This window comes from Takifugu flavidus, chromosome 2, assembly GCF_003711565.1.
Source record: "Takifugu flavidus isolate HTHZ2018 chromosome 2, ASM371156v2, whole genome shotgun sequence".
Taxonomy (NCBI): domain Eukaryota; kingdom Metazoa; phylum Chordata; class Actinopteri; order Tetraodontiformes; family Tetraodontidae; genus Takifugu; species Takifugu flavidus.
Window position 1 is genome coordinate 17,057,768 of NC_079521.1, and position 221,767 is coordinate 17,279,534.

Genomic DNA, 221,767 nt, shown 5'->3' on the forward strand with positions numbered 1-221,767 from the left:
ATTTGATTTTCATTACACAAGAGGACATAAAAGTGAAATAAATTATAATGTGAATCTTTGTTCCCTGGGGTCGCAGCAGGTTAGTGTGCCGCCCGTCGCCGGGATGAGCCGGGAGAGAGCTCACCGTGCTCGGCTGGTGAGACTTACAGCTTTGATTAGAGACCAGACCTCCTGCTTCCCATCACACCACTCTCTCTGTCTCCATCCCGCCTGTCCTGCAGGAGGGATGGGGGGGAGCCGCTCACCTTTGCCTCTGCGGGATCTGTAACCTGAGATCTCGCTGGCTCCTGTTATTAGGCTTCACTGTAAAACACCCCCCCAGACTGAGCTCAGACATGATGAAGTGCTGCCCGGTAACATTTAAAACAGGGCTGAGTTCACCCTGTGCGCTGAAAATAGCAGGAATAATTTAATTTGAATTAAACTGCATCCGCTCACACGCACTCACTCACCACGCGCCACCATCTCTGGAGGTACTGATGCTGCGCACTGCGGGGTAATATCAACATGAATAATTTAATTAGGCATTGTTTATTGTGCTTTTTTAACTATTCCCCGATGATCACACTGATGAAAATCATTTCTCATTACAATATAAGGCATCCAGACTGGGTTTCGGTATTTTGTAGGTTGTTGACCTGAACATTTTCTAAACATTAGAGGCTACAGAAAGTGGTGCTACACCATAAATCACAGACCCTTCGAAATTCAGAAAAAAGGAGCGCTATAGTCAGCCGTTAATTCACAAAGGTGGCCTGTGATGTACGGTCAACCGTTCATCCAGAGAGGAACAATATGGAGCCCCCAAGCTGGATGACTGGTTTTCTGTCAGCCAGGCTCAAAAGCTTCTTCTATAGAAACACAATGGATCATAAAAGGTGAGCGTTTATAGAAAAACTTAATTGATTAAAGCTCGGTGGATGACAGGAAACGGGGCAGCAAACCATTTATAGCTGCAGTGTTTATGGGGGAAGAAATGGGTTATCTCCATTCATCACAATTACTGTTCCCTTTTGAATTTATGATTACCAAGGTTGGAACACAAAGTCAACAGCAGCTTTTAATAACAAGCCCTGCTCTTCATTTGTCTCAATTAACAGATTTAATAAGAGAGAGAAAAAAAATCTTAAAGTCTTGCTGTCTGTGCATGCATTAGTTTGATTCATAGGGTTATACTCTCATGTCCTATTTCATATGCACACAAGTTCGCCGTTTTACTGAAAACACTATAATTCAGTCATCTAAATGAGCTGTTAGAGCTTAAATGTAACATTAAAATGTTTGATGGTGCTGTAGCTGAACTGCTGGCTACCCCACTTACCAGCTACTAAAAGCAGCAGCATTTTTTCTTGCTATTAATAATGTCATCTGCGGTGCATAATGGTCTTTTTCTTGCCATCGTTGGGTTAGAGGCAGGAAGTCACACTGGCCAGGACACACACACACACACACACACACACACACACACCACCACCATAGAATAATGCATTCCCCAGCTCCCCTTAGAATCCCAACCCTAACCCTAACGCTTACCCAACGTAAACCCAAATCTAAACTCAACCTTAAAACCACACCTTAACCTTCAAACAGTCCTTTGAAGTGGTGGGGACGAGTCACATGGTCCCACTTTATAATTCTGTCCGCATTCTGCTTGTAAAATGAGTATTTTAGTACTCCATAAATACACCAACACACACACACTTAAGTGGAATTTGGAGTCTCCAATTAACCTGCAGTGGGAGGTAGCAGAAGCACATACAAACCGTGAGACGCTACCGCTTTAACCATGAAATCTGTTGTCAGTGAAACCTTTGAAAGGTTCAGAAAGGAGATGCTGCAACTGTGATGAGATGCTCATTAAAATCTCTCCTCAGAATTCTTGAGGTCCATAAATGGAACAGTGTCACTGGAGCTGTTTTAAATAGGCCATCAGATAAAAATGACAGAAAAAGCAGCGTCTCCAAAGCCTCTGTTATGACGTCATGCTCAGCTATTTTCCAAAATTTCGAACTCTTGCAATCCGACGTAAACCTGACTGCTGCCTGAGTGTCTCATTAGTCGTGATGTAAAAGTTTTAAAACACTTAAAACGCCGTAATCACTCCCTCCTGTTTGAACTGCAAGCAACAAAATTACCTTTTACATTATCAGATAGATATCAACTTCCCTTTAGACAAAATCGCAGAACCTTTGCTTCAAGAACCATCTAGAGATGCTAGTTCCTTGTTAATGGATGGAAAATCAAATCAAGCAAAAGCATTACAGAAACGGCAGTTTAGAGGCACCACATGCAGTTAATGTCTCCCAACAAAGTAATTGGCATTGTCCTTGGGGCGTATGGGCCAATAAAATCAAATTGACTCCCTCAAACAACAACATGGAGTGGAAATGCTTGTTTACAAATGGGATGTAAGGGGGCCTCCTGTTATATGTGCTGAAATAGCTACACGGGTGCTTCCTCTGCGCTCCCCCTTGTGTGAGTATGGGGGTTTTGCACATCTTGAGCACGTTCACTAGCATCATCAGTGAAACACGATACCCAGGGAATTACTCTGTTTACCAGCTTCAACCTTGATAAAAGCCGTCTGCCTTTACTCCCTCCGATCAGTGAGCTAATGGCCCCTGCAGGAAGGAGTCTGGGACACTGTGCTTCGGAGCAAAGTGAAGGTTCTTATTTTCCTGGAGCGAATCAATGAAATCCTTACAGTTCCTGGTGCTGTCTTTCATTGGAGGAAAGTGGTAGAGACTACAGGTGAACATTTCATTTGAGGACTCAATTAAATCTGAGTTCCCTGTGCAGTACCTGCTAATGGGATTTTAAAGATGAAGCTCTGGAACCAAAATGGGCTCTGTAAAGGCACTGTGTGAGGTTAAAGGCTCTGATGTGCAACACAATGCCTCTGAAGATTAAGAACATGCTGCATGCACTGCGAAAATGTCTCTCAACCTGTCCGGTAATTCCCTACTAAAGTTAAAAAAGAGCCAATTCCACCTTTAAATCTTTTTTGCCGCCGACCAGTTCTGATCGGGCTTCCTAACCGTGCTGTGACCTTTTAAACCTTGCACAGAGGGTTTGTGTGGTTGTTCTCGAATCCTTGGCACTGGGATTGGCAGTGAATCCTCAGGGTCCTGCAGGGGCTGTATTCTTTTAATTGTTCCATTGCATTGCGCTCAATTAGATTTGGTATCTAGGGCATTTGGAGACCAGGTAAGCCTTGGGCTCTAAGCGAGGTTTCTGAAGAGCTAAATGTTATTTGTGGTTTGCTGGGATGCACAATCTGCTGTAATTAGCAACAACTCAACAGGTTGCGTTATTTTTTACCTGCATGGACAGATTAAAGGACACACTGAAACCTTTAAAAAGCATGAGATGACCAAAAAAATGGAAAATATGGAAACATTTGCATTGCACGAGACCAAATACGGGCTCAAATGACCAGGTTTGACATCGATACAGAGCTCAGTCACCAAAACAAGCACCACACGAACATTTCTTCATGTCCTTCTGCAGATGGTTGACGCTGATGCTGAAAACATTCATCAGATTTATAGTCTCCCAGCACATGTATGGAAATCACTGGAGGATGACCTTCACGTGTGCTCCTTATCAAAACTAATTAATCCATCCCTGCCCATAAATCTGCTCGTCCCTCTCCCGGTGTGGAGACAGATGTGCAGGACAGAGAGCGATCTGTTATGTTCTCGGCCTGATGTTGAGCGGATACAGAATGACTCTCAGCATCAACCTTTAACGTACACTGGGAGGTGATTGCATATTGATTTTCACGGTGGCGTACACTATAAAACAGATGGAGTGATTTTTTTAACTAAATTATGCTACGCATCACACAAATATATCAATATGTTTCTGCACAGTTACAGGCAGCAAGGAGCTTCTGCCCGCATGCATCAAAGTGTCCTTGGTTACCATTGTGAGCCCAGATGAAGTGAACAGCATCGATCGTCTCGTTAAAAAAGCAGCGTTACAGGGCCTGACGTCCCGTGACCACAGCAGAAATCAAACGCGTTCAATCCTTCTCGTTCCTCATAACGGAGCAGCGCCCTGTGCTTGACCGGCCGGGGTTCTGCTCAGAAGTGGACCTCTCTCAACTCTGCAGCCTCTCTCACCTGGCTGCCCCTGCCCCCGGTGTCTTTAATCCCCTAAGTGTGGAGCATTAAAGCTCAGCTCCTCAACAAAAGACGTCCTTTCAGCTTTGTGCTGGATGGCGGCGCTCAGGATGGGATTTTCAAAGTGAGAATGTTTTTGACCAAAGTCAAACACTGTTATCACCTCGCACACTACTTAAAAGGACACCTACTGCATGTCTGTCCACTTATTTTTTGGCGGGTGTTGGGGCAGTGACTCTAAGATGGGTTAGGCTTTGAGTTTTTATCACATTTTTTAATATGAGAATCTGATCCTGAGTTACCGCCTGTCTATTATCCAACAGTCGGTTTGTGCGTGGATAATCTGTCTTATTATTATCTGCAGTGTTGACTGGCTCTCTAACGATTATGAATATAAAACACAGTTTCCCTGCAAGAGCAGGGGTCTGCTCAAGGTTTACTCCAGTTAAAAGAGATTTTCCCCTCGCCATTATTGATACTTTAGAAATAAAGTTGAATGGCAACTTGAACGGAAACTGTCCAAATTAAAGAAACAACATGTTAAAAGTGCTATCTGCTCGATAAATGGTCGAGATTCCCGCCAAGGGGACCATTTTGGAGAAATAATAACATAAATATAACTATAATTTCCAATTGACTAATTATCACAGCCTGTCGCCAGTTTATCTCAGGTCCCTATATGAGCATTTTTGAGTTTGGTACCTTGCTCAAGGGTACCTGGGCAATACTCTGAAGGTGTTCTGGCACCTTCCCCTACTACCAGAATGGCTTCCATGTTTTGTCTGCCCTGGGGCTCGAACCAAGAACCCTCTGTTTCCCAGCCTAGTCCCCAGCGGAGTTTCAGGGTTGAAATGGTGAAAAGGTGGACCAGGAGCAAAGGATGATAAATGAAATGTTTTATGACTCCACTTCTTCTTCCTGCAAGGATGCAAACATATAAGAAGAAGATATAAAATTCTGGAGTTTCTGTGTAATTAAGAAGTTCATTATGTTCATATGTTCATATTCATAAAGTGTTTGGATTGCATGATCTCCTTGGAAAAGGAGTAGCAGCAGTAGTAGTAGCAACAGTAGTAGTAGTAGCAGTAGTAGCAACAGTAGTAGTAGTAGCAGTCGTAGTAGTACTATTAGTATTAACACTAGTAGCAGTAGTTCTTGTGTGGTCTTGTGATCCAGCTCCACAGTGCAGCTCTCCACAAACACATCTTGGGGGTGTGTGGGTTGGGTGGCCCCAGCTCAGAGGCGCTGCACGGTGCAAAGGCTTTCAGTGAGAACAACAGGAAGAGTACTCATTTTTCTTACAGGAGATTCTCTCCAGGCACACACACACACACACACACACACACACACACACACACACACACACACACAGTCCTCCGCCTTCACTGAAATTCAATCTTAATCAAAATATTTGCATTTTTATCCATTAGATCCATTAGAAAGAGACACATGAAAATATTTCTAAAAAGCATTTATTTATTTATTTTAAAGCCGATTGTCTACATCTGGGCATCAACCCAGAACCCTTTGTCCCAAGACTAGATAAAGCGAATGTCGGAGACTGCAGAGTCTGGGCTGCTTATCATTTATTTTGCACTTTGACTCTGGCAAATAAACGAAAAACAGAAAGTTTTCACGCCTGACTCAAGAGCAGCGATCGGAAGATGTGGGGTGGTAATTAAAGATAATATGAGACTGATGTTTGGTGATTTTCTCTCTCTTTAGAGCCCAGGTTCATTAAAGGTGATCTGTCTGCAGAATATAAATGACATTTGCAGCTTGGGGGCTAATTAAAAGTGTTGCACTGGCTCATAAAAGCATTTTCTCTGAAACATAAGAGGTTAGCCAGACTGGATTTTGAATTTCCTGACAGCATCTGGTTAACGGTGCAAAGCTATAGTGTGTAAACACTCACGTCTGACACGTTTCTACAAAGCCAATCACCTTAGCCAGCTCGGGCATCTCCTACTCTGCTAAAATGTCTCATTGAGATGAATTAAATCGGAATATTTCTGTTCTGCACTTATTTTCCCTGAAACACAATGAGCCAAAGGTCCAAACTTTATAAACCCCACACGTTGCAAAGGTCCTTAACGCAGCCTTTCGATGATTAATATCTTTTTCATCCAATCAGCAGTGTCAGCACGCCCGTTCTGTAGCTTCAGCAGGAGCGTTTGATTGCGCTGTGCTTTCTACATATTTACAATCCCTTTTATTCCCCTGAGGAATGAAGCGTTTGTTTGTTTTTTTCAGCAAAATACTGAATGCAAAAAGAATCCCCAGCTGTTTCTTCTCTATTGTATCCTCCAGTGATCCAAAAGAATATAGTCACAGTGTTGTTTACATGTTAGTGTTTACATTAGCTTAATCAGTGATAAATCTCAAGCATGGATGCACATACCCTCTGTGTATTTTCCACAATCACTCTACAATCAGTATACTGCCTATGTGGTAGTATAGGACAATATATTAATGTCTGTTATATTTACTATTAGGTTTACTACATCATACTATACATATAGATATATACTATTGTATTGACCTTGACCATACACCATTAAAAGGTTGTATTCTTATTTAACACCATGTTTATTTCAGCTGGAATTCATTCACAGTTTGTGATCTCGGTGTTTAGCATGCTGCAGGGGGGTATAGCCGTTTAACAGGATAACATGGGATTTAACACCAACTCTTGCTCCTGCTACATTAAGCGAACAATACAGTATGTAGGTGAGTTGATCGTGTTGCCAGATTCTTCTAAAAAATATTGCCATAATCCCATTTGGCCTGTCACCACATTGGGTATTTTAGTTTCTGTGATGTAGGAATAAAAATTCAGTTAATCTAACACATACTGTTAGCAAGCTGTTAAAAATGACAGGGTGATATTGAAGAAAACACCTGTACTCTTGCCTCCGTCTGCTTTACCTGTGTACCTTTCTGCATGTATTACTGGCTGTAGGGGTAGACTTAAATACAGGCAATAGTCTGGGACCCTGAAATGTCCCTCATAAGACTGATTAATCATTTTTCTTCAATTTAATGCAGTTGGTTTAGTGTTTGATTTGCACGTTTTAAAACACACCAAAATGCTCAGTCATTTCAACTGCCCCTGAGGACGAGGAAAAAACAAATCTTTAGTTGCCACAATGAGAAGATATCTCACCCACTCTGTCTTACCATCATCTACTGCACACATGCACATGCATGGCCCACCACAGGAGAGCCGAGTAAGGAACCACTCATGGGAAGACAGCAATGTTCATGTTTTGGCCAAAGAAGAAAGAGGGTTTGCAAGATGATTAAAAAGAGCCATCTTTGTTCATCTAGTGAACCCATCACTGGACAGAGGAGCAGGCTGAAGACACCAGTTAAAGCTGTGCTGGGATCCCTCCCCAGAAGTTTTACGATCCTTCACACCCAGCAGCACAGGATGACCTCCGACAACCGCAAGCTTAACGCGTAACAAGCTTATGTGTTGCTTTTCGCAATGAAGCAGCGATGGACCCAAGGGAAAGCCAGGTCAGCTCTGGGGATAAGGTAGAATTGAATTGTGAGACTCCATCATTCACTCAGCACTTTAACAGGCACCTTAATCAGCGTTCCCTGCTTGATCTAAAGGGACAAGAAGAGAAAATGGAGATGGAAAGAAGGCAAAATGTACAATTGATAAAATTTCTCTTAAAATGGCTGTTCTCATTATTTGACTTTTTATCTTTTGATTCTTTTTCTTCTGAAACACAACGATCTCCCTGCTGAACCTGCTCACTGCTGCCCACGTTCTACATCTTGGGGTGAAAATGAGTTTTGTCAGTTCGGTACACAGACGTGATCGGGTTTGCTTTTGGCCTCTGTCACACCTCTGCCTAAGGTATGGGTGGCTGACCTTTTGACCCAGGCTGAAATGCAATAGACGGCAAGACATGCTGAAACTGGACACTTTATTCACCCAAGTGATTTAAAATGGACAATGTGGACTTACTAAACGAGCTGTGCTTCTTTGAAGATAGTAGCGTTACTGCACGTCAACGGACAGGGAGCATAGAGAGGCCTCAGCTCACTGCCTTTCATACACCCGCCCTCCCACTAAATGGGCCCATTGAGAGACAATTGCAAGCAATCTGTCTTGATACTCCATCAGGGAAAAAGCCTCAGGGAACCTGATTGCATAATCAAAGAGAACAGGGATGTATTCATGACCTGCACTGCTCTTTTCAAGTGGCCCGACTTCCTACAACTGGGGCATTAATGTGGTGTCGGTGGGGTCTTCAGGCACTGTGGACGGGTTTGAGGCTACTGATGGCATCTTTGACCATTAGCGACCAACATTATGTCTTGCATAAGTTGACCAGCCCAGGGGATGGAATGAGCAAATTGTAGGACCAAAGACCTCCGACTAGAAAGAACAACCAACCAGTTATTTATGTGGCCTGTCACAAACAAGTCTCCATCTTCAGACACATATTTTCCACCTTGGTCTGGTTGCACAGTGTAGCAACAAAATTGAGGTATAGGCCTTGAGAGCTTCCCCAGTAAAAAGGGAACCAGTTGGGAACCAGACGCCATGTGCAAAACACACTCAAAGCGTAGCAGGAAGTTCTCAGTTTCCTCTCCCTGTGGAAAAGAGGGCATCTTTGGGCCTCATTGCAGTTGCATGTCAGTATGTACCACAGCAGGCATGGACTCACTTGACTGGTTAGTAGAACTGGGGTTCAGCAGCTGGGTGGCTGAGGCATAGAGGTGTAAATCCATGGTGGTGCTTGTGTGGGAAGACGGGGCTTTCCCCAGAACAGAGGTTGATGGAAATGTTGGCTGGTTGGGTTTTGAGGGGGGGTTGCATCATCATGTTAATTCTTCGCCCTCTCCCACCACCTCCTCCTGCACATCAACCTGATCCCGTTCAAGGTTTCCACCTGTTAAAAGGAAGATTCCTCTACAATGGAATGGTTCCGTTTAATTTAAAGTTGCTTTTTAAGCTTTACTGACGGTAAAACTGGTTTCATGTATCAGTGCACACTGGCCATAAATGGATTTCTCAGGACGCTCGCAGATTGAGGATGGAAAATAAAGCAAAAAAGCTGTTTCACACATCACAGGGAGCTGGCGGCTTTCAGCATGAAAATGAAGTCTGAAAGTCTCCTCAGTGTTTGGACACCAGGAAGTCCCCACACAGAGGAATGAAAGGATTTACTTTATCAATAAAGATACTCTCCCCTGCATTACCAAGTGGGCCTACTGAGGCAGGACATTACTCCTTCAATGCAGAGACATTTAATTCTTTTGCTTAATTGCATTCACGCATTCTATTGTTCACATCTTAACTGGCAGCTTTCCCTTTCAAAAAGGACAGACATTTTTCTTCACCCTTTGCTCCCGAACAGTCACCACAAAAAGGCTTTTTGTTGTCCTTAATAAAGTTAATTAATTGAAGACACTGGGTGGGAATGGTGTGTACTTGTATTTGTCTGAAGAACTGACTCCTCTGTGAAGGTTTAATGAGGCAGAAACGTACGTTAATGAGGCAGAAACGTACGTTAATGACAATTTTTAACTTTAGGTCTGTATTTTCCTACGGTGTTGTTGCAATATTGTTAAAAATTCAAAACCTGCAGCTGAAGATGCTCACAAATGACTACAGAGTCACGTTAAAAAGCTCATCTAAATTCAAGTCCCTGGGTGAAACAGGATATTCGTTAAAGTGTTTCTAAAGGTTTGTTGCAGCTGAAATTATTCCGGGGAGCAGAAAAACCACCAAACTGGCTTCAGTTAACGGTGACTACAGATGTTTCCAGGCGTTACTCACCAACATGAGAACAATAGTCACCGGTTCCATGTTTGCTCTGTTTTGTACAGGCAAGTTTTGAAAACGTACCGGGACAAAATCCTCCTCGCCACAGTTTTGTTTTTTTGCGTAGTTCTCTCATCACCGTTGCTGGAGAGGAAAGATCTAAAAGTAGGGATTTCTGTACCCTCTTTAGTGCACTCAGGCATCCCATCATGCACTGTGAGAAGCGTCTGAAATCACACGCTGGTTCTCTATTGCTCACTCACTATAGAATATTAACTTAATTAATAATTAACATTGCGCTCCCTTGTTGCGCGTGACCACAAAGGATGATGGGATGTATTGTTTGGCGATAAGGAGCATTCGTTATACGGTGCTGTTCACAGTGCATTATTTATGGGATGTATTGAGTGCACTAAATAGGTTACAGTGAAAATGGCGTGCATTAACACTATATGGGGCACGAGGTGATTTCAGGAACAGCTTCAGTGACACTCCAAGTCATACATCCCATAATACTGACAGCAATTATTAATTCACTTAATTCTTAGTAACTTTCTGTGGTTTCTTTGTCGTTGACAATCTTCAAAGACATCTCAGGCCAACAAAAAGACTTGGCCAAGCAGCTGTCGAGCTTCTGAGAACGCGCGTGCACGTACGCAGCACCAGCTCTGATCTGGACGAAACTGTGAAAGAATCATGGATTTTCTCAGGTTTTCACAGTTTGGCTTTTTCAGCCAGCAGCACAATCAAAGGAATCTGACCATCTCTAATCTGGCCTGTTGAACATCAAGGCTGAGGCGCTGACGTTTTCGCTTCCAGCAGCTCGTCGCCAGAGGAGATATTCGGATGGATGTTCGATAAAAACTCTTGGACCAGCCTTCGTTGTTTTTACTCAGAAGCTGTAACTGGATCACAGTGAGTCTGAGCTGTGCTGACCAGGACTCCTGAACACCTGATCCGCACCTCTCTCCGCGCTGTGTTAGTGCAGCGCTATCGTCGAGGGTGCAGGTCTGATTCGGAAAATGGTTCGAGCGTGAATTTGAGCAAGTAGGTCAAACTGCAGGCGCACAGCTCCACGGTACACAATACACAGAGGAAAATACCTCTTTTTGAACCAGCACCTGGAGGCTGAGGCAGGAACCCTGAGGTAGAGCAAGGTGAAAGCCTCACTGCAAATATAGCAAATCTAAAATCTAAATTGAAATCGTCCCTCATTTAAACTATCATAAAGCTGAAGATAAAGAGTTTCAAAGTAATTAGATTAGTGAGCGGTGACGGTTGAAAGCACGGCAGCATCCTCTGACAATGAAATCAGATCACGTCGAGGGTGAAATCGACTCGGTGGGACATGAGTTAATAATCCAACCTCTGAAATAAGATCCTGAGGAAGCAGCAATCCTGTCTGGTGTGTGTGTGTCTTTGGAAGCAGGAACAAACCTGTTCACACAGCAAGTGCAACGCAAATATCAGCATAGCTACATAGAACAATGAGCACAATAGCGAATACCCCAGAAAGCTCACTAGGGCTCTGCAGTGAGCTGGCAACTTACCCAGGGCAGTACGCTGCCTTCACCCATATACAGCTGGGATAGGCTCCAGCCCCCTCGCCATGGGGGAAGGGAGGGGGGGAGAATTTAGTCGTGTCAGAGTGTTCAGGGATGAAAACGACACATCTCTATTTAGCTTGACACATTTCAATTGGTTGTGTTGTCAAAGAGAATGATAGAGCGTGATTGTGACGTCATATTATAAATAATAGTTGTTTTAAATGAGTAAAATAAAACGTGGAGGACTGAAACATAGGACTTTCCCTAAGAATTGTGTTCTTGTTTGTTTGTTTGCGACTCCTCGGCTTTTATTCGCACTCCGCCTGTTTTCACTCCGCTGGTTAAAGTAAAAGCTCGTTAAACCAAACAGAAGCGACAGAGAATGTCTTCTTTGCAAGTCGCCTCCGTGCCATCGGAATTTTACAACTTGGATCTTTTCTTTCATGTGTTCTACCACTGGAAGATAATACATCAGGCATTCTGTGTGTTTCTCCCAGCGTCCTCTGATATTCCAACGTGATGCGATGTAATCTTCATGCAATCTGGTCGCTGTAACAGAGGACGGATTCTGTCTCCCCTCATTAATTAGTTTACTTTGAGTTCGTAACTCTGGCAGCTCATGAAACGCGGGGTCCGTATTAACATATTTTCACAGTAATTAGAGGCTGCTAAGCAGGGCGAATCTGTTACACAGTATTAACGTAGCCACTCTTGTCCTCAAATAATCTACAGGTCCATCTGCTTCGAAGGTAAATCTATTGATATGAATCTGAGCAGGTTTGGGCTCTGATAGGAGCGTGTTTGTGTCGCAGTGGTTGGAATAGAAATTCCATTTCTGGATGGCAGACGGTGAAGGTGATCTTCGTCCTTCTGCACCCGCAATATGGCTGGACAAGGACCAAGAAAACAAATGCAATTTGGCCTGTACCTGAGGAGCAGGCCTGGAACGCACCAAGCTGTCACGGCCGTCAGAGGCTGTCCGTGGGGCCCCCAGATGCCACCAGCGTGTTATGACAAAGTTAAGCTGTGGAGACACAATGAGAAGAAGGAGATAGCGGCCGAGGGGGGAGGTAAGGGGGGGACCAACATCTAAAGACAGGCAGAGCAGCAGGAGGGAGAGCGACACGGCTCCGTCAGGTCTCCCGAAGACTTAATGCGGGCGAGGAGCCAAGCTGCCAAACCAGGCCAGGCTTAACGCGACAGGTCCTGTCCTGGTGATCCTGGGCTCAGGATGGAGCTGGGAGGAGAAGGGTTTACAGCCCAAGCCTGTTCAGGGATGAAAACGACACATCTCTATTTAGCTTGACACATTTCAATTGGTTGTGTTGTCAAAGAGAATGATAGAGCGCGATTGTGACGTCATATTATAAATAATAGTTGTTTTAAATGAGTAAAATAAAACGTGGAGGACTGAAACATACGACTTTCCCTAAGAATTGTGTTCTTGTTTGTTTGTTTGCGACTCCTCGGCTTTTATTCGCACTCCGCCTCGAAGCCCTCGAAGTTAAACCACCCGCATAGAAAAATCCACCGCTTGAAGAAAAACAACCCTCACCTGGATTAAACCATCAACATCTGTGTTTTTCCACTCCCTCCACACGTTACTGGAATTCCTCTCTCCACTGTTTATCTTCATGTTCCTGCGGTGGTTTATTTGATTTTATCTTGATTTCACCTTTTTATCTGTTTCTCTACAACCTGGCATGTTCTGAAAGGAGTTCCTCACATGGCCGGGACTGCCGGAATGTTCGCTGCAGAGCTTCTTCTTCTGCCTGTTGTATGATCACGAGATGATTTTTGAATTTAAAGGTTTGGTGAAAAATGTGTGATCAATATTCCAATAAAATGGCACCTTAAGAGATAAGCTGCCATCAATAGAAGACAGAGCGAAGTCAGGTGAAATCAGTGAAGTATTTAGATGGAGAATAGTTGTTATTTAAGAGGTCATTTGCAGTGGGCTGGTGTTCTACATGGCTACATTAAGGCTCTCGTTCCAGTTCCAGCTCTTCCCTTTTTCCTCTGTCTAAGGTTTGCAGGTTCTGCCCCAGGATGTGGGTTTATTCCAGCTTCTCCGGCTCCCTCCCACAGGACAAAATCATCTGAATTCCAACTTTTCTACTTCTTCTCTCTCCTTCTGCATACAAGAACGTCATTACGAGCTCCGACTGTTGTTACCTATGCAACCAGCAGACGCTGCTTGGTTTTAAAACAAATGTACAGCGTTCATAAAGCACCCGTGAGGCTGCTGCAGGCCTAATTTGATCTAAATGGTGTTACTGCACCAGCCTGAGCGAGCGCTGATAACAGGTGTGCCTGTCACTGGCTTTTTAACATGTTAATGAAGACAGAACATGAGTCTGTGTGAACGGCTGAGGACACAGACGCAGCTTTGTGTGGAAAACAGGTCAAGGTCATCTGGGAGTTTCCACCTGGAATTCCTCCGACGCCGCACTTTCTCCTCCGCTGCAGGAGCTCCTGATTGAGCCTGACCCAAAAGTATTTGTTTCAGGCCTCTTTGTTCCCTTTGGAGCATCCAGGTGACTAACAGCAGTTACTGTTTATTTCTGTTGTTACTGTGCTTAATTTATGCTGTTTATATTTATATTTTTTAAATTGTTAAAAACTAAAAGGGTTTACTTTAGCAAAGTAGCATCATAGAAACTAGAAAAGAGTTTATTATTCATAGTCCACAGTATTAGAAAAAGAGCATAATTGAAAAGAAGCCTCAGAATGGTGTTTTAAGACTCTTTCCCCTGGGGAAGGATTTTCGCCTGAGCTCGCCCCCCCACTGACAATGACACATGTGACATTAAACTAACCGGCTGAAAATCTTAAGCCTGTACCAGCATGGGCCCTGCAGATAAAGGGAATATGATGGCAAATGTTTGTTGTTTGTTTATTTCCCAGGATGCAGCAGTATTATAGATGAGCACCCTTAATAAATGAGGGTTTTACTAAGTGCGATGAAGTTCTTTCATCGCAATCTTGAGAGTCTTGATGTTCCGTGCGGTGCACACACAAGCGCACACTCACACATCAGGCAGAGAGCAAAGCTGTCATGAATTTTAAAAAATCACTCCTCAGCCTCAACGTGGAGATGTTCCAGTGTCGAATTAAAAAAAAAAAATCCTCACAGTCTTTAATGACCTGGCAGTCAAGATTATTTACTTACACGTGCACCCATGCGCAGTTTCTGCAGCTTGGCAGCAACCACCACTCCCCTCCTGCTTAAAGTTTACGCATCATCATAACGATGATCGTTATTATTGATGATGATTATTATTACAGTAGATACAGATTGGTGACGTCTGCCCTGCTGTAGTAGCGCCAATGGTGCCACTAGGGGTCACTGTTACTGCTGAGAACGACGCCTCAGAGCTGTAAATTGATTAATTTGTTATGAGTTTAACAGGGACGTTTCCTCTCTGCTGGACCTTGAAAGAACTGCTTTGACCTGGACTAATAAGAACCTTCGTGGACAAATCAATGCACAGTTTTACTGAGATAATAGTGACTTTCCGTTCTGTAAGTGTCAGCACGGTCAACTGCGCTCACATTTCATCTGAATGCTATTTAAATCTCCAGAGTGCTTTAAAGCATCAACTCTCCTGGTTAAGAGCTGACACTGCGGAATGGATTGGTTCGAAACCTTAAGCTGATTAAATCATTTCTCTGTTCATCAGTGGGACAAGAACATCTGCTTAACTGGTCTTTGCTGTCGCAGCACCGCCGCAGAAAATCTTCGGGAGCTGCAGTGTGGTCGTCGTTTTGGGAAATGCAAGCGTGCGCTTTCTGCAGCTGCTGCAAAAAGGCATCATGTGAAAGGAAAGATCACAGACATACCAGAACAATGAGGCTGCCAGGCCCAGCATGACCCGTGGCCTAATACGAGACCTTGTATTAGGCCATCTGTGGCAGAAACAAATGAAAAAGAAGAGCAGTGAATCATGACAGTCCTGCAAGGATCATCTGGGATGGAGAAAGAGGAAGATAAGGAAGGGAGAGGAGAGGAGAGGAGAGGAGAGGAGAGGAGAGGAGAGGAGAGGAGAGGAGAGGAGAGGAGAGGAGAGGAGGGGAGGGGAGGGGAGGGGAGAGAGGAGAGGAGAGGAGAGGAGAGGAGAGGAGAGGGGGGAGAGGAGAGGAGGGGAGGGTGGAGGGGAGAGAGGAGAGGAGGGTGGAGGGGAGGAGAGGAGGGGAGGGGAGGGGGGAGGGGAGAGGAGAGGAGAGGAGAGCGAGAGGAGAGGAGAGGAGAGGAGGAGGGGAGGGGAGGGTGGAGGGGAGAGGAGAGGAGAGGAGGGTGGAGGGGAGAGGAGAGGAGGGGAGGGGAGGGTGGAGGGGAGGAGAGGAGAGGAGGGAGGAGAGGAGAGGAGGAGGAGAGGAGAGGAGAGGAGAGGAGGGGAGGGGAGAGGAGAGGAGGGGAGGGGAGAGGAGGAGAGGAGAGGCGAGGAGAGGAGAGGAGGGGAGGGGAGGGGAGAGGAGAGGAGAGGAGGGGAGGGGAGAGGAGAGGAGGAGAGGAGAGGAGAGGAGAGGAGAGGAGAGGAGAGGAGAGGAGAGGAGAGGAGGGTGGAGGGGAGAGGAGGAGAGGAGAGGAGAGGAGAGGAGAGGAGGAGAGGAGAGGAGAGGAGAGGAGAGGAGAGGAGACTTCTTTGGTGTTGCTGTCTGACCTGGTGTCTCAGGTCCTGGTTGAACCAGACGACTACGCTTCGAAATGTAACTGGTTAAAACCCTCAGGACACATTTGTGAACGTGTCAGTCTGTCCATGAATAATGTGGCTTTTCCTTTTGTTGATTGAGTGGAAATAATATAAATCTCCATTTAAGCGCTTGGGTCCAACGAAGGTGTGCAGAACCTGCTGGGCCCTACCTGCAGAACCTGCTGGGCCCTACCTGCAGAACCTGCTGGGCCCTGCCTGCAGAACCTGCTGGGCCCTGCCTGCAGAACCTGCTGGGCCCTTCATGGACGCCCCAGGACACCGGGACGGAAACTGGAAAGAGCTTCACAGTATTAATGAACTTTTTGACAGACGTTATTTATGGAAGCCAGGTTCCTTCAGCCAGATAAACGACCGTCCCTGATGAGATTTTATGCTGTTAAAGCAAGGTAAGAGAGGATATTCTGGGATGGCACTCCAGGTGAATGATGAGACCGTTTAAACCTGCGTAGGACACTCAAGGGTTGTCTGAAATTATTGGTTTTTGAACCAGTGGCATTTACAGGAGCCTGGGCGTGACTCAGCAGCTCAAGTGCCGGATTCACGTTGTCGTGACCGCGTCTGACGCACTTTGGTGAAACCCAATGAGGCAAATGCGGAACTATTTGGCATAAAACAAGAGATTTGAACCATTATAGTTGGTGAATACAGGTTGCCTCCTGTAGTTTGAGTTCAGCACCACACAATTCAACTGGTCATTCATCCCAACTGCCGTCAGATTGTTCAACATGCACAGCACTTAACTGTAGCACCAATAACCCAGGGTTGGCATATTTGCACGAACTAATCATCCTACCTCTGGAATGTCTTATTTGCACCTTCATTTTTCTTCACACTGTCCAACACTGCTTCTGTACATAATTTTGAATTCCTGTATATACTGTATAATGTGCATAGCAATGTACATAATATAAGAGTCTTTTTATTATATATTTTTTCTTTTAGTACTTTTCTGTATTGTACACCGCGGGCTACCACTGTAATGTGTAATTTCCCCGATGTGGGATCAATAAAGTTTTTTATCCTTATCTTTACGATTTGTTTTGGTCGATTGAATTAACCGCCCCAGCCCAGTTTTAAGCTACAAAGCGGTTTGTTATTTTCTTTGCCCGTTAAAGAGCCGCCACATTTTTCCGATAATATCGCCCTCCCTCCCGATGACCTCTGACTATAATGATGCCCTTGAATAATTATAATTAATGGTAATATTGTCAGTAGGAAGTCTAATTGAATCTCTGCTTTTAATGTGCTGGGTGATGGTTCCCTGGAGTTCTCCTACTGTAAATAAGAGCCCCGACCCCCTCAAATCCCTCTCCCATCGCAGGTCCCCTCCCTCTGCTCTGGTCATACGGCGCCATATTAGTTCTGCCGCCCCCCCACCAGCAGTAAATGACACTGCTCATCCATCTTATTATCTGTTTTCTGTGTTCACCCGTGAGTATCGGGACGATCGCTGCTGCAGCTTCATTGCATTATTCATGCTGAATCACAGTCTCCCACGAGCCCCTCGCCGTTTCCAGGGTTTCATTATTGCTTTAAAGTCATGTCGAGTAAACGTGCTTGAAAAATGATTGCTTAGCATCGGAGATGAGGAGGGGGTGATCAGGCTAGTTTGGGCCACGTGTAATAGGATAGCTTTGAAATTTGAGATCTGCACACAAACCTTGTTAGAAATCCCACTTTAACACACAGAGCAGGTTGGAAAACTCACATAATTCTTTTATGTTTCGTCGGTTAATGTGTCCGTAAGATGCTCGGACTGGCAGGAGCAGGGAAAATGATTTTTTTTATTTATTTTGCACGTCTCAGTGTCTCTGAAGGTCTCCCATCAAACTGTTATCAACAAGGTATCCTGACGGCATCAACGTGAATCGTTCGTGTCTAAACTAAATACTTGCTGAATTTTCCCCTAAAGAGCTTTTGGTAAATCAGAACTATTGTAGACTTCACACAAGCTCCAAATGAACAAGCTAAAGCCTGAACATAATTAGCATAACCGCTGTGGCGGAGGCTGCTCTGAAATGCTCTGCAGGTGACAGTCATGTCTGTTCTTTCACTTTTGGGGAGAAAATAGAGCCTTTGCTGCTTCTTTTCTTGGTAATTGCAGCCATCATCATCCATCCCTATAGGCAACTCTAGGCTACTCCTTCCCCACCTCACCATTCATGTCAGCAGTCTCTCCTTCATCCCATTTAACAGCCTACCTGCTGTGAACACGCAGGATCGTGTTCTGTCCTTATAGAACCCGAATGTGCATTTCAGGGATGTGGTTTGTTCACGGAAAGGCTGCAAGCTGCAATTATAAAGATTCCCAGGAAAAGGGAAAATAAAGGAAATTAGCAGGAGTGAACAGGAAAGAGACTCTGGGGCCATATTGGTCGCTTCAGGTAGCTTATACTTTGTTCTTACACTGGCTTTATTACAAAGAGTAATGGAACGGAACAGAGTGGGTTATAAAATCGGAACACCTGTTCTAGTGCATGAGCAGTGAGAAGTGGGATTGAATACCAGTTGGAGATGCTTTATAAACGGACATTCCTGCATCTCAGGGCCATTCTGTGTTTCTGTAGACAACGTCTGCATTCTGATCCCTTTGTCTTTTCCCATTCCCTTTCAGGTTTCCTCACATAGGTGTTAAATCTCTCTGCTCCAGGCTGGTGAAGTGTGCTGGAATCGAGAAAGCGCGAGCGGGAGTTGATTACCGCTGGATTATTTTGACGTTGAAAGTGTTCACGTCGATGTTTCCAGAGATGCAGGAACACCAGCGACGCTTTGCCTCCCGATAAGTCATTAAGTTACCCCACACGACGACTTCTGCAGCGGGCCATTAATGATTAATTTTATACCCTAAGGTGGAAATAATGATTTTCCAAAGGTGAGACTGAGCACTGGTGGACGGCCTTCTACAATTTTATATACACTGCACACTCCATCATTCGTTTGTTAATTTATCTGTTTTTATTTCCTTCCAGAAACAGCCGAGATTGGTGGGGGAGTGTTATTAAATCCTGCCTTTGCTGCCTTCAGGCCTGGAAGCACGGAAGCATCAGCTTAGGCACCTTGTGGGGAAAAGTTCTTTCCTGATAGTGAAAAAAAAAAGAGTCAAGTTTCATGAATTACATTTTTCTCTGCAGCTGTGGGGAGCTTAATCTCAGAAACCAGGATTGCCTCCAAATACTAATTTTAACATTAGAATCGCAAATAAAGACGCAGTTATTTTTGACTCGGTTATGAACCCAATAATCAGCGGTTCATAACGAGCGCCGATTGGTTATGAACCCAATAATCAGCGGTTCATAACGAGCGGCGATTGGTTATAAACCCAATAACCAGCGGTTCATACCCAGCGACGACTGGTTATGAACCCAATAACCAGCGGTTCATACCCAGCGACGACTGGTTATAAACCAATAACCAGCGGTTCATATCCAGCGGCGATTGGTTATGAACCCAATAACCAGCGGTTCATAACCAGTGACGACTGGTTATGAACCCAATAACCAGCCGTTCATACCCAGTGACGACTGGTTATGAACCCAATAACCAGCGGTTCATACCCAGCGGTGACTGGTTATGAACCCAATAACCAGCGGTTCATAACCAGCGGCGATTGGTTATGAACCCAATAACCAGCGGCGATTGGTTATGAACCCAATAACCAGCGGTTCATACCCAGCGGCGATTGGTTATGAACCCAATAACCAGCGGCGATGGTTATGAACCCAATAACCAGCGGCGATTGGTTATGAACCCAATAACCAGCGGTTCATACCCAACGGCGACTGGTTATGAACCCAATAACCAGCGGTTCATACCCAGCGGTGACTGGTTATGAACCCAATAACCAGCGGTTCATACCAGCGGTGACTGGTTATGAACCCAATAACCAGCGACGACTGGTTATGAACCCAATAACCAGCAGTGACTGGTTATGAACATGAACACCAGCCCTGCTGGTGTTACGGATGTGGAAGCCCAGTAGAGTTTTCTGCTAATCGGTAGCTGGAAGCTAACTGATCAAATATGCTGTGGGTTTGCCCCTCAGAACCGGGTCAGTTGTCAGCTCTGCCCTCTGCGAATCCCTTAAAAATAATCCAGGTGCAAGTCAATGTCACCTTTTATGGATTGTTTTCGGTTGGAAGAAAATAATGCGAGGACGCATAAATCTGCTGTTGTAGCCCTTTAAAGAACAAGCTGCTAACTGCAGAACGTGGACTCACAAATGTTTCTTTTCCTTTAGGCTCTCAGACAAAGTGCAGCTGATGCCTTGTCATTTATTAATTCAGATCTCACATAGACCCCCTGGGGACCGGCTGGGAAACTGACCTGCAGAGCGGGAGCCAGTTTCCATCTGCTGCACAAAAACAACTTTTGTTTTCCATCTCACTGTGCAAAACTTCTCCCAAAATCTGCTGATGAACATCAGAATTCACAGCAGCGACAAGACGATTGCGCGTCCGAGGATTCTTGGGCTTCTAAGTGGATTTAATTTGATTTTGAAATGCAGTATTTGTTCCTGGCAAAAGTGCATTATTCCATTCCATTTCCGCCACATTTTGATTTTGATCGTTAAAAAAATGAGCAGCTAATTTAAAAATTTTGTCTATTACTGTGCAGCACTGCTGTTCAATTTACTTTTACTTTTTGTCTCAGTTTAAAGATCAGGAGTCATTTGGAGAAGACCTGCAGGGGTTCTCAGTGAGAAATGGAGCTTGGAACCATAATGAGACAATAATTGACTGGCTGCATATATTAGGGGGATTTGTTATTTTTAAAAAGCTTTTTGCATTTGGCCCATTTTTGGTCATTAGCAGAGTTTTTCGCAGCTCTAGTCTTAATCCAAACCAACCCTAACTTTAGTATTTAATTGCTGTATTTTTGCTTTAATTGCATGTTTGTTATTCCATGAAATGCTGCAAATTTTCATGCAATTTGCTAGAAAACAAAAACACTGTGTGCTATTTGATGGACATTCAGATCGCAGCACGTCTGTGAATCGCTGCAAAAAGAAAGAAAGAGAGAAAAATGCAACGATACCTGATATATCTGACAGCAGGCAGCACACACAAACCTTCAGAACCAACAAAACGTTAGAAAACCGCCTCATTCTGGGACACGTCCTGAAAAAAACGGGCCGAGAGAGACCGAACGAGTGTAGAGGCACATGAATATGGAATTACTGTCACTGAGCACGGCTGCATGCGTGACGCAACGATTCCCAGGATCCTCACAACACATGAAGCAAACGGGAAAAGATGGAAACACAAATAAACTCACAAACCATAAAAAAAGAGGCCAGTAAGATTAAAAAAACGGGGGAAAAAACAGCCGACGAGCAAATAAGACCATTAAAAGCAATAAAGTCTACGTGTACAGGTGTCAAACACCAAGGAGAAGGGCTTTTAAGACAGGATTCCCAAACAAACGGGTTATTGGGCATTTATTATTATTATTCCATTACTCAGCGGCTGCAGACGAAGAGCACGTTTCCCTCCGAGCGCGAGCTTGGTTTAAGGTGTTGATGAGCTGACCTGAGACAGCGTGTGGGCGTGTAGGGTTACAGCAGCTCAGAGGGGTCGGGCAGGGCGAGGCCCCCAAGGGCCCTCGACGTGAAGGAAGAATGTTACAGTGAGTCTTAAAATGTATATGGGCAGCCAGTGGAGTCGAGCTCAAAGGTGGAAAACTTGTGTCTTCTAGAAGAGGTGGCAAATCGGCAGAACTTTATTTCTTCGATGTGCTTCCTAAGTACGGAATCAAGAGGAAAATATGCTGTAAAGAGATGGTAAAGGGGCAGAAACTAGGCCATGTGAGAGAGGACAGGGGCAGGGGCAGTTAAACGGAGATCTAAAACAACGTCACTGGAGATAAAAAATGATTTTAATTTAAGAACAAACATTTTAAAGCAGCTGTTTGTTGTGCTGCTCGAGGTTTTAGGAGATTGTAAAGCAATTTTATTGGGATAATTATTAGGATTTTCATTGTGAAAGAAAAAACTATTTGAGTGTGGAATGTCAAGGATTTTTAAAATAAAATGGGCATTTTATTACAGTAAAAATGATTATTTAAATTTCTATTAGTATCCACATTTGGTAAAGTTCCTTCCAGATCTGTTGCCCATTCATGTTGTTTATCATAATTACACCAACAATAGAAAAAAAGGGGGCAAAGCTGCATTTTTAGGTCTTAAATAAATTAAATATCAGCTAAAATATGAAATTGTTTTCTTTTCTGCACTTGGCGTGTTGAATATACCCCTGTCATAATTATTAGGGCCACAAGAGGGCACCGATTAAATAACCATGTATTATGAGAATATGAATCTAATTTATAGGACGTGTTGAAATGATGAAGCTTCTTGAAGCTGTTTGTCTTCTTTCATTTTAGGGACGAGCAGCCAGTTATTTGGTCTTAACATAATAAACATAATAGGACAAAGAGGGGAAAGGAAAAAATACTTCACATTTTATTCCAGCTGAACACATCAGTGCTCACAGCTAGTTGATGTTCAGTTGAACTCCCAAACAATCAGCCAGTTGATATTCACTTAAAGTGCCAATGTTCTGTCAGCCTGGTCGCCATAGCGATGACTGCATATTACTGTCAGAATTTCAAAAATTCTCTTTTTTTTAAAATAAAATAAAAAATCTGAAGCATATGCATAATATATAGGCAGAATAGGACTCGATATGCATGGCAAACCTGAAACTGAATTGATATGACCTTTAAATCTGCATACACCAGAGTGTCTGGAATGATGAGCGACTGTTTCTTGGCTTATTACACCGACACACCTTTGGGCTTTAACTGGTGTGGCTGTACCGGCCCACAATAAACCAGTTTATTTTCCAGGGTGTTTGTTCCCTCCTAAAGACTGCAGCTCAAAGAACAGTCAGTGCCCTCAGAATCAGAAGGAAAATAATTGGTTTCCACACTGATGCTCCCAGAAGGCGTCTGCATGAGTGAGGAAGGCATCTGAACCTACAGTCAGAACGCCACCTAACTTCACCTTAATGCTGCTCTTTCCTCTGTGATTGATTTATTGTCTTTCCGTTCCAATGATGGCACACTTGCACCACTTCACTGTCTCCTTGTTCCTGGCATGGAAAAGCTGCTGTCACTCACCTCGACTCACCTCCAGCCTAGAACGGTCCACTTCAATCCCTAATATCTGATTTCAAACCCGTTGCGATGATGTCAGAGCCTTAAAACCAGCATTGAAACATTGAGACTTCAGATCTGATGTGACGTCAAACCTTGTGTGCATGTAGATGAGTCTCTATATCCCAGTTTCTCCTCACCCTTTTCCCCACTTTGTCCTTTTTAGTATTCACCGGCTCATATTCTGCCTTTCACACAAGCAACAGAAGGTTCCCAGAGACGATATTGGTCAAACGTGTCTTTGGCTGTCCTGAAAACTCTTTTACTGAAGCAGCCTTCCTCATTCTCCCCTTTAAATATTAATCAGAGAGAAAGCAGAAACCTCTGTTTCTTTTTGAAAACTGTGTCAAGAAGTTGAGGAAGCCCACAGAGATCATCAGCTGTAGGCGCTTCATACGTTTCTAGACGTTCCAAATGATCCTCAGATGATTTATGAATGGCAAAAATTGCTGCTTCCTGTCCGTGTTGTCAACAGAACACTGTTACACAACTGAATCTGAGTACAAATCTAACATTTTACAGTCTTTGTCAGAACTGGGATGTCTGGTCCTGTGGGTCAGCTTTGTGTTCGCTGCTCATCGATTCAGGTTGTAATGTTGCTGGAAAAACTCCGGGCACGAGAGGCAAGAAAATCAATTGCATTGTTTTCCAGCACTAAAAACCCTGTTTACAGCTAATTATTGTCAAGAAATGTGCTGTTTCTATTTGTGCTCCTATGGATTTTGCTCTGGGCTCTGCTAAATGATAGAAAACGCCAGTGTGAGCTTGTATTTTGGTCAGCATTTTGGAACCAGGCAGTATTATTGTTATCGTGGGGTTACAGCAGGGAGATTCGTCTTAATGGTGGCAGTTTGTTGATCTTGAGGAGGAGCCAAACATCATGTCCGCCGATGTCTGTCTGTTCTGTCTGTGACACTGACCAAACGGTCGTTATTTCCCCCAACATTCAAGCTCTTTTTTCCACCACCCTTTCCAGGATTTTTATTCCCAGGAATTGAATGAATGAATGAATTGGGACTGATGAAGCATAGGGGAAGGGGGGGTCGTGATCCTCTGTGACTGCTGCAGCCCTTCTAATCATTGTTGAGGCGCTTGTCCTTGATCCTCAGCACTCGACGAGTCAAGTCCTTCTGAAATCACTGGACCTCCTCATTTCTTGTACCTCAAAACACAAATAAAGGGAATTCTGGGGATGGACTAAAGGCTGCAAGTGAACGGCACCACTCAGTAGTCTCCAGCACACCCCAGGATTTAGAGGAACCTGGAAAGTCATACCACCTGGCTATGTAATTTTGGATTATGGAAAAACAGGGTAAAGGGAATTTTTTTCCCCTCCTGTTTGATGTCCTTGGAAGGTTTTCCGGAATCTTCGGTAGCTGATGAGCCGAAACAAAAACAATCATCCGGCCAAACAAGTTGGATGACCAGAAGAGAGCTGTACACAAGTCCCGTGTCCTGGTACATACAAAATACTCTGTTTGAGTGTAAGGATCACAAAACTGGGTCAAGATCTAGTGCATTGGACTGTCTACAGTTGCATCATAGCTATGGGATTTAGTGGTGGATCAGATTAATTCCAGGATAATCTGCAGGTTTCTGTTGAGGTGAAATGAAATCAATAAATATCTCATGCCATTATTAAGCATATTTAAATTGCAGGTATGATTGCAAAGGGTTTATTCTGTCATTCTGTGTTATGGCTGAAGAGTCTGTGAGTAATTGTGATTCAACTCAGAGGACGTTTCTCCTGCTGGCTTCAGATGTTGGACCACAGTGACCCCGTGTGGAGAAAAGCGGAACTTTTTATTTACCTCCCCCCAAAACTGGTAAAACAAAGAACAAATCGTGCACGACAGGTTTTGATCATCACTTAACATTGATGTTACCTGTCATTGATTAGCACTGGAGGGTTTATGTTGTTTGCGTGTCTGACTTGATCCTGTAAGAAGAAGTAAAGACAAAACAAGTCACTAATGGGCTTCGTAGCGTATGGTTGTGTGACCGGTGATGGACCCGTGACCTGCATTCCTGCCTCTCACCTGGTCACTGTCTGCTGGGATAGACTCCGCCCCCTCCCACTATGATCGTTTAGAAGACTGGGTTGGCACCATTGAAGTCACATGAGACCATTTTAGATTGAAGAGAGAAGAAATGGAGTAGTTCGGAGACAATTATGCTGAGCACGTGACAATGATGATGATGGTGATGGTGATGAAGATGATGATGATGATGGTGATGAAGATGACATTGAACTCCCTGCTGGCCACCCAGACTCAAAACTCGTGCGTTTGCTTTCTACTAACTTGACACCGCGGCCACCTGTGCTGGGTAGTCAGATGGACATTACAAAAGCATGTGATAGATTGATGTGCGTGCACATAAAACGAGACTGACAGGACTGACATGGGCGTCCACGCACATCTGTTTTTATAGCGGAATTAAAAAACCAACCAATTCGGGCTGGCAGCGAGCAGGCCGAGCAGGTCCAAGAGGACTCAGATGGCCGGAGCACAAACGGGAGAGATTTACTGCCTTGCTCGTAACAACCAAATTGTTATCCCCACGTTATGATTTAGATATGCCTTCTATGTGTTGGTGCAGCTTCACAGGCGAAGGTGGGATGATGTCAAATCTAAGTTTACCCGTTTTGTTACATGAGATCTTGGAGCGAGGTGACATTATTTCACCAGAAAAAGAGGCCCAGTTTTTAGATTTTGAGAACGTGCCGCTGGGTGCCCGTTGGTCCTCCAGATTTATAAACATGTAACAGGGTGAAATGAGTCAGGGTGGATGTAAGAACACGGCACATGAGGCCGAATGAGGTGGCGGATTTAATCCCTTTGAAAAATCAGTGAAAGCTCTTGGAAATCCTCCTTGTGTTTGGAGGCTCCCTATTTACAGCCCGCACACTTATATATAGTTCAAAGAAGTGAGTAATTTTTATGTGCATTACTTTCTTTGTGACGTGAGGGTGACCCGCTTAATGATTTGTGTGCCGTTCTTCCCATCAATCCATGTCAGGCCCTCCTGCACACTGGCTGCATTCCATGACTGAGATGGTTCACATTGTGACCACATGAGGTAACGGGAGCAACTTCTACACATGCACATAAAATCTAGCCCAGTTGAAGCCAAATGTTTCGCCAAGTGCTGTTTGTGACCATGAAGCAGTGTTGATAAAGACGCTGCTTGTATCAATGGTGCCTTTATGGCCCTATTTAGAGAACCGGTGTATCGGCCTATTTAAACATTAAACCCATATATGGATTCCTGCACTTTAATGCTGCCATCAACATTCAAAACACAAATATTTGTATCATTACATTATTGTTGGGGGGAAATGTCCTGACGGCTGACTGTTGCTGTTGTAGGAGCCACCATGACCAGCGTGTGGGTGTTTTACCATTGTTGAGGGTACATTTAAGCTCAGAAGCAGCGTCTCTTGGGCACATTTGGAAACGCTAGAAAGTGAATTCAAAGTCTTTGTGCTGTCTTTTGTGCCGGGAAGCATAATGACAGAAAGATGTAGATCATCCTCTAGCGCCTATTCCCTCAGTCATGGCAAGGCCATTCCTTTGCCGCATTTAGAAAATGTCTTTCGTGGTTACCTAATGCACCGTGTGACACTGAGACAAGGTGATCGACGACCCGCACATCATAAAACTGCAGCGTTCCGCATAAAAAAAGTCGACTGCATGTTGTAAAAGGCAAATGAAGTTTTTACTAATGGCGCCTACGGGTTTTTGGATGCGTGCAAGTTAGAGTGGACAGAGGCCAATCCGCACGTAGAGAAAACACACACACACTCACTCCCTAACAAGCCATAAACACCAAAGCTTTTCAAATAGACACACCTTCCATAAATACTTCTCGCACTTAATAAAGACATAAATATCAATATGATTACATTTCCCACCCTCAGATAATCCAGAGGGGGTGTGTGCGGTGCAGTGTGTGCTATTTCCGCCACAGATATCTCCTCTTTTCTCTGTTGGGCCACCCGGTGGGTGCATCTCATTGTGACCTTTAGCTCCTTGCATGAGGTCAACTATAAAAGAAATCACTCTGCCATCAAATTAAGCTTGACAGTCACACTAATTCTAAAGAATTTAAGTTTTCCCTTTTGTTCCGCTACATGACATACACACATTCTGACTGTGCATTAATTAGCCTTATTAGGCACGAAGACAAAAAATGTAAGAGGTTTAAAACCGGTGAGACAGACGGGGCCACTCCGCAGAGGCGTTGAAAGATGAGTTAGTAGCGAGCGCTGGTGTCCGCAGATGCCCATCCCCATCAATGCATTGGAAAAGTGACATCAACATCAACACTGAAGATGGCTCATTGATGAGCGGGGGGGGCAGGGTGGGGTCGGGTGAGGGGGTTAGAGGGGGCTATCCTGTATATAAAGAAGAGGACCTTCCTCACACGAAAGACTGACCAACGACTTTGACTTCTTTGTCGCGCCGGCACTTTTTCAACAAAATCCTCGACGGTTTGTCTTCATTTCCCTGCAGATACAGAAGGAAAACAAGGTAAGGACGGGGTAGCAGGCCAGCCTCAGCGTTTCAGCTGGAGACAACGGCATTTTCTAACCAACCTGGTTTCATTTCAGTGAAGATGTTTTCCTTGAGTCCCTTTGAGACTTTGACCCTGATACTCTTCCTCAGCAGTTTACACATCGAGGCTAAACCACTGAGGTAAACGCTGCTCTCGAGCGCCGCTGAACTCACTGATGATTGTCTCAGTCCTCCAGTTCACCGTGGTAGTTGTTGTCTCTGCAGGAAAAGAACCATCAGTGAGGTTCAGCTCATGCATAACGTCCGGGAACACAAACAAGTTGGAGAACGACAGGACTGGCTTCAGGAGAAGCTGAAGGACGTTGTTGTCGTCAGCGCCAAACCTCAGCACGCGCACACGGGAAATATCAAAAGTCTTTTCTCCAATGATGTCCTGAGGTCAAACATGTGGAAAACCTGAATGCAAGTAAATAATGTTGCCGTGTCAACGGGGAGAAGCCAAAAATCTGTTATCCGATTGTACGTCTGCTGCCTTCTATTTAAGTTTTAATTTAATTTAATTTATTATCCACTTTGATTTTTGTTTACTTATTTCTTTTAAATTATTTAAATATTTTTTTATATTTTTATTGCCACATGTAACCAAAGAATTATATCTAATAAAAACCACCTTCAACGTATAGAAGACAAATTAGGATATGCACAGACATGCATTTTAAAACTTTTTTTTTTTTTTTTACTAAATATACGTGTAGAAACATACTATCAATATATTGTAAATTTAAAATGAGGACCAACTGAACAGCATAACTTGCATGCATAGGTGCACAGTGGCGTTATTTAAAGTGACAGTTATAAGAATGTATAGTTTCAGGATAACTTTGCATTTTTTGAGCTAAAGTCACGTTCAAAAACTGCCAATGCAGTCAAAAGTAAAGGAAAAAAAAAACACTGTGTAGTTTTTACCAGATTCGCATTCATAAATACAATATATAAAATTAGGGTTTTTTTAATCGTTAGGATGAAAACAACATACATCTTCCCGCTGAACCTGTCTAATAAATGTATGACTGAGTGACTAAAAGTCGATTTTGAGCATAACAGAAATAAAAATTATGGTTTGAAAGAGTTTGTTGTCTTCTACCTTGGATTTGCAAAAACATTCACATAATTGTCACTATAACGTTGAATGTGTATTACGTGTAGTTTGCAAGAAATAAAATAGAAAATGTATTTTTAAAGAAATATTTAAAATCACGCTATTCACGTCTCGTATCGCGAGACTTCACGCGTGGCTAAAGTTTTTCCCATTTTTGGTATGAAATTCTAAAACAAATCTTTCTTTTTAGGTAGCTTTTCAAAAAAATCCATTAAGCGCAGAATATTCGAATCCTGAATTTGAGTTGAGTATTTAGAGAAAGAATTTATAACGATCGCTATTTTTTTTCTTTTGTCTGCGTCAACTCGTCGACGTCTGACGTCAGTGTTTTGAGCGAGACGACATGGTTGGATTGCTGGATAGCGACTGGGATTGCATTACATCGGTTGCCATTGTCAATTAGGTAACTTTTCATACTTTTACTACAATGAGACCGTATATAGGCGAGTTCCGTTACAAACCGTAGCCTGTTTATGTCAATGTCGAAGAGATATCAACGCTGGCTGGCGTTAGCTTCGCCAGGTATGCTAACATAGCAGGCTAGCTAACCTAATCTGAGTCAGTTTAACAGCACTGTCAAACAATTTATTCGGGTGTGTACTCGACTAGCAGTCAGCGAGAAGGAGAGCTATAAATTAGTTCAGCAGACAGCGTTTAGCGTCATGACAAAACAGTTTTTCTTAGCCGACAACTGCAGCTGGCCCCGTGTTTTGGGGGTGCTAGTTGGAAGTGACTTATTGATGTCGTCATTTGGCAGATTATGAACAGTGAAAGATCCAGACCGGACTCCCCTCTGTATGGGTGATGGCTGCACGTCTGCAGGTCTATGACAGCAACTCCAGCGACACCGAAAACTGGGATCGAAAAGCAATCAGCCGACCTCGGAAGTTCTGCAAGCACTCGGGGTGAGCCAGAATCCGCGTCCTCCTCATCACCGGCGGGGCAGCAGTCCGAGCCCGCTCGGTTCCGCCTGGTTTTGTGCTTTTACCATCGTTTCTACTGCAAATGAACCCGTAACTTTGTCTATAACACCTTGCGCAATTTAAGTGAATCAGCATTCCCTCGGTCAGAAACATGTAGTATTTACACATAAACGTGTACCTTGGATCGCGTTTGCAGTATTTACCTCCCTCTTATGATGTCTAGTGATCTAAATTGCCTTTTCTATCAGATTAGCAAAGTAAAACCTGATGTTATAACCCTTGTGTGCATTCTGTGTAGTTTTGTCATACTCTGCTTGTTTGTTAGGTTTCACAATGTGGTAGGACTGGTTGTGTCTCCTCAAGCATGTAAGTTTGGGCTTTAAAGGCGTATTTGTGACTTGACGTGTTTCCAATATAATATAAAGCACTGATGTGATATGAAATACCAAATCATATGAATACCAAATCACAGACTGCAGAAGGAAGCTTTTGTGGTCTCCACTTTGACATTTTCAGCTAATAGTAGACAGTAAATGGTGCATTTCTGAAGAAGCTCAGCATTTATTAACTTTAAACCAGATCCACAGGCTTTTTTTTTGGCTTGTCTGGTTGTTTATTATCAAGAGTCCAGACTTGAGGGGGGGCTGGAAATCCCAGCAAATGATCTGCTTTGTTCCTGTAGCATCAGCATTAACACATTGCAATTTCTGGCAGTGGAAATGGAAAAATAACCATCATAATGTTGTAACTATTTGAATGAACTCGATCTATATTGGAAAAAAAAATCCCTCAATCCAACAAAAGCAAGAGACTAATGTGCCAACATCTGTAAATTCCCAGCAGAAATGTGTGTGTCTGTGTCAAAGCTGTAAAGTAAAACTGTCCAGTGGCCCAGAGGAACAGAGAGGAACGCTCACTCTTCTGTTTTGAAAAGCAGCAGCCAGGCCCGAGCATCTCGAGTGGAGGTCGAACAGAGGAAGATGAGCCTGCATGGTGCCAGCGGAGGCTGTGAGCACTCGCGCGACCGCCGCCGTTCCAGCGATCGTTCCAGAGACTCCTCGCATGAGAGGGAAGGCCAGCTCACCCCCTGTATTCGGAATGTCACCTCGCCCACCCGCCAGCACAACAGCGGTAAGTGTGGGGAGAATATTTGGGGATTATAGGTGTCAGTTTAGCAGGTTTTTGTGTTGCTTCTCCCATATCCAGATGTTTGAGGGCCAGAACAGGTGTAAATCCTGATTATGATGTTTCTCTGCCTGTCTCCAGACCGGGAGAGAGATGGCGGCCCATCGTCCAGGCCCAGCAGCCCCCGGCCACAGAGAGTTTCACCCAGCGGCTCGAGCAGCAGCGGGGTGGTGAGCAGTCGCAACAGCAGCCTGTCCAGCACCGAAGGCACCTTCAAAAGCTTGGAAGTCGGGGAAATGGTCTTTGTCTACGAGAACCCAAAGGAGCCCGGAGCAAGCGCAGCTGTCGGGAACCGAAACCTTCGGACCTCAGAAAGAGTCACCCTGATAGTGGACAACACGCGCTTCGTGGTGGATCCCTCCATCTTCATCGCACAACCCAACACCATGCTGGGCAGGTACGCCACATTCTGTCCTCCCTCATTACGTTTAATATATTTAAAAAAAAACACGTTTCGTTCAGCAAATCCTTCAAAATGTCTCTATTTCAGGATGTTTGGCTCCGGGAGAGAACACAATTTCACCCGTCCCAATGAGAAGGGGGAGTTCGAAGTGGCCGAGGGCATCAGCTCCACTGTGTTCCGAGCGATTCTGGTCAGTGTTGGTGGATGCAAAGTGAGATCAGTGATGTGTTCAGACAGTCCTGCTGCAACCTGGACTGTGTGGAAGATCACACACACTGCTGTGCGCACGTCGTGGTGTGTGTGTGAAATGGCAGCCTTCTATATGAATTCTGTCTAATTGACAGGATTACTACAAATCTGGGATTATCCGCTGCCCTGATGGAATCTCCATCCCGGAGTTGCGGGAAGCCTGCGACTATCTATGCATCTCGTTCGACTACAGCACCATCAAATGCAGAGACCTCAGTGAGCGTTTGCTCCTTTCCCCAGAGAACCGCCAGCTCCAAATGGCCTTTAATGTCGCTGTTAACTGTTCCAAACACATGACGTTCGTCTTTCCTTTCCTCCAGGCGCCCTGATGCACGAGCTGTCCAATGACGGCGCTCGGAGACAGTTTGAGTTTTACTTGGAGGAGATGGTCCTGCCTCTGATGGTGGCCAGCGCCCAGAGCGGAGAGCGGGAGTGTCACATAGTCGTGCTCACGGACGATGATGTCGTGGACTGGGATGAAGAGTATCCACCACAGATGGGAGAAGAGTATTCCCAGAGTGCGTCACACACAGGCCAGTGCACGTACACACACGGACGGACAGTCCAGCTCAAGCGGCTTCCATGTTTCTGTCTGCAGTCATCTACAGCACGAAGCTCTACAGGTTTTTCAAGTATATCGAGAACCGAGACGTGGCCAAATCCGTCTTAAAGGAGAGAGGACTGAAGAAAATAAGACTGGGCATTGAAGGTTAGTGGGCTTCACACTTCTGATACCTGCAGCACGGTTTGAGCCGAGGACCCGGAGTCACCGTGTTATTGGGCGACTGCTGAGGGTCCACGGCTGCAACCCTCCCTCCGCCAGTGTTGTTAGTTCCAGTTGGTCTCCTTTGTGGCCACGCTACGTGTCAGAAACACAGTTGTCGCTCTATTTCCCATTATTGGAGCACAGCTGTTTTCCCACTGTGTTGCTATAGCAACCGGTCACAATGAATGGGCACTTTCACAATTGAAAAGCATCCCCAACACCAAAGGCAGATCAGGTCAGCGCCTGACAGCTGACGTGAGGACAGGAAGTGCTCTTGTTTAGCGACAGCGGCGCCCCCCTGGGGGGCGTGCTGCCTGTTTGCTGCCTGTTTGCTGCCTGTTTGCTGCCGGCTGACCCGCAACTAACAGGCAGAGCTGAACCCTAAATGGGTGCGAGACCGAGCTGAAGATGTCACCATAGCATTGTTTTTGTGGTTGTGGTGTGTGTGGACACGGTCTGAGCTGAGGGTATGTTGGCAGGTTATCCCACTTATAAAGAAAAGGTCAAAAAACGCCCCGGAGGTCGTCCAGAGGTCATCTACAACTACGTCCAGAGGCCCTTCATCCGCATGTCCTGGGAAAAGGAGGAGGGCAAAAGCCGCCACGTGGACTTCCAGTGCGTCAAGTCCAAGTCCATCACCAACCTGGCGGCAGCGGCGGCCGACATTCCCCAGGACCAGCTGGTGGTGATGCACCCGGGCCCCCAGGTGGACGAACTGGACATCCTGCCCAACCACCCCCCCAGCGGGAATCACTACAGCAACAACTACAGCAACGAGCCCGACCCCGATGCACCTTCGCCTGCTGTGTGAGGACGCAGCGGCCCTCTCTCGATGCCTCCGCCTCTCTCCGACTCCCCCAGTCCTTCTCCCAGCATGCTGCAGCATGGAGCACCAGGGGCACCATTACCATATTGCCTTGACACCTCCTTTGCAGCCTTAGAGCCTCAAGCATCTGGTTGACTGTAGAACATGAGGGACGTGAGACTGGGAAATCTTAAGTGTTGGCTTTTGTTTCATTTTTTTACTCAACCAAAGGAATTTATTTTTCTGTTTTGGGGAAAGGATCTGTAAACGCAGGCGATAATTACTATTGTTTACCGTGTCGTACTTTCATTTGACGGGTTTGGCTGAGCCCTCTCGTGGCGCCACTTGTTTCCTCACCTGTTTTATTTCACTGATGAGTTTGATTAGTTTGGAATTTTCCCTTTTTGAGGTTGCTTTTTAGTGGGGGGGGGGACGAGCGACTTACTGTGGAGAGAATGGGTCATCGCCGCGTATCGTCATGATCTCCAGTTCGGCTTCTCTCAGATGTCTCTGAATCGTTTAATCGGGCCTGTAGTCGTCAGCTGAACCTGGTGCGTGACGTTGTTAAGCTCCTCCCACAGCCGCAAAGCACAGGGTGGCGTCGTCCGAATCTTTTTGTGCAAAGCTTGAAATTGTTGTTTCAAAATAAATGAGTAAAACATCAGTGTGTGCATATATTTAGAGATGTGCTTTATTATTTACTGTCTGGCACCGGTTCTGTCTCGTGCACGATAGACATAGAACATAGGTTAAAAAACTACAAATATTGACTAGAAATGGTCAAAAGTGGCACTAATGGGGCGTGAACCGCTCTGGGTTTAACACGATGAGTTTTCCATACGTGTTGACATGCGTTTAGTCTTCTCGGGCGATATATTCCAGGCCTCTGCGTCAGGGGAGCCATCTTTGCTTTAAACTTGCAGCAGGTGCGTATCGATCTGCTGTCCTCGCTGCAGCACTTATAGCAGGACGCGCATGGACAGAGACGGGGACTAATGGAAGGGCTGGCCCCCGAGAAGATCAATTACGCCACCGTTTTCGCCCATTCATCAGCCCTCCTACAGAAATTACATCAAAGCCTGACCGGGCCATACGCACAGTTGCCATAGCAACCTGCGCACTAACTGAACATGAGCTGTCTGTAACATTGTGATTATCAAATTCTTTCATTTTTTTTAAGAAAACCAGTACAGTGGGATGTAATTTGTGCTTTAAAATTCTTTACATAGTTTTGCAACATGGGAACCACATGGATCTTATTCTCATGGAGATTGTGCAGACGTGAGGGGAATAAATCTCAGTTAAACCAAGATGACATATTATCAATAATAAAAATTCAGTTGTACATCAACAGAGGTATGAAGTTTCCAGGGAAATTGTTAAAACGCCTTTAGTTGGAACTATTTTTTGAGTTTCACACCTAAGTTTTAAAAGGGGCTTAAATCAACTTTTGCTGTACTACAGATGGCCACGCGGTGGCAGCAGAGAGCTAAACCACGCTAAATTAAGTTAATGTTGCTGGCCAACAATTAAACCTTTTTAATATGGCTGAAAAACATCTAGAATATTAGTGTTGTTGGTTGTTTTTAAAAGTAAATGTTTTAAATGTTATGTTGGAAGGGAAACGTCAGAACTCTGCCAGCTGTCAGGATGGGCTCTGGTGTCCTCTAATTTAATAACGTTCAGGCACCAAAACGTGGCCAGGAAACACGATATGTTTAATCAACTTGGACCCATTTCAGCCATCTGCTCATTTCTGTGTGAAACGGGACGAAACGGCCACACTTTTGCTTCACTTCTCCTATATTTCAGGAATCACTCATAACTTATTAAAGCTCGTGATGAAAACCGTGAGCTTCATGAAGTGAATAACATTCTTGTTTTGTGTGATCTAGAAACGTTGGATTGTTGCCACAGCAACAACCAGTCTGTCAGGACTGACGCGTGAAGGATCGGAGTTGTTTCCATACCTTATTTTATGGTAGAACCAGCCATCAGGCCGCCTTCCTGAGGTCACGCTGGCGAACAGAGTGAATCACAGAGTTTATCTGATCAGAAACCAGCCAAAACACCCTCTTTCCACTGCGTCCTCCACTTTTATACTCACATACGTGTCATTCTTCTCCTCTGTCCTTCATTTCCCAGAAGCTAGAAGCACATTTTTCTTTAACCTGAATCCAAACGTATTGTTGTGACTTTTAAAAGCCTCAATAAAAATTCAGCCAAAAACAGAAAAACACCTTCAATAAAACTCTTAAATGAAGTCACAACTTCCGGTTTAAATAGTTTTGAAGTGTGTTGGTGAGTTTAGAGGCAGCTCTTAGGTGAGCTGAGCTTTCCCAGTAGTTCCAGCTGCTCTTCAGGCACCGTTTCAGGAACCACCAGAACGTTTCTGTGGGAGCTGCTTGAACCTTAAGCCACAATAAATCTCAGTTTTCCACTTTGAAGAAGCATCTGCGCATGGTTTAGGGTTCAGCCTTGAGACAGAAGCTCCTGAGTTCATGGACCTGAACAGCAGATTACGTTACTGCGATATGACAGGTAAACAAGCAGCTCCGACACCTCGTTACACTAGTTCACTGTTAATTCACTGTTTTTCTATTAAAGGTCACATGAAGCTGCAGGAGTGATGCCTTCACGTTTCTCCTCCTCCATGTTTCTCCTCTTTCATGTTTTTCCTCCTTCATATTTCTCCTCCTTCATATTTCTCCTCCTTCATATTCTCCTCCTTCATGTTTCTCCTCCTTCACGTTTCTCCTCCTTCATATTTCTCCTCCTTCATATTTCTCCTCCTTCATATTTCTCCTCCTTCATGTTTCTCCTCCTCCATGTTTCTCCTTCATGTTTCTCCTCCATGTTTCTCCTCCTCCATATTTCTCCTCCTTCATGTTTCTCCTCCATATTTCTCCTCCTCCATGTTTCTCCTCATGTTTCTCCTCCATGTTCCTCCTCCATGTTTCTCCTCCTCCATGTTTCTTCTCCTTCACGTCTTGCAGGAGGAGAAACGTGTGACCCACAAAGTCGGTGAAAATGGATCCTCTCCCATTGTAACGGAGACCGACCTCGGCTGTCAGAGGATCAGACGGCTGAGTTATGGAGTTATTGTTGTGGAGAAAAGAAGAATCCTTTCCCTTTTATAAAGAGACGCCAATTTAGGGAATTTCAGGAACGCCCAGACGGTCTTCGTGTTATTTTCTGTAACTGATACGGCAAACACACCCAATATAATCAGTTCCTTATGATGAACAGGACGTGTGTGTGTGTGTGTGTGTGTGTGTGTGTGTGTGTGTGTGTGTGTGTGTGCGCGCGTTAAAGCTGCGTTATATCAGCTGCTTGTCTTTCCAATGGTAACTAACAATTTTGTTTGATATTTTAAAGGAAAATCGAATTTATTGCTGTAACATGTATTTTTGAACTGTAACACATGGATAGTGTTTATATTAGTTCAATACTTATATAAAAGAGTGCCATGGGCCCCCTCCATGGAGGCTAGCTCATTGCTATATTCTCTGTGGTAGCCAAGAAGAGAGAAATGGACAAGTCCTGTATTTGGAGGATATTTGGGTGAATGAGCTGTCGACTTGTCCTGAGGTCTGGATCAAACGCCTTTACTGTGCTGAGGAGGAGCTAATATCAGGCTAATCATTAGCATGTCGGCGCTGTGATTTCGAATGGGTTTTTTTTTTTTTTGGCTCACAAAGATTCAAAATGGTGACATAATCTTGCGTCCAGGTGGTTTGGAAACACAAAGATGACAAAGGCAGCGGCGCGATCACCCAAACCAGAGCAGCGATCGAACCGTTTAGTTCTAAACACACACGAGGCGAGGAGCCTCTCGTCTCAGAGGTGAAGCTGTTCCAGGCAGACTCATTCCGACCATTCCCATCTATATTTCAGTCTCTCGGGTCTCGGTCTGTCGTCGGCGTGGCTGTAACGGCCCTGCAGGGCGGCTTTAGGTTACAGACCAGGTGTCACGTGTCAGACGACACGTCTGACAGTAACTCAGTAACTGGAAGATCGTCTCAGGTGAATCTGCTGAAAGGGTCCAGCAAATTTGTTTGTTCCAGCTGGAGAGGAAGGAGAAAAGACGAAGGCAGATATGTACATTCAGCTCAGGACGTCTGACTTAACGACGCTTGTTGTTCGCAGCTTCCTGCTGTGCGTGCAAGTCGCTACATGCTAATTAGCGCCTCACGCTGAGGAGGCCAGCAGGTTCTTCTTGTTTTGTTTGTGTCCCTCGGCTCGGCTGTTGAGCAAGTGTTATCAAAATCAGAAATCCTAGGTATGAAGATGTTTACATTTCTGACTTTTTACAAGCGTGACAGAACAAGTTAAACAGACGTTTCAGTGAATCCCCCACAGAAACGGCCCCGTTAGGGTCAGAGCTGAGATCCTCCTCCATCCTCCTGCAGCGTGCGACGGGCCGAGAGACCTTTAGATAGAGGCTGTCCGGTATCCCGGCGGCCGGGTCGCGGGGGTCAGCGCCCGGCCTCCCAGGATTAACACACCTGCCACCGGCACCACCGGCTCTAATGAGCTCACACCAGCAGTTAGCAGCAGGCCTCTCCAGTCAGCGCCTTCATTAACGACTTCACAGCAGATCCAACAATGAACTCGGAGCGACACATTCCAGGGATTAGGCAGGTTGTTCCATTAAAAGAAGTTAATTTATTCTCCTGACATGTGAAGAATTCGCCCGGACAGGCGGAAAACCCCTCGTTTCCAGTGTGGTAACGAGAGGACGTCCTCCCCGTGTTTGAAGTGCGGACGGACAGAGAGATGGTCAGAAATCATTTTAATTCAGCTCCTTTTCGCTCTCTCAGGGGCTTCGTGCGCATGATATTTATGTGCACGTCGTTCTCGACCTCTGTTTAGGCTGCCTGTGGCAGATCTGCTCCGCTGACGGTGACCTCGGTGACCTCGGTGACCTGAATGACCCCAAAGAGTAGCAGAGCAGTAAACTGACCCTTGAGAGGCTTCCTCTCCTCAAGGTGACCTTCAGGTTTTCCCGCACTCGACCTCTGGAGAACATCTGTAGGTCTGGACCATCTGCACTGAGTCAGGAGACACACACACACACACGTCGATTGTTCACTTTCTCGAGACTCAACTTTGACCTCGGATCACCTGCGAGCTCTGATCCCAGAACAAACACTGTCACCGCTCGAGGGCCTGGAAAGTTTTTGATGACCAAGGATCAATAATCAGACCAAGTGGATCCAAAAACTGTGGATCCCACCAGCATTTCTGAAGCGGTCCATCACTTTTAGTCAGTCCCGCTGGGTGAACCCACCTTCAAGGACACTTCACATTCCTGGATTTCCTCTTAAGTGGCTCCAGAAGTTTGGAGGAACTCCGCTCAATTGAACCTTCCCCTTCAACTATTCAGCGCCGTGGGAAAGGCGCCGCAGACGACTGCCCCCCCCCCCCCCCTCGAAACAAAGAGGAGGAATCTGATCACACGCTCCCCTGAGAAGTTGGGAGATGAAGTGATGAGGAGAATTTGGGCTCTTCTGCGTGACAAAGTGGAGAAATCAGATCCACATGAGAGCGGGAAGGAGAGCGAGGGCTGGAATTCCGTCTCCTCCTGTCTGACACGGATGGCGACCTCAATTCCACAAACAAAACAGAGGTGTGAGTGTGTGTGTGTGTGTGTGGGGGGGGGGGGGGGGCTCTCTGACATATCATCATGTCACTCATCTCAGTATCAGCACTCAGGCTAGTTTCACTCTCCTTTTCATGCGTCTTTATCCATAAATATTCCGCATTTCTCCGAGTGTTCGACAAAACTGTGAAGAAACCTTCCGGAGACGTCAGGAAGACACAGGACAGCCCACAAGTTCAGATTCACACACATAAAGAAGGAACTAAAGCAGGCTTTTGAAAAAGGTTTAATGGAAGAAGAAAAAGAAGAGAGCAGCACAAGAACTCCAGTCTGAGTTAATTACGGATCAGCTTCTGATCCCGGAGATGAGAAGGTTGTTTTTCTGTGTTAAACTGGTGACTCCCACACTGGGAGGCTGTCTGAGTCCTGACTGTGGAGGGAACTTAGGCCAGTGTCTGAGTCGTCGTCGTTAATGGTGTCTGGACTTTTGGCCAGAGCTCCGGCCTCCTCCCACCCCCCTTTCCTCTCCACGGCGCCCCTCAGGTCCTCCCCCTCCAGGCTGCATCCCTCCTCACCGCCGGTCGTAGCGTCCGCCTCCAGAACCTCCACCCTCTCCAGTAAATCCCTCACTTCCTCCTCCATGGCGGCGCAGATCTCCTCAGCCAGCTCCAGGTTGGCCCGGACGGCTTCTAGATCCGAGCAGAGGCGGAGGCCGATGTAGGAGCTGGCGTCCAGCTCCGTCCGGATCCTGTCTGCTTCCAAGAGCAGCTGGTTTCCTCCTGCTGCGTCCTCCACGGTGCTGCTGGGGGCCGACGCGTCCTGGGATTCTCTCCTCCGCCGCATCCAGCTGTGGTCCAGTTCCTCCCGCAGCTGCAGCGAGATGATTTCCACCAGGGCTTCCTTCTCGCTCAGCTCCTCTTGCAGTCGAACCACCTTCTCCATCAGACAGGCGTACTCCTCCATCGAGGTCAGGAGGTCGGCGGAGCGCCCGTCGCCCCCCGCTGGGATGGAGGCGGCCTCCACTAAATACGTGTCCTGGACGTAATTGATCCCGTGTCTCTTAATTCTGTCGAGATGCACTCTGGCCTCGCAGCTTTCGATCTCTGTGTCCAGCTCCGCGATCCTCTGGATCTGCTGGCGAACCGTGAGGTCCTGGGAAATGACGAGATGGGCCAAAGTTTCCATCCTCTCCGCGGATGACGCGTCATTCTGCGCCCTCTTCTTCTCCTTCCTGTTGATCTTCTCCAGCTTCCTGAAGGCTTTTCTCACCACCCGTCGCTGTTTCTCGGGGGAGATGCCCCTCGCGGGGGCCTGCGCCGCCCCTCCGCTCACCGACGGGCTCTGTTTGCTGAGGACCACACGCGCCTCGGCGCTCCGGGCTCTGCGGTCGGCCCACGACGCTTCTCCGCGCACCAACATAAACTTCACGTTCCTCTGCTCGTCCCCCCACGCGTCCCAAAGCCGTAATATTTTCGTCCTGTCGGGTAAAACTCTCTGGAATCCTCGCCATTTCTCCACGATGCGGTGAGATTGTGCGCACCCGGAGAGCGCCCCGGTGCCTCGCTGCAAGTTCTGGTCCTCCAGCAGAACTTTGACGACATCGGCGCATGTTGTGCGCTTGGACACGCCGAACACGAGCTTCTCCTCTCGGCAGACGAACACTGAAATCCTTCTTTCCTTTGACTCCATCGTCAGTGTCTGGGAAACTGGGAAGAGGTGGTTTTCACATCAGCACATCACGACAAGTGCAGCCTCCCAGCTGTGCGTGCGCGCCGCGCTCCAAACTTCGAGCAGGTCTGGAAGTCCATGAGTCCCTCTGGGCACTTTTACTGGGAGGGCGAGTCCAGAAAACGCTTGACTGCGCCCCCACGAGGCCGCTACCGGGATTACACCACCACGAGGAATTATCGGAATACAGAAACATAAATAAATAACATTTATAGCAATAAAATTAATAATAGAATTAACAATAATAATAATACCACCGCCACCACTGCAATAACTACTACTATAACTAGATTCAGATTCAGATTCAGATCCTTTATTGTCCCACACGGGGAAATTTACAGCAAGAGCACGCAGAGAAAAATAAGATAAAATCAAATAGAACAGGATTTGGAATATACAAAGAGGATGTATATTTACATATTTACATTACATTTATATATTTACATTATATTTACACAGTACTACTACTATTAATAAAAATAATCACCACCACCACTATTATTATTATTATTATTAGTAGTAGTAGTAGTAGTAGTAGTAGTAGTAGTAGTAGTAGTAGTATTAATAATAATAATAATAATAATAATAATACCACCATCACTACGACTACTACTACTACTACTACTACTATTTGGTGGAATAGAAATATATGTAATGTTAGAAAAACAAATTAAAAAAACAAACAACTATTCACTGGAGAAGGTACGGCTCCAAACTCGTTTTAGATTCATACATTATAGTGACCACTCATGTCTGAATTACGGAATAAGTAATTCTCTCACTCTGTTGGTGAATTTTGATTGTTCTAACAATCAGGAGCCAACCGACCATCCAATTATAAACTTGTTCGTTTAAATTCGTTTTATTGTAGAGTTCATTGCGTTCCTCTCCACCATGAGAGGTCATTGCATTTATAATGTCTCCACCTGGTGGTGGTTTATTGTAACTACATCCGTGTGTTAAAACAGGGCTCGCAGGTTTCTCCTACTGTTGTTCAGAAGTTACTGCACGAAAACGCGTCTAGAGAGGGGCGTGTCCGTTCGGGTGGAAGGCCCGCGAAGGGGGCGTGGTGTATAGCTGCGTATTTCACGTTGAACCACGCGAGATGTCAAACGAGACCCGCCAAAAGCAAAAACAAAACAGGAAATAAGCAGGAAATCTCAAAAACCCAAACAATGGTGGATCGGATCCAGAATATAAGTGCCAGCATATTTTATTGCGTCTGCCAAGGTGGCTACGTGACAGCAGGCGCTTGTTTATAAACCGCTTTGATTTAAATTTTCAGAAAATGTTGATAATCCCAAGATCCCGTTACATTTTGATGACGTTCCAGATTCCATAGGAATAGGATTTTCCAAAGATCATAGCTGACGACCGAAGCCAAGGGGCTTTGATTAGAAAGCGACATACTATGGGATGTAACCTTGTATTACCTCGCAATTTGCGGAGGAACGTCCCGTTTGTTCAGCAATAAAACAAGTCCTCGGATGTCTCTCCAAGTGATATTTTTATTCAGCAACAGTCTTTAATCTGTCGCCCCAATCAGCGACCCATTAACTGAGGCTCACCCTTTAATAATGATGAGCGATATATGTTAAGGATGGTTTTCCTGTTGAGATGAATAGGTTAACGGACAATAAAGTTTTCCAATTCCGGTTTATGACTTTGCTCTTTTCATATTCATAACATCCTGCTGGGTTTTTTAACCTAATAAAAACAGTAATAAAAATATTTGTATGCCTTTCAATAAATTCATTAAAAGAACGCGTAGAAACATTGACGTTTGTGCAGCTCCCTATTTGTGATCATATCCCTTTAAGAAGAGTGTATAGTGGGTGTAACTTGTAGCAGCAAAGCCCCGCCCCCGCGACAGGTTACCCCCCTCTTGCAGACCAGACGGACACAGTTGGGAGCTCACAAGACACTTAGATGTAAACAACAGAATATCAATACCTTTTTGGACACAGATTTTGATTTCTCAGATTTATTTGAGTTCAATATTGCGTACATACAAAGTATCTAGAAAGCTACAAAATATCTACTATTATCAAGAAGGCATCATAATGTCATGGAGCAAAGACAAACAAGACTATATGCAGAACACAGAAACACCGCAGAGCTGCTTTACTTCTCCTGTGCTCCAACAATTTTTAACCGTCATGAATACGAAAACATATCACACATCTGTACCAAGAAGAGCAAAGATACAGTTTTGTACAAAGCACCTTTTTGTCTTTTTTCCCCCTCTTTCTTTACAAAAACAATTCTAGACATGTAACTCAAATGTGTGTTTGATATTGATGTGTGAACTTGGGGGGGGGGGGGGGGGGGGGGGGGGGAGGCAGAAATCACTTTAAAGCCACAGAGTGGTGAAAATGGCCAACAAAGAAAAGTCCCAGGACCGACTCCGGAGCGAAACCTCTCACGTTTGTAGCACGATTCCTCTTTTCGCGCGTCCGTTCTGGGTCCAGCGCGTTAAAGACGTCAGTCCTGCAGTTGTAGCGTCGAATCGTGTCACAATGTACCAGCAGCGCAGCAGCAACAGTATTATCATCTTATCAGGCTTGCAATATACAAACAGTGTTGTCACAAAACCAATACAACTGTATACAAGAACAACAGGTAAACAGGAACATCTGGATCAATACATTTGAACAGATATAAAGTTACAAAAAAAGATTAAAGCCCCGCAGCTCCCCGGAACTGTGAGAAAATACTGAATGATTGAATTCATGTGCATTCACCACATATTGTCTGTAGTTAGTTTCATTTTTTATAACCGAGTGTGAAAGTAGCTGCCACCCCAACAGTGAAAACATTAACCACGGCGGCCTCGTCAACGTTCCTATTTTTCAGATTCAATCGCACTTTTGCTGAAGTTTGTACTGTTGAAACTAACGCTTGTTTTTGGTCTCTGTTCAATTGACATCACAGCTCTTTCAAAATCTGTTTTTTTTCTTATTTCACAAGATTGAAGACGGGCTAAAAAAAAAAAAAGAAAAAAAAAAAGAAGTGTTTTCCCCAAACACTTGAACCTGCAAGTGTGCGAGCAGCAGCCGGCTGCATGGTCTCTGTGCGCTGACGCCCTGCATGCAGTCAGTGGCTGTAGGTGATCAGCAGGTCTGTCAGGTGCTGATCTGGAACACAGTCAACAGGTTGTCACCTCATACAGGCTTTGAAAGAAAATATAACACATCGTTCGTTCACGCCACCAGATTTTCCCTGCTGTCGATAAAATCCTCTGAAAATAAGAAAAGAAAAAGGCAATGCGGTGATTGGTTTCACTTGCGCTTAATTTTTGGTCTTGTGGGATTAATTTTTAATTTCCGTTTGTTTGCTTTGATGCTGGACACTTTGAAGCAAAGGCACTTCCTCTCTGGCACGCAGGACGATCCAAAGTTCCACTGCGTCTTTGTGTGGGTTTTTTTTGGTCTTCCTCAACAGCAAAGGCAGTTTTTGTTTGTGTTTTGTTAGAAAGGCTGATTTCAGAACCACCAGAAACAGGCCTCGACCCGCGACCCTTCTGCTAACTCGCCCAGTGTGAACAGCAACGACGCCATCGTTCTGAGAGCGTACCGAAGAAGAGCGGTGAACACGTGCCACATAAACGCCAGTCGTCCATTTCCGCCCGCTCCATCCACAAACCTCCGATGGAACGCGGCGGCAGGTAACGTCAGAGCGTCTTCTAAGGCACTGGACGCCTACGCTTCGGTAGACTTTGTGAACTTCTTGAATCCATCGTTCCTGGCGGTGGTCACAGTGTGAGTGGCGTCTTTTGGCGCTCACGCCAGCTGTGACATGTTTAAGGCGGGGACTGGTGCAGGCCACAGAAATACACGTGAAGGCAGTTTGGACCCGGACAGGGATGGAATTCTGACTCGGAGGGGCAGAGACCTCCTGGTACTCAACAGTGGGGGGGAGGTTGTATTGTTAGCTTACTGGAAATAAAAGCACTGCAAAGGCAGGTCAGAGAATTTCCTCTTATAGATCAAAGCATTCTATCAACACTGAAAGTCTTCATCCACCAAAATGTGGTTGAGACGTCAACAGTAATGGGGGGGGTCAAGGGGTCTGTTCACAGTGCATCATTCTCTTACTGTTGTAGGACCTGGAGTGCATCAAACAAAATAAAAGACACCATTTAGAGCCAAATTTGTAGTATAATCGTGTCCAAGCATCGTTTTTGTAAAATTGTGTTGTTAGTTCGCATCTTTGGAAATTCTATTGTCTGTATATTGTCGGCACGTTTGCTCACAAAATAATTACTACAGACGTACAGAACACGCTCAAACATTTTACACAGACCACAGAAGGATATTGATAGCCAAGGTCAGACTCCATTTTTTTTCTCTACAGAACAAAGCAGTATGACACACAGTTCCATTTACCAAATCAAGCTAGTAAATCCTCTAAAAACAGCCACATTTTATACCCAAAGAGACCAACTCAACATACTTTAAACAAGAATTCCCATATTTAAACATAAAACAACTGTACCGCAAATCACAGCTGCAGTTGAATAACAAACACATATCAAAAGTCCTTTATAAGATCTGACTTTACCCGATACCGTGAGCAAAAAGCATCGGGGGGGGGGACATTCAGCATTCAGGTAGAGGCACTGCCACTTGTGTTGAGGTTGGTAGTTCTATGAAAAGAGGCCAATGGTGGGGGTAGGGGGAGTGTGTGTGTGTGTGTGTGTACGTGGGGAGCCTCTCATTCTTTTACCAGTCTGTAGATGTGATGCTGGGCGCCGTGCTCGCTGTTTGAAACTTCAAAAACACAGGCCATGCACAGCAGCGTCTCCTGGGTGTCTCTGTTCGTCACCACCTGGAAGAGAGCAGCAGTTTTGAGCATCGCTGAGGAGTTCTTTAATTGTAATTACAAAATAATCATCTGCATATTTTCCATCTTCTATCAGCAAATGACCCTTAAAGACCTTTTTCTTCCCCTGCAGATAATGAGGCTCCTCACACCAGGTCTCATCCGCTGTGGAATGAAAGCAATGCAGCACCAGCACGAAGAACCCCCCCCCACACACACACACACATTCAGTTAACCGGAGCCACCCATGCATCCTGACAGCCACAAGTAGAGTAATCCCAGTGAGGGATCCGCTCAGTGATCTGATTACCAATAAGATTGTGAAGTTCTCCAGCACGCTGTTCATCATGTATTTCTCAGGCAGGTGCTTCAGCTTATGGATGAAGTTGATCATGTATTCACACATGGGAGATCGGCTGATCCTGTAGACGAACCGGCCGTTCTCGAACCGAGCGTATTCGGTCTGGGGAAGGGGGGGGGGACAGCGCAGAGTGAGTGAAATGCAACACACAGACAACCTGCTCTGACCGGCGGGACTTGAGCTCGTACCTCCACTTTCTCCACCACCTGCTTGCCGAAGGAGCAGACCTTCGTCGAGCACGTGATGGTCATGTTTTCCGAGCTCTCGTACTGGCTGGTGACCCCATAAAAAGACCCGGTATCGTCCTGGATGTTGCAGTTTAAATCAGCCTGGGAGACAGTTGAGAGGATGTTATTTGCATTCAGGAGGTAAACTCCTACTATGCCGATGACACTTTCCTCCGTCTGCCGTTTACAGCCCCCAGTTAAGACGCCAAGTCTGCGTCCAAGATAACATTAAATGGTTACGTACTCCGCTGAGGAGCCCGAGATGAGAGCAGCGGAGCAGAACTGACTGCAGCCCATGACAGTGTGGGATCAGCGCAGTTCCTGCTTACAGCTGCCTGTTTTAAGGTCAGTTCACATAAGCCCAAAAACAGGAGCACGCCGACAGTATGTGATGCTGCCAGGTGCTTGGGATACTGATGGAGCGATTCTTTTTCTAGCTGTGCTCTTCTGACAAATACGAATGCAGCTTTTATTGGCTCTTGACCAGTGATTGATGCTTTCATTTCACTGTACATCACAAATGTGTTTGGAGCTCTGCACCCTCCTCCCCTCCTCTTTACTCCAACGCGTCACATGGATAGAAGCCACTTGACCCGAGCTTATTAGCATCTACTGATGTATGTTTTATACTTCCACAATCACTGAGCCTTGTTTTAAGCTTTATTTATATGTTAAAGAGCCATTATAGCTGTTCCATAAACCTAATCTGCACATATTAGAGGTCAAATAATACGCAGTGATATGTGAATTAATATGCACAAAAACAAAGTGTTTGACCTTAAAATGAAAGACTTGTAGATTTTATTTTGATAAATAGTAAATATAAACCCTAAAGTACATGGTAAAGATTAGCTTTGTTGACAACATAAATGAACAGGGCTGTACCGATAATGTGGAACTCTCATCAGATTAACATCTGTGCTTTGATAAAGCTAAAGATAATCCCTAAACTTTATACATCTTCTGTGCCGCTGAGATGAAACATTTGCGGCTGGTATCAAATTAAAAGATCACGGCAGAGCAGATATGCATGTCAATGTGTCCAGACTGGAGACGAAGACTGTAAAGAGGATTAAATGAAGTTACATTAAAAGACTGATTTACAAGGTTGAGCGGGTCCGCTCACGGAGGGCAGCCTTTCTATGCCCTCAACATCCTGTTCATTATGGATACAAAAGAGGAGACATCCTCCTACAACATTCTCCTCCTTCATTAAGCAAAGCAGTTATATGTTCATTATTGTGCAGATTCTGTCTTTCATTTGAAATTTAGATTGGACGGTCACTTCAAAAGGAATTCGAGGGGACTTGGTCCAAGTACATAAGGTCCTACTTTGTTGGCTGCCGCTAGTTAGCATTTTGCATCGGCGAGGAAATACATGCAATGTTTAAACAGCCATTAGGAGTGCAACCAGGTCACTCCATTGTTTGGAGACATTACATTGAATTAGTGAGCGCTTTGATCAAAAGCTCTCCTGCTATGCAAGTCCAAATACAGCCGAGTGCATTCTGCCAACATTAAGAGAGCAATCTTCTCTGGGTAGCCTGATTACACCTAATCACTAAAGATAAACCTGAACCGGCTGTTGGTGCCGAGCGTCCGCCGTGTCTACCGGACCACAGCGATATTGAAGCTGATAAGTTTACGCCGCGCTCGACCGGCAAAAATCTGGCAAAACTCACCCAGAACTTTATGAGGAAGAAAGAATTCTGGGGGCCTTTCCCATACAGCTCCTTCAGCCCTCCTTTCTTCTCTGGGAATTTGTCATAAATCTGACGAATGTCCACCGACTCCAACAGGGCGTCGCTGTAGGAGTGGTTGGTCTGTCCGATGTGCACAAACAGGTGTTTGTTGTACTGTGGAGGAAATGAGACAAACACGAGGTGAGACCACACGAGAAAAAGCACCTTCTGCAGCACCTCTACGGTCATCCACATTCAGCAAAATACAGATTATGATGCATGAAAACGCGTGTCTGAACCCCGGTTTGGAAGCTTTCAGCCTGCAGGGCAAAGACAAAAACTGCAGATGTAAGCTAACAGTAGGATTGATGTCCGGTGTGGTTCTGTGCAGTACCGAAAATAAAAAAAAAGAAAGAAAAACTCACAGAGTCGGGATCTCTCTGTTGTTCTAAGAAGGCAGAGAACTCCACCAGTCTGAGCTTGGAAGTGCCAATGGAGCGGCCCTGCCACGCTGGTGCCGTGGGAGTGGGGGCTGTGGTGGGCTCGTAGCCTGCAGCAACAGCAGAACACACAATCAAAGCCGTGTGTACCCAAGAGATGCATAAACGACCCGATGGATCGTAATTTAATACATAATTGACCCAAGATTTACCATTAACTAGCACTCAAATATCTGGTAAACCTTGTGAAGTCGGTAGTTTTCTTTTTCCTCGTGACATTTTATCAATTGAGCTCATAAGTGTTTGAAAACCTAAACTGAAGCAGGTTCACAGACATTTTCACTTCTCCATCAATCTGCCAATTCCAATATTCCCAGATTTGGAGTAAGATGCATGCAGAGGTGGAGGTTCTGGAGTTCACTTCAGTCCAACGTTAGCAAACCTCAGACTTACATCAAATTTCAGTGAAACGGTTTTAGCTGAAACAGAATGAGCCTCACTTGAGAGAGCTGTTGTAACCGCTGGCTGGATGGGGTAGGCTTGCTGGGTGAAAGGCTTGATACTGGGGGGGAGAGAGACTCTGAAGAAGGTTCCACAGCAGTGTTTTCTGAATCCTCAGCGTAGAGAAGGTGTAATACTCACTCTTGTGAGGAGCCAGGCTGACCGGTAGATATCATACCCTGCCATAACTACACACAGACAGAGAGAATAAAGGCCAAAGGTCATCCACGTGAGCAGCTGTTCACACGACAACCAAATCAAATGTTCCACGTTCGGGAGAGCTTTTTTTTTTTTTATTGAGTGTGCAGTGCAATCTGTCCGGAGTGCTTTTGTGGCTGGCTGCCATGTGTGAGGGGGTTTACCTCTGGTCTGGGGAAGGCCGGGCGCGGGATGCCTGGCAGGCCCAGCTTGTTGTGGATGGCTGTGGCAGAGACGATCTGAGCTGAGGACATGGAGGCCATGCTCTGCAGGGCTTTGTCTTTCACTGCTTGGTCCTTTAACAGCAGTCACAAAAGGCTTAGCACTCACACACAAAGGGGGGGGGGGCATGAACACGAGTGGCAACAACCAGACTCACAACAACACAGTGAAAGCACCACTGACAACAACAGACAAGCCAGCAGGTTAAAAGGGGATGAATCTATGCGGCTCTTTAATGTTAACATTTTTAAAGGAATGTATCCATGGATTCCAGTGTACAATAACTGGCCCAGGAATGCCCTTAATGGAAGTCTGTTTGTGGTCGAAAGCTACTGGTGAAGCTGTCGGAAACAAAGCACTTCCATTAAGGCTGATTTCGCCGACATGTCAACAAGCAGCTAAACACTGAAGTATTTCCCAAGTGGACTTGAGACATTGCTGAAAAAGATTTTTATGTGTGTGGTTGTACAAGGAAGCACAATGAATTATTGACACAAACAACGGTGACAAAAGCAGGTGGGGAAGTCTGAATTTCTTAAGATAGATCTCAGCTATCGCTGACATTAACGGCAGTGGAAGGTGTCCGTGCAGTTAAGAGCCACGTGAGGAGTAAAGCCAAGCTTCGGAATGATGGCGGAGAGGGAACAGAGTGGACAGCAGCCATTGATTCACCACAAACAAACAACACAAATGCATTAACTAGTAGCTGAGGAAGGAGGCAGCCACCAGTAGAAGCAGGAATGATGTCTGAAATGTACTTACCATACTGGTGACCTGAATGCAAACAAACAGGAATTCACTTTCAACATCTGCTTCTACTCAACATCAAAGTTTGAAGAAGTTTACTTTCATTTGGACGATCGGCCATCGCCACGTGTGTACTGAACATCGGGGACATGTGGATTACTACCATCCCATCAGATCAAAGCTAGGCAGCAGTAACCAAATGAGTGTTATTCCACCACAATGACAGCAGGTTTTCAATCATGTCCCTCATATGAAGGGCACACTTGTGCTTCTCTTTGCCCCTGAACCATAATTTGCTTTAAAATGAGAAAAGGCAGGGACTCGTACCGACGCTGCTGCTTTTTTTTCTGCCCTTGAAAGGTGCGCCTTTCATGTGGCGAGCTATTTGAGTCTGTTTCCTAACACAGACTCTCGTGTACATTCACACAGGTTAATTAAGGATTATCAATCTGTTTTTCACTTGACATCCCGGAAAACACACATGTGGCTCCCAGAATAGTTTCAAAATTACAGAACAGAATTAGTAACACAGAAAATAATAACTGGTTGTACTTGAGGGGGGAAAAAACACAATTTACACCCAACCGTTAATTAAAATATGGGCAAGTTTTAAAGAACAACAACCCTTCTTTAGTTTTTAATGGATAAAAACACAGAGAAAAAAACTACAAACTGATGACGTCTAAGAGGGAGGAAGGAAAGGGGACGGCAGCCGCGGCATTGTGAGAGGCCTGAGTTAGTGACAGATTTATAAGAGAGCAATGAGTCCTTTAGAAAACAGCCAGCCGCTACTGAACCCATTTTACCGTACTTTCAGCTCTCAGCCGCTCACGAACAGCCAGCGCCAGCATGCCTCTGAACATCCACGTTAGTCTGGAGTTGGCCATTTTATTGGCCAGTTGGACCTCTGGACATGTGGTCTAATGTGACCCTGCAGGTCATCCTTGACTTTACATTCAGGAAAGTTGCCTTCTGTTATTCTCTCCCAATATTTTGCATATAATAACAGTGATTCTAATGGAACCAGTGACCAGTTGGTCAAAGACTTAATGTTTTCCTGTGGCTAAATGTCACTGGATGCACTGGGAATCATCAGCATATAGTAGCATAGACACTGGCAATGAAACGTGGATTTAGCAGTAATATTTTGAGCTGTTAGCGTTGGTTTTAGCCATAATCTTTTTAAGCTTGCTGATTGGTAAAGAAACTTAGTAGGAGAACTTTGTTTCTCATAAAGGAACTTTATTAATTTAATTAATGGATGTATTTGAATTGTTCTAAAAGCAGGTGACAGAAATCAGAAAGAGACAGCATATGGTTGTAGGTGAGGGAAGGATTAAGGAGGTGGTTTTTGTGTGGGAGAAATATGGAAACACGAACAGACTGTTGTTAGTAGCGGATTTGTGTTGGGGGGGGGGGGTTCAGGGGCACCAGGCATTCACTCTCACCACGGGAAACAGGAAGTTAAGACGCACAGCAACCAACAAGCCCAAAAGCAGAAAAGCGCATACCTTTAGCTTGGAATGAAACTCACGAGATTTCCTTCTGGCAAGAACCTGAATGTGACTAGACACCTGCAGGGTAGGGGAGGGGAGGAAAACAAAGGAAGAGCCTGTAACCATGGCAATGAAAAGCCCCCTGCAACTGGGCAAAGCCAGACGTACCTTAATGGCAGCTTGGATTTCTCGAACTTTCTTTCTTGCTAAGACCTGTATGTGACTAGACACCTCCATTCAAAACAGAGAAAATGAAAATAAACAAGAAAAACCAAAAAGAAGTAAATTTTTGCTTTCAGAAGAATTAAAGGAGGTCATGTGCATAACAGGAGCATCTCCCACCAATAGAGCGTCACGCTGCGTGTCGTCGCCACTTAAGTGAACTGATTAAGGAGGATGCAGGCCTTTAGCGCAAATTAAAAGCACCCAGATGTGTTCTGCTGTGTGCTGAATGAGAATCGGCCATTCTAGTATTATAATGGGAGCCCGGCGGGGCATTTCGTCAGCCAAGCAAGTCTCCGACTTTTACAGAGATCCAGATTAATATTCTCACATGAAACGTTCAGCAGGGCAGCAGTAACTGGTGAGTATTGTGTTGGTGACGGGCCAGAGACAGACCTGTCATCTCATTTCAACCAAATCTAACCAGAAGCCAGTTTTCCGGGAATAAAACTGCTTCTTGTTCGGTTTCAGCAGCCATACGTTGTTCAACATATTCAACTTTTTACACTGTTCAGATAAAGCTTTGAGTTTAGGTGAAAAGAAGAACATCTCGACATTTAGGCAGACAAATCAAAACAGCTTCATACGTTAAAATTAAAACGATGAAATAGTTCCACGCCTTTCCAAGAGTTGCCAACAGTAATGTATTAACGTTTTCATCAATTTAAACAGAACCGGCTTGTGCATTTCACAGGAAAAAGACATTCTTTAGACAGTCTTCTACCTTCACTACCAGCAGGCAGTACTAAATTGTAGTTTGTGGCACAATTAAGCTTCTATTGAACTCTGGTGATGCAGAGTTATGGAGGGGCAATTTCTGATAGTGCTCATGGAAAAAGGTACCAAAAAATTCAAGAAAAAAGGTTGCAGGAAACACTTAAAACTCTGTGTGTATGTGTGTGTGTGTGTGTGTGTGTGAGAGAGAGAGAGAGAGAGAGAGAGAGAGAGAGAGAGAGAGAGAGAGAGAGAGAGAGAGAGAGAGAGAGAGAGAGAGAGACTCCTACTTTCTGTTGTGCGTACATCTACAGGAACAAAGGTCTATAGACCCTGGTTTGTTGGTCACTGATCATACGGAGAATTTCCTGTTACAGGATCACCATCAAAGCTGCTCGTTGTCAGGCCACCTGACTACAAGAATCAGCCATTTTATTTATCAGGAATTAGAAGTCCTGATTGCGAGAAGCGGACGGTGTAATTCAGGGGTGTTTGGACTGAGTCAGTGTTTGATGGATGAAGGAAGAGCTCGTCACACACCCTGCGAGGAATAATCTTTCTGATCGTAAACATGTTTACTGGCCATGTTTATTTTTGCTGTGGCAACTGTGGAAATTTAAACACTACTGTACTTCTGTGAGAGGTTGACACCTCTGGCGCCCCATTCGGCGCCCCACCCCCACCCCTGGCAGCACACCGTTCTGGTCTTACCTGTTTCCGAGTTCTCGTCTTCCCGGTCCGTAGTTTGATGTACCTGGCTATGAGCTCATTCCGACCTGCATTATTAGAAAATGAGGGAGAGAAGAAATTCACTATAGTGACGCCCTTTCAGATGTTTTGGATCACTCACAATATAAATGTCTTGGTTATAAATGACCACCAGACTGGTTGTCCACCCATGAATGGGTTGATTTACATGTTAATCATGTTTTACTATGATGTAAATTCAATATATCTGTCTGTATTGTAGCCATGTGTAGGTTTAGACATTCTGGAACTATATGAAATGCCTATATTTAACTCTTTTAAACCAGTATGTTAAAAAAAATCAATTTATAAATTACTTTTTTGGTGCTGCTCAGCTCCAAAAAGGTGAAATTCAGAAAAAGTTTTACAGTAATTATAAGGTTAAGCACAATAATTACACCTTATGCATATAAAAGGAAACTACCGGCACCTAAAATGTATTATAAATATTCCGAACTGAAAAACTTTTAGTTTTAAAAAAAGGGGTTTTAAAAGTCTGTATAATTTTTTTCCCATTCAGTTATAAACTCGATGCATATTTTGACAGCATGCAAATCCGACTTGATGTGCTTCCCATTACCAGAGCAGACAGATCTGGTCTGTGTGGAAAAATACTGCCTGGCATTAGCATAAAGGCAAGCACGGCGTTTCAAATGAATCTAATTCCATCTTGATCCGTTCAAAGCGGCACACTCTGAAAGGAAACAGACCTAGTTGCTGCAACTATTACAGAAACTAATGGCAACGGACTATACCGAGCTTAAAACAGCGCGGTTCCAACTAAATTATAATTAATGCACATCTTTGTAGAGGTTTCCAATTAACAACGGCTCCAAACATTCTTGTGCCCTCAGTGCTGCACTAATTGCTGGAGTAATGCACATGACCCCTGCGTAGCCCTTTCATATGGTAATAACAAGCCCCGAACCAAAACTATTACACAAATTATAGGTAAGGAGGCACTCTAATTATGTGTCCAGCTGTAGCCAACCAATGCCACCGTTCTGTACGACTCCTGTACGAAATACATTCTCAAAATGGTGGAAATGTTTCTACATTCACCTTATTATCAATTAAAGGTCTGGCCTTTAATGGGGCATAATGGCGCCGCAATGTAAAGCACGTGCTAATGAGCTGCATCTTAAGGCGTCAGCTGTTGGCGTGAATGACCGAGTGCAAGCAAACCGTCTCAAAGACAGAGAGGAGCGGATGCGCGGTAGAGATCAGAAAACACCGATGGATGTGTTTTTGCCTGCTTGATGCTTTTATGGTGGAAACAACGTAGCGGGTGTGAAGCCTCTCCTCTGACCTGATCTCCGGCTTAAGTGTGCTAAAAGTGGTTTAGTTGTGTTACAGCTGTGCAGCCCTACAGAGAAATATAGGAACCAAGCTGCTGAACACGGGATGATTTATGTATTTGTGAGTATTTTGACCATTATTAGAGTAATAGGCCAACCAAGAACTCGTGCAGCTCTTTTCTTGGCATATTTCAGTCCTTTAAGGTAAAAGCTGACTTTCTGCATTTGATTCTTGAGTTTGGCTGGTTGTCGGTGTGCATTCTACTTTAAATGCAAAATATCTTGTGATTGTTACACTTAGAAAAGAAAAGGCCAACAAATTAGAAATATTCATAAACCTCAACATTGCGATTATAGAATTGTCTGAACTGGCCAATTTTGTGTTGCTGAAAAACCCAAAAGGGGCAAACTAGTCTAACCAAAATCATGGAGCACCTGCCTGCGCGTCCCCGGGAGGTGGACTTTCAAACCAGGCTGGAACACGTTCGCCCTCCACGCCCCCTCCCCCCTTAGAATGCACCCCGATCACGTGACCACGCAGTAAAAAAAACAAAAAACATTGGGGGAGTCCAACATCAGCCGGTCCAGCTTCAAACCTAACGTGATGAAGCAGAGGCCGGCGCTATGTTCGATTATCAGCACTCGCGAGGAGCAACATGACAATACAGGCATTCATGCAAACCCCTGATTCCCAGATCAAAGCACACAAATGGCCAGCTGACAGCTTGCTTACTGTTGAATAATTCATTCTTTACACCAGGCAGGGAAGAAAAGCTCAATGGGTCCTGGCGACTCGGCATTTCCCCCCCTTTGCCCGTGTTGGTGCTGCCAAACAACTGCCGACAAAAATGTGACTTCAGTGAAGTTTCCTCATTTCCTGATTTTTTTTCCACAAATTGGGTTGCAGTTTTAATTTGGCGGTTTTTTTTTTCCAACATCTGACAGCAAATTTTAAGCTTTTTACAACTGCTGTTTTAACCAATATTTATGGGACATTTAGTAGAGAAGAACTGCCACTTTTATTAGTTTCAACTGTCTATTTTAGACTGGATTGTTACCCATAAAGATGGAAAACCGGCCAAACCAATGAAGCCCTGATTTAAAGAGTCCCCATTTAACCAGGGCCTGTTTTGGGAGTTTTAGTTGATCATCATCTGATCTCGCAAAAGTCCTTAACTTAAATCTGGAACACTGGCTTTATTAAAACTTCATGATTCAGAGGATAAATACTGATAACCATACAATTAGGGGTTTAACTACAAAAAAAGCTGAATTTACCAAAGCAAAATAGGGTCAATACATCCATAACACCAAGAGCTCATCATAAAACAAGCACTTGAGTATCATAATCATGTATTTTTTTAAAAATTTTACTGCTTTGGTTGCTTCCTTTGAGCTTAGTTCTTTCCTGCTCTGCTCCAATTTTTCTCCCCCTTTTCCTCTTTTCAAAGCATCCATTTCCTGTAACAGCACTTTTTCTAATGCAGGCCCAACCACAGTCACATCTGGTCCAGTGCTCTGCCATGAGACGCTCTGGGCCTGGCCAACAATCAGTCGGCACACTGCCTACATGTGTGTGGCTTCTCCACTCGGCTCCATTTCTCTCTCTCTGGGGCCTGAGAGGGTACAACACAAGCTTCCCACATCATGAGGACAGATCCATCATTGATTCATTACTTGTTTTTTTGTTTTTTAAATAAAGCTTTGATGTCGTATGAAACGACCTAATCCCAGAATAAAAATGACCACAAAATGCTGATATACTTTGCTGGTACCTTTTCTTGCACGTGTTGCACATTGCTCCTTGCTTTCCTGTCATCAGTGATAGATGATTCAGGAGTCCCAGGCAAATATTAGCATCACAAAACATGATTCCAATGAAACGATGTATTTCATTCCAGGTCTAGGAGGGTAAAACATTCACTGAGGAAGCTTTTTACATTCATCAAAAGGAAACCACTGCTGGTCTGAACTGATCCTGAAAGAAAAGTGTAGCTAAATGGAGCTGTCATCTGACGCTGCAGACATTAGATTAACATTAAAAGAATTACAGGAATAAGCCACACATGCTTAACAGTGTCGAGAAAATGTAACTTAATATAAACAGTGTTTGTGAACAGAATGTTTACACTGATAAGTCTTTCCACTCTTTATTTTTATAAGCAGACCTGCCAGCACCACCAGAGGATGAATGTCTGCTGGAGTTTAATCCATTATTGCCTCCTTAAAATGCCTTTAATTTCCTGTAATTTTTGGGCCGTTTGACTGGAAGTGTGGGTGTATAAGAAAGACGTCTAAATGACAAGGTGCAGTAATCACGCTCTAAAGCTAATCCCTCATGCACACTCTTTGCCTGTGGCTCCTAGTTAAAAGGTACTGGGGGAACTTTTCATTGGTTTACATCTTCTAATTAGCTTTTAATTGTTTTAAATGTAAGATTATTGTGAGTCAGTGAAGGTGCTTATGTTAATCTTTTTTATTACGACACACTGATTTATACACACTCTTGATCTGGCCTAATGTGTACGAGTGTTGCTTTATTAATCACGGGAAAGGTTTGAATCCAGTCTTCATTTAGAGGAACAAAAGCACAAATTCAAAAACAACAAAAGTCTATAAATGAGAGGTGCTTATTTGTTTGAGTGCTTAAAACTTAATAAACTGGTGGCAAACAACTGAAACTTTTATATTGTGTCAGTCACAGAAAGCTGAGGTTACAAATGTCGCCTTTATTGTAGTGAATGTTTCCATGAACATTAAATTCCTGTAAAATTAAAGCCGCGGTGATCTTATGAGCTTATACGGTACATTTCTTTTAATTGCACAACTTGAACATGTGCATAAAAACAGCTGCAAATGACATTTTCTCCACACTGAATGACAGTGTAAGTGTAATTAACAGCTCTTTAAAATCCATTTTTCTCTAGACACCAAAAGAAATCAATATTTAACTTGGAAAGACCTTATTGAGCTGGATAAAAGGCTTTATTGCAGGGGCTGGGTCAGGAGCAGTTGAGATAATGTGTTAGTTGAACAGTGGGGGATTAAAGGTGAGGTGTTCTCTCAAAATCTTACAAGACATCACAAAGCAGCAGGTCACTAACCTGAGCCTTCCTGGAGACACTGAGAGGATTACAGCAGCCAACCTCTGCTGAACTGTGCCTGAATTCAGAAGGGGCTGAGGAAGGAAAAACAGCCCCTTTATCACTCAGCAGGCCCAGCCCATTCTATTTCCTCTCTCTGCTACACAGAGAGCTGAAAACCTGCAAGTCCCAACTCCAAGCAATATACTCACAGGGGACCAATTTGCACAGGCAGCTCTTGTCTGAATCACTCTATCAATTAGGAGCCACCGTGTTTATCATCACATGCATTATTGTAGAGGCTGGTCAGACCATTGTGATGAGGTGTGCCTCTCAGGAGGGAGAAGGGGATGAAATAAATGCCCCGGGAGTGAAGCCACAGTTGGACAGTCTGCTGGACTAATCTGAAAGGACAGTTGTAATTATGAGTCTCTTGAGGAAGCGCCGGTGTAGCAGGTCCAATGTGCAAACACAAGGCTATCAGTCAGGAACGGTGCACTACACCCCCCCTCAAAAAAGAAAACCAAAAAATATATATATATATCACACGCACACACATACACACTCAAAACAAAGTAAGATGCTCGGTCAATATTTTCAATCTGTCAGGATCAATTCAGCATCTGAGGACAAAGGAAGCGATGTTAGCCAAGACCGATCTGGAAAAATGAAAACTGTTGTCACGATGGACCCGACATCATGAGCACAAGCTGGAGGACTAAAAGCTGCAAAAGACGCAAATGATTAATTGAAGCGCTCCTGTGCAAGTTCATTATATTGTGACAATTAAATTAGGATGAGAATAGGTTTCATCATTCAGGATGTCGGTATCAAACCGTAGCAAATCACTGCGTAGGATAATTGTATGTGTGTGTGGTTCTAGTCTTCCTTCCTCCAGTGTCGACCTTTTTGCCTGAACTGTGGCGAGTGAGCGAGACAGAGATCTGCTCTTCAGATAACACCGCCATTCAAATTCCATTCATATTTTGATCACACAAAATGATCCGCCATCAGCGTGAGATGAGCTCATCAGTGTTTCATCAATGAAATGTGATGTAATCAGCATCAAACAGACAAAAAAAAAAAAACAACAACACACACTCGCGCACAGACACACACAAAAAGTGACACTGCTGCTTTAAAAAGCCCAGAGCCTCACTGTGTTTTAGCCCAACAAAAGCAGCCAATTGGGAACATGCAACCTGAAACCAGACGCCTGCCTCAAAGGGCCTCACACAGACCTCAGAGCAGGGACACACCCCGTGTTCTCCTGATTCAGGCAGGCACAGAGCCGCAGCCTGTTATCCAACCATTCAGCGCAAACACGCACACAACAACAGAAAACGACAAACGCGGGCACCCTCGTTGTTTTGTCCAGTTGATATCCAGGGCACCTCTGAAAATGGGTGTTGTAAACCAGGTCTGCCTGGGATTATATAACAGATTAATCGCCTGATATATATTCTCAAAGCTTTGAGAATTTTCCCCACAGTCTTGCCAACCTCCACCCAGTTCGGTCACCGTCGGCACTGCGTAACCAGAATCTCCGTGACCTCTGTTCAGAGAACGCACAGCTGAGAGGTGTGAACCCATGACAACCTGAGGCAGGAGGATAGAACCTCACACACCAGCAACAACAGGTTATGCTTGGTCAACGCAATATGGCCACAAATTAGATCTGAAATCTAACCGCATGGGCAGACTGTAGTGGAATAGCATGAACTAATACTGCTGCACAGCAACAGGGCAGCTCTAATGGTAGGTGCCCTTTGGGGAAGAGTTTCAGGAAGCGTATATTCCCCCGAGATATAAAAAGAAGTGTAAATAAAAGATACAATGTATGTTGGTTCTTGTGTACTCAATTGTCTGTCGTCCTTTATCTCTATAGCATTCTACAGGTTGCTGTAGCTCCTCTGAAGGTGTGAATATGATGAAATCCATAGATGCTCCTTTGTACAGAGCATATAAATACAGACAGTGTGTGTGATATTTTTTTCAAGAGTGTTAATTGAAATCCCTGTTATGTCACGGCTGAGTTAATAGGCTGAGCAATAACGTTGTGAGTGATAGATTCCACCTTATTTACACATCTTTAAAAGAAGCAGGTAACGCCACTACCTTGGTTATGAGGTTACTGTCACACCTACGCTGAGCTCTAACTCGTCATGTTGATTTTTCCATGTCTGATGAATCAATAGTTAAAAATTAGACTCAATTCCTTTTGAGGCTGACTCCAGGAGAGAAGTCCAGAGGCAACTCACCTTAAACCCATTAAATTCTTGTTAAAATATATTATGTCCAAAGTAGAGCTTTGAGAAATAACCAGTTTCTCTGTATCATAAAAACTCAAATCCCATTTCATGAAACCTGCACAAATACTATTAACACTTTTAACATGTACTATTTTTTAACAAGATAATAATTGGACTTTTACCTCTACGGTGTGTGAAAACACAGTAGTCTTGCTCTGACAATGGCTGGGGAACAAATGATGGATTATTCTGAAGGTGTGTGATGTCTCTCCTGCAATGAAGTTCCTCACACTCCATTCTGAGTGAATGTAGGTGAGTCGGGGAGCCTGAGCTGATCCCAAAATTCCTCATTATGCGCACAGTGGGGAGGATCAGGTCTGTTCGCTCTGTAGCGGAGCACTGTGCGGCCCAATGAGACGAGCCCCAGAGGAGCACTGTGCTAGGCCATGGGGGCAAGCCAGGCCTGCTCATTATATCTAACTCATCCTTGGCATCTCTGCAAACCAAGTGCCACTTAGTTCCCACAGGAGGGGTCTTGGCTGGATCACTGACGAGATGATGGAGCAAACAATGGAGCATACATGGAAAAGCTTTATATTCAAACCGTAAGTGCCAACAAACACACTGCATCCTGCATCCATATACAAGGGTCATCCAGGCTCCGCAGTTGGATGACATTTGTACTTGTTCTGTTGGTGAATTATTTATGTACTGTAATTAGAAATACCAACTTAAACCTGTGTCGAGCCTCGCAATTTCCACAAAATGTTACTGGTTGCACATTCGAGAAGGCTTGTGGTCGCTTTATGTGTAAGAAACAGAAGGAAAAACACAACACACACACACACACTCTCGGTATATCCTGCAAAAAAGTACATATTTACATATTTCCTGGCAAATAGATGAAATAAAAGCAGCTGCAAAAAAAAAAGAAAAAAAAAAAGAAATCATTTAACTTGCAGGGCAAGCGCAAATACAAGCCAATGAATAAACATATGGTGTGGCTGAAAGCGTGTTGTTTCATTTATCAACTCTATTTCTCAAATAAACGAATGCAGCCTTGCGCAGCAGGTGATTTATGCAAGTACAGAGTCGCTGGCCTTTGGTGGGGACTTGTGCTTTCTGTTTACTTGTACTTTTTTTTTAACATTCTTCAAGGTAAACTAAAACATGTCGGCAAGTGTTGACTAATACGGTCTATACAAATGTGGTGGTTCTGCTGCCTTGGAGGACGGCCGCAGTGTCAGCCGCTGCCGCTCTGTACACATCTGAATCACTTCAGGTAAACACCACAATAAGCCAAGAAGCAGAAATTAGAAATTGTTTGGTACAGCAACACAGTTGCTATAGAGACTGTTGCTAATTAACTGCACTCTACCCCGGGATAACAAAGGACTTAAGGGCACTCAGGGCAGCTCCTTCTGTGATGAGCTCTGTGTATGGAACACTATGCCATCCCCAGGGTCTCTCAAGTACAAAATACCTGTCTCCTTGTAGCCATCTCAGATGCCATAAGAGGTGTTGTGTGGTCTTTGGCTGTGACAATTATAAACCCTATAGACCAGATTTACGCTCCCAGATCAGCCTCAGCGCGCACGGTGAGCTGAACCCTATGCTTGAAAGACTACACCGCAGAATGTTTTCGACAAACTCAGTCCTCAAAGGTTACTCGCGGTTTCTGATGACACTCCAATGTGTTAATAAGAAGCACTGCGAGAGAATTCCAACTACATTCCACCAAGAATAGAGTTGTATTTCAAGTTGAGCGCACTTGTTTGCATAGCCAGGGTTTGGATTTCATTCATTCTCTCTCGCGCGGCTCTTTATGGCTTACTTTTACACCCCTGACAACTTGTCAGACATTTTCCCGCATCGCTCACACATCTTAAGGAAATGAGGGCTGTGAGATTTGTATGGGTTCGTCTCCCGGATAAAACAAGGCTGTTCTTTTCCATTCAACAGATCGTAGCACCTGTTGCCGCCTGGTACTCCGGGATCGTGAAAGATTATTGCCTGGAGGGATTGGCACATCCGTAGGGCTGAAAAACATACCCTTTGACCATACTGATAGCCGCCACTGTTATGAGAGGACCTTTAATCATAAAAGATCAAAACGTGCACCGTACGTTCACGTTTCTGCCGCTGCAGAAGCAGCAGCTAAGCACAGGCAGCCTCATTTCGCTACATAAAATCATGTTGAAATTCATTTTAGAGTTGAGACAAATCATCCCGACTGGGTGAAGCGCCGATGATGAGGCAATGAGAAACCACACGCAGAGCACATCTGGCAGGATGAAACTCAATATGAGAGTTGTCTCTTCAGCAGATTTCAAGGAACATTCAAGACCACAAAAACCAAACTTTGATTCGAGTTTGTTATTGGAATGTCCAATATCCCTCGGCGACCGTATTTCAAAGTCTAGAAAAAAACATCCCTTTGAAGTGCTCCTTTATAATTTCTACCAAATATAAAATGTAATTTTTTGATATTTTTTTCTGGCCAACTCTCGGTATGCAGACAAAGGAACAGGACAAAGACAATTTGATGTTGATGGAGCCCACATCCTCACCATGGCCTAAAACTACCGAGAGAAAATATTCCATGACATCACCCAACCAGGAATGGATGGAAATGGAAGGGAAGGAGGGGGCACAGCTGGTGGCAGCTGCAGTACCATCTGCTACTGACTAATAGTTTGCACTGCTTTACTTATAATCTTGCACTTGTGCGAACCAGAGGAGTGTGCGAGGCGTTTAATGTTGCACAGCCTTGAGAGCAGCAGTGTGACATTTTGAAGATTGATTTTTATTGGTGTTTTTCCTCAAATGAGGGTATTTAAAATGTTAAATGCTACACTTTGCTACGGTTTCAACACACAGTGCACAGCGTAGCATTTTAACACAACTGTCGAGTTGAGGACGGACTGTTGCCTTTTTGGCAAACTGAAGCTAGGCCCATTTAACTGTTAGCAGCAGGGCATGAAGTTCCAACTATAACTCTGTACTCACCATACATCTTTCCCTCATCAGACAAGATAATCTTCCGCCTTCCGCACGGAGGATAGATGGCCAGGGCCTCTTGGAAGCTCTGCTCAATCTCAGGGCTCCACACTCCCTCAGCATCATTGTCTGTAGACTTTTCTGCCGAGTCGCTCATCCTCTCCATGTCCTCGGCAGGGCTTTCGCTGCCGCTCCAGCTGCTGGGATCAATCGTGGCGGTTGGGCCCTCCAAGCTGGAGCCTGGAGCCGACTAGGGAGAAACCTGGAATTCCCAAATACACAACGCACCAAATTGTTACTTTCCACAACAGAATTGGGTACAGTTGGTTCCAAAACACAACACAATGCACAGTGGTAGCACAGAAGTGGCCAAACAAGCTTGGCCTTTGCCAAGAATATTGTGGATTTAGAAGAGATGGATAGAGTTAAAACACTTGATACTGGACACAACTTCAAACTGTCCAATCAGAGCGGTGCAGTGGAGAGCCTAAGGGAATTATCCAGAGCACAATACTTTTACAGGAAACTTCATGAAAAAATAAATCATGGTATTGGATGGGGTAGCAAATATGCACGTTATGAAGACTCACATTGAACTCTAATCACCATTTTCATAGGCAGAATGCTATCTGCACACGTGCGCTGGCATCCACGGCCTTCACCCCAGGAATTCAAGGCACTTTGAATGATATTTTGTTTTTTTGTGTTTAAATGTGCAGCGAAAAATGCTTCTTTATTATGCAGCGGTGTTACTCTTGATTTTGGCAGAGGTGCAATGCTGTTTAAAGACAAAAACTGAGCTACTGTTTTCCGTTTTCTACCATTTTATTCAGATCCGATGTGCAAAACTGTTGTTCCAAGCAACATCGGGGCATGACTGTTGTGCTTGTTTCACCGAGGGCTGTGGAACATTTCAGTTCAACCGTTACACACCATCTGTCAGGTAAACTGACCAAACAATTCATAGTAAAAAAAATGATCTTCACAGTTGATTTCATTCACTTAAAATTCACTGAGCTTTCCTTAATCACTCCTCTCTTTCCATGGAACTGCTCCCCCCCCATGAGCAAGATTCTATTCCAGCAGCACAATCTGTCAGGAAGTAGGAAGAGTAGCATATGTTTCTTCCAGCATGTCAGTTCATGGAGGGGAAAAGGGGGGATGGGAGCAAGCTGTTTAAAAAAAAAAAAGGCTTCCAGAGAGCAGAGCTTTTACTGAATTCCGTTTTTGTGTGCCGACTGCTGACACAGCAGAACAAACTCACAAACTGATGAGGGAGGGGGAAAAAAAAACACATTTCAACCACTAAGAGGCAGGGCCTCTCGTAGATGTGGTCTCCTCGTCCCAACCGAATGATAAAATGTACTTGCAATCAGTTCTTACATTTCCATTAGGCAGCAGGAAAAGAATGCTATTTTATTACAAATACAGCGTGATTTCGGTGATAACACATTTGCAAAAGACTACAAATAACAGCATCCATTTCGATCCCAATAATTGGTGGGCTAACGTGCAAATTAATTATTAAAATGCAAAATCAAATCTCATTAACCATCTGTCCATCATTGATAATGATAACAATATTAAATGGAAAAATATACACTGCTCAGGCAACAATAACACAGCTCACTTAGCCGTCTTGAAGCTACTCAGGCCGACTTTTTCCCGATACTATCAAAAACAATGCTCTCCCATTTCTCTGAAATGAGATAAAGGGACATTATCTGAAACAAAACAAAACGCTGCAACCAAAGCAGACAAGCAACACAACAAATCTGTCATCTCAGCCTCAAACCACCTTCCACAGTCAATATATATTTTTTCTGGGATTTTTGCGTCACAGAATTTCAGAATACAAAATACCCTCCCGCCTGAGAGCAGCAGTGTTTGAAGTGCTCGTGATTCAGTGTCAGCACGTGGCAACACAAAATGCTGCTTTTCCCAGCCTCCTTTCATTGATTGTTCCTCTTTAAATTGATCGACTTCATAAACTATTTAAAATGAAATATCGAAAAATGAAATAGTGGCTGCATATAAGCTACAACGGAGGAAATGAGCCTTTTTCTCTGCCCTCCACACGAAACTAAAAACATATAAGTGTGATCCACTTTGTTTATTGGTGTTTAATGCATGGGGGATTACTTGATTTGTTCAGTCAACCACAGAAGCAGAAACACGGGATTAAAGACATCCCCATCCTTTGTTTGCATCCGGTGACATCAGCTGGATGCTTGTGCAACCGGCAGCGTGTGAATAACCTGTCGGTGTTGTCAACCCAGCGTGTCTCTTAGTGCCGCAGTATCTGTGGACTAATTATTTCTGTCAAAGGAAGGCATGAATGTCACCCTCCCCAGAAATACTTCTGGCTCATGGATAATTGCATTCTTCTGTCTTTATGGGCTGTACACCATAGAAATGGTCTTATTTGGGAAATGTATGGTGGAGCCAGCCCACCACGCAATAGCTGAATGCGGTAGCTAAGCAGAGGGGTAGCTGTGACATGGCATTATGGGACATTACACTTACTGGGAGATTACATAAACCACTCACCAAGCTGGAATTCAGCTCCTTAAATTAAGAGAACCCATTTCACCCATCAGACAGAGCAAGGTAATGAAATAGCAGATGAGAGGTCTCAAATGTAATTTTCCATGTGGAGTTCTTTTGTGCTGTTATCTCAGAGGGTGCAATAATGATTTTGTGAATGACTTTTGTGCACTCCATAATGGCCCACGGTGGTTAAGGCCACAGTGTGTAAAACTATAATTACTGTGTGATTTCAAAACTCAAAGACATATCCTGGCCTTTGCATAATTATAACAGCAGCGTGAATAGTATTCCATCCTCAGCAGCATGTACGAACATTTCAGAGTAAGAAATGAATAAAATTCCATTTGGTTTAAAAAATACAAATTAATTAACTTGTGAAAAGCTTGTTTACAGGAGGAGGCATTTGATAGCAGCTTTTTAGGAACCTTGACAGTCAGGTACCGGGGATGCATCCAACGTGAATATACTTTGAAATCACCTTAGTTAAAGAGTGCAAACGCTCTGCTGAGGTCACACGTTTGAGGGAAAATTTAAATAAGCAACAACCTTCTACATTTCTTTTTTTTAAAATTCCTATTTTGAAAAATTAATTACACTACAAACAGAACCACGAACCGTCACAAAACCACAGCGGAAAGTCTCAACATGAATGATTTCAGTATTGAATTTGGGGTTTTAGAAACAAATGGAAAAATGTATGTTTAATAAAAACACACACACACACACACACCCGTGTGTTTACAGATGAAAAGAGATGAGAGACTAAATAAGGTTTTCAGCTGCTCTTTCATAAGGACAGATGGAAAAGCTATTCTACTTACTGCCGACGATATTGTGCCTATTTCATGCCTCTTTGAACCAGGTCCTAGGTGCCATGAATCTGTCTAATATCATCCCAGTCAAATCCGAGGCCTGGATCCCACCACCACCCCGCAACTATCAGGCCACCGCGGGATCAATCTGTGTTTGCCAGAGAATGGGATTGATTTACAGGTTCTGTCAAAGCAGCCCTCACTACCTGCCTCGGACGGAGAAACAGGCAACAACCAAATGATCTGGACAATGTCAGACGCGCTGGCAGCCTGGAAAAACAGGCAGAGCTCGCCGTTTACCGACTGCTGAGGGGGAAAGAGAAAATCGACAGAATCTCAGGCAAAAATCTCTGAGGATGCCGGTTGGGCTGCCAGTGATGCCGCGTTATAAGAAGCACAATTTCCCATTCGATCCTAATATGTAATGAAAGCCCCGCAGACATTTGCCTATCAAAAATTTGCGGCGCATTCCAGACGGCACACGCCCTCGTCACGGTGGAGTGTGAGCGGAACACATAAAGCTCAGGAAATTAAAGCTGTAAATAAAGGTCCGTCAGATAAAGGATCTCCTGACAGTTATGAGAGCCCGGGAAGCCGAACGCTGGCCGCCGGCTCATTCAGGACGCGTGCGGACGGGCGCGAAAAAAACAAATCACAGTGATGAGCACGAAGGCCGAGGTTTGCATTTGGCCCTGCCAGTCCCCAGCCGTCTTCGTCCATCACTTACGCCTCGTTTTACTGCCTCGCGTGCTTTCCCCTCTTACCTTTTGACAACTGCGGAGAAGCCCGGCTGCCAGAATCTAGGTAGGTTAAGCAGCTTTGCGACATGTAATTGTGTGGCACCGCTTTGCCAGCTGGAATTGGAGTTTTACAGGTATTCAGACTGCAATGACAAAACTACTAGGCTGCTATTTTCTTTGATTTAGCTGTGCTGTTGTCAGAGGTTTGAACTCTGAAGATGAATAGGCATCCGTGTTCTTGAATATGTGCTTAGCAGCTAAAAGCTAAAACGGCTAAAAAAAATAGAAAAAAGCCCAGCATTTGATTTAGCATCACTCTGATTTGGATGTTTACGTAAGAGATAAATTAATCTGTGTCCATATTAGATGAAGAATACCCAGATTAACAGTAAAGATGTTATAAATAATAATAAAAAATATATATATTACATGTTGAAACCAGAGCTGAATGGCAAGCCAACAATCAGCTCTCTGTTTATAATATTTTGGGCCTTAACGGCAGAGAAAAAGATCCGATTCCAGTAACGGCCTGCATATTAATGTTGGGAGGTTACCCTCCGTGACTCCAGGCCACCTTAAGGGCAGTCAGAGGCTGCCCGATCTGTGCCGACCCTTACGACAATACAGCAATCACCGATGAAAGGTCTTGTGGGAAATTTACTGCGAGCAATGACTGGAGCGTACAGCGCCAGAGTCTGAATAAACCACATTTGAATACAGGCCACAAATTATACACTGTTTCAGTAAATGAAGTGACTGTGACTGTGCCTTTGTTCCACGGCTTTGCTTTCACTAGCGAGGAGCCGAGCGCCACCCCTGCCTGAGCACAGAGAAGGGAAGTTGTTGAAGCTGAGATTTCCTGCTTTCATTGTGGTTAAGAACTCAAAGCGTTTATAGTGGTTTCAGAAAACTGACTCATCCAGCGATTACTGGAGTCCATATTGCTTTTCATCTCCGTGTCATCGTGAAGAAGTTTTTTGGGTTGCTTTTTTTTGTCTTTTTCTGCTGGGAGGATCAGGGAGACAAACTGCAGGTTTGTTCCAGGCCCCAAAATAACTTCTGACAAGTCTTACGAGCATTACGCTGTTCTACACGGGCCTTGAGCTGCCACCCATATGGCAGACATTATGGCAGGAATATTACCTTGGACGGCCTAACGGGAAGCTCAATCACTTGAGGCTTTGCGCAATATTGAAAAATAAAAGTGCCTTTTCCTCTTAACAATCTGGGACCACTTCAGGAAAACAGCGGTGGATTTGTCCATAGTTTCACAAGGAGGCAAACAGAAACCGGCGCGCTCGCAAAGGTGGCCGACGGGGGCAAAGTGCATTCGGTAGCTGGCAGTCGTTTTACAGTCGCAGTACTCAGAGCAGATTACCAGGTGACGTCAGTCAGCTCCGGAGCAGCTTTTCGGCGTTGGTGGCACTTGACACCGGCCCTCTGCGGGCGCCGCTCGAACTGCAGAGCGGCAGCGTGCGTTCGAAAACGTTCCTTTCTAGATCGGGGGTTTACCCCGGTCCACACGCCGCCTGAAAGCCAGCGAGGCTGTCCTCCTTTCACAGGCGCTTCCAGTGCACAATACACAGGCGGCGCATTCGACCAAAGACCCGAATTTCCATCGCCAAACACGTAATATCATTTGGATTCGAACTATATAACTGTCAGACATTTATTTTTGTCCAAAATAAAGGGTCAGTGAAGCCCAATCAAAGAAGCATCGCATTTATCGACAGCTACCACTGGAGTTAGAGCGCTCCCTCGTTGCCTCAAGATCTCCTCCTCGGGAAAAACAAAACCTTTCCTCCTCCAAAACACCTGTTGCATTGAAATTACAGGTGCCGCTTCCTAACAACCAGCCTTCACTTCTGCACACACTCAAACACTCGAGACAAATCGCGCCGTCTAGAACGCTTGAAAGTTTAAAAATGTCAAATTCTGATTAAGCCACATTCAAACACTGAAAATCTGAATAAACCTGTATGTGTGTGTGTGTGTGTGTGTGTGTGTGTGTGTGTGTATCAGCACATCCTTGTTGTCTGCAGCTCTTCATGGAATTTATAAATATCATGCTAATTTGAAACAGGCTAACGGACGTTTGTCATCATTACAATAACAGCATGGAGAGAATAATCTCAAACCGTAACAGGAAATGTGGGAAAGGCACTTTTGTGGGTTCCGAACAGGATCTTTCTCTGTGTGACAGCATTGCGACGGAGCCGGAACAAAAGCCCCAGCATGAGATTTTCAACCAGCCGGTAATTAACGAGTAAAACAGGCACGCTGAGGATCACGACGACGTCAGTTTAACGTCGGCGCTTCGTAGATGTTGGATTAGCTTGGAAGAAGAACCGCTCAGCACGTATGGTCTTTCCGAGTTTGTTTTTAGGTTTTCCAGGTTGCTGTCACAGACCTGCTCATTATTCCTTTGCAGCTCACCGTTAATTATAAGTAATAAAGCTGATTGAACCATTTTTAGCCTTCCCAGTAGGTTTCCATTAGCACCATTTAACGTGCATTAAAAGAAAGATATGTTAAGAGACGCACACGGTTCTGTTTAGTTTTGGGTTGTTTTTATTAATGCTGGAGGAATGTGGAAAAGTTGGCGAGTTGGAATTTGAATTGTGAACAGAAGATGACATCTAGAAATCAGGACTCACGCGTGTGTGTGTGTGTGTGTGTGTGTGTGTGTGTGTGTGTGTGTGTGTGTGTGCTGGTAAAATGCCCAGGGATGTTGCACAGATCCCAATCTTCCCGTGACAGCGGGGGACCAACTTTTACTACATTTTAATCAAATTTGCTGAACATTTAGTGGGCAACAAGCCTCAAGAGGTGGAGCAAATGTGCCTCCGGCCATCCAACAGGTCTGCCTGTTGCACAGGCTGAAAACGAAGCCTCCGTCTTCACCACGACCTTCTTACACATAAGGAAATGTTACAATCTGCCCCTTCTGGAAGTGCGCTCCACCTTTTCCACAAAATCCTCCCTTTACTTGAACCTCTATCACCAGAGACATGGATTCTAGTTACCTGTACTGAGTTTTATTTGCTGATCATATTTGGGGGGGAGGATGAATTTTTGCTTGTTGCGTGTCTAAATCATCGTTCTTCCATACAAAGTCTGCAGAAATCGAAATCATCTTGAGACTTAAGAGGTGTGACTGAAATAGACCAGCAGCCAGGAGAATGGATCAGAAAGAGTCTTCGGTAACTCTGTGTGTGTGTGTGTGTGTGTGTGTGTGTGTGTGTGTGTTTCTGCTCCTAGATTGAATATCTGAGCTGTGTAAACTGTGGGCCGATGACTGGACAGGGCTGTTTGTTCAAACTGAACCAAAACCAACAATTTAAGGCAGCAGACGTTCACTAAAGTGACCCAGAGACTAAGCAAAGTGTCGCCCAGACCTGCAGCAACACCGAACCGGTACCAGAGAGGGCTCCATCTCTCTACGTTTCCCCCCCAGGTTTACACAACAGCCCCTGTGTTATGAGGGTGAAATTACTTAGTGCCACAGCTGGGACACAGCTGGAACACAGTTGAGAGGAGAATTTAGCTGAGGAGGCAATTCCCAAAGTCTGGAGGGGGGGGGGGGCAAAACAGTGAGGAGCCCCAGTCAGAAGCACGTCCATGCTAACTTTCCTCTCGCTACTTTCAGCCGATGTAAAAGCTTAAAGTGTTACTAAAGGCAGACTAGAACATTCTGGGTCTGATCGGTAGTTTGCAGACGCGGTCCATGTGAAAGGAAGGGGCAGAAAACGGGGGTTTAACCCGCCTAGCAACCTGAAATAACTGCCCCCCCCCTTGTTTTTGGCTAACATGTCCCTCCGAGCGCACCAACATGGAGAGCAGCACACATCGGAGGGAGTACCGACAAACATGCACACAAAAGCGTTTACTTACACAAAGCTTTGCCGGCGATTAAAGGAGGGGGGGGATTGGGGAACCGTCAAGCGTGTTGAAGCAACAAGTCTCCCGAGAGTGGGCTTTTTTTTCTTCGAGGTGGTCCGAAAAGGCTCCGTCGAGACCTCCGGCAACTCACAGCGGTGCCAACTACGGAGAAGAAAACAGCAACGTTTTCAGTCGTCATGTTGTCCAAAAAAAAATAAAATTAAATGTAAATCTTCCAGCGTGCGTAAAATGTTGATTTCGTCTATCCCCCGATCCCGCTGGGAGTTTCCGACCAGCTAACACGGGAGGAACCGGCACCCGATGCGCTCGCAGGGGCGTAGGATCGGGCTTCTTGGCGGGGGGGAAAAATGTGAAAAATGTCAAGAGATTCTCGCTGCCATGTCAAAGCTACAAGCTACAACAGAGAGTGCTCGAAGTGGAGCACCCTGTTGCAGCGGCGACCAGGATCGACCATCTACCACAGCGATGGAAACACACGATCTAACGCCACTTCCCGCCGTGGGATAACTAGTTAACACCCAAAATAAGCCGGTAGTATTCCATCAATTGATCACTAGGTTCGAATACGTCAGCCCCGCACGAAGAGAAGTCTACGAGCAGTTTGGATACCTGTAACTCCCATTGAAACTTACCTCGTTATTGATACCTCATATAAAAAATGCCCCTTTCTTTAGATAATGGGGGTGTCAGGTATTTTTAACACTATGTCAAGTTATTCTGCTGTTTCTGGGCCAGCCAGGAAGGTGTAGGTGAATCGCTTCGCGCACTGACAGAGATTCGAAGAATGCTCGGAATGAGACCAGGAATGAAATGAACGCGAAGAGCGAGTTTGCGTTCGGGGCGGAGCGAGAGGTGGCGTCATCCCGGAGCCCGGCAGTCAGCCTGGGCAGCAGGCGGGCGGCAGCAGGCGCGGGGAGAGCCACGAAACATCCCGGGGAATGACGCCTTCAGGGACACCGCGAAACTCTGATTTTACAGCTCCGCCGCCCCAGAAGTGCCCCCCCCCCCGCATCCCCCTGCCTCCCGAATGACCTCAAGCGGAGTTCAGTATTTCATAGTTCCATAAGTATTTCTTTAATATTCTGCAAGCGCAGCTAACAGTGTTTAGAGTTTTTTTGGATTAAATCGTTGTGTTGTCCTATTGACAAATTGGCCGAGCTAAATGAAGGTAGCATCAGGTTACGATTCACTCAGGTACCAAATGAAATGCTTAGACTTTAAAAATATTCTGAATTGCTTTTGGATTTGGACGATGGTGTGAAAAGCAATAAAATCACCCCGTGCCTCCTGCAGAAACCAACTGTTGCGTAACATGCACCCCCCCAGACATAGTGTATGGCTACAGCAGCTGAGGTCGACCTGTTTGTTACCCATAAATTTGCTTATCTTTTTCATTTTCAGACATGGACTGTAAACAAACATGGACCAATTTGCCAACTAACATCAGCCAAGTTCCATTTTTTTCCTTCCTCAATTCATTTACAAACCTGGGGCCCCCCCACTGTTGTTAAATGCATTTTGCACAATGAAGAGTGAACAGGCCTATGTTATGTTCAGAGGCTCGGCTTCAGGCTTCAGCGTAGAGTTTACGTGCTCCCATAAATTTATCTACACATAGAGCCTATGTACATCCATAAATTCCCCCATAAATGCTGGTATTTCATCAGTGTCTACTTGTTCAACTGTTTCTGATATATGTTTCATCACCAGTGGTTGGACAAAGGGCTATAATGAATATCTTATCTGGAGCAGATAAGATATTCATTTTATTATGAATGTGGAGCCCAAATTTGTTGCCTTTCATATTTACCGCTGCTTACTTTCATCCAGTATTTGTTCAGTATTTTTTACCCAATATGATTAGGGTTGCATCAATGTTAATGAGTAATTGCTGCTTATGAAACAAATAAAATCTAACTGATAGATTGACTGATAGACTGAAAGTGCTATATTCTTTACCCAAAAGCTGGTAAATGTAGTAATCCCCACAGCTGCCATTTAAACAAAAGAAAAAGAAAAACCCCAAATGACTACTGTCACAATACAGATGTGTTTTTCACAATCCATCGGTTCAGAAGAAACGCAGCCATTTCTCTCATCTCTATCATGCTTTCTGGTTCGATTTGCGTTAAGGCCGACTTTGTGCAAGCTCCCAGCATCATAAAGACAAAGTCGCGTCAAAGACGCGGCCGCAGTCCTGCCTGAACGAGTCATCCATTAGAAGCCTGTGTTTTGACACCGATCCTTCATAACAGAGGCATCTATAAAGATGAACGACTGCTCCTCAAAAGACATCCATCAGCTCCTTTTTAAACCTGTCTGTGCACGCTTGGCCAGGAGTATAACAGAGGGAGGTGTACCCTTTATATTCTTCATAGAAGGTTGCCATTCCAGACATTTTTATTGCCTTTATGTTTATTAAACTTCCCCGCAGAAGCAACCACTCAATACTCATCTGTGAGGTTTTGCTTTTGATAACAAATTGTCAGCCATGCAAGGCACCTGAAACCCTCCTCTGCTCCTGTCTTTCTGTCTTTCTGTCTTCTAAAGATAATTGCAGAAATATCTAAGTGCCTGGAGCTTCACAGCAATAATTCATCTGCTGAAATGTTGAAGACGCTCTGCAACAGCCACGCGGCTTCGCTGGTGTGCGGCAGAGTCAAACAAAGCCTCCTGCGACGGCGCCTCGGTGCACTCAGCGGAGAGCCGCGTTTTGTAAGTTACTGAGCCAAATGATTAGACTTTCAGAGATATTTGAATTCCTTGTTTTCATTTCTCTGCTCACCAAGAAGTTATTTATTTATTTATTTTGATTTGGGGGGGGGTGGAGGGTGGTGGGTGGGGGTTGTTCTTGTTACACTGACATGAACTCCGTGCAGGAAAACACCAAACCAGACATGTTGGAACATCTCACCCTCCCTGCAGCGCAACCACCACTGCTGATGAGGACACTCAACAGACGGAAGGACGGACGGAGGTCTCAGTACGTCAAAGTCAACACAACCAATCAGCACTTAATTGTGTATTTATGTGGTTTTTTTTATTGTGCTCCTCTGCTTTGCTGCAGCCTTTAAGAGCTGAACTTTGAGAAAATGAATGAACTGGATTCTACTTTGTTTTCTCTACTAATGTATGGTATGTTGACTTCATATTTCCATGCCCCATGCTGTGCTCTACTATACAATGCAACGGAAAATGAATGGTATTCTCCACTATACAGTATTTCACACAGCAATATACTGTTTTACACCATTTTGTACTTTGTTGTGCCGTATTGTACTGCATCATATGAATTTATGCTAATGTCCATAGCTAAAACTTGTCCCTCATCACAATGTACTGCTAGTTACATTATTTCAGTATACACACTATAAATACTTCACTATACTACTCTGTGCTATGCTGTATGATCTGCTCCCCTGCATTATAGTACACAAGATGATGATATCGCATAAATATTTCATACTATAACCCAACTTACTGTGCTGTCCTGCATTGTGCTGCACTGCATCGTAGTGCACTGTACCACACTGTACTGTATTGTACTGTGCTAGTCTGTTTATTACACTACTGTATTATATTGTAATGTTTTATACTGTACTGTATCATACTGTACTGCATCGTTTTGTTTTATGCTGTACTGCACTGTATGTATTATACTCTACTGTACTATACTGTATAATACTGTACTGGTCTGTATTCTACTGTTTTATACTGTATGTATAATAATGAACTGCATCACACTATACTGTATTACTGTGTTTTTACTGCATGTTATCATTGCTGCATTCATCCATTCAGAGTTGCACCACCAGCATTACTGAAGGAAAAGTAGGTCCATCATGATGGGATCAGCTCTCTGCTGCTCTGACCTGCCCTCACCCTGACAGCTACACTCCTGTATTTACACACTTTTTGCTCATCCACCCCCCCCCCCATTGAACAACACGTGACTAATGGAACCAATCCAGAAAGAAGGAGGACTGGAATAAGGAACAACACCGTTCTAATGTCCACTGACAGCTGTCTTCAGGTCTAGACGTCATTATTATCATCATCTGTAAGTTGCTATAAGTGATAAGACTAAGTCTGCCACAATTTTAATCTTTGTTTGCTTATAATTCCCATTCAAACTGCTGCGGGAAAGAACATTTCTGCATTCTCTTCACTGATTAAACGTGTATTTTAGAGAACACCAGCCCGCCCTCCTGAATGAGTGAGCTGAAGTCCTCAGAGCTCTTCTTTCCTGACCTCACGGTCGACCGCGACATGCTTTGATTTGAACTCCCTCCTTCAGGCTGCGGAGAGGGAGGCCCAATAGAATTAACCTGGCCGAGTCCATTTAGCTCCAGAGCTGCTCTGCCGCTGCCGCTGCTCGGCCTGGTCTGGCTCAGCCTGCTCTGCGTCCTCCTGTAATCAGATAGCCGTGGAAGGCCAGGTGGTTGTCTGGCTCTCTGCTTTGACTGCTCAGACAGCATCTCTGATTCACTTTGTTGGGAGATTAGAGGAGAACCAGTTACCGGTTAAATGAAATGGGAGGGCACAAAGGTAGAATTTCTGATTATGTCACTTGTTTGATTTGCTTTTAAGTGTGACGCTTTGCTGCTTTCCTCCATTCACAGCCACTGTGGCCCAGTTTGATGAACTAATTTCATGTACTGAATCAACAGATTGATGGAACATTGTAAAAAAAATAATATTAATTTTTTTAAAAAGACTGTTTAATCTGGTTTCCAAAGATACAAATCCAGCAGGAAGTGAGTGATTTGGCTTCCTAGGCTGTCCGAGGGTGATGCCCCCATGCAGCAGCATATAGTAACATTCTATAGGGTTTTATTTCCTAAGTGCAGTGGCTGCAACATATTTGATAAGACATGTAAATTAAATGCAGAAATGACCTCTTTAGCCTCAAATTGAACAATTGCCCTTTGAAGATTTGCTATTTTACAATAGTGTATCTATCTTTGTGGCGACATTCAGTCATATCTGTCAGGGACGGTTCTGAGATATCATCACAACCCAACTCCTTCACATTGTTCTCTTTTAAAGAGATTCACTTTTTGACACTATCGCAGAGGTCCTTCAGACCATTGAGGCCTGAGCTGTGTCACAATCTGGTCCAACTCTGCTTTTGACATCCGCGGTCGACCTCAGATGTTACACTGGTGTACCGCAGGGATGTGTATTCTCTCCACTACTTCAGTCATTCAGACAAATGAATGCATGTATCAGTCAGTAGATTTAGAAAACACAGAAATCCGATTCCATCTCTGTCTAGCAACAACTCAAGCAATGTTGTTTAACAAGAAGCAGAACTGTGGAATGCAACTTTCTTTGTGGCAACAACTCTATTTTATAGGATTCCATCTCTGTAAAAGTGAAGAGACTTTGGAGAGATTATTTAGAGGATGTGGTCGCCCTTGAAGTGCAGGAAAAAACATCAGAGCAAGAAATCTCAACAAACCCCATCAAGCAGAAGCTTCTATCTCCTGCTGATTATAAAACAATTTGCACCAGTCTGACAACATACACGTCCTCATCATTTAGCTCAGGAAATGACCATTATTCTGCAAGTCAAATATGAATAAAATGAATGTAGTGGAGCAGGGACCAGGAGTTTACAGGTAGAAATTACTGTGTGCAGCTATTAGCCGGAGCACCACTTTTCTGCCTGTCACAGGGTGTTTTATGAGACAAATCTGTGCAGCCAAATCCACGCTCCGCTCCTTAATAGAAGCTCCATTAGAGAGCAGGGATGGTGCGGCCGCTCATTGGTTGTCCTAATGACTGTGAAATTGTAAAGAAATGTACATCAGCAAATGGGTCATTGTTGTCTATCACAACCAGTATTTATTTGTTGGGTTCACTTTGGTACAAAGTCGTACCTTAACTTGAGGGGGGTCCTTTGCTCAAGGGCACCTCTCCTGCCAGCCGCCGCCTGTTCACATGGTCTCCAACGGGGACTTGAACCAGAAACCCTCTGAATCCCAGCCCAGACTGATGAAGTTAGGTTCTAAGGACGGAACTCAACGCAAATGCAAATGATCTGAGGCCTCAAATGCTCCCAAATGTTGTTTTAGATGCTTGCGTGCGCTGCGGCGGCGGTTTGCTGGTGTTTATTGTGGCTTTAAACAGTCGACATACCTGCTACTCCGCCACAAATCTCTTTATCTCCCCTGCAGCTCACTTGTCTGTTGGTGGGTGTCTCTGCCAGCAGGACACAGACGTTAAAGACAGATTATTGCGTAAGCGATGTTTAAAATGTGATTATAACCAGATGTGCATGCAGATTATAACCGAGGCCGCGGATTTTGCGATATCGCACAGATGCATGCTTTCAGAAACGCTCTTTACGTGCAGCTGTCAGGAAACAATAATAAGCCATATTTTTTATTTTTTCTTCTGCCAGTTGGCCAAATAAAACCTTCCGTGGCGTGATGAAAAGTGTTAGATGGAATGATTGCTGCAGAAAGAGAAGCATAAAAATATATGGCCTTCATGGCTGTACAGTAAAATCCTTTTTTCAGCACCAAGTCTCAGGAAAGAAATGTAAAAAAAAAAAAAAAAGCTTGAGAAAAGAAAAGGAGAAGAAAATTGTGCGGCTGGTATAAAAAGAAGTGGAGAGCATACATTTGACAGAATCTGAAGCATGAGCACAATTCAACAGCCATCACAAATGAGTTCCTGGACCACTAATACCTCCAGCAGCCTCCACCTTCTCACAGGTGTTTTTGTTAAACGCCGCTGTCCTATATAAAAGACAGATGAGGGAATGGTCTTAGCATGTGCAGAGAGGCTTGTTTGATATTAATAGTGGTATATAAAGGCAGAAACAGGCCTGTAATTACCCTTAATGGCTGGAAATGCTCCTGTTTAAGACATCTTGGTGTGTGATGTCTGATTATGGGTGATCATTTTCTGCTTTTTGGTTGAAAAAGCACAGCTTAGAGGTCCGGGGCTTTGCCGATGATAGCGGCTCAGACAATGGGCTATTGAAATGCATTCTCACTGTCCCATCTTAAATGTCAGCGGACTCGGCCGACAAGAAATCCAGGGGCCTCATTTCTTAGTCAGCCCGCATCCTTGGCCAAGACTAAGCACAGCTGGAATTACGCTGCGACCTGAAATGGCCACTCAGCAGCTTTTTGCCTGGAACTGGATTACATATGTGATAATAAAATATCATGGATATGCAGAGAGTGTGTGAAGACCTTTTCTTCAACATAACCAGGTGATCCATTTTCATTTTCACACAGAGCTTTCTCACATTTTAGCACAAGAGCCCAACGAATACGATATGTATTTTTAAAAAAAGATATATATTTGCTCTGTGTGTACTGTACAGAGTTTAACTATTACATCACCAGTTCTAAACTCAACCAAGAACCTTCTGTGTTTGTGGGGGGGGCAATAGTGTCGAGGCACTAGTGGCGGCACTTGTTAGACTGCAGTCGAAGGGAGCCACACCATCGGCCCCCATTAGCTCCAGAAAGACAACGTCGGCACCTTTCCAGTGCTGTCGCCTCTCTCTCCGTGCTGAAATGCACCAGTGCTGCTGCTGAGGTCTGTCTCCCTGTTATTGAATGTCGAGAGTGAAAGTTTAGCAGGCAATTAACCAAACTGCACTCCTGCTATTATCAGCACTTTGGGAGGGTGAAAAAATAGCCGGCCGTATAAGATGTGGCTAACTAATGGATAGCAATCTTCTCAGAGATATAGATTATTACATGTCAAGGCAGAAAAGAGAAACTTATAGCACGAGTCATTCCCACAGTCCCAGCTTCCACAAATATGACAGTTTTCAGGGTTTCTGCGTCACTGAGGTGTCCTTAAAGGCGTCCTCATTTCAGATGGTGATGACTCTGGTGAGTTTTATTCAGAGCCTAAAAGATTAAAACGATCTGATCTTGGTGCTGACTCGAAAGAACATTGTGTTTCTTCATGTGCCGTGGATTTGGACGACCTAAAATGGACGGAGAAACTTCTGGGGAGAGGCTTGTAGGTCCAACAAGGTTCACAACAAATGTCATGCATTGATGGAGAGGTGGGGAAGGCTTCTGAGGGGCCGCTAGTGGACTGCTGGATTTATGTCCCTTCCTCAGCCTGAGCCCAAAGGCCCGGAGAGCAGGGGCTGACCAGACCGATTCCTGCACCAATTCTGTTCAACTGTCTCCAACTGTTTTCCCAGAACCTCAAATCCAGCTTGTTTCTGATGAGAAATCAGGAAATAGGACAGCAAATATACACACACGCCAGTTTATCTGGACAAAAAAAGAGGAAAGTCTCTCATTTAAAGATTCAACTGTGCCTCTGAATGATAAATTAAACCCGAATTGAAGAAAGTATGAAAGAAAAAGTCAATGTTGATGTTCCTGAAATGAATTCTGAGGCATAAAAGCAAACGTCACTTCATGCGTGTTGGGGTGGAGGGTGAATCAGCCACGCTGCTCAAGGACCTGTGACATTCTTCCAGTTTATAAGATGTAATTGGCAAAATTACTAATAAATACATTTTGCATAACCAAGAATTTGAACTATGGAAGTGACAAAAGTCTGGAAAATATTAACAGTTAATAAAACCAAAAGATGTTCCTGGAAGCTCTGCAGTTATTAAAAAGAGAAGGTTACCAGGAACACGTAAAGGTTTTTAATTTAAACTCCGAGCGACTATTAAAAAACAAGAATATTTGATGATGTGTTCAAATAAACTGGTGTTTTTATGCTGTAATGGTGTTTTTTTCTTCATCCTAACTGTGGAGTCAGATTACAGCCACCAGAAACATTTGTTTCTCTTCCATCTTCACTCTCCAACAGCCTCCTGAGCGACTGCTGCTTGTTTTCCCTTCTGTTGCAAAGAGGATAATTTTCTCCTCAGAGGTTACGTAAGAAAAGTAAGGTTTAAATTAACAGCCCCCCCTCCGACTTTAAGAAATTTTGCATTTAAGAGGATGATTTGCGCCAAAGTGCTGAAATAATGACATTATGTTTGTCGTCTCTTCTCGTCGCTTTCCTGTATTTTTCATCAACTTGCACAGCAACTGTCATTTCATTTCAATTTTAGGCTCTGATTGCTTCTTTTTTTTGCCTGAATACTCACCTCTTCCCCCGTCTTTTCTGTTCTCCTTCGCTTCCTGGAAAGATAATTTCAGCATAAATAAATAGGGGGAAAATGGGGGACAGATTACAAAAGTAAAAATAATGGTGGATGAAAAAGGGGCAGGAAAAGGTAAAAGAAAAGTGGTACGAAACACACCAATTCTTGCAGAATGGTTTGATTTATTGTAGACAAATACAAACATATCAGAACAATTAAAATTGCTACCATTCATTATAAAGTCATCAAGTATTAGATAAAAGGGTTCATTCTAGGTGGGTGAGCTCTGTACTACTGAAAAAAATAGATTCACTTTCAGTTTGATGGAGTTTTATGATCCCTTATGGTGTCAGATAGAGAAGAGAGAACAGCCTTTTGTTAATTTAAGGTCATTTTATACTCACATTTTAAAAGGATTTTTCTTTTACTGCTATTGGCCAAACTTCTGCAATTGGAACACTTACTAATGTCAGCTAAAATGCAACTATATTTCTATATTTTTCCTAAACAATCCCATCAAAAACCTTGTCTACTAATCTGCAACTTTAGGCCATGTCAATATTAACATTTAAACATTCATGTCAGTGGCCAAAAGTCTCCCATCTTAAGCACAACAGATAAAACATAAAGATGTACGTCACATTTTATTAAAATCAGCAACAATTATAAAACGAGCGCACACGGTGACGTGAAGTGTCGGTCACGACTATGGACAAAGCGGTGAAACAGCGCCCCCGCGTGGCCGCATCCTGACTGGGAAAAACAAGAGCAAACATGACGTCACAAGACTCGTCATTTGTTGACAAGGTTGTGAAATTACAGAATAAACTGTGCACTAAAGATTTGAAACTTTTTATTCGTTTCTGTCTTACAAGCACACTCAGCAGCTAAAGTCCAACTAGTTAATGTTGATATAGATTTAACGTTTAGGCTGAATTTATTGAAAGTGATACCAAACACCCAGTTATGCGAATGGACCCTCGTCTGAGTGGCTCTGGTGCAGTCTCTGCAGGTAATGTTGGTGAAACACCGACCAGACCCTGTAACCACCAGCCTGCAACATCAGATCTTTCCACTTGCCCTCATTATCTGTATTTATTTATTCTGTTTCTATACTTTGTATAGGTTGCTACTACAATTCAATTTCCCCACGGGGATGAATAAAGTACATCTTAATCTTAATTTCCTGCTTCTACCACATCAACTCGGAGGCCCGCTGTATCCCAGGGGCCACGCCGACGACAGCACCAGTGTGTTACCCTTCACCCGTCTGGGCTCATGCTGCTGTGCCTGGTCAGTACATGTGTTGTATATAAATGCTTTCTGAGCTCTGAGAGCGTTCCTGAGCAGTTTGTAAGGCAGCAGCAACGTTCTTGGTTATCTTAATTCCTCAGCGAGGAGGGACGGGGATGCCGGTAATGTGTCAGACTGTATTAGCAGGTGTGAGTGTTGATGTGCAGCTTCAGACGCCAGAAACGGCTCCAGCAGGTCAATACAGAAACGTGTTTAAAAGCAGGTCGGGCTGTTTTTACAGTGCACGAGGTCGCCATTCACACGAAGCAAGACGACTGTTTTGATTTTTCTTTGTTGGATTTTTAAAAAAGAATTGAACACATATGTTGAATCTGAGAAAATCACCTTCCAGGACAAATGATCTTTGTTTGATGTCGTTAACGCTGTCATATTTTATTGAATTATTCATCGTGCTTCAGTTTGGAGCTTACGCTCATCACTCAAACCCCCCCAAACACTTTACTAAACTCTAGATTTTAATTACATTTTCAACGACTGGCTTTTTCTTTTGGGTTCCTTCTGCTCTTTAGGTCGACAAACTGTCATTTTATTCGGCCTTGTACTTGTTAGAAACCAGGCGACGCCAGGAGAAATCCACACTTTAGTTAGTTAATTTCCAAACTGAGCTTAAAGTTGGACGACGGCACCGAGGCCGACCGTTAGTTACAAGTCTTGTCATTTCGATTAGTCCAGCTGGGTGAAAATGCCGTTAGAAATTCACTCAGACACATGATGCTGTGACCATGCAAGTCGTCACCTTCAAAATGTCATTTCTCCTAAAGAACCAGCTGGATGTGACTCTTCATAAAAGTCGTCGTCTGAATGCAAAGAAGAAAAGAAAGGAGAAAAAAAGCCACAAAGAATAATCAGCTGAAAAGTAGAAAAGGTTTATGGAAAATACTGACATTCATAAGTTACCAACTGTATGATTCTTGTTATACAGATGTGAAACAAAAAAAAGGGTCAGTGTATCTAGAAACCAGTTTTCCACCTTTTCTCTGCACAATATAAAGAATTTGTTATATATTCCATTAAATAAGAAAACACCGCCTTTAGCATCTTATAATGAGGAAAAACAAAATGCTCTGACAGTCCACAGTGCTTCTACAGCAACATTAGACGCCGTTTTAGAATAAAAAGCCACAGTGCGGCTTCCCGTCGATGAGGTTTTCAGAAGCTCTTCAAAACTTAAAATCAAAATCGCAGCGAGAGCGGCAAAATTTGCAACGTGATCAGCGGCTCCTACTGTCTGTTAACGTTGCACTGAATCTCAAAAAAAAATGCTCAGGTTTAATATAAAGTGTTTCAAGTTACAGAGAGGTGTAAAAAAGTGATTCAGGGATTTTAATCTGCCCTTTCGTAGTTCTCTCAGTCCAACAGCAGGTGGCAGCAAAGTAGAGCGAGACCACAGCGTCCTTTGGTTTTATCAAATATGGGGAAAAAAAGCAAAAAACCTGAATGTTTGGAGTAAATAAAGCTTCCAAACCAAATCCTCGACATGTTTAAAGCATGTAAACATGTCTGGTTAAAACATACAGTCAAAAAAAAACCCAAAACAAAAACAAACCCCAATCATCAGCATTAACATGAGGACGGGCTTTCGTCCAACACCACGTCCACAGGGTGGATCTCACACTTAAAGTGCATCAAGTCAGTCAGTCTCAATCTATTAAAGCTCTTACAAATCAAACCCTTCCAACTTTTTTTGGTACAGCATTAGTGATGAGGCACCTTAGCAGTCTTCAATAAGGCCTGATGGACTCCAAACTTTACAGTTTATAGATTAAAGGCAAAAAAAAGAGTGATATACTTTAATTATGATGCATTTCCCAGATTCTCTGGTAATGACTTCACCTTTTAAAACTGTCTCTGGCCGATGCTAACGTGCGTCACAGACGTAAACAAGCCCACAGCATCGCCACAAACGGCAGGTAAACAAAAAAGGTGCTTGTGCGCAGCTACAAGTAAGAAGAGGTGCGTGGCGGCTGAGCCGAGAGGCTAAACGAGGCCGACGTTCTCCTGCAGCCACAGCAGCAGAGGCTGCAGAGAGGCGGCTCCTTCCTGCCGAGGCTCCGCGTGCATCTGCAGCAGCACCTCCTGCAGGACCAGCAGCAGCGGCAAACCCATGCTCAGCAGCTCAAACACGGACGCGTAGTCCTGGTCGTTGTTCCTCAGGTGGTCGGCGAGAGTCTGCGCTGCGCCGCGCATGCTGCGGCACAGACGCCGGGGGGCGCCACACACGGCGCCAATCACATTCAGGGGCCAGCTCAGGCGGGTCTTTATGAACCTGCTGAAGGTACCTGCTGAGGACTGGCTCTGCCGCTCATCCGAGCTGCTGCCCCCTGAACTCTGACCCTCGCCGGCTATTGGCTCCTGGGTTGCGGGTCCGCGGCGACTCTGAGGAGAACGGAGCATTCAGCAACAAGAAGAGCTGCTTCACTGAAGTGGGTGTGTTTGAAAGGAGGACTCACAGAACGAAGGGAAAGGTTCCTGTGCAGGTTTGGGCCGTTCCTCAGCCGGTCAAAGTGAAGTTGACAGTACAATTGACCTGTGAGGTTAAAGCAGAGTTAATGTTGGACGCCAGTCACACGTGGATCCAGCGCTAAGGTCTCACAGCACCGACCGTGCTCGGAGTCGAAGGTGTGAGCTCCCTGCCGCAGGGTGCAGCCGCAGGTGGAACACCGGAAACACTCCCTGTGGAAGTAGAGCCCCTCTGCACGAAGCCTTTCCACCATGTAAACTCGCCTGCCGCACGAGTGACACTTGTCGCCCGACGGGGGGAACGCCCTTCGAACGGAGTCGCCCTGAAACGGCACGGCCGAGGTGGCGGGTGTTGAGACAGTTAATATTCAGTTAACCCCAGAACATCTCTGACACAGCCAAGAACACACAAACACACTTCAAACTGTGAGGAAACCAAAGGGAACGGCCACGCGGAGGCCACGAGACTGTTAAAATAAGACAGCAATGTCTTTATATTTCTGTAAGGACTTTGTAAGCCTAACTTTTATCATAACCTAAAACAGATTCTAACCTTAAACCAGGTTTAATCCCTCATACAGCCCTTCGAAAATGTCCTTCGTTAGAAGGAAACGTCCAGCTCGTCATTAAAATGTGGACTGTTTATGTGGATTAATGAAGACAACGAGCAATGCTCAGCACTATACTATGACTTCATCACAGGCCGACAGAATGGAACACACACACACACACACACACACACACACACACACACACACACACACACACACACACACACACACACCACACACACACACACACACACACACACACACACACACACACACACACACACACTGGTTCTTTCACTGAAATCAAAGCCTTGCTGTCACTTCCTGACACTCTTATTGTGTAATTTTAATTTTGGCGTGCGATTAAAGGACCAGAAAGATATAACTACAGGCTTGGGTTAAAAATGTTTAAAAATGTTTAGCAGTTTAAATGCTGTCATAAAAACCCCCATAAAGTTGTTCTGACAGTTCTCCGTGCAGCTTCAGCAGCTGACTGGAGCTGTGGACGCGTTTGGGGTGGGTGGAGCAGGAAACGCCGCCAAGTACCACCACAGAAATAATGTTTTCTTCCCTGAGTGTTGCTGGTAATTAAAAGCACCAGGGGCAGAAAGGGCTTTTAAAAAGCTCTTGAAGCAGCAGTCGGTCTCCTGATGTAAAAGACATTAAAATGAACACTATGTTCTGTCATTCAAGGGCATTAATGTCCATATTTGCACATAAAGTTTTTATTTGTGCTCCGTTTCAAAAGGCATGAAGAGTGAGGAGCTGGACGTCCTCATCAACACATCATTAAAATGCCAGTGAGTAAGATTATATAAAAATATAGTGTGAGAATGACACAAGTGGTAAAAATGGCCTGAAACGTGCGAAAGCGTCAGCAGAGGAAATAAATGGGGGATGCTAGTTATTAACACCGGCTCATTCGGTCATTCAGAAGGCCTTTTGTGACGAGGCGTGTCAAAAAGCAAACGTTGGTTAGCTTGTGGGCCGATCCAAGGAATGTTGGCTGTGCTACACACCCATCAACCGCTGCCACCCGTGGCGAGCTCAGCGTGTCTAAAGGTGTTGGTGGAAAAAAGGAAAAGCTGTAGGTGGGACGGCAGGAAACACTGAACACGAAAGAAAGGCGAGCTGCGTGCAACATGACGCCTTTCAACATGCAGATGAGCTGGGGAGAGGAGGCAGGTGGCGCCGAGGCCGGGATGGGGGGGGGGGTCAGACATCCAGTCACCTTGGGTTGAGCAGAGCCGCCTCCTGTGAATAACCCGCTAAGGTGAACGGCTTTTTCTTTGATACTCTTTTTGTGAAACTCTCTGGCCTGCTGAGCCTGCGCTTTTTTCTGCAGGACAGGACAGGACAGGACAGAGGACAAAGGCAAAAGACAAGACAAGTCAGTCCCGTCTGGTCGCGGCGAGGCACGCCCTCAGTAACACACACAAGCCCTTACATCACACTTATTTGACTTAAACCTGGTGGCGTGCGTCCTCAGACGTCCCACGCTGACACCTCTGCTCCTGTTATCTAACACAGGCGCAGCCCCTCACCTCAGAAAAGCTGGGTGTCTTTTACAAACGTGGCTGAATTATCACCTAGCTTCCGTGCTACCTACTGACCCGCGTCCGTGTTTAGCCCCACGCTCCAGATAAATAGAAAAACAAGGATGTTTTCTTGGATTTCCATCACAGTTGAGCAAGAACCAAATCAGGATGTTACAGTGAATGCAGCCATTTTTAAGGATTCATCACTAAAGTCTCTTTCCTTTGACTTTCCCAGTTAAAGGCAGGTTCTGGCGGCTAAATGGGACCGTCTTCCTACATATTAGAGTGGTGGCGAATGATCAGCCTTCATATATAATCAGCGTTTGCTCTGGAGCTTGTTTTGGGATCAGAACATGCAGCAGAGAGCAGAAACACAGAGAGGAGAAGAAGAAGCAGGAGAAGGTGATCACCTCAGAGACGTGTTCGTCCACCTCCCTGAGGCGCTGCAGAACTCTTGACATGAACTCAACAGCTGAGCGGCGGGACGGAGCAGCAGCCGAGGCCCCATCGCTCTCAGGTGGAGGGTCGGGAGCCGCCTGGCGGCGCGCTCCCTCAACGTGTCTCAGCCTCACTACGGGAAACTGGGGCTGAGGCTGGCTTTTGGGTTTGCGCAGACATTGTGGAGGCAGGTGGACTAAGTTTCCTGCTGCTTCGCTGAGGCTCATTTTAAACTGGAGGCAATAAGATAGAGCGACGCTTTTATTTGATTAGCGCTCGCTCAAAGCCACAGGTGATAACACGGCCTGCTCCTAACAAGCAGCAGATGCCATTCACATGCTGTCGTCTGTCTGTTCATCACTTTAAATGAACTTACAAATTGTAGCTAAAACCAGGAATGTGTCCAAACCAATGCCAGATGTCTTTCCGACAGCTTTTCTCCTTTCGCTTTCCGTCTGAATCTAAACGCCATCTAGGCAAATCCTAAATCTTCGTATCGGTGGGATTTGTGGGACAGCATCGGTTGAATGGTTTCCATGACTAAATCCACATGTATCCAAGTGTCCCTATTTAAGCCTCAGCTGCGAACAGGATGTACGTTTAATTATAACACATGCAATTATGGTATTGGGTGCCTGGATCATATTTAGGTTTGTGATGTGAAATTAAGTCAGCAGCACCAAAATGGGTGTAAAAAGATAATAAGAACTTTTCTTACAGCTGCTCTGGTCTATCGCATGTGCGTGAAATGGCTGTGTGCACGTGAAAGGAGAGACTAATTTAACATTTCCTGCTATTTTAGAGGAGGTATTAGAGACAAGCTCATTACTTGGACTGTTGTGGACTACCTGTATCTCAGGAGGAGGTTTAGGTTGGACCAGAGGCCTGACTTTAGCGTGCACGTTCTCAGTCGCGTCTAGAGTCGGTGAGGAGGACCTCTTAGCAGAAAGTTTAGGAAGACGGTTAATAAGAAAGGAAGGAGACAGAAAAGGCTGAAAAACCAAATGCTGGAAATAACAGACAAGAGGAGACTTGCGGCGTTAGCACAGAAGGACAACCAGATAAACAACAGCCACCGTACAAAGTTTGAAATTTGAGGTTTATTATTTACCTGTGAATTCCGGACCGTGTACCTGGGCGTGCTTTCAAACTTGGCCAGCAGCTGAGTGGCCATCGAACGCACTTTGTTCTCTCTGGGTTCTCGTGTCAATGAGCCGTTACTGGACAGGTTGGTGGCCTGATGAGAGGCAAAAAACATACACAATAACGCTTTATAACATTAGTTTAGAGTTAATTAAAGGCATTATTCTAATATAATATCAGGACAAACCTCCTCCAGGTAAAATTTCCGCTTTCTCTTATAAAGAGGGTCCAGGCCTTCGGATTTCTTTTCATCCTGTTAGTGTAAGCACAGTGATTTCAACGTCTCTATGGTAACCACGTAAGACCTGTGGTGACCATAAATCCTGCAGGTGTCACCTTTGGTACCCTTTTCCTCGTCGAAGCCAGATTGAGGAAATTATTACTTCTGACTTGTTTTGAGGGATAATCTTCGTTGTTCTCATCTGCTCCTCTGGATCCTGCTGAACAGACAAACACACGCACGTTTTCATCCTCGCCAAATAAAAACCAACCCCTTTGTAACATCGAGTGTTTAAAATAGACAAACGCGTCGAAAGCTGAATAACTTGGATCCGTGAGGTGCCTTTCTTTTGATTCCTTTATTGAGTTATTGGAAATGATGATTCTCAGTGATGGACGCAGCAAAGTGCGACAGTAGAAAGGGAACTACCTGAGGCGGGTAGAGGCGTCCCCCGGAACAGCTCGTAGAACTTGGACAGGTAGGTGATCATCTTGGTCTTGTCCAGCTCCTGGCCGCCGTGCAGCTCCTCCACCGAGGTGAACGGGCGGAACCCGAACTCACGCTCGCTAACGTCAAAAGCCAGCTGCAAGTTTGCGGCGTGGTCTTCTCCATGTAGGGAGTCGAAATCTCTGAAGGAAAGAAAAAAGTTACACCGTCAGATCACAGACTTGCTAGATTCTTCCCGATCACCCTGCTCAGAGCATTTATCTTCCTGTCTTATTGTTCCTTAAGTGCAGGTTTTGGACCTCCTGAACACTGAGACAGGAATGTTAACAGTAAGCTTTGCTACACAGATTCCTTAAAGGATTATTTCTTGACAGTCTTTCATGCCTACATGTACGTATCAGGTGACTGACAGGGAGCAGAGAGTAAAATAACGTCGGCTCCAATGCCGGGACAGTGAGCGTGTAGCGGAATGTTACACAGAAACCCAGTTATCGGTGCAGGACCTTCGTTCTCAAACTGCGGGAGAAGAAATAAGAGAATAGCCCCGACGTCTCGGCCGGCGCTGACGATGTGCAGACGCCATCAGAAATAATTTCAAGAAGACAGCGGTAACCTAGCAGCAGCACACACAAACGTTGGTGTTGTTCTGTAAGTACAGAGGCCCGCTCTCTCCTCACTTGTCTTTTCTTTGCTAGACCTGCTCCGCTCTGCACAGTCTGTTTGGAGGCTGCTGTGCACGTGGGGGGGGGGGGTGCTTGTGAGACCACATGAAATGATAGTGGCATGTGGCGGGGAATGACTGCAGCTATTACCCACGCGAGGGGATGTAATTAGGTGCTGCTGTAGTCCTTCGCTGTGGAAGAAAGTCAAACCAGAAAAGATGCAGATTTTTACAAAAGTTCAGTTCGGGATGACGACCTGCAAAATGAGGCGGAATTTCAGGCGCTGGTTATATAGCGTTCTGCAGCCGACTCCGAAATACGTTCATAGCTAGCAGCATTCCACGAGGAGGAAGTGTTTCACAGGTTGTGAGGAGGAGGCGGCAAAAATGCAAAGGCTGCCATTCCAGGAATATTTAACACACCCACCAGAGACAGGTTTCTCTACAACTAGTCATTGCAGATAAGGTGCAGTCCTTGGGAGAACAAAATACTTTGTGAATACAGAGATAAGAAGCAGCTCCGCAGCTTGATGTTACGTACATCAGCTGTGGCTTGAATCTGTGGATGAGGGCGCAGAGGGCCAGGCCACTTATCCAGGAGGACGTCAGGTCCGTGATCGACACGTTCCTGTAGCCCTCCGTCTGTTTCTGGCACCAGGTGAGAAGCCTGGAAGGTCTGATATCTGACTCTGGAAGAAAAAAGCAACACGAGGCGCCTCGTAACCGCCCTGTTCTTGTGTTTTATTAGGATCATCACCCGTCAGAAGATTAGCGGCCCTTTAGGGCCTCGCCTCCTCATCTACAGAGATAAATCTGCTCACACAAACAAGACGTCAGTTCCAGACGCCGAGTTAAAACATAGAAACGATTGAAGACACGAATTTTGAAGTTTAAGAGACAATTTCAAAGATTCTGACCAAGATCCACCAATGTTTTCAAATCAATAAAGCGGTTCTTCAGAGCTCCTTGGACTTTTCTATTGTTGTGTTTGTGAATATGAGCGTAACAGATGTACAAAAGGGACCCTGACCTAGAAAAGGGAGCAGCTGTGATGAGACAGGAGCCTCCAGCAGTTACAGTAGGAGTTGTGACAGTTGTCACAGATCACAGCTGTGGGAAGTGTTGGAACTCTGAACTCCATTATTATTATTATTATTATTATTATTATTATTATTACTACACAGAAGAATGTTTGAATTTTGTGTTCTATATTTGGTCAGCAAAAACTCGGTTTGACTCGGTTTTTTAGAGGGAGAAACTGAAAACAAAGGAGGGCAGAGGGCAAAGAAACTACCAGACAGGAAACTCTTATCAGTCACATAAGTGGCATAAATAAACTAAGGCTCCTCTGCAATACTTTCAAGTCTTCATTCATAAACACGAGAAAACAGCCAATAACGGTCCGCTCAACTGACCTCGTCGGCTCAGATTGACCGGCCGGCGAATGGTAGCAGCACGCTCCAGAGAGCAGGCGCTCAGCTCTCCTCTGATGTACAAGTGACGCACCTGGGACAGTGAATGAAGGGGAAAAAGATTAACTATCCGCTTCAAATAGAATGGAGTAAAACTGGCCCAGCGCCCTCCCTCTCACCTGGTGTGGCCGAACGTTGCAGCAGTTGAGGTTGGGGTATCGAGTCCCGGGGTCGATGGTGTACTGTTCAAAGTTTTTGGCAATATTTTCGGCTGTTGTCTGCGGAAGCAGCCTGTAAATACTCTCCCTGTAAGAACCCCAGGCAGTGTCAAACGCTATATCATGTTACACCGCTTGTGTTCCACACTGGCAGAATACTGAAAGTTGGCTGTACAAATTGTAATAAAAACTGTAGCTTAAAAAGTACGTAAACACACAATTCTCCATTGTAGTACCTTTCTGCCAGCACATCCAGAACCGTATGACCCTGAGCCCAGCTGTTTACCATCCATGCTGTGTCAAAGGCAGCCAAAAAACCACGGGCACAGCCTGTTCCCATAGGCCAGAAAGGCTGCGGGAGGGGTGGGGGGGACAATGTCAATAATACAGGATGAATTAAACATACAGCAAATATTAAAGCTGGAGCACAAAAGCTCACAACACTGTGAGACCAAAAGGAGATGATAGAAACGCAGCATTGCTAAGCACTCTGGTTGTCAGGGTGTATCCAGGTCAGCGTGAGCAGGTCACTCACACCTACAGGGCAATTTTCAGTCTCAATCATCCATTTGTGTGGGAGGGAAGAGGGAAAGCTAGAGAAAACCAACACTGGCACATGGAGAACATGCAAAGAGCACGCTGTGCACTTTCCTTACCTCTAATAAACTGTCACCAACCAGTGCTACCAGCAGCTGGTGTCCGAATCTCTCCCTGACCAGTGCGGCGTTCTCTGAGGCGTGCATGCTCGTGAAGTCGAACATGGCTACATCCGGCTGCCCGCAGTGGTTCATGGCATAATCCAGCGTGGGGAGCTGGTAGTTGGTGCCAAAGTCGGCAGCCTCACGGGCGTAGCACTGGAGAGCCTCCTGGTCCACGTTTTCATTGCTCAGCAGCATTTGGGTTTCTGTGTAATCCTGTAGAACACAAACACGACATTTTTAAACATACGACGGCCATTTTATGTTAACGTAAGTGAAACTAAAATCTCTCCTGCTTACATTAATGATGACGCCTTTATCCAGCAGGCTCTGTTTCTTGGCAGTCATGACAAAGTAATGAGTGTTGTCCCTGTAGTACACAATGTTCTCCAGATCAATACCTGCGCAGAGCGTGCAAGAAACGCGGTAAAATACATCTGCAGCGGCTGCGTCCAGACATCAGCGATGAATTTATTGTTAAATCGCCATTATTATTAAAATCTGTTCATCGGTGGTACATGATTGCAAACACAGCGAGGAAAATGGAAACCATTCCTGCTGGGAAGCTCCAGCGTTCGTGCGGTGCTGCTCTCCCACCTGTTTCCTCTTTAAGATCCAGGAAGAATTTCTGGTTGAAGATGAACGCCACGCCGCTGATCTCCTCCACTTTGGCTTCCGCTGTGGTGTTCCTGTTGATGAAGTTGGCTGTGATGGCGATCGCCAGCTTCCCCCTGAACTCCTTCCTTTTGAAACCTGGGCGAGGAAAAAAAAAAAAAAAAGCATTAATGTAAGGAAGGAAACAGTGAATCAGTGGGAATTCAGACTCGACATCGAGGGTGGGATGATGTTAAGGTGAGAGCAGAATCTTGTGAGGAGATAACAAAAGGAAAGTTGGCTTTTAATGTTTGTTTTCGTGTGCTAGTATGAAACAGCGTGTAGGTAGAAAAGAATTGTGTCACCACATCAGCTCTGACTGTATTTGACTCGCTGTTACCATAGATAGCTCTGAAATGTAGTTCTAAAACGGGCTGAGCATGTAGGAAAATTGTTTCCCCAGCATCATCACTGAGGAATGAGCTAAACATGTTCTTTTCTGCCCACTGGGGCCTAATTTAGGAATAAAACTCTTGAGTATTTGTATATCATAGTTGATGGGATTTCCTAAATAAGAGACTGAAACAACGACCTGGTTTAGACAGAGGACGTTAAGCAGAAACGCATCTGCTCTCTTCACGTTGCCTGTTTAAGTATTTGATACTAATAACTGCCCCGGGGGAGAGATCAGATTTACAAAAACACTCTCTGGTCCCAATGATGCAGAATCATGAAAAAAATGCTGCTCCGTGACAAAACACTATTGCCACACTAAGTCTTGAGGCTTCTAAATACTCCCCTAAACTTTCCAGCTTTCTCACCTTCCAGAGTGTTCCTGCGCCCGTCGGCCCCCACCACCACGTCAAACTCAAAGTTGGCCACGGGGTGATCTGCAGGCTGGACTGCAGCCCTCCACCCAATCCCTGAAAAGTCAAGAAACAACGAACAAAATCGCAGGAATGAGTTGTTTTGAGAGTATTTGGAATATGTTCCGGGGTTATTTTTAGCCCTCAGAGGAAGAGTGCGGTGGGATCGTGGGCCTATCGCTGGGACGGTTTGTTTTGTAACAACGCCATGTGAAAAATGCATTCCGTGATGTCAAGGGCACAGCTGAGTCCATCGCGGCAGAGCAGGACGTGCCTAAATTTAGGAGCGGTTATCACTGTATAGATATTAGAGCTGAAGAGATAACGCCTGACAGCAGAGAAGTCGTTTTCCTCCTTTAACACTTGGGGGTCAGATGCTGGTTATTCAGCAGCAGCCAGGCCAAGATTCAAATGTTATACAATATATGTATATGTTTTATATGTTGTAATATATGTTTTACACTGCTGTATCTACAAAAACATTAAATAGTAATGCAGGCAGTTTAATGATACACTCGTGCATAGCTGTCACCAGTAAGAGGGAGTCAGGTAGCATCATGAATACCCTCAACCCTCTTGAGCTCAGCTCATTATATTGAAGGCTCCAGTTTATGTGTGAGGAAACTGAATCTTGTTGGATGGGAAGCAACTTTCTTTCTTGAAGAAGAGCACCAAACTGCACAGTGACAGGCTAAATACAGACTGTGGATGCAGCTACACGCTATCCATCTTACAAACTGGCAGCTAGAGGTCTGACGTCACCCTATTAATCTTCTCAGCCTCGTCCTACTTCTAGGCCCAGATGCGCTCCTGCGGACCGACCGCCTTCCCAAAACCTTGCTGGGGTCATCTGCAGGTTAATTGGACTGGGACGTGAGGGGGGACGATACCTTCGTTGTCCTGATCTTCGGGAGGTTCCAGCAGCTTGACGAATTCAACACTGATGTGAAACTCCACGGCAACGATCAAGGCGACCTTCAGCAGGATCAGCTGCAGCTGCTGAATACCTGTGAAACAACGGAGCTCTCGTGGTAGATTCTGCAGAGCACTGCGAACACGCTCAGAACATTTTGAGACTTCGCTTTTCCCTGTTATGTCAGGGAGGAACGTCATTAAATCCTATTGGTGATCGTCAGAAGTCAGGGGCTTACTGATGTGGTCGATAGCACCGGCGCAGAATTTGCCATAAAACTTCTTGGCTCCGAGTCCCCGTAGGTCGTGAATAGTGAAGGGCCAAAGGTGCAGGACGTTATTCCTGGAGAAGGAGTCTCTCTTCTCAATAACCACCACTTTGGCTCCCATGAGAGCCATCTCGATGGCTGTCCGCAGGCCGCAGGGGCCTCCCCCGATGATCAGGCACTAAATCAGAGAAGGACAGATGAGACCTGCATACTTTGGTATGAGGATATAATCAGCGTGTGCACGTACCTACACATAACGCGAGTGAACCATCTGAACCATTATTACAACCTACATACTTGTGTGTGCATCAACCATACCCAAAAATGCATGAAGTCAGTTAAACTATCTTACAGTCCGTCTGAGAATGTGCGGTTTAAACATGACATCATCTTCAACGATGAAAAGAACTTGCGAGCGTGTGCCGTTTCCTTCATTCCTGGTTAACTCCGAGTGTTAACGTTGACCCCGGGACCAAACCACTCCTGACGGCCACCCCTGCTGTGCTCAACAAAGTGGACGGACTCCCGTCTCGATAGTTTCACCAGATTAGAGCTGAAAACATCCTTCGCTTCAACCGTCTCACACAGAACGCGAGGGAACGTCGGGAATTTGAACAGGAAGACTTGAACAGGGTCAAACACATAGGAACTAATTTAATACTGTTAGCAGAGTCACAGACAGACAGGCAGAAATCCTGCTGATAAAGTGTAAAGGGGGGGTCACGGGGGGTGTGTCATCATTGTGTGCTGCCTGGACAAGGCTGCCTACAGTGTGTATGTTTATTGGCTTCAGATAACAAGTTTCTATCTAATCTCGTGGAACCGCATCCCTCAGCCATTATAGTTCCAGCCCTGTTCCATTCGCTTCCAAATAGGAGCCATTTCCCGACAGCTTGTTCCACATCTGTCGAATCAGGACGCACACGTTTCCTTTCTGCCTCCCACCTGCGACCTCGCTGCCTCAGCCGTATTTCTGGTGATGTTTGTCTGGTCCATTATGGAAGGAACTACTTTTAAATGGAAAAACTCACTCCAACAGATGGGTCCTGAACTCACCGCGGAGGATTTCACCTTTCGCCACGTGCACTTCTGCGTCCTCTTAAGGCGAAGTCGTTGCTGAGTCACTGCACGGTTTAAGATTACAGAATTGACAAATCAAAGCATTTTTTCCACGTGCAGTAAAACTTTACGGGGCACGTCGCGCTGCGGTTAAGCGTCATGGCAGACACATGTGTCGGACCGTAAAACAGGGATGACGTCACGCCCTGTAGCGATCGCTCCCACAGTGGGAATACGAATACGAGGTGCTGAGTGATTTCACATGTGTCAGGTTCAAGGGGCTGATTTAACCATGATGTTCTCCCCAGAGAGAGAAAATAACCAAAATCTGATCGGTCTCCACGACTACCGAAGCAACGCGGCGAATAACGTCTCAAAATCTCAAACACTAGATTGTCTAAACGCTGAAGCCCAATCATTTGGCTCTGAACTTAAACCCGTGAAACCGATTCCAGCCACATCTTAATAAGCAGCTCAGCTCCAACCTTTCAGGAAGAGCCTACGAGAGGCCGAGCAGACCCCTCGTATATTCCTGGCTGGTGAGTGATGCTGTCTGTTTCTCTCCACAATAAAAACGCTCCTTCAAGCTGGTGACAGCTGATTCCTGAAAGGTCACCACTCGGGGTTTCTCCACTTTCCCCTCATCCCTTTAAGAGGAAAACGCACACAATTTCTTTGTTCCACCGCAACCATCTTTTTATATTGTAATTCCAGAACGGCTTCCGACCGCCCTCACTGATTCTGATTGATTCTTTGTGCTGCAGAATCAGATAAAGCAGCCTTCTGACTGACTTTTCTTTATTAAACATGATTTTTCACGTGCTCGTGCCCTCGCCAGCACTCTCGTGTGACTTGAGCTGCCGGATTTACTAATATTTTCACTGTTTCTATGGCTAAATACACCAACAGTCAGCAGAGTGATCATTCAGCCGCACATTTGCCCGTTGATTTAAAGTTGTTATTATATCTCAGGCATAAGTGCAAAGCAACGCACGTCCCTTCGCTTTCCCGTCAACGTGTGTTAAGCTGCCGGAGTGACAAAGTATGTGTTTATGGGGTATACGCGTTCTGACTTGGCAGGATGGATGTCGTAGTGAGAACCGGGACGTACGGCTGAGCTACGGTTCTTATTGTGTTCATTTACAGACCTGAAGACAAAGTTCAGATGGATAAAAGAAAAAAGGAAACAATGGGCTAACGGAATATCTGAGAGGTGAAATCATGAGACGTCATCTGTGATTAAGTATGAACAACATCCCCCCCATCACCATAACGTCTAAATGTGATCCTCAAAGACTCTCACAAGTTCTGCTCAGCAGTAACAAGAGTTATTTGGTATTTTCTGAGGTGCGTGGTTGTTTTTCTTTTACAGTTCGGCCTACACTTTACAGGTCAACGCAAACAGATGTTTTGCCAGCTGGCGGCAGTTGTAGTCGGTGCTGGGATCAAAGAGTGTTTCTGGCTATAAAACAAAGGGAATTTTAAGACTCTGCACAAAAGAACCAATAAAGCCAATAGGTAACTGTGAAAAGATGACCTCAGAAATCGCTCTGGTCTCCACACTCGGTTTTTATATCCAGTTACCTTGGTGCCCACACAGGCCTGGCCTTTCTTGTACTCTTTATGGGACATCCTCTTATCCAGCTTGCTCCACAGCGCTTTGGCTTTCCAGGTGGTGACTTTGGCCTTCAGACTGCTGTAGAAGGTGCTGCTGTCGGCAGGGTCCAGGTCCAGCTGCCCGCAGAGGAGGCTGAAGGCCTGGAGGGTGCCCTTACATGTGGAGGCCTGGAAGAAGTTCTCGAACAGCTTCCCCACATTGTCCCTCTCCTCCTCCATCTCGCCCATCTTCTCCTGGGGCAGCAGATGCTCTGGGTCCGCCGAGGCTCACTGTCTGCCAGATGTGGCTAAACCCTCAGCTTGGCCTGCGCAGTCATGCCCGACCTGAGGAGGACACGCACAGAATTCTGACGTCGTCTCCAGGTTTACATCATTGCCTGTCTCACAGTACAGGTGCAATTACTGTAAATCACATCGTTCCCAGACAACCCAACCTGCTATCTTTAGTACCCAAGTGTTCATTACTGACTCACCCAAAGATATCAATACTGGTCTGAAATATATGAAGTCATTTCACAGGCAAGACTGAGATAAGGTTTTTATATTATCCTGGAGGATTAGAAGATAAAACAGCTACAACACATATTAACTGACGGCAGTTTATAGGCAGTGCACTTTTTTCTTGTATGAACTCCCGCATTTATGTTATTGAAGCATATAATTAGAACAAAAAAAAACAACACATGTATAAAGACACAAAGCACTAAACAAATGTAAAGTTCTTGCCGTGGTGTGGCAAAATTTGGTTTGGGGCTTCCATTCCTAGAGAAATAAAATCATTGTTTGGCTGAGTTAAGCGCCTCCATTCACTCCTGTAGAGCGGCTCTGGCTGCGAGCGAGTAGACTGGAAAGGCATTTGTCTAAAAAAAGCAATGTTTTCAGGCTTTTCAGACCAACCGTAATCCAAACCAACAATTACACAGGTTGATTAACTTGGACTGGGCATACTTAAGAGTCCTCCCTCCACACAAGTATGTGCATGCAGCATGTGCGCGTGCGCGTGCGTGTCAAGGACATTTTTACTGCAACACACACTAAACCAGCGGCAGTGCAGTTCTCCTCTCTTCTGCTGCCATCTAACCCCGACCGCCAGGCATTCTGAAAAGTCCTGCCACACAGCCTGTGTCCGAAGTCAGCATCAAAGCAAAAATGTGGAAGTTTTTTTCTCTCCTCCCTGACATGGAGCATGTGTGTGTGCTCATTTGGGTGGGGAGAGTAGCTTCGTGGAGCGCTGGGAGACGGCAGCCATTGATGTTTTAATGTTCCATGAAGGAGGACGGTCAGGAGTGTGAGGCTAGGATTGCTCCAACAGACCCCAATAGGAATCTGCTCACTGTCGTTTTACTTAACTGACATTCTCAAAGATCAGATATTAAATTAGCTTTCATCTGAAATGTAGACTAAACCAGTTTTAATGTTAGACCTATTAATAGCTGGGATTCCATTTAATCTTAGCAACTGTGTCCCGGAGAGACGTGGCTGAACTGATGCTATCGTTTGGGAGTTACAATGAAATTGCTCCCCGCCCTGGAAGAGCGATCCAGATAGGGGCTGGTATCAAGCTGCAGTGCCTGGACACTTATAAAGATATTTGCTCTACACACTGGCGACTGAGATTTCACTGTGGTGACAATTTGAATCTCATTTCCAAAGCGGCGCCATTTCTCCCTGTGCTAAAATCAGCATAGTAATTTGCAGAAGTTCCTGTTCAGCTGCGAGGTTGCTTCCTGTTTTGCTGCCGCTGCCGTTTCATTTACAGAAAAGGTTTAAACTGATAGAAGAATCCAGGCTTAGCTGAAACTGCAGCACATTCATCCTCTTTCATGCACCTTTGTGGCTTCAAACGGCTCAGTCCCTGGATCCCAGAGGCCTTTCACAGCAAACAGCCTGCTGCCGCCTCAGAGAGCCGACATTCCTTTGCAACGTAGCCAGAAATGCTTCATCAGCACGAGCCCGAGACCCAGCTAGCCCTGTAACTGGCCCCGCAGTACCAGGACCAGGACCAGCTTAATTCTGGGGACCCGTTAAAACCAGCCTAGTGATGAGTGACCCAAGCCTGATATGAAGGCGATTTAATCTTTCATGCACGGGGCAGGAATAAGCTGTGGAGCCCGTGTCCCACCATAGTTTAGGTGTGTAGCCTTCTGCACCGAGCATCACTGAGGGAGGATCCATGGGATTGTTTCCCCTGACAGCTAAAAAATCAGGTCCAAAAATGATGCAGCAACTTGGGGAAAGTTTAAATAGGAGCACAATTACTGTATTTTAGCTTTGATTCCTCAGTCCATGTAAAGCTGATGCGCACACACACACACACACACACACACAGTACACACACAGTTATTGGAACCATCTGTTGTACAAGTCTGTGAGCATTAAAGAAAATGCACAGCAACTATATCTTCAGTTAAAAGCAATTCCAGAACACTCAAACGACAGTCGCATGACTTCACCATCGCAGGCTGACAGAATGGAAAGTCACTTGTGGGCAGACAGAACAAACCCACAGGATGGCTATAAAAATACAAGTAATGACAGACGAAGCAGAAGGAATACACACACACACACACACACAAACACACACAGTCTGCATCTGCATTAGCCTCAAGCTCCACATTACCTAAGAAGATCAGAGGTGAAGATCTTCACTCTTCTGTCTATGAAAACTGAACGCAGCTAAAATAGAGGGCGGCTATTTATTTGTGCAGTGAAGAATTTCAACTGCATGATCTGTGGTTTTGGGTTTCTTCTTCAGGCACTTCGGTCTTATGATGCTTCAACTCGACCGTTCGTTCGTGCCGTTGTTGCAGAGCGATGTGGGAAAAGCGCGCATCAGGGACGGAGCGAGCCTCGGACTCCAATAAGATAGAGAGGGAATGTCAGGAATGTGGAAAACACACCTGTCAGATAGAGAGATTCAACAGCACACTTCTGAATACACACACACACTCCTGCACTGTACTGGTTTACAGTATGGACTGAACTGGAACCTGAACAATGGAAGTTCTGGATTTGAGTGGAGTCACCAATGTTGTGACCCACCCGTCAGGCCGATAGACCGATTAGTTTTAGATCTATTTCTTTTTAAAAGAACACCTTAATGCCACCGAGCACCACTGATGTGAGCAAAGCATATCTTTAAAAGGTCCATTATTTTCATAGCAAGTTAAATATTTGGGTTTGGTGCAGTTCATACCGTGCAGAGAATCACTCCGACCACAGCATAACAAAGTGTAACTCTGACTAAAGCCAAATCCCGATGAGGCAGATCCCAGGTCAGAACACAGTCTGAGCTCATTAATCTCATCAGTCTGTTTGTTGATTCACACTTGTTTAAATAGAGCGCTTGACTTTTCTGCTAAACCTTTTCCTCTCCCCTTTGCAACATCAACATGTGCGAGCTCCTCGTACCTCCCGGCCCCTTTTGAAACACACAGGACAGCGAAATCCGTGACGTGTCTCCGTGTCTCGCTGCTGAGAACAAGGACTGCGGGCTGTCTAGGAACAATGGGAAAGTGACGACACCGGAAATGTGCGTGCCGCGGTGGCGTGAGCCAGCACCAGTAATTACAGGCCGCTCTGAAGAAAACCAGGAAGGAACCCTCTGTGGGTTTGATAAGCAGGCGCGGGGCCTCAGCAAACATGGCAGTGGTGGACTTCGGCCCCGCTGGCTCTGCCCTCCGACAGGCCCCAGAGCCGCCCCGTATTATCTCAGCTCTGACATCAGACTACATGTCCGGGCAGCTTTGCCAAAACAAAAGAAGAGCTGGCGGGAATGTGGCGGGGATACTGACAGATTGCCGTAAACGTCAGCCGCCTCTGGGGGAGAAACCTGCAACTTTCCACAAACAGGTGCCGACTTGTGGACCTCCGGGAGCAGGTTGCTCTGCAGCGAGGAGCCTCCGGAGAGGGATCTATCCAGGCGGCGTGCCTGGAGCGCTCTCCGGCCAGGTGAAGATGATTTACTCAAACAATCATTCTGACTTAAACCGCACATCAGCGTTATTTATTCAGTGCTTTGTGCTTCCTGCAGACGCGTTCGTCTCCTTCCGAGAGCAGAGATAACCTCGTCCATGCCGATAAGGTCCTTCAGGACAGAACGTTAATCAGTAAACTGGGAATAACGCTCAATCTATCTAATCTATTTTATTCCCTAATCAATCCCTCAGATTAGGAGACGCTCAACACAGGTTATCCACTGAGAAAAGTTCAACCTCTCACGTCCCAATAAGGGACGAACGGAAAGTTTGAGGACGTGCAGCGGGACCATTCGCTCTCTTATCTGCCTGTTGTTGTAGGCCGAAAGTCACCGCAGTACCGTTACCACAGCAACGGATGTAGACAGATGAACAATGTCTTGGATTGGCCCCCAGGTCTGAGCAGAATCCAAACTGATAATAATGTGGGACGTCAATGTGAAACATGTGATTCTTTTTTAAAAAAACAAAAAGAAAAACAGACAGAAGTGAAAAATAATGTCAGCGGGCTCGTTTTGTTCCGCCGACGCGCAGGGGAGCCCAAAAGTGTAGCTTTAGATTACTGCCTGGCAGGGATAATAAATTCAGCAGTACAGCCAAGCTCAGAATAGACAAGGGTCACGTTACCGAGGAAAGAAATCCAGAAGTTGAAAACACACAGAGTGAGCAGGAACCTGTAAACAAAACCGTCTCCGACGGGCGCGACACCAGACAAAGGTCACCTCGACGACCCACGCAGGTTCTGGTTCGGGAGAAAATCCCGGCGCGCAGCCTGAGCGGACGCGCCGGGATTTTCTCCCGTATATTCGGAACCACCCAAAATCCCCGCAGACCCTTCAGACCCTTTCTGTCCGATCTGCCCCTGCAGAGCGTCTGGTTTCCTGTTCTGCTGTAAACTGTGACGGTAAAACACGGATCCGTTTAAGCCCCTTTTCCCAACGCGCTCCTGCTGCCAACTGTGTCCCTCCGCAGGGAATTCTCATCCGACAGGCAAACATGAGATATGTTACCAGTGCAGCTGATACTGGTATTTTCTGGATTGTGGACAGGACAGTAAATGTTACTGGGTACAGAGCCGCAGGCCACAGGGAACAACTGAGCTGGCCCCACCCATCTCTCAAAGTTCCCTTCTTTTGTGCAGCTCATGCCTGGTTACACGTGTTCATTCCTACGCTGTGGAACTCGGAAGGAAGCGTATTGCAGCGAGGAAGGAGGGCGTTTAGAAAACACCTCTGTCTCCACTCAGGGAGATGATGGAGCAGTGAAAGGAATCAGCGGGAATCGGAGTTATTCATCCACCGGGGAATTCACCTTCTTATCGTTTCAGTAGATTTGGCCATAAAAAAGCAACATCCACTCATTAGCTCCTCGCCAGTGTGATGAAGGAGAGGTCGTTTTTGAGTCCGGGGGTAAACCGGGGTGAAGTAAAGGATAACCGATGCTCTTAAATGGGCTCCCTAAACGCTGCGCTGTCACGCTGTCATTTACGTTTCTGCTTTTCAACATCCTGATTTGCCAGACAATGGCAGAAAAACATCACGCTTCTTCACAGCAAACCAAAGTACGCTTTATATTTATCAAAGCTCACCCAAAAAGTGGTGATTAGGTAAATCACAGTACGTTTTTATTTTGAGGGGAACTTCTATTTAATACCTACTCTTTGGCCATATCAAAGTCTAATAATGCCACAGTAGTTTAAAGTTGGACCTCAGTGAACCCTGGTAACCACATCAGCAGGTTATAGCATCACTACCTATGTATTCAAGACATTATAAGGGCCCACTGCTTTTGTTTTTTAGGAATTTAATGTAAGAATTGCTCTCACAGCCCTGACCAGCTCCTGCGATGCCGACATGCTGTAAGGAAGTGCAGAAGTTTACTTTGCTTTTCACATATATTACAGCAATGCTGATGACAGATAAAAATAAATACGTCTAAAATAACTACTGAGAGGGACGAGCTATCAGCAGCTGTCAGTATCCACAAACATAAATCACAGAAAACCCCTCAACATCTGGGCAGAGGAGCAAACGGCGTGGATAAACTCAGTTCAGACGTTAGATCTTTTGCTGGGAAAATCCAGGTTTGGATTTTACAATTTAAACACAGACAGGAAATGATTGCTCATACGACAGGAAGAAGACATGCCGAGTGTTTGACTGCATAATCGCCTCAGAATGTTGCACAAGTGATGCTTCATCCCTCAAGACGGATGAGTCAACCCTGACAAAGTCCACCAGACATGTTGGAAGAACCCTAAAAAGTCTCTGAAAAGGATCCAAGTCTTATGTTTTCTTATCTGTAAACATGTGGTCACATTCCATATGTTGAACGCAGAGGCTACAGCCTGTGAAAATAACCTTGGGAATGTTTTCCAGGATGAAAAACGGGGGAATTTATTCATTTTTTTATTGGTAATGTGACTATCAAAGGTAGTCCACGGTGAAAACAGCATCACAACAAACAAGCCGCTCCAAAATTAAAGATTTATGTCATGAGAGGAAAAACTGACACTGCAAAGTTCAATCAGCCACATAACAAGATGCCCTTTTAGCCCCGGGCTCATCACACCTTGGTTACGCGCTACCGTGGTTAAAAACAGTCGCGGCGGGTCTTAATTGGCTGATTTGTTGTGTTTCGGAAATCGCGGCTGCCGACAGGTGTGAAACTCTTTAAACAAGGTGTGAGACTCACCTCATGTCTCGGGCAGAACGGTTCTTCCTCTCCGGGGGTGAAACGGTGTGTCGGACCGTGAGCTGGTCTGCAGTCAGTGTGACAGGCTGCACTTCAGCGCGCAGCTGGGTCCAGTTCGGAGGGCGGTGCTCCGACACATCAGCCGGCTCGGCTGCTACCGTGGCCGCTGCTCAGACCAGAAACGGGCCAAATGCACACACCACCACCCTAACTGGCTGCTGTCCGCCCTCTGCTGACCTGCGAGGCTTGCCCCGCCACAATTTCCGGACTTCGGTTTCCAAAGTATTCTGAAAGTCAACAATAGAGAGGCTCCTCAGGTGTATTTATTTCCTCCATTTTTCAGGCCGCGAGCCTCACTTGGTCAACGCAGTGTACGTTTCAGGTGTATTCTGACTAGACTGGACAAAGGAATTGAAAGGAATTGAGGAAATTGTGACTAGACTCACAAAGGAATAATTGCTCGCCGCTGGAGCGTCTGTGGGAAAAAACAAAGCTTTTCCGATAGGGCAAATGTCGCCACCTTGTGGCGAGACTGTGGAACTGCCAGAGAAAGTTCGCTCCTTTGGTTAAAAACCCTGAAGAAAGCAAAGTTACAAGCAGCTTCTCCATAATTGCACCAATGTTCGGAACACCATACTTTGATATTTGATCAATTTTTGGGCGGTGGTGTCATTTCTTTTTCGACAATAGGTTCTATAACTAGCTACTATAGAATTTGATTTATTTGAAACTAGATTAATTAATTGCCCCTTCTTTCTAAATTGTGAGAAACCCCAAAAGTGCCATTAATTACTACAGATAGCTCAATTAGCACGAAACTAATAAAATTGCCATTAGCGCAGTCATTTTGAATGGTGATCATACTTGACCGGAACTATGTTTGAGGTGGACTCATCACACCTCTGGTCATTACCAAGCACTAGTTTACATAGAGGCTGCTCCGGAGTTCTGCGTCATCGACACACCCCCTCCGCTGGGTGTGTGCAGCCGCAGGACCAACAGCTGCGGCATCATGCGGGTCGCTCTGCTCGTTCTGGCTCTGACGGCTGTCTGCAATGGCATCCTACCCGAGATAGTGCACCCTGGCGTCACTCACATCCTGGGGGATTATTACGGTCAGACGGAACAACCCGAGCCCGATGACGAGTCTGTAGAAGTGGAGCAGCGGTCAGAGGATCTGCAGCCAGCGCCCGAGGATGCGGTTCACCCCGTAGGCATCTTGCGTTCTGTACTAAGTCATTTAACAACTGAACACTGTATTTAGCTACAGCACAGGCTACCGGTTTGTATTATGATAACCTTTAAGTGTTGGATCCATAGATCATCGCAGTCAGAGGCAGAAAGAGCTAGAATGCATGAGCGCGGTGTTTGACTAAAATCTGTCCTCAATCATTTCCCCAAACGTAGAACAACAACCTGGGTCCTCCACCCTCAGGTCTTCAAAATGAAACTGACCAAGAACCCGTTTCAGTAGAACAGGTGTGTGTCTGTGTGTGTGTGTGTGTGTGTGTGTGTAGCCACAGAAATCAGTGATATTTTCTGACTGACCGATGTCCCACCTTTGCACAGGAGAAAGGCAGCATTAGCACAGACGACCCGTCCAGCGACCTGGAGAACAGTATTGAACAAGTAGGTTCATGTTGTTGTTGGTCATCGCAGGATTAAGGAAGTGACACCCTTATCCCACCTGTCCTGTGCTTTTAGGGATGTGTGAGTGCGGAGGACTGTGGACGGGGAAAGTACTGCCTTCAGAACACGCAGCGCTCCAGGTGCCGGCCCTGCAAACCCGTAGATGTGGTAAGTGAAGCCTCTTGATCCGATCCTCCGTGAGGGTGCGTCCTTCATCTGCAGCATCACTTCCGGGCAGCAGCTCCGCTCCGACTGCATTGCAGTGCGTCTACAAGTGCGTGTTGTTTGTGGACGAGGTTCACCTAAGAGGAGAGCGCGTCCCAAAGTCACCCGACAGCTGACTCTTTAGAAAATCCCCTAAACTATTGTCTTTCCTCCCGCAGCCTTGTACGCTGGATGAGGAGTGCTGCGACGGACAGCTGTGTGTGTGGGGTCAGTGCAGTCACAATGCAACCAGAGGAGAGGCCGGGAGCACCTGCCAGCGCCAGAGCGACTGCGGCCCCGACCTCTGCTGCGCCATCCACGCAGGTACGGTCCGGCGCGCGGCGCCGCCATCTCCGTTCAGCCGGATCGATGCGTTCCTCTGGATGACGGTCCCGTGTTTGTTTTCAGTCCTGCTCTTCCCCGTCTGCTCGGCCAAGCCTATCGAGCGGGAGCGCTGCTTCGGGGCCCCCAACCACGTGATGGAGCTTCTGTCCTGGGACGCCGGAGACGAGGGGCCCAGGAAACACTGTCCGTGTGTGGGGGATCTGCAGTGCCAGCACCTGGGGTGAGTCTTCATCAGAAGTCCGCTGGATAAATCTGGTGACGGTGTCTGAAATACACCTTTCTCCTGACAGGCGGGGGTCCATGTGCCTTAAAGAAGAGGATTCCAGTGAAGAAGATCTGGCGGACTCCCTATACTCAGACATAGACTATATCATCTAGAAACTGGATAGATTTGACTTTGCAGGACCAGGATCCTGGTCATAGACGATTACCGTTACTGATTCACTTCACATGCGATGCCCCTTTTGCACCATTTTTCATGCCGGGTTAAAGAAAAACCCTGAAGTTAATGTGTCCACAGCAAACTCTTACACCGTAACAGAATCTAAAGGTAATATCTGACTTCTATCTGCACATTAGGTGGATGTGTTGACCTGACCGTGGCTCCATCTTGTGGCGTTTAAGTTCTGTAGGAGAGTCAAATGATTGTCTGTACGTTGGCAAAATGGATTCCTGCACATCTTTGCTTCAGAAATCACTGTCAAAACGCTGTTTGTTTTGTTTTTTTAACTGACATCAGTTAACACACGATGATCGGATGATGCAGTATCGTGGCTGCTGTGGAAAATGTCTATTAAAAAGGTGCACGCGTGGCTTTATTATTCCTTCCTAGTTTCTGACTAAAAATCTCACATTTGGCCCCAGAATATAACCAGCATGCTGATTCAAGTCCAATCAAACTGTTCTGTGCTGACTTCCTAACACTCAATAGAGCCGCTCAAAAACCATGAAGAGTTCAATTAAAGCAGCAAATCTTTGATTTGAACAACCAACTTTGATATACAACCATAAAAACTAGCGTTTGAGGGGGGACTGAACCGTCTGCCAGGCTTTTATACTCTGGCATCAGGCAGAAGCTCCCAGACGAACCTGTCACACAACCATACACACACACACACACACACACTGGAGATGTGCACCAGTTAATATGGTGGGGAGGTGGAATAACACACTGTCAAATGAAGGATCATCGTCACATCTGGTGGCTCACAAGACCTAATTTATTAAGTCTGGAGCAAAATAATTTACAATAAACAAAGATTCATGACGTATTCTACTTTTTGTCTCATTGTAGGTTGTACAAAGTCTCAGTCTATGTAGGGCTACTGGAAGTGTCTCAGCAGAGGTAAAAGCTCCTATAAAGCTTAAGGAGCAGCAGTACAGGTAACCTATAACAAACCACTGTTACAGGAGCGCTCCACCAGCAGAATGATTCACAAATTCTCCGATTGTACGTGTTGATGAAAGATTTGTGGACATCGGGGTGAGGTGTGGCTCCCTTTGAGAGGACCGTCTGAGTAAGTCACTGCTGTGCTGTGGAAGGAGAGTGGCGTCAAATACATGGAGCTCGCCATGTGAGCGCCTCAACTAGCAAGATGGTCACAGCCGACTCGTAAATCAATACTATTGCTGAAAGAAGAGGAGAAACAGTGAGAGGCTGAATAGACAAAGACAGAATAGACAAAGTGGATGACCTCCTGCGGGAATTCTTTCCCAACACTCCTTTATCGTCCGCGGAGCTTTCACACTCGATCCATTTGTCCTAAAGTGATGATTCTGTTATCTGCATTGAAAAGCTTTCACACTTCCCTTTAAACTTTACAGTACAATACACTATAGTGCACAACAGAGTTTCTGAGCTGGTCCTGGGGCTCAGACTGGAGAGTGAGAGCGCACCAGCCTCACAGCGCTGCTTGGTATTCAAGTAACCGCCAGGCCTGACAGGCAGAGTTACCGCCGCTCTTCTGCAACAGCGACATGACAGAATAAACCACAGGTGCTACTCTCTGCCTCAGTCCTGTCCCGGGTCCTTGGCCGGGCCTCCGTCCAGGTAGATCTTGAGGGCCTTCTCTTTGCGCGGTGAATAACTGACACGGTGGCCAGTCTTCAGTAGCCGGCTGCTCTCCCTCTTCATTAGCTCGCTGCGCTCATCCTCCGACAGCTCCATGGGCTCCTCTGTGCTGTTCCTACGTGCACAAAAGAACCAAATTACACAATCGCTTTATCACTTCAGGGATGAGGGGAATAAGCCTGAAAATCAGCCAACAGAGAAACAGCTTGCGCATCATCCAGAGGTTTGATTCTAACCTGTAGAAGACCACAGCGCCGTCATCACAGATGTACAGAGGCCACACGTTCAGAGTAGAGACCTTTGGGTTCCAGTCCAAATCCTGCTGGATCTCCAGCACAGAGATGTCACAAGGAAAAGTTCCTCTGCCCTGCAAAGAGAAGACAGAGCTTTGAGGCATAGAAATGAAGACAATGACCAAGTAAAGCAGCCGTGCGTCTCACAAACCTTTGCAAAGTCCAGGTTTTCAAGAGTGATGTCACTCATTTCACTGAGCTAAAAACAGAAAGGAAGATCTTTCACATCTATCATCAAAGGAGTTTTAACCAGCGTGTAATTAATAAATCCACCCCAACACGGACCTTTTCCTTCAGTTCGTCTACGCTGCTGTTCTCCAATATCACCTCCTGAAAAGGCCCCAGCTTCATCGTAGAAGGGCTCCATCTCCGGGTCAGAACAGCGAGTTGTGACATAGACTTCATCTTCTCTGATTCTAAAGAATCAGAGGACAAAAAGCATCATTTTGGAGCCCGATGTGATGTGTCCATGCCATGTTTTCTTGCTACGAGTCCATAAATACGGAATAAATGATGCAATGATGCTATTCACATTAATATTTTGGGTTGAACTGATTTCATCAATAAAATCACATTAAACTGGGAGATCTAAATGTACGTTATAACTAATTACCATTGAGAACTTCCAAGAAAACCTCCCAGTTGGAGGAGATGCTGATGTCTTCTTCATAAACGTGATAGTCCAGAAACACCGTGCCTGGGTTTTTCCACGTCTTCTTTCTGAGACGGACCCTAAAACAAAGAAAGCTCGTAATTATCTAATAACACCGACTCTACATCGTAACCATCACACATGATCCTCAACATGTGGGAACGCCTCCACCTGCCTGTCAATGTTGAGGTCCAGTTTGCACTGTTCTTTCAGCAGCGGGAGCAGCTCCTCCTTGGACTGCCTGACAGTCATGCCTTTGGCAAACACCGTATCCACGAGGAACTTGCAGGGCTGCAGAACACGCGTGTTAAAATCATCGCCAGTATTAGATGACAATGTTAAGCCGTTACCTCTGCTTCGTTCACGAGTAGCTGGTACACCTTCACTCTGTATTCACCCTTTTTCAGAGCTCTTCCGAGGCGGATCGTTATCTACGGAAAATGGTGACAAGCCCACGTCATGGTCACCTTTGAAACTGCCGTCACAAAGAAAAGCTAGCGCGGAGGCAGACCTTGTTGTCGTCAGAGAACGATGAGAGTGTTTCATTGAGTCGGATGCTCTCGAACTCCTGGTTGTTGGCGTAAACCCGAAACACTTTGAACTGAGCGGAGGGGACCCCCACGTAAGGCTCCAGGTTCTGTTTAAATGCTGCTAATGTGATCCTTTTGTCCACATAAACCACTAAACCTGGAGAAGATCAAAAGAAACAGAAATTTAACATTCATGTACTCTGATCCAAACCTAAGTGAGGAATATGAAGTACACAATGGCATCAATGTCACAGAAAGGTCACATAACAGTTTCATACATTTTTGTGCGTCGCACGTGGAGTCACTCTGTGAACAAGGCTCAGTTCTAAAATACAGGTACTGAGCCTCTCCTTTGCTCTTCCCATTGTCATCGTATTCACTGTCTGTCCCAGAGTCCTCTTCAGCAGTGTCCCATGTCTCCTTTTTGCCCTCGTGGGCTTTGGAGCGACGGCTACTTGTGATGCTGTGCGAGTCCAGGCCATTGGCCAATGCCAAGGGCCCGCTGTCGGCGTTACACAGTGTGTCGCTGCTGTGACTGGAGCTCAAGATGTCGCTGTCCACCGAGCTCGTGCTGCGGTCATTGTTGACCTCAGAGTCCGACCGCTCTTCACAGGCAAAGTGGTTCTCAGGGTCGGAGGAGGCGCCGCTGCTGCCGGCCATCCTGATCCGATTCTCCAGCTCTCTGTTGTCTGCAGCCTCGCCGAGTAAAGAGTTGGAATCTGCGTCTTGGGTGGGAGATTCAATGTGTTCAAAGTCACTGGCATCTGAGCTTTTCTGGCTGTCGCTGGTGCTGGTGCTGGAGCCCTGCTGCTGCTGCTGCTGCTGCTGCTGCTGGAGAGACAGGTTCTTCAGTTTTTCTGTACTCTCTTCCAGGATAGCCTCTACTGATTTCCTGTTTCCCTTTGACCCGTCCAAGGATGGATCAGAATCAACACCTACTTTTTGGCAAACAGTTCTGTTGGTCGATGTGCCTGGAGACTGTTCAGGCAGCAAGACCAAAAGCCGGATTGTATTTCCATGACGATCCAACAGCTTCCACAATAAAGAGTCAGAGAAAGTGACCTGATGATCCGATGAGATTGAGCTCTCTACAAAAACCTGAGAGATTAGAGAAAAAAAACAAGACAGGAAATGAAAATTTTGATTCTAAATAAACATCTCATTCAGCTTTGTATATAGGAAGAAAATAAAGGGACCTTGTTGCTTCTGAAGAAGCCCTCAGCTTTCAGAGTCTTATTTGGAACATACAAAAGGCGAAGGTCATTATAACAGCGCTCCAGGACCACACGCATGGTTTCTGCAGATAAACCTGTAGCCTGTGGAGAAACACACGCAGGAGACGTGTCATCGCTGCCGTTACGAACCGGTCAAGACGAGAAAAGGACTCCAGAAGAGCAGCAAACCTGTGCAATAAGCTGCTTGAATTCTGTGACGGTCTGGTTCAGATAAGCTCTGACGCTGACTGAAGCGGCGATGGTCTCGCTCTCCAAGTCCACAACGTGAACCTTCACCATCACTTCTGAGGAGAACCGGAAACACATTAAATATCTATGAATCAGCTCTGAAGATGGACCCCACAGAGAAGTGCGTTCATCAGTATTCTAGTTTTCATCAGTCGTAAGCGCAAATAATTCCTTGTGTTGGAGAAACGAGCAATTACTTTGTCTCAGTTTGTGTCTCAACAGCAGCAGCGGGCTACTAACCTCCAGGTTTGTAAGGTTGAAACACCTGGTCAGGCCTGCGGGTCTCAAGAAGCAAATCGAACATGTACGAAGACTTGACTCCTCCCAGGAGAAGACCCATTGGTGTGTCCTCCTCGCCTTCATATGAGCGCTCCAGATACTCGTGGAACTCATCATACTTCACCAAACGACAACAGTCCAGCGTGACCAACCCCTCTAGTTCCATCAGCTGTAGCAGGAAACACAAAAAGGTAAATAAAACCCCTCATTGCAACATCCCTCAAGTTTAATGGACGAAGTTTTCCAGTGATTTCAAGCCTGTCTGGTGCATTCAAAGATAGTCAATGATTGAAGAGTGAAGAATGCAGCAGCTGGATCTTAAACACACACCTTGTAGGCCATCTCTGTTGCTTCTCTGAGGGTTTTGTCCTTATGCACTTCCAGCTTACTCTCCATCATCATCTTTACAGGGTGCATGCAGAACAGCTTTATCTGAAAGTGGACAAAGACAGAAGACCTGAAGCTGGTTTAAGGATCAGAAGGGCAGTAGAAATAGACCTAAGCCAGAACGACTGTGTACTTTGCAAGTGTTTCTTTCGATCTCTCTCTGTCGCTTCTCCTGCTCCTCCGACTCCTTCTCCTTTTGAACCAAACTCTTTATGTGCTCTGGGAAGTCTTCCACAGATAAATACTCTGGAGAAGGACACATACACATTCACAATCAAAGCACACACACCTACTCCACGACAAGAATACAACAAAGAATCTAGTTGCAATAAAAAATAGTGATTGTTTTACATTTGATTCAAATTTTCCATGATTGTCTTACTTGCGTTCCTTGAGGGGTCTTTCAATCTATAAATCAGCATATATGCATTTGTAGAGCTGCATAGAAGGAAGATAATGACCCGTTAGCAGGTGTACTGCAAAATTCAAGAGATGGAGAAGGCGAATTTGTCTACCGGCAACAAAAATATATGTATAAACACATCAACTTTTTTACTTGTTTATTTGCTGCATGTGGTCTCGCGTCAATGTGTCCAGAGAATAAAGAAAATCTGGAGACTTTCCCAAAATAGGCCAACGAGACAGCACAAAGGCTTCACCCATATTTATAAAAGGTGTAGAGGCAAAAAAAAGGACCAAAAAGAGAAAACCATTGTTCTTATAGATCATAAGCCAAATCTATCAGCCAGAACCAACCTTGCAAAGGCACTAGAGTAATAACCTCTGCTCCCTGAGGACCCCCCATATGTCTTCCTGATATCGTCTTGAGTGATCTGTTCAATAAAAATGCACAAAACAGGTTTAAAACAAACCAAAAAAGATCGAGGTTTTGAGTAATCAAGTGCAACATAATTAAGGTACTCGGGCTGCGCAGGGCTAAAGGCTGACCTTGCTAACGTGTTGATCGTTGAAACTGTACCACTGGCCATCACTGAAGGATTTGATGTGGGCATAGTAATGTCCACCAGCAGCGCTCCCAGAATGGACCATAACAGAGAACAGCTCAAATGTCGGCAAACTCTGCGGATTCAGAAAGGCAGAAGGTAAAAAGTGGCTAATGACTGGAATAATCATAAGAGTTGAGTTTCTTAGAAGATGCTGAATGATGATCATATGGTGAATCCCCACAAATATACGATAGTTTGTAACCTGGACGTTCAGCGTTTGTTCTTCTGACACTTTAGTGAAAATAGAGGAAATTCCATCCAAAGAAGGGGGAATAATCAATTTGGGGATAATCGGAATAGTGGGCAGGGAAGAAATGTACCTTTGGCTTCAGCATTCTGTCTGCATTGTTGGTGCTGTCCAAACAGATGCCTTCATCCACACAATCATCCGTAGAAAAATCGTTGCTCATCTGGTCACTGTGGCAACTGCCTTCGTTCTCGGCCCCACTATCAGTGCAGCTCTCCGTCTGAGGCGACTTCTAAATCAAAGAGAAGTCAATAAATAGCAAAAACAGCTCTACATCCTAAAAACATGCCCATAATCACGAGCAATCAATAATAATTATGGCTTATGATGAGATAGTGGTGGCTTAAAGACACAACCCAAAATATTCACTAGGTTATGACTAGTAGCACAACAAGCCCATACGAGCAACGAGATGATTCCTGTATGAAGTCAACAGACGCCATCGCAGCTTCCGTTACCTCATCTTCCACATCGATGAAGGGGCTCATGTCGAGCTCCTCGGGGAAGGTCATGCGGTCGTTGAGCTTGATGCGATGCATAGTGTTGTAGTCGAAATCAAAGCGCTTCAGCTGGAGCGTCAGCAGGTAGGGAAAGTGCAGGAATCTCAGCCCCTGTGTGGAGACGCAGGTACCCAACAGTCAGACAGGAAAGGCAGGCAGGTGGCAGCGTCTCCAGGTGTCACCACCCCCACGGAACATTTGAGATCCGCTTACTTTTCGAGCATCGCATTTCTTTTGGCAACGCTCGCAGAAGTACTGGTTGGGTCCATCCAGAGTTTCTGGTTGGATAAATGCCTGCAAAGCCTCTTCCTGTGACGGGAAAAAAAGAGTTTCAGGCCCAACTGTGTTTACACTAAACATAAATGCTCAAAGCTGAGAGAAAAAAAACAGAGTACAACAATTTAAAGGACGACAGCTGGTGAAAAAACATGGCAGCACAACATGTGAAGAGACACACACCACACTGCCGTAAGCCTGGCTGGCTCCGAAGGGTCTGATAACCAGAGGGATGTCCAGGTAAGTATCGATCCTCCAGCTCTCGTAGCCACACTCCAGACAGCGCACGTAATCTTTTAACTTCCCCTGGTACAGCTGGTTGATCAGGTCAGCCTGAGGACGCCAAAGCACGACAGTCAAGCTTGTAGAGTTGTGAAGCATCACCGGACACCAATACTGCAGTCATTCCCTTTATAAGCAATTATACTGTGCATGAAACAAGAATGGTTGCATCACAAGCACTCAAAATGTCCGCTCCTGTGCCACGGTTACATGTCTGAGAGCTCTGTGCTTTTCCTGCAGTCACACCGAATCAAGTGTGCAAAGTTGGGATGTGATTTTAGTCATGAATGCTGCGTAAGAAGCTTTGTTGAATTAATCCAAGAGATTCATGAATGGTGACATGTTTTCACTCCTTTAAGGAAGATTTAAGCTTCTACTTCTAAACTGCAGGAGTAAAAAATAGCAGTAATTAGTGTGTGAGTATGGAGAAGGCAGAGGCAGAACTCCTGAGGATGCTGCAGATAGCACTGTTAGCATCGTACATGGTGCTTGAAGCCATCAGAGAGGCATGTTGGATCAGCTAACTTCACAGAGTTGCTACCGAAGAAGAACCCTTGGAGAAAACAGTCCAAATATTAAGTGTTTGCATTTTAAAGCCCTCGCCTTAACGGACCCATGGCCCGGGGTTCCTGATCCATTTCACTTTTCCTGCACTAGATCTCTTGTACGTATGTAGCATTGCAGAGCAGCCTGACTACTGCACTCCCTTACCTGCACTGTCTGCTTCCACTTTTGCTCCAGGGCATCAAACATGACCCTACACAGCTCCTGGACATCGTGCTGCTGCCAAGCTAAAGCAGACAAACCCACATAAAGCCGGTCATTAAATGTGCAGACGCAAAGGCATAGTCAGAGAGGTGTGTCAGCCCTCACCCTCACTACTGTCCCAGCCAAAACTCCGCGTTACGTCGGTGGTCTCGATTGCCCGTTTCTTACTGGTCTGCAGGAGAACAAACAACCTTTGCAGCTGGTAAGGGATGCTGGTGACTGGATCCTCCTCAGACTCTTCAAACTCCCAGCTGAAATGTGCCAAAAAGATTAAAATAAACACGTCATTTCTGGGGGTCACCGCGCATGATTTAACCACAACCCCACATTCTTACTTGTAGAGTGCGTTTCTGAATTCTGGAGTCATGAACAGAGTCTGCAGAAGGCTGTTGAGATAACAGGTCATAGCCTGGTTGACCAGACCGACGTAACCTGGAGAGGAGCAAAAGAGAGGAAGTGGATGCAAGTGCATGAAAAAGGCAACGTTCAGGCCGGTTCAGGCCGGTTCAGGCTCACCTGTATCAGATTTGGTGAGAATAGACGAGTAAGAGTAGGATGGACTGCTGTAATCACCACTGCAGCCTACGGAGCCTTCTCGGGGGAGGGGCCCGATGAAGCGCTCCTGGGAGCTGTCATCCAGCCCGCTGCTATCAGCAGCTCCCGATTCATCCTAAACGCAGAAACGGGATTAATGGGAATTTTCTGTTGTCTGGGAAACCAAAGTGGGGCCCTCGCAAAACTCACAGATGCAAGCTGGGGCTGTTCTCCATCTTTGTCAGTAATGTGGAGAAAGTTTCTTTTGCCACCGGGCTCGAACCCAGAATCGGAGAGGGACATCTCACTCCGGTGGTCCAGCGGCGCCTGGAGGGAGACGCGTTGCAAAAAAAAAGAGCAAACGTTTTGAGCAACGGCTGCTGGAAAGGACAAAGAAACCACAGTCACGTTCTCCCGACGGCACGCCAAACTCCCAGGAATAAAATTCCCGCTGGAGCCGAGTGGAAGCGAGCAAAGTCTCGCTGCCTGTCCGCACAGCGAGCTGAGGCCGAGCGCTGCGCTGGAAACACACAGCGGCTTAATCCACTGACCTACTCAGCGAGATAACAACAGAGACAGCACCTGGGCTTTGGCCCGGGTCGCAGCAGGATTAGGCCGTGCGCATTTAAGAAAAGGGAGCATTACGTGCACGTCCAAGTGCACGCTGAATCAACCCTGACACACTGCAAAGATGCAGACTCAAACTAAAAGGAACGATCTCTCTGACCCCCCCCGACATTCCTTCTCCTCTATAGCTGAGAACAACGCTGATAAAATGATTTGTTCAAACTCCGATAACAAATAAAAGAGTCACCACGTGGGCGCCAGATGTTCGGGCTTATCTCAGCTCCGGTGGCTTTCTCCCGGGTCACCGACAGGTGACCGCCTCCTTTCCCTGCTCAACTACTGCCGAAACATTCAGCGCTCAAACTCTGAGCGTTCAGCCGCGCTCGTCTCCACCAGCGTTGGCTGGTGCCACCCAAACGGGGCGGGAGGCGACGCTGAACCAGAGCGGCGAGTTCGGTCGGACTCTGAGAGCTGGTTGACAAAGAGAAAGAGAAGCGGCTTCAATCTCCCCACCGTGTTAGGTGCGTTTCCCCAGGTCAGCTCAAAGGTGCCCGTGACGTATCCGGCTTTGTGGGCCACATCTTCGTGGAGCTTGGACAGGGGGGTGGAGGCGGGCAGGTTCAGGGTGAGCCGCTCGGTGACCGTCCTCGCGTTGGTGGTGTCCTGAATTATGCACAGCGCACGAGGCTCCTCGGCAGCGTTGTGGATCTGGACGGTCATTGAAAAAAATAAATGACAGCGTGCTTCTTAACGCCACATCAACACGACCGAGGGTCACGAGCCGCCGCGTTGCACGAAATCTGCTGCTAGACGAAGAGGAAAAATACCGATTTAACAATTCCGAATCATTTCCTGGACATAAGACTTAAGCAAAAGTGCGGATGCGATTTAAAACGCACACAGAATTTTGCATTCAGTTATGTTAGGCAATGCATCCGACACAACCGACTGGAAATAAACGCAACACGCGTGAACCCGAACGCCGCGCTTTGGAACACAAACAGTAATTTTCCCTGAGTCATCGGGTCTGTGGGCTCAAGGCCGGGCTGAACATTAACAGGTCAGACATGCAAGCTGCTCCCTAAATGACAGCACATCCCGGTTGCACACGAACGCTGACATTATTCCGCTGCGCCTCTCCCGGCTGCTGAAGAACACTCACAATGCTGTTTCATGCATTCAGGCCCATGCTTTAGCACGCTCCCCAAACAAGAGGCAGCTACCTGAGATCTCCTCTTCATCTCATCAAAAACACTCTTCCTGCAACTCCAAAACATCGCCTGATATCGTGCGGACAGAACAAAAACAAGAATGTGTCAACACGTTTCGATCTGGGGGGGTTCTGCAGTCATAAATATTTCTATTTAGCCACATTTCAACTATTTCCTGCCGCCATTTGCCTGGTAAATTAGCGCCTTTGCTGGGAAATAATGAAAGGGTAATTACAGGGATACGCTGTATTTCTGCCGTTCCCATGTTGCAGCCTCGCTGGGAGGTCTGTGATCGCAACAAAATGTGACTGGGGCACAAAAAAGAAGCTGCCACTAAAAACACACAAGTGTATTAAGAGATTAAAGGTTATTTTTACTGTGCATATAATTACAAGGTGGTGACACACAATGACGGGTGCGGTGGGGCACTTTACAGCTGTAACTCATCATAAATGCCACACAAACATGGACTGGCTGCGATGCTGTGCAATATTCACCGAAATCTGGCCATTTAAAGGGGGTCTGTCTCCAGTTGGTGGGGAATTCATTTGGGGGCCACTATTAATGGTCCCAGTAAGGGTTTTTTTGTGGGTGTCAGCGAGTTCATAAAACAAGGGACATAATTTGTGGAGGAGCTTAATGCATAACATATCAACCCAATTTAGACAGTTTAAATGATCATTTTGCTACCTGGAGTTTCCACGGCTAAATTCATGGAACAAACAACCAAAGCAAAGTGAAAGTGAAAGTGCTTTCGGTGTGTCTGGACTCAAACTGAACTGGACCGTTTACACATTGGCCACAGCGAAGACATCGTCCCCGTCTGGTGACCAAGTCCAGCAGACGTGAAAACAAGGACAAACTGTACGACAACAAGCCCGAATAGATGTTTTAAATCCCGATTTCAGCACCAAACCCAGAGATTCTACCTTCTGGTCCTTTACTTCCTAAATATATCTTGTAATTAATATTAATGCTTCATTAAAGGGGACTAATTAGCTCTGGGAATAACTTTGAAGATGTAAATAACCGTATTTACACATTCATAAATCGTCAAAAGATGTTTAATCTCGCCTAATTTCCCCCTCGGGCCTGAGGTGTGTTGATGACGTCCTCCGCCGGGTGAAATAGTCCCGCTGACGTAAATCCGGCCGGGGCAGCTTGTAGTAACCTTCCAGAAATACTCGCGTAAAATATTTAATAAGAAATCCAATGCCGTGCCAATAATAGTCACGGTGACGTCAAATGTTTTAAGGAAAGAAATGTTCTCCTCATCCCCTCAAAAATGCTAACCTTCCAGGGTGCAGAGGAGAGCAGGTTTAAGGTCAGAAAACCACCCGAACGTCTGCCGTGTTCTATCCAACACAGCCTGGAACCACCAGGAATAAACGCTGGAGGAATCCTCGACGTGAATCCGTCGATCCCATTTGAAGAAAGGGCGATCGCTTTCGCTTTAATCGCAGAGTTAAACCTGCTAGCATTAGCCTTGGACCATGTTTACGCCGAAGCTACAAGTCCGATTCAAAACATGGTGCGATCGGGTCGAAAGAATCGAAGTAACCGTAAACGAAAACAACATTTAGAAGTAGGATCAACTTCTACTCAACGTCGCCGTTAACCCCGCCGCATACATGGAGCTGCGGGGTTCCGCTTGACTAAATAGTGTAAATATTTCTAGAAATGTCAATAGTTGTCACTGACAAGACTTAAAAGTGCTAACGCCACAGCTAGCTAAATTCTACGAGCTACTATTACTTGCAAATTAGCACCGGGGGAAACTAATGTTGACAAGCAACGTTTTCGTTTGGAAAAAAAAAAACCGGAAACAATTCGGGTTGAAAAGTTTAGATAACTCAATGATTTGCGTGGTGAAGGTTGAGTTGGCACCGTCTCCATAAACTCACTTCAGAAAAGACGGAGCGAAACTAGCCGATACAAGTCGTGTAGCCGCAGCTAGGCTAGGCCGTCCAAGTAACTGTTAGCGTTACGGAGTTAGCCTGGAAATAACAAGTCCAGACCACAAAGCCCTTAAGCTGCCCGGAGAAGTGTTGGGGACATTAACGAGCACGGTGCGCGAAGGTGACAACTCGACAAAGCAGCAAAAGGGTGGAATTGATGTCCCCCCCTCCCGACTTACGAAAGCGACAACCTCACCTCTTTAGGTACGAACTGGGTCTCCTCGCTAGGCACCATCTCCATTTGCGCGACAGTACGAGCATCTATCCGAACGCGGATGTCAGCGGCAAAACTCTGCGGCCACCGACACGAACATCGTTTGCGCGTCGTTTGTCTTCGACTGGGAACCTCCGGGCGGCCGCGTTCAACTTGGCCCAAACTTGCGGGGCTTATCGGGGGGGATCGAGCGCGCTGCGTCCTGCTCCGAACCGAGAAAGATGGCCGATGTTCCGCTGCGCGAGACTTCGCATCACATTCCAGGCGGACGAGCGTGCGTGACGTGTGTGCGGGGCTCGCCGTGACGTCGGCCGCCGCCTCCCTGCGTGGCTTTAAAAGGCCAGCGGTGACAGGAAGGCAGCGAAACACACAGGTTCGTTTCAGTTGCGCGTTGAAGCCGATTTTTGAATGAATTATACCCGGATTGTCTTGTTTTACGTCCCATTTATTTTGCTTAAACGCTGAATGTAGAGCTCCTGTTTGCTAAGGCAGGCCATCAGCATCAATAATATGATTAGATTAGAAATAATAATAACAGCTGGCCACATCAGCCAGTCGTCCACGGTGAAATAAGACACAGGTTGACTTTTCTTTCATTTTAATGGCGGGTTCGCGGAGGTGGGCCTGCCGGGCCTCCTCAGGGGATGATGTACTCGCAGATGTACGTTTTGAGATGGCGGCACACCTCGTCGTGCCACTTCCCCTGCGCCGCCACCGACAGAGCCACGCAGCTCTCCCTCTTGGTGCCCGTGGGCTGCTTCTTGGAGCGGTCCCAGTTGAAGAAGGTCACCGGCAGGCTGTTGACGTCCACGTACTGGCCCTCCTTCACGATGTCCGCCACCCCGATCCAAAAGTCCCTGGATCCCGGAGCGCTCCTCTTTGCGTAGTCCCTCAGTTCATTGTTTTCCAGCAGGTCCCGTGGCGTGGCCAGGGTCCCCCCCTGTGCTATGCAGTCCTCGTTCGCCTCGTGGTAGTGTTTGGCCTCCTCACTGGTCAGGTAACATTTTCTGTTCGCTTTGATGCCCCGAAGACAGACTGAAACCAAAGAAATCGTCAATATTGACCCACCATGGAGGTTTGGGGGCACTGAAATGTGGGGAACGGCACAAGAAAGAGTCCAATAATTGAAGATAGGTGGCGGGGGGGGTCTGAAAGTCTGAAAGTTCCTTTAATCCCTTATTTTATTTGAATTAATTCCATCTAGATGTTATAAAATATACCTGTCTGCAGCGCCTGCATCTCCTTCAGGGAGTTGACCTCCTGCCACAGCCTCTCGATCTGGGACCTGACGTCGTCTCCCTCTGCAGCCCCACACAGAAGCATCCACACACACACACACACACACACACGTCTGGTGACCTGAGGGGCAACGACAGGTTGGCAGGACCTACATTTGTGGCTCTCGCCGGGGTTACTGACGCGGTGAAAGTGCCTTCCTGGTGCGGGGCGGACGCCCGGAGCCGAGGCGAAGCAAAGAGAAGCAGAGGAGGAGGAAGACGGGGAGGCCCAGGCGCGCCATGGCTGCGGATCCTCCAGGACGGGACTCAGGGGTGCTGCTGTGGAAGGAACCAAGCACGCATGAGGCGGGTGAATATATAGTGGTCCCCTGTGTGCCTGTCTGGTTACCCAGCATGCACTGGGTTAGGGAGAGCTGTTATTGCCCGAACGTCAGGGAGAGGTGAGAGGGGTGAAAGGGCGGAGCGGTCGATAATGAACCCCCTGTGTCCGGCTTTTGAAAAATATTTACTCGGAACAAGTCGCGCTGAGAAGCGTTCCCATTTAATTCCGCAAACTGGAAAACCATTGAATGTTTTTCTCTCTCGGGGCTTTTACAGCAAACAGCTGGAAGCCCGCCGCGGCTGTTTCTGCGCTTATCTCTCCGGGTTGTGTAACATTTAAAAAGCTCGTGACGGGCCTGATGGAGCGCCGCTCCGCTTATTTTTAGCCTCCCTGGTTGTGTAAAGATGAGACTGGAAAGTTTGGGAAAGGGCAACACACCCCAGTAAATGTATGTTTTCCTATTTCAGAAGCTTCAATATTTACATACCTTAAAATTGTGCTTTCATATCCGTGCTAAAACTGGTGTTTTTGATATAACAGGAAGTGAAAATCAACATTTAAGGAAATTTAAACCTGGTTGAGGGTTAAATAGATGAGAGGTTGAATTTTGGTGGGATCAGTTCAGACTAATTTAGATCATCTTGTATTTTGCTGCTTTGTGCTAATAATTCTGCGTCGTAATGGAAACTCTTGACTTGTGAGTTTGGAGATTTGAATTCTGCTCGTTTGTTGCCATCTGGTGACAAACGAAGGAATCCTGCAGGACAGAAGAAACGTGAACACACGCTACAGAAAATAAGCGCACATTAGTGAGCAAAAGCAAGTTCAGAGGAATTAAATGTAAAAGCGATACACAAGTTCTTCGGCGGCCAGATTAAAGGCACGGTTGAATTGGAAAAAGTGAAATTGGGCGGAAAACAAAACGACTGAAGACTTTGCGGATACATTTATTTGAGTAAATAGATGAAAGAAAGTGACAAAAATATATAATTACATGTAAACCACCAAATATGTGCAAACACTACAACACTAAAGCGTCTGCTAAACACTTTTATTTTAATTAACTGACCTCTCGCTCTCTTACAAACACACACACACACACACACACACACACACACACACACACACACACACACTGCTAACAAAAAAGGCCTCAGTGAGTTCTTAAAAAAATCTACACGTCTTTTTGTCAATTTTAATCTAAGGAAACTCGTTTTGTCCCCCAACAGTTTATATTCCAGGTCCGAGCAACTGTTGCTCAGGTGACACGTTTAGTTTCACCTGTATGATGCCGATTTTAAAAACAACCCCCCCAAAAACACCCGATCTGGATTACTTCTGTAAACAAAAACCTCCTACTTCAGAACTGGTAAATAATGAATAATGCTTCATTTAGCAAAATCCACGTTTTTTACTTTTATGGAGTCTATTTTATCCTATTAAATGCGAACATTTAAAGCCACCTGTGCGCTAATACATGGTTGCTAACAGGCTCAGGTGATCCATTAATGTTACAACTGGCAACAACAACAAAGGTTGGGGGGGGGGGGGGCAACTGAGGACGTGATTCATTCCCTTCACGGGCGAGTTTCTCAAACATAATTATCAGCTTCTGTTTCAGGTCTGAGGATCATACAGGTCTTGCATCATACAGTGAAGCAATAATACCGTTCCAGTGTGACGGAGGGCCCTCGCACTCGTCGTCTAGGCAACAAACGCCGTTCGTCTTCATCAATGCCGACTGTTGCTAATCAATAGGTGACATCTGCACCAGACAGGAGGCACAGTCATGCATACACGCATACGGCACATGCATATTCACACACACACACGCACACACACACACACACACACACACACACACACACACACACACACACACACATCATGCACAACACCGCATGCTCCCCGGCGTTTAGTGGATGAAGGGGATTCGCTCCTTGCTTTCGTTGTCTCCCTCAGGCTCCTCCTCTTCCTCCCCTGCCTCGCTGGTCTCGGTGCTGTCGCTGGCCATCTACGGATCAATGTGTGATGCAGATATTATTATTATCATTACTGCTCCTCCACAGGAGGGGAAGCGGAAACACCAGCAGCGACGAGGCGAAACACACGCTTTATTTTAAATGTATTCATTTTAAACCTGTGGAAGGTGGTTTAAGCAGTCTGGAACCATTTACCAGAGGGGTGGGGGCCTTCTCAACGTCCAGAATCAGCTTTCCTATGTTGCCCCTGTCGTGAATTCTCTGCATGGCCTCTTTCACCTGAGAACAAAACGCAGAAATTAACTTAATGCTGCCCAATTAAACAGTCTGTTTAATTGGGCAGCATTCTCCAATTAAAAGTGCTCTTCTTTGATCTCTGGAAAACGGTTTGATGCATTTTAAAACGGTTTCGGTGCTCATTTAGGCCGCAGCCGTAGCGATATCAATATCTGGAGGACCTAACGCAACAGATTTAATCACAATTGAACAGATTACTGCACGATTCGTCCCCGGAAAACAAGATACAACTGAATGCGCCGCTTTGTCTGGACGCCATTGTGTCACAAGAAGCCCTTTGTTAAAAGTACAGGAAATTCAGCCAAGACCAAAAATAGGTCAGAACCCTTTCCAACGGGGTAACAACAGGGGCAATAACCTGCATCTGATGACAGTTTTACCTCTGAAACTATTCAGCTTTGCTACAAACCCAAACTGCAAGCTGTCAGAGATAAGAGCACATCCATTCTGGCCTTAATCACTGCTCACACTCTCAATTCTCCTTCTGGGCATCCTAACAGATGAGGTAGGCTGTGTAGCGCTGACGCTACGGCCTACACCATCCTCCCCTCTCATTAGATTCCTCATGGGAAACAGTTACACTGAATGAATGGACAGTCTGCCAGGAAACTGGGAGGTCTTCATGAGAAACTGAACTCCAAAGATATATTGTACACTTCCTCTAATCTCTGGTTCCTTCTGACTTGTTGGAGTTTAAATGTGGGACCATTTTGACTAATTTTACTATGACAAAGACAGAATATGCATCCGTATAGGTGATGGGGGTATTTACATCGAAACACTTTATTGTATAGGCTCATACTTCCCACACGTTCCCAAAAGTCAAACGTTTGCCCATGCTTCCTCTCCAGGAAGCTTCCACGAGCCGGAACATCTTCTCTCTGTGTCTGATCTCCCTGCCTCCGTGCAGGAGCATGGCAGTAAAATCATGGCAACCACAAAACATCTGCATTCTGTTTGATTAACTGTCCATTTAGATGCTGAAGTAGACGCACGCCAACGTGGTTTACGGCTATTCTTACCCATAAGATGCAAATTTAAACTGAAACTACTAATGAGTGATTGTCTGTGTGGGTCCATTTACGTAACTCAGCAGACCAGAGCACGTTCACTCTGGACACCATGAGAGGGATCACAGACGGGCGCTGATCTAGTTTTCTTACTTCCATCAAAGCCTGTCAGGAAGACCGTCGTCATCATTTCTATTTATTATTCGTATCGTGAAGTGTAACTTATAATTTTAATAAAATCTTTTTGTCACTTATTGGTCTTTTTCTTATAATTATTAATTAATAGAGGCTATGTCTCTGTGTGGGGTTTAAAAAAACTACTGTACCAGTCAGTATACTGCTAACAATGTTAATGAAATCATCCATTTTTGCACAGAAGATGGAATAAAACTGTTTTCTGGGAACTGAAGAATGATGCGACTGACGTGGTTTTGATGTAGGTGTTATTATAAGTGCTCTGACAATGATGTACCTACCCACCATCTGTAGAAGACTGTCCAAAAAGATGCTACACTTTAAAAAAAAAAAAAAGCTTCTTCTCTTTGCAAATCACATTGCAGATAATTGGTTCTCTCTGTCCAGCTCAGTGGGCTCTTACCTCCTCCAGGGCCCAGAGGGAGTCCACCACTGGCCTGATTTTCTTTTGTCCATAGAGACACAAGAGTTTGTCCATCACAGATCTCACCAGGCTACATTTCCTGTGCCTGAAAAGGAGGTTGAGGAGCGAGAACCCTGCTATGACTTTGTTCTCTTCATAGAGTTTAATGGGGTTCACCTTCTCCACCTGCCACCACTAGAGAGGAGGGGGGGGGGGAAGAAACATCATCCAAAGTTACAAACACGGGCACCTTTCATTTGCAACGAAATGTTCATATTTGTCACATGTTCACGACAGACTGCATCTCTGACTCACAGATTTTGCAAAGCTGAAGAAACTCTTTGTTTCCCCAGTGACCATGTTTGACGCGCCTGAAAAAACAGAAATAAAGGGATGGTTGGGCGCTGTGGGTTGAGAGGAAGGCGTGATTGGACAGTAATAAGCAGCCACGAAGTGCGAAAGCTGGGGAGAAACTCTCTAAACCTGATTAAGACTGGGCAGGAAATAACCCCATTAACAACGGAGATGAAATCTTTAAGCCAACATTTCTCTTCCAATTCTGACGTCACACCAGCGTTTGTTACAGCCAAGTGTGAGATAAGTCCAGATTTGTGAGTTTTGACTGCAAATTTACTCATTTAAATCACAATAATAATAATAATATAATAATAATAATAATAATAATACAAAAAGCGGTTGCTACCATAGAGGATGTAAGTTCCTAAAGGTTTGAGCAGGTTCAGGCCCTTCCCTGTGTTTTCTCCACACAGACAGTCCAACACTACGTCCACCCCCTCCGGAGAGATCCTAACACATCGAGAGCAAAGTAAAAGTCAAATCTAGAGAAAGGAATCATAGACACAATCAGGAGAATGACATAAAGAGCTACATGATTAACAAGTACTAATCACAGCTTAGCACCGTGGAGCAAACCAGAGGTTAGTACTGTTCTGAGGATGAATTCCTAACAAAGCAGGTCTGAATATCTGTTGTTGGCCACTGTAGAAACAGAGATGGCACCAAAATAAATTCCTAATCAGTAAATAATTAAACAACGGTAAGTCAAGTGTTTGATCCTGGCTTAGGTTACACTCGTTTCTTTATTGGCAGCATGTTGACTGTTCTAACCAAGAGAATTGGACAAAAACAGAGCCGGGAGAGGCACCGATGAGAAAGAAAGAGAGGCATGTTATCCCTGATTCATGACTTTCTGCCTGCTGGCCACGGACACCTGCTTGGCTAAACTGCTTGGTGGTCTTGTGATTCCCATGGCTTTTTTTTTTGTGCCTTTTGTAACGAGACTAATTTAGTTGCACTTTGCTCTTTATCCTAGGAAGAATGTGTGAGCCCAGGAGATGAAAGGCAACGGCTGCTGATACGCAGGCAAAAAGCCTGAAACATTCGGTCGTCCCGAGGAATTATTCCGGCCCTTTGGAACGATAGAGAGCAGAACACGCAGACGCGGAGCATGTTCCAGATATGACTCAACAATATACTGCTTGTATATCACAGGACAAACAGTGATGGGCAAATGTGTCAGGGCCCGTTGGCGGGTCTGCCGCGACATCTGAGTAACAGCACGCTGCGCCTGAATGGAATGTACATGCTTATAATGCTCTGCCCTAATTGGTTCAGTTGTTCCACGCAGCCAGAGCCGACTACCACCCCACAATATGCTGCTGCTCTCCGAGACGAGCCGTGTGTTGCCATGGGGACCGTGAACACGCAAGGACCAAATAAGGCAACAGGTAACATCTGCATCCGTGCGCAGTCGGTGTTATCAAACATATAATTCAGCGCTGCGCAAAGGCACCGGCCGGACTGCAAAAAGATCCCCAGAGAATCCGCTCTTACTTTTTGACTTCTTGCATGTAATCAACATTTCTGTCGAAGAGGTGAGTCACAGAGCCCCTGATGGCGGTGTGTTTGAAACACGAGGCGATCCCAAACACTGCGACGTTAGGCACCGTGGAGCATAGCTGAGCCACCGCCTGACCCTGAAACAGCCAACAGAGTGCAACAATTTGCCAATGAATGAGAACACAATCATGGAAACAGGGCGACGATAGAATCTATCTCTAGAGGCAGCACTTTCCTTCCAGTCAATATCCTTAAACGGCTTTATTTTGCTAAATCTATGGATTAACTACGCGGACAGAGATGTACTCACAACACCACCTCCGGCCGAGTGCACCAACACTGACATCCCCTCTCTCAGGTTGGCTACCTCAAAGAGCATCATATAGGCAGCCACAAAGTTCATGCTGAACGCGGCGGCCTCGGCAAACGTCATTTCATCCGGCATTTTGTAGACAAACTCCGCCGGTGTGCACACAACTTCTGCCCAGGCGTTGCAGTTCACAAAGGCCATGACTCTGTCCCCTATCTGGGAAAAGAAGGTCGGGATGACCCAATGTTATGACAAGGATCATGGTGGATTACTCGTATGTCTGATGCCATCTACCTCAAATCCTTCAGCGTTTTCACCCACTGCCTCCACGATTCCCGAGCATTCAAAGCCAGGAACCACCGGGGGCTTTGGGGGATTATCAATAGTCCCCTGACGCACCATCAGATCCAGGAAATTCAGCCCACTGCAAAGAAGCAATTTAATGGAGAATAAAATGTTGATTGCACGTTTGAAACGAGATCAACAATAATATAGCCCATAATATATCGTTTCAGATGCTAACAGAATCCGAGGGATTACCCTGTGCTATTTATACATCACATGCATCACCGGTGAGTCACGGGGCCAGTTTCCACAGGTTTGTCTTCTTATATGTAAGTTTGCAACACAAGTTTGTACTATTCTTATACAAATATTGGTCTTAAATAAAGATATTGCGATTGAACTGGATTAGAAATGCATGTTCCAAACAAGCTTCATCCAACCACCTGCGTAAAAAGGGGAAACCTGTGGCTTCATGACTACGCAATTTTCTGTGAAGGATGTTGTTGGTCCATTGTTGTTGTTTTTTGTTTTGGTTTTCTTTACATTTATCGCTCAACATTGGGTAAACAAGCGGTGGCAGATGCATATTTACCATGCTTTGACGCGAATCTTCACTTCTCCATCCTGGAGCTCGGGCATGGCTTTCCTGGTCATCCTGAGTTTGTTCAGCCCCCCGAAAGCCGTCAGCAGCACCGCTCGCATTTCTTTGGCATCCCGGGGCGAATCCAGGTTTTCGGCTTCTTTTCCAGCGTTTCTGTCGATCATGCACTCGGTTTCCTCCGTCATATCTGCTCCTTCTTTAGCCATGTCAGAGACCTGCTGCTTCGCCTCTCCTCCTCCTCTTCCTCGGGGTTCTGACTGATGTGCAGCCTGCGCACCGACGGCCGGTCTGCGGGAGCTCCGCGACGCACCTCCGGCGCCTGCACTTTTATTCAGTTTTGCTGCCGAGACGATCAAAATCTGGAGTCTTTTCTCATTCAACTCAAGGAGACGTGGGTCAGTTTAAGTGGTGTTTTTCCACAGCAGGAGTGACTTTAACGCAACCTGGAGCTGCTGTCTTGAGCATGACGAGCACCATCTTCCGGTGCAGAGTGCACATTTCAACTCCCCAACAGCGAGATCATTTGAATTTCTAACGCAAGTTTATTCAGCTCATCACCAAAAGTCAAAAGTACTATCAGAAGTATTCATGCTATTTAATAATGATTGTAGCTGGAAATCTGGACATTTTTGCAAAGAGGAAAAAGCTCAGATCTGCCTAAAAGTGCACTGACTGGTCTAACAGTGTAGTAGAAATGTTCCTGGCACTTTGGCTCCCTTCAGTATCATTTAAACGTGGCCAATCTGAGACTTGTTGCTTCCTATCCGTATTTAGTGTATCTATCTGCTTACTGCTACTCCCTAGAGATTATTGAAAAAGACACAATCTGAGGAAGAAATGTGTTTATAAGGAATGCATTATTTTGCATTAGTGCATGGACCATCCATGTCTAATTTCGATGCTTTAATAGAACAGCGAAATGACATGGACATCGGAAAACAGTTCTCTAAAAACCAATAAAGTCCTGTCTGAACGCTCCCCTACTCAGATAAGCTGTATCCAACACATCTTTATTATCTACCTTTAGATGAACCAAACAATGAGACAGAAACCACAACGTGATATTTAAATAGCATTTTCATCAAGTCATTTTTGTGCGTATTCCAGCCTTCCATATTTCACCAGCATATTTACAACTTTGGAGCACATTTTTCACACTGCAATTATAGTAGATGATGCCAACAATGGAAAAATGATGAAGGTCAACTTCGGAAGAGCTTCCACTATTTTTCTGGAATGTTTGTGAATATTCGCAGTCCATGCATCCCTTGAATCTCTTCTTTAAGTGCCTGTAAAGGACAAAACACAATAATCTATTGATTGGGGGAAAAATTGCACTTTTATATAGTTGACAGATAACATTAACAAAAAAGAAACAACGTTTCAGCACAACAGATGTACAATATAACAGGAAGATATTGTTCTCGTCCATAGTTTATCCAGTAATTTACCTGATTGACTAACTGGTGTTGCTGAATAGTCCGTTTCCCCTTGAACTCCATGGACTCTATGTGGACCTCATACATGGCTCCACAACCACCTGAACAACAGCCTCACATAAATACTACTGTAACTTCCACATTTTATGATTTAATGTTCGCCTTTTAAGACAGTTGTTTATGCTAATTACTGTATGTTTTTATATATTGCGACCATTCTTGGAGAGTTACACATACATTCATCAGTAGTCGTTTGTCGAGCCCAAATATCGCGATAATCTCCGTTACTTAACGTATTCTGAAGTAGACATTTTTACCTGATATATCTACAACTTTAAGGGACGCGGCTAATGGAAACTTCTCTTTCAGTATCTTTGTGATACGGACTTCTCCGTCCGTCTGTGTGGACATACATTTTTGCGTGTGGGCAGAAACAGTAACCTGGGGAGGCAGAAATTAGCAACACGTTTAGCAAACAGGTTTTAGCATCTCAAGCTGACCCTTCGAACCGCAATTTAGAAGGTGTATTTACTTGATTACTGCGAAGGGCCCGCAGAGCAGTGACGGCAGTGCTGGTTGCACACCTCCTAAAAGCAAACATTGTGCGAATATGGCGACTGTTTATTGTCAGAATCCGCATTAAATGCGCGTCTGTTCTGGAAAAGTCATGTCCTCCGATTGTTGCGTCTCATAGTTATGACGTCAAATCCGGCCTTTTTAGGGGGGCTTATAATCAGGCTGTTTTTTGCTTTGTCATGATTGCGATTACACAATAACAATGTAGCCAAAACTAAACTACAACTAAAATATTACCTTACATTTAATTCAATTTAAAGGTTAATCAAGCCAAAAATTGAGCAAAATAATCCATAATAATTTTAGAAAACACGATGATTGAGTATTTCCGTAGGCATCTTTTCCTATATGGTGACACTAATTCTAACGATACAAAAAGTGAAATTCATTCTGCTTTTTGTTGTAGGATTCATTCTCACATATTTAAATACTTATTTAGGTAGCTTCTGCAAATGGAAAAAGGTTCACATTTTAAATTAATATTATAATTAATAAGCCTGAAAACAACGGGTCCATGACCAATTAAAGCTTCAGGCTCCAGTTTGACATGGTATAGTAGATATATGAGAAGCTTATCTCTCTCTGCAGCTTGCAGACCCCAACATTATTGGAAACAATACATCAATTAGCCATTGTTGACAGTAAGCCCTCCTGCCTTTTTACTACAGGTGGAGCTTTGTGTCTGCAAAGAATTATGGCTGTCCTCATAGTGGAAGCAATCCTAAAGAGAAGACCAGTGTCAGGGCTACTGACGTCAAGGCCCTTTAAAGACACCAAGCTCCCAGCAAGGCTGACCAGTCTAGAGGAGCAGAGATGGAAAGCTTTACTCTCTCCATACTGACATGTTTGATGATTTGCTTCCTCACTGGCGCCTGTCATGCTGACGATGATGCACATGCCTTCTCGTGTCCAGAGCACCAGGAGGGTTTTGATGCTTCTTGCTATGAGTTTGTGTCCAAACAGCAATCCTTCCTCAATGCCCAGGGATGGTGTGAGCAAGGAGGAGGACACCTTGCTTTCATTCTCAACGATGAAATACAACAATTCCTTCTAAAACACCTGGAGCCGGGTCTGGACTGGTGGCTCGGACTGGCACCGGCAGCTCCAAACCTCACGCTTGACACCACTGCCACTGACGGTAAGATTAATCTTAAATTAATTAGAAATAAGGACGATCTCCTCAAATGCTATCTCAGACAATGTGCATGCCCACTGTGTACAACTGCCATGTGTTTGTTTACTGAGCAGCACCTTTACTGTAGATAAGTCCCCCAAACAACGGGTGTCAGGAAAGCCATTTCTCAGTCCTTTCAGAGACCTTTTTCATGGGTTTGTCGTCAAGTCATCAGATTTACAAGCGTCTTTCTTTCCCTTTCACAAAGAATGGGGATTTGTCAATCACCATGCACTCAGTTTGTTGTTGTATTACATCTGAATGACATCTTAACCCTCATTGAAGATGAGCATATGCCTGTATTATCATCGATGATATTGTCACAACAGTCCTCTTTCAATGATCGAACTGAAGATCCCATTTATTTTTTGTTTTCCCCGCAGGTTCCCTTGCTTGGCTGGATGGCTCAGATATCAGTTACAGCAACTGGGTGAACCCTCCAGACACAGAAGCAGCCTGTGGACATATATTAAAACATTCAGGTTTTCAGTGGGAAGCCACAGCGAACTGCAGCCAGGAACTCAACTTCATCTGCCAGTTTGGTATAAATGTCTCAATTATATTGTTAAACATGTAATATGTTGCTTCCTGTAAGTGATTGTGGATTTTTCCACTTAGAATCGGAGCGATCCTTGGCGTGTAACGACCACAACGCAACACTGCAGTGTGGTTCTGGCCAAGTCATCGAGATAGATGACAGCTTCTATGGTCGAAAGACAATTCACTACTGTCGCTCTGAACTCACAACCTCACCTGCATCCTCCCAGGAGGAGTGCAGCTGGATAGATGTGACGGAGTCCATTACGGGTAACATTAGTCATTTTTGTTTTGTTTTTAATTACTGTTGGATTTATAAACCGTCTAAAGTAACAAAGAATAATCACACTAATGCAAGGTTTGGATCAGCTGTACATTACTACAGGAAAATTAAAAAGAAGAAATCCTCTTTAATGGTTTACATGTAAGGAAAATAATGAAATCTAATATGAGGAAAACTGAACAGTTTGAATTATTTTATAATTCCAGCCCGTTGCCATGGACAACAGTCTTGCCAGGCTTCAGTCAACTTGAGCTCTCTTGGTCAGCCCTGTCCTATGTTGGGAAGCTATCTGTCAATAGAATACCACTGCAAAAATGGTCAGTTTCTGAAAAATTACTTTTCATTTGGTATTTTATGCATTAAATTACATTAAATAAAAACATATATACAGTATATATATATAATCTGACATAATATTACTGTATATATGGATGATGTGAATATATGTTTGTGTGTTTGATTGATTGATTCAACTGTCTGTCAATAAGGTGTTTTTTTTTTAATCAGGCCTCCAACTTTTATTGACAAAGTTGGCAGCCGTCTTTGACAATGTCACCATCACGGTCAGGTGGCTTCTTCAGCCTTTTGAGGGAAACCTTACGTGCACACTGAATGCTGGGGACGGCCATACCATCGATCCATACAGTCCAGTAAAGTGAGGAGGACTCAGTCTCCAACGAGAACATTCGCACTGATGCATGGGTTCACGCTCACTGACTGCATATATTGATGCATTCTGTCCGTAGGATGGAGAGCACTATGATGCACAAATTCAGTCATCCCGGTGTTTTTACAGTCAGTGTGGAGTGCACCACAAGTGACTGGCGTGTAACAGCAGAGAAAACTATAACCGTCCAGGAACCTGTCAGACAGTTCGGTGTCATTAGGTGCTATAGCAGAAACATGTCAACAGATGGCAATAAATGCAACGTGTTCCATGACGGACCTGTGCACGTCCAGGTTCAGGTTGAACAAGGTGAGTCTGTCAAATATCGGGGATAAACCTTCCAGCAAAAGCGACTGAAAAACTGCTTAATGATGTCATTCTTCCCCTCCTAATCAAACAGGAACAAATATTTCTTATGGAATTCTCCTTGATGACCAGTTGCTTGCAAACTCATCTGTGGACAGAGGGACCACACCCTACAACATCACGCTGAGCGTAAATGTGATGGAGAAGCTTGGACTCGGCTGCCACAATCTAACCTTAACTGCCTCTAATAAGATCACAGGTCAACCGGTGTCCTCAGGTCTGGAGCTGTGTGTGCAGGAGCCGGTCAAAGGCCTGCAAGCCTCCATCGTAACAGATGGAGATGATTGTCCGGATTCGACGGATCTCGTTATTAGTGTTTCACTGGAGAAAGGAGCCCCCGTGGAGCTGCTGTTCAGTTTGACAGGAGCCACGGACGCTTTGTCTGAACCCAGGGACATGTTTAACAGCAGCTCAAAAATATATACATTCTCCAGTCCGCTTGAAGGTAAGCCAGTCACTAAAGGTCTAGGGTGGAAGATGTGGCAGCTTCTATAGGTGACATAATAGACTGACGTAGTAAATGCCTGTTCTACAACCTCTCACTTGTCAAAACAACCAGATAATCCACATTTGCTGCCAGGGAATAAGATGGGTTTTTCCATGGGGTCGCCACACACCAGGTTTTTAAAGTACTACATCTATCAGCAAATTAGTACTGGCAATGGAAATTTTGTTTGACACTGTAAAAAGTGACAGATCGCAAGTTTGTCATTCAAGTCATAGCGGAACAATCATGGAGGGGGGCCCTGTTAGTGTTTACTTTATATGAATATCTAGAACTAGCTTCCATATGCATTATAATGTTTTCAAAACATTGATTATAAAAGGTGACAGTCATTAATAGGTCTGATTACTTGTGCTTAAATTCAAATCTATTTTTTGATAAAGGGTTGTCGAAGGTGAATGTACGAGCCATGAATGCCTTGTCTGCCTTTGACGTGGACGTGGACTTGAGCAAGATACTGCACGCTTGCCAGAATTATTCAGACCATTCACTTGATGAATCTGGAAACAGTACAGTATGCAAAAGTAGAAGTATTTCACCCAATTAGGAACAGGTACCGGTGTTTGAGTGTTTGTAGCATGGTTTTCTGTAAATGTACAGATCGGAAATATGAGCATCAACAACGTGAAAATCATCGCTGCTCCAGATACTTTGATGGACAACAGTCAAAGTGTGAGTCTAAATGTAACTGGACCTGACTTATCACCTGAAAACGGACTCACTTTTGAGTGGAAATGTCGTAAGTACAGCAATTCAAATTTCAAATATGACTATTAACAGCAACTAAAACTGGTGTTTTTAAGCAACCACTGTAAACGGTGTATTAAAATCTGAGTTCTTCATGGACAGGAGGAAACTGCAAATGCGGACACAAAACGAAGGGTGACACTCACACTATTGAGAAAGACTGTCTCCCAGATCCCTTTGATATGATCAAGTACGTTGTGGCTGTTAGGAGAGCAACCTGGTTTAGAAAGCCGCTTAAACTTGGCTCGGCTTCAAAGTGCATCAGTGTGGTTCCAAAAAAATTTACAGACGTCACCATCAGGTATGAAGCAGGCTTTTCTGAAATAACTGTCCTCTGCTGGCGCTGACAGATTTATTCTTTTGCCATGCAGTTGTGAGGACTGTGCTTCGATCAGCGTGAACGACCATGTGAAGCTAAGGCTGAACTGTGTTTCAACGTGTCCAGATGTAGTTTGGTCTATTGAAGATCTCAAACCGGTAATTATGCATTTGAAAGAACCGGGGGTTGTTGCGCAACACCCCAAAGGACTGATAAAAATCATCTGCCCCTAGGATGGATTACAAAAATGCCACTTAAAAGCAGGAAGAAAGCCACTTGTTGACAAGCAGGAAGGCAACACTGAATATGTCGTCCGCAGTCAACAGCTGAAACTTTCAAAAGAGACGTTCCGCAACATCTCTGTGGTTGTTTATGGTCTGTTTTCATTTCACAATCAATGTTTTAAATTGTCTTTTTCTTTTAAAGCTGATCAAAACAGTATTTCATGAACGTTTCTGTATGTTTTTCACTTTCAACAGGAAAAACAGAGCCAGGTTTTGCCAACTACACTTTACCGATACCTGATGCCGAGCCAACAAAACCATCTGCAACCGGCGCGCCAGCAGATCCCAGCCCGCCGTCATGTAGCATCTCTCCATCCTCAGGAACAGTCCTCGACGCGTTCGACATCACCTGCAGCGTGAGCGCTTTCTGCTCCACTGGCTGCTCGTACTGTTTCAAAACAGACACAGGTGAGAACTCTTTTTTTTTTATTATCACTGAAAAATAGAGAGGATTTAAAAAAGAAGTCACAGTTATTTAAGGAGATGCCAGTCAGAGAGATTGATATTGCTTTTTTTTAAAAAGGAAACATAGATGTTGGAGATTTTATACAGTCACTATTATCAATGATGTGAGACAGTAGTATTGAAGCTCCTGGTCCCGGGTGAGGAGTTCACTGACGTTAATGTGTGTATGTGTAAGTGCTCGGTGTACGGTCAGCATTACAGAAGAATTCAACATATATTCCATTTCATATCTGTTTTCTTCTTTCAGGTAATCATCTGCGCTGCAGTAGTGCAGCTGAGGTGAGATCTGTGTACCTGCCTCTCGGAGATATGAACAACAACTACAGTCTGACTGTCGTGGTGACTGTGAAAAATGAACGCGGGACAACCACCTCAACTGTCCCCACTCAGGTCCGTCATCTCCTTTATCCCACCTGAACTAACAAATATGAAACCTACATGAACGGTTGTATCTGTTGGTGCTGATGAAGGTGTGGAAAAGCAGCAGCTCGGTGGAGGCTCTCCAGACTACACTGGAAGACACAGTGAGTCAGTTAGAGCAGCAGGGTCTGCTCACCGGTGAGGCTCTCGGACAGATCTTCACCTCGGTTTCTGATATGCTAAACACTGAGGCGAACCAGGATCAGCTGGACGCAAGGATGGAGGTAACGCAGTGATGTTTGTGAGACCTCCTCGTGGCTCAGGTGCCTTGAAATGACGACGGCCCCTTACCTTTCAGCTCAGAGAACAAATGCTGACCAAAATTAGCACAGTTCTGCTGGACTCACCCAGCAACACAACCAACCAAGTGGAAGTAACAGCCAGAGCTGTTGCAGGACTCACTCAGCGCCCGGATGAGCTCAGTCTAGCTGCACAGGTACTGCAGAAAGAGAACGTTCCTGTGACAGGAGCCACGGTCATTCTGTCTGAACCCAGGAGACATTTTTATCAGTAGTAGCTCAAAAATGTATATATTCTCCAGTCCGCTTGTAGGTATGAGCCAGTGTGTGTGTAAGATTTGGCAGCTTCTACAAGTGAGATAAAAGACTGATGCAAAAAATACCTGTTCTACAACCTCTCCTGCAGCTGTTGCCAGGGAATAAAGTGGGATTTTCCCATCATGGCTTACTCCCACGCTAATGTTTTTTTAACATAATAGGTCAATCAGTAAATGAGCACTGAAATGGAAAATTCAACAAATTACAGATGGTAGTTGATGAGAATTACACATTACTTCCTGTGAGGACTGTAACAGCAGCTTTGACGTGTGGGTTTACTTACAGGAGGAAGCTGGTTCCCTGTTGGTAGACCTCAGCTCTGCTCTCAACACTCTCACCATTAATCAGGATGATGGTGGAGAAGTTGTCCATGCAGCTACACCGATAGTCGAGGCAGCCAGTAATATTTTGAATGTCTCCTCAAGCGTAAGTTCCAGTGGTAAATCCCGTCGATGCAATATCCTCCCTCAAGTGTGTAACAATATCTAATGCTTCTTATCAGAAAAAAGTCTCTGATTTTCTCCTCACCGGGATAGACAATGTCCAAAGTGCCCTGTTGATTAATAAGGAATTGAACGGAGAACCGGCCATCATTGATTCTGGTCAGATCAGTGTTTACGTAAACAGGTGTGTATCGCTGACGCTGAAGCAACCGCTTCACTCGGCGTGCTGATAAAATATGATTGATCGTTGCTCTTGCAGGCTATCACCTGAAAACATGCAGATGCAGACTATAAATGTCCAGAAAAACACCTCCTCAAAGTTCTCTTTCCCTCCACTGCCGACTCATATTGTCTCTCCAGAAGAGCCAGTGGATGTCAGAGTAAGTGTGTGTGTGTCCGAACAATACAGTCGGTTCCACAATTTAGTTGTGGTTTTAATTAAAGTTTGTTTTATTGAGTTATTCAGCTAAATTAATTATTTTGCATTTGAAATGATCACATATACTGTGTGCAACAGAATATTAACTTTGTTGCTCTTCCTTTGAGATGATGAGTTTTGAGACAAATCCTTATTCTTGGAAAGAGGGAAACATCACAGGGACTGTCGGATCCGTCTCTCTCACCCGAATGAATGGCACAACCATCCCAGTCCGCAACTTACCCGAGGAGATTGAGGTCGGATTTACTTTTAGAGAGGTTCAAGACTACATTTGGCACTCGCATACCAAACCATGTGATTACTCATGTGTTAGATTCTGCTGCCAAGGCTCGATATTGGGAGGGAGAACAATACTGTCCTGGACCTTGCCAATTTCAGCACAGTAATAATTGAGGTTCCCTCACCGGATGTAACACTGGTGCTGAAATTGGAGCCATCTGATGAAATTTCCTTTATGCTGTTCCTGGGATATAAAGATTATCCATCTGATGAGAATTATGTGGCAAAGACCCGTATTCCTCTCAAGAATTCCACTGCAGGTAAGAGTGAATCTATAAACCGGAGTGTCATTGAAGCCAACATGTGTCATAAATCTACTGTGTAATTACTGAGCACTACAAATGGAACTCTATAACCTCTTCCTCTTTAACAAAGAGGAAAAGTACACTTGGGTCCTGAGTCCCAATGACAGAACAGAGGATGTCGGACTGCACTACCTTGTTGTGAAGCCCATTGTGGAGCCAGGCACCAAATCCGTCAATGCCACCGTCACCGTCATTTCCATCGCGGCGCAGTGTAAATACTGGAACGAAACCCAGTCTTCGTGGAGTGAAGATGGCTGCAGGGTGGGTTGCAAAATCCAAACTCCTTAGTGGAGTCCATGCAAATTAGATGTGAAATTTCATTGAATGTGTGTATTTTTTTTAACAGGTTGGACCTCTTACCACACCTTTAGTCACCCAGTGCCTCTGTAACCACCTAACTGTCTTTGGCAGCTCTTTCTTTGTCATGCCTAACTTAGTAGATGTTTCACGCACAGCAGAACTTTTTGCCACGTTCACCAACAATCCAGTTGTGGTGTGTTTTGTGGGGGCCATCTTTGCCATTTACCTCCTCGTGGTTGTGTGGGCACGAAGGAAAGACATCCAGGATTCAGCTAAGGTAAATGACACTGAAGACTTTAGTGAAGCCAGTACAGGTTACAAACTCTTTAAACGGGAAATGTAAACAACAACGTATACTTTTTATTCTTCAAACTAGTCAGAGCTATTAAATACTATCAGCAAATGGTATGTTTTAATCACAAAATAGTCCCCTGATGCAACTCGATGAAATATAAAAAACAGTAGATACCAGTAGCATACCAGATTTTCAAGTAATTACCCTCTTCTTTGACTGATGTCCTGCCTGGTTTTCACATTTATCTCAATTATTATTAATTCTGTTTTTGTATTTATGGATCAGAAAGTGATTAATTAAATGACATGCACCTCTAGGTGAAGATAACACTTCTGGAGGATAACGACCCTTTGGCTGAGTATCGTTATTTGCTGGTTTTTAACACAGGCCATCGACGTGGTGCAGCCACTTCCTCTCAGGTCACTAACACCCTTTAAACCTTATATTGTCTTGGCATTGTGCACTGATTCATGCTATTTATATTTGTGTTTGTCTGGACATATATATAATTGCACTAGGTCACAATAACTCTTCTGGGCTCAGAAGGAGAAAGTGAGCCGCACCACCTCACAGACCCTGAAAAGCCAGTGTTTGAGAGAGGTGGGGTGGACATGTTTGTGTTGACCACACACTTTTCCCTCGGAGAGCTGCAGAGCATCAGGCTATGGCATGACAACTCTGGAGAACACCCTGCATGGTAGCAGGAGCACGATTTACTGACTTGTGTCACATGCTGTGAGCACAGTATTAACATAATAATGCTAAACGCAGGTATGTCAACAAAGTAATAGTGCAGGATCTGGAAAGTGATCGGAAATGGCACTTCCTCTGCAACTCCTGGCTGGCTGTAGATGTTGGAGAGTGCAGTCTTGACAAAGTCTTCCCTGTTGCCACAGAGACAGATTTGAAAAGGTTCAGGTAATACAAACACTCAAAGCAAACCACCTCAGGGAGGGGGGCACTTTCCCCTCTTCTTTTAACTGCTTGAAATGTTTTCTCATGTTATTTTGCTTGTTTCATCTCTGTCGAGCTTTTGCTGCTTGTTGTATGAAAAGCGCTATGCAAGAAAATGTTGATGGATCGATTGGTTGATATTTAATATATTGAATATCTTTTAGTAACTTATTCTTCATGAAGACAGCCAAGGATTTCCAAGATGGCCACATATGGTTTTCAGTCATCAACCGCCCTCCTTGCAGCACCTTTACTCGGGTGCAGCGCGTGTCTTGCTGTTTTTCCCTGCTGCTCTGCACCATGTTGACCAGCATCATGTTCTGGGGCATCCCCACTGACCCCTCTGAGCAAACCATGGACCTTGGTAGGAAACCAAAGCGGGAAAATAAATGGAGAAAACAGTCTAGCGGAAACTACTGTAGCACTTTGTGTATTCAATCAGTACCGGTACTTGCCTTTTGAAAGAGGTCAAAAAGACCGAGGCATTGTCCGTCTCTTGTAAAGCCCAACCACTGTACCATTGATTCAGTTGATGTTTGAAGGACGCACACTTTCCTGAATTCTGCCAACCCTCAATTCTCCTTGCAGGTCATATTGAGTTCACCTGGCAGCAGGTCATGATCGGAGTTCAAAGCTCCATCATCATGTTCCCCATCAATCTGCTCATTGTGAGTATCTTCAGAAACACTCGTCCCCGGGAAAAGGCTACCAAAGCAGACGCATCCAATCAGGGAAAGAAAGGTCGAGTTTCCCCGTCAAAGCCCTCCTCCCCAAAGAAAGAGTCAAAAGACATCACACCGGACACCGTGATGAAAGTTAGTGTTTAAAATCAGTGATTTAGAGGTTATCATTCACTCATTTTCTTTAGTGAGTGTGGTGTTTCTTTACCAGGACATTAAGAGAATTGCACAGTCACTGTTAAAGGCAATGAAGAGCCCAGTGCCTGACATGGAGCTCCGACCTGGTCAGCAGGTGGACATCAACACTCTGCTGTCTCTGCTGGAGGACATTATCAGACTGCAAAACTGGGCAGCTGGAGATTTCTACACAGATGAGATCAAGAAGGATCACTCCAAGACCCTCAGTTTGCACTCAGTCAATCTACAAGGTAGTCAGGATGAAGTTTTAGATATTTGATTGTCTGGTTTCTTACAAGCTCCACAGCAGTTTGACTGACCGGATCATCTCATTGTATTAACTGCTTTTGATAAATTAGGCGTTATTAATAGCCTGATGTTGATTTAACTATTCCTGCATTTCCTTTGGCCAGATAATAGCCTCTATGGTAGTCCCGAGAAGACCTCGGAAGAAAATCCAAAGAGGAGCGGCAACAGTCGATACCTTTACAGGCAGCTACATCGTGTCGAGAAGGAACTGGGTTTGCTGGGGCCTTCTGGTTTTCCATACCCGGACAGGTACAACAGAGCCGTGCAGCAAGTCCAGGGAATTAAAGGTCTGTTGGAATATGATCTGCCCTCATCCAGCCTGGAAACAGCAAAGCTCAACGGCAGTGTCAGTCTAGAAGAGAGCGGAGACTCATCCAAGAAATGCTGTCAAAGAGGGCTGCCCTGGTGGTTTGTGTTTGTTGGCTGGACATTGGTCATCGCGACCAGCGGCGTGTCCGGGTATTTCACCATGATGTACGGACTGACCTACGGAAAAGACCGTTCTATCAGCTGGCTCATCTCCATGCTGGTTTCCTTCTTTGAGAGTCTGTTTATAACTCAACCTCTGAAGGTGAATTATCTTACAGTTCACGGTTACCACAGAAATAGACTTATTTAGTCCTAATTAAACTGTACATGTATGCAGAGAGGAAAGATTCAGACAAAAATCTAGACTTTTTTTATACATATATTTCAAGAGCTTTTATCACAATCTTAATTGTATCTGTTTGCTATTACATGACTTTTATGCCTTTACTTCAAAATAACAGGATGCATCATGACAATTCAAAAATTCACGACAAAATTTGTTTTAAAACTATGCGATTATAGCTTTACAATATTTTTAAAGGATATACAGTATATTTAAAATTGTAAACATGATATAAAGAAAATTAATCAGATGATTTATCTATTCCATACAAAGAATTTAATACAATTCTGGTTGAATTGGAATCTTTATTCCAAAAATAGATGGAAGTCTACTATTCAATATCGAAGCCTCACTGAGCAGAACAAATTTGTGTTCAGACAACGAAGCAAACAGGTGTATATCATCAAAACTGTTACTCTCCAGTAACCAGAACTATTATTCCTCAGGTTCTTGGTTTTGCTGCATTCTTTGCACTCGTTCTGAAGAAAGTTGACCAGGAGGAATTTGGAGAACCACAGATAAATGAGAGCCTGCGATACGCAGGTACATTAATATCAAGATTTCTTTTCTGCTCAATACACAGAAACCAACAAAAACGATCTAATTTTCTCTCTCAGATCCTGACATGATGTGCGCAGTGAGAAGAGACAGCACGTGCAGCTTTTATCAGCCGCCGCCCCCCACTGACATCGAGAGGATGAGAAACAACATGATTAAAGAGCAGAAAGTGTTTGCTCTCATACGGGAAATCCTCGGTAAGGAAACCACTTTGCTATTTGACAACAAAGTATACAGCACTCATGGCGTGTGCCTCTAATAATCTGCCTGTGGTTCAGCATACGCAGGCTTTATGTGGATGTTGCTTCTGGTGGCATATGGTCAGAGGGACCCCAACGCTTTCTTTTTGACCCAGCACATCGACAGAGCTTCAGCAAAGACATCTCGGACAGCATGAGCATTCAGGATGTGTTCAACTGGGCCAACGCAACCCTGCTGAGCAACCTGTTTGGGGAATACCATGGTCAGATTGTTGCAAAGTTCCAAAAAACATCCCCTCAAAAATCATACAGTTCACTTTGGCTTTAGAAAACTGATGAGATATTTCAAAACCCATTCTGTTGATAGTTGCCTATAAAATATGCTTTAAAACTGCATTTCAGGATTCATCACGGATGGAAATTCAAAGTTGGTGGGTAACGCGCGCCTTCGACAGGTGAGGGTGAACAAAGACTCCTGTCACACGGCTTCTTCAATGCAGCAGCCTGGGAGGGACTGTCATGCTCAGTACTCCTGGGATCTGGAGAACATGGGCTCTTACGGCCCGGGCTGGAGCTCAGTTGTGGTTGACAACACCTCTCAGAACCTTGACAGCCCATGGGTGTACCAGTCTCAGGGTAGACTGAGGGCCTACCCAATCTGGGGCAACATGATGCTCTACAGAGGAGGGGGGTTTGTGGTGGATCTGGGGCCAGATTCACAAAACTCCAGCAGGTAGGTGTTTTAATACATCAACATAAAAGTAAGGGCGTGATGTAGGAAAGATAATGACTACAATGATTTGATTAATTAGATCAGTTATCCCCCCCAGTAGCCCACTATGTAGTTTTAAGCTTTTACTTTAATCAGGATATGAAGATCAGGCATCAGAAGAGTATATTTCTGCTCATATCCCCATTAGGAGACCACTAGATACTCTACCATGTTATTTCCAAATGAGTGGGTTGATCATATTCTATGGCCACGCCCTGAATGATCTGCAGTGATGCAGGATTATGCACCCATCCCCCCCAAAACAAAATCACTCGTGAAATATGTGACTACAAAGCAGTTTCTAAATACAGACAGGGATATTTACAATTTTCCCACGCCGCTAACGATATTCCTCGGCAGAGTTCTTCGGTACCTCTATGACAACACGTGGATGGATGTGTACACCCAAGCCGTCTTTGTGGAATTCACTGTGTACAATGCCAACGTCAACCTTTTCTGCATTGTGACACTCATGTTTGAGACCACAGCCACCGGTACGTAGCCCTTGTTCAACTGCTAAGAAGAAGCTTTCACATTGTTAAAACTCCCATTGTGACTCTGACCACCAGGAGCTTTCCAGTTCCGCACTGAGCTGCAGAATGTGCGTCTGTACCAGTCGACCGGTGGCCTTCACATCTTTGTCATGGCCTCTGAAGCCATCTACTTCCTCTTCATCTTCTATTACATGGTGGTCCAGGTATAAAGTTAGAAGATCCTAGTTAAGTCATAATAATCACAGGTAAAAATGAATGACACTGGCCACTCCTGCCAGGGGAAGCTGATGAGGCAGCAAAGATGGGCTTATTTCAGAAGTAAGTGGAACCTGCTAGAGCTGGCCATCATCATTCTCAGCTGGAGTGCACTTTCTGTCTTCATCAAGAGAACTTTACTGGGAAAGCGGGACATTGAATACTACCAGAGCAACAAAGATCAGTAAGGGAAACACTAAATTTGTTTTTTTTTTCTTTGTTTTTTATTCATATACTAATATGAGTAGCATTCAGAATTAGCATACTGATAAGAAAAGTGCAGTGGTGACACTCGTGGGTAGCATGGATATTGTATTATAATAGCAAAACCTTTATATGCAATGTTTTTAAAAAAAAAAAAAAAACAACAAAAAAAAACCTACTGCACTGCCCAGTTTCCAGTATTAAAACAAGTCAGTGTTCTCTCATGCAATCTTTAGATATGCCAGTTTCCATGAGACAGCCAAGGCAGATGCAGTGCTGGGGTATCTGATAGCCTTCCTGGTGTTGTTGGCTACAATCAAGTTTTGGCACCTGCTGAGACTGAATCCAAAGCTGCACATGATCACAGCCACACTGCAGCGAGCCTGGGCTGACATTTCAGGCTTCCTAGTGGTCATGGCCATCATGTTTCTGGCCTACTCCATAGCTGTGAGCAGTTTCCCACAACTAACACCCACAGGTTGCAGTATATGTCCTTCTGGGGTGCCTGCTAACAAAGGGATCATCTGTATGCTTTTCAGTCTAATCTGATGTATGGCTGGAAGCTGTACTCCTATCGGACTCTGTTGGACTCCGCACAGACCATGATCAGCCTGCAGCTTGGCATTTTCAACTACGAAGAGGTCAGTTTTCAGATTATTATGATTGTACCAGAAACAAGAATAACAGTTGTTGCCTGTTTTGCCCATTTTTTCTTTGTTATCTGTCAGGTTCTTGACTACAATCCGGTACTTGGTGCATTCCTCATTGGCTCCTGCATCGTGTTTATGACCTTTGTGGTGCTCAACCTCTTCATCTCTGTTGTGCTAGTGGCATTCAGTCAAGAGCAAATATATCACAAGGTAACTCACCCATGGCGACACTTTATATATAAAAACATACTCTTGAGTCTTTGTCCTCTTTCTAATTCTCCTTTTTCTGTACAGCCGTCAGAGGATGAGGAAATTGTGGACCTGATGCTGATGAAACTTGGCAGTCTGTTTGGTCTCAAATGTAAGAAACAAGGTGAAGAAGACCAAACAAGGAATGCCACCTCTTCTAATAATGAGCCTTCAACTATTTCTCCTGGAAACAGTTTTTCTCCCTGAATACTTTGATGCAGTTAGTTTGCTATTAGTCAGTGATGTTAACCAACCTGAAGCTTCGTGACTAAATACTGAATCATCAGAGTTTTTCTTCTACATTTTTACTGAATAGAAAATAAGATCTTGAAACTGTCTTTAGCTTTAAAACACACATATTTATTCACTTATGGTCTCTTTTGCTAAGGTTAAATCCGAGCGTGTGTTGCTGTTGTACTTAGTAATATATTGTTCGCAACATTTTCTTCCATGTATGTATAATACACTGTGGCAAAGTTAGTCATAAAGGCATCTTGGCTACTTTCTAACTTAACTCGTCTAGATGTTGAAAGGTTTCTGTGATCATCTATTTCACTCCCCCTAACGCTCTACACCTCAACAGCGAATTTTCGCACACAAGAATGTGCCCTACGGATGGACTACATTCGGTTTCAAAGATAAAAACGCTAAAAACGAAAGGAGAATTTAAAGCGCAACCGAGACGCGAGCAGTCGTGTTGCGTCATCGGCGTGGGCGTGGCCGCTCCGCGGCTCGAGCCGTCTGCCGACAACAAACACGCGCCGTGGGCGGGTAGAGGGGGGAGTAGCAGCCAGCCGAGGGAGCGTGGACACGGTGACCCAGCGGGAGAAGCAGGCTCGCCACTCCAACTGCTGCTCTTCTACCACAAAGAACGCAACAACTTCCAAAAAGTCACGTTGAGCGTGAAAGAAGGCGTCCGGTTTCTCAGATAGAGGGACTGCGATGCCCTCTGACTTTATATCCTTTCCCGGCGTGGACCACGACCTGAATTTCCCCACATCTCTGTACTCCGAAGGTGAGCTTTCTACTGTCTCTCGTTCGTGTTTGCGTTGCTGTTGCGGCGAGTGCGTTCACTTTGCGGGGCTCTTCCCTGTCACTTCTCCAGCTCAGCCCCTGTCACGTGTCTGAGCCGAAGAGGCGTTCATGACCGACGAGGCTGCTCCAAACGTCACCACTTTGTTTCCCGGATCAGCTCCAACCTGGTTAAACATTTTTTGGGGCTTTTAAAGCCGTAAAGCTGAACCCAGCAGCAGCTGCACTCGCACCGGTCAGACCAGTTCCTTTCTCTCGGGCAGTGTGGTCCGTTGCATGCGGGTTTATTTATATATACACCCCCTCATAAAGAAGCCATCGTATATACACCACTGACCCTGAGAGGGGATCCTGAATACAGAATGTGTCCTTTTTAGAGAGAGAAGTACACATACATGTATAATTAAAGGGGATCAAGGGCCTTTGCCCCTCTAAGGTATTCCCAAAAGTAGTAAAAGGCCTATTAAAATGCATTTTTTTGGTAGATAGAGGGATGGTCACACATGGAGAACCTTTTACTCCCATTAAACTGCAGTCCTGAAAGGCCAACTACCCTAAATGTCTCCTGGATAACTGCTGTCTCAAGGTTGCCCCCCCCCTGCATGAGGCATCAGTTTTCATCAGAAGCGCGTCAGCTGTCAGAGAAATCGTGATCCTTTGACAATGTTTTGTTTTGTCTGGAATCTTGTGGCTGCACCATGACAGTGAAATAGCAATGTTAGCTTTGACGGCAGCGTCAGCTGTCCTGCAGCTAAGGTGTCCTAGGAAAACTAGCGGTTGTTAAGCGTGGACAGAGATTAAGTTGTTGGAAGTCAGATTTCTCCCAAAGGTTTAGACTTTGGTGGATCAATCTGGAGGCCTGATCTCTTTGCAATTTGTAGAGCTGTAAAGCACAAAGGTGTGACAGAAAAAGGAGCAATACAAAGTGAGATGTACTGGTTTCATTTTTAAACAAGCTTTGTCTGCTTATGTTCAATACTTGTTTAAATACTTACCTTCAATACGACCAAGTTGGTGCTAGTTAACTAGACGGTTTCTCTTTTATGCACTAGGGAAACGGTGATCTTTGTATTGGTCAAATGGTCATTTTAATGGATTACTGCTAAACTACTTTTTGGCATATATGCACAGTAATTTGGCCCAGCTTATTTCGCATTTAAATAATTGTGCTTTACAGAAATTATGTTGGCAATTAAATTTTGTGCTGACATGGCTTCTTCACTTTAACATGTTTACGTTGTAGATGTAAAAAAATATTTGTACCATCATTCTTATTTGCATTCTGGAAGCTGGCATTAAAGGTGAGTGGAACAGCAATGGAGAGATCTTTTTTAAACCACCAAAATAATTTGCTGGTGCGTCTTTATGAGAAAAACCAAGAGCAGCCACTTCAAAAGGTTTAACAGAAGTTTGAGCCCTGATTGGAAGACCCGGTGGAGTATCAGATCATCACACCTACACGTGCCAAAGCGCCTGTGGTCACTCCAAACTATGCTAAAATCAAGAGAAAAATATAATTTTATTCCCTGAGATTTTATATGTGTGTGTGTGTATATCTTGGTTTTTTAAAAAAAAAACTAAAGTACAATGTGAAATACATATTTTTAGCATGTGGACGGCCCGGGAAATACGGAGGAAATGTAGGGCATGGTAACAATAGCTCTCGGGACAGGAATGCATGTCAATGACTGAGTTAACGGACATCATAAAACTCATTTCCCATCAAAGGTAAGAATGTTCCCATAAGTTCTGTCAGACCAGGTTGACAATTGCTAGACCACAAATCTTAACATAGGTCTGTTTTTTTGTATTGACACCACCAAAGCTGGGACAATCATTAACTCCCTGGTTGCTTGGTGTGTAAACCCGGGCTTAAATAGCACTCTATTAATATTGACTCTGCTGTGTTAAGCAAACTTAGCGGCATGCGCTTAAAATACTTGATTGCCTTGAAAGCTTGTTGATATCTGACGATGAAAGGAAAAAATAGTGGCAAAATACCCGAGGGAGGTGAAATGTATTTAAAGTTCATAAATTCTGCCACCAGGATTAGAGCCTTTATTTAAATTCGAGGCAGAAAATTGAACTTTGGCGTTATCGTCCGATGACCCAGCTGCCTTGTGACGTTGAGATCATTTTAATTGTTTAATGTTTTATAGGCAAGAACATTTTATGTGCTCATCCAGTGTTTTGCAGCTGTCAAATAAGTCACAAGTGTGTAGTAAATACCTGTGGAGGTGATATCTTGACCTTGGCCCGATTAGTCTTCTTACTGAGGTTTGAGGATTGTTAATGTTTAATGGGAGAGATTCAAAGGAAGATAAAGAGGTGCGAGTAATTTGTGACATTGCATTTGTTTTGGTCACAACAGTGTGACGTTACCGGTTAAGAGATTCCTTTTTTTTCTTTTTTAGCTTTTAGTAAAAGTTATTTTGAGGATCCATTATCATATATTGTTATGGGCAGCTAACATATGAGCCACAACTTTTAAAAAAATAAGTTATAGACATAGGCATTATACACAGGTGTTGAGACTGATTTACCTGGTTGTGTACCATTATTTTCCAGAAGTAACATGACTGGAAAATGGTCATTTCCTGTGTGGTGGTTTTGTTTGTACTATTGTACAATTGAATAGATATTTATGATGTACTTAGAAGTTATCAGCAAAACCATAAAACCTCTATAACTGTGGTGCCGCATTTGCTTTGATTTTTTTTATTTTAAATCATTAAGACATGTTTATGACAAGCATTTCTTTCCCTTCCTTAGTATTATGGGCTTCCTTGAAAGATGCACAGCTGTCTGTTGTTGGTGCCGTCGCTATAATAGTTGATTGTACTCACCTTTTCCACTTGATCACTAAATGACGTGTGTCTGCCCCGAAAATATGAATTTTCAGATTTAGAGACTTTATTGTGGACACAGAGGGGCTTCTCCAGCCCACGGCTGCTAATACGCCTTCGCTTCTAATCATCTTGTAGAAGAATTTTCGCACTCTTCCACGAAAAACTCCCAGCACCTGTGAGATCTAACAGCCACTTCTTGTTTTTGGGCTCAGACAGAGCGAGATGATTCTGACGTAAGACATTAAATACTGAGTGTGTTACGTCTTGGCTGGCGGGAGTCTTTCCACTGGCAGGAGTCAAACAGCAGTTGACTGGAGGCCATTTGCTCTATTATAGATATAGATGGCGCTGCAATTAAACCTGTTTAAAAATGTTCAATGTTCCTGTAAAACTGAAAATTGAAAATGAATTGATAAAAGGTCTGCCTCTACAAACTGTGAAGGGCAAAAAAAACCTGAATCACATCCACCTGCTCATGGTAACACATCACAAATACCGTTCAGGAATGAACAGAGCAACATGACAAAATGCCCAAGGCAACTTCCCAAATCCCATTCCAACCGGGCATTCATGGTATGCAACGCTACCATGGCCCGAGCGGAGCCGCCCCTCCCAAACCCCACAAGACCAGAATGATCCACTGCCAAGGTCCCAGTGCCAGATATCACGGGACCACTTCAGAGGTGCCCTTCTCGTGGCCTGCTTCATCAAAGCTGAATGCATGAGAGAGACCAAAGTAGGTGGTTTTGATGTTGTGTACATTCTGTTCCAGCATTTGGCCCATTACATTAGTCACTTGTCTCCATAGGATGTCTGGAATACTTGACATCCGAACTTGTGCCACAATGAAAACTGCATTGAAAGGAGAGAATCCCCCCACCGTGGCTTTATGGACCGGTGCAGCTTTACCAGGGAAGGACCCTGCACTGCTCGTTCACTCCGCAACTTGTTATTAAATAAAAAGACAGCCCATAGTAACAGTCGCCAAGGCCGCCACCTTCACAAAATCCAATACACCAGTCTTGCATCACAGCCATTCATGGGCCATCTTATTATTTGCAATTTTATTTGGAAATTTACCAGAATGCTGTAGATTTAACATTCCAGCTTGATTAAATGTTGGAATTTTTATATCCTAAACTTTACAGTAAAATTGAAAAGGATTGAAATGTGTACTTTAATTCTTCTAACCCACATTGCTTCACTCAGTTGCAGGGATTTTGTGTCTCTTGCTCATCTTATGCTTCAAATAGGTCATTACTGGGTGTTTACAACCTTGCTTTTCATTTGGTGCCCCCCCCCACCATTTCCCCCCTCAGTTTTCCTTTGAAATGACTGTTTTTGTAATTACATTGACGCACTGGATGAAAGTTAACGGTTGCTCTTCCTGTCATTTTTGTTTGCGTGACCACAGCCATTCCCTAACCTAAACCACATGTTTATTATTGTAACCGTGGCAACAGCGCTGCCCCACGTTGTGTAATGTCTGACTTCAGCCACCATTTCACCTGGATTCTACCTTGGATTTGAGGACTTTGTCATTCTGCTATTAAGGCAAACTGCCGTGTCGTCTGTTGAATATGTGACGTCAAGACACACAGTCCCACCAATGAGGCATCTCAATATCCGGTGTTTTGATTTCTTTTTTCTGAGTCATATGCAGCTTCCTTTCAGGCTGACAGGGTTTGAGGGAACAGGAGCGCTGGACAGCAGTCCTCCCTGTGCATCCTGCAATTGTTGGATATCTTTATCACTGTTTTTATTGAAGTGGCATTGAACAGTTGAAAAAAAGAAAAACGAGCCATTAGGGATAAATTGTGCTATTCTACTTGAGGACAAACATTCGAATGGTCCTCTATTCTTCAACGATCTCATCTACGATCTGGTGTTTAATGTCCCTGACCTTCCAGACCTGTCCCCACATTTACATCCTGGCTAAAAGAACATTATATTTGTAAGACGGTCATCATACACACCTATCAAGAAACTTGATCTACACCTATGGGACCTATGGATCACACGGGACATTTTTAATCAAGAGCTAGAGCTGGATATAGTTTATGTTGTTCAGAGGCTTGTGCAGGTCATGTTCTTTTGGAAAACTTTACACAATTAGTTTCTGGCACTGTTCTTAATTCCTGAATACTTTATTGTGCTTTTCACGTTGTGTAAAGTTGCCCTTTCCAACTTACCAACAAAGGTTGTGTTCACTCTTTGTCCACACACACAGCGTAGTCTCCTACCTCAAGACAAGTCCAGACAAGTGGAGATGAAGTACTAAAGTCCGTCATTTAATAGTGGTATATATAAAAGATTGTTGATTCTTCGTGCCTTTTTTCTTTCCTGCTGTGTTGTTGCAAACGTGAAAGTTAGAAGTTTTAAGCCGGTTCTCTGTGTGATCAATGGCAACAGCTTTAATGTGGGTGCTGTTCTGCTTTCTAGTCGCCACACCTTTATGTACTGTTGGGCAAGACAGAAGGTTTTAAAGGGGATGCCATCAGCAGAATTTATAATGTATGTACTACAATGTCTCAGCAAGTCTGACGCTGCCCCGGCAGATGTTGACGTGGCCTCTTCATGCCTCGGACATACATTCATACATCGGCATCCAGGAGTGATCGTTTCGTAGGGTTTGTTGCCGCCACTGAGGAGTCTGTGCCTGTGAACAAAATAATTCAAAAAGTTATGAATGGGTTTTAATGAAATTTTCAGGGAATGTTGATGATGGGATAGGTAACAAATGAGTCAATTCTGGTGATGTTACAGGTTCTGGAGGGACTTTAAACTTTGTTCGTCAAAAGATCAAAGACAAGGGGTTCTACTATGTTATGTAACCTGTTATATAACCTCGTATTACTGCTGCCTCTATATGCTTTTGCTTTACTATACAATATTAGAAGATGCTATGCTAGACTACAGGTGTAATGTTTACAAAGGGCGTTATGAGGTATACTGTACATTACTGCACAACATTTGCATTTTTTGATTAGACTATTTTCTTAAGCACCGACCAAAGGGTTTAAAAACCTTTAGCAACATTCCCTGTATTACTGTGAGTCATATTGTCATTGCAGTGCTTAACACTGTTATCATTTTTGCGTGTTTAACTGATATCATGAAGAGCTTAATCGGATAGCACTGTGCTACTTGTTTAGCAGGCAAAACCAAACTGTGGATCATAAAATCACAAAGTTTGAGGTAATAATACATGCATTGAACTTGCAGTGTGGTGATGTCACAGTGTTTACTATGCGCAAATGCTTTTACTGTGCGCGGTTCCATCTACGGGCCTGTGTAAACTGTGCATGTGTAGGGTCCTAACAAGGACGTCTCTTTCACAGCCGCGCAGTCGTAATTTTGGATCCCACAACTTAATCATTCAAATTTATGGCTTAGACATCAACGTAAGAGTATGGTATGATTTAAGGTCATTTCTAATGTTGGGAAGTTAGGAATCTGGGATTACTACCTAGTACTGCCTGGTCTTTTGGTGTAGTTTAGAACCTAAGTATTAAGTTAAGCATATGTTTGAAGAGTTTAGTCCATCTTTGGTATATAGGTGTGTGTGTATGTGCATGTGCGTGTGTGTGTGTGTGTGCGCTTGCATGCACGTGTGTTGTCTCTCTGTAAATAGTTTGAATTCCACTGCTTTCTGAAGTTGAGCTTTCCTGTCGGCGTCAGTATCCGTCTCATCGGTCTGATTCCGGTAAACAACGCAGCATCGCTGGACAAAGGGTGTTTATTTTATTTTTTTTTACCAGTCTGTCTGTTTTTCTCACAGAAACACTGTCTCCATTGCACTGCTGCGACTCTAAACTATGTGGTTTGGCCTTACGGGAGCCTCGTTGGGCTGTTTTGTAAAGTCAGGATGGTGGCGGTGGTTTGTTGAAGTTACATAAACTGTTGCCTGGAGGTCTTTGCTGAACACCTCAGGATTAGCTGGACTAACAGAGCTACACAGCACAAACTCCCCCAGTAACTAGGATGTGAACCAAGAGACTCAGCCCAGTCTGCATTCTGGTTGACCTTCACACCTGGGCATCAACAGTGGGGCTTTGGACGCCTTTAATCTCTAACTATGTTTTAGAAGGTCACAGCAGAAAGCCTGGGTCAGATACCTGAAAGTTAATGGCTCTTCCTTAATGGAATTCTATAACTAATGTTCAAACACATATTCCACATACAGTATTATATAAGTTTTTTAATCTATCTTTTCCTTTAGATTAGAAATCAACATCATGAGAAAAGCTAGTCTGCTCGTCTGAAGTTTTCAGTTACTGAGGAAATGACTTAAAAAGGTCAGTATGAGAGTAAAGTGTTGTTTCATGTGTCACTCAGAGACTAAAAATCCCTTTGTCCCTCCATCCTGTTTCATGGGGGCTCAAAGAAAATGCACATGGAGTCACTTGTTGTATTCCTGGATGCAGCAACATAGCAAATACGTTAGTAATCCCACTCCAGCAACTATTGTGCAATCGTCTGCAGAGTGATTACTGAAAGACTATTCTTTCAACATATTTGAGTCATCGGGTGTGTGGTAATATTGGGCTGACCCCTCAGGCCAACGAAAGTTGTCTGGCAATTATTCAGCTAGTTGAAGCTTTTGTTTTGTAGAAATGTAGGTCAAATTTATAGGTTACCTTGAAAGGTAGTAAGCATTCCACATATATACTAAATAAAGACTGCCTTTTGATGTGAGCCTTCTTTATCTATATGCTAAAGTACTTAACTCAAAGCAATTGGACTTTGGGCCTGACTAATATCCAGGAATTATTATAATATTGTCAGTTTTGCTCATATTTTGACTTTGGAGCAGCTGAACTTGGATTTTTGAAACAGATTTAACAGGGGGAAATATCAGCTTTGCATTAAGTAATCATGGTTTATGAACTATTCGTCTTATCATTTTGTAGAAGCCGCAATGTGGCGACGACCCTCACAAAATAATATCCTGCGCTGTGGTGGGGGTTTGTTTCTCCTGTATCATTTTGCCATCTCATAAGAGATGCAAAAGCTCTAAAGGCTTTTTCTGCCCCGATCTGCGTTACTATGGAGTTTCTGGCAGCCTTCATGTAGGCTTGGCTGTAAACATTTCAGGGTTGTTGTACATGGTTTGCTGCAGGTGCCGCCCACTTTGGTGTTTTGCTTTCCTCCATCATGACTTGAACTAATGTCCAAATGTTCTGTCAAGGTGAGTTAAGCCCACATTTAATTACTTCTGTCAGTCAGGGCTATGGAGCCTGGGGGGGGGGAATTGAACATTAGCAGGTTGCTGTTGCTTCATTTCTGCTGAACAGGATTCCATATGACAACACTACTAACCTGTTGAGCAAGTAAAATGTCGGAAGCCTTCTGCGAATGCGGTAAACACGGCTGAGAGTGAGAAATTTGGAGGACCTCCCCCCGAAAAGCCACACCCCAGGTGCCTGGACTGGTGAGGGTGAGCAGCAGAAATGTAACAGAAATGAATGAAAGTGTAAGTCCTTCCATTCACATGGTGAGTATTTACTTTTTTCACTTTTAGGCTGGACTTTCACTTGAGTGCAGCATATGGTGAGAATACGAAAATCAAAAAAAACAACACTTCGCACATTTCCAAAAGCAGCTCAGGCCTTCGGTTCGCTCGTGACAAGAATCTAAATTGGTGAATGAGTTAATGAAGCGAGCCACACATTCAGCTGCCATTTACACAACTGTAAGGACAGTATCAACTAATGTGACCTGTTTTAGATGCGTTCATACTGACAAACTCATACAGAGAATGAAAGGTTTTCCCCAGTGTTGTGCATGAAATGAATCCAAACATGCTGTGCAAGTTGGGTTATTCCCCTACAAAGAAGGCAGCACCTTTTTTGGCTTTTTAGAAAAAAAGAACCTTGTGAAAGGGGGACAGTGTTTTGTCACACGGTAAATAAAAAAAACCATCTGTCTGCTCAAAAATATATGGCAAAATAAGAACTTTTGTTCACTAAAACCCTGAGTGTGTGGAAAACCCTTTCAAACAGGCTAGCCACTGATTCAAAGCTGCTGCTCTGAGAGAAGAGTACATATTTTCTGTCTGTGTGGTTGGCAATCTGTTTACTGGAAGGGTTGCTCAGTCGGAGCACATGTTGCTGCATGTGCATTCAGGAAGCAAGTCCCAAGAAGACCTAGTCTAAGAGAGGAGAAAGTGTTTTTGTGGAGGCGGAGGGGAGGTATTTGTGTGCATGTGCATGCATGTGTGTCTCTGATTTTTCTGGAGGACTTAGCAAATATCCAGCAAAACCACACTAGAGCCCTGTGTGTATGTGTGGCCAGTGGGACCTGCGTATGCCTGTAGTGCATCCAGGTTTAAGCTCCCTTTCTGGGAACCGGCATTCCCAGCTCTTCTAAAGCGAGGGGTAAGGGACTGGAGGGCTTTTGGAAATGAAGAGGCATGGGCTGGTTTCGGTATGTCAAAGGTTTGTCTATTGTGCGCTGTGAGTGGTAACAATGGGAGGGTTAAGTATCTGATATACACCCTGAACCCCGGGACTCAGCTGCAAGTAATTAAAGCTGGCAGTTGGCAGAGAAGGGAGTGAAACAACTGTAAAGGCTGCTGTAAGTTCAAACCATAATATTTTGATGATGAATCGGGCTGCAAGTAAAAGTGTTGTCGTGCTGTTGACCCAGGGCTTTCTCTCCTCCCCACGGCCCCAAGGGAGGCACCGGTACCTGTTAGTAAAGAGATCTGCCATGTTTGTTATGTTGTATGAATCTGTTTCACATCATTTAAAGATGCAGGCGCGCACGCACGCACGCACGCACGCACGCACGCACACACACACGCACACACAGAGCAGAAACAGTTTTATCTGTGACAGGATGGATGCAAACTTTGTTTTTCTCATCCTCATTTTCTCCTGTTGTCATGCCCTGCCTCAAGTATGTGGCACAGTTGCCAAAGAGGTGTGATGTAACATTGCTGTAAAAACCACATGTGATTAGAACACATCGTAAACAATTGCAGAAATGCCATTTCCACCAACATACAATAACAAGCATTTGTGCTGTGGAGCATCTGTTGGCTTCCATTTTCTTTGTACTGTTCTAACAACGGCCGACGACCTAATCGAACCCGTCACCACTCTCATTGTCTCTCCTGCATCCCTCAACAGAATCGGCGTATGATCTTCTTCCTCCCGAGCTACAGTTACCTTTCTCCGTTCAGCAGGACCTGAAAATCATGAGTCAAAAAAGCGGCGGAGAGGCGGGACCTCCCCCATCAGCTGTGCTGGCACCAGGTGCGATGTTGCTCCTCTAATGTTAATTTCTTCACAGGGCGCCTGTGACATACGCTGTGTTCCTCTCAGCACAAAACACCCAAGACTAATATCCTGAACCCTTTGGACAGCAGCAAAAGGAGGAAAATCATGAAGTCTGTCCTCCTTTTCGCAACTATATGCAATCGTGTCTCGCAGCGACGTACCGGGAAATTAGATACGGGATATTTACTTTTCATAAAATAGGCTATTAAATGGAATAAATGTATGATCCATACGAAAGGCAATATTGATTAAAGACTCAGATACAATAAGATTCAGGAGGGATAAAAGTGATTTTTCACAAGCTTTTAAGGTGGGCGCATTCACAGGAGAACCAAGCATCATGAATCAAGACACTCTTTGATACCATTTAAGGCTTTTCTCTCCTTATTTAAAAAATGATGCTTTTGAGGACAATTTTTTGGGGGATTGAACTCTCAACTTCCCGATTGTTTCATTTCAGTAGAGCCAAAACAGGGTCAGAGTTTTAATAAAACATGCAGTTGGCTTGTCTAGTTTTCTGTTGCTTCCAAAGATGGTGTGTAGGATGTAACATAACACTTGTCAACTTGTGTTAATGTTTGTATTTGAGCTGTGATCACATATGCCTGCAAGTTTTGATACGTCTTCAAGCTGATATCGTCTCACTTTCCCCACCCCAACGGCTTTTTCCCCCTGTCTGTGTTGCAAACTGATTCGCCAAACAATTCAGAATGACGACGACAGCAGTCTAATTCTTTTTTCTCCAATCTGCAACTTCAGGTTTCCCTTCTCTTCACCGAGACCATTTTAAAGATTTGATTGCGTTTTTAAATGCAGTGAGTCGGCATGCCGGAGCAGCAACCTCCAAACAAAACAGCCTGTGTTATTATTTAAGAATCTGAATTCAGTTTTACTGTTCAGCTCTTATTGCTCACCCGCTGTCTCATTCTTATATTCCAGGAAGTTCCCTCTGAATCAGGGAGTGTCTGCATATAAAATGGTCTGCAGTTCTCTGCTTCATAGGTCAGAAGCTTGTTTATTTTGTTTCTGTGGCTAAGTATAGTCCTGACAAAATGAACGTTTTCACGAAAGCAAAACCAAAAAAACAACAACCCAAAAGCTAATAATTGGCATGCATCAAACTTTAAGCCTACCCCCTTTCGAGGACCCTCCTCCACGGTAGCTTGTAGCTCAACATAAACACCGTCTTGAAATAATGGTAAACCTATTCAAGTGTTCAAGTCACATTTTTAATGTTACACATATTACGCATATTCATACTTTGTAGAAGTACTGCTAGAATATCAGTAATGCAGACACACAGGCAAATCATATCCAATGAAAGGATGGACATTTCAGTGGGCAGATGGAGATGACTGAAAAAAAAAAAAAACCATATTGAACAAATTTTGCTGCTTAATTGGGACTGCTAGCCGATATTTGGTTGGGTTCTTTCCATTTACCGTGTAATTATTTGCACTGTAGATGCCATGACCATGGAAGGCTCCCGCAATGCTTTTTCCACCTCCTCCAGCTCCGTCGCTCATTCCAGTGACCAAGTTCAAGGCAGCAATGTTGAGCCCGAGGAGGGCAGGGGCAGCAGAGCTGTACCAGAGGTCGTCCCGGCAGAAGGTGGAAACGGTAATGGTGGCGCCAACTGCAGGTCCGGCGGCGAACTGATAGCAGGAAGGGGCGCCGTGTCCCAAGAGACACAGCCGCATCACCAGATGACCCCGTCGAAGCGCCGCACCGTGTTGAACATCTCTCCGCCGCCGCTGGACCTGCTTGATGACAGCAGGATGTCCTGCCAGGATGAAACGTCCCTGGATTCAGAGCAGAGTAACAGCATATGGATGGAGGACTCTCGCTCCAACTTCAGCATCATGAGCACCAGTATGTACAACGACAACACAGAAGTGCCACGGAAGTCTCGCAAACGAACCCCTCGGCAGAGGCCCGGTCCAAAGTCTGTGCCTGCAGGAGAGGCCAGCATGGATGTGTTTGATGCCGACAGCGCCAAAGGTCCCCACTTTGTTCTGTCCCAGCTGGGACCAGATAGCAAGACTGGACCGAAAGGAAGGTTTGTAGAACATTTTAAAGCAAACTCTGAGTAAAATAGCATATAGCAAATAGCATTTTATTGCCATTATACAGCGTGTTTCTGAGCCTTTCCCACATCAGTAATCATGATGTAAAGGACCTGCTGGATAATCTCATACAGCACTCGTCCTGACTGTCAGAATAGGTAAGATTAGGAAAGGACACATCACACAACAGATGGAAATCATCAACAAGCTCGCTCTGTTCCAAATTTCCCACCGCGCTTTGACTGAAGAACAGCGGTCAGTTCACAGGGAGGGAGGGGCAGGATACTGAAATACAAACAGTGGTCAGCCACAGTGAATCACAGAGCCTCTCTCAAAGACCTAGTATAAGCAGTGCTGATTAAATAAACAGATAACTCTGGACATTTTAAGAGCTGGAGATCTAATATGCTTGGTTGGTTGAGTTCTAGTTGGTTAACTCGTTAACTGCGCTGCTCAGACCGTTGCAAATGAAAGTTTTCTGTTAAAGCAACTTTAACATCAGTGAATTATGGCTGCGTCCATCCAACATTAGTGATCTTTGTTTCAGCTCGGATGACCCTCAGAGAAACAAGCAGAAAGGAGGGACTCTTATGATGCAGTTCCCACAGAAGAGTGAGGGGAAGGAGCTAAAGATCCTTGTCCAGCCTGAGACTCAGCACCGAGCTCGCTATCTTACCGAAGGCAGCAGAGGGTCAGTGAAAGACTGTACTCAGCAGAGCTTCCCTACTGTAAAGGTGACTGCAAACCTCTGACACAGCCGTTTAAGTCTGTCGAAGCAAGAATCCAAGTCAGATTGTGGTATTGATTTACAAGTTCCTTGTCAACTTTCTCATGTGGGCTTAAACATATGTTTTCAACCTTACACAGCTGGAGGGGCTGAATGAGCCGGTGGTCCTGCAGGTGTTTGTTGCCAATGATGCAGGGCGCGTGAAGCCTCATGGGTTTTACCAAGCTTGCAGGGTGACCGGCCGCAACACTACGGCCTGCAAAGAGGTGGACATTGATGGCACAACCGTCATCGAGGTGTCCCTGGAGCCCAGCACTAACATGACACTGGCGTATGTTCATTTTCTGGCATTAGATTTAGGTCATTTTGGTCCTAAAGTGTGTGTTGAAAATGTGTTCCGTCACTGTGTGTCTGCAGGGTGGATTGTGTTGGCATCTTAAAGCTCCGTAATGCTGATGTCGAGGCCCGCATCGGTGTTGCTGGGTCAAAGAAGAAGAGCACGCGCGCTCGCCTGGTGTTCCGGGTCAACATTCCCCGTTCAGATGGCTCTTTTCTGACGCTACAGACTCCCTCATCTCCAATCCTATGCAGTAAGTGTTTGCATAGGTTGTGGCATTTTTTACTGATTTGAGGTTTAAATTCAAATACTCCCAATATTAACACCCCATCTGTTATTGTAGTTGAAGTCAACCCACTGGCATCGTTTGAGTTCCACAATCAAACACTAAAGATCCCTTCGGGATCAGAAGTTTAAATATGGGGTGGGTTTGGTTTTATGAAAGCCTTAAAATTATTGGAAAGTTTCAACATGAGGCTGCAGTGAGAGAACGACAACAAAACCATTTCTGGGTCCTGTTATTTAAGCAGAGCCAGCAAACAATCCAGGGAAATAACTTTCCACAAAAACGTAATCCCCTTTGGCATTTGTGTGCATGTGTACTGGAAAGGTATTGTGAACCATCTTAGAGGACAAGAAGAATAATGTGCTATGCTGAGTGTTTGTTTGACAACCAGAGACACGGGCAAGTAGATTCCATCTATCTATCATGAGATTCCATCTATCTATCATGAGATTCCATCTATCTATCATGAAATTCCATCTATCTATCATAAGATTCCATCTATCTATCATAAGATTCCTCATTGATTATTTAACAGTGACAGTCTCGGCGAACCTCTACGCCGCTTTTACCTCCACTTTCTCTTGTTTATGTCAGGACCTAAAGTGATTTCTGTTGTCATTGGTGCTCGAGCATTTGTACATGTCATCCTTCCTGCTGCAGATTACCTGGTGCTGGTGTCAGTCCGTGTCAACATATGGAAGGCCAGGGGACGCGTGCTTTACTGATGCAGCCCTAATGGCTTTGATATACAGCTCATCAACCTACAGTGAAGCATCACAGATGTGTTACAAGAAATTTGGGGCATGAAGAAGTAGTCATGGGTTTTAAACAGTACCAGAATGATTAGGAAGGAGACTCAATGCTTTCCAAGCGTATTATGTATGACTGATCTTGTAACAACCAAAAGAATGACGCAAACAAGTCATGTACAAAAATATTTTGCAATACGGTGAATGGGGAAATAACGAGCACCAAGAGAAGCATCTGTAGTTTAAAATGAGATGACAATGATGAAGCAGTGACACAGGTTGTAGTCAACGTCAGTTTTGATTAAAAAATTTTTTTTAAAAAATGGGTTGGGTAATTCACCCGTTTATTTCGTAAGATTTCCAATCGCAGAACATTTTTCAAGAGACCACATTTTGTCCTTAAAAAATCAAATTATTTGTTCCTTTATGATTAAGCTAAAAAAAAGCTTTGTGTAACAACCAAGAATTATTTTTACCAAATGTTTGAACATCATTTTATTTTGAACTAATCCTTGTTTATTTGTATGATGAATATAAAATGACATTTAAATGGGTGAACTTTATAGGTACTATTAACAAGATATTCTTAAAAAAGATCCCTCCTTACATTTCGACATCTTGTCTCTTGACAGCTCAGCCTGCTGGCATCCCTGAAATCCTGAAGAAGTCATTACACAGTTGTTCCGTTAGAGGAGGAGAGGAAGTTTTCATTATCGGCAAAAACTTTCTGAAGGACACCAAAGTCATATTCCAAGAGAATGTTGCAGGTGAGACTCATTTCTGTCACTTGGGATGATTTTTTATATATTTTTTTGCAGTAATCATCCTACTTATTTTGTTCCAGATGAGAAATCATGGAAAGCAGAAGCTGAAATTGACATGGAGCTGTTTCACCAGGTAGATCGTTGAGTTGTTTTTATTTACCCCCATAACACAGTTCCTCAGTATATAGAAGCAGGTAATTTAGATTTGTGTGGGGCTTTAGATGTAATCACCTAAGACGGTTGTTTGTTCGAAGGTCTGAGTAGACTCATTGTGTTCTGACCTAAATACAATTGCTCTCAAATGCCAATGCGTGTGTGTCTCAACAGTCCAGGTTAAACATTTGTGAACAAAATGCTCAGAAGTAGATTGGATTGATAAACCTCTATCCAATAGAAATGGGCCATATGTCCTTGTTTTATTACTTCTTAAATCAAGATTTGCAAGCAAACTCACTTGGATGTTGGCAAGCTGATCTCCGTAATTGAATTGCTAATAATTGGCATTCAATCTGTTCCCCATCTGGTTTTAACTAAGCAGACCAATGTCTTCCATCAGATAATCACCACAGATTAATGTCGCTGTTGGCAAGAACTTGTCCAACCCTGACTGATGCAGTAGCTGTTTTTTATTCTCAAACAGCCACGTTGGAAGATGGATGCTGCGGTAATGGGAAAGAGGTTTTCAAAAGGTCAAATTATTGGCAAGAGGTAGTTAAACCACTCTGGAGATTGATGAAGACACTAACGTTTGGGTTAAGAGTAATCAAGGAATGATGGCGATAAACCATTATTGCAGACGAAGACACGTGATGCAGCTATGTTTCATTGAAAGGCTAACGAGAGAAAAAAAACGGTATATTTTCACTCTGCTGGAAACGAAAGGGTTCATGTGATCTGATGAGACCAGATTTGACCTCTTCTTGAATGGAGGTAAGGAGCGAGGGTAAAGAGTTATAACCCGCGCCCTCTGCTCTGACACTCAAAGTGACCCGATTTTTCCATCAATAGAGCATATTTTTCTCTTCACAGTGCCAGAAATCAGCTCGTTGGCATGCGAAAGTGACAAGAGAAATTATTTTCACTCTGGCCATGAGTTCATTTCAGTTCAGACTCTAACCTGAATTACACCAAACTCTAAATCTTCTGTCATGAGTCTAAGATCTTGGAGAGAAACTCATTACTATACAGAGCTGTTATAAGAGTCCAGTATATGGCCACAGTGTGCGTGGTGCATTTAAAGCTCCACTGAGTCCAGACCTTACTGATTGATTAATTAAAATTTTATTTTATTGTCATTGTGGTATTTACTATATTTCCTTTCTTTTTAAAAAAAAACGAAACAAGAATCACTTGATAGTGAAGGTTCCTCCGTACCACAACCAGGCCACCACCTCCTCAGTGTGTGTGGGCATTTATGTGGTCACAAATGCTGGAAGATCCCATGAGATTCAGCCTTTCACGTACACTCCAGAATCAGGTTTGTTATTGCATTTGTTATATGCCCGTGTTTTTCAACCAATACAATGTAACTTGTCAGTGATTTAAGATGGAAATTAGAGATGCATTACATTGTTTTACAGATACAGTTCAGTATGATCACTGCATGTTTCCTTCAAAAACACAAAAAATGCTGCTTACAAGGTTCATAGCATCAAATTAAAATAAAAAACCTTGACTATTTTTTACTATCCGCAGCAGCCTGCAGCCTTGTTATTCATTCAATACACTTCTTTTGTTGTCTCGTCTAGGCAAAAACCTGTTGCCGATTGCTTTTGCAGCCAAAAACGATGTTCCTGTGAAGAAGGAGATGCTCTCCCCAGTGAAGACTTGTTCATTTGATGAACAGATTAAAGGTTAATTTCCCCCTTATTTCACCATTATTAAAAGTGTGTTGACTCACACAGAAAATTCTGTTTGTTACAGTCAGTTGAGCACAGAGCAGCACTGTTATTAATCAGTAAATTTAACATTGGACACATTTGTTGCCTTTCCTTTCTCTAGTTCTTGATGATGCATTGATGCCTCCAGTGTTGCCTTTGGTGAAGAGAGAAGACATCACTCCAATGGAGGTCACCAGCAACCTCCAATCGAGTATATTTAAGGTGATATTTTGATTTTAAACCTCCAGTAAAATGCTTAATAGTAACAATCTTTAGGTGTAGAAGAAGTCATCTGATATCACAACTGAGTAGGTGTTTAATAGGGTTTATTTTGGTTCAGTCTTACATTTAAAAATGAATACATGCCTCAAAATTTTCATACATTTTGAGGCCATATTTTCTGAAAAAAGCACCCTTGTGACCTGGCATCCTGTAGCAGAGGATTAACCACCTTGCTTTGCAGCATGCTGAGCTACTTTAAAACTAAAGTCGAACAAAGGCAAATTGCCAAGGGGAATGAGTAAAGACTGACTAGATCCCCACCTGGTAGATAAGGTGAAGGTAGAGAATTGCTGAATCCTCTTTTTTGCGTCCAGCAGACAGGTGATCTGTGTCCAGACCAGCAGAAGACAGACTTGACTGCAGCTCATCTAAATAATAATAGATCCTTCCCCAGCAACCTGACTCAGGCTGCAGGAGATGCTGACAAGAACCAAGCTTCTGTTTTTACCCACACTGAGCCCTTAAGCACTGTGCAGAAGCAGGACATTTCAGCCACCACCTCCTTCTCTGTAGCTGCTGATCCTCTGCTCCAGCAAGGCTCACAGCAGTTCCTCCTGGAGCCCAGAGAGGGCCTTGGGCAGGACAGAACCAGCGGTAGTTCTGGAGTTGTGGGGAGGCTTTGTGGTGAACCTGCGTCACAGCAGCAGCAAATCCCACTGTTCCCCTCTGATGAGGTTGCCCAGCTTGAAGAGGCAGTGCGGCATCTTAAGGCCAAAGGTTTCTGCAACTTGGCACTTCAGTCTGACGACTCAATGGCAAAACACCAGCAACAGATACAAAAGCAACAAATTCAGCAGCAGCAGCTTCATCAGCAGCAGCAGCAGCAGCAGCAGCAGGTTTTGGAGAATCTACAGTTGTTCCAGTCACAGATTCAGATGCAGTGTGGCATGTTTCAGGATGCCTCCCAGAGCAAAACCCCAGAACAGCAAGGCTCAACGCAAGGAGTGGTGCCAAACCAGGGCAGTCTGTTCCAACAGGCTCAGCAGCAGCAACAACAGCAGCAGCAGCAGCAGCAGCAGCAGCAACAACAGCAGCAGCGAGCAGCTCTTTTCCAACAAGCAACCGACATCCTTTCTATTCAGACCAACTACCTTCAGCAGACAGCCTCACACCCTTCGCCACCTATGTTCCACAATCCCAGTCCTTTACCTGAGTCCCAGGATCCCCAAGGTTTGTTCCAGAAAGCTTCCCAGGAGCAGGTCCAGGCTGCTCTCTTTCAAAACACCATGACTGTCCTACAGTCACCAGACCAGCAGCCATCACCCCCTGGAATTTTCCTCCCTCAGACATCCCTGCCTTCACAGCTCACATCCAGTACTGCTCAACAACAACAACAACAGCAGCAGCAGCAACAACAGCAGCAGCAACAACAGCAACAGCAGCAGCAGCAGCAGCAGCAGCAGCTGGCTTTTCTGGGTGCCCTGCAAACATCTGCCCCTGAACCACAGTCAGTATTTTCAACCCAATCCCAACTCCCCATCCAACAGAGAAGTCCCATGGACCAACAGCAGCCCTCTCAGCCCCAACTCCACTCTCAGTCACCCCAGCAAACATCTCTGTTCCCAAGCATCTCCCCGCATCCTTCAGCAAACACGCTTTTGCCGAGCCAGCAGCAGCCACAACAGGCCGGCCTGCTGTTCTGCAACAGTCCCCTTCCTCCCCCAGACCAGACCTCCAACCTGCTGTTCAGTAGTCCGGTCCAGATGCCTCCGTTGACGAGCAGCAATCGTATAGCCCAGGATACCCCAGACCCCTCTCTGCTCTTTTCCCAAGCCAGTATGGTACCAGTAACCCGGCAAGATCGCTCCGAGCCTATGGCCATAGGTAACCCTTCTGCTCCGCAGCAGCAAGTGATGTTTCAGGAACAACAGCCGATGCAGCTGGGCGGTGGCTCCAACGGCCAACAGGACCAGCCAGTGGGGCTCTTCATGCCGCAGTCCAACATGGCTTCACTGCCGGGCGGGCTGACTCAGGAGCTCACCCAGTCGCACTTGTTCGCATCTCAGAACGGTGTGACGAACCTCCAGACCACCACCTCCTCTCCTGTCCAGCAGCCAGGGCCGCTGTTTCAGACCGCCGTCAGTGGGAGCATCAGTCAGCCGAGCCAGTCTCAGCCATCTGGCCTGTTCCTCTTTGGAATTCAGGATGGTGAGGACAGAAACTGCAAGATAACACATTAAAAGTCAGCCGCACACTAATGACATCTGCATAACTTATTTAATCTGCTTCTACTGCTTGTAACTTTGTGACCTCTCCTCCATCTTTGCAGAATGCAGCCAAATGATGAGCTCTGCTGGAAACACGCTCTCGGATCAGATTATAGCCATCAGCCAGTCTGGACAGAACCAAAGGGAAAGCGAGGCGCACATTCAGTCTTTGCTCAGCCAGTCGCTGTCTCAGTCCGGGTCTTTGCAGAACAACATGGGTGCCTGTCAGAACATGGGGAAGACTGATGATCTGCTGGTGGGCCTGCAAGGGACTGGAAGCAGTGTAACACGTTCATACTAGTTTTCAACACAAGTTACTTTAGTTTTCTCTTTATTTGCAGATGCTCTTTAATGTAACTCTAAAATAGGGAGACACTTTGGAATACTTTCAAAATACTTTGTGAATAAGACAGTGAAATAGCCTTAGATCGTGAATTTAAGTCCAACTCTTTATTACCTACTGATCTACAGTATGATTAAGTTGACAATTTGGAACTATTTTGTTTTCCTGTTTGTTCTCCAGAATCACATTAGAAGTATATACATAATTGTGAGGGTGAAGTGGACCAATAACATCCATGCATCCATCTTGAAAGTTAGTAGCTAATGTGTAGCATCTGTTGGCCAGTTTGGAGGGATGTAGTGATTCGCTTCCCATATCATCTATGGTTTCGTGGAGGTTTTGTCAGACTGGTATTTATGAACGTGGACGTGGAAGATAGATTTAAAAATGTAGGGAGAATGTTTAAGATGAAAGTTGGCAAAGTAGAATAAACACAGAGACTAATAGTAATGTTGATAAAATGCTGCCTATTTTAACAAACTTTGATTTAGAAGTAAGCTTGCACCCATTAATATACATAAATGAACTCTGTCTGTAAAACAGCCTCTAACTTTTGGAAGCATCATACAGAATATGTTTGAGGAAGCTATTTGAAATAGTCCTGACTTGACTACAACTGTAGTTCAGGGAACAGCCGTGCGCTAAAGAATTTCATTTTAATGTTGCCATCTCTAAAACAGTGTACGTTTGCATGTTCATTTAGCAAAATTTAGTCATTTAGAAAAGCTCCAATTTGCTACTTGTTTTTTGCCGCCGCCTCCTCGTTTACCCTTGAAAATATCGAATGACCAACTTATCTTGTTTATTCCACGTTTGCATGCTGGCATCTGAGAAGACAGACACAAGCCATCATCCATAGTTTTCTAGTGCAGTTAGTTACTGATAAAAAAAAAGAAAGCATTTTATAGATTAATGGACTAGATGTGGGGATCCAGCTCTGAATGTCAGCAACAGACCTGGACAAACAAGGAAAATCTGCATTTCATCAGTTTTGTTATTCACTTTATACAGTTTCATTAGACATCTAGTTTTAAATATACAGTACATGTATTTACAGTAGCAAGATTAGATTGCAATTTATAGTTTATTATTCTTTTGTCTTTTACGTTGGATCCTTGTTTTAATGTCCCTTTGGTGCCAACTTTGTGCGTCGGGCACGCACAACCTGGAATAGTGTTCCAGAGAGCCTTTTACCCGTTCTTTGTGTGTCCGTTGAAGAGAAACAGCGTTTTGGCAACTACAACTGGTCCATTTGGATTCTCTCCTGGTGAATGTATTTACACACCCAGTCGCGTCTGTTGGGGGTGTCCTGACCAAAGTTTGATTAGGATCTTGAATCGTGGCATCGTTTCGGGTGAAGATCGTCTCCTGGTCCGGCGGTTGGTGCGCAGGTTGTCCTGTCGCCAAAGTTCTTCTGTTGTATTGTTGTCAGTGTCAAGGGGCTGGTCTCTCTGAAGATGATGGAATGTACTCAGTTTTGTGCTGTGATTGTTGTCGTATTTCTTGTTATTTACAGGTTCTTGGAATCACGCAGACGGTTACATTTTATAGACCTCCGAACAGAAACCAGCTCTTGTTTTACAGTGGAGATTAAATTAATATTGTGATCTTTGGAGCCAATCATGAAGGAAAGCAAAGAATGATCTGTGATTGGCTTTCTTAAACTTGTGAAATAGGAAAATAGGACAGTATTTATGACTTTAATTGTTTGTTTAACAAACTTTTTGGAAAGATTTTCTTTTTACCAGTGTAGTACCTGCACCCTTTTCCGAGAGGCCTATCTACCGGTAATTTATTTTTGTGTTGGTTCTCAATCAAAATTGCTTCCCGTTAATCAAAGTGGTTATGAGATGTTTTAGGTGTGCAGGCAGCAGCCTCACCAGGGCCTCTTACGTCTGCTGTCCACAGCTTGTTTTTATTTATTTTATTTTATTTTATTTTTTTTAAATTCCTGCGCACAGTTACTGTTTTGTGATTCCAATTTAAACCTTAATTCTTGTACTTGGAATGTCCAGAGCTGTTCAAAATGGCACCAAACTGTTTGAGGACCAACACCTTTCAGTATTTTTCTGGCAAAGCCCCGAATGCAGAATGTCCTTTTATACACACACTGGCGAGGTAATTGCTTTTACTGAAATTCCAGGCTCCTCATTTTTGTATTTAAATGCAGAGATCGGTAATATATGTGTGACTGTTGAACAGGAGGATTGTTAATAAAAATCTCTCATTTTCTTTTAAACACTACAGACTCTTGACTGTTTTGAATTCATTGAATGCAACAGTTACTTTGACACCAAGAAGGTGACAGGAATAGTTTCCTCAGATATTGCTTCACTCACAACTACAAGTGCCTTGATATTGTAGCAGCAAACATGCAGAAGATGTTTTATCATGGCTGCTTCTTTAACGCTGCGCTGGTCCAGTGACGAGTAGTTCTCAAGTTTAAGTAGGTGTACTTTAAATACTCAGTTTGTCTGTTGTTTGAGTCCTATCATGCATGTTACTTTGTTTTTTTTTTTGTACTGGAGTACCTTTGCATTTACCCAACATTGATGCAGGCAACCTCTCTGTGAAACTACTATGCAGCAAATATACTGTAAGTGGAGATCTGCAAGGTTTTTTTAATTGATATTTTAAAAAGAAACGAAAAAACTTTCCCAATTAGAAAATGTAGTTGCAGTTTAATATGCAAATAGCCGCCACTGCTTTGCTTTATCCAGTCTTGCAATTCATCAGACATTGATTCCAAATCCAGCGTATTGTTATTCTACAGTAATGTGTGTGTTGTTTTTTTTACGCAGACCAGTACATAACAAAATATATACAGTGTATATAAAAAAAATGTTCCAACCTTTATACACAATGTGTAAGTCTTGAAAAATCTACTTTAAACTTTTTTTTTCCACCTGAACACACATGACCCGCGTGATTTTTTTTTTTTCTTACCATGTGAACAACTGGCTTTTGTTGGAATGGTTTTATTAACTGTCTGCTGAGTTTTATGTAAATGTGCTGTAAGTGTAATAAACATGTAAACAGTCATGGTAAAGTCTCTGTGGGTTTTATTTTTCTCTTTTTAAATGAAACCATTCATTTTTAGCTCCTGACGTAATAACCATGTCCGGTTTAAATGGATTTCACTACACACCCCGGACCAGAGGGGGCAGTGTTGCGCCTCCAAGAGGATTCCAAGTATTTATTCAGCAACGAGCTCGGCAGCCAATAGGAGGCTACTAAGCTGTGCGCATGCGCCGCCGTCGGTCCTCTCAAGCACACCTCCAACATGGCTGATGTAACAGCGGCGGGCGAGGAAAAACTCAGTAAAAAGTAGGTTTCTTCTTTTATTCTGTCGTATTTTAACCAACTCTGTCTATGACTCAAAGATACCCCGCTCAATCTGTCTGTCGTTTGAGGGTTTTAGCTTCGGAAATCATGCGTACGACGCTGTCACCTGCCAAGGAGCCCTGTTACTTATCAACGTGCTACGCTCCTTGGGTTTGCTTTCAGTTCTGTTTATGGAACAGTTTTTGTTTTAGTTCCCATTGAGTATCAAAGCAGTCCGGATAGAGTATGAAAAATATGTTCAATACACTAATTAAGGTTTGCCTGCTATGCATTTCCCTGTTCCAGGTGTTTTATTGTTTGATTTTTTGCTGTCATTGTCGTTTTCGCCGCATCTTTGCAACCTAGTTTGTAGTGGACACCAAAAAAACACTGCTTAACTTCAGTCTGCATAATATAGAAATGTTTTCCCTGTTTGGCCGGTAGACGGTCTTTGCTGTATATACTGTGCCGTCCTCACATTACGCATATGTCTATTATTTCCTCAGGTGAGTTGGGGGCTTTGTTATCTCACCATGCTGAGTCTGGTCAGGGCCGCCAGCCAGCAGCTTGGCCGAGCCTTTGGTGTGAGGGCACAGTGGTTAAAACCACTTCCCTGCACAGGCGCTGTGCACAGTTGTGGGAATCATTGGAGAGGTGACAAAAGGTTGGTGGCTTTTTCATTCCACTGAGAAAGACAACCAACCTTTTGTCATCAAAGTGGATATAGTTTCCCCTTCCACCTGTGGCATGATCGGTGTTTTGAAGAACCTTGTTGGTCCACTTCATATACAACCGAACCGCATGCACTTGTGGCCATTGCATCTTGTGTTCAGTCCAGCAGTTCTTCATTTTCCCATCAAAATTCGACATTGATCTTCTTCATCGTCTTCAATATTTTGTGTGTTTATCAGTGAGCTGAAGAGAAGACTCAAAGCTGAGAAGAAGGCTGCAGAAAAAGAAGCCAAAACCAAAGAGCAGCCTGAACAGGAGGCCTGCAAGGATGAAGAGACACTTGACCCGAACGTGAGATTAATTTTTCACTGTCTGATACCTTGTCGACTCAGTTGATCTTTAAATATTACCTTGCTAGGTTTGTCTTCCTTACTCACAGAAAATGCATTCAGTAAAAAGAAATCTTAAAGGCACGTTTTCCAGGCTAAAATAGCAGTGGTGTGTTTTTGAAGACGACACCTTTGCTCTCATCAAATAGTGCATTGATTTTATTTTTTTATTTTTTTTAACAGCAATACTTCAAGATTCGCTCTCAGGCCATCGAAGAGCTGAAGGGTGCAGGGGAGGACCCGTATCCGCACAAGTTTCATGTCGATGTATCTCTCACAGAGTTCATTGAGAAATACAAAAACCTACAACCAGGGGACCAGCTGACTGATGCTGTCAAAGTAGCAGGTACGAGAATAATGTAGCATCTTAAAAGTCTTTCATGGTTTTTCTGTAATCTGGCCGATTCATCGTTTGTCTAAATGTGTAATTCCAGGTCGAGTTCACGCCAAGAGGGTTTCTGGGGCCAAGCTGCTTTTCTATGACCTCCGGGGTGAAGGAGTCAAGCTACAAGTTATGGCAAACTCAAAGTACAGAACCACAACTGCCTAAAATTCCTCTGTCATTATGCGATGTGGTTTACTGGATCTGAAATCTTAAAAACTTTTCTTGTCGCTGTGCATATTGGACATTGAAACGTTGTTGAGGTGCATGAAAATAGGACAATTCTTAAATTATTTCAGCTCTTGTTTAGCTTTTTGCCATCTGTTTGTGAAGGATCACATTTCTGTGCACAATCACTTTGTAGGAAGGTTTTATTGAACCTTGAGACTTGAAACATTAATGTAGCAATAACATCAGGCCACCAGTGGGTGGCAGTATACACAATGCTCTGCTGCCCATAAGTCATGTGTGAGCTGCACCTTCATTGCAATTAATGATTTATTTATTGTTTGGTTTGGTTTTTATTGACAAAAAGCCAACGGTGGCACGGGAACATATTTTGCTTTTAATTAAGTTTGACCTTATTGTCCTTTTAGAGTTGTTGCTTTCACAGTTGCAAATAATTCTAAATAATAATTTACTTATTGTCCCTGTGGTGCGTTCTGAGACTCATAACGTGACTCGACAATGTTGCTGATTAGCTCAAAGCCTGAAGACCAGAAATGGAAAGCGGATTAGTTACAGTGCAACTTTTGTGCTAGTTGGCTGCAAGCTTCAGTGCTTCAGTGTTGTCTGACAGGGCGGGCGTGATGGGAGTTTGCTTTATTTGCCTTTGTGTTGTGTGCATAATACTTTGCATGTGTTTGACAGCATATGATAAAGAAAACTGACCCTTTTCTCTGTTATATAGCTGGTTCTCATGTTGATTACACATCAATAATCTGAAGGTATTCCTTCGTGTCTGTCAGGAACTACAAGTCAGAAGAGGAGTTTGTGGCCATCAACAACAAGTTGCGTCGTGGTGACATCATCGGTGTCTGCGGGAATCCTGGGAAAACCAAGAAAGGGGAACTGAGTATCATCCCCAAAGAAATGATTCTACTGTCACCATGTTTGCACATGTTGCCCCACCTCCACTTTGGCCTCAAAGACAAGGTTCCAGTTTTCCTTCCCTTCCGTCTCAATTAAGAACATGTGAAGCTTCAGTGTCTGAAACAGAGCAACGTATCTTCTCATTTCTGATTAATTTCTGTTAACCACTGCAAATGGGGCTCGACCAAATATGCACGTGCTTGTGTTCAGCTAGATGGAATTTAATCTAGAACCCCCCCACCCCAGAAAAAGGCCGCACTAGTGCTCCACTGTTTCTTACTGCGGCGAGCAGCGATTGCCATGACGACCAGAGCTTTGTGTCCATCAAACTGATGCAGCGCCACAAACATGAAAACCTGGGAGTTTTTCTCTTTATTATTGCGAACTAACCTTAGTTTGTGTCATCTTACAGGAAACCCGATACCGCCAACGTTACTTAGACCTGATCCTCAACGACAGCGTGAGACAGAAATTTATAACTCGTTCCAAAATCATCACATACTTACGCAGCTTCTTAGACCAGATGGGATTTCTTGAGGTAATGTGGTGCAATTTAATCCCGCAGGTTTGCTGCCATTGTAATAGAAACTGAGTTTACGCTGCTTAATTGTCGCTTCAGATTGAGACTCCAATGATGAACATTGTTCCTGGAGGAGCTGTGGCCCGTCCATTTGTGACTTATCACAATGATCTGGATATGAACCTGTACATGAGGATAGCGCCTGAGCTCTACCACAAGGTATTCACACGTCGGTTTGATGCTGCACAGGAAGAGGAAATATGTGGTGGTGGTTTGTCACTGTGTTTGGATAGAAAAACTCTGAATTGAATCCATTAATTGCAGATGCTTGTGGTGGGTGGAATCGACAGAGTGTATGAAATCGGTCGCCAGTTCAGGAACGAGGGCATCGACATGACTCATAACCCCGAGTTCACAACTTGTGAATTTTACATGGCATATGCAGATTACCACGATTTGATGGAGATCACAGAGAAGCTGCTCTCAGGTAAGATGGCAGCGTTCCTAAAATGAATTATCAAACGCATGACAAAACTAGAAAACCACTTGGTCTCTCAGTAATGTTTTCAGCTTGTGAGCAAATGAGCCCCAGAGGAAAGAACCCATGATTGAAATGGTGGAGCTGGTTTCTGTTTGGTCACTTTACTGGATGAATATACCAGAGAAGCCTCCAAATCTCGGACTCTTTTTGTGTTTTGCTGCAGGAATGGTGAAGCACATCACTGGAGGATACAAGATCACTTATCACCCTGATGGTCCAGAGGGACAAGCCTGGGAAGTTGACTTCACGCCCCCTTTCAGAAGATTGAGCATGACTCATGACCTTGAGAAGATAATGGGAGTCAAATTCCCCCCGACTGACAGTTACAACAGCGCTGGTAAGAATGAGTTAAAGGCTAGATGTTTCTCTCCTGTGCTATGCTTTCACAGTTTTGTGCTCATTGCATTTTTCCAGAGACACGCAAGTTCTTTGACAACCTGTGTGCTGAGAAAGGAGTCGAATGTCCCCCACCCAGAACCACCGCTCGCCTCTTGGACAAGGTGCATGAATGTCACCATCGCGTGTGCAATATTGAACCTTTTTCTATGTAAATTATGTATTACTTCATGGCCTAATGTTACCCCACAGCTGGTTGGAGAGTTCATGGAGGAAACGTGTATCAGCCCCACATTCATATGCGACCACCCTCAAATTATGAGTCCTCTGGCCAAATGGTGAGAGCTGGCTCACGTCAAGGCTTCCACACAGCGACGGTTGACCTCATACGAGCTCTTTTTTTAATTCCAGGCACAGATCAGAGAAAGGCCTGACTGAGCGTTTCGAGCTCTTTGTCATGAAGAAGGAAATCTGCAATTCTTACACCGAGTTGAACGATTCAGTTAGACAGAGAGAGCTTTTCGAGCAGCAAGCTAAGGTGCGAATGAAACAAATATTTCTTTTTGATTGCCTGAAAGCTTCACAGTGTGTCAATGATTTGTGTTGAACCCTCTTCAGGCCAAAGCTGAGGGTGACGACGAAGCCATGTTCATCGATGAGACGTTCTGCACAGCGCTGGAGTACGGACTGCCTCCGACAGCAGGCTGGGGCATGGGCATCGACCGCCTGTGCATGTTCCTCACCGACTCCAACAACATCAAGGTAAAAGTCCCAAGTGACACGGGGCCGTATTCTGACAGGCATCAGTCGGTTGAAAACCATAAAGTAATTAAAGGCTGGTTAATAACATCCAAAATCATCTCTTTTACTGTCTCATTTCCACCAAATGTTGATCAAAGGTGGCTCTTTGCCATAAAGGACTCCCACCACCCTGTTTACGTGGGATTTCCTTCCAAGGAAAGACAGCAGAGCTCCCTGTGCACGGGCTGACATCTTTAATGAGCAGATGTTTAGTAACAGTAAAGCAGAGGTGACGTTCAGAGGCACATTAAGAGCACAGTAAACTGGCACCACCGCCACATTCCTCCCACAAACCGCAACAAAAGCTTTCCAACCAATCAGAGGGCAGGAGACGGGCATTCTGCGCCAGTTACGTGCTCGTGCACGGCAGTCGTTAAACTAGCTCCGCAGGCTAAGGCGTGGCAGACGCCCGTCCTCAAAGGAGACGCTCCGGCGGGTCCATGTGGAGGAAGGGGGAGCACGGTCACAGCTGGACCAGCTGAGGGCTGTTTGCTCAGATGTTCTGTTCTGTTGTGAGAACGTTTCAGCCGTCGATGGTGACGTCACTTCGCCGACACGGCCTTGAAAGCACAAAGCAGTTGTTTTGTTTGACTTGCAGGAAGTGTGAGAAGCTGCTTGTTAGTGTGGACGTTTAGACCTTACGCTGGCATACCACACTAACGGGATTACAGAGGCGCTACATCAAGAGACGGCGCTCTTGAGCCAAGCCGTTCCCTCCCCTGTTCATGTAGATCTCCTTTGCCTGGCTGTGGCAGGGGGAATAAACCTTCTCTCCTTTGTAAATGTTCTTTCCCAGGAGGTGCTGCTGTTCCCGGCGATGAAGCCTGATGACAACAAGGCGTCGGCGCCCCCAGAGGGCACCTCCGTCTGAAGCCGCCTTCTCATCAGACCTGTGCAGGAGTCAAGTCTCTTCTGGTCAGCGGGGAAGGCCACCGGCCTTTGTGTTTTCCCAGTCCATATCTTCCCATCAATGCTTTTTGTGTTGCGCCCTCCATCTCAGACACACAAATCTTTGTAATCGTTTTCATCCAGATTAATCGAGCGTTCGGCTGATGTAAACCTGCATATGCTGTAAAGTACTTCAAACGGTGCTTGATCCTGCTACGTGACACCAAAAGAACGCAGTACGTAAGGTTATTGTTCAAGCATTTTTAACGTTTTAAGGGTTTTCAGTATATAAATGTATTTTTGCCAACCTGGCTGTTGTGTTGTCTGATCTGTTTTTAATACGCTCTCATCATATTCTACACTCACCATGTAAAAGAAATAGATATGACTGAATAAAATCACATTGACATTGACATTGTGCCGTCGTCTGTTTGCTTCACTAGTTTTATGCTAAAGTTAAACAACCTCATCTCAGCATTTGGAGTTGTATAATCAGACCTTCAAGGCGTGCAGTCAATCGTCCAGCACGTGCCCAAAAAAATGCAAGTGAGTGGCCACTAAATTAGAATAGAAGTTGTCCCTTAACAATTAGTGAAATTGAGGGCAGTAGACTAGTCCCATGATTCTGGACTCGTGCTGCACTTGATCGTGGCAGGAGGTGAACTGGTGTCACGGATTAAAGTGCCTTGACCAGCTTGATCTCACAAGCGTTACTGACTGCAAGGCTTAGCGAGAACACCAAAACACCTCTGACTTGAGCTTCAGGTGGGTCCAACAAGGCGGAAATGCCCAACAAAGTGCTTCAGAATCTTCTGTGAGCTCTTTTTGTCTGGGAGATTAGATGTCGACCTTGGTGGCGCTTCTCTGGAACACCGCCACCATCTCCTCTCCTCATACAGCACGTTTGATACAACAATGTGTCCACCTGTTTTTTGTTGTCTGGCTGAGCAACCTCCAGTTTCAGAGGCTGGATTGAGCTCACCGATGGATGATGGTGGCTGAAGATCACCCATCACAGCAATCGTCACACTTTGATTTGTCTGCTTAACTATCCAGAAACGGTGCTTTTGGGATAACTGTTCCTGTAATCTGCTGTCAGAACGGAAGTGTTCGCCACATGTAAGATTCCTAAAAGAAAAATTCTTGCGGTTGCATAAAAATACAAAATAATGTGACATTCTTTGGTTTTTAAACATTAACCTTTGGACGCTGCGTGTTTAATAAGACGCGTTATGCGTTTAAATTCCAGAGTGGCTCATTAATGTAAAAAACAAAACAAAAAAAAAGAAGTGCCAACGCACCTTGACGCGCTTCAACCCCCCCCCCTTACGCGCACACGCCGGGGCGATGCGCGCTCCCGCGGCCAGACGCGGAATGAAGATGGCGATGAGAGCGGCGCTGCGGTGCCTCTCTGCAAACTTTTCCCCAGGGCTGCTTCACTCCTCCGCGGCCACGACGCTCGCAGCGAGCCGCCCACTGTGGAGAGCCGGCTCCGTGCAGACAGTGCGCGCCTCCTCCGCCTTGTCCTCCGGTAAGAGCCGCTAATATCGATAATGGGGACGGAGATGCACTACATCTGCCACATGCGCCGCTGTGCGCAATGGGCGAAAAACTCGCAGTTCTGTTGAGATTGCAGCTTTAAGATCGGTCGCAACTTTGGAAAGATGCTAAACTTTAGCATCACCTCAAAAAAATAGGCTAAAATTGAGGCACTTTTCCTAAAAGTGGTGATTGTGAGAGCTGCCCCTCGAACTCGCAGTATTATTAGTCATTACTGACAGGTCGAGCGTGTTTACGCACTTGTCTTTTCATGTTTTAAGATCTGCCATCATGGACTCGTCCTCGCTGGCGTCAGTTTAATGGCCACTCAGTCTTTATCCTGAGTAAAACCTGAGCTTAAACTTGTCCCCTCAATGTTTTTAAATTGTTGAAGTATTGCATGATGACAAGGCCTATCTGGGGTGTAAATGTGATTACAAAAGTCCACGGATAATCCCATTTACACCACCTATTTCACAAAAGATTAGGACGACTGGGAGTTTCCAGGTGTTTTGATGGTCAAATATAAGAAGCTCATCTTCAGATGAGTCTGTTCGGGAGAGGTTAAGAATACCCGGGCTTTTACTCTCACCCACCTATAAACCTTAAGCAGTTTATAGATTTGGGCCTATATTCTGCATTAACTGCTGCAAACACTGGGTAATGAAGAGCCCTGCTGCTGCTTCACTGTCAGCATTTTTTTATGTGACATCCAAATTTGACGATCCTGGTCTGGAGACAGTCTGATCTTTGCCACCCTTTGACCCTGCACATTTGATCCAGCTTTTATTTCAAAGTACCAACTGCTGCGTCAGAAATAAACCGCCGTTAATAAACTGTGGATATGCCTGTTGATTATAGGGGTGGGGCTTTACTTTCCAAACAGGACTTATTGTGTCATCAACGCTCTGCTTTGTAACAGCATGTTTCATTATTATCGCTGCAGCCCTGAAGTTCACAGATAAGCATGAGTGGGTGCGAGTGGAAGGTGGAATTGGCACAGTGGGGATCAGCAATTACGCTCAGGTAGGTTCTTGTATTTATGACCCACCTGGTTCAGGGATTAACAAAAGGCAATTGAACTACAGTGATATCTCGCTGCGCTGCCCTTTGTCCTCACCGTTTTCCGATTAATGCAGGAAGCAATTGATTATCGGAAAAGTGCAGGGCTGTGCAAAAAAAAGAAGACGAGCGTTATCATCGCAAGGATGGGGCGACTCTATGGATTCAAACTGTCCTGTGATGGTGGCCAAGTTTTCAACAGTCACGAGGCAAATCCAGTTTTAGGTTCCAGGCATCGGATTTTCATTCTGGCGACTGAAATGTGACCAACTCTGGGGCAGCCTTGTAAAATAGTATAGAAGCTTTTTAAAATTTTGTATATTTTAACAGCACAAACTAACAATGAATATTCTCCTCCCCTTTCAGGAAGCCTTAGGTGATGTGGTTTACTGTGGACTCCCTGAAGTTGGCCAAAGACTTGAACAAATGGGTACATTCGACAGTCGCACAAACAAATTAATTGATCAATTAATCGAGTGGACAAGGATCTATCATTCGTGTGCATTTGTGTTCTAGAGGATTTTGGTGCCTTGGAAAGTGTAAAAGCTGCCAGTGAGTTATACTCGCCCCTCACTGGGGAGGTGACAGAGATCAACTCCGAGCTGGCGGCCAATCCCGGGCTTGTGAACAAAGCCTGCTACGCGGAGGGTAAATGTCATTGGCCGTGGTCATTTTTTAGGGAATTCCACGGATGCATTTTGCTGCAAATGAGGAGGTTACGTTGCCGGATGAGGAGTGTGTTGTTGAAAGGGGCTTTTCCTTTTTCTTCCCAGGTTGGTTGCTCAAGATGACGATTGAAAAGCCTGAAGAACTGGAGAGCCTCATGGATGAACCTGCGTATGAGAAGTTCGTCAAGTCACTTGAAGAATAAAATGGTTTATACAGTAATTCCAATCAAAGACAGACAGACAGACAGATTCACTAACACCCTGTGTAAGACCTCTCTTTGTATTTATGATGGTGCTGAAATATTGTTAAATTTAAATCCTCGGTAACTAATTCCGCTCGACCCCGTAAGGACTTTTGATCCCTCTCGCTCGCTTCATCTTTATCTGATACTTTTCTTCAGTTTTTAAAAACGTATTTTGCTCTGACAGAATTTCAATAAAAGCAAACGGCGTGATGAAATGTGTGTGTCAGTGTCAACACATCGAAAAGCTTGCGCGGCGTGATGGGCCGAGCACATGTTCATGGTCTTCTGCTGGGTCATGTTGCCTGAATGTACACCTTCACCTTTGCCCTCAGGTGAAGATAATAGAGATTGCAGAACCTAGTTGATCAATGATTAATGAAACTGGTTTCAGACACACTGATGTGAAAAGCTCTGCTAGTCAATGAATTCCAAATAATCCCTGTGATAGAGAGGTAGAGAGCATGAAACAATAACTTATTTGGTGTAGTAATAATCTGCTGAAACTGAGGGGGATATGTAATCAAAAGAACTATCGGGCAAGACGTGTCAACAGTGATTATTAAAAACGTGGCTCATATTTCATGTCATCCCGAAAGCCAAAATGTCACTGTTTATTTCCAAATGGTCCTTTATAAGTAGAAAATCTAAAAATAAATCCTTCCTCATGATAGTGCACTGTATGTTCAAGAAATGGGAACAAGTTTACAACAATCTCTTATATGGTATTACACATTTGCTAAGTAAATATTTTTCTTTTATTTGATCTAAAATACATTTCTGCATGAAAGTCCTAATTGTTTTCTGCCAAGAAATCACAATAAATCTTGATTTGTCTTACAAGGATGAGCACATTGCTGTTAACCAATAGGATTTATTGTTTTGTTATTTTAAAGTGGATAGTTTATCGTTTTTACATAATTGAATTATACACGTACATAGATAGGTCTATAAATTTAGGTAATACAGTGAAGTGATAAAAATACACCAAAGCCCTACTTTTACTATTACTACTAACAATAATATAGTGATTCAATCTTTATTTATATGGCAATTTTCATACGCTGGGTAGCACAAAGTGCCTCACAAAGGATGAAAACAACAAGAGAAACAGGAAACACACACACACATGCATACACACACTCAAACACACGCACACACACATACAAACAAGCTGAGACATGGCCGGGCACCGAGACCTGAGGCGAGGGACCAGGCCGGGCGAGGCCACAAAACTAAAAAACTGAGGGAGTAAAACAGTAAAAATATCAAGTAAAATAAGGATAGGACCTAAAGAAGCATAAGAGCTTAAAAGAAATCAAAAAAATCAATTAAAGTAAAGTAGTAACAAATCTGGGCTAGGTAGACATCTAGTGGTCATTCTATGCATTATTTAAACTTTAAAACGCGTCAAATGTAGTTGTGCAGCAACAATATGTATAGAATTTATACATTTTTACTCAATAAAAAAAAAAAAGATTTTTAAGTAAGAAGAAAATATTTGCACTTCCGGTTCTCTTTACAGCCGAACCTGTGATGCACGTATATCTATGGCTTGCATTTGCTAATACTAAATACCGCAGCTAACTTTTTAAGTATATATTTCATTTTATTCGTGTAGTGATACATTAATGAGAATTTATTTTAGTTTTTAAAATTTACCTGTTATTTTTAATGGGATAGTTGCCGTTCAAAAAGTCTCTTCGGTGATTGGCTCGTTCACACATATCCCACAATCCACTGCGCTCAACTTCCTTTTTCCTTTCGGCCATTTTCCTCCCTCGTAGGTATCAGAATATTCTCTCTACATATTTGCGTTGTATCTACAGTAATCCTGTCTATTTTACTCATATTTGTGTGTTTCACACAAAAACACAGACACTGTGACTTGTCACCTTTGTAATAAGGTGAATATTGTTGTAGACATGCATCCGCTTTGTTATTAAATATCATCTGAAGCTAGTGATACACGGCTGTTTCTGTTAGCATTGCAGTAACAGGCCGACTTGTGCACCTTATTTTACTGTCAAACCCCCCCAAAATAAAATTCAAATATGTTGACCCGAAGTCGCTAAGAGTATTACGCCAGGAATGTGACTTTTGGTGGATTTCCAAAGAGTAGTTGTCTGGTTTACCCATAGTTAAGCATGTTAGGCGGATCTCCGAATGACATGATGGTGTGCCGGCGAAAGAGCGTGATTGGACCCATGTGGCTTTGCTGTTTTGCAGGGAAGTAAGCAGCCATGGCCCCTAGCCGGAATGGAATGATTCTGAACCCACACTTTCACAAAGACTGGCAGAAAAGAGTGCGCACCTGGTTCAACCAGCCAGCTAGGAAGATCCGCAGGTGAGAACGACATGCTAACACAGGGGAGAAGAGTGCACTTCTTTATACTTCAATGTTGTCAACCTGCTACGCTGCCGTTGGACTGTTGTTCCATGTTAACATATTTTTATATACATTTGAGTATGATCAATGTAGTCAGATCTCTTTGACTGAAATGCATATTTAGTAAGGCATCTCTTCACGCAGGCGAAAGGCTCGTCTGGCCAAAGCCCGCCTTGTTGCTCCTCGTCCAGTTGCTGGACCCTTGAGGCCACAGGTCAGGTGTCCCACCGTCAGGTACCACACGAAGGTCCGTGCCGGACGTGGCTTCACATTGGAAGAACTGAAGGTAATGCTTTGTCATTCAGCACATTTACACTTTAAAAAACAAAAACTGAATTGTTTCCTTAATGTGATCTATAAAAACCATAATTGCAATAAGTTAGTCCGATTATTATCAGAGTGCTTGTCCAACTGAAGGCCTTCTGATGCTTGTGTTTAGCCTGTAATGAACCTGTTCTTACATAGGTTGGATTTGTCATGTAGGCTTCTGCGGACTGTCGCCTGGTTTGCTGTGCAACTTTAAACTTGAACAGTAGATGGCGCTGCCTTTTTTTGCTGCCGTCTGCTTCTTTGTTTAGACCCCAACAAGCGAAGAGGGGCAACATTCATTAGTTTACAGCCGATTGCGTTCCGTTTAATCATAAAGTGTTTGGTTAGCTAAAAGTGCCCAAACTGCTCGTAGAAAACAGAAAAAAACAAAAGCAGTGAGCAAAAAAAGGTTCTATATAAAGCTATATAAACCAGCATCTTTGCTTAGTTTAAAGTGATATCGTATAAGATCACCCTGGCCAAAACACAAGTCGAGACACAATACGGAGTAAAGTTGGAATCACAACTAGCAGAATTTGTCGTTTGGCGACCCAATCACAGCTCCCCTGGTCTTCATATGTCTGTGATCCACATGTCGGCTACACAGAAGTGTCACGAGGCCTTAAGATGGAACAAAAACATATAAAAATGTACAGGAGGCAGCAATATTGGAAGTGTCTCTTCTGCAAAAAAAAAAAAAAAAAACGACGACCAACGCTGTCTCATCCCTCTTCCTGTTTGAAATGCCGATCTCCCGTCTGACTCCAGCTGTTTGTTGCATGATGTAACAGACTGAAAGGGGGATGTCGGAGCCTGATGAAGACGCGTATCATCACAGAATGTTCCTGAGGACATCACCTCGACAGTTATTCCAGTTTCTCCATTGCGTGTAAAATAGGACAAGTACTGAACGTTTAAGAGACGCACAAGTAAACGTGCTGATTATTGACGCCAACTTTTTTGGACTATTTTTGACAACCGACCTAGAGAACGGGCCAAAATCAAGCTGCCAAGGAAGCAGAATAACAAAAGCATCACCTTGGTGTGGGGTGAAAGCTAATTTAACGTCTCGCATCATCGAATGTGCAGCCCCTCAGAATAGAGGGTTGATGGAGGTAGTCGTCAATATAGGGAACAAAACAAGGGTTTTAATGCAGCAGTCAAGTGATGACAAATCTCCGGAATCTCTGTATTTACTTGATGAATACTTGAACCCATTAATCTGATACTGACTGCATATTTCCTGTCATCCATCCTGGTGTTCAGCAGACTCACACGGCACCCTAATGTTTAACTCTTTGTCCTCTCTTCTCGACTGTGCAGGCAGCAGGCATCCACAAGAAGACAGCCCGCACTATTGGCATCGCCGTCGACGCTCGACGCCGTAACAGGTCCACAGAATCCCTGCAGGCCAACGTGCAGCGCCTGAAGGAGTACCGCTCTAAACTGATCCTGTTCCCCAGGAAGGCCTCAGCTCCCAAGAAGGGAGACAGCACTGTAAGCTTTGGTCCTTTCCAGATTCTGTTTCTTGGTCATGATAGAAATGTTTGCAAATGTTGCCGATGCACAACGTACCATTGGAAAAAATCAGAACCAGTAGAATCCAGTATTTATCATTGAATGAGATCATATAGGCCCATTTTGAGTGTTAGTCTCAGTTATTCTGTTTGCACGTCTAATTGAGCTGCTCTGTGTGGAATCTTCTTGCTAGTGTTTTTTTTTGTCAACTCTGAATCATGATCAGTATTCCTGAATGTTTGAGTTAAATGTTTACACACTATTGACGCCGCCGTGTCTGTTTCCAGGAGGAGGAACTCAAGATGGCCACTCAGCTCACTGGTCCAGTCATGCCCATCAAAACTGTAAGGTTTCATCTCAAGCTTCAACTGCTACCTTCCTTATTTGTGTATTTGTCAGATTGGCCACATTTGATCCATATGTGTAGATCCACTGAACCAAATCGCAGCAGTCAGATGATGACAAATCTCCGGAATCTCTGTATTTTCTTTTGATGACACTGTTGAACCCTTTTTGCTGATGACTGCTTTTATGGGGTTTAGTCAGGATTAAACAGGCTGCTGTTTGTGATACTGTTTGTGATGAGCACCCTTTTGGTTTTGTTTTACCCACAGGTGCATAAGAGGGAGAAGGCCCGGGTCATCTCTGAGGATGAGAAGAACTTCAAGGCCTTCGCCAGCCTGCGCATGGCCCGCGCCAACGCTCGTCTCTTCGGCATTCGTGCCAAGAGAGCCAAGGAAGCTGCCGAGCAAGACGTTGAGAAGAAGAAGTGAGAACGGTCACTATGGAACTTTACATAATAAAGTGTTTAAAGAGAACTGCGAGAATGTCGTCAATCTGGTCCCGTTTAGATGTTTTGGTCTTTCAACGATGCACCTCTACAGGTATCACCGTAAGTTAACACAGCCAAAGAGGCTTTAGATGCTCTGAGCTGTTAGCTTAATGTCACCGCTGTTAGATCTGATCCAGAAAACACAGAGGAGGATTTTAAATAAACCCCCACGTCGGAGGCTGAGCCATCGTAGGTGAGCCTCTGGCTGTGATGCAGCAATAGGAGCTGGTAAATACAGAGAATATTCTGGGGCAACAATCGGCTGAGTCACATCAGCGGTAACATCCTGGTCAACATCTGGATCTTGATGCTTCATCTGTGCCAGGAAGCAGTTTGCTGCTCACTAATTCATTTAATCACAGGAATTCGTACTAGTCCTCTCATACTCTCAACTCCCTTATCGCTGCCTCATCCACAGTTGTTCTTGTGGTTTGGTTTGGACCGGACCGTATGTGTTGACGCAGGAGTGCTGCTGTGGATCTTTGGATTAGAACGACACCAGTGATGTGTCGGACCCCGGTCTGTTAAGTCGCTGGCTGTCTCGTGTAATACCTCGCCCCAACACCAGGTGGCGCCACTAACCATGCATATCAGTCGGGAGTTGCAGACTGACGTTATGTTGGTTGATGAGCAATTAACCAAGCACCAGTCGATCAGACACGCAGGAAGTCTATTGTTGATGACGATCAGAAGCCTGAGAGATGAGTGTGCGTCAGGGTTTCGTCTCGGTTTCATCACAAATCTATTCCCTCGCAGCCCGATTGCAGGTGAAAGACGTGAACTCTGCGGCATGCTAATGCTCAGGTTAGAGGAGGCGCTCTGCCATTATGCAGGAGTAAAAGGAGGGTCAGGAGAGGCGGACAGGGAGCAAAAGACCTTCAGTGGGACATGTAATTTTCATCCAGAGTGCTTTGCACTGGCAGGCTTCAGCTGAAATGCGCTGTTAAATGTGAAACATCACTATGACAACAGAGACTCGGAGCAACTTTAAAGTCTGCGCTGAATTTCAATCAAGAGGCCAGAAACAACATATCAAGATAAACGGAGTAAACGTCCTTGGCTGTCCTTTAGCGTCCTCTGGTCCAACTCTGCCTTATGCAGATAAATAATTCAGGTAATGGGAGGGGGGCTGCCAGTCAGACTGATTGATAAGGTTGAAATGGGAACTCAGAGGGACAGTTTAGAACACGTTCCTGCAAATCAATTTACTCCAGTGTAACAGGGGACCGAGTATCTTCATCTTCATCTTTTTCGAAGGGAAAAAAACCTAATGAAAGCAGCAACCAAATGAGGATTTTATGGCAGTTTTGCTTCCACGTTTTGTTGCCGTGGAGTGTTGGTGCATCCGTGATCAGCACAACAGCAATCAGTTCACCAATCAATAGCAGAGATGTGATCAGCAGAAATTAGGAGGGTGGGGGGGGGCATGGGGGCTGGTCCGTAACTGAGGGGATTATCGTCCATTACTCCAGCAACCGATGGGCCTTAAAGTCGATTTTAGAGCAAATACAAACAGGCTATTTTACTGTTCATGCACGAAGATTATGGTATCACCATCATCATCATCATCATTGGTGTGTGAAGAGTCTGGGTCCATTTGCTTGCTCGGGGGCCTTTTTTGGTGTGCGGTTCCTCCCACAGCCCAAACACACACTGGGCCCAGTGAAACGCTCCAGCCCACTGCACATGGTTCATGGAGTCCGGTCGCGGTGTTAGATGTGTTTTATCTCCTGGCGATTTAGGCTCCAGCACCAAGAGCACCCACTCCCACCCACAGGGAGAGAGAGGGGGGAGAGAGAGAGAGAGAGAGAGAGTATATATGTGTTTTAATTCATATTCCCGTGTCCTCCTCGGCGTGCACAGTGTGAAGCGATGCTGAACAACTGCTCACCTTTGTTCACGCACAAACCCCAACATGCGCCTCTGGCATTCTGATTAGCCGCGGTCCACACGTGCACGCCGCCATCGTGCGATGTCTCAGATTTACTCTGACCTTTGGGCACCAGCACCAGTGGAGATAACGTTTCTCTCTGCTGATTCGAAGCCTCCCCGTTGAAACAGAAGCCCGCCGATTGATAAACCACTATCGCGGATCACAGTACCAGTAAGAAAGACGGGATCGATGGCGCGTTTGTCAATTACTTCTGGTGGAATCTGGTTTACCACCTATTTTGGGTCACATGTGCGCGGCCCCTGAGGTCAGTGCTGCCAAGGTGAGTGCGACTGGGGAGACGCAACCCTGAAGAGATGTTCCCCGTGAGGTGCCGTCCTGTGAGGTGCCGACCCGGAACAGCGGCAGCGGCAGATGGCAGCGGCGAGGGGCGCAGGTGCGCGCCTCAGAGCGGACTCTGAATAACCACGGAGGAACAGGACGGGGGGTTGGACGCCGGAAGTCAGAGCTGACTCGAGGTCGCGGCCTTGTCTGAAGGCAACGTGTTTCTGCGTCAGACGCGTGCGCACAACGAGCAAGGAGGCCTAAATGTTTGAGAACTCTGAGTTTCTCCTGGAAAATCAATAAACTCGTAACGCCGCCAGGCTCTCAGCCAAATATCCTCCCCGCACGACGGACGCCTCAGCACTCCGCAGGTTTCTGAAGCCTCCCGCAGAATTAATTGTCGCAACAAGTGCAGCCCACACGCTAACATTATCATAAAGTGCGCAGACACATGCTTATTTTTTCCGGGTCTTTCGCCTTTGTTTTTGCCAAAAACTTTCTGTCTCTCTCTGTGACTCCCCCCCAAAAAATCTATGAACGTTATGCAATGTCTGGAAATACATTCATGAAAATAATACATCTGTGGGCGGACTGGAAAAGGTTGAAGCCAAAACATAGAAACCATATGTTATGTAAGACGCGCTGCTGTCAGCGATTTAGAAAATTATTTAGTTTTTCAAATAAACACGCGCGCGCATAAAAAAAAGATAGATTGCGGCAGAAAATGGAGAAATTAAGCTTCTGATTTCGCACAACTGAGCAGCTCATCAGCAATTGCTGTTCCATTAAATTGGAAGTTGGTAATATGAGCAGAGATTAGTTAGTGGAGCATTTAAACCGTATCCGCAACATGCAACGACAGAGTGATTACAGCAGATTTATCCTGGGGAAAATATGATTGAAAAGGCTACATTAATACAGTGAAGTGAAGTTTGCAGGTGTATAATGGATTGTCCTGGGATTCGCTCGCCATCTCATACGCGGATGTCAACAAGAACGCACGCACCCCAGCAGCCTGCGCGGATTCTGATGTGAAATGAAACTGGCGTCCCCGCATCGGCAGCTGGACTCCTGTCCACTCCCCGTCTCCACATGACGAGCCCACTCCCTCCTCTGAAGCTCTAACCAATGAGTTTGTGCGGAGGAAACAAATCCGCCAGCGCGTTATGGAAGACGCCTGAACAAGTGTGTTTAAGAGTGAGCAGCAACGACAGGTAGGAGCGCAGTCCTTCATTTGGTGGCCACCGTAGTTAATTGTTGCGGGAATTGTTTTGTTGGTGCGTTTTTTTCTCCTCTTTCTCTGCGTGCGCGCGTTTGCGGAGCCGCTGATTGTCTCGTTGGACGTGCGTAAAAGGCGTAGAAAAAGCGGCCAGTGACGGGCGATGTTCTCAAATGTTCTTTTCGCTGATTCGGACGCGTTACTTGAGGAGCTCTAACTGGACCCACCGCAACTGGTGTCCGGGTTTCAGCTGACAGATTTGGGGATTTAAGCTGGTGAATTGCTCTAAAGTGTTCCCGAGTGTTTCCCGAAATGGCTTTGATTAAGTTGTCGGATTGGCACGGCCATCCCCACTTCTGTCCACGCACCCCTCCGTCAGAACCTTGGATTTGGGGAGCAGCTCACACCTTAGAGATACGTCGATACTCTGGGGTTTGGGCGCGTTTTCAGAGCCACAGATGGCTGCTGATCCACGGGCGCTGTCCTCGCTGAAGCGGGCGCCGCTGCTCGACAACATTCACTTCCTTTCCCATTTGTGTGCTCGAGGACACTTTGGCACAGATGTCATAGGTTAAACCTCAAATTCACGGCAGTTTTGCGCGACCTCCTAGTTCCACTTTCATCAATCATTAAAACGGCATAAATGTTTCCTCCTAAGCTGAATGGAGTCTCCTGTTCTATTCGTGGATATCACAATATGCATAATATGCAGAGGCTGATATCAAGTGTGTTTCCATGTTGTAACAGACTGCATGTCATTAATCAGCCTCTTCAGGGACCTGATCCAGCTCCACCCTCATGCCCTGTTTGTCTTTATTAACGAGGTGAGATGATGTTCCTCACAATTGGGAGTAATGCTTAACCAGCTGTAATGACACCTCTGCTCTCGTTGGGGACTCAACGGGCACCTCTCTCCTCTCTCTGACATCTGTTCCAAGCCAAGTCCTGTGAGCGCGCCGCGTCCTCGCTGAGATCCTTCCACCCAGGAGTCGCCAGTCGCCTCGCGCCCCTCTCAGTTTTCCCCGATCGGACGCTCCCCTCAGCTCGAGCCAGGATGAACGAGATCCAGGAGGCCACCTCGCCTGCGACCAGCCTCAGCGGTCCGGCAGCCTGCGTCTCCAAAGTGGAGCTGCGCGTGTCATGCAAGGCTCTGCTGGACCGAGACACGCTGAATAAGTCCGACCCCTGTGTCATACTCATGGTCCAGACCAACGGACAGTGGACAGAGGTGAGCCCCTCCCTCCAAACCCGTTTCCTTTTTCTATTTGTATCAGTTCTCTCTGGGAGAAAAATGTAAATCTGGTATTTCCACAGTCATTTCATTCATTTCTTTGGCTTCCGCTTGCACGGGTTCAGATCATCCGAACCAGTTCACCTGAAACCAAACATCTCCGCCCTACAGAACCACCGGTCTGGCTCCACCCTGGTGATAAATCTCTCACGGTTTGGTGGATTTGCAGCTGTTTTTTTTTCCCTTTTTTCCCCAGGAAATGATCACAGCTCACACAACAGCTGTCTGACTCAGAGCAGAAAATGTCAGATGCGGAATACATTTGCAGAGGAGAACGCGAGCGTTCCTCTCAACTACTCATTAACTCACACCAGATTGTGAAGCCTGCTGTGTAGGATTCGGCGGGTGCGGCGCCGCGTGCACGAGCGTGTCCCACCGGCGGACGCACGTGGACAAACAGTGGGCTGCAAATGTGACGTGCGGCGAGTTGGCCCTCAGTGGGAAATGGAGGATTTCTTCCCTTGGTCTCGGGCTGACGTGGTGCGTGGGCACAAGGTCTCTCATTTTCCCGTTGATGAATTGATTGAGTTCCTGAGGGGGAGTCGAAATGCGGGCCTTCATTTGTTTGTTAACACAACACGGAATAACGGATTCTGCAGATAAATTTCGCCTGCGAATCCTTCATCCATCAAACGCCGATGTAATATTAAGAACAGTCCATGTCGGGCGCGGTTATAGCTTTTCCTCCCGATCTACGGAGGATGCCTCATGAGATGGCTGACCTGGGTACAGTGCAGCATATGTGAAAGGCTATTTTTGAAATGGATGTGCACACTCACACACACGTACCTGAGGTTACCACAATACCTGGCATCTTTTCCACTAATCATCACTCCATCCATGTGACATTGGCCTTGTCACATTCATTCATTCATTCATCCATTGATGCAGAAACACTCATTCTTGATAAACTGCCTTTAAACAGCAGCCTTGGGTCAAATGTTGTGTGGTAGCTTCCTAGAAGCTTCTGGCACTGAGCTCCTGGAGCTGTGGTCAATCTGAGGTCTCACACACACTTTTCCTTCATTTCTGCCTCCATATTAGGTTAGCTATAATATCGGGGCGAGATCTTTACGACAGCCACTCCAATTTTTCATCCCAAAATTGTCCTCCGTGACTGGCGAAAATCCTTTTTTTTTTCCTTTCCCACCAGCGTTACTTCTGGTCTTGAGATGTTGTTTCACTATTGAATAATTTCCATCCCGGTGCCATCTGTGTTGGGAATTGGAGCACTTCCAGGTGCAGCAGAGCGTCCTGGAGACATGATGCAGCCGTGCTGCTGGACTCGGGTCCCCTTTACTGTCCAGATACCGTCCACAGCTCACGCCTGACTGTGCCGGGCCAGTGGCTCGCCCCCGAGGCTGAGCAGCGGCGCTCTTCATGGTGCCTTTGGACCCATTTTAGCGCGACTGTTGGTACTTTCGCACCTGTTTCCTCACAAGGTCCTTTGCTATTGTTGTGCAGTTCATTTGCACCTTCCCCACCAAAACACTTTCATCTGTGGGAGACAGAATTCATCTCTTTCCTTTGTAGTAGCTCAGTGATGATCAGACGATGGTGGAGACTCACCTGCCTTTGGCTTACTGAGCTCTCTATCTATCTATCTATCTATCTATCTATCTATCTATCTATCTATCTATCCATCCATCCATCCATCCATCCATCCATCCATCCATCCATCCATCCATCCATCCATCCATCCATCCATCCATCCATCCATCCATCCATCCATCCATCCATCCATCCATCCATCCATCTATGTTATCCAAATCCTCTGCCAACCTGCTCGGCCTCCATTTGTTACTTACGTGCTCGTTTGAACAGCGGCTCGGCCCACTCACCACGCCGAGGCCCTCTGTCTCTTCCTGGCTCGGCGTAGCGTGGCCCCGCTGACCCGTAACTGCTTTTGAGCCGAGCCTCACGTCGTAATTGTCTCGCGTGAGAACAATTTGTGCAGGTAAAAAAAACGCAGGGAAGAGAAAAGGGTGGATCACACGGCTTTTTGGGCAAAGTGGATCAGCATGCTGCCACCATAACAAGCCGGTCTGTCCCCGGCGGGGGCTTGTTAAGGTGGAACTGCATAGATAATTTTCTACCTGTTGGACAGAAATTCTAGAAATCCTAAATTTTTCCTGTCATGTCGCTCTGGCTCGACACAAGCAACCTAACAGAAGGCGCAACCTACCCTCACTACAGCTCTGGTGAGCTTTTATCCACAAACAGACCCATAAGACTCACTGCAAATCTGTCGATCCAGATGGTGCAAAGAGGAAGGAGGAAGGAGGCAGGAAATGACAAGACAGAGAAGTGGGCATGAATGAGGCTCAGGGAGTCAAACCAGAAAGTTTCTCTTTCCCAAACTCTGCCATGATCGTGTTATTGCTTTTTCTGCTTGGATCTTTGTGAGAGAAACGAGTCAGAGACGAAGAAAAACTCCCGAGTGACACACGTGAATGGAAAAGAGAGGGATGTCAGACGTGGCAGGTGAATCGCTATAGCAACCCAGTAAGGGTTGAACCCAAGTCATCCCCTCGCTCCTCTGATAAAACATTAATATTGTGACATGAACGGCGCCCTCAGGCTGGTCAAAGCAGACGGGGATCAGCCAACACAACTCACACGTAGCCGCCACAGGCACCATTACAACAGCAGATGAGATCATAACGTTGGGGGGATGGCAGCTCGTTGCGTCACTGCGGGTCAGAAACACAGAATTCAGGCTAACGCGTGAGGCCGTTCCTCTGTTCTCGCAAAGAGAGCCGGCGTTCTTCCCTTCTTATGAAGAATTACAGTGCTGTGAGAGGTGGGATGAACAGTCTGTCTTTGTGGAGGCGCTAATCCCCAGACCTGTTCCCTCAGCTAAAATGCTGGTTTTGTTATATGCATCGGATTTTACCGCCAGGAAAAAGACGTTCCGTGAGAGCTTAATTTCTCAACCTCTGAACAGCTGGACTATTAGGCTTTCAAGGGTGTCTAAATGTCACATTATAATTCAATAATGGACACCCCAATGTGAAATAAATGAGGTTAAAAGTGTTGCTTTGCTGAACAATAGTGGCCCCTTTAATAAGAACCTGGATGCTGTGTGGTCGTTTTCTCGCGTAGGCAAGTTTATACGGCTTGTTGTTCTTAAGATTTCAGTCGTTTCCGATCTGGTTTTTGTCTCACCAATAAACTGAGAGGCAGGCTTTATGTGGTCATTGTGATTCCCAGTCTGGAGCAGCTCTGCTGGGAATGAACAAATGACATCGGACATCATGCCAGACCCAAAACAGCCCTGTTCATGATGCGCCCGGTCTGTCCCCCACTCACATTTAACACGAACACGGCATCACGACGCTTTTAGCTGTGAAAGAAAGACGAGTTTAGATTCCGATGCTGTTTCAAGACTCATTTGATTTGCTCTCGTGAGAAGATGGACAGCGTGTGGATGTTCACCAGGCTAAATCCAACATCATGAGCTGTTGGAAGAGCTCAGCTTTTCTTGTCAGGCTATTAAATAGAGGAGCGCGTGCTTTTCTATAGGCTGAGATTAAATGTCTGAGTCCACAGAAATTCTCACAAATCACCCCACAATGCAACATTTGCTCTGGTATTTAGATGGACGGCTGCTCCTCTGAAAGCAGCCCGATGTTCCATGGCCGTCGTGTTTAGGTGCACAAAAGTCTTCTTCTGTGTTTCCTCCCACAGTTGGACAGGACAGAAGTCATAAAGAGCAACTTGCACCCGGTGTTTGCCAAGGTTTTTTCCCTGGACTACTACTTCGAGGAGGTGCAGAAGCTCAGATTCGAAGTCTACGACATCCACGGCACTCACAGCATCGGAACCCGCGACGACGACTTCCTGGGTGGGGTGGAGTGCACCCTCGGACAGGTAGACAGATCTCTGCCCGCCAGTTCAGTAACCACGGTCGGTCACAGAGCTGAAGCCGGCGGCAGCATCCCTCTCTGCCTGCGCCTCTGACTGTTTCCCTCCGTCGGTGATAAATGCGTGTCGCCGCCCTTAATGACTCCCTGCACGCTGCTCTTCCCAGCGAGGAGCTGAAGGCTGACGTTTAACTTGATCTATGCAGATCGTCGCCCAGAAGAAGATGGTGAAGCCCTTGTTGCTGAAGTACGGGAAATATGCCGGCAAGTCCACCATCACGGTAGGCACGGGGTTTTTGTAGCGATGCTCGTTAGCGGTTTATTCCTCCTCTCAGCTACAGTATATTTATATATGCGCCCATTCGAGGCTCCTCAGGGACGTCTTCCACACACAGAATTGAGTGAAGCCATAAGAAAAGGCGGTCTGTGCGTGTGGGGTCCTGCATCCGATGTGAAATAGAAGATCTCAGTGCCCTTCGCTGGGTTTAGCTCTGGGCCATCTGGGGTCTGGACCCCGGACCCCCGATAACACGGGCAGACGAACTCATCCAATTTTAAATCTTATTCTTTTTATCTTTTGCCAGATTTGCGCTGAATCTCAATCAGAGCCAGCAGCAATGATCTTTTGAATGTCATTGGGATAACTGAAATCCCACTGGGGAGTTCCATCCAGGCAAATACACAGCTCACTGCACTCCAATAATGTCCCAGCCTTTCCAGAGCCCATTTCTTTCTTATTTATTGTATTTGCAATATTGGTGTCATTTCCTTCTGGTGTGCTCCCGGTGCCCTCAGGAATGTGATGTATATGTTCATATGTATGGGGAAAGAGAACCGGGAACTTAACGTTTTGGCTGCAGAAATACCGAACGATCTTACCCAGAACACTTTGCCCACATGAATTTTTATTCGTGTTCAACCTTCACAGATGATTCGAGCACAAGAGATGCGAAATGTTGCACAAAAGCAAATAAAAACATACATAAATTACAAAACGCCCACTTTCATTCAGCCCAGTTCACATTTTAACAAGTTAGCTGGGAGCAGTCGACCTATTACATATTTACATAATACCTGAATGGCAGCAGTTGCTTAGTTCATTCCCTGGCAACCACCCAGAAGATGGGTACAAGGTGTGGATTTTCTTATTGCAATCCCTGCACTCACCACTAGATGCCAACAAATCTAACATACTGCGCCTTAACTGAATGAGGAATTTAGTTTCAAACGGGTGACGTCACTGCCCAGCTTGAATGACAAAAAGTCCAAAGGTCCAGAGGTCCAAAGGTGGCAGCCTTTCTCCCTCAAGGATTTCCCTCCAGATGTAGCACAGTTTGACGGTTTTAGAGCCAGGCTACACGTCGACTCGGGGTCAGAACATGGCGGCTTCCAAACCTCAGATGGACAGAAAGAGCGACGCAGTGTAAACCAATCAGAGGAGAACCTGTCAGGAGGGGCTGCCTGATGAAGCCCGGGGCTCCTAATTTGCCCATCATATCTGTCAGGTCTTGTCAAACCCTCCACGCTGCGTAGCTGCAGTGAAGACCTGTCAGCTCCACACAGAGCTGCTCAGACGGGTCGGCCAGACGCAGAAGCTGGCGTTCACTTCTTAAAAACACCCAGAACATATTCGGGCGTTTAAACGTCCTTTTACTGGAATAATGTGGCGGATCCTGCTGAATAATCATGTTTCTCTTTTCAGGTGCATGCCGAGGAGATATCTGGCAACAACGGCTATGTGGAGCTCTCCTTCTGCGCCAAGAAGCTGGATGATAAGGTGAGAGAAAGAGGCTGGGTTCACATTTCATTAGCGATGGTTCAGCAGCGTTAGCGAGGTGATGATGATGATGATGATGATGATGATGATGATGATGATGATGATGATGATGATGATGATGCTGGTGACGACGGTGATGGTGATACTGCAGCCTCAGCAGGAGCCGCGCCGATGTTCATTTTCATACATAACTAGATATCTTTATAATGACACGCAGCTCTATTATGGCGGGGAGATAAAATCACTTTAAGGCTTTATTACACAGCCCCCCCACACTCCCCCCCCCACTCACATCTCACACTTGCAATCTGAAGAAGGAGCTTTTCAATCAAAAAGGCAGCAGGGGCTCACATTCACTCACAGCTCAACTCGTCTGAACTCGCAGGAGAAAGATGCAGATTCTGGGGTTTTTTTTGTGACAGTTGCCGTTTTGGTTCAAATCTGAAGGCTTCTTTAAGCTAAACATGAACCTCGCATTTAATGCCAGGACTTGAGCCTCGGAAGGTTGAAATTCCCTTACCAGTTTGGAGCTGTTACTCATTGGCCGGTGCGTCCCGGCTGTGTGCTGGAGGTGTTAGGAAGTATTTTACTCACGCTGAATATGAAGATCCTCCAGGATCTGCGTGAAAGTCAAGAAGCATCCCATGTGTGAGGCGCTCAACAGGAAGGAAGCGCCTCGGTTTCCTCCTCTACCCTCATTGGCCCGTGAGGAGAAATCAGTCCAGTTGAGGGTGAATGTTTGGCTGCGTTTGTTTGAATTCTTGTGGAGAATCTGTTGATTTTTTTTGATTTGATGCTGCAAATCAGTGGTGACGGATCACGCGAGACAGGCGGTGGCTCCTAAATGGACGCCTGATGAAGAGTGATGAAACAATCATTTTCTAATCAGTTGCATGTCATCTGGATCTCTTAATTTGGCTGCCGGTGGCGACCCGGCGCCGTATCGATCCCGGAGAATCGGCCATTAACGCGAACACGTCACGGCGTGCCGTCGTTGCTCGGCATTAATATCGCTGCGATTGCTGCCCGTGATTGAATTTCAACATTTGCGCGTGGCCGGTCCACACTGCTAGTGGTTGCCATGACAACAAAGCGAGGACAGCACGGCTTGGTTTCGCTCTTGTGTCCCCACGATGGACACCCACCACCCCCCACCCCTCAAGATGTATCTAATGTGGCGAGAATATGACAGTCGTTTGTCTCATTCTGTGCGTAGCCTCTGACCTACCCCCCACCCCCCACCACACACACACACACACCACACACACACACACACACACACAGAGTTGTCCGTTTCCTTTTTTTGATGAGTCTATCGACCTAAATCATCCCCACTCTGCTCTCAGAGGCAGGTAGTCGAGGCTCAGGGGAGGATTTAAGGTTGTTAAAAAAACCACCATGTAAACCTTTCAGAATCTTCGTTCTGTCTGTTGATGTAAAACTCATGGAATAACACAAGGATTTGGTGCAGGAGATTAAACGCATTTCCCTCAATCTCAGCTCACCCCCGCCACGCTGTGCTGTGCATTCTGTACCTGCTCCTCCCTGACCTTTATTCACAGAGACAATTGCCCTTTTTGCAATATGAGTCAACAAAACACCCCAGCAGCCAGTCGAGACGCATTATAAGACATTTGAATATTTTGTTTTTTTCCCTGTAATCGTACCTACAGAAAGGGCACAACAGGATAACTATAACAGAAATATTTACTTCAGCCTTCAGTCAAATTTTCTTCCAGTTTAAGTTGTTCCTATTTGTTAATAAGGTTTGTTAATAGAACATTTCCGCTGTTGTCTCAGACCAGAGGAGCCTCATTAGTCTGCCTGTCTAACTGCTCCTGGACCATCCAATCACGCTGTTCTCTCCGCAGGACCTCTTCAGCAAGTCAGATCCTTTTTTAGAGATTTACCGCATCAACGACGACGACACCGAACAGCTTGTGCACAGAACCGAGGTGCGTTCGGAGCCCGTCCTCACGTACGACGACAGATGCTTGTGTCGGCCCGCCTCCTAACGTGTGTGTGTGTGTGTGTACTCCACTCCAACAGGTGATTAAAAACAACCTGAATCCTGTGTGGGAGCCGTTCAAAGTCTCCCTCATATCCTTGTGCAGCTGCGACGACGAGCGCAAGCTCAAGGTAACGGAACCCTAGCGACTGTGAGCGGGGATGCATCCCAGATGCAGAACTTTTGAAAAAAGGGGCGCGATATTTGCACGCCCACTCAAAAATAGCGCATGAATTTTGTGACCCCGGAGAACGACGGTGACGAGCTGTGTCTGTGCGTCGCAGTGCCTCGTGTGGGACTACGACTCCAGGGGGAAGCACGATTTCATCGGCGAGTTCTACACAACGTTCAGGGAATTGCAGAAAATCTCCAGTGGGAATAAGGTCAGTGGACGAAGAGGCGGCGTGCCGATCCCGCCGCCGACCTGGTGGCGCGCCGATAACGTCCTGTGGCTCAAGTCGCCGTGCTTCTTTGTTCAAGGTGACGTGGGACTGCGTGAACCCCAAGTACAAACAGAAGAAGAGAAACTATAAGAATTCTGGAGTTGTCATCCTCAGTGAACTCAAGGTGGGAACCCGGAGGCAGAAACGCCGCATGTCTGTCGGAGTCGTCTGTGGATATTTGTTATTTTTAGCTGCCGTGCCAGAATATTTAACCTCTGCTGTCAGCAGATTTGTTGAGTAGATCCTATTTTAATTGCCAACGCCTCTGAGCACTTAAGGGTTTGCTTTTGACAAATCTTCTCATTCCCTCTGTCCCCTGCAGCTCCACAGAGTGTACTCCTTCTTAGATTACATCATGGGAGGATGCCAGATTCACTTTACGGTAATTTGAGCGGCCTGTGTTTAGCCACGCTTCAGTGCAATTAAGTTTTTTAGCTGCAACGAGTGGCCCTGATTTCTGTGAATGAAGCCGCTGCCAAGTCCCCTGCCCGTTAGCGCTACGCGCGGCAAGCGGCTGGAATACGAACAGGCTTCCAGATAAACAGATGTTGGCGCGGCTTCTCTGAAGTAAAGCGTGAAGCCTCTGTGCCTTCCGTGTTTCTCCACTCGAGCCCTCATCACCTGGTCTGGCGGCTGGAAGACGGAAGCAGTAAATCGGAGTAACGAGGACCCCTCCAGTAGCTTAGATTAGATTAGATTAGATTCAACTTTATTGTCATTACACATGTCACAAGTACAAGGCAACGAAATGCAGTTAGCATCTAACCAGAAGTGCTTAAGTAGCGAATAAAACTGTGATGGGTATATACAATATATACACACAATGATATATATTTATGATATCAATCTATATGTTTGTATTTACAGAGTTCAGATATGTAAAGGGTATATAAAAGTCTTTGCAACCAAGATATATATATATATATATATAGCTGCTGCTCTTCCTTCCTAAAGTAGCTTGTGTTAGCGTACGAGAGCCACGTGGGTGTCAAATCACCGATTCCCACCTTAGATCAGGTATCCCACGTAGGAGCAGCAGACACGGCACTTCCAGATTGTTTATCTTGCACCTGTAATACTCTCAGGTCGCCATCGACTTCACGGCGTCCAATGGCGACCCGAGGAACAGCTGTTCTCTGCACTACATCAACCCCTATCAGCCCAATGAGTACCTGAAGGCCTTGATAGCCGTGGGGGAGATCTGCCAAGACTACGACAGGTTTGGAGGTTCTTTTTCTTTGTTTGTTTGTTTGTAGATCAAGTGTGTTTCGTGGGTACAAAACTCATCTCTCCCAGGGAAAAATGACGCCACAAGGGGCTTCTTACTGCCAAAATGTGCCGCTCCGCCCGGACCACAGCAAAAGGATTGTAATGGAAATTCTGGAGCACTGCAGGTTATTCCGCTTCTGCAGCAGCTGGAGTTGCTATGGAAATCGGCTGTGTGTGGAGCTTCCCCAGTAGTCACGCTATGTTTTCAAACTTGGTGTGACACCAGCTCACATCATGTTCGTCTTTGTGGGCCAGTTTTAATCAGCGCTGAACTCGTGGTTAAGCAGAAGCCGCCACGCTCAGTAAAATTAGAGCAGACGAAATTGGCTGCCGCTATCAAATATGCATGAGGATAATCTAGAGCTAGATGTCAGTCAAGGACGCTGACCCGAAACTGACTCCTGGTCCAAGCATTTCTGGATGTCCAGGATCCCGCAGCCACTCAGAAAAGAGACATTTCTATCATCAATCAACAGTTCGGTCCCGTCATCGCTTTGGATGCTGAAACCAAGCAAATGAATCACCAGTTTCTTCTCTGACAGCGGCATGAATGAGTGAGTGGCCTCGTGCGCGGGGTTTTCGCAATAAATCCGAGACCGCCAAGCGTTTCTATAAATTGACCACAGGCCTTTAAGTTGCAGCCGGGAGGACTCAGAGGCCTTCCCTCCACATTAATATTTTACAGTTAACAAAAGCGTTGTTGTTTACCAATGTTTGCTTTCATTCTCACCCTAAATTCTTAACTAACTCGAGAAATATTTCCTGCCTGGTAGGATGTAAATTCCGGCTTGAATTCAACCCTCGAGGACTGGATTTGACCTCCTCTGATGGACTTGCCCGTCCTTAATCCAAACTATTAATCCAAACTATTACACACACACACATTCTTGGACTTCTATCTTTATGAAGACCAAGACCAGGCATGATGCATTATCCAGCTCCTTACCTCTACTGTAACCGTCCCAGCTAACCCTCGAACCCTGTTCCTAATCTAAACCCAACTCTGACCTCGACCTCAGAGCCTCGTCTTAACCCTCAAACGGTCCTTTGAGGTTGCCAGGCCCAGCCAAAATGTCCTAGCTTCCAAAATGTGTCCTCACTTTGCAAGTCGAATGTAGATTTTGGTACTCAGTATGTACAAGACACACACACACACACACACACACACACACAAACCCCTCGCTGTGCATGTGACTGTGTTGCGAATAAAGGCCTCCACTGTTTGGTCTTCACTTTATGGCCTCAGAGGAGGCTGCATATGTTTTTTTAATGTGGATAACTCAATGACACTTTCTTCTGCATATCTGCTGCAGCCACTGGTCCTCCTGGGGTTCTCCCATATGGCCGGAGGGATAACAGCATGGTGTAGAATCTCATATAGAACCAGAGGACGTGCAAGATGGATCCTATTTAAGATGTCATTAGAAAGAGTAGTTGTATATTTTATACAGAAGGTGAAGGTGGTGGTTTGAGCTGAACATTTCACTCTTTAACACTGATAATCTCAACCACATCAACTCAACCTGCGGCTGCGGGGAGCATTCTAGCTTTGCAGGTAGCGTCTGATTAATGGGAAAATATTCCAAGTATATGTTTGAGAGGGGAAAAAAATACTCACATATGTCGAAAGTAAGCCAGAGGAGGATTAACACTCTGACTCCTGATTTATGCAGATCCTCCTATTGAATATCAGGGGAGCACTATCAGGCTAATTATAGCCTCCAAGTGATAGTATTGAAGACACTGAAATCCTGCCGCATTAAAAGCAGGGACCGTGGCGCGTTGTCGTTGCGCGCGTTAGCATGTGCAACATACCTGGGAATGTGCTTCTGGTCATGCAGCTACAGAGCGTGTAGGCAGGCCCTGCCTCTCAAGTCAGAGTTGTTATTGAGGTGTAAAATGTGGGCACGCAACCCTTTTAGCCTTTAGTGAATATTGGTGATGTGGGATTTTAGAGTCCTTGCAGAGGAGTGCATTATGGAGCTGGAGTGATTAGCTTCAGTCTGTGTGGGCAGAGGCTCGTTTATCTCGCTGAGAGGACGGTCAAGCTGGGTTCTCTTTCTTTACAGACAAAAAGTAAAGGAACCAGGATCAGTGTGTAGCCCACAGGAGAGCTGTGGTCTTTTAGGGAGCAGCAGTATGGGGCAATCATGCAGATGTGCTGGATGTGAACAGATAAAAATCTCATCACTGGATCAGAAATGATTCTTTAGCACTAAAATCCTTTTTTTTCTGAGGTGCTAATCGATGGAGGAGAGGTCAGGAACGCCAGGTTCATCTCTGACAGATACACCTCCATTACTTCTGCTCCAGTTTACACGTGTTCGTGTTTCCCGCTGTGCTGCAGGGGCTGCTGTTTCTCTGTGTGCATCATTGATTTTCCGGCTGAAACCCGTGCAGATGCGCGGTAAACGAATTAGGATTTCACGGTAAAAGAACGGCGTCACGAGAATTCTGCGAAGAGCGTTTTACACTTTGTTTGACTTAAAAAAAAAGAAAGTTCCTTCTTGTTTTACACCCACCGCAGGTAATTACTCACCTCCTCGGAGCCAGTGGACAAAGAACCCTGCAGCCCCCGTGAGAACGTGGCCGCCGCTAAAATCAGCATCAAAAGAAATGAATGTGTTTTAAATGTTCCCCCGAATCTGTTGCGCTGCAGGTGCTTTTTCAGATTACTGAGCTGGAGAATCTGAGGTTTGCCGGTCATGAAGGGAAGCAGACTAAATGTTCAGATAAAGGGGGAGGGGCATCTGCATCAGCTCTGCAGCTTCTACTAATTAGCGTCTTATCTGTTGTCCTGATGTGGGTATGCAAAACGAGGAAAACCAGATGCTCTCAAAAGACGAGGATTGTCTGGCATTCAGAACCAGCCAAAAAATGTTTTGGTCCACATCCGGAGAGGAGCTGACAAATCGGGTCTCGTCCTGTCATTCTCGTCATGCTGCCACGACGTTTTATCTTTCTGCCCCCCCCCCCCCCGGGAACTTTAAAAAAAAAGTAATGTCTGTTTATTTGCCAGCGAGATCAAATGTGCAGCCCGTCAGGACTGGCAGCACCTCTTTCAGCAGGTGTGCAAACGCTGGCAGTGGGATTGATTTTAAATTGTAATTTGAGCTTTTAACATTTATGATATGCAGGGGAGGGGGAGGGGGGGTGGTGCCCTTGGAAATATGAACAGATGGATAAACCAGCGAGGCATTCTCTTTACCTCGCTCTCAAAAAGGACTATTAATAAGCAGCAAACACAAATGTGACCAATTGATTTGTTTGTTTGTTTCAGCGACAAAAGATTTTCAGCTTTGGGGTTTGGAGCCAGAATTCCTCCAAATTATGAGGTAAGGATCTGCGACTCACTCCACAAACAATCTCAGCCCCGTCGTCCACGGCTGCGCCTTCTCGGAGATTTACGCTGCACGAGCCCGTGTTGTCTGGAGGCTCAATTTATTTCCCATCTCTGACTCATTACTGAGTCTGTTCACAAGTTCCTGGTCTTAAAACATCGAAATGACTGTGGTCCAAAAACGTGACGCAGAGTCGTGTCACTGCTGCCTTCATGCACTAATTCACGGCTACATCCATCAAGCCCTCAGGAGGGGGTATGCAAGTACTCATGCATACAGCGCACACACACACACACACACACACACACACACACACACACACACACACACACACACACACACACACACACGACACATCTGATCAGGCTATATACATGATATCTGTCATATGGGTAGCTGCTATCATACATATCAAGATCGGGTTCATGTGTTCATCCATGTTGGGCAGCTGGAGGTCCTAACCACTTCATCTCCCCCTCCCCCGCCTGCAGGTTTCTCATGACTTTGCCATAAATTTCAATCCAGAGGACGATGAATGTGAAGGTGAGGAGCAGCCTGTGGATTTCAATGGGTGTGTGCGGGTGTGTGTGTTTGACCAATGTTGTCAGGCGGTTGACGGACAGCTGTATCCCTGCCCTTGTTCTCTTGCTCCCCCTCTTCTGATCAGAGATCCAAGGAGTGGTGGAGGCCTACCAGAACTGCCTTCCTAAGATCCAGCTGTACGGCCCGACCAACGTCTCTCCCATCATTACCAGGATAGCTAAACTGGCAGCAGGTGATGGCAACATCAAGGATGCCTCCGTGAGTGTCCCTTTAGATCTGAGGCGTACGCATCTACACGGTTTATTTGCTGTCTGTACTTCCTGGTTCTGGTTGACGGGTGAGCCGCAGTAAATCAACGCTGGCGCCTCTTCTCCTGCTCCAGCGGTACCACATCCTGCTCATCCTCACCGACGGCGTGGTGACGGACATGGCGGACACGCGCGAGGCCATCGTCCGAGCCTCCTACCAGCCCCTCTCCATCATCATCGTGGGAGTGGGCAACGCCGACTTCACAGACATGCAGATTCTGGACGGGGACGACGGAGTCCTGCGCTCGCCAAAGGGCGAACCGGTCCTCCGGGACATCGTGCAGTTCGTGCCATTCAGAGACTTCAAAACGGTCAGTTTCTTTCGCCGTCGCCCTTCACGCGGTCACCTTCGGCTATCTCCTCGGACACGTTTGCTACGGGCACGCGCGTTCGTTTAAAAAGAGCAAACAGGACGTTCGCTGGCTTTACTGGGGCTGCAGATGGGCACCGTGATCTGGAGGAGGACCAGATCATCAGCGACAGTTCGGCCTGTCTGCTGCGCGTTCCAAGGAAGAAACGTGTTCTAGCATTCAAACACGACGGGACGTTCGTCCCCACGTGATTTAGTCACCATTAATTGCATTTAATGGGAGACAGAGTGATAAATTTGTGGAAGTGCGGGAAGCTAATTTCCCTTACTGATCCAAGCGCACGGTTTACTGGGAAAAATCAAACTTGTTTAAGAATCTCTGACCGCGAAGTAATGACACAGAGTTCCGGGGCAATTTGGCTCCAGCCTTAAACTGTTTTCAATTGCGCATTTCGACACTCTGGTGGAGTTTTTACTGGTAAGTTGTGTTTCTTTTTTCCCTCCCGTGCGTACTGAAGAGCAGAACGCTGCATTTAAACACTGACTCAGTTCCAGGCCGCTCGTGGACCCGAGGAAGATGAGTCACGAGCTCTATCTTTACTGGAGCATGATCTCAAACAGAGATGGATCCTCCGACACTGTTTGCAGCATCTCACAGTTGAATATTTAAATGCAATTTCTTGAGCTTTTGCCTTTTTAAAAAAGACACAAACGTCCTTTTTTTACTTGCAGGCTTCACCTGCAGCCCTGGCCAAATGCGTTCTGGCGGAGGTGCCTAAGCAAGTGGTAGAGTACTACAGCCATAAGGCCATCGCCCCCATGTGTCCGCTGAGGGACTTAAGGACCCCCATCCTCAGCCCCGTTGCCACCACCCCGACAGAATAACCGCCGGCGCTGTTTGTGGGACCAGCCCTTCGACCAGTAAAGCGGACTGGAGGACGGGAAAGGACGCATGCTTTGGGACGATTGAGAAGGACAAAAGAGTAAATCTTTCTAAATGTGTTGTTAATCAGTTATTTCACTCCACACCGCTATCAAATGTTTACAAAGGGACAGTGGCTGTATTTTTGTTGATTTATTTGTTCCTCTGCTAATCCGGCATCTCTCCCTGGCTGTGCAAATTGACAGCTCTCTCAGCACCAGGAGTCTTAGAGGACTGTTTGTCTCCCCTGATTTTTATGCATGCAGGCCAGTTCTTCGTTTTTTTCCATCGATTGGATGCTCGCTTATTTTTCCCTCCGTGGCTATGAAATCCAGCGCCTTTTATGTCGCCGTTCTGTCATACATTCAGGCAATTTTGAAGATGTGCTGTAGAATATGCTGTATATGTTGCAATTATAGCAGAGAGCTGGCGGGAAGCAGAGATGCGGCACTCCGATCTGTTATTACCATCACTCACTGGAGTGTGCGGAGCTGTCGGATCGGCCAATCGCGACCCCGATTAGGAAGAAATGGAGGTTAAGAGAAGACGATAGAACGATGGGAATAATTCTAGTTAACTGGCATTATGATGATCTACCAGTGAAATGTAAATTCTTCTCCTGAGATGTTGATAAAAATAAACAGCATAAACAGTGATCACTGTCGGCCTTGTCTAACACACACAGCATCGTAGCCTACGATGCTAACACCTTTAGCCGTTTACTAGCTTAGCATATGCAGGAATGTGGTTTCTCTAACCATCAAAGTGGCTGTATTTCATTTCCAGTATCAAAGCGGTAGCAATTTTTCCATTTCCATAATGTTTAAGACGTGATGTATGAACATACATGATGAAAGGGAGCAGAAGGTCGAAGCAGAAGCTTGATAAAGTGGCAGATTCAACATTTATTCATATTCAACACTTATTAAAATAAAATAAGTAAAATTCCTCAGTGGCATTCATCAGAAAAACAAGTGCTGCAGCAGCAGAGTAAATCGTCATTTTTCTATAAAAGCCTCAGCCTTCACCCTCGTCGCCTCTGATGGCGCCGTCATGGCGAAAAGACTCTCCACCTGCAGTCTTATGGCAAACGCCGGCTTCAATGTGAAGCAACAGCAGCTAAACACGGATGAAACACGCCTGAGACGTGGTGGTCACCATCACGAGCGCTGGCAACAATGAGCAGAATGTTTTTCTTTACTATTAACAGCCTCTTTCTTTTGAAACTAAATGAAGCGCATGCAAACACTAAAATTAGCATCCGTGTGCTCGCTCTTAATGAAGCACAAAATAGAGCCCCCGCCCCCACGCAACACAAACAAACAAACAAACAAACAAAGGCGATATTCGCTTGATTTGCGTTCATACGCAGGGATAACGTAGAGACGCTGTGAGTGTGTGTTTGCAGCCCAACATTTGCTCTGTCTTTGGTAGTAACGGCGTATTTGTCCTCCGCGTCACCATAAACACAGATTCACAGAAAACAAGTGTTGTATATCAAGTGATTATATCAAGTCTTGGCTGTTCCAGCAGAAACACACACACACACACACACACACACACACACACACACACACACACACACACACAGGCTAGAAATATTAATCTGACTTTGGTTTGTCCTCCAGTGCTTCACCAGCCTTCAAACACAGACTATTGACTTCCCATGAAAGCACCTAAACATGGTTGCTGCCCTCCGACCACTCCAGAAGACCAGAGCTGCCGTGAGGTTCTTCAGTCACGACGCATCACAGGATGAGGGCCCATCGATCGAGCTCTGGAGCCACGCACAGCTTCTTGAATGAAAATGCTGTTGGGAGGTCCTGGGCTACAGTTTCCAAACAGGAATTGAATAACTGTACAAATACACATGCAGGGATCAGAATTCCTCAAGAACGTGGCGGTTGGGTCCCGTGTCACCTGTTTAACTGCTCAAACTGCTTCCAGTGCGATTTAATTGGCAAATTTGACCTTCTGCCACCCACCAAAGCAAAATCTGGATATCTGGAGCCCAGTGCTGCAGCGGTGATTTAATCCCTTCATTGTGATCCATTTCTCTGAGAACGAGACAAATAAACGAGCAGAAATTCATGTCCAAATGGAACGCCGCGTTATGTATTTCTGCCGCGATAGCAGCGAGCGGAAACTCCCGAGACAATGAGCCCGAGGTTCACAGGGCCAACTGGGGATTGAAAGAGGAGCCAGGAAAGAATTTGCTGAGCTCGTTTCGTCTTATCTCAGCTTGTCTATTGTGACACTAAATTACCAAGTTGCGGGTTTAACACAGGTGTAATTTCCTGCATATGATCACACCCAGAGAGGGCTTCACGTCCTGCAACGGCCTGGTGGCTGGAAGGCGACTCCGTGCACCAGTGATAAATATTCCATCTCTTACATTAGGGATGTGTTTCTTGCACGTGGGTTGAGCTCCACTCTTGATGCTAATACGCAACCCAGCCTTCACGCTAACCACTCTGCGCGCAGGCTCCCCTGTTTTGCATCCAGGTAAATCAATCCCATCATTTCCCTTAAACTGCCTCCACCATTTGTTGCCGTGTTTAATAAATCTTGGGGGGTTTTATCAGCAGTGACATATTGCATCAGCCTGTGGTTGTTCTCCATTATCCACTAATCTGACTCACAAAACACTTTCTCGCCACTGCTGCGGAGGGGGTGAATAGGACGGTCTTGATGCGCCTGATGAAATGTAAGCGGCGCCGCGGCGCCCGCGTTCGCCCTCCGCGGCCGGGCTGCTGATACTGCCAGCACATATTGCAGGGGAAGAGGAGCGGGGCCTGCTCTTTAATTCCATCAGACAGCTCCTTTTATTTAACAACCATTGTCGAGAGCGCTGAAAAACGGTTGTTTCCATGGCGACGCCTACTTGTGGGGAGACACAGACCTTCGTTTTTGTCAGATCCAGGGACAAAGATGCAGGATGCTTTGCGAGGCACCGGGAGGAGGGCGCCCTCACATTATTATGGGGAGGGGGGGAAAAAAGAGAAAGCTTTGATGATGTTTTTTTTGTTCCTTTCCTCAAGGCTACAGCAGAGACGTGTGTCTCAGGTGAGCTGCAGACGCTTCTTCATTTGCTCCCTCCCTTCTTTATAACCCTCTTTCTGTGGCCGGCTCTGATTTATGGCCACAATTAAAGAACATTCACCACCACTTAACATTCAGCGGTGATAAAACCGGCGGTGGGCTTGCAACCTTGAACCAGGGTGGTGTTGTTTAGTGGAATCAGCTCATTGCCTTCGTCTTATCAAATTACACCTTTAATGTTAGCTCAGCCGGGCTTCCCTAACTGCTCCGGCTCCGAGGTCTGTACTGTAGCCGCCGGCAACCGAGAAGGCAGGAAGGGGTTTATTCTCCAAGGCTGGCGATGGCTGCCCGTAATGAGGAAATGACTAATAAGAGATGGAGGATGGGAACTTGCAGTCACAATTAGCCGTCTCCTCCTTCCCCCAGGGGAACAGAACACACCTTTGAAATGCTTTAATCTGGCTCATCTGATGTGGTTTCTAACATGCTTTACACCCTGCCTGGCTGTGCACACGCTGAATGGCACATATAGACAATTAATCACGCGCTCTCTCTCTCTCTCACACACACACACACACACACACACACACACACGCTCATCAAAGAGAGGGGGCTGAAGATGAATAATGATATTTCACAAGCTAGCAGAAACGTCCTGTGCTCTCCCAGTTCTCCCAGTCTCCAGCTGTTTTCCCAGCATCCCTCGGCGGAGCAGGTCTCCCAACACATGTCGATAAATGAGTCGTCCTCGTTCACACATGCTGCTCGGGAACACAGTTGCAATTCTGTCTTTTCTCTATTGACTGTCAGAATAATGTGGCGCCGTGTCACAGCAGAATTTTATTCTGACCGTCATTTTTGACTCCATTCACATTCGAGCTCTCATTTCTCACACACACACACATTTTAATTCTGGGCTTCGGTTTAGCCATTGTTGGCGCTTATGAGCAAAACAAACAACGCTTGACTATGAGCAGTCAATGTGTGTTTAGTCAAAACATGAATATTTAAGTACAATTCTGTCATATTGTCCAAGTACAATGTGTGGCAGATTAAAAAACAAAGAGAGAACCAGACAAAGCAGTGAAATTCTAATAGCTTCAGAATGATTGGGGACACGTTAGCATACTAGCGTAATAGAGTTGGTGGAAATCATCACAATTTAATGGGCGCACGTGCTTTTGGTTCGATGTTGCCATTTTTCAGCAACTCAAACTCAAACTCAGAGGGAAAACCATCAGTTTCCACTAAAACTGGACCCAATTTCACTGCCATCCATGAGCAAGTTGTTCAGCCAGTTCTGCAGAATGACGCCTCGCTGATGACGCATGAGGATGAATCATTACCGTTTCCTCATGACTCCAAGAGAAAACTCAAACCCAAATTGACCTCCAACTGGCCAACTCACTCGCAGCAGTAATGGCACCTCTGAAATACAGCAAAGCGTCCAGAACTAATTACATTGTGTTTCCTCGGGTCTGTAAAGTGAATTGCTGATTAACTGACCACAGTAACCATTAAACAGTATCTCTCCCAAGTGTTCTCTCTGGGAAGGGTCCTTTTCACATGTGGCTGCTCCTCCGTCTGCACTGATATGCTAACTGAATTAGCCTCCTGAGTAGCTCGTTGTCCCAGTTGGAGACAGCAGTGCTCAATCATAGAACTTGCTCCTCTAATTGTGTTTCTTTAATTGATAAAACTTCCACCCGTTTGTACCGGTGGTCCATTGGTTTTATTCCGGGTTCATTTGATTTTCTCTCATCCTAATGGCAGCAGCTGGACAACCCTCATAACTAGAGACGTGTTTAACGATCAAAATCAAAACGACACTGGATGCATTTGAAGGGTAATTGAAGGGAAATATGGCAAAGAGGAACTTTTTTTTAATAGATATAAAGATAACAACACGATATGTGTGTGTGTGTGTGTGTGTGTGTGTGTGTGTGTGTGGTGTGTGTGTGTGTGTGTGTGTGTGTGTCCTGTACGCGACGAAATAGTTGTTTCTTCGTTACTACAACCGTAGCAACAACACTGGAATGATGAGTCACGAAGAGTCGTGGAGACACCGCTGATGTCTGGTCCAATTATTACATGTTAATGGGCTAAACTGGATGAACTGGCGCCTGCTAATGAGTGTGAGCACATCAAGTTAGCAGAGCACCTTTGAGTTTCACGATGATCACTTGTGCCGTCCAAATCTTCCACCAGTACGAACGGACTGAAGCCGCTGGGGGGACGAACGATGTCAAACTGTCTCTAAACAGGTCAAACCCATGGACCTACGTGTTATTTGACACGCTGGTGATGTCTTCTGTTGCTGAGGCTACACGACATCCACTCTGACAAAATAATGTGGGATTTTACTAAGAGGGAAGAAGAATAATGCCCCCCCCCCCCCCCGCCATGTCTCCTAAGCCTGGTTATTAATATGTCTCATTTCCCGATCTGTGGCAACCGACGTGACCTCCTGAGCAGATATTTCCTCCTACACCAGAGATTAGTACATCATCCAGACACAAAATGCACCAGGCTAAGCTGTTAAAGGAAGGCAGACGTGTCTTTATTTCCTCTCCATTTGTCATGGAAGAAATGGCCCGATTTTATTCAAAGCGCTCTCCTGCTGGATGAGTGTGCGGAACACTGAAAGTATCTGACACTTTCAATTTCTCCGTCCCCTGTGTGGTCCATCCAATACAGGTCACCCTTATCAAAAAATGACATCCATTATGGACAAACCGCTGTCATGGTGGTCAGTGTGGGGACGTGATGACCGGCCCACGGGATTATCTGAATGGTTTTCTAAAAGGGCAACACAATGAATCACTAGATTTAAGAATATAAGCTGATGTTTTGCAGCTGCCTTGAAACATGGGGGTTCTGGTTTGATTGCCTTAGGAGTTTGCGCATTCTCCCTGTGGGTTTTATATTTTCCTGCCACAGCCTGAAACACAAACGTCAATTATAGGTGTAAGTGAGTGATGCGTGTCCATTGATGGCCTGACGAGCTGTCCAGGGTGGATTCCTGCCACTCACCCACGACCCTGATGGGGAACAATCAGCTGTTAGCAGAGCATGGGCGGCAGGCGGACGGGGGAGGAGCAGTGTGCTGGTTAGAGGAGGTGTGATGTCACCACAAATTACATTCATAAAGGTCCTTCTCTGGGTTGCAGAACCGTCTCCATGCTTGTTCACTCCCAGCTAGATACGTGCATCGTGCCAACCATCGTTTCAGCATCAAGGACGTTGAATGAGGAAGGTGTCGTTTGTAGGCCGTTGTCCTGAGGACGATAACTGTCATTGTATTTAATCAATCATGGAGCCGCACGTGCATTTGCATGATTTATCCATTTAATATAGCTCCTGTGTGCACAGCCAGTTCCAGTGGTTCTTCTCCAGGTGGAGAGAGGAGAGGAGCAAAAGGTCCTGGATGAGTTGGGGATGTGTTTACCTGTTGATGGTGCATGGTGGACCTGTTAGATTTGATCTCCTTCATCTCAGTTTGTTTGCATGAAAAGAAGCGAGGCCTTGTGTGAACAAACACCATATTTATTGGTTCTGCGGTGACATTGAAAGCAGAGACGCCGAGCGCCCCCCCCCCCCCACACACACACACACACACACACCACCACCACTCATACTGTTGCTCGATTTACCCTGCGAGAGAAATTACCAGATAGAAAATGCCCTAATGTGCTGCAACCCAGTCTCGCTGGTTTTGAATAAACTGACAAAGAGAAGCACCAATTTACAGCCTCCCGTGGCTCGCTGTCTTTGTAAGAGATAAATAGACTTAATTTTGTTTCGCGCCTGCGTGGCTCCAAACCAATAAAAGCAAGGCTTAAACCACAATGTAACAGATACTAATATCGCTGTTTCTATTCACCTCTATGAAATTAAAGCCCGGGATGCACGAGGCCCTATTAACATTCAGGATTCCTCCATCATTAATTCGATTAGCAGCTCAAATTCAACATTATGTACAATTCCCCAGACAATGCAAATACAACATATAACATCAGCCAATTGGTATATTTGTAATTACACTGTTCACAGACATAAATCCAACTGCAGGTTTAAAAGGGGCCAGTTAAGATCAGTCAGAGAGGAGCATTAATGATAGAAAGAATAAAGCAAAACCACAAATATTCTCAGTTCAAGAGAATTCTGCTTCAGGTTTGTGCTTCACCTCTTATCCAACAGGGTTTTAGATCAACAGGGATGAGTTTTCCTGACGTACCTGCTGTGTAAGGTGTGACAGTGCTGTTGCGTTGCTTCTCTGAGACCTCCCTCTGGATTGTTCTTGTTCTTCTTTGATGACTGACAACATTCTTGAAATCCACAAATAGTTAAAAAGCTCTTTTTAATAACTAGGAGGAAATCAGTGAGCTTCCTGTCTTAATGTGTTTAAAGCCCGCTGAGTCATGTATCGTTTGTCACATCAAAAGGCTAAAATTAAAGCATTGCCATTCTGGAGGTTGGAAGTCTGACAGATGAAGGCGAGATTTAAACAAAAAGAGACCCGTCTCTTTGCTTCGGTGAGCCATTCAGTTATTATGTGACTATTGATCAGCCGATCAAAACAGTGTTGAACCGAACTGAGCTGAGCCCAAGGGGCCGGGCCATCACGCTGAACGGTAGTAAAAAGAGACTGAAGTTATTGCTCGATGTTAATAAAATAAAATAAAAAATTGACCTCTGATCTCCATCCCAGCACACAAGGGGGGGAATCCCAATGAAGATGAGCAAAAAGCAATTAATTGTCCGTTATTATGGGCACAGGCAAAGGTTCTTCACCCTTCTGCTGACCTTTATTATTATTACACTGGAGAAAGTAATTCTCTTTTAGGCACATAGCTGTTATTAACCGTTTGTTCTGTGGATGTGTGTTGATTAGAAATCAGATTACTGTCCTCTTTAAACTACCCAACAGATGTGCGAGTCTCTAATTAAAAAAAGCGCGGCGATGTCATGAGTTGTGATACAGCTTGATGAAGAGCTGCAGCATAGTGGTAGGATAAATGTAAGGAAAATAATACCAAAAAAAATACATTGAATGCATAAAACACAAGGACAAAAGTAAGCAATATAAAATATGTGGCAGCATAAATGCATGAAGACATAAGTGAATTCAACCTACAGCACTTTGCTGCATAAAACAGTGGATCTATTAATACATTTTGAGTTTCTACAGGATTAAATCTGGGGGGTTTTACCTCCAAACTGGTGGTATCACCTGCATCAAATGTAACTTGAAACACATTTAACCGTTTCAGAGCTTTAATTTCATGTTCTGTATTGAATTAAAACTTCTCTGACCATATTTATTAATAAAATAAATGTTTAAAAAAAGGAAAAAAGATACATTTTTGCAATGAAGCTGTAAAGTCAGGGTTAGTGTTAGTTTTGATTGCTCAGTGTAATTAATATATTTGCATGCTGCACGTCTATTCTTTCTTCCATCCGTCCTCCCCCTTCTCTGACCAGCTCATACCCCCCTGGTTGATCCTGCTCAAGGTTTCTACCTGTTAAAGGGAAGTGTTTCCTTGCCACTGCTGCTTGTTGGGGGGTCAGGTTCCGGGGTTCTGTTAAACCCCTTGAAACTATTTTGATTGTAACAACATCTTTACAAATAAAGATTAACTGAATTGAAGTAAACACTGTTAACTGTATGATTTTATTTTTAACTGTGTGTGTGTGGTACCTTTTGGTCATAAGATCTACAATAAGATTTAAAATAAAAACACATGAATCTGAGTCAGAATCCAAATATTTAGAGTGCAAATTGGAGAGTAGATTAGGCAGTAACGGCTTTGCTTTAATGTTCTGTCACCATCATTTGGTGTCATGCAGCTCTGGGATGTGTGAGAAATGGTCCCAAACAGATTTGCTGCTATATTTACTTTTAAAGGCAACGTTGTCTGTGAGTTAATCTGCTGCAGCAGCAACAGCAACAGCAGCAACAGCAACAGCAACAGCAGCAGCAGCAGCAGCAGCAGCAGCAGCAGCAGCTACAGCAGCAGCAACAACAGCAGCAGCAGCAGCTACAGCAGCAGCAGCAGCAGCAGCAGCAGCAGCGCAGCAGCAGCTACAGCAGCAGCAGCAGCAGCAGCAGCTACAGCAGCAGCAACAACAGCAGCAGCAGCAGCTACAGCAGCAGCAGCAGCAGCAGCAGCAGCAGCAGCAGCTACAGCAGCAGCAGCAGCAGCAGCAGCAGCAGCAGCTACAGCAGCAGCAGCAGCAGCAGCAGCAGCAGCTACAGCAGCAGCAGAGCAGCAGCAGCAGCAGCAGCAGCAGCAGCAGCAGCAGCAGCAGCAGCAGCAGCAGCAGCAACAACAGCAGCAGCAGCAGCAGCAGCAGCAGCAGCAGCAGCATCAAGCAGCAGCAGCAGCAGCAGCAGCAGCAGCAGCAGCAGCATCACAGCAGCAGCAGCAGCAGCAGCATCACAGCAGCCTTCAGTCCGAGGGCTGCTGTGATGTGCGAGTACAACTGATTGAAGAAAGCAAAGATTGACTCTGAGGGTTCATCAACAGCGGATTCCTTTTCCTGCTCGATAATGATCCACAGCAGATCATATCAGTTTCTGTCTCATCTGTTTCTCCAAGAACCGACTGAACCCAGAGCAGAACTGCACAAATCAAAAAATATCTTTAATATACACGCATTTAACGTGATGTAACACCTTTTTGCTGTGTGTGACTAAAAATAGCTCAAATGACCGGTACAATTATCAGGACCTGGGAAAATTTAAGGTTTCCAATAATTGAGCCAGTCTAGTAAAACGGCCTGCGCCCTGACCCAAACACACATCTGGTTGCGTGTACCAGGGGTCTCGTTTCACGTGTAGAAGGATCTGACGCGCCAATGAAGGTATCGTGTGGTGTCATCGACTGAAACTATAGAGCCGATACACCGACGGCGTTCCCTGTGCCTCCTGTCCTTTCGATTTCTTTTCAAGGGCACATCTGAGGATAGGAAACAAAGATAAATGGGATGTTCTTCGTCATTTAGTCGAGAAACGATAGCTCGCATACTCATACTTGTCCCTTTTTTGCATTTCTATTCATCTTCTTGTAATAGTGTGTAGTGAATTACAGATCTGGATGCGGAATGAAGATGAACTCCGCAATTAATACGTCATGAATTATAAATTTTATGTTCTACTTAAAACTAACATTCCCCTCATGAGCATTAATACATATTGTTCACCTTAGCACACGCAACCCAAGGATGAATAGGTGATGTGAGGGAGCAGTTTATAGGCCCTTATGAGCTTTATGGTTCTTCTCAAATGTTCAGCTTCTTCTGACTGTCTCCTGTGTGTCTTATATTGTCACATGCTGCTGATTTAGAGGCTCAAACTGTCCAGACAGGATCTGATATGACCGAAGGGAAGAAGGCGACGAGCATTGATGTGAATGACCGTCCAGTGTTACAGAGGCACCAAAGCTAAAGGGAGAGACAGTTAACGTCCAAGCCGAGTTGGCAGGTGGATGAAATCCCTCTAAATCTGCTTCCGGACATCTGTTAGACAACGATGCAGGTCCTGCCCTTCAGAACGTGTTGGTTTTGGTGTTCTCGAGAGATTACAATTCACTGATCACCACACAGGGATGTGGAAGTGCACCCTGGGAAAAAAAAACCCCAAAACATTGGAAAGAATGATGACGTAGAGCACTCACACACAGACCCTCAGAGAGCATGGAGCTAAAAAGGGTGAACAGCCCTGCACATCTGCTCAGAACGTCATTGTTGTTGGTGTCATCTGATTAAATAATAAAATATGCTTTCAGACAGCAGACACATCACCGGTGCCGATGGCGCCTTGGCTGCAAGCTCTCGGCGTGCACAACAAACTGCACCTCTGAACCTCCTGATTCAGACTGTAACCAGACAGATGAGAGCAAGGAAAATTCTGTGTTTTAACCAGAGCACTTTATTTTCACGTTTGATCTTGTTCTAACACCTCTCACCCACCCGGTGCCCAGAACAAGCTGCTGTTTTGGCTGGAATTTGTCACTAATGAATCTCTTAGGAGTTTTCCCAAGTGTTTTCAATCTCCCCCTCCCCTTTTCTTCCTTGTCTGTCTGTTTCCAGGATGGGTGGGGCTGCTTCCTGGTTCACTCCCATTGTGCGATCTACACACCTGCAACACATCTCCAGATAACCATCTACACCTGCCTCCTGTTTTAAAAGACTGGTCCACACTTTTTGCTGCTTCGTTGTTCATCAGCAGCCATCCCTCTGTGGCCGCCCATTCAGATGTCCCTTTGTGTCGCCCAGCCTGCCTGATGAGGAGTTTTCCAACTTTGTGGGGCTCCACAAAGAACCAAAGAACCATTAGACTGCCTCATTTTCAGTTAGGTCTAGTCAGGTCAAATCTACTCGGTCCTGTGTGTGTGCCGCTCCTAACAGAAAACCGCTTTGTTGTAAGAGATGGATTTTTAAAAAGCCCTACATGCACTGATCAGAGTGAAGAATCGATCCATCCTTTGAAAATGTGAAGGCTGTTCTTTGTTGGTCTGTGGCTTGATGAAAGGTCGTCTCGCTTATGAAGGAATATTTGAGCTTTTGTTGTTTCTGCTCACTCTTCTTTTAGAAACCGGTGTAGATGTAGGCGATGGGTCCGTGCGGCTGACTCGTTCGTGTTGTTTCGCTTTGTGTCATTGACAACATCAGTGAGTGTTTTCCTTCAACAAAAGATTTTGGTGAAATAAGCCCCTCACATGTGGAGCCACTCATAATTGTGTCTGTGTTTTCCCATTTTAAAAGCTGCTTTTATGCTGTGCTGTGTGCTGCTCGAGGTCTCCACGATTCCTGTACCTCCTGTTCCCACATGAATCCCTGATCAATGTTATTGATTTAAAAACAGGTTTGCTGTGAAGCGCAGGTCCGATATGGACCTTAATCAACGGGTGTTTTCCTGTCCATTGTTTCTCCCACAGTGACTCAGATTTATTGACCGATTAACAGATAAAGGGTCCATTATAGCACGCGGTATTCCGAATGTGGAATTACAATCATGCTGTGGTCTCCAAACGAGTTCCTTTATCCTCATCTGCACTTGAGACATTTTGATGGAAGCCCACTGAAAATGGACAGAAATTGAGCGTGGAAATATTCAAAACGCAAGCCTGATTCTGAGCCCCAGACGCAGTAATAGAGCCTGAACGCATCTTGAGCAGCTGCCCTAGGGTCCCGCGTCTTCACTGACCTCCGATGTTCCCTCTAGAAACTAAATAAACATGGAAAATAATCTGCTGCCATGCAGCGAGTTTTCACTCAACTTACCAGCCGCTTCTTAGTGCAGCAGATTCATTTTCAAAATGTAAGAATGCGCCCTTATCACTTTAAATTAAATTTCCTGAGCTCAGGCAAGAAAGAAACAGAGTTTAATGGTGCCACACTCTATGCTCCTGAAAACGAACACAAGGAAAAACAGGTGCGTCGTAAAGCACAAGCCAAGGAAAAAGTGCATCCGCATTTGGTGCATTTACAAATGTAACCCAAAGTTCTCTTCAATATGGCTCCATTCTGCACAGCGGGGGAACTCTGCCCACCATGGCAACACTAAAGAAGAGGAATGTTGGATCACTGCATCTCGAGTTAGAGGTCCGTGCCACGATGTGCTGAAGTGAATAATGGGTCATGTTAGAAAGTAATAAAATAGATCCTTGTGTTCTCATCAGGAACGTTGCACGAGCAGAGGATGGAACGCCACCACACGTCCTGGAATCAGCGCGGCCCCGCTCTGTGCAGCCGAGTATCCACACAGAATGTGTTTGAAATGGAAAATCCAATGGATCTGCAAAACCCACAGGAGACACGGTGAGACCAGCAATGTGTTTATTAAAATTTATTCTCATCAGGTTTGTACTTGACAGGCAGAGGAATAAAGCAGCTTGAACACGTTTGACCCCCCGAGTCAGAAAGTTCAGCAGCATAAACACTCACAACGCTGCTCTGAATAATAAAACCAAGCAGCTTTTTCCCGACCAAACTGTGTTCGGCGACTGTCAAAGTGCCCCGTGTGCATTGTTCAGAAGTCGTTAAACGATAAGAACATGGGGCACTTTTTATCTCCTGTCTATATATTTGCTCGAAAAACCCAACCTTCAACCTGGAATTTAGGAATATTCTAAAATAAATCCCAAGTTCATACAGTAATGTTCCTAAGGTACCTCTGCAGAGATTGCGCAATCGCCTAGAAATGCCATTTCTGTAAGCGGTGCCTTAAATCGGCGAGATGGCTCACCTGTTCTGAGGATCACTGGATCACAGAGCCTCGTGCGTCGCTGAAGCATGATGCATGTGGAAATGAGCAAGGCAGTGTATCTTTCCTGGCATCTCGTACGGGTCACATGATGGGATGCTAGAAAGGAAGACGGTGGCATTTCAGGAGCGTGCTGGCATATCTTTGGGTTGGAAATAAATATCTTTGCACCTACCAGCAATGTGTGATATGATCACACTTTAAAATGCTTGAACTAAGTGACAGATTAGACCAAATTAGATTCAGATATTTGGAAAAATAGTGGAAACCTGAGAAACATATAGAGCTGGAAAAGGTCCGAGGGGGACTGACCAGGAGGAACTGGAGGTGAACTGGAGAAGAACCGATGGCGACAGTAACCGCGAATAACGAAGAATAAGATGTATTTTTAGGAAGACAAACAGAAGCAGCACAGTAGCGAGATGCAGATGGCAGCAGCCTTTAAAAACCCCAAACCTCTTCAGATGTTGTCAGCTGAATGGGAGATTTGAATGCTGTAGCAAAGTTTTGTTTTTTTCCAAACCAAAAATGTTTTTTTTTCAAAAATGCTGGAGGAAATAAGAGAAATGCTTGATCTGTTTGATGTCAGGATTTAGAGAAAGCACAGGTAGCAGGGCCCCGGGGAGGGATGGAGATCAGGATGGAACACATGGAGAAGAAGATAAGAGAGCGGTGGAAGTCAGCGGCCTGAGCGCACCAGCAGCTCGCCGTTATTTATTTCATTCAACTTTTACCTGTAAATGATCACTGTTGCTATAGCAACTGTTTATATGGAAGAGGAAGTATAAAGAAACAATAGAAACCCAACCAGGGTAGAATGAGACCATAAAAGTTCTTCAGTTTCCAGTGTGTTTAACAGTAATTAAACCAAATCGGAGCCACTGCGGGATGGTTGATCCAAGCACGAGAGCTGTTCTTTTTTTTTTTCAATTTCCAGTCGGACCAAGGCTGAATCTGCGACGTTTAAAAGCATCCTTCCACAGAGATCTCTCTATTATGCTCCCCCTGTGGCACAAACAGCCTCCCACCTACGCCGCGCCTCACGCTGACGTGCGTGACATTTCCAAAGGTTTGACGGACTCTTTATCGCTGCCACTGATGTCTTGTCTTCTGGGAGGCGTGTCAGTCTCACGTCTGGCCCGGGTAGATCAGCCAAAGCAGAAATGTGACGCCCAACGCGCTTTTAAAATCGACAACAAACGCGACTTTTGCTCTTCTAAGTTTGCTTTACTTTATTAATTTGGTGTGTTTAGCTGCGAGCGCCTGTTTTTCCGCCTTGGATCCAGCAAATATGTTGTGCAGAGGCCGTGAATCATCAGGTAATTAGGGCTGCTGGCTCATCATGCACTCACTGGTTGGAGGCAGACAGCTCCTCCACATGCCCGTCTCACCCCCCCCCCCCCCCCCCCCCCCCCCCCCAGTGGATTTTTCCTGCCACCCTGTCCCTCATGATCCCTCCTGCGGGTGGAAGACGGACAGAAAAGCAGTGTTTTGGGTTTGTTTTCATCTCCTCTAATTATTTATTCAGTTATCTCTCCCTTCTTATCATTCATTTCACCTGGATGAGTCTCAGTGTGCTGATATCAGAGGATTCTTGTTTTCCATCTGCCCCCTGCGACCTCAGAGCTTGCGTAAGAGAAAAAACGATCAGTTCTTTTGACCTCTCGTCTGCGTCTTCGTTCCTGTTAGCAACAGTCCGCCCACATGAACTGTTCCTCGGGTCAAACATTTGCTGATCAAAAACCTCATGAATTTAGTTGGGATTTTTTTTTTTTTTGCGTAGAAAAAAAACAACCATGTTTAGTGTAGGAACTCTCTTCTCTGGCTCTCTCGGCACTCGATCAAATTCTTTATTTCTATTTCTGTGTCAAGATGCAGGCACAATATGATAATGATGTGTTTATGTGCTGTCGGTGGGAGCCGCTGATTTGATTTGCTGGCTGTGGCATTGCTGCCAGTTATTGATTGCAGCCGCATCCCTAGTGGACGTTTACCCCCGAGCAGCACCTCCTGGACGAGCGAGCCGCCCCGCAGTTCCTCGCAAAGCAAACGCGGCGGCCTCCCGGCTGAGCGAAGACGCACGTGTTCGCTCCCTCTAGCAGCGCGTCCATCAAGACAGAGGGTGAAAAGATTGAGATTATTATTTGTTACGGTGGAAATTACGTTCTGGTAACAGGCGTCCAACCCCGAGATTTCCAATCAGTGGACCCCATCATCATTTAACCATCGCTCCAGAATTAATTAATTAATTAGATAGATAGATAGATAGATAGATAGATAGATAGATAGATAGATAGATAGATAGATAGATAGATAGATAGATAGATCTGCTGCTCTTTTCTGATGATGACATGAACATAAAAAAGCATCCCTCTCTCTTTTCCCAAGCATGATCTGCTATTCTTTTTGCCTGCTGCACATGGAAGCGCCATTAAACGGTGAGGATGAAAGAGAGTCGTCAAGTCTGTGACACATGGGACGCGGCGCCAGCCAGAAAAACACACATTTCTCAGGCTTTGCCAGCGTTCAGCCCCCGTTTGACAGACGCTGCGTTGCCAGCGTCCCTAGTTATCATCGCCGTGGCTGCTATGGTGCTGCGTTTGGGAAGAATTCATGAAATTATTGCTACTATATCAGCCTGTTGGATGTAAGCTCTGCAGTATCGCAGTGTTATGACATAAATGCACATGTGCACAGTCATGTTTAAAGGAGGGTTTAGTATGTTTATCTGTTATCCTGCAAATACAGCAAAAGCTTTCTTTTGTGGTGAGTTTCTTTCAGTAAAAGGAGCATTTGACCCCGCAACCATGTGCAAATATCGTTAAACACATCGGTCGCTCAGCCATAAACAATAGAGAATAATAGAAAATCACCTCTTTCCACTTATTATTTATAGACGCCACTATTTGAATCTCATGAAAAGATAATCAAACCAACAAACAACAACAGTGTTCCAGCCTTTCAATCATGTCTCTCTCTCTTTTTGCTGATCGGACAGATAAATTTGAAAGCGCTGCTGCCAGCAGAACAAAAGCGCGGCACTATGGGGGAATTCTCTTTAGTGTCCCACCTATTATGGGCATCCTGTCTCTTTAATCTGAAACTATGAATTAAACAAGAAGATTTATAAAAACGCTGCAGACCATCATGTAGCAACTCTGTGGATTTAAATCAGCTAAAGAAGGGAATAAATTCCACAGAAGCAGAGCGTTCAGGAGGAATTCATCGAGCAGTGAGGCTGAATGTGTTAAGGGGCAAAAAAATGGTGATTTTCTCCACAACCTGACAACATTATACTCCGTCAACAGCACAACAATGGGCCATTCTGCACTCCTTTTATCCTTTGTTTCTGTCCTCATTGATAGAATATGCAGCACATTTGGAATGACTGGATTCCAGATATGCTTAATTCTGTTGCCCATTTCTCCAGGGCTCCAGAGGCAGCAGCGACATGACAGCGTGTGAATGGGAAACCTGCTGGAATCCGGAGCGTTTGGCAAGCGTGCATATTTCTACTTAGAGAAACGAGTGAATCCAGGCAGGGCGGAACGAACCATTACCTCCCAATGATGCTGCTGTGGAGCGGTGGATGTGTCAATGCATCGCTCTTGCCACCTTTTTACCCATGTTTTCTAATAGACACTCATTTTAAATTAGTAAAGTGTACAGTATGAGCCAAGTCAACACTCTTCACATGCAGACTGAACCTGCTTTTCCTGCCAGAGAGGTCATTGACTTGACTTACATTAAAATTCATATAATGAATAGCACAGCTCTGCTCTCGCTAATTGGATTCGAAAAATCTCCATGCTACGACTGCTTGAGAGAAGAATATCAGCATGAAAATAAGAGGTAGTCATTTAAAGAGTGTATTTTGTGGACTTTTGCTGTATTATAAAGATTTTGGTCACAAAACAAATTTCATTGCCTTTGTCTCAGGTGTTAATTAGCAACTACAAATGTTAAATGTCAAATGTTCAACTTTCACCACCTTTTACTCATTTAAAGGTATTTTTTTATATCATATCTATATATCTATGTGTTTATATCTCATTGATCAGTTCTGATTTTAGTGTAAAATTTAAGCTCAGTATATCACTCAATCCATCCCGAGCTGTTTAGCTCACGCTGTGCCGTTTATAGACGGTTGCAAAGCTCTTTCCCCCCATAGGTCATGTTTCTGTACCCGTAGCAGTATAACTGAGGTGGATGCTAAAGCTAGAAACACTAGTTTAGCAAGAATCACTGACTGGAGCTACAGGATTAGAGACAATTAGCTTCTGACGGCCTCTAGTAGAAGCAAAATTATGCATCATTGAAGCTTTACACGCTTAAGGTACCTGGTGAATTCATGTGTCCACCCTTTGATGTTTATCTTTATTATACAGGTGTTTGAATTGGGATTTATCTGCTCAAGAGTCATGTATCAGAGCTAGGAATGAGACACTGTCCGTTCGGCTGCGGAGGATCAGTCTGAGGCAGCAAAAGTAACAGAAACCGGTTTCAGCCGCACGTTTGGCTCGGCAACTCATTGACATTCACCGCGTGTTCCTCCAGAGTTTGACGCACGCAGGCATGACATCATCATAAAATAAACATTTCTTTTCGCCAATCAACAGAAGCCGGCATGAAAGGGAGCGTTTGCAGAGAGGGCCGTCACAGCGGAGACACGATTAGAGCGGCATCTTTTTGATAAATGAAACTTTAAAGTGGGCCAGTGGGTAATGTGTGTTCACCTGCCACAAACTTTGAAAGTCAAACAAGCAGATGGATGGGAAATAAATCCCAACTCTAGCTCGATACCTCCGTTAAATAGCTTTTAAATCATCTCCCCCCAAAAAACTGTGTCACCTTTGTTCCATCTTCAGATGGATTATAGAATGGTATTTTTTGAAATAAATTGGTCAGGAGGCTGCAGCTGAAGGTCCAGCTAGTTTTTATATTCCAACTTTCACTTCAACAGACCGTATGAGATATAGAGCATTTTTTAATCTGTGATGTTTGAGAATATACCCTCTAGATAAGCTACCGCGAAAGGTTATTTCTCTTTATCTTCATAATTGTGCATTTTTGGCCTTGCTGCAATAAGCAGTCATATTTTAAAAAGGACGGCTTAAAAAAACACAGCGAACACTGGAAGCTGCTCTTGGTTTAATTGCACATTTAATTTAATGAGTTAATTTAATGTTATGAAACACGAAGTTCTGAACAGAGCACAGTGCTCACAGAGTGGCAGAATTTAAAAGGAGCACCGCAGAGACCTGCATTAATAATAACAATGTTTAGAAAGACAAAAAAAAGCACTGAAAGTAAAAACATCTTGTTCTATTCGACGTTCAGGCCTTTCAAATGAAAGAGCTGTTACGCAAGGCTGAAATTGTAGCTTCACCGTAAGTATTTTTGTATGAGGGAGAGAAGCAGAGGCCCTGTTTATTACAAACATTGTGTAACAGGGTTATTATGTGCTGTTTGAATTACATTGGGCTGTTATTAAGAACGGGATGCAGCTCTTTATATGTTCAGATTTTTTTCCCCTTTTTCCCATGTGCAAATGCATCTATAGTGGTCCGCACATCCCTGAGATCCCTTCAATGATGGTACAAAACAAACGCTAATCAGTCAATGAACTCCCACTTTCCTCACATTTACTTTGTTAGTAGGTTGTTTATCCAAATTCAGGCTCAATTTCCCATGTTTGTGATGTGAAAAGAACATCTAAACAGTATTTATCGTCCCCTGAGTCTTCGTCCCTGCACGCTGGGTGGGAGAGTCTCTCTTATCTGAGTCCACAATGACAACATGATGGCGTGTAGGCACAAAGAGACACTTTAATAACTTCAAGACTTCATCCCTGCCAGGTTTCTGTTGTTGTTTTGTTGTGGTTCCCCCCCCCCCCCCCCCCATCTCTGTAGGAAGAGCCACGTCAGACGGGCCGTCAAGACTGACATGGAGTTTTCAAGCAAACACCCATCACACACACAGCAGCGCGGCGCTATCTCTGCTAAGCATCAGGCACCAACCCTCACCGGTGGATACAGTGAGGCTGCCCACACACACACACACACACACACACACACACAGACAGATCAAATCAATGGCTACCTTCCTACACGCCAGGAAGTGCTGTGCAGTAGGTAGCCGGCCCACTCACAGGATATTCAATTGCAAGCATGTATGAATTCATCCACTCTCCCTCCGCCTCACGTTCACATGGGATCAGCTACTGTGCATTTATTCACGCGCCTTCGAGCGAGCGAGGAGCGCTGGTGTGTGCGGCACACACCCACATGTAGGTTCAACATCAGAACTCGCTCTTCATCATAAGACAACATCTCATCAACGCGCCACAGGACAACGGGTGGAAGAATAAACAAAGGGAGGAACTGGCTCAAAGTGGTTTCTGAAGTCGGCACCACGTTTGCTTGTTTGTTTGTTTGTTTGTTTGTTTTTTGAATGTGGCATTTTAAATCAAGGACTCAAACATGCAATTTGGATATTTCGTGACAGACGTAGCATAGATCTGATGTGAGGACGCCCACAACATGGACGCTCACCCCGCAGCTATCTGCCTCTGTGGGGTGTTTAGCAGGATGAGACAGAATCAGGTGAGCAGGCTACCGGCTGTGCCGTCACTGTGAAAGCACGTGGATGGTGGGGTCGGGTGGGGTGGGGCGGGGGCGGGTGGAACTGGGAATATTAACTGAGGAGAGCGAGTCCGTCCCCTCCTCGGGGCCTCGCCTCTGACATCTCCTCGAGAAATCTGCTCATTAAAGCCACAAGGAGCACATATATATCAAACACACATTGCTGTCAGATGTTCCAGGAAAAAACGAGCAGTCTTTGCACCAACGTGCACGAAATTGTCCTCCTGTGGCACAGGTGTCACAGTTGCTGCGGTGAAATCACAGAAAAGAGGGTAATGACCCCTAAACCTACTGCAGGACTCTACGAAGCACGCTGCCAAATATGAAACCATTCATTCTTTAAAATAAATGCTTAGAATGGTGACTTAAAGCTTCATTTACCTTACCCAGAAGACATTTGGGTTGGTTTCATGTTGTAGTCCAATGTGGAAGGGAAACCTAAGATTCATATTCAGGCACAAAGGACCCAGAATTTTTAAATTAAGACCATCGGCAGGGGTGTCTACTCTGCTGAGCAACGTTCCAGCTTGCTGCAGCATGTGATTAGCGTCAATTAGCTTATTGGCGGAACAAATTTGCTCTGTAGCATTCAAGTGGTCACTTCATATAAACCTGGAAGTGTTTTCACCCCCCCCCC

The 221,767-nt window shown here is 45.0% G+C and overlaps 16 protein-coding genes, 5 long non-coding RNA genes and 2 other non-coding genes across 66 annotated transcripts; 13 read left to right on the plus strand and 10 right to left on the minus strand.

The window, feature by feature from the left end:
- Positions 1–26,595: 26,595 nt before the first annotated feature.
- On the minus strand, positions 26,596–28,272 carry LOC130521475 (uncharacterized). The gene is made up of 2 exons (XR_008949342.1): positions 27,933–28,272; positions 26,596–27,843 (listed from the first exon to the last, which is right to left on the minus strand). It is a non-coding gene; the product is annotated as an uncharacterized LOC130521475 (long non-coding RNA).
- Positions 28,273–29,255: 983 nt separating this feature from the next.
- Positions 29,256–34,006, plus strand: btbd10b (BTB (POZ) domain containing 10b). Of its 4 annotated transcripts, none has more exons than XM_057024993.1 (9): positions 29,256–29,414; positions 29,769–29,916; positions 30,869–31,065; positions 31,201–31,516; positions 31,610–31,712; positions 31,867–31,987; positions 32,092–32,289; positions 32,370–32,480; positions 33,017–34,006. In XM_057024993.1, the coding sequence occupies exons 2-9, from the start codon at positions 29,816–29,818 to the stop codon at positions 33,346–33,348; spliced, it is 1,479 nt and encodes a 492-aa protein (XP_056880973.1). In that variant the 5' UTR covers positions 29,256–29,414; positions 29,769–29,815; the 3' UTR covers positions 33,349–34,006. The 4 variants fall into 4 exon arrangements, with proteins under 4 accessions (XP_056880973.1, XP_056880974.1, XP_056880976.1 ...); XM_057024994.1 differs by having other exon boundaries at positions 30,872–31,065; XM_057024996.1 differs by lacking the exon at positions 29,256–29,414 and adding an exon at positions 30,260–30,300.
- A 5,211-nt stretch (positions 34,007–39,217) lies between these two features.
- On the minus strand, positions 39,218–40,762 carry rassf10b (Ras association domain family member 10b). Its single transcript, XM_057025024.1, has one exon. The coding sequence runs from the start codon at positions 40,634–40,636 to the stop codon at positions 39,335–39,337; it is 1,302 nt and encodes a 433-aa protein (XP_056881004.1). The 5' UTR covers positions 40,637–40,762; the 3' UTR covers positions 39,218–39,334.
- A 1,881-nt stretch (positions 40,763–42,643) lies between these two features.
- Positions 42,644–71,579, minus strand: tead1b (TEA domain family member 1b). Of its 11 annotated transcripts, XM_057025007.1 has the most exons (16): positions 71,327–71,576; positions 70,686–70,835; positions 62,699–62,951; positions 53,021–53,085; positions 51,542–51,604; positions 51,389–51,451; positions 49,893–49,904; positions 49,073–49,204; positions 48,852–48,898; positions 48,710–48,771; positions 48,195–48,319; positions 47,770–47,943; positions 46,049–46,189; positions 45,810–45,962; positions 45,404–45,505; positions 42,644–44,783 (listed from the first exon to the last, which is right to left on the minus strand). In XM_057025007.1, the coding sequence occupies exons 3-16, from the start codon at positions 62,853–62,855 to the stop codon at positions 44,769–44,771; spliced, it is 1,311 nt and encodes a 436-aa protein (XP_056880987.1). In that variant the 5' UTR covers positions 62,856–62,951; positions 70,686–70,835; positions 71,327–71,576; the 3' UTR covers positions 42,644–44,768. The 11 variants fall into 11 exon arrangements, with proteins under 11 accessions (XP_056880987.1, XP_056880983.1, XP_056880985.1 ...); XM_057025003.1 differs by having other exon boundaries at positions 51,389–51,604; positions 71,327–71,579; XM_057025005.1 differs by having other exon boundaries at positions 42,644–43,812; positions 51,389–51,604; positions 71,327–71,578.
- Positions 71,580–71,847: 268 nt separating this feature from the next.
- On the plus strand, positions 71,848–74,170 carry LOC130521473 (uncharacterized). Its single transcript, XR_008949340.1, has 2 exons — positions 71,848–73,409; positions 73,574–74,170. It is a non-coding gene; the product is annotated as an uncharacterized LOC130521473 (long non-coding RNA).
- Positions 74,171–76,037: 1,867 nt separating this feature from the next.
- LOC130521476 (uncharacterized) lies at positions 76,038–77,658 on the minus strand. The gene is made up of 4 exons (XR_008949343.1): positions 77,543–77,658; positions 77,394–77,443; positions 76,839–76,901; positions 76,038–76,707 (listed from the first exon to the last, which is right to left on the minus strand). It is a non-coding gene; the product is annotated as an uncharacterized LOC130521476 (long non-coding RNA).
- A 2,292-nt stretch (positions 77,659–79,950) lies between these two features.
- Positions 79,951–103,339, minus strand: mical2a (microtubule associated monooxygenase, calponin and LIM domain containing 2a). Of its 8 annotated transcripts, XM_057024679.1 has the most exons (24): positions 102,877–103,338; positions 96,173–96,529; positions 93,500–93,707; positions 93,239–93,355; positions 92,304–92,405; positions 91,486–91,641; positions 91,189–91,289; positions 90,847–91,104; positions 90,427–90,542; positions 90,152–90,278; positions 89,976–90,066; positions 89,102–89,249; positions 87,882–88,081; positions 87,569–87,672; positions 87,420–87,485; positions 87,201–87,326; positions 86,938–87,096; positions 86,062–86,322; positions 85,345–85,452; positions 83,705–83,885; positions 83,553–83,629; positions 83,382–83,478; positions 81,839–81,899; positions 79,951–80,541 (listed from the first exon to the last, which is right to left on the minus strand). In XM_057024679.1, exons 2-23 carry the CDS (start codon positions 96,431–96,433, stop codon positions 81,841–81,843), a joined length of 3,123 nt encoding a protein of 1,040 aa, XP_056880659.1. In that variant the 5' UTR covers positions 96,434–96,529; positions 102,877–103,338; the 3' UTR covers positions 79,951–80,541; positions 81,839–81,840. The 8 variants fall into 8 exon arrangements, with proteins under 8 accessions (XP_056880659.1, XP_056880660.1, XP_056880646.1 ...); XM_057024680.1 differs by having other exon boundaries at positions 79,951–81,899; positions 102,877–103,339; XM_057024666.1 differs by lacking the exons at positions 79,951–80,541; positions 81,839–81,899 and having other exon boundaries at positions 81,948–83,478; positions 87,569–87,669; positions 102,877–103,336.
- A 478-nt stretch (positions 103,340–103,817) lies between these two features.
- Positions 103,818–105,872, plus strand: dkk3a (dickkopf WNT signaling pathway inhibitor 3a). Its single transcript, XM_057025033.1, has 6 exons — positions 103,818–104,086; positions 104,446–104,505; positions 104,581–104,673; positions 104,889–105,033; positions 105,118–105,274; positions 105,345–105,872. The coding sequence occupies exons 1-6, from the start codon at positions 103,889–103,891 to the stop codon at positions 105,430–105,432; spliced, it is 741 nt and encodes a 246-aa protein (XP_056881013.1). The 5' UTR covers positions 103,818–103,888; the 3' UTR covers positions 105,433–105,872.
- Positions 105,873–106,251: 379 nt separating this feature from the next.
- On the minus strand, positions 106,252–118,572 carry usp47 (ubiquitin specific peptidase 47). 12 transcript variants are annotated; one of them, XM_057024448.1, is made up of 29 exons: positions 118,276–118,560; positions 115,424–115,618; positions 114,554–114,670; positions 114,326–114,479; positions 114,145–114,241; positions 113,915–114,060; positions 113,753–113,832; positions 112,943–113,092; positions 112,697–112,792; positions 112,442–112,594; positions 112,057–112,215; positions 111,678–111,809; positions 111,486–111,562; positions 111,112–111,167; positions 110,863–110,975; positions 110,673–110,774; positions 110,304–110,511; positions 110,004–110,119; positions 109,797–109,916; positions 109,540–109,698; positions 108,879–109,425; positions 108,582–108,757; positions 108,421–108,501; positions 108,246–108,361; positions 108,032–108,150; positions 107,704–107,834; positions 107,570–107,617; positions 107,362–107,492; positions 106,252–107,240 (listed from the first exon to the last, which is right to left on the minus strand). In XM_057024448.1, exons 1-29 carry the CDS (start codon positions 118,318–118,320, stop codon positions 107,066–107,068), a joined length of 3,999 nt encoding a protein of 1,332 aa, XP_056880428.1. In that variant the 5' UTR covers positions 118,321–118,560; the 3' UTR covers positions 106,252–107,065. The 12 variants fall into 12 exon arrangements, with proteins under 12 accessions (XP_056880428.1, XP_056880422.1, XP_056880415.1 ...); XM_057024442.1 differs by having other exon boundaries at positions 108,879–109,428; XM_057024435.1 differs by having other exon boundaries at positions 108,879–109,431.
- On the minus strand, positions 116,714–118,268 carry LOC130521474 (uncharacterized). The gene is made up of 2 exons (XR_008949341.1): positions 117,415–118,268; positions 116,714–117,292 (listed from the first exon to the last, which is right to left on the minus strand). It is a non-coding gene; the product is annotated as an uncharacterized LOC130521474 (long non-coding RNA).
- A 302-nt stretch (positions 118,573–118,874) lies between the features above and the next one.
- clec3a (C-type lectin domain family 3, member A) lies at positions 118,875–119,873 on the minus strand. The gene is made up of 3 exons (XM_057025037.1): positions 119,713–119,873; positions 119,514–119,594; positions 118,875–119,328 (listed from the first exon to the last, which is right to left on the minus strand). Exons 1-3 carry the CDS (start codon positions 119,810–119,812, stop codon positions 118,931–118,933), a joined length of 579 nt encoding a protein of 192 aa, XP_056881017.1. The 5' UTR covers positions 119,813–119,873; the 3' UTR covers positions 118,875–118,930.
- Positions 119,874–120,784: 911 nt separating this feature from the next.
- vat1l (vesicle amine transport 1-like) lies at positions 120,785–127,263 on the minus strand. Its single transcript, XM_057025025.1, has 9 exons — positions 126,788–127,263; positions 126,205–126,334; positions 125,911–126,126; positions 125,595–125,737; positions 124,444–124,547; positions 124,056–124,111; positions 123,741–123,935; positions 122,031–122,114; positions 120,785–121,867 (listed from the first exon to the last, which is right to left on the minus strand). The coding sequence occupies exons 1-9, from the start codon at positions 127,000–127,002 to the stop codon at positions 121,769–121,771; spliced, it is 1,242 nt and encodes a 413-aa protein (XP_056881005.1). The 5' UTR covers positions 127,003–127,263; the 3' UTR covers positions 120,785–121,768.
- Positions 127,264–127,684: 421 nt separating this feature from the next.
- bola3 (bolA family member 3) lies at positions 127,685–128,937 on the minus strand. Its single transcript, XM_057025061.1, has 4 exons — positions 128,768–128,937; positions 128,553–128,676; positions 128,248–128,336; positions 127,685–128,085 (listed from the first exon to the last, which is right to left on the minus strand). Exons 1-4 carry the CDS (start codon positions 128,873–128,875, stop codon positions 128,020–128,022), a joined length of 387 nt encoding a protein of 128 aa, XP_056881041.1. The 5' UTR covers positions 128,876–128,937; the 3' UTR covers positions 127,685–128,019.
- A 142-nt stretch (positions 128,938–129,079) lies between these two features.
- LOC130520550 (polycystic kidney disease protein 1-like 2) lies at positions 129,080–143,864 on the plus strand. Its single transcript, XM_057024238.1, is given in 42 exon segments — positions 129,080–129,949; positions 130,369–130,527; positions 130,604–130,792; positions 131,012–131,122; positions 131,313–131,460; positions 131,552–131,781; positions 131,873–132,283; positions 132,727–132,857; positions 132,944–133,082; positions 133,193–133,391; positions 133,462–133,567; positions 133,643–133,784; positions 133,889–134,101; positions 134,406–134,548; positions 134,629–134,802; positions 134,877–135,014; positions 135,421–135,561; positions 135,638–135,762; positions 135,838–135,958; positions 136,125–136,253; positions 136,331–136,556; positions 136,672–136,862; positions 136,948–137,178; positions 137,514–137,615; positions 137,715–137,893; positions 137,968–138,114; positions 138,315–138,514; positions 138,739–138,965; positions 139,042–139,258; positions 139,421–139,887; positions 140,415–140,511; positions 140,586–140,723; positions 140,805–140,891; positions 140,894–140,989; positions 141,129–141,459; positions 141,859–141,992; positions 142,068–142,195; positions 142,271–142,431; positions 142,688–142,898; positions 142,991–143,092; positions 143,180–143,311; positions 143,396–143,864. Coding segments are annotated over 42 exon segments (7,440 nt in total). The 5' UTR covers positions 129,080–129,624; the 3' UTR covers positions 143,558–143,864.
- Positions 143,865–144,023: 159 nt separating this feature from the next.
- Positions 144,024–167,200, plus strand: nfat5b (nuclear factor of activated T cells 5b). Of its 6 annotated transcripts, none has more exons than XM_057024577.1 (14): positions 144,024–144,365; positions 151,454–151,529; positions 154,368–154,493; positions 155,982–156,576; positions 157,131–157,317; positions 157,451–157,641; positions 157,728–157,900; positions 159,315–159,449; positions 159,527–159,579; positions 160,791–160,923; positions 161,195–161,299; positions 161,448–161,548; positions 161,923–163,756; positions 163,878–167,200. In XM_057024577.1, exons 3-14 carry the CDS (start codon positions 154,436–154,438, stop codon positions 164,114–164,116), a joined length of 3,804 nt encoding a protein of 1,267 aa, XP_056880557.1. In that variant the 5' UTR covers positions 144,024–144,365; positions 151,454–151,529; positions 154,368–154,435; the 3' UTR covers positions 164,117–167,200. The 6 variants fall into 6 exon arrangements, with proteins under 6 accessions (XP_056880557.1, XP_056880569.1, XP_056880553.1 ...); XM_057024589.1 differs by lacking the exon at positions 151,454–151,529 and adding an exon at positions 155,457–155,519; XM_057024573.1 differs by lacking the exon at positions 151,454–151,529.
- A 142-nt stretch (positions 167,201–167,342) lies between these two features.
- Positions 167,343–173,516, plus strand: kars1 (lysyl-tRNA synthetase 1). Of its 2 annotated transcripts, XM_057024916.1 has the most exons (15): positions 167,387–167,485; positions 167,989–168,146; positions 168,394–168,505; positions 168,727–168,889; positions 168,978–169,071; positions 169,894–170,080; positions 170,430–170,555; positions 170,637–170,756; positions 170,862–171,024; positions 171,242–171,415; positions 171,493–171,578; positions 171,667–171,752; positions 171,826–171,952; positions 172,033–172,176; positions 173,012–173,516. In XM_057024916.1, exons 2-15 carry the CDS (start codon positions 168,016–168,018, stop codon positions 173,084–173,086), a joined length of 1,788 nt encoding a protein of 595 aa, XP_056880896.1. In that variant the 5' UTR covers positions 167,387–167,485; positions 167,989–168,015; the 3' UTR covers positions 173,087–173,516. The 2 variants fall into 2 exon arrangements, with proteins under 2 accessions (XP_056880901.1, XP_056880896.1); XM_057024921.1 differs by lacking the exon at positions 167,989–168,146 and having other exon boundaries at positions 167,343–167,485.
- A 926-nt stretch (positions 173,517–174,442) lies between these two features.
- Positions 174,443–176,832, plus strand: gcshb (glycine cleavage system protein H (aminomethyl carrier), b). Its single transcript, XM_057025054.1, has 5 exons — positions 174,443–174,634; positions 175,589–175,668; positions 176,071–176,134; positions 176,221–176,352; positions 176,478–176,832. The coding sequence occupies exons 1-5, from the start codon at positions 174,451–174,453 to the stop codon at positions 176,573–176,575; spliced, it is 558 nt and encodes a 185-aa protein (XP_056881034.1). The 5' UTR covers positions 174,443–174,450; the 3' UTR covers positions 176,576–176,832.
- A 1,512-nt stretch (positions 176,833–178,344) lies between these two features.
- rpl13 (ribosomal protein L13) lies at positions 178,345–181,648 on the plus strand. 2 transcript variants are annotated; one of them, XM_057025046.1, is made up of 6 exons: positions 178,345–178,397; positions 178,844–178,961; positions 179,148–179,289; positions 180,636–180,809; positions 181,118–181,174; positions 181,445–181,648. In XM_057025046.1, exons 2-6 carry the CDS (start codon positions 178,858–178,860, stop codon positions 181,601–181,603), a joined length of 636 nt encoding a protein of 211 aa, XP_056881026.1. In that variant the 5' UTR covers positions 178,345–178,397; positions 178,844–178,857; the 3' UTR covers positions 181,604–181,648. The 2 variants fall into 2 exon arrangements, with proteins under 2 accessions (XP_056881026.1, XP_056881025.1); XM_057025045.1 differs by having other exon boundaries at positions 178,361–178,401.
- Positions 180,478–180,563, plus strand: LOC130521957 (small nucleolar RNA MBII-202). The gene has a single exon (XR_008949506.1). It is a non-coding gene; the product is annotated as a small nucleolar RNA MBII-202 (small nucleolar RNA).
- Positions 181,287–181,373, plus strand: LOC130521958 (small nucleolar RNA MBII-202). The gene has a single exon (XR_008949507.1). It is a non-coding gene; the product is annotated as a small nucleolar RNA MBII-202 (small nucleolar RNA).
- A 2,954-nt stretch (positions 181,649–184,602) lies between the features above and the next one.
- cpne7 (copine VII) lies at positions 184,603–201,830 on the plus strand. Of its 5 annotated transcripts, none has more exons than XM_057024943.1 (17): positions 184,603–185,154; positions 185,863–185,920; positions 186,035–186,324; positions 190,078–190,260; positions 190,460–190,534; positions 191,956–192,030; positions 193,902–193,985; positions 194,080–194,169; positions 194,323–194,421; positions 194,519–194,605; positions 194,804–194,863; positions 195,567–195,700; positions 199,031–199,085; positions 199,583–199,634; positions 199,759–199,892; positions 200,017–200,253; positions 200,985–201,830. In XM_057024943.1, exons 3-17 carry the CDS (start codon positions 186,151–186,153, stop codon positions 201,135–201,137), a joined length of 1,692 nt encoding a protein of 563 aa, XP_056880923.1. In that variant the 5' UTR covers positions 184,603–185,154; positions 185,863–185,920; positions 186,035–186,150; the 3' UTR covers positions 201,138–201,830. The 5 variants fall into 5 exon arrangements, with proteins under 5 accessions (XP_056880923.1, XP_056880930.1, XP_056880920.1 ...); XM_057024940.1 differs by having other exon boundaries at positions 184,604–185,154; positions 185,844–185,920; XM_057024934.1 differs by having other exon boundaries at positions 184,604–185,091; positions 185,844–185,920.
- An 8,243-nt stretch (positions 201,831–210,073) lies between these two features.
- Positions 210,074–210,579, plus strand: LOC130517934 (ataxin-8-like; the record flags this gene model as incomplete). The annotated part of the gene is given in 4 exon segments (XM_057020145.1): positions 210,074–210,077; positions 210,142–210,234; positions 210,237–210,484; positions 210,487–210,579. Coding segments are annotated over 4 exon segments (438 nt in total), but the record flags the coding sequence as incomplete, so codon positions are not given.
- A 1,867-nt stretch (positions 210,580–212,446) lies between these two features.
- On the plus strand, positions 212,447–218,405 carry LOC130517770 (uncharacterized). Of its 2 annotated transcripts, none has more exons than XR_008947800.1 (4): positions 212,447–212,572; positions 212,813–213,825; positions 213,903–214,041; positions 217,917–218,405. It is a non-coding gene; the product is annotated as an uncharacterized LOC130517770 (long non-coding RNA). The 2 variants fall into 2 exon arrangements; XR_008947801.1 differs by lacking the exon at positions 212,447–212,572 and having other exon boundaries at positions 212,631–213,655; positions 213,756–213,825; positions 217,917–218,258.
- The last annotated feature ends 3,362 nt before the right edge of the window (positions 218,406–221,767 follow it).

Excerpts from the sequence above, each read along its gene's own strand:
- vat1l (XM_057025025.1), bottom strand. The coding sequence starts at position 127,002 with ATGGCTAAAGAAGGAGCAGATATGACGGAGGAAACCGAGTGCATGATC. Across the intron at positions 122,115-123,740 it reads CCCTCTGGGCCCTGGAGGAG|GTGAAAGAGGCCATGCAGAG; the intron begins GTAAGAGCCCAC and ends TTTTGTTCTCAG. Across the intron at positions 121,868-122,030 it reads AGAAGGCCCCCACCCCTCTG|ATGGCCAGCGACAGCACCGA; the intron begins GTAAATGGTTCC and ends ATTGATCCGTAG.
- tead1b (XM_057025003.1), bottom strand. The coding sequence starts at position 62,855 with ATGGAGAGGATGAGCGACTCGGCAGAAAAGTCTACAGACAATGATGCT. Across the intron at positions 46,190-47,769 it reads TCTTCCTCATAAAGTTCTGG|GCTGATTTAAACTGCAACAT; the intron begins GTGAGTTTTGCC and ends ACTGTCTCCCAG. Across the intron at positions 45,506-45,809 it reads AGAACTTCACAATCTTATTG|GTGGTGACGAACAGAGACAC; the intron begins GTAATCAGATCA and ends GCTCTCTTCCAG.
- gcshb (XM_057025054.1), top strand. The coding sequence starts at position 174,451 with ATGCGCGCTCCCGCGGCCAGACGCGGAATGAAGATGGCGATGAGAGCG. Across the intron at positions 176,135-176,220 it reads CCAAAGACTTGAACAAATGG|AGGATTTTGGTGCCTTGGAA; the intron begins GTACATTCGACA and ends TTTGTGTTCTAG. Across the intron at positions 176,353-176,477 it reads CAAAGCCTGCTACGCGGAGG|GTTGGTTGCTCAAGATGACG; the intron begins GTAAATGTCATT and ends TTTTCTTCCCAG.
- btbd10b (XM_057024993.1), top strand. The coding sequence starts at position 29,816 with ATGGCTGCACGTCTGCAGGTCTATGACAGCAACTCCAGCGACACCGAA. Across the intron at positions 29,917-30,868 it reads AAGTTCTGCAAGCACTCGGG|CAGCAGCCAGGCCCGAGCAT; the intron begins GTGAGCCAGAAT and ends TGTTTTGAAAAG. Across the intron at positions 31,066-31,200 it reads CACCCGCCAGCACAACAGCG|ACCGGGAGAGAGATGGCGGC; the intron begins GTAAGTGTGGGG and ends GCCTGTCTCCAG.
- usp47 (XM_057024401.1), bottom strand. The coding sequence starts at position 118,320 with ATGGAGATGGTGCCTAGCGAGGAGACCCAGTTCGTACCTAAAGAG. Across the intron at positions 109,917-110,003 it reads TCAAGCAGCTTATTGCACAG|GCTACAGGTTTATCTGCAGA; the intron begins GTTTGCTGCTCT and ends GTTTCTCCACAG. Across the intron at positions 107,493-107,569 it reads AAAACCTGGACTTTGCAAAG|GGCAGAGGAACTTTTCCTTG; the intron begins GTTTGTGAGACG and ends TTCTCTTTGCAG.
- rpl13 (XM_057025046.1), top strand. The coding sequence starts at position 178,858 with ATGGCCCCTAGCCGGAATGGAATGATTCTGAACCCACACTTTCACAAA. Across the intron at positions 178,962-179,147 it reads CCAGCTAGGAAGATCCGCAG|GCGAAAGGCTCGTCTGGCCA; the intron begins GTGAGAACGACA and ends CTCTTCACGCAG. Across the intron at positions 180,810-181,117 it reads CCAAGAAGGGAGACAGCACT|GAGGAGGAACTCAAGATGGC; the intron begins GTAAGCTTTGGT and ends GTCTGTTTCCAG.
- cpne7 (XM_057024943.1), top strand. The coding sequence starts at position 186,151 with ATGAACGAGATCCAGGAGGCCACCTCGCCTGCGACCAGCCTCAGCGGT. Across the intron at positions 194,170-194,322 it reads ACGACGAGCGCAAGCTCAAG|TGCCTCGTGTGGGACTACGA; the intron begins GTAACGGAACCC and ends TGTGCGTCGCAG. Across the intron at positions 200,254-200,984 it reads CATTCAGAGACTTCAAAACG|GCTTCACCTGCAGCCCTGGC; the intron begins GTCAGTTTCTTT and ends TTTTACTTGCAG.
- nfat5b (XM_057024573.1), top strand. The coding sequence starts at position 144,293 with ATGCCCTCTGACTTTATATCCTTTCCCGGCGTGGACCACGACCTGAAT. Across the intron at positions 154,494-155,981 it reads ATCAGCTGTGCTGGCACCAG|ATGCCATGACCATGGAAGGC; the intron begins GTGCGATGTTGC and ends TTTGCACTGTAG. Across the intron at positions 157,318-157,450 it reads AGAGCTTCCCTACTGTAAAG|CTGGAGGGGCTGAATGAGCC; the intron begins GTGACTGCAAAC and ends AACCTTACACAG.
- bola3 (XM_057025061.1), bottom strand. The coding sequence starts at position 128,875 with ATGCGGATTCTGACAATAAACAGTCGCCATATTCGCACAATGTTTGCT. Across the intron at positions 128,677-128,767 it reads GGGCCCTTCGCAGTAATCAA|GTTACTGTTTCTGCCCACAC; the intron begins GTAAATACACCT and ends CTGCCTCCCCAG. Across the intron at positions 128,337-128,552 it reads TAAAGTTGTAGATATATCAG|GTGGTTGTGGAGCCATGTAT; the intron begins GTAAAAATGTCT and ends GCTGTTGTTCAG.
- clec3a (XM_057025037.1), bottom strand. The coding sequence starts at position 119,812 with ATGGCGCGCCTGGGCCTCCCCGTCTTCCTCCTCCTCTGCTTCTCTTTG. Across the intron at positions 119,595-119,712 it reads CAGGAAGGCACTTTCACCGC|AGGGAGACGACGTCAGGTCC; the intron begins GTCAGTAACCCC and ends GTGGGGCTGCAG. Across the intron at positions 119,329-119,513 it reads GATGCAGGCGCTGCAGACAG|TCTGTCTTCGGGGCATCAAA; the intron begins GTATATTTTATA and ends CTTTGGTTTCAG.
- mical2a (XM_057024661.1), bottom strand. The coding sequence starts at position 96,433 with ATGGGCGAGATGGAGGAGGAGAGGGACAATGTGGGGAAGCTGTTCGAG. Across the intron at positions 90,279-90,426 it reads CTGGATGTGCTGGCAGAAAG|GGAGAGTATTTACAGGCTGC; the intron begins GTACTACAATGG and ends GGGTTCTTACAG. Across the intron at positions 86,323-86,937 it reads AACCTCCTCCTGAGATACAG|TTTAAAATGAGCCTCAGCGA; the intron begins GTAGTCCACAAC and ends TATTGCCTCCAG.
- kars1 (XM_057024916.1), top strand. The coding sequence starts at position 168,016 with ATGCTGAGTCTGGTCAGGGCCGCCAGCCAGCAGCTTGGCCGAGCCTTT. Across the intron at positions 171,025-171,241 it reads CACAGAGAAGCTGCTCTCAG|GAATGGTGAAGCACATCACT; the intron begins GTAAGATGGCAG and ends GTTTTGCTGCAG. Across the intron at positions 171,753-171,825 it reads ATGAGTCCTCTGGCCAAATG|GCACAGATCAGAGAAAGGCC; the intron begins GTGAGAGCTGGC and ends TTTTAATTCCAG.
- rassf10b (XM_057025024.1), bottom strand. The coding sequence starts at position 40,636 with ATGGAGTCAAAGGAAAGAAGGATTTCAGTGTTCGTCTGCCGAGAGGAG.
- dkk3a (XM_057025033.1), top strand. The coding sequence starts at position 103,889 with ATGCGGGTCGCTCTGCTCGTTCTGGCTCTGACGGCTGTCTGCAATGGC. Across the intron at positions 104,087-104,445 it reads CCGAGGATGCGGTTCACCCC|GAGAAAGGCAGCATTAGCAC; the intron begins GTAGGCATCTTG and ends ACCTTTGCACAG. Across the intron at positions 104,674-104,888 it reads CCTGCAAACCCGTAGATGTG|CCTTGTACGCTGGATGAGGA; the intron begins GTAAGTGAAGCC and ends TTCCTCCCGCAG.